This window comes from Arvicanthis niloticus, chromosome X, assembly GCF_011762505.2.
Source record: "Arvicanthis niloticus isolate mArvNil1 chromosome X, mArvNil1.pat.X, whole genome shotgun sequence".
In the NCBI taxonomy this organism is placed as follows: Eukaryota; Metazoa; Chordata; class Mammalia; order Rodentia; family Muridae; genus Arvicanthis; species Arvicanthis niloticus.
Genome location: NC_047679.1, coordinates 88,684,297 through 88,910,975, shown reverse-complemented (window position 1 = coordinate 88,910,975; position 226,679 = coordinate 88,684,297). Strand labels below are relative to the sequence as shown.

The 226,679-nt window shown below is 41.9% G+C and overlaps 1 protein-coding gene and 1 pseudogene across 4 annotated transcripts; both read right to left on the bottom strand.

Moving 5' to 3' along the window:
• Window positions 1–10,639: 10,639 nt before the first annotated feature.
• On the bottom strand, window positions 10,640–162,857 carry Tmem164 (transmembrane protein 164). 4 transcript variants are annotated; one of them, XM_034484983.2, is made up of 7 exons: window positions 162,697–162,835; window positions 161,285–161,943; window positions 98,607–98,656; window positions 78,753–78,819; window positions 41,507–41,585; window positions 16,548–16,648; window positions 10,640–14,985 (listed from the first exon to the last, which is right to left on the bottom strand). In XM_034484983.2, exons 2-7 carry the CDS (start codon window positions 161,669–161,671, stop codon window positions 14,779–14,781), a joined length of 891 nt encoding a protein of 296 aa, XP_034340874.1. In that variant the 5' UTR covers window positions 161,672–161,943; window positions 162,697–162,835; the 3' UTR covers window positions 10,640–14,778. The 4 variants fall into 4 exon arrangements, with proteins under 4 accessions (XP_034340874.1, XP_034340873.1, XP_034340876.1 ...); XM_034484982.2 differs by lacking the exon at window positions 162,697–162,835 and adding an exon at window positions 162,315–162,428; XM_034484985.2 differs by lacking the exon at window positions 161,285–161,943 and having other exon boundaries at window positions 162,697–162,857.
• A 19,824-nt stretch (window positions 162,858–182,681) lies between these two features.
• LOC117694378 (actin, cytoplasmic 1 pseudogene) lies at window positions 182,682–183,870 on the bottom strand (annotated as a pseudogene).
• Window positions 183,871–226,679: the final 42,809 nt, after the last annotated feature.

Sequence of the window (226,679 nt, the reverse complement as noted above, 5' to 3'; positions counted from 1 at the left end):
CATGTGTGTTTGGATTATGTTTATGGAAAACTGGAACAGCTGCAATAACCCAAGAATCTCACGGGACAATCCAAAGATGACTGCTGGAGTCCCAACTGCGAGTTATTCTGGGAATCACTGGGAAGCCTTCATTAGATGAAATGACTGCCGTTTTTGGCCTTTCCCTCCCAAATGTCAGGCTCAATGTGATCCATCAATATTTATTAAGTGCCTGTAGCCTTAGAGTCATGGTGCTTTGCTTGATCGCAGAATGAATATAGTGTAATTGCAGAAGACAAATAATCTGGGCTGTGAACTGGGGCTGGGGTTGGCATACAACAGTATGTTCTTGCTGCAGAAACTTCTTCAGACACCCAGGCAGCAGTGGCCTGTCATCATATGGCCTTTCTAAATGGCTTCCACCTCAGAGTGATATTAAAATGGCATTTTTTAATTTCTGGCTCTCCAACATGTCAGTGCCATAAACTACTCTGTATAAAGCACAATAATGATTTGCAAGTAGAACCAGATATTTTTCCTTATCCTCAACATGTGGCTGTCTTGATCCAGAGTAGAAATGCACAAGCTCCCGGGATCATTCGAGAAGGTTTATGGACATGCAGAATGGTATTCGGAAACATAATCATGTTCCTTCCTGTGAACCTGCCCTCTGAGAGGCTCATGGCACTTCCTGGCACCAAGAAAGAGGACAGAGATAGGAGGAGACAGAGTCTAGGCCATTTGCTCCAAGAGGTTGCCTTTGGGTCAGAGATGAAAGTGCACTCAGCAAGACTCCTAGTCAAATCCTGATCCCAAAGGAGACAAAAATCTCTTCACACGGTAGGAAGAGAGGAAAAATAACAAAGGCGAATAACAAGGAAAGGGAAATCAGGGTAACTTTATGAATCACCTGGTATGTCAGAAGGGCAAGGAGGCAAAATTGTGTTCGAGCTATTTTGAGACAGGAAACAGCCATTCTGTAAATGCCATTTGAACTGACAGAAAGCTGCTGAGTTGTGGCCACTGAGTATCAGGTGGATCAGAAACCGGAAATATTCGTATCACTTTTTGTAAAATCTGTATTTCCTCCTAAGTGACATTCTGGAATGCTCCACAGTGGTACATACACACTGTGTGTCTCAGAAGAAAACATAGTTGGGCCCTGGCCAGATAGCTGGAAGGAACATATTATTGCCCACTCAAGAAATCATGGCAGAATATAAGGAAAGTGGCATGAATTGGAAGGACTGGGAACTTTGTGTGTGAGTGTGTGTGTGTGTGTGTGTGTGTGTGTGAGAGAGAGAGAGAGAGAGAGAGAGAGAGACAGAGAGACAGAGAGAGACAGAGAGACAGAGAGAGAGACAGAGAGATCTAGAGAGGCTAGAGGCCTCCAGTCCCATTGAGCTGCCGATACTGTGAGGTTATGAGCCACTAGATATGGATTCTGGATTCTCTGGAAGAGCAGTACACACTCTTTACCACTGGGCCATCTTTTCAGCCCTAAAAGCCCCATGGTTTTGAGGAACAGGGCTGGTGCAAGTAATGTAAAGATGTCCCTACTCTCTGTGTACTTCAAATATCCAAGGAAATTCCAGGAACTCTTCATAGAGGTGTTGTAACATTGTGACACATAGCTCAGCAGTGGCCTCTTTACCAGAAACACAGTCAAGGGCAAAAGTGTGTGGTCTTCGGTACTAGTATAAGCCATGTACCTTGGTGATTTGGGTCTTCTTTGCCTTGCCTAGCCTGTATCTAGTAATAACACTCGCAATATGGGCCATTTTAGGACATGGGCCAGCCCATGAGTTCAGATAGAGTGGATTGTTCTTCTGCAGGAGATTTGCTTTTCTCTACGCCAGCAGAATCTGCAGCCTTGAAGAAGGTCAAATAGATATTATACTGACATAGTCTGGGAAAGTGTGGGCAACTCTTTTTGCTCTGTGGATGGTTATACCAGAAGGTTGTGTGAGAAGGGTGCACAGGGCACCTGTGAGTGAAAATGAAGCTGCTTAATTCTTTTTTTTTATTGGACATTTTCTTTTATTAAAGTTAAACCCGGATTGTATACAATTCACCAGTTGATCCTGTACATTCTCAGTACTATTTAGTGTCTTCGGTGTTTTACAGCCACCAGCCATCAGTCTAGATTTCAGATCAGTGTTGCATCACTCCATAAGCACATCGACAGTCCTATACAAGTTTCTGTGTACATGTGGTTTCATTTCTCTGAAATACACATATGTGTTTTCATTTCTCTGAAATAGACATTTAGGCCTTTGTTAAAGTTAAAGCCATCTTAGCAGAGGTTAAGTGGTATATCAATGTTATGGTTTGGGTAAGTGTTTTCCCAAATGTCTATGTGTCAAGACCCCAGCTTGTGACACTCACTAGTGGGAACTGGTAGAACTTTTAAGAGGTTAGGGCCTAGAGGAAGAGGTCTATTCATTCAGACATGTCCAGAAGGGGTTGGGGACTGGGACCCTAGCTCCTTGCCATCTGCCTTTGCATCTGGCTGCCATGAAATTTGCACCTTTTCCCACTACTGACTCTCACTGGCCATGATGTACAACAGGCCAAGCCACCAAAGAGCTCCTACAGCCATGAACCAAAGGACAATTTCTTGCTTGTAAATTCAGTCTCTCTGGTATCTGTTGGTATTTGTTTTTTGAGACAGGGTCTCACTTGAAGTGGAGGCCAACCTGGAACTCATGAACCTCTGGCTCCCCCGTCCCTTCCAGATGTGCACCACCATACCAGCTTCATTGCATTTGGACTTCTTTAATGACTAGGGATATGGAGTGATTTTTTACTTTGGGGAGCTTCTGTTCAAGTTCTTTGCTCTGTTCTTCATTGGACAATTTGATTGTTAACTTTTTGTGTGTTTGTTTGCTATCAAGTCATAAGAATTCTTCATATACTCAGGGTATTAAGCCTTTCTCCAAATTTATTAGCTTTTAAATTGCTGCTTTGAACTTTTTCTATCAAACCCAAGAACTCATTGCCAAAACAGAAATCATAAAGATTTGCCCTATTCATTTTTCTAATAGTCTGTGGGTTGATTTAGCCTTCACATTGAGAATTTGATGTGTTGCGCCAATTTTTGTATGACTATGAGGTAGTTGTTCAAATTTCATTGTTTTACATTTGGTTACATGGCTGTCCCCGTGCCATTTTCTCCCACTGAATGGTCTGGGCCTCCTTGCTAAAATTCAATTGATGAGATCAAGTTTTAAAATTATTCCTGGCTTATTTTGATTGTTTCCCATTGGTTTATCTTTATTCTAGTGCTGCATCACCTTGACTGCAGTACCTTTGGAATAAGTTTTGAAACAAGGTATTTTCTCTTTTTCAATGTTCGTTTAAATAGTCAAGACTCTGAGAATCTATACATAAGGCTGAGGATGGCCATGTCCATTTTGAAGAGAAACAGGCCGTGGACACTTTGAGAGGGACAGTAGCTAGCTTTGGAGATCATCGCCATCTTACTAGTTTTCCCATGTTTTAATGGGTAATTGTATTTATGTACACATTTGAGCAATATTCCGTTGTTTACTATTTATCAATCATTTACCTCCTTGATTATACTTACTCCTGGATTTTTCAAATTCCTTTACATGCAATCATAAGTAAGAGTTTCTTCATTTACAACTAGTTCATTACAGGCATACAGAAGTGCAACTAATTTTGATGAGTTGCTCTTTATATCCTGCAATCCTGCTGAAATTATTTATTGACTTTGGTAATTGAGTGTATCTGCCATATTGGATTTCATTTATATATTCATGATACTGTCAGCATATAGATAGCTTTGCTTTTCCTTGAATGTGTATATGCGCTCACTTTCATGGGAGTGCCTATCAGAGACCAACAGGTATCATCCTCTGAAATGCCATCGATCTTTGATACAGGGTCTCTCATTGGCCTGGAGATCACAAATTAAACTAGCTGACCAGTGAGCTCCAAGGATCTCCTGTCTCCACCTCCCCAGTGCTGAGATTAGAAGCATGTGTCCCCATGCCTGGCATTTTTACACAGATTTTGAGGTCTGAACTTAGGCTTCCTCTGCTTGAGTGATAAGTACTTTACTGACCAAACCATATTCCCAGGCCCCATCTTTTCCAAATTTCCAAATTTAGATGTCTTTCCTTCTTTCTTCCATTATAGATGCATGTTTAAATTATTCTTTGTATGCAATGTACCTCAATCATTTCCACCCCCACCCTCCCTCCAGCTACCCATTATACCCCCTCACACTTCGCCTTCCCAGCTCTATGTCGTTATTTTATTAATATTTTGTGTAGTATATATCACAATGAAATTCTTTCAGCCACAGTTAAAAATGAAATCATGTTTGCAGAGAAATGGGTGCAAGTGAAGAATTAAATCTGGTTAAAAAAGGAAAATGTTCTGTTTCTCTAATTTACTAATATGTTATATATGTGTGTTATTCTATTGATATTGATATCTAGATACACAGACAGACAAGATAGATAGATAGACAGACAGACAGACAGACAGATAGATAGATAGATAGATATGCATGCACACAATAGTAGAAACAAAACCGTCTTGGGGAACAAAGACTTTTTTGCTCAACTACTCTGGCTAGGATTCCCAGTACTATGTTGATGGCAGAGGTGTGTATGATACACTCAACTTGTTCCTGATCTTAGGAGGAAAACTTTCAGTTTTTCATTGAACAAGGGAAAAGCAGCATCCTCTCACCAGTAGCAGAAAAGGCATTTGACAAGTCAACACTTTCCTAATAAAAATACATGGCAAATTCAGGATGGAAGACAAATCCTTTGCCATGATAAAAAAACTACTTCTGATAAAGCACACCATCCAGAGATATGATGAAGGCTATGATGAATTGTTCTAGCTTCACTATTAATTATTCCTATCAAGAAAATGTACATTGTTTCTTATAATTTTTTACTTATAATCTGATTGCTTTATAGTAGTGTAACTATACTTCAGTTACATTGTGGTTATTATTTGCATGGAAGTGCTTTTTTAAATGTATGTGTGTGTGTGTGTGTGTGTATGTATGTATGTATGTATGTATGTATGTGTATGCCATATGTGGGCAGGCACCTTCAGAGGACAGAAGTGTCAGATCTCTTGGAGCTAGAATTATAGTTGGTTTTGAGCCTCCTAACATGGGTGCTGAGAAGCAAACTTAGATCTTTCTGGCAGAATATGACACACTCCTAACATCTGTGCCATCTCTCCAACCCAGAAGGTTTATAATCCATTCTGCCAATATCTTTATTTTAGTTGGTGAATTTCATTTCACTTATATTTAAAGTGAGCAATGATAATTAAATAGTTCTGCCACTGTGAAATTTTTTTTCTATCTATCTTTTGGGGTTTTTTTTTATTTGTTTCTCTATTTTCCTTTTATTACCTTATTTTGTGTTTTGTGTGGTTTTGTTGTTACAGTATATTCCTTTGATTCTGTCCTTGTTTCATTTTTGCCATATTTTTTAGTGATTATCATGAGAATATATTTAATATCTAGCTAATCACTCCTTCCCTATTTTTCCTTTAAAACATATTTTATTGTTTAGAATAATTTTGATTTCACTGTAAAATTGAACAGAAATCTCCCCTTACCCCATCACAGTCTTCCTTCCTATCGGCATCCCATGCCAGAATGATGGACATTTGCAACAACTACATTGTCACATACTTATTAGCCAAAGTCTCTAGTTTACAACATTGTCACATACTTATTAGCCAAAGTCTCTAGTTTACATTAGCATATACTGTTGGTTTTGTGTATCCTTTAGGTTTGATAAGTGTATTCAGAAGTGTATCCACCATTAAATCATCACATGAAAAAAAATCATCACTACACTAAGTATCCCTTGCTTGGCATAGTCATACCCACAACCATAAATATTGAGGCGCAGCTGTTCATGATCATACCTTTTTAACAATAATAAGCCAACACTGATCAAATGCTTCCTGTAAACTCAAAATCATATTGTCCATTTTCCAATAGCCCAATGAATTTTCCATTTTACAAAGAATGACATTCAAGCAAGCTGTTCCTTATACATGGCTACCTGACGTGGAAAAGCCAGGGTTCAAATCAAGCTTGTTGGGCTCCAGAGACTGAGATTTAGACCATTCACTCTTGATCTTGATGAAGATGATGGCGAGGATGATGGTGGTTATGGTGGTGGCGATGGCAGTGGCGACTCTTAGCGCTGATGGAAGCAGTTCTTAAAATATGCTTCAAGACAGTTCGCTGGGTGTTTTATGTACTAGAGGATACTCTGAAGTGGGTACTATTACTGTTTCCTTGTGGATGACCAAACTGAGGCACAGATAGGGTAAGACAACAACCTGCCTTACATGCAGAGAATCTACTGAGTGGAGACTAGTGACTGTCACTGAGGACCTTCTGTTGATGGCCCCACCACCTCTCTTGACAAATGGCAGTAGTAAAAGATGTAGGACTAAATTCCATTCCTGAAAACGAATTGGTTAGTCTGGTTTTGTAGGTCTATGAAAGAAAACTAATAGGTTGGTCTGGTTTAGTAAGATGAAAATGCACAGACCTGACGTGTGGCTACTCTTTCTTTTCCAAGGACTCAAGGTGTGTCAGAAACCAGTGCTTGCCCACAGGCAAGGCTGACTGTCTCAGCCATGGTTATTGTCTTTCTAGTCAGGGAAGGACTGTTCCCGGGCTTGTGGGTGCATGACTAGTGCTCAGAAATAGCCCCCTAATCGGCCTCATCAGCTTTGAAGGAGGCCACAGCAGGAGGGGCCTAAGTAGGCCAACACTTTAACCCAGTTATATGAGGGCAGCTCTAATCCAGGATGATCAGATCTTGCTAAACCCTCTAGGGGAAAAAAATGTCCAAAAGCTGTTTCTTGACTCCAAGTATCCCAGGTTGGCTACAGACACGCCTTTCTCCTTCTGGAAGAGCATGACCTGATGGTTATAATGGGCCAAGCTTAACTTGTGAGGCAGCCAGGAGAGAGAGAAGGCTGTTAGCAGTTGCCAAACTGCTCAGGCTATTGGAAATACCCAGGGTTCAAGCTGTCTCAGGTCAAACCATTGCTTTTTCTTGAAAGGGCCATCGGCTCCCCTTCCTCCACCTTGAAAAGCCAGGAAATCATTATCTTCCTCTGTGTGGGCAGGACAACCACTTGCATCAACCTAGCAGGTTCTGGAGAGACTAGGCTCCCCCTCCCTTGCGTTCCCACCGCTGCCAGCTCACCTCACGTCTGGCATTGACTAACCTTAAAATTCCTCAGGGAACCAGACTGAGCTGTCTTTTGAGGCTGTGGTTGGAAAACATAACATAACATAACATAACATAACATAACATAACATAACAAAACAAAACAGAAAAAGCTTTTGGAGCTGGCCTGGTCTGGTCTGGCCTCCTCCCTCCCTGTCATTTGGCACAGCCATCTTCCTGAGGCAGGTGTACTTGGCCTCTTCACTGTTGTGTCCTACAAACCACCTGTCGTGGAGACAGTTCAACAGAGTGAACCCCTCAGACAAGCAGAAAGCTTCTCTTGCCTCATGGGTGTTGGTAGAGAGAAGACAGTCTTGGGTTTGTGTGTTCTTTCACTGACATGGGGCCTTGCTAAGTAGCCTGTGCTGCCCTTCCAACTTACAATCCTCCTGCCTCAGCAACCCAAGTGTGAGGAGTCCAAGTACTGGGATTTCAGGCTCAGGCTATGACATCTAGCTAGAACAAAGTGTTACAATGATGTTATGTGCCACAAGTGTGTTTACAGTTTTTCACATCCGGGTTTTCTGTAGCAGGAAGGTACTTCTGTGAAGGAGGAGGGAAGAGGAAACAGTCACAGCAATTTAAAGTGACGCTAAAGCGCTTTAGGTTCTAAGATGTCTCTTATTTTAGACCACTGAAAGAGAAAGGGGTTGCATGTCATTGCTCATAAGGTACATTCAGCATTACAGGGATATTAAGACATGTCAAAATAGAGAAAAATCCATTAAAAAACGAAGATACCACCTCTTCCACACGCACCATACTCCCACAGACTTCCACAACACAGGGCACATAAAGGCACGGCGGGCAAGTACAGAAAGCCTCAGAAGCTGCTAATGGCTACTCTGAGGACAAGCTATGTGACGAACTGGAAAGGCCAACTACTCTGCCCCCTATCCCTCATCCCCAGAAAGAGCCCTCTAAGGTACTTCTTCAGGATCTATGAAGTATGGGAGAATGATTTCTAACTGTCTGGAGGAAGGGAGAGCTCCAATTGCCCTAGTAATGTTCACTCCCTTAAGTTGGATTTAGCTGTTATTCTCCGTGCCTTTTTAGATGTCTTAAAAGCACTGGTATAGACTGTCAGGTCAAAGAGATGACTCAGACCCTAGAAGCTTAAAGTAAGAACAACAACAGAAAAGTTTGCTTGGAATTATGGGTTTGAGTCAGACCTCAGCATTGATGTTCTTAATCCCCAACCCTCAGTCCCTGCCAATGCCTACTCAGGCTATAAATACATGGCATTTACGAACTGTCCACTCTGGCACACTCTGAACTTGAGGTATGGCCAAGAATGTATAGGAAGGCCTGCGCTCCCATGAGACATCATGCTGGATGGCACAGGATGTTTGTGACAAATGAAATAGGAAAGAGGTTGTGCTCTTGGCTGTCAGGGAAGAAGAAACTGGACACAGAGCAGAGGCAGGCTAGTACCACCTCTGAAAGCCTCTGGGAAAAATGAGGTGAAGGACCAAAGTTGGCAGGGAAAGCTGGTGGCTGGCACAGAGTTGGGACTGGGATTGGGCTGCACAGTAGAGCAGCCCAATGGTTCACGCTATTGCTCTTAGACCCTGGCAGGGATAGGCAGTGTCCACCTTTATTACTGAGGTGTGCCTTGTAAGATGCCAGGAATCCTAGCCATCTGATACACAAGGAGTCATGGGATCAAGGTTAGGGAGAGTGCAGTGGAAGGTGTCTACTGTCAACTTGAGTAATAGCTCCTACTACCTTTTTCTGGAAGGCTTAGAAGCCCCTCAGCCTAGTAACTTAGGGCTCTTGTCTAATTCCCACACTTGTTTCTGTAATAGGATCTCTCGTGAAACTCATTTTGGGGACTCAATCTTGGTTCTCTCTCAGGAGGACTGTCTCAACACTATGCACAACATTGACTGGGAGGGACCAGTCTGATTGACTATGAATGAGGCTTTGCCATGTCTGCTGAACCTGGAGCTCGCCCTTTTCTCAGCTAGGCTGGCAGGATGGCAAGCCCCAGCAGCCTTCTCGTCTCATTCTCACCAGTGCTGGGGTTACAGAACCATCTAGCAAAGCCTGGCTTTTTTTTTTTTTTTTACATGGAGGCTAGAGATGGGAACTCAGGTCCTTGTGTTTTTTACAGCAAGCTCTCTTCCATCGAGTCATCTCCCTGAGACCTCTCCTCCTTTTTCTCTGAGAGCTGGGTCCCTAAGCCTCGGTTTCCCCAGCAATCTAGCACACCAAAAGAGCAGTGGTGCCCAGGAGGAGCATGTAATAGTACTACGAATTTCTAGATCCTTGCTTCTTCCTGAGGCTCACCTGACTTGGGTTCTTCCTGTATGCAGGAACCACATTGCCAGTCCAGGAGGAAGTATTTCAGGAAGACATAGAAAGGCATTACACATGGGAGCCTATCACACAGTTGTAGCTATTGCTCTACACGGTGAGAACCTGAGCAGCAAATAGAGATAAATAACCGAGCTGGTTATTTCTAGGCTAGGACAGGAAGGTCCTGCATGCTTCACAGCCTGGCCAATGGGGATCTGTGGGGGGGGGGGGTAGGAAGGGGATGCGCCGGCATTGACTGTTACTTTGTCTCCCTTCTAGAAGTGGCAGCATCAGCATAACAGGCAGAGGACCTTTGATAAGCACAGCTGCCTGTTCCCAAAGGACACCATTATCTTGTTCATTCTTCTCCAAGGACAGTCTGACCCAGCATGGACACAGCTAACTTGAAGGACATCTGAGGGCTGTGGGCCAGGAGTCAACATGTTTCAAAGTTGCATTCTTTCTTGGATACGTGGGGCAGGGAGGGGTGTGTGTGTGTGTGTGTGTGTGTGTGTGTACATGGAAGATCACACACATTTGTGTTTAGAAATCAGAGATGAATGATCTATATCTTCCTAAATCTCCTCTTGTCAGTATATTTTTTTGAACAGGCTCCTTCACTAAGCCCATAGGTCACACTGACTGGCCAGCAAGGCCCTGGAAGCTGTCTCCACCCATAAAGGCTCCGGGTTTAAAGCTCATGCTATTGTACTTGACTTTGTACTGGTGATTCAAAACTCAGGGGCTCTTGGCTGTCCAACAAACACTACCCACAGAGCCATCCCCAAAGCCTCAAGGTCTTGTTGACATCAGCCATCTAGTCTAGCATAGAGTGCCTATGTCCCTGACAGATAGGCTCCCCTTTGAGCAAATGGCCTGGTGGGCCCCAGTAACCTTGGTAGAAGTAGGCAGTGTGGAGGAAGTCAAGGCCAAGTCACTGTTCTGTCCATGAGACCAAGGTGTGTGAGAGCCCAGCTGCCCTGGCTTGGGTGGGGGTTGCCTACTTTATGATACACAAAGCCAACAAATGACCTCTTTTGTTTACTTTGTAAAGCCTTCTTGAGAAAGTTCTGAGAAGCAAGGCCAGGACTCCTAAATTCTCATAAATCCTTTAATATCAGTAAATGAAGAAAACATTGTAACAATAAGTCCCATGGGGAGGGCTTCTTTTCATTCGGGAATCTTCAACAGCAGAAACACCTGAGGCTAAGATTCAAAATGCTAAGTACACAAATTAAGGACCATTTATTTCCAAAAGGTGGCTGCAGAAACCACTTCATTACAATCAACTGGATTTTACAAAACAGAGAAAGCACATTACAAAAAACACCCAAAGAGGGGAGGTAGACTGGAGGGGTGGGGAAGAGTGCCCCAGAAGCAGCCTTACAAAGAGGCTCGATTTTGCTGCCATCTAGGGAGTTCAGAGACTGGCTCTCAGAAGAGCCCTGCACATGAAGGTGACAGTACACGACAGTCTCAGCTTGAGAAGAAGGATGGGGGACAGGCTTTCACCAATGTCCCAGAAGAAATAATTGAACACCATTCAGTCCTGTTCTCTTCGCTACAATTACACCAAATAAATGAGGAATGCTTTCAAATCTAACATACTGTTGACGCCAAAATAAATCAAGAGTTTTCCAAAACATCATCTTCTGCTTCAAAGGATTTTGGTTTTTGATTTTTTTTTCATTGAATAGGGATGGGTGTCTGCTCAGTGCCATGAGTGGCAAATCAGTGTACAAAAGTGTCACAGACAAGGGCAACAGCAAGCAATTTGGTTTTCCTGCCCACAATGAGCTCGTTACACATACCAGAGGAAGACTGACTCCTCTAATGGACTTTTGCCTCAGAGACAGCAGGGCCAGGAGGAGACAGGATACCCCTTCCTAGTCTGGGAACTTCCCAAGTTGCTGGAGAGGCCTGGTCCCGTCTCACTAAAACCAGAAGCAGTGTCTTTTCTAATAGCATCAGAATTCCTCCTTTTCTCACCTCTGGCCTCCCTTGCAGTAGAAATCATTAAGAAGCCCTTGTCCCAAAGAGGACAGGTGACAGAATTCCCAGGGAAGTCTATTTGGCAGCAGGAGAATTAAAAGGGGCCCTTTGCCATCATCTCCTGAACACTCAGCCCAACCCAGCTCAGGACATTACCCAACCCCAGTTTCACTGTATAGAGGCCTGCTGACATCGAGCTAGTTATCCAGGAGAAACTTATAGTCACATCACAAAAACACGGAATCATCCATGATCGCACATAGCAAACCCCTGACAGAGGCTACAGCAAAAGGGATGGTCTGACAGGTAGGCTGAGGAACCAGAGAATAAAGTGCATAGCCAACCCTACTTAGCCCACACAAACTCCATAGACCACCCCTACAGGCACAAAGAAGTCCATAATGAGACAGAAGACAGATTCAGTGGAGGTGGCAAATCCACAACCCCACAGTGTGTCACAGGATGACAGAAAACATGCTGCTAGGGTTCCTGAGAAGATGTTGGGCCAAGTCTTATATACATAAAACCAAATTCTGGGGGCAGGAAGGACCTTTAAGCAGAGAAGCTGGCTTAGCCAACTGTACTTGTTGGCGCAGCCTCCTGACCAAGGACAACGAGGGCTTGAAGATATACTGTTCCCTCTTGCTAGCTAGCTACTCTCACACATGCTGGTAGAGCACATAGAAAACTTTGGCCAAGGTGGTTAGAAAAACGACAGGCCTGAGGAGGAGCTGCAAAGTCAGGACAACCTATCTTCTCTGTCCCTGTACCACAGACAGTAGAGGGTAGGCTGCAGGCCATACGTACCTAGGGACAACTCCCATGGCAAACTGCCAAGAGCCTAGGCAGGTTACCTCTTTCCATGTAGGTCTGCACCAAGCTAAGGGTGAGATATATAGACAGTGAAGAGGTTTCCTGTTCCCCAACATCTCAAACCCAGGCTTAGACTCCTTATGGAGTCTGTTAAAGGAGCTACAATCTGTTTCATTTAGCTTCCTTAAGTATGAGCCAACCTAGGCCCCTACATGTCCCCTTCACTTCCTCCTTCCTAACATGTATTCGTGATGCTGGCTTGGCCATGCCAGGCAACATGGTTTTGAAATTCCTCTCTTCCTCTAAGCAACAGAAAATGCCTACCAGAAAATGGTCTGCTGAGCTGGCACCAAAGCAGAGGTAAGCTACTGGAGGCATGCCAATGCAGGGAAACCCAAGCTGCCTGGCAACCTGGACCATGAAGCCTCAGATGGGAAAGAAGTGTGGCACTCCCACCTCTGTGGCATTCTGGAGTTGGTCCCCTCAACTGAGGCCTTCCATCACTGCAGGTAGCAGCTCCATGTTATGGCAACAGCTGCCTCAGGCCTCATAGATTCCCCTCCTATGATCTCTCCATACTCTTATAGAAAGGCCCAAGGCTAAGGAGGCTTTTCTGCATTCTATTCATCCACTGACTTCTATGAGTGGGCAGGGCAAGTCAGTACCTGAAGAGACAGCTAGGGGAGCTTGGCACAGCCCTCACAGATGGCAGAGAGTGAAGATGCCATAGCAGGAGCTCAAGAGCAGCAACCATAGATCACCTCATGGCCAGGTGGCCCCTCCCAGAACAGCTTGTCTTAGTTTCCATTTGCTCTCCTGCAGGTGCTTCCCCTGCAAGTCCATTGTGTAAAGCCATGGCCACCAAGCCACTGAAGTTCAGCTTAGGCCTAATACCCACAAACTCACATTGAATGCTGCATCTGGCACAAGGCAATGGAGTGGTCACGGTACAAACGTCTCTATTGCTAAGCAAAACTCTTCCTACTAGAAGTTGACACGGAGTCAGCAAATACACAGACACTGGTACCCTTTGTGTGGTCCACACACAACCAAGTATCTTTCAACCAAAGATCCTCCCTTCAGAGCACTTGAACCTCTACCTATGGGGCCCAGAGTTCCTTTTCAACCTACACATGGGTCTTGGACATTGTCAAGCCGCAAAACCAGTGATACCTCCCCACACAGAACACTTCAGCAGAGTCGAGCCACATGAAAGAAATCTAACCCTCATAAAACTGCCTTCAGGAACCATGAACACATCTTCTAAGGGCCAGGGATGGCTCTAGAGTACTTTAGAGAAATGTGAGGGTTCCCCCATTTCAAACATCCAAAAGACAAACAGCACCCAAGCCCCAACCAACTCCAGCTCGTTCTTTCATGAAGCTGCCTCAGACAGAAAAACAGACAAACACAATACACAGACAATGAGGATGGGTTGAAGGGGCAGCTGAGACTAGAACCCTGTCTATTATCCATATGATACAGAGTGTGATTCAGATCACGGCTTTCGCAAATTGCCACTTGACTTAGTTGATTTCTCAATTTCTATGCTTGTTTTAGATATGGATCTGATCTCAACTTTCATAGGGAAAGTTGTTTTTTTTTTCCTGGGGGGGGGGGGGGCGGTTAGTCTAGCTTGGTACTATGTAAACCTTTACCCTCTCTACTTCAGATTCACTGTGGCAACAGATCTCCAACACCCCTGTACAGAATCTTGCCCTTTGGCTGCACGTTGCTATCACCATCCACCCCAGGCAGCACCCTAGAAGGAGTGGCTGGGTAGCTCCCTGCTTTCAGTCATGGGACACCAGTCACTGGAAGGATCTATTTTGGCTGTGAACTGGGAAGTCCCTTGGCTCTGGGCTTGCGGCTGGTATAGAAGCAAGGCCTTGGTCCCCTTCTGGTGGGGGCTATGCTGGAGATTAAAGGGGATCCCAGCATGAGCCTGGAGGTCCCTGGCAGTGGAGAAATGAACCCAACACTATTTCATTGCTGGGATGTTGGAAGAACTACTGCTTGTGGTCCCCTCTTTCCTCAACTAGCTGTTGTTAAATGCACCAACAAGCCATTGGAAAGGGGCCCCTGACTACCATTTCCCTGGGTAAGGCCACGCAGTCGAGTGGGGCACAGTAGAGACCCAGAACCCAAGGGAGGAAATGAAGTAAGCTCCAGCCCCCAGTACCTTCCCTGGGCACCAAGAGTCATCCAAGGGGAGGAGCTGGGGAGGGAAGAGTAGTGGAAGAAAGGGACAGAGAGGAGGGAAAAAGGAAAGAAACCAAGCATCCTATTTGCCCTCTCAAATGATTTCGTCAAGAGCTGGGTATTCTCTGAGTCAAGTCAGGATTTGCTTCCTCAGGGAGAAACAAAACAAAACAAAAACAAACAAAAAAAAACCAAACAGAACTAAAACAAAACAAAAATCCAAGCACCTTCAGTCTATTTTCTTGGCTGGAAGCCGGAGCAAATCCAGCAGGTATTTACACAAGGGCCCAGCCATGTATGAGAACAGGATGACCAGCTTCCCGTGGGTCATGGTCATGAGAGTCTGGTGTCCCGAGGCCCAGATGCGATACCAGGGGCCGTAGAATGGGTCTGAGATGGCCGGACACAGCATGTTGTTCAAATTCACTTCGGTGACCTGCAGGGACAAGGGAGGTAGAGTGAGCGTTCGCCATCCCGAGGCTTCTTCTGGCTACTGCCAGTTCAGCCATCTCTCCCTAGGGGTGACTAGACAAGGAGGGATTGACCAATCCCCACCTGTTCATAAAGGGGATTCTTTGCCTTAGACTTTTTGAATGGGTGCTGGGTCACTGTCCTGGATGAAAGCTGTTTAGTTATTATGCTGAGTCTTGCTTTCCAGTTGGGCCCAGGGTCCACTGTCACTCCTAAGGGTTTATCATGTGCCTAGCTCCTGGAGAGATACTATGGAATTTTGAAAAATCCATTAACTGCATGGTTTCCTGTCTCCAAGTAGCAATCAGTTAACTGCATATGACCTCAAACTAGACAGTGCCCCCTAAGCTTGACATGCCACGAGGAGGTCTGAGGAGCATACAGAAGAATCTGCGAGGGAAGTGGCACTTGAATGGACTCATGAAAAGATGGACAAGGGTTAATGGGGAGGCGTGGGTGAGTAGAGCTGTCCTGGTGGGCAGTGTAGCAGAACATAGCATGTATGGTGACATGAGCACGCGGACACTCCTGGAATCCAGCATATCAGTGGGGAGCAGCGAAGAGGTAAGGAGCGGTGGGTGTGCAGGGCAGAATCATGCTGAGTCTTCCCACAAGCACAGGCAGCATTCACACTACTGGCAAAGAACCCAGGCTACCTTCGGCAAATCAGAGCAAGGAAGAAACAAAGTGAATGTTTCAACAGAGCCACTGGGGGCATCCAGTTCCACGCCCTTATCATGCAAGGCCGCACAAGGCTCCACACTACATGAATGCCAACCACACCAAACCGAATATGGCATCCCTGCCCCAAGGACAGCCGTAACACGTGCCTTCCAGAGCTCTTAAGAGCTTGCTCACATTAAAGACAAGCCTTCACCATCTCTTAAGGAAGCTGGGCTCTTGGATCATGTTACAGTGAAGTGGAAAACTCCCTGTCCCCCAACTCAGCAATGAGGCTTTCCATCCTCACGTAGACACCGATAGACACCCATGCATTAGCGACGCTATTGGATTCTGGGTAATTCAACATTGAGGCCAGCCATTTTTCATATTCCAGGCAGTTCTCATACTACAGAATGCTCTGGGGCTCCCAACACCTAACATCCACTGGCCACACAGCTGAATGATCTCCTCAAAAACACGGGAGCATACCCAGAGTGGACCCAACATCAGAGGCCATCACAAGGCCCAGGGCAATGAGGTAAGGGTCCTACATGCCCAGGAGGTCCACAGCAAAGCACTTGCCAGTTACAGGTCATTGTTTCAGACCCAAGTAGCCATGACTGCAGGATATCCTTGCCTTCCCAGAAGTGAAAGAATGGTCATTATTGAAGGATTCAGAAAACTCTTTGGAGAGGCCAAGGCTTTGGATCATAAATCAGCATCCCAGACACAACAATCTGATGTCCTGGCCTTTAACATCGTGTATTTTTCAAAACAAAATGATACAACAGCACCAACCAGGATTATCAAGATTTATGAAGAACTCCAGACAAAGGGGAGAGGAGGGGATCTCAGCAAACTTACCAGGCCGAGGATCTGCAGGATGCTGAAGTGGTAAAAGAACATGAGGCCAGTCGAGAGAAGAGCCCACTGGAAATTGCTGAGGGGCTCTGGGGTGTAAGCACCTGGAGGAAGAGGGGAGATGGTGAGCAGAGAGGAATAGTGACCCACTTCTCCTCTGCTCACAATGGGTGCAGGTGCTGAGGGCACAGTCACAGCTGTAGCAGGCTTGGTGTCTCTCACTTATCAATGACAGCATCTCCCAAGGGTCCTGGTGTTTAGCCAGGAACCATGATAAGACCTTTTTAACCCATTTCTGCCAGTTGATGTTACACCATTAGAGATGTTTCTATTTTATTCTAAAAGTAATTCAAGATTATTAAAGGTGATTTAGAATTTTAAAAAACTGGAAAGAAGATAGAGGCAAATGAGGAAACAATCCCTAACACTCAACTACCAGAATAGAATCCTCACTAATTCCTTGCTGTACCTCCTTGGCCATTTTTTTTTCCATGCTCCAGGATTGATTTCTAAAATTAATATTTGAATTAGTAATGTATATCTGTATCTCCAACTGTCTTTGTGTCTATATTTATTTACTCGTGATTCTAAATAGAATGACAGGGTAGTTGAAAATGTTTATGTTGAAGTCTGATGAATTTGCATTCAAATTTTGACTCTACCACTAATTAGTCTCCTTCCCAAGGTGTGGCATAACGTGGTGGCTCAATCTGCAGCAGTGTGCTCTTACTGCCTTTAACACATGTTTTTATTCACTGCTTGGACCATTTCTCAACTACTGCATGACTCCTCCCAAACAAAGCCATGTATTCCAGATGGATTTCAGTCCCTGGGAAGCAATCTCTGTGCTCTGCTCCAGAGCTACAGAAAGCTGCAGGGAGGTCTGAGGTGTGTGAGTGCTGAAAGAAACAGTTTGACGGCAGAGAGAGGAAAGACTGGGGTGCTGGGAAGGTGCCTGCTCCAGGAACCTAGAGAACAAGGTACATTTGGAGGTCAAAAGCAGCAAGGTAGAAAATGAAGAGAGGAGGGTGGAGCTGAGGGAGAGGAAGGTCGGTAGCAACTCTCAGAGGTGTACTAATTGCTTGCCCACCACTGGACTGGTGTTGCCATTTATTACTATGCAAAGAAGAGGCAACACTAGAGTGGAGCAAGGGAATGGTGAAGTCCATCATAATGGAAAAGATACCACCTCAGTCACAGTGTTGTTAGTCAGATGCAATAATAAAGTTATAGTCCAGTACCAGGGATTTAAGAGATGCTAGTTATTTTTATGACATGAGCCACAAACTGCATGAAGAGGATGAGTTCAATATACAAGGATGGGTGACATCAGCACACACAAGAAAATGAACTCATGGAAACGGATGTGCACAGTGAGCGAGTAAGGAGACCAAAAGCAAGATATCAAGGAACAAGTGCAAGAAAAGGGAAAAGGAAGAAGGAAATAAGAGACTGAAGCCAGGGGAGATCCTGGAACGTTCATTCTGGACATGCTGAAGTATCTGTGGTTTGTTTATTTATAGCTATCTTGGACCCAGGGGTTGGACACACCTTTGGGACCCAATGCTCCACAAAGTCAAGAAGCTTCTATGTCTTCTTAATAGCCAACACAACACTTGGTTGGTAACAACGCATTGAGCAGTATACTGCGAGTATGAACACTGGTCTGTCTGATAAGGGGGTGTGACCTGGACACCATGTTGTCGCTCAGCTTTCTGAGGACACACAGAGGATGAAGAGAGCTGCAAGGCTGACAGGCGCCTAGGCTTTCAGACATTCTACTGCAAAGCCTCTATCCATCACTTTCTCTACTGTCTTTTCATTCCCTTTGACTTCTGCCTACCAGCCCTCTCCCCCCACCCACAACCTCCATCCCAGTGCAGTGGAATGGCACCGGCGTGCCTCAGATACCAAATGACTGCAGGGATGAACTTGGATGTACGCGTGTCCTTGGCCAGTAGCCAGGTCAGCAGCCATAGTCCTTTGGGAAGGAGAGGATGAAGTTTCAAGCCCAGGACAGCTGTTCCTTCCCTGCGCTTCTCCCGTGTTGTGGCGGGAAAGGAACATTCAGATCCTATCTGGGGACATGTTTCTCAGTGTCTTCACTGACCCTTCACAGAGCCCCATGTTTGCCCTATGGCTTCTGTGTATCATCTGTCCCGACCAGACTGACTGTTGCCAGGCGGGGAGCTCTCTCTAAAGCTCCTCTTCACCTCAGCCCTGGATGCACCGTGGACACACAAACCATGCTTGCTATACAGCAAAGCACAGAGTTACTGAGGAATCATAAAATATAACTTTGGTTCAATGCTAGTAGTGCCCTGAAGGCTACTTTCGAATACCAATAAAACCCAACCCACAAACCACCCTTATCTGCACAAAAGATATTGACACTTTTTTTTTCTCTATAATGTTGAAAAACTGGAAACAAACCAACTAGGGAGATAGGTTAAATAAACCACAATACCTCGATGTTGTGTAAATGTCCCCTGCCATTCAAATGGCAATCAGATTGTCCATGCATGAAGAAACCAAACCAGTCCCAGGTGAATAACAACAAATATAAAAGGCAGAACATCAAACAGTACAGACATGAAAGAAAATACAATGTAGTATCTTAAAAACAAAGGCCTGGGGGGAGGCGGGGGTCAGACAGCCTTATGTTCTCCATGGGAATGACCCTGAGCATATCAGACTTCCTTCAAAGTTGTTTTCCTGTGTAGGAACTAGAGACAAGTATCCACTTCTCAGGGCTGAGACATGGAAGAAGACATTACAGAAAGCAGACCCAGCAGCTAGCCTAGCATGGAACTGTTGTCATCCCAGGGATCACAGGCATCCAAACTCACACGGGCAGGAAGACGAGGGCATTCTTGGGGAAATGGACACCTCCTCTGTGAAGGGAGACTGCCTGTGGCAAATATGATCTAATATTCCATTTCTTCAAAAAAAAAAAAAAACCAGTAAAAAGGTCCTCTATACACTGATAACCCAGCCCACAGAGCTATATGCAAACTGTATGCAAACCCACATAATTCTCTTTGCTAGATACCTGGATGTGACTCTTGGGATAATCCTAGTGAAAAACCAGTTTTCATCAAGGGGAAAGTAGAAACCAAATAGCTTTGGGGAAAATTCAACACATCATAAACCTCTTTTTTTTCCTACTTTAAGAAAGTATGTGACATTTTTCTGCTAGCATCTTCTATCCCAGGAGGCTAGAAGCACATCATGAGTAAAGGTAGGGGGAAACCAAAATAAGAGTTTCTGTAAAATTGATTTCTGCCAGAAGGAAGCTGTAGGAGTACCAGGAAACTAGGCAATAGCTCCAACAGTAGCGAAGACCCCCCCCAGAGGGCCCCCCAAAGGATCCTTCTTCCCTCCTACACTCTCACTCACAGAGAATAATACCAAGGACTCAATCTTGAGTCTTGCTGGGTAGGGTAGCCTGCTATTATCCCATCTTGTTGCTTCCTTCAACTCACTGACTTACTTGTGCTACCCACTCATTCAATATCTATGACGCACATTGGACTCCATAGCAAAAGTGGGGAAACAGTCTTGGCTAGTTCCTGTCCTTGACAATCTGTTGCAGTTGACAAATGGCAATTGACAAATGGAGGAGCTGACATGGTGAAGGAAGCATGGTCAGGACTGGCTACCCCAAGGAAGGGAAGAAAACCAGAGAGGGTCATAGTTCAGGAGATTTGAACAACAGGAAGCACCTGGATTTGGACATGACAGAAGGAACATTCTAGGTTGAAGGCATAGCCTGAAGAAAGGTATACAGATGTCTGTGGCAGGCTATCTGTGTGCAATTACGTGCAGTTCCTTGTTACAGGACAGCACAAGAATGCAAGAGGTCTCATGTGTCAGGAGGTAGCTGGAGAGACAAGAAAACAGGACCTTATAAAGAAGGAGCCTTGTCATCCAGGCCAGAGAACTTGGCCTTTATCCTCTATACAATGAGAGGCCACTGAAAGATTAGGAGATGAAAAGGTTGGGTCTACGTATCAGCCAGCTGGATGGCTTCGGCAACAGTGGAGACGGTGGATCAGAGGGAAACACAACTGAAGGCAGACTCAGATACTGCCATGAGGGACACAGATGGCTTGGCCCTTGGCCAGACTTTATAAAGGAAGACCATCTATAGGAATTTCCTGGTCTATGACTTGAGGAATTGACAGAAGGAGGTTAGGGGAGAAAGGATCTCAGATTAGGGTACAGTACTGAATGCTGTAAGCTATACCAGCAGCTGCCTCCATACAGTTATGGCTGCCCAGGGTCTAGAGTTTGGAAGAGGAAAATGGTTTGAGAACACAGATTGGTGTGTAGCTAAAATCACAAAGACGAGTCCACAAAACAAGGTTAACATAGGTCTGGAAAACAGCAATATTTAGGTGGCTAGGGGAAAAAAAAAAAAAAAAAAAAAAAAGAACCATAAGATGAGCTTGATGACAAAACTACAGAAGCAGCCATAGAACTGGAAGAGAGGTATCCTAGAAGTTGGGAGAACACAGTTAAGGACCAGCAATGTTAAACGCCCTCTCATAGGTACTGGTCACTAGACACATACAGCAGCATATAAATGCATTAAACCAAAGATCTGTCTCCTCATTCTCTCCTCATTAAGCCACACCTGCCTAGTGACTGCCATATTAGATGGGGCAGACACAAACCATTTTCATAACCACAGACAATTCCAGTGAGGATGTCCTTCTGCTGGGGATGGGGCGGGAGAGTTGAGACAAACATTCAATGCAGTTCAGAAATGTGTGGGCCACTGGTGGTGCTCTTTGTTAGGACAATTTCAGGAAAGGAGCTATGAAGGAGCAAAGTGGCAAAATAGGTTTTCCTGTTTAAGCAGAGCAAGGAAGTAAATTCTGGGAAAAGGTGTCAGAATATAAAGCCACATAGAAATGATTGGCCAAACCCTTTACATTCTCCATCTTGTCTCTGAATGCCCTGAGCAGCCTTCTGGGCTTTTATGTTTTGGTTTGGTTTGGTTTTGAGACAGGATCTTGTATCCAAGACTGATCTTTCTTGCAGAAATCTCCTGGTCTCAGCCTCCCAAGGGGCTGGGATTACAGGTGTGCACCACACCTGATTCAAACTTTTGTTCTTACCCAACAGACCTGTCCCTATAAGTCACCTGCTGCCTCAGCAGCCCTCTAAAGTCCCCTTTCTCTAACTCCATGGGACCATGCCCAATAGTGCAGTGCTTGTTTGCTTGTTTTTTCCTTGCTCTTTCCAGACTGCTACCCCCCCCAACTGCCAGTGATGCACAACATTTCTCCTTCTACCGTCAACTGCAGATGATGGATGGTGGTCCTTTTGCTCTGAAAATACTGACACCTGCCTTGGTATCACTCTCTCAAGTTTTTGCCTTCCTAATTCTTGTTCACTGCTACATGTCCCTGGAAGACTCTTCCAGGACCCACTCAAATTTCATGGCCTTGTCTCCATTACCACACTTCAGCCATTCACTTTCATGGTCAACCCTGAGACTGTGTGATTAGGAATGGCTGCATCCTCTCTCTGATCTCAAAGGCAAACATTCCCCCTTCAGCCATCACTATTTCCTTTCCCCGATCACTTCTTTAAGCCATGACTCCACCGGGTCTTTGACACTAAAAGCATCTGCAATCCAATCTCTTTTAAGTTTCTCTGTATAACAGCCTAGGCTGTCCAGGAACTCGATTTGTAGACCAGGCTGGCCTCAAACTTCCTGCCTTTGCCTCCCAAAATGCTAGGATTCTAGCTCTTCCTTCCTTTCTTAAATCCCATGGCCTGTTACTCTGATGATCCTTTAGTGACACCTTTGTCTCCTCTCACTATGGCTAGAAAAAAACAAATCCTCTGCCCTGGTTAAATTTCATCCATTTCTTCCCTTGACTGTCCCCACATAGCTTAGCATGGCTGGAGAAAAGCAGCGGCACCGACATCCTCATGTCCAATCTGTCATCACAGACCTGAAGTGCATCTTTCAGGTTGCCAGGCAATCACACTCTATTCCCCTGTCCATTCACTCTCTCGCTTTCTGAGGTCACAATTTAATATCCTCTCCTCTCTTCTCGAACCTTTAATACTTTCCTCCTGGCTTCATTGTCAAACGATGACCTGGGCACTTCCTGTTTCGCCTAGAAAAAAGAGAATTACACAAAACATCCTGAGCCCTCACAAGCACATTTAAACACCCACGCATTAACACTTGCTGGGTTTGCTCTGCCTTTATCTCTGCAACCCAGAAGAACCATGAAGAGAGGGTCTCAGTCAAGGGCAGACTTTCCTTTTGGGACCCTGATACTAGTCCCTAGTCTCCCTACCGATCCACAAATTCTTTTTCTTTCTCTTACAACACTTGTTTCCCCTTTCCTACTGGAGTAGTCTGGTGACCATGAAAACAAATTAAATGTACAGAGATTGCTCTCATTTAAAAACAAGCACTTGGCAGCTCCCGAGAGCTCCCAGTAACTGCTTGTCCCTCTGTTAAAACAAAGATAGAACACCTTTACAACAAATACACATTGGCTGTATCTAGACTGGCCAAATCGGTAGCTCTGTCACCCAGAGCTTTGAATGTAGCTAGTTTGAATTGAGCTGTGCTCTTGTACATGTACTAAATTAAATATAATTTTACATTGGTTATATTTGAATGGTAGTTTTTTTTATAAACTATGTATAATGAAGTATATTTCTAATATTAGTTCCACCTGTTTGTCTTACCTATTTTTAGTGTGAGTATAAACACCTGAAATTATATATTTAACTTACATATTTTTATTAAATACTGTGCTCTATTTTTGTACCCCAAATTCTTCTCTTCCTGCTCTCTCTTAAATTCACTTATATCAGGTTCCTCATCCCCCATTACAATTGTTCCCATCAAAGCCACAAGTGACCTTTTCATTTCTAGACACAACGACTAATTTGCAGGCCCCATCCTATGTAGCAGTTCTTGAAACATTGGCCACCTGTTTCTGAGCAACTACTCGCTCTCAGCTGTTTTCCGGCCTCTTTCCCTGCTTCTTAGCCTTCCTTTCCATTTCTTTCTCATGGTGCTGATGTCCAATGATATACAGGATCAGGCTGCAGAACTCAGAACTTAAAGTTCGCTCCTGACTTTTATTCTATAGCTGGTGCCAGCAAACCTCATGGCTTTAATATGGTTCACATGCTGATAACTCCATAATTTACTCTAGAATCAATAGCGAATGGGTGTCTCAACCTTAGGCCAAACTTGTGATCTTAGCTTATCACTGTAGTAAAGGCTGAAAGCTCATTACACTTTCTCAGAATCCAAACCTTTCCACAACAATTTATCTTTGTGACCAACAGGGCCCCATCACATGGATTGCTTTAGCCAGTGGGACCTCACCAAAGAAAATTCAAAAAGATATTTGATGTGCACTTGGGCATCTGGGAGTGGCCTCTTTGAAATACTACTCAGAGATCCACAAGCCATGAACAGCTGTGTGAATAGAGGCCCAACAATTTCAGGGTCCCAGCTGGGTCCAGGGAAGACCAGAAGAATGTCTTAGTCATTTCAAGCTGTTTTAACAAACACCATAGACCAGGCACCTTGAACAACAGAAATTATTTTTCCATTTCTGAAGGCCTAAAAGTCCACAAAAGTATCAGGTGGCTGGTTTCTGCTGAGGGGCTCTCTTCCTGGCTTATAGATACCACCTTCTTGCTATGTCTTCCTCACATGACAGAAAAGAGGGCGGGGGTGCCAGTTCAAGGTCTGCTCTCTAACAGGGGCATAGATTCCATCATGAAAGAATAACTTATTACTTCATCCAACCCGAACTATATCCCAAAGACCCAAATCTAAAATAACATCACATCGTGGGGCACAGCTTCGATAGATGAATGATCTTCAATGAACTCCATCCGTCCATATAGAACTGGCCAATGGGACCCCCACAATTGCAAGAACTAATTCTAAGTCACTAAGTTTTAGGGATGGTTATTACCTCACATTACTTAACTGAAACAATACCCCACACACATCAAACCGAACCAAACCAAAGCAAAAGCACTACATAACCCCAAAAGCGTTTCTTCTTAGTTTAGTAAATGGGCATTCATTCCATTTGACCGGGTCAAAAACCTTAAATTCACTCTTGACCCTTTCTTCTTTGTCTTTCTCATCCTATATTTGATTTCATCCACAAACTACTGGCTGGCCCTTTAACATGTACTCAGAGCCCAACACCTTTTCCCTATTTGTACTGTATCCCAATTTGAGCCACCAGCATTCACTCCCTAATTTATTACAGAAAGCACTGACATTTCCCCCGTGTCTTCCACTTCATCCTTGCACACGTGTATTCTAAGTCAGCATAGCAACCGAGCAATCCTTTAAAAATGGAAATTAAACTCACAGGTCCTCCCCTCCTACAATGAGCTCTCACACACATAACTTAGCTAGTTTTAGTGTGGTTATCATCTCTAACCTCATGTCCTACTATTTTACCTTCCTTCCTACGGCACCAGCCATATTGCTGGAATAATCTCAAAACATTTCTGTCTCGTGGCCATTACACTTGTTATCTCCCCAGCTGGCCATATCGTTCCCATAGAGATCAAAGGGCTTGATCTTTTGCCAGCTAGCCTTTGCCCAAATGTCACATTGTCAGTGAAGCCTTTCCTTTAAATGAGGCCATTGCATTCAAAAGCACAGCCCTCCGTGCAGTGTCACATATGTTCCTCTGTAAGATCGCCTCTTGCATCACACTTAACATTTAATTACCCTATGTACTGTTCCTGTTTCTTTACTGTCTGTCTCCTCCCACGTGGATATGATGTCCACGAAAGCAAGGATACTTACAGGGTTTGCTCTTTGTGTTTCAGTCTCGGTAGCTACTACACTGCCAGACACCAAGTGGAGATTCCAAAAATATTTGTTGAAAGAATGGCATTCGAAGGCCAGTGTTCGGAACTGAAGTACTTCATACAGTCTATACCTTCCTTAGACTTAATGGGATGGAGACAGAGTAAGGGGTGGAGGTCACTTCAAGAATACAGCATATTACTTTCCATATCTGGGGCAACACAGACCATGTTGGGACTGAGTTAAAATGGAGGTTGTGATTCAGGTGGTCTGGGCAGAGTCGGTCAGAGCCTCTGTATTTCTAACCGGCTCCCTCTGACTTCTGAGGCTCAGAGTACCCTTTGACCAATAAGGACTAGAGTTCTGTAAACTGAAAGAGAGATCATGGAGGAAGCTACAAGGGATGGAGAGCAGGGCTGATCTACTCTCAACTCAGAAAGTCTAGTATGGATGGATCATGAAAGGATAAGGAGGTGAAACTGGCAGGTTTTGATGACTGGCTAAATGGAAGATGGGGCTGTGAAGAGTTAAGAACCACTGATTAACTTAGATCTCTGGCCTGGCTAATAAGCTAACTAGCCAATAGAATTGGAAACATTGAAAAAAGGGTGAAGGTTTGAACAAAAGAAAGAGAATGATGGGCTGGTGAGATGGCTCAGCGGTTAAGAGCACGGACTGCTCTTCTGGAGGTCATGAGTTTAAATCCCAGCAACCATGTGATGGCTCACAACCATCTGTAATGAGATCTGATGCCCTCATATGACCGAGCTGGGCCCGAAGTGAGCAGGGATCGGAGGCCTGGAATGAGTGGGGCTGGAGCAAGAGGCAGAGGGGAAGGAGGAAAAATGAAATAGAATGACAAGTTTAGCTTCTGACAATGAGGCCATCTTATCTTCAATGTCCTATGAATGAGACAGCTGCATTCCTGCTTTTTGTAAGCCTTCCATGTATTTTGCATACATGGTGCTCCCTGCAAAGGTGTATGTGGGTGGATCCAGTGTTATGATTGAATCCTGATGCTGTTAACCTAAATGTATGAGTTAATCCATTGACAGATTCATGATCTAATGGACTCACTGCAGGGGAGTGGCTCCCCGTAGGTTTGGTCTTGGAAGGATCTATCTTTTCTCTGGCCCTTTTCTCTGTCTCTCTGCTTCCTGCCATCACAAGATAAGCATGTCTGACCCACTGTGTATGCTCCCTCTGCTGTGATGCTCTGCTTTGTCACAGACAGCTCAATAAACAGCAGAGCAGTTGACAATGGACCAAAATCTCAAAAAACTGAAGTCAAATTCCATGTTCCCACTTCTGAAGCTGTTTCTTCCTCTGGTATTTGTCATGTGACAACACCAACAACAAAAAATAAAACAAAACAAACACACAAACAAACAGACAAACAAAGGGAAAACTGGTCCAATGCAGTTTTAACTGCCCAGAAGCTATTTTCATGTAGAACAACCTCTGGATGACTCTGGATAGCTGATTCAATATTCTTAGCCACCGAATGCAGGTCCCTGCCTGGTTTCCTTTCACCAGGTCCCCTAGTGGCTAAAATGAGTCCTATATCTATAAATAATATGATTTATTACAAAGCTGGAGGAGAGTTGTACTCTGGGATATACAATGGAGATGAATATAGTCAACACCTACTCCAACAGGCTCATCCCACAGGGGCTAAGCCATGTGCCACTGTGCCTGTGACTCTGGCATCTTTAAAGCCCATCTTCATCTGAGTGTCACAGGCAGCACTTAGGGGAGAGTTCTGGGCAGGTACAAAATCCAGTGGGTAGACCTGACCTATCGAGAAATTTTAGGGTCTAAAGAATGAGCTCTCAACTTCTACTCTTTCCAAGTTGAAGGTCAAAACGTCTCAAAGCCTGAGGGATCCTTTAACAGGAAACTTTTGGACCACGTTCCCCCCCCCCCCACCATCCCCATCTTGCAGGAACTGAAAAGTTAACCCCACAGAAACACTGAACCGAAGTGCTATTTAAACACAACACACCACTATATGGCCCTGTTAGGCGCTGGGTACAAACTGAGTCCCTGGTGAGCTGTGAGCACGGGGAAGCCAATTCCTGGATCATCTGAGTCAATGAGGCTTGATGTTCATTCTGTATCAGCCATTCTGAGGGCAGAGACTCAATCTTCCATGGCACAGGATTCCTTGGATGGCTGATTAAAACAGTTTTCTGGAAGCCAGCCTACAGTTTGGGATTCAGTAGGTCGGAGGAGTGGCCTCCAACCTGGAATCGGAAAACTGGCACTGTTACCAGGTCCCCTGGTTCAAGTGATGCAGCTGATGTTGCCCTACACTGTCTGGAGGAAGTTGTACGAAATGCAGGCAGGTTCTTAGGACCTGCTTTTTGGGACTCGAACCCTAGAGGTAGGGGTGGAACCCACAATCCTACTTAAGTAACAAGCGCCTTAGGGTGATGTAAAACTTGGGGTTTGTGACAGCACAGGAGGTCCACTAGAGCCTAAACCCTGGAGCCTGAAAATACACTAGGGAAAGTCACTAGTAAAGGAACAAATAATTTAGCCAGGTGGGAACCTGCAAGGTGATAAAATTAAGGCAGAAAACCCTTAATGTAAGCTTTTGTTCCCACAAAACCCCAGTGACATCCTCCGCAGCAGGAAAACTTCAATGGCCTTCTGAGATTCCCCTACCTGCCCTATTGTGTAAGGCTCAGCCCTTGGCCACAGTTTACGTTCCTCCACTCAGCTCCCCTCCCCACTCAGAACTCACCCCCAACTCAGGAGCCTTTGGACATTCTGTGTGTTTTCTAAGCCTTTCCTCTGGCCTTGTCCAACCAGAAAAACAGAGTCAAAAAGCTTAAGTGATAAGAACTTTCCCAGGGCATTAACCTTTGCCAGCCAGGATGGTTGCAATGGGCTCACCTGGGCAGAGAAGCAGGAGACCCAACCTGGACCCTGAGGTAAATTACCTTTGGGTCAATGTTGATGCAAACAAAGAGCTTTGGTTCTACTGGGTCGGGAAACCAACTAGTGGGCCTGTGCCTCAATTCTCATGTTTCTGACAAAGCTGAAAGCCAACTGGGAAAGTAGCTTTCCCAGATCACAGGACAGCAGGGTTCTTAAACCGCAGTCTCCTGAAATGTACCCAAGGGCTGCTGAATTGTTAACACCTGAAAACAATCACTTCTTCACTAGAAAGACCCTGTTTGCCAATTCTGGAGCTAGCTCGCCCTCTAGTGTACACAGAGGGATTTCCTTGCAGCCTAGAGACCAGGCAAAGAGAAGACAGCAAACAGGGGGATATTTAGAAAAGCTGCCTCTTGTTTTCTACATTTATGTTTGAAAAAAAAAAATAAAGAGCGAAGAATCACAAGAGGTATCAAAGTTAAAAGAAATTATCAAAACATCGCCATTGTTTTGTAACCCAGGTATGTTTCTTTATAAACGCATGCTGTAAGATTTATCAGCAAATCTGATGAATCACCCTAATTTCAAAGCCCTGAGGAGCGCTGGCAGTATATGGAGGGCTCTGCAGCTATTGTGATGCAACAGGAAGCAGACTGTGTTGGCCAGGGACAACCAAGTCACAGACAGAGTTAACAGACCAGACACCTAGCCCTTGGCAGAGGAAATAGAGTCCCTGTGCTACTAAATGCTCACTCTGCTTTCAAGATCCCCACTTTTACAGGTCACATGTCACCAGTGCGCTCCTCCGGGTCACTATGAACTTCACCCTCAACTGGCAGCCCTCCTTTTCACACAGGCCTCTTTCCTAACAGCATTCAGGGGAATTTCAACATCCGCATGTGGGTGGGTGCCTCTTCCATTGCCCTTACTTTTGTGGCATCTTGACCCTCCGCAGGTCTGCTGGACCTTGTTATTCCCAGACTACGATCTGTCATCACCCTTATGGACTTCACCTCTGAGAGGATAATCTGACCATGACCTCTGAAGAGTTCGGCTACCAATCCCCTTTCTGTCCTCAACAAACATATATACACACACACACACACTTTACCTACTTGTAACTCTGCTCTCTCCTGGCCTCCCTTCTGTTCAGCCCAGCTTGGACCCTTTTGACCTTTAACCTCTGGCACCAGCCCTTAAATTTGATCTAGTGGGCAGAAGAAAATTTTCATCCCTCTCCCCACAGTAGGTAATTCCCAAGGCATCCCATGCTAAAGGTGGGAGCTGAAGAAACTGGATACTCAACTTTACTGGGTTAGTAGGCAGAGTCTTTGTACACTGGCAAACAGAAGCCATCCCTGTAATAGTGAACAGCTAGCCCACCACTGCCTATGCAACAGGCACTATTGAAAGCACTTTACACATATGATGCCATGTAACGTTCATTATGACTCCGTAATGGAGAACCACTATTCTTGTTTTGCAAAGAAACTTGGCTGGTCACACAGCTGCCATGGAATAGACACAGAACTTGAAAATAGGTCATCTACACAGTGCACAGCAGGTGCTTCTATCATGTGCATGTCAGTATAGCCAGTCTCTGGACAGACAGACCTGTATACCTTCTCTCTACTCTACTTCTCAGTGCCTTTGGCAGGGTGAGGAGTAAGACAGGACCTGCTTTAGCTAGAACCACCTTCTATTCTCTGGCTGTTCTTCCAGGTGACCCAAGTTTCCAGTACCCAACTGCCTGTAATTTCAGTTGCAGAGGATCCAATGCCCTCTTCTGGACTCCACAGGCACTTGGCATACAGGCAGGCAAAACACCCATGTACACAAAAAGAAAAGTATAGTATGTATACAAAATAATAAAATAAAAATAAGGTTAAAAAAAGTTCTGTGAGATAGCTCAGTTGGTATGATGACTGACTTAAGAATCCATATGTAAAAAAGCAGGTGTTTACTGTTCTGCCGAGATTCCTAGGGACATTCTGCTACACTCAGAGGTCAGTGCCTTGCTCAGCCATCACCGCACAAAGTGGACAGCACCTAAGGAACAACACTAGAGCTTGACCTCTGGCCTACACACACATCCACTGTATATATGCACCTGCTCACATAATTCACTCATGTACACATGAACATAGAAACAAAACCATTCTATGAACAGTGCTCAAACAATCTAGACTCCTCTTCCATTTCCTCGCCACCCAGTCCTCTTGTCATTGTCATTTCCAATGTATCATCTCAGCAAGTGTCATAACCTCGTAATTCACCAACTCCTGCTTCTCTTTAATGCCGTCAAAGGTCTCTCCCGCTACTGTCCTTGTCATGGGATTTGAACTGAGCCAGTCCTGGCGAGAAGAGACAACAGGAGGAAGGGAGGAAAGGGAGAGCAGAGGAGAGGAAACAGAAGAGCTGTGAAGGGAAACCTCCTCCACTGGTTCTTCCGATGCCCACAGACCCTCATCCCACATTCTTCATGTCCCATCTTCTCCCGAGACCTGATCTTGCAGCACTTCTCAGATCACATGTGGTTTGGTTACTGCTAGTCAAATGAAATTTCTACTGGTTTTGCTTCAGGACAACTCAGCTGTCCTCCTGTTATTCCAAACCTTCCTACAATCTCCCGACAGCATTTCTTTGTGTACCCTCTCAGCATTGCTTTATCCCAAGGGTCCTCCCCTCCAGGTTCCCTGGTCCCACCCCCAGCTACCTAGCTCCTCTGGCCCACCTTATTCATTACAAATCTTGTGCCACTACTTCTGTAGCAATGGCAATGAAGTCAACCCCTTCCCAGAATTCCCTGAACAGTTCTAGAACTTTCTATCCTGCTGTCTCCTAGACAACTCAGCCTGAATAGAAGGAAGCACTCAAGCTCAACCATGTCCTTTCTGCTACAAATTGAACAAGTATCCCCTAAATTCACGTTGGAGCCTCACTGCCAATGTGATGGTAAGGGTGGAGCATTACAGGGTAGAGCCCTTATAAATGGGATCAGTACCCTTATACAATGGGTCAAAAGGACCTGTTCATCTATGGCTCATTCGAGGATGCGTGGATGTAGACAGACAGTGGTACCCATGAAAAAAAGGGCCCTCACCAGATTGCTAATACCTGGATCTTGGGCTTCTCTGCCTCCAGAATGGTACTTTTGTTACAGTACTCAGAAAAAAAAGTCACTTCCTAAAATATGTGCCTACCTTCTGTGCCTTCTCTGTTACTGGTCCTGTCACCTATGTCCAAATCCTAGAAGACTTGTGGACTTCACTGTCATCCTCGCTCGCACAGTATTTCAAGTATAAAAAAATGATTAACTTAATCAATGTTTATTATTCATTTAGTGATTTAAAACAAATATCCAAACTTGTTATAGCTCCTGAGATTAAAAACGTGTGACTGCTGCCACCTGGTGGTGAAACACAAATAACAACCCCCTCGCTGAGCAATGGCTACTGTCAATGAAATACTAAAAGTGGAAGAAAGGGGGCACTTAAAAGAAAGTGTGCTTTCCAGTTGCCTCAGGGAGAGACAGTTTGGAACAAAGGGCAATACCCTTAAGCTAAATTATAAAGGGGGACCCAGAGTCCATGGGGGGGGGGGGGAAATTGGTGTGGTGTGGAGTGTGTGTGTGTGTGTGTGTGTGTGTGTGTACACGTACATACCAGGAAGGTAGGGAGGTCGGGGGGTGGGTGGGTGGAGAACAGCAGATTGCATGCTTCCAAAAGACTAAGTAATGGGTCAGAGTCCGAGTGATGGGAAACAAGATCAAGATATGCAAGGTCAGACTGGAAGTGACCTTTCATATCATGTGAAGGAATGGGCACGTACAGAATCCACAGTGGACAAAATCTGACCAGAGCTGCTTGTTCTGATGATATGGTGAACAGACATGACAACAGGAAAGGTATGGGATGTAAGTGAGAAAAGTAACCGCCATCTTAGAGGATGAGAAACTCCACTAGGCTAGGGGATGGGGGTGGGGAGGAAGGGCCAGAAGGGGCTGGCACTATAGAGGAGTTTAAAGTCAGAACTTCTGAACTGGTCAGTGGAGAACATGAAGCAATGGAGGGGAACTGAACTGGAGGGCAATGGAGGACAAGGAAGGAGAACACGTTAGGAAAAGGGCTCTAAAAATACAGAATTTGATGCTAGCAATATTCTTTTGAAGTGCTCCCAGACTGCACTGCCTGTCATCGGGGGAAACTAGCCTCTGAGATGGGCAAAGCAGAGGAGCCCAAGCAGCAAGTTCAACAGGAGCAAGGGAGCCAGGAGATAGGAGCATCTGGCCCTGGGGGAAAATCAGCATCTCAAAGAAGGAAGCAGAAGCTGCTAAATCCATTGCTAATCATGCAATCTGTCCCAGCAGGGGTTTGTGGCTTTAGAATTGATCAAGGGATAATCCTCACCCCATCCCCAGAGCCCACAATCTAGTAAAGAAACACATATATAAATTCATGAGAGGCAGGAGGATTAGTGGTGAATAATAATCTCTGAAGTAAGGGGAAACCACTCCATGCACCAGACACTGAGTTAAAGACTTGTCATACACATCAGCTCTGGGGATCCTCATGACAATCTAGAAGGTAGGTACAACCCTAACTTGCAAGTGACAAAGACAAAGAGACCTCAAAGCACTAGCTCCTATTTCATAGCCCACTAGCAAGTGACAATGTCAAGTTTTGAACCCAGGGCTCCAAATCCAGTGACTCTATGATGTGTAGAAGCCAGACTGCCTGCTCCTTTTCAAGTGCCAGAATAAATTCTACAAGGTACCCCTCAGTTTTTTGGTGCCATGGACCCTGACCCTTGGGGCAGTTGAAGAAGTATAACTATTCCTCCCTCTTAGAATGACTTTGTATGTGTGTGTGTGTGTGTGTGTGTGTGTGTGTGTGTGTTGTGTGTGTTGTGTGTGTTGTGTGTCGGTGTGTATCTGTGTGTTCCCCCACAGATAAATTAGGAAGTATTCCTACATGTTCATATATCACCATGGAGATGGAAAAGACTTCTTAACACAACCCCCCCAAAAAATTCTACATGATCAAAACCACAAAGTCAAAAGACAAAATATATATATATATATATATATATATATATATATATATACATATGTATATGATATATATATATATATGTATATACACACATATATATACACATATGTATATGATATATATATATATATATATCTCACAACTGGTTTTTATGGTGTTGGCGATGGAACCCCAGGGCTTCATATATTGGTAGGTCAAGCTCTCTATCAATTGAGCTATATCTACAGCCTTGAGTAAAATTTCTATGCGTAAGACATTGAGAGTTACAGAAGAAACCAATCATATTAAAATCTAATTATTGAAATATTTTTGACTAGCAAATACGCATGTTGAAGTTGAGGCACTAATAAATGCGAATATGCATTTTTGAGCTACCTACAGCAACAGTAATCTAAGAGGAGATCAGTGATTGACATTAAGGAAAAATATGCTTGACTACTTCAGAAACTGTAGTCTGTTGCTGATATTCAGTAACTGGCTGGAACACTTCATTTTCCTTACAGTTAATGCGGATGATTATACTTTTTTTTTCAAGGTTGTGGGCCCCAGGCGGGTTAGATTCCCATAAGTCTAGCGCGTACATGTGGTGATTAAATGAGATCAAGATTCTATAAGTAAAAGTAGAGAGAGAATGTGCAGCACACAGACTATAAAGGTCGGCTTAGACGATGCATCTTCTATTACGTGTATGTGCCTGTACATGAATAGTCTGAGCAGAGCTTTCCCCATTCACTCTGCCCTCAAACCACTAACAAAAGAAAAACTCCCCCGTCCTTCAGGGGCTGCTATGTAAAAAGACACCAAAAGACACCTGCTCAGCAGCCCACAAGGAGGAGGGCAGCAGGAGGGAAGGAGGTAGCCAAGGGAGTAGGGAGGGACGTTTCTGTGGGCACCTCTTCCATGGAGAAGTCCAAAGCTGAGTAGAGGTTAGACAATACTGTCCAAGCCGAGGGCTGACAGGGAGACAACTATTCTCAGCAGAAGCTTCAGTGCTGCAAACACACAGACGTGAACTGGAAGCTCGGGGACCACAAAGGGTTCTGTTATCAGCAAATGTTACCCTACAAGGAAGGGACTAAACAGATGGGGTCCGGTTACACAGGGGGTCCTTTTGTCCACTGGGTATAATGAGAACCAAATAGGAAAATGCTTCAGAAGTGGCTTTAGAATCTAGTAGAATGGGGTGTTAAGGTGAGTGGAAAACCACAGGGAGCCAACGGCCACTATTGAAGGTGATGACTACCAAAGCTGGATCCCCAGGAGTGGCTCTAGAGATAGCAGAAACTGTTACAATTATTTGAATAATAGCTATTATTAGTCCCATAATATACCTAATTCATGAATGAAGATATTATCAAAGAAAAAAAAAACAAGTGTATACAAGGTTTGATGCTACCTGAAGTTTCAGGCACCCACCTGGAGAGCCTTGGACTGTATCCCCTACACAGATAAATAAGGGAGGATTACTATGTGTTTATATACCATCATGTAGAAAGAAAGGGCTTCTTAACACAACTCAAAATCCAGGAGCCAAGGAATTAAAGACAGATAAATGTAAATGACAAAGAAATTCTGCATAAACAAGACCACAAAGTCCAAAGACATATCTGGAGGGCCATGTCAGCTAACCCCTAATAGCCACATGTAAAGAGCTACTGCGATTCAACTTATCTGAAGATGGACAGAATGGGAAAGCAGGCACAGAAAAGAAGCATGGAGTTCAAAGACTGAGGAAGCAGACACAACCCTATACAACAGTAAAAAGGTTCTGGGAGCATGGCTTAGTGGGAAAGTACATGAAAGGAAGATACAGAATACTAACAGTACACACAGGTGGCCTGGGTTCTATCTCCAGAACGGAAAGACAGGAAGGCTAGAAACATGTCTGGAAAGTGCTCAGTTTCACTCAAAGCAAAAGAAACTGAAAATAAAATTAAACTGCTATACTATTTTGTTTTGGTTTGGCTTCGTCGGTTTAGTTTTCACCCATCAGATAGACAAGAATAAAAAAGGGGAAAAAACATCATCTTGATAAATCTGTGTAGAAACAACCCAAATGTACATCAATAAATAATGCTTCAATCTCGTAACCCCATGTTACTGTGTAAAAGGAAAGAGGATCAATCCACAGTCGTGAATTCAAATGATGGATTGGTCATTAAACATCCATTTCCTCCTAAATGAACGGAACAGGGACACCTCCCGCCAAATTATGCTGGGATCAAATGAGCTAACACTTAAAGGAATAACCTGACATTACTTTTGGTAGAGAAAGTACAGCCATTTTTATTACACTATGTTCTATCATCAATATTATGGAATATTAAGCTGCCGTGAAAAAAGAAAGGGAAAGATATACTATGAGCCTAGTGAAGACAGTTCTCTAAGCTAAAACACAGCAACAGCTCTGATAGAAACAGCAGGTATGCTGTTTTTCAGTGTTTGGAGTAAGAAGTCAATTTTTTGATCATTTCCTTGTATAGTTATCCCTTGATATCCGAAGGGCTTGGTTCCAGGAACCCTCATAAATACCCAAATAAGCAGTGCTCAAGATGATTACACAAAACCGAACAGTGTTTGCACATAATATACACAAACCTTCCACATGATTTAAATCATCTTCATATAATTTACAATACCCAATACTATATAAACATTATACTAAACATTGTTATACTATATTGCTTAGGGAACAATAATGAGAAAAAAGTCTGTACATGTTCAGTGCAGACAAAGTTAAAAAAAAAAAACTTTCAAATAATGTTTGACTGAACCCAGGGATGGAGAAGGAAAGAGAACCCCAGGAGCCAGTGAGATGGGTCAGTGGGTAAAGGCCCACTAAAGACCTGAGTTTGGTCCTCAGCCCCACCCTCATATGGTAGAAGGAAAAAACCAAATCCAGCAAGTTGTCCTCTGACCTCCACATGCATACGCGTGCATGCACATAAAGAAACAATGTAACAGAACCTGTGGACCCGGAAGGACAACTATATTAAAGAAACAGTGAAAGGCTATCCAAAACCCAAATGGCTGCTACCTCTAATAGTGAGGGCAGGGGTGGAGCGTATGGAACAGGGTAAGAAAGGATACTTTTAATATCAGGGTTTTACTTTAGCTATTAAAGAAGGTTTGTAAGTCGTATAAAGAAACTGGAAGCAGGGAACAAAATTAATGTGTAAAATAAGCCAGCCTTATCTTTCACTGCCTCTTCCCGTGTTGAATAAACAAGACCAAGCAATAATGGTTCACAAGGCCTTTTTACTCCTGACCTCACCTGCTACTTGGCTTGGGTCCAGTGTCACATGGCTCCTTCCTCACTCTTAGCCTCCTCACAATGCTATTGTGTATGACATTCTGTCCAGCCACAAGAGTTCATGGCCCTTAAAGCTCTATGTGTCTGGTAAATTCTCACTTACCCTTCCAATCTCCTTAGGGGATCTCTCTCTCTCTCTCTCTCTCTCTCTCTCTCTCTCTCTCTCTCTCTCCCTCCCTCCCTCCCTCCCTCCCTCCCTCCGTTCCTCCCTCAAGCCCCTAGGTCAGCTTGTTTTGACCTCTGCTCCCTTCCTTCACAGCATAGCACTCACCGCCTTTTACCCTATTTCTGTAACTGATTCTTTTCTCTCAGGGGAAGAAGCACTGTCTGAAGTTCGCTTATTAGCGCACCCCAGTGGCCAGTGGGGAGAGTGTCTGAAAGAAAGCCCTAAATACAGAGTAGATGGATAAATGAATGGGTAGGTGGGATCCTGGAGAAAGGGATATTTCTAGATTCTACCTGGAGTGACTTTGGGAGGGAGGGAGGAAGGAAGTAAACACTGTTGCCAGACAGTGGCACATGCCTTTATCTAATTCCAGGAAGCAGGTGAATTTCTGAGTTAGAAGCCAGTTCGGTCTATAGAGAGTTCCAGGACAGCCATGGCTACATAGAGAAACCCTGTCTCAAAAAAAAAAAAAAAAAAACAAAAACAAAAACCGCAAACAAACAAACAACCCCCCCAAAAAACAGACAAAACCCCCTAAGACCTGATAAAATGAGGTAGTTCTCCAGAGGTATGGGGAATAAAAAAAAGGTGTGACTGGCTATTGTCAGGGCTACCTCTTCTGCTGAGACAGGAGAAGCATCTGAATCAGCGTGGGTAAAGAAGTGCAGAGCAGTGTTAAGAAAATTCCCATATATTCACTTCCGGGTTTGCAGGCATGGGACGGGCAGAATTCTGAGCACACAAAGAATAGGAAGTTTGAATATAGTGAGCAGGACGATTGAAGAAGGTGTGAAAAGGGCAGTGTGCGTGGGATATAAACAAAGACAGGCAAGACAGAGAATGGTGCTGACTGTTAAGCTGTTATAGAAACCAGGAAGCATCAGTGGCCTTCATCAGAATCCTTGATTTCCTCCACTGGGCTAAGGCTGGCCACACTACAAAGGAACTGGAACCTGCTCCCTGTTAGAGGGGACAGGAGGATATGAGATTCTCAGGAGCTGGTGAAAGGAAAATTCCAGTGACTGGTCATGGTGGTGCAAGCTAACTAGGAAGACAAGAAGTTGAAAAGAATGACATCACAGTCCAAAGAAATCGATGTAGCAGTTTATTATCTCAGAGCGGTCTTGGGGGAAAACAAGACCTGGTAGCTAAAAAGAAGGACATTTGGAAGCTAGGGCAGTAAGCCTGGAGAAGGGAGGGGTGCAACTAACACATTCTTCAATAAAAGTTCCTTGGAATGCTACCTGACCCTGCAAGAGAAATGCTAAGAATCAAAGGCCCCACACTTCTGAGAATGTGAGGGAACTAAACAACAATAACAACAACAAATTAGGTGACTGTAGGGGGTCAAAAGGAAAGTAGAGGTGGGCTGGGAAGACAGCTCAGTTGATAGACTGCTGCCTAGTAAATTCAAGATCCTGGGTTTGATCCTGATGCTACATAAAGCAGGCATGGTGATATGTATAGGTGCCTCTCATTCCACATTCAGAAGGGAAGAGAAAGAAGGAGGGGAGGGGGAAGTGGTAGAGAGACTGATAAAAGACAAAGCACATTTCCCCGAAGTGGAGATGAAACAATGAGAGAGAACAGTAGAGTTACCAGGCAACACAAGGGGCAGGGTCCACGGCCACAGCCTTGGGGAAAATATAGAGCTCTTAGTTCTGCTGAGAGCTGCTGGCCAGGTAGGACAGTTTGATTAGCACCATTCAATCGCTCTATCGTTTATGCTTCAATCATTCTGTAGTATATGCAGTATCATGGCATACCCTATGTATATATACAACTGCAGTGTGCAAGGTACAATGAAGAAAAACACACAAACATTAACAAGGACAAAGACAAGAACAACAATAACAACAACAACACAAAAAAACAAAAACAACAAAAAAAGGAAATGTAGTTCAGAGAACCAAAAGCAAAGGGTTAGGAAGAAAGGAAACTGGGAAAGGGCAGGCAGGGCTGGGGCAGGAAATGAACTTTGTGGACAAGAATGGCCATGTAGCCTGGGATGATGTCTAAGGATGGTGGAAATGAGGAAGGGATGGGGATTCCCACTTGATCCCAGACAGCCCAGCTGCCAGGACAGGAACTTTGTGCTCATGCCAAACAGCACTCCTGAACACTAGAGATGCCCATAGAAGAGCAAGCTTATCTTGAGTTAAAACTACCAAGCATTTCTTTCAGGAAATTTCTCGGAGTCTTGAGACTAGAAACCTGAAAGTGTTTTCTTGGTTTACAAGGGACTTATTAGCTCATCTCTCCAGATTCACGCCTCCTCCTGAAGGGGTAGAGCCCAAGGCTAAGGACCAAAAGCAACACTAGCCTTACTTTGGCAGAAATGCAGTTATTTTCTCTTTGTGTGCACAATTCCCACGTGAACAGCAGATGGCAGCAAAGAGTTAGAAAAAAACAGGCACAGGGAAATAGCTCTACACCATCTAGAGGGCCTTCGAGCTTCTATGGGTTGCTTAGGTGCTCTTACTGGGACCTGGAGTGAAAGGGGCATCATTCTTCCTGTCTTGTCAGCTAGATCCTCACCACGCTCAGGTGACAACAAGGGAATAGCATTAAAAGAATATACCACCCCTTTTTATGAGTTAGGGGCCTTGGATAATAGCAGCATTTCCTCTAGGGATATACAGTTATCTTCCTGGAAATGGTGCAGAAATGAAGAGGTGACCTTTGGAAACGGCATTGTTCCCGCACTCTGTCTGGTCTGTGGCACTTACTGTGCTGTGTGGCAATGCTCTGGCTTGGTCCCCAATCACAACTATGAACACCTGACACATGAGAGGCATTCAACGAATCCACAATGAATAAATTGTTGAAGTGAAGCAGGAAAAAAGGACACACAGGACACAATTGATTTCCGGGCTGCTGTGGTAAAGACAAAAACATCTGGCCTTCTGGACAATATTGTATATGGGAGGGAAACCTTGGGCAGAGCAGGCAGTTCAGCTCGCCATAGAATTCTAGCTTTGTTCCTTAGAGCAATGGACAGAGTATCTAATATTTTTGGCCTTAAGTTTCTTGTCCATAGCAGGATCCATGAACAGACTATTTAAAAGTGTACATAAACAAAATGTGCATAGTACAGATATTCTACACAGAACAAGCAGTCACAAGAAAGGTAGTTATTATTATTTACTGTGACTTTTATTACCATTGCTGGTACTACAGCTTCTGCTCAAGTGAAAGTGAAGGAATCTTTAAAACTCGGAACCGAGTAGCCATGAAGACCCAGAATCTCAATTCCTCAGCTCAGCTGCTTCCAAGCACACAGAAAGTGACCCGACAGAGGGCTACAGAGAATCACCCCTGTTTAGAGAGTTAGCATCCTGGGCTGGCTTCCCCTAACCACCTCCCACTCCCACCCAGAAGGAAGAAAGTACAAAATCGTTTCAATACCCAACACATAGATCTGGCCACACTTCCAAGCACCCATCTTAGAAGAAAGGGCCAATAAGATACCTATGGGCTGAGTGGCCTGGTTCCATTCAGACTACATGTAGTCCTTAGGTTTGACTATTATTAATTAGACCATTGCCTATGCCACCAGGGACAGAGCTGGGAGACAGCAGGAGTCTCCGGGATGTAGGAACGGCTGACTTCCCTGGAAGCTCAGAAGGAAAAACAACACTTTCAAATAAACTAAAGGGAAGAGTTTCTTTAACAGCATGAGACCCCTAGTGGCAGCACCAGGTTAAAGCAGCCTCAAAGAATAGTCAAAAGTTTGGAGAGCTGACCTGACAGGACCCACAAGGGCTGCAAGAGTACTACTACCAGCTAGTGAGCTGAAGGCCCCATGTGGCCTCAGGCCATGTTCAACGTGTTAAAAATGGAACTTTGCTGCCTGAAGTGCAATGGGAAAGGGTTTGTCTCCCAGAAAGTCCCATCCACCTAGACAGACAGGCTCTGGTGGCTGAGTAGAGAAGAAAATCCTCCAGTTCTGGAGGCTTATCAGGACACAACAGACGGCACAGGAACGACACTCTTCAGTCTACAACAGAGATCAGCAGAGCTTCAGCTTTCTCTGCAGCCTGTCTCTGCTAGGTCAGTGCTACCTCCATCTTAGCCACAGTGACATATGTAGTCATTTCCTATATGGAGGATGATGCTTCCATCTGCCTCTCTTCAATTCCATTCTCCTATTCTGTGCCCTTCTCATCCTTTCCGGAGCATCTCTGGTTCTGAGACCACAGACCCAAAAAGCAAGAATGCAAAGTCTCTCTCCTGAGAAGACAGAGTACGTCCTTCTTTCCTTCTCTGAAGTACACCCTGACCCAGGGGGAGGCGGAAGCATAAGAACAACACAGTGTGTGCTGGCTGCCATGCAAACCCCAGGACACCGACCAAGAACCCAAAACCCCAAACCTGGATCCTAAGACAGGCAGTCAGTGATACCATGCTCACTTACAAAGGGATGGTTCTTGGCCGGTCTCATTCATGCCCACTTTCCCAGTGCCTGGAGACTGACATTAAGCACGCTGTAGATACTCAGCCAAGCACCACCTCATGGTTCTGGTAAGCACCCAAGAGGGGGTGATTCCTCCAGAGACAGATAGACAGACAGACGGAGGGAGGGAGGGGAGAGGGAGGAGGGGTGGAGAGAGAGAGAGAGAGAGAGAGAGAGAGAGAGAGAGAGAGAGAGAGAGAAAGTAAGTAAGTATGGGGATGCCAGAGGCATCTGTTTACTGGCCTTACCTCCTTTCCAAAGCAGGTAGATGGGGACCACGTAGAGCATAACATGCTGGATGTAGTAAATCTCTAGTTCAAAGGGGAGCTGTGGGGATAAGATGGAGACAGGCATTTCAGAACAGTCGGCTCGTTAGACTCAGTTCAGAACCCACACACCCTTAACATGCCGGAGCCACAGGTGGTAAGTTCAACACTTCATCCATTCACTCCCCTTCACAGTTCAAGGAAAAAAATAACAAAGTGAACATACTTTCTCATCTCAACTGACACCTTTCAAGCTGTAGTTTACAGAGACGGTACATGGGAAACACTCTACTGGTAATAGTGCATTAAAATTGAATGGATGTTGCATATAGCTATATACTCAAGAGATTCACCAGGCATATCATCAGTGAATGGTGGACTTCAGTGATTTCTGCAGACAGGGAAGCTACTTTTAACACGGTTGCTATGGAGGTTTCTCAAGTGTGTCTTTAAGAAAAAAAATTTTTTAAGTCATTAATAAATAATGACACTCTGCAAAATACATTTGAAGAAGCAACCGTATAGTCTCACTCCTAGAAAGCAGATGGCAGAGAATTTAAAATGGACTCCTCGTTTGACAAGAACATTCAAAGGAAGATGTAGTGAACTCATATTCCCTGTGAGAAAGAAAAGGATCCTAGGTCTGGTCAAGTTCAGATCAATCCAAGAACAGAGTTTCCCCATGGAATACTTGCATGTCAGTTGAGAGTTTACCTTACTTTAGAGAAACTAACAGAAAGCCAGGCCAACTCTGATATGTTTTACCAAAAAGATCTTCCTTTCCCTCCCAACACCCGGCATCCTCCTCAAAACAGAGGTGCTTAGAGGATAGGAAAGAATATGATAAAGATATGCTGAATGAAACCCTCAAAGAATTACTTTTTTTAAAGACCAAAATAAAACAAAAAGACAAACCTCAGTGCCACACTAACTCTGGAGAAAAAAGAAATTTGCCATGGTTCCCCTAGCAGGGTGGGTTGGGGGGGCGGGGGCAGGCAGGTAGGTAGGTTGGTACACACAGACTCTAAGGCAAGCCTGGGAGACAAAAACTCCAGGAAAGTTGCCAGGTGCTTTCCCTGCTCCCTTCAGTTCAAGCACGGAATCAAGACTGTGCACTAATGAGAGCAAACAGTTATGGGTACCCAAAGCACAGTACCCAAGGCTATCTTGTGCCAAGAGCTGAAACCAAGAGCTGGCAGTACTCCCAGAATGGTAGCCGGGCCAAATGTGGACCCTGAACACAGACAATGGCTCTGGCTCTTGAGTACAGAATTCTACACTAATGGAAAATTTCCCAGGGGACAAGATGATACACAGCTACTACTTGATGTTCACACAGGAATGCCTAAGCCCAGAAAAGGAGATAAGGCTCCAAGTACTCGGTAGAATATGCTACCGCTGGTTATGCCTTCTGCCACACAGCAGCACTAGCAGAAGGCTGGTACAGTGGCCTGAGAGGCTCCAGCGTGAACCTAATTGATCCCTGATGTTTAGAGATGACAACAGTGGTTTTAATTTGGGTATTGCTTTATAATTTTCAAATCTTTTTATACCATGATCTATTAAATCTACCACCTGTGACAGATGAGGAACCCAAGGTACAAAGGCCAAAAAAAAATGTTAATTATTTCAATGAAGTCACCCAAAATCAGACAAGGAGAAGAGTATCCCAAGAAGGCTCGACTCTCTGTGAACAATCATAATCCTGCCTCACACCTTTAATCTCAGCACTCAGGAGGCAGAGACAGGTGGATCTCTGAGTTTAAGGAGAGACTGATGTACAAAGTAAGTTCCAGGACAGCCAGGCCTACATAGGAAAACCCTGTCTCATAAAACAAACAAACAAAAAAAAAAAGAAAGAAAGAAAGAAAGAAAGAAAGAAAGAAAGAAAGAAAGAAAGAAAGAAAAAGCTTTTGAGGCCAGGCTGCTGTTCCTGTTTTAGCACAGAGCATAGAGCTGGATGAAGGCCATGTGTTCAACACCATGTGAATGCCCATGTAGTTCCTCTGCCTACCTGTACCGTGCATGTACCCATGTGCTTAAACTTCCTATAGAGCACTCCTAGAAAGCAAAGCATCCACCTACATGTCCTGGGAGGCAGCTGAGCATGGTGGTTTTAAGGCTCTTACGTCTATGTTCTAGATTTGACTCTGCTACCTCAACCTCTCTTCAGGAGCAAGTTGCCTAACCTTTTCACCTAAGTTCCAACTTTCATAAGATGGAAATATATAGTCAGGCTTCTCTCAGTATCTCTCGTGGACTGGTTTCAAGACCCCACTACCATATACCAAATTCTGAGGATGCTCAAGAACTCAGTAAAAAGTAGTATAGCTTTTGTGTATAACCAATGACATTTTAGGTGTGGAGGGAGTTTCTGTCCCTTTTGTTTTTATTTTTTCTTTATTGTATGGGTGTTTTGCCTGCGTGTATGTCTGTGGACCATGTGCATACTACAAAAGTCAGAAAAGGTCATATCATTACTCCTGGAACTGCAATTACAGGTTGTTGTGACCTGTCATGTGGGTTCTGAGAATTAAACCTGGCTTCTCTGGAAGAGCAATCAGTGCCATTAACCACTTAACTATCTCTCCAGTCCCTTTTCGTTACCAATTTGCTTAGGTATTTTATGTGTATATGTGTGTGCTTTAGTGTGCAAGTGCAGTGCCACAGAGGCCAAGAGGGCACTGGATCCTCTGGAAACAGAGTTACAGGTGGCTGTGGGCTGCCTAACATAAATCCTGGGAACTGAACCTGGGACCTCTGCAAGAGCAGCACATGCTCTTAACCACTGAGCCATCTCTCCATTACCTGCCCACATATCTTAAACCAGGCTTGGTTTATACCTCTGAGGGCAACTCTGAATGCAGGCTACATGTTTAGATCACAATGTCATGACAACATCAAAAGGTGGGATGCTACTGTTAAACTGTACATAGATGACTTACAATCCCTAATATAAATGCAAATCTTTAAAAATAGTTCCTATACTGTATTGTACAAGGAATGATAACAACAAAATCTGTTGCAGGTTCAGGATAGACTAACACTTTAGATACATTCAATCCAGTTGGTGAATCTGTGGATGCAGAATCTTTGGTGGACTAACCTGTGGCTAAAGAACTCTCTCCCCTGCTCACTACTCCTCCAAAAGCCTGCACAGGGAAAGTGTTGATACAGAAGACCACTGTTTTCAACCAGAGTAGTAATAGTCACAGTAAATATGAGCGTGGAAATGGGACTAGAAAATATCGCTACTCGTTCCTCTACATGGTTACAAGGCCTGTGTTCAAATGATCATCACCTTCACAGCCTGCTATGCTCACTGTCACCCCAGCACACGTTAGGGTGGCTAATCTTGTCCTTTAACAAAGAACTCCCAAGCTTCTTATTGCCAGACCTCAGCTGGAGTATCCAAGACACTGGTCCCACCTATTTCCTTCCTGTGAGGGTTGCCTTGCTCCAAGAGTTACCTGCCTATAATGAAATGCCACAAAGAGAGCTGAATGCAGTACAGATGCCAAACTACAAGGGTTAGGCAGAGGAAAGACATAAAGGTGGAAGCGTGAGAGAATAAGGAGAGAAAGGGAGGAGAGAACTGGGAGCTATAATGTCATTATATTAGTAGCAGGAAGAAGGGAACAGAGAGAGGGGGGGGAGGGGGGAGGGGGGAGGGGGAGGGGGAGGGAGAGGGAGAGGGAGAGGGAGAGGGAGAGGGAGAGGGAGAGGGAGAGGGAGAGGGAGAGGGAGAGGGAGAGGGAGAGGGAGAGGGAGAGGGAGAGGGAGAGGGAGAGGGAGAGGGAGAGGGAGAGGGAGAGGGAGAGGGAGAGGGAGGAGAGGGAGGGACAGAAGGAGGAATGAAAAAAAGAGAGCCAAAAGGCAGCTGAAAATCCAGCACTTATCACTTAATAGTAAATTGTACTTACTAAGCCCTTCTATTAAGCACTAAGTGATGTATTAAATAAATTCTTCTGCATTATTATAACATTTAATTAGTGCAAATTTCCCATGAAGTAGTTAGGCATGAGGAAATGGTTAGAAACATTTGACAGATAATAAAAACTTAATGGCTCTTTTTCAGCCACAAGAATCCTGGGGCTGCAGCCACGACCTTCTTAGAAAGATGCAACTCAAAGTCAAGAGCAATAAAAAAGGTTTTGAGCAAAACAGATCATTAACTTTTTTTTCTCACTTCCAAGGCAAGATGTGTTTAACGTGAAAGGGAAAGTTATCTGGTCCTTTGGCGTTGGACTGGACAAAACATTAGAAACACAGACCCTGTCCATAGCCTGCTTCCACAATCTTCCTCCTCCCATCTCTGTAAACCTGATGGTCACATTGTCATGTTCTGCTGTGGAGGTCTAGCCTGCAACATCCTCCAGCCTTGTTTACTACAGTCGCCAAAAGACTGCCAAGACACCTAGGTCACCTAAAAACACCTGAATTACAACATCCCTATGTCTCTGTCCATCCTTCTCATTTCTCATCCCTTCCCAGTTTTTGAAATCATCCTCTATTCTCTGGTTCCCCTGGCCATTGCTAGTGAAATCTCGTATTCCCAAACTCTTCTCTGGATAATCCAATCTCTTCTTGTTTTAACAAATACATCAATAGCTCAAAGAAGATGCTGTTGTCCTCACAACCCTCTCAAATGATGGGGAAGCTTCCTGTCTTATGCTAGTCAGTGTACCTCATCTAGAAGAGCCACAGGAATGTGGATTTAGCCTGCAAGAGAGTTAGAGAAGGTGAGAAGAGATGGGAGTAAGGCAAGTGATCAACATGGATGGCTAGGTTATAAAATGGGCAAACTTGTTGGATGAAATTCTAAAATGCACAGAACTCAAAACACTTTCTTTAAGAACTCCAAAATAACACTAGATGCCCTACACCCTGCAGAAACTATTCTCTTTGAAGAAGTTCAAATGGATAGAGGGGTGAAAGCTAGAACTAAGAGGCAGTGGCACTACAGAGACATAATTGTTAACTCTGGGAAAGCCTAAATATATTTATAGACTGAAAGTGGACTGAGAAAAGAGGAAACAGCAAGAGGAGCAAAAGGCACTAGACAGAGGACAGGAAGCAGGCAGGAGGGCAAAGGGCCAAAAGCACAGCACAAAGAGCGAGCTTTAGGCTACCTGGGGATAAGGAAAGACAGACGGGGATAAGAATAACTGTTTGCAGGTGGGCTACATGTTCTGTGTTGGTGAAAGTCATTCCATACTTCAGGAGCTTGGCATTACTATGAGAGTTATGTGTAAAGCTGGCAAGATGGCTCTGCAGATAAAAATGCTTGCTGTCTAAGCCTGATGACATGACATCAATCCCCAGATCCCATGGTGGAAGAACAGACTCACTCCTGAAAACTGTCCTCTGACCTACCTACACACATACACACACACACACACACACACACACACACACACACACATACACACACACACCTCCGACCCCATACCCATATACCAAAAAAAACCAAACAAACAAATAATAATAAATAATTTAATGGCAAAAGAATCCATGTCTGACACCAGGATGTTACAAAAGTTAATCTGTAGCCCTTTAAAATGGAAAGGATATAGCCACAGGTATGACTGTCTTGGCATTGATCCTTCCAGTAATATTTGGCTTTGGAACACTTTGTCTTCAACTAGTCACAGGTTTTATGTGGCAAAGTGGGGCCACAAAATCCTTGGAACTAGATACTATCTGTTAAGAGGATCCACAACCTACATAACCATCAAAAGGAGCTAGTTAAATAAGCAGCAGTACTTTCATGAAACACTAAAAGTAAGGAAACCTTTACAATATCCAGAAAGTGACCATACAAAGCCATATCATGAATGAAGATGGGGATGTGTGTTCTTAGTGTGAAAATCAATCAATAAAAACTAAAGACACAATAATCAAAGCAATACTTAAATTCTGAATTCTGACTAGACTGGACAGAGGGAGGGAGGGAGGGAGGGAGGGAGAGAGAGAGAGAGAGAGAGAGAGAGAGAGAGAGAGAGAGAGAGAGAGAGAGAATATGCACATACCACACAAGTGGATATTTGCAAAGGCCAGGGAAAGAGTTTAAGTGTCTTCCTTTATGGCTATTCACCCTCTGCCCTTGAGAGAGTCGTCTCTGGCTGAATGTGGGACATAAAACCATACCCCACTTCACAGGGTGGGCCTCAGATTAAATACTTTCTCCATGGAGAAATATCTGGGAAGGAAAGCTTACTGGCTATGCCCTCTGGGTCTCTAGGTACCTCATTAGCATGGAGACCTCTGTCTTGAGCCTACATGACCTGTGGTCATGTCCCTTTTATGTGAGAAGCATGGCACCATAGATTTGTCTGTAACAGTCAGCAAGTTCAGAGACAGGGACAGTGGCAATATAGAGACATAGTCATTAGAAAGTGAATGTGGAGAGAGTAGTTGATACTGTTATTATTTCATCTTTCAATGTTTCAATAGTTGTGTACTAACATGTTGGGAATTCTTTTACACTTAAATGACATATATCATCATGAACCAATACTGCAAAACTGTGTGGTGGGGAGGGGGGGGGAACAGAAAGATAAAATTGATTTAGAAGAATAATTTGTCAACTATTATCAAGAAAATTTAAATGGTTATCTCCCCTCTAGAAATGTATGGTAAGTTAGATACTGGGATAGCTAATTAGCAAAAAATTTTTAAAGATTTATTTATTTTTTATTTTATGTGTATGAATATTCTGCCTGCATGAATACATGTACACAGTGTGAGTGCATGGTACCTGTGGAAACCAGAAGAGGGCATCAGAAGCTGCCTTGGATCTAGAGTTACTTATGGTTGTGAGCACTGCATGGGTGCTGAAAACTGAACCCTGGTTTTCTGTAAGAGCAGTAAGTGTTCTTAGCTGCTGAGCCATCTCTCTATCTCCCAGTGAACATTTTAGAAACAATCCAAAATATGGAAAGTAAACACACAAAAAGGGTGGGTCAGTTTAACTGTCCATCAATGGGAAATTATAGGAAATACACTGGAAGATGAACTACCTCACAACATGTTTTAAAGAAGGCATTAAGCATTTCTAGGTAAAAGAGAACAACCCTATATTGTATAAAATGTGATCCTTTCTAATAAAGGACAAAATGAAATGTTTGTATAAATGCCTTTAGGTAGATGGTTAATACATAGAGAAAAGACTGGAGTGCAACTTATTAACCTGAGCAGGGAGAAGGATTGACAATAGGTTTGTAAAGTGAAGATAAGACCTTGACTTTGAACTTCATATGATTTTATAGGTATATTGTATAGTAAATGAAAAGTAGCCAAGTCCTAGTAGCATAATTAAAATATTTTAAAGCCATAGGACGATCAGGGTACTTCCCACTGTTAACGGCAACGGCTGCTCTAGCGGGAGAGAAATGTTCTCAGCATAGAGTTTTCTGCACTTTATTTTATTGCAGCATCATTCATCATAGTCAAGGTATGGAATCCACCTAAGTGCCCATCAACAGATATAAAGATAAAAGAAAATATGGTATATTAGGGCTGGAGAGATTGCTGATTTTCTATTGGACCTGAGTTCAGTTCCCAGTGCCCATGACGGGCAGCTCACAACCACCTGTAACTCTAGGTCCAGGAGACCCAATGCCCTCTTTTGGCTTTCATGAGCACATACACAGCATGGCATATACTCACCAAGATATGCATATATACATAAAGTAAAATAAAATTTCTAAAAATAAAAAATACAGTATAGATGTGCAATGGATAGATTGCACATTTAGATTCTCCAGGTCACACTCCTTACTAAGAAACTAATGGCACTTATTTGCTGCTGGAGAAGGGAAAAGTATTCCTCTTTGAAGATGTGGCTGCTGATAGGATGGCCATGTTCTAGTGGATGACCCACACTCACGCACATATAGGCAGCACTAAATGCATTTAGTAGACTAGTACTTTAAAATGAAGAAGACATGAACATGGGAGGTAGACATAGGGGAGGCAATCTACAGGGAGTCGGAGGGAGAAATGAGAGGTTAGATGACCATCTTTCATATCTCATTGCATACCCATATGAAAGTCTCGACGAATAAAATAAAAAAATAATAACAAAGGCTTGTTATTTGAAACAATCTGTTGACCCTAGAGAACATTATGCTTAGTGAAATATGCCAGACATGAAAAAGCAAAGACTACATGAATGTAATCACTGGTAGCAGAAATAGGACAGATAGGGTAGGGTATAGACTATGCTTCTATTTTCTGGGTATTTTTCATTTCTATGCATCTTGATCATATTCTTCCCCCAACCTTCTCTCCTTCTTCACTCCCATTTGTTCCCTTTTACCTCCTAGATAATTTTTCTTCTACTTTTCTATGTCTTCTACTTTTCTGTTATTAGATAAAATGAAAGAACCACATACAAGAGAAAATATACAATATTTGCCATTCATGTTCAGACTAGTACTCATGGAACATGCTTTGTAGACCAGGCTCACCTTGAAGGTCCAAAGAGCCAAATGCCTCTATAGTCTGTTGGAATTAAAGCAGTGGTTCTCAACTTTTCGGCTACAAACCCTTTGGGGGTCACTTATCAGATATCTTGCATATCAGATACTTACATTACAATTCATAAAAGTAGCAAAATTACAGTTATGAAATAGCAAGGAAATAATTTTGTGGTTGGGGGTCACCACAACAGGAGGGACTGTATTAAAGGATCACAGCCTTTAGGAAGGTTGACAACCACTGAATTAAAGGAATGAGTCACCACAACCTGCTTAAATGTTTGTATCTGTGTGGGAGGGGGCAAGAAGATACATTAAGGTACTAGCGTTCCTGTTTTCTCTTTTATAGTTCTTTCCCTCAGTGTATGAACTTTCAGGCTTGGAGAACTTCAGTAACTAAACTCCTAAGTTCATGTCCTCTTCTTCATTTTTAAAGTACTAGTCTACTAAATGCATTTAGTGCTGCCTATATGTGCATGAGTGTGGGTCATCCACTAGAATATGGCCATCCTATCAGCAGCCACATCTTCAAAGAGGAATAATTTTCCCTTCCCCAGCAGCTAATAACTGCCATTAGTTTCTTCGTAAGAGATGTGACCTGGAGTGATTGCTTGCTAAGAGCACTCAAGCCCTTGGGAATAATTTCAGCACAGAAAAACAAATAGCAAAGGGCAGACCCCCCCCCCACCGCCCCCCAGCCCCCACCAAGATCCTGTGTTACCATAGCATCTGTCCTGATGATTCACAAGTGTCTTTTGAGGTCAAATGCCCACAACTCAAGCAGGCACACTGCAATCCACCTCATGCCCTTTCCTTCAGGACTATCCCTGACTTCTTTGTACTCTGAGTCTCAGTAACACGGGAACACAGTTATGCTTGCCATAATAGCTGGCCACAGTACGCTCCTTAGTGTCAAAGGAGATATTTAGAGCCCATGAAGATGCTACTTGCTCTGATGACACAGCCTACCTGGGCAAGTGTATTTCCTGGTGTAAAGACATACTGCCCAGACCTGTCTACCTTGTTTGCACAGGCCGTATGTATGGAGCTGTATGGAGTGGCAGGTCTAGCTCTTTTAGCTGTGGGGCATTCTGCAAGGCTTCGCTTAGCTCTTTATTTTAACCAACGTGAAAAAGAACTCTCTTAATTCTTATCCTTCCACCTGTAACTGACTGGAGCTGCTACCTGTACACATGGGAGATAAGCAAATACTACTCTTGAGCAACTGTTGCTGGTACCTGAAGTCATATCTGACAGGAAGAGTGAAACAAGAAGATGCTCCGGGGGTATATAATGATGCTTCATGAAAATGACAATAACAACTGGAGCAGTAGTTGTGCAGCTACAGTGGAATGTCCCTAGGAAATACACCATAACAAAATCTGCTGCACTTTCCTGAGTCTTAATGGTGAAGAGCAATGAACATAATGCTCTTAATCACTCATACTTCCAAGCTCTAATGGACTGAAGTAGCGTCCCAAATTCCAAGTATTAACGTCATAACTCCCAGTACCTGATTACATGACTGTATCGAGAAACAGAGCTTTTAAAGTGATAATACAAGTAGGCTGTAATTACCATTAGGTCCCAATTCAATAGACCACCAACATTCTCTAGAGAGACAATAGAACACAGAGAAAAAAAATGCAAGTCCATCAAAAAATCAAAAAGAAGACTCGAGATGAAAATGATTCAGCTGATCCCTTGCTCATACACATGTGAGGAATGTCCTTATAACAGAAGCCTTAGCAGATGAATACCCTGGCCAATTGTGGTACCTAATCTTCCTCTTAAACTTGACTAGACATAGAATGATCTAGAAAGGCTACCTCTATGACAGTGGTTCTCAACCTTCCTAGTGCTGTGACCCTTTAATACAGTTCCTCATGCTGTGGTGAACCCCCAACCATAATATGATTTCATTGCTACTTCATAACTGTAATTTTGCTACTGAGTAGTGTCTCAGTTCCTCAGACTATTGAATATGTGTGTTTTCCAATGGTCGAGACCCATGGGTTGAGTGAGAACCGCTGCTCTAAGCTGTCTGGGGATGTGTTTCCTATGAGGTTTGACTGGAAAGGAAAGAATCTCCCTGAAATGTTGATGCTATCACATGGGCTGTTGTTCTAGTCTAACTAAAAAGGCAGAAAGGAGAAAGAGAGCTGAGAGTAGCCTTTACTGCCCTCTGCTTCCTGACTGGACAAGGTGGCAGCTTCCCCATGTTCCTGCTGCTACAACTAGAAGACACTCAACATGGAGAATGCAAGGCAGAAAGACTGCTTCCTTTTTTGTAATGGCAAGCTACTAGAAACCAAATGGCTATCCCAGGTAGAACAGAAAAGGACATTGTGGTCTATTAATGCGATGGAATGTCACATTGAAAAATGTATCTATAGTTATAGGCACTCCATATATGGAATAAGTCATGCTAACAAACTGCTGTATAGATCAAGAAAGTCCCAGAAAATGACATACACATGATATCATCTCCATAAAAGCCAATAAACAACTAAACCTAAATAACATATTATTTAGGAATCTGTACCTACATATTCATGCTTATAGACATATCTGTACATCTGAGAGATGAAACTATCGTTTGAGAATTTTACAAGTGCATATAATGTGTATTGATTGAGTTCCCTACACTCCAATTCTTCCTGTATGCCCCCTACCTCTTTTTGCTCCCAATTTCTCTTTATTGGAAACCCACTGAGTATAGGTGGTGCTGTCTGTATGTGCATGGATGTAGGACCAATTACTGGAGCATGGCCAACCTTTCAGGAGCCACATCCATGAAGAAAATATACTTTCCCTCCCTCAAGAGCTATCAATTGCTAATAGTTTCTCACTGATTTGATGGGGCTTTGGGAGGCCTGCTTCCCACCCATGTTATTATTTTGGCTGCTTGATCTTCTGGAGGTATTGTGCATGCAGTCACATCTGCCATGAGTCCATGTGTTGTTCCACCACCCTGTCATGGCCAGCAAGTGCAGTTTCTGTTGCATATGCACAATGCATCTGCCTTCTAAAAATCTTTCCAATGAAACTATTTTTTTTAAACAAGCACAGGAATACCAACCCAACCTCAAGCTAGCAGTTTTCTCCTGGGGGCATCAAGGACAGAGCCAGCAAGATTGGAAGGATAGCATACAGGTTAGTTCTTAGGCTTACAGAAATTATATTATCTATAAACAAATGCATAGCGCAAATAAAATGAACAGAAAACATGCATAGGTGAATGGTGGAGAGGCTACAAACCCACACAATTGTAAATGTGATTACCATAGCAGCATGCACCCAATAGCTATTTAAAAGAAAAGAACAGTTAACTAGCTTGTGCAGAGTTTCTTTTTCTTTCTTCTTTCTTTCTTTTTTTCTTTTTTCTTTTTTTTTTTTTTTTTTTGAGACAGGGTTTCTCCGTGTAGCCCTGGCTGTCCTGGAACTCACTCTGTAGACCAGGCTGGCCTCGAACTCAGAAATCTGCCTGCCTCTGCCTCCCAAGTGCTGGGATTAAAGGCATGCTCCACCACTGCCTGGCTTTGAGCAGAGTTTCAAGGCTTGTTAAATGACTGAGTCAGGATTTGAACTCAAGGAATCTGACTTCTGAATCCATGATCTCTACTACAGTGGTCTCTTCCATTCTCCATGATGCTCTGCTGATAGAAAAGAGTTAGGGTCACTTGTGAGACCCAAATGTCTGTCCTACCTGAAGACTATGATATAGGTACTACCCATGGGAGTGGACACAAAGGTTTTAAAATCCCCCATCTTCGTGGTTAAGACCACTGACTGCTCTTCCAGAGGTCTTGAGTTCAATTCCCAGCAACCACATGGTGGCTCACCACCATCTAGAATAGGATCTGATGCCCTCTTCTGGTATGTTTGAAAACAGCTACAGTGTACACATCTACATATAATAACTACATCTTTTTAAAAAATGAAGGTAACTTTCTTTGGCTTACTGGGCTGGAGAGATGGCTCAGCGGTTAAGAGCACTGACTGCTCTTTCAGAGGTCCTGAGTTCAATTCCCAGCAACCACATGGTGGCTCACAACCATCTGTTATGGGGATCCGATGCCCTCTTCTGGTATGTTTGAAGACAGCTATAGTATACTCACATACATGAAATAAATAAATAAATAAATCTTTTTTAAAAAGAAGAAATTCCCCATCTTCACATTTACCATGTTTCAAACGTTTCCAAACTGTGCCACAGGTCAAATGTGATGCAATCTAGAAGGCAACCTTTTGAGTACATAAGAAGGTACTTCAGGTCTTGGAAGTCAAGCAACAAACTCATTTGATTTTTCAGACAAGGGGAGAAAGTCAGTATTTGTATCTCCCAGCAGTACTCAAAGGAAAGGCGAAAACTAGACAGTTTAAAAGGCCTCCAGAGGAATGGAGGGAAAGTGCAAGGCAAAGGCCAGTCAGACTGTATGTAGCGGCCAGAGTACACATACAGACTGACTTGTCCAAGGCTGGCCCTCATGCTTGGGTAGGGGCCAGAGTCTCAAAAGGGGGCTTTCCCTACCACTCACCAACCAAACATTCTGTCCTGCTTCAGGCTCCATTAAATACATGGAAAGTTAAACTGCCAGTTAGTTCTCATTAGCCCAGGCCATCCATGGTACTCTCCCTCTGTTTCCATATTTTAGTGACTTCAAAGGACTTCAGCAAGTGTGTTTGAGATAAGGTCACTGTACTGACACTAAATCAAAGGCAAGGACCAAAGCTTCTACTGTCTTGTCAAAACAGCTCAAGGACACCCAACCTGCCCTCTACACCATAGCTACCAAGCAGGGAATCTAATTCATCTTCTACTCTCTGAGAGACATATTTCTGGGGAAGGGGACTTTTTTCAGGCAGGCATTCATTGTGATGCAGGCCTCCCGGGACTTGCTATCTTCAATGTGTACCATAACTCACCCTATAACCCCTGCTATGACCTTCAGCCAATCCTACCACTCTCTACATCAATGACAGTCAAATGTCACATATTCTCTTGAGGCCACAAGAGGTGAATGGTGCTTGGCTATATCCTGGCATGACCACACTATGCTCGCTTCTTTCTGCATCTTTAACTCCTTGTTCCCATTCTCTATCTCCTCCTAGGCTTCAAGGTTCCCAGATTCTCTATCAACACTGACAGTTGTTAAATTTAGACTTCAAGTAGATCCTGGCTCACCCAACATAGAATGTGTACATTTTTTTATCTGTATCAAATTGGCACCAAAATAATCTTCTTTGGATAGAGCCCAGAAGTTTTTATTTTCATAAACCTCCCTAAGGATATTTGGGTGTAGAAGTCTTCAATGTGCACTTAGAGAAATAAAAGCTCCTAATCTCTGAATGGCAAATGTGGAAACTCTAGAGAATTAGCACAAAGAAATGGAAGGCAGCTGCCAGGAAAACAAATTCCTTGAAATAGTGATGTGAGTAGTCCTCAAACAACCAAGAAGTCAAAATTACAGTAATGACTAACTGCTGCTACATAGCATTACTCTGACAGGCATGGGCTGGAAAGCCTTCTATATATTAACTAATTCCTATGACAAGTCCTTCAGATAGGTTTGAAATCTTCTCTTTTATATACAGGAAAACTAAAAGGAGCAATTAATTGGGAAACTGGTCCAAGGTTACTCATACAAACTAGACAATTGAGCTATGGACGGGATGTTTTTAACCATACCACCTCCATGAAGCTTTCTTTTGGTACAGAAGAATACATCTAAACTTAATTTTAAAAGTACATAATGGTTTAGCATCTGCTATATATTCTTTCCCTCCCCCAACCATGGGAACTAAGATATCTCCTTCTATGGGAGTCGATCAGCACTGGAATCTATCTCCATACGTCCCAGATTCCAACGTAGTCACTGAGCAAATCTGTATTGAGCGTCTGTCTACTTTATGACAACCACTTATGCTTGCCTCACACCAAAAGCTAATTTCTAGGATGTAGAAATTTGGTTTAAGTCATTACTGTTTTAAGCACTCAAGACTACTGCTATTAGTATTCCATTTGCTGCAAAATAGGTTAACTGGAATTTCTGATATCTCACAGAATGTGAAAGGATACTGGACACAATATACCTATTTCAGATCAAGGACAACCTATAGACTGTCCTCCTAACTGCTGCTGAGGGAAAGGACATGACTATAAAAATTGGATTGAAAAGGGTTTTAAAAAAACAAGGGCAACACACTCATTTCTAATCAATCACATATTAGTTTTTAAAGATGTCTTCCACCGAAAAAGTCCTGCATAAAACATTGTTTGAATTGTTTCTTAAACACTTGGAACTATTGGTAGATGAAGGTATAGCCTAGTTGCAGAGCACTGGTCTAGCATGCATGAGGCCAATGAGATGGATCCGAAGAAAATTCTGAAACAAAAGGAATGTTATAGCTTAGGGTTTTTAATAGACTAACAAGACATGGAAATGGACAAATATTTTGCAGAGAATCTAAGAGAGGCAACCTTCATGAAGCTGAGAACCCCAAAGAGCTACACATCACTATAGAGGTACATAAAAACCCACAAATCATCTCTTCATTTACAGTGGGAAGGCAAGCTCAGTCTCATATTTTAATGCTGAGTTAGGTCTGTAGGAGCAAATAAGGCTTCTCCATTAACACCTTCAAACCACAAGGCGCCACACAATCTGAATATACACTACTTGGGTAATCCAAAAACCATAGAGTATTATATGGTATGTCTCCAAACTAGTAGCCCTCACATGACTAGCAAGAACAAAAACTTCTAGAGAAACTCAACACTCAAAAACGCTCCACAAATAAAGATCCTAAGGAAAAGAAGAAATATACAGTAAAAGAACAATGCTATTTAAAAACAAAACCTAAACACACAAGGAAATTAGGCAAGGGTCACTTCAGCACCTCACACGATAGACTATTATATACCATTTAATGTTTTAACAATTAAATATAGTAACTGAAATAAAAACTCAATAGGTGACCTGTTCATTGGGTACAACCAAAGAGTTAGCAACTGGACTACAAAACTAAAGAAATGATCTACAACAGAGTATAGCAAGACAAAGTGAAAAATACAAAAGACTAAGAGCCGGGAAAACAGGAATCAACAATGCTTCTCAAGTATTGTTTCAGAGGAGAAAGGCAGTGCTTGAAAGTATTACTGCCTAGACTGCTCAGAGGCCTTATAAAAGACATGTACACCGAGATGTATAGAGCTCTGAGGAGCTATGAATACAGTTTGGTGGTCTGGTGTGTACCACATCCTGACTTTCATGGGGCTGGATGAGGGAGGCAGAAAGAAGGAAGTGGTGAAGGAGAAACAGAAAGGAAAAAGCTCAACTTAGAATAAAAAAATTAATATCAAAATATGCCATAGTAAAAATGTAGAACATCCAACACAGAGAATTTCTTTAAAGTGACCAAAAAGAAAAGATGATTTTAGTAAAAGTCATCACTGATCATTTTCAAAGCAAAAGTATAAAAAATTTCAACATAGGAAAATTACAATTTCATTTTAATAGGAAAATGTGAACTTAGAAAAAAATGGAGCAGTGAAAAAGACTTCAAGACAGCATTTGGGAGAAAATTATATGAGAGAATTTAAAAAGGGGGAGACCAGGTGTGGTGGTGCAGGCCTTTAACCCCCAGCACTTGGGAGGCAAAGGCAAGTAGATCCCTGAGTTTGAGGCCAGCCTGGTCTTACAGAGTGTGTTCTAGGACAGCCAGGGCTATACAGAAAAACCCTGTCTCGAAAGCAAAGCAAAGCAAAGCAAAGCAAAGCAAAAAAAAAAAAAAAAAAAAAAAAAAAAGAAAGAAAGAAAGACTTCAAGAATAGATGAATATGTATATATACATAGACATACACACACAAAAAGCAGATATGAGTTTGCCATCAGTGGAATACCACCAAAGAAAATTCAAAAACGATACTTTAAGTAACTATAAAGTAATGCTAGAAAGAAAGTCTGAGATGCAGTAAGAAATGACAAATATATTAGTTTTTCATGACTAATAAAATTACTAGGAGTTGGCTACTTGATAAAGAAAAAAAGGATTCATTTTGCCAGTAGATCTGTGGTGGGAGGTTTAGGCACCTTATGTGGTGTTGGCCTTCTTGCTGGCAGAGTCACAAGGCAAAAGTTTATCTAGTAATAGACAGGGCGAGGACAAGGGGTGTTCTAGTTTTTGTTCTTCTTATGAAGCCATCAAAATTCAACCATTGTCACTATACCAAAAATAAATAATTTTCCAGGGGTTCTACACCTACAACATCATATCCAGATAATACTTCCACTATCCCAACATATCATATCATAACAAGGATTAACTTTCAGTACATAAACCCTTGGTTTAGGGAAGGAAGCTCTCCAAATCATATCTAAATCATAGTAATGTATAAAAAGGGGGATAAATATGTGGGTTATTTAAATGACCACTGATTATATAATGCCTTTTTAAAAGAAATGCTAAAAGGAAAAGTAAAGAAAAGCTCAAACAATACAGAATAAAACTATTTGTCAAAACAAAGATCTGAATTGAGGCTAAATATTATAGGGTCTACATGTAGATCAGCAAGATTAAATTCCTACCTAATATACACTGCTAGGGATATAGCCAAAAGATACAAAAACCAAAACCAAATACAAAGACAAAAAACAAAACAAAAATCTATTTTCAAAGGTTACCATAGTTACAACTGCACCCTTTATAACAGCCTAATGTAAAAGTAATGAAGATACCCACAAACTGGCAAATGAAAATGAATGGTATATCCATATGATTGAATGTTATTAATAAGTGCAAAGCATGGACCTTGAGAACTGCATGCTGACTGAAAGGAAGACAGAACAAAAGGGCAAATACTACATGACCCCATCTGCTCACAGTGCACAGAACAGGCAGCCCTACAGAGGCGGAGAATGGAATACTTGTTGCATAAGCTTGTGAGAGATTCTAGAGCCCTATGGAAACACTGGCTAAAGAAAATGGGTTTCTCTGAGGCTACTCCAAATGTTCTCAGTTATTTTGTGGTTTGGCTGTGAGTACATTAAAAAGCAGTGAACTTTTAAATTCAGTCAAAAGATTGCATTGTGTAAATTTTATCTCAATAAAGCAAGTACTAAGAAAGTGGTGTGACGGACTGGCAAGATGGTTCAGCAGGCAAAGGGGTAAAGCACTTGCCACCAAGCCTGATGATCTGAGGTTAATCCCTCAGACTCACATAGTGGGAGAAGAGCAGCAACTCACACAGGTTGTCCTCTGACCTCCACTTCCACATGTACATTGTACATGCACATACACCCCCCCCCCCCGAATAAGTCAATTGATTTAAAGAGCATATGACCCTGAAATCAGGAAGAAAGGATACAACTGCAACAAAAACAATCAGGAAAAAGGTCCCAACATATAGTTCATAACCTAAACTAAGATGCAGTAGTCCATGCAACATAGAGTGGTCACATGTGTGCTCACAAACAGCCTCTTTTAGTTGTTTCTTTTTCAAAGATTTATTATTAAGCTGAGAGATGGTCGTGCAGGCCTGTCATTCCAGCATTTGGGAGACAGAGGCAGGCAGATCTCTAAGTTTGAGGCTAGCCTGATCTGAAGAGAGTCTCAGGACAGCCAGGGTGACACAGAGAAACTGTCTCAAAAAGCCAAAAAATATTCTTTATTTGTATTTGTATGTTGATGGAAAGGTGTTTAAACACAAGGACAAGTGTCCATAGAGGCCAGAAGAAGGTATCAGAAGCCCAAGAGCTGGAGTTACATGAGTTACAGGTGGTTACAGGTGGTTATAAGCACCCTATTATAAACACTAGGCATTTTTAACAATTGATCCATCTTTCTAGCGCATATATATATATATATATATATATGTATATATATATATGTATATATATATACATTCATATACACATATACATGTGTGTATACATACAGGTACACGTGTGTATGTATATATACACATATATATGTACACACACAGCTGTTTATACCCCTAGACAAACGCTGCTGATGGTCAAAGAAACAGTGGGCAATGGTGACCACAGAAGCTCATAAATAATCAAAGTGATAAGTGATGTTCGAATGGTTAGCCCTGGGCTGAAGAGATGACTCAAAGCTCTGGGCTGAAGAGAGGTCTCAATGGTGAACCCTGGGCTGAAGAGATGAGTCAAAGCTCTGGGCTGAAGAAAGGACTCAATGGTTAGCCCTAGGCTGAAGAGATGACCCAGTGGGTCAGAGAACTTACTGTGTGAGCACAGGACACAAGTTCAGATCCCAGGTATCAACATCAAAAAACTGGACATGGCTGCACATGCCTGTAACCCACATATTGGGAGACAGAAACAGGTTGAGCTCAGAAACTCCATAGCCAACCTAACTGAAAAAGCAAAGTTCCAGTTCAGTGGGAGAATCTATTCCAAGGAATAAGGTAGAGATATAGCGAGAAAGATATTTGGCCTCTACATATATGCACTGAGGTACACACCTACACACATGCATACACCCCATACACAAACAACAACAACGCATACACAAATACACAGGAATACCACCAAATTTGTTTAAAGGCCAGCCTTATATGTCCTATCTGTCACCTCTCTCACCCTCCTCCAATTCCTAGATAATATCACAGAAGAAAGGGCAGGAAGAGTGTAAGAACTGGAGAAAGATGTGATGTGATACAGAACACTATCTTCTGGGCATGACATGGTCATTGTAATCTCATGAGCATGCTCTTTTGTGTGTGCTGGAATATGGAATTAGTATGGCTCTAGACCTGCCTACCTTGTTCATTAACAGAGCTCATATGTTATGGTTTCGATAAAAACTGTGCTTCAAAAGCTCATTGAGTTGAAAGCTTGGTCCCCATCAGATGGATTCCAATCAGGATGCTCTGATAAATTTGATGGGTTCAGCTACTATGTATTGATAAGGATAAGGCAACACTGGGATGTGAGGACTAGTTAGAAGAAATGGTTACTGGGAATACGCCCTGGTAAGATAAACTCTGCTGCTAGCTTCTTTTCCTTCTTTCCTCCCTCTGCTCTTTTGCTTCATAGTCATCATAAACAGCTCTGCTCTACCATGCCTCTCTGCCACAGTTCAGAAAGGAATGGATTCAACCAAACACACACTGAAACAATGAGCCAAACTAACTCTTTCCTCGTTTTAACTGTTTCTCTTACATATTCATTAGGCCAACAAAAAAGTAACATATCATAGTAAAGAATATATATATATATATATATATTCACCTAGGACCTCTTAGAATATACGTTTTAACAAGACATCATGCCTCTGGTTAGCAGATGACTTCTGAAATCAGTAGAGACTTAACAGCTCTTCCATTCTAAAAAGAAACACTGTACTTCTGTCGCCAATGAGTTTTCTGAATGGCAACAGCCACAGAGGTTTGAGTCAAGGGTAGGGTGGGGACACAGCTTTAGTAAATCTGTGTTTGACTTGTTCTTTAAGGTTCTATCTAGCCTTAAGCCTGGAAACAATACAGACTTATCCCTTCCACTTTTGTCCTAGTTACAGGTGACTTCTAGCCTAGTTCAGAAATGGCAGGTACATTCAGCGAATGTGAATGAGGCACAAATGGGAGTTACCCAATTGTTTCAATACCAAGTAGACACCCTAACACGTTGACCTTCTTTCAAGTTACTCATATCTTGACTACCCCTCCACGTGGCAGCTTGCATCCTTCACTCCAACCTGCATATGCCTACCTGACATATTGCACATCCCCAAATCCCTCTTCATGGAGTTCTATGTTCCTGAGGTTTGTTTTTACTGCAGGTCTTAGGAAAACGGATATGGAGATCAGCAGTTAATACACACTTGGAAAAGACTCTGGGAAAAGCAAAAGGCCATGGAGGAGTTTCCTTCCCAGCCAAGTCAAAGCAACAATTAAATAAGTGTTCAGATCATGTGAAGAGTCAATAATAACAGGCCTGGAGTAGAGCTAAGAGTACCCAGAGTTATGTCTTCATCCTATTTTGAGACATTTCCTTTGGTAGAAGCAATAGGCACACTGCTTGGTGAGCTCCCAGCCCCTCCTGTCAGCACTGTGTTCTCAAAGTGTGCTCCCAGAAGGTAGCCTATAGCCAGGTCAAAAGCGCAGAGTAACCAGGTGTTTAGCTGTTATATTCAATCTCTTGTTCTCTGTCCAGTAATCAAAGAGGCCAGATCTAAGTTGCTGCCATCTTAGAAAATTAATCTCCTGGTCCAGATGTACATATTGAGCTTCTCTGAGCATGCCGCATGCCATTTTAAGCCAGCATAATTTACAATTCCCAGAAATGCTTGAGAAGCAGTGTACACACTTCTGGTGCCAAGCCTGGCCGGGTTTACAGATTTTCATTTAGCAGGTGTCTGTTGCTAAATCAGTAGCAGCTGCTAATTGCTTTTTCTCCCTCAGACCCTCAGACAGAATGCAACATCTGCTGTTCTCTCACTTTGGGTTAAACTCAGATACCTTATCATTTCTCCTTTGGGCTTCATTTTTATTAAAAAGCTCTCAGCTGATGCCGAGAACAGGCCATCTCAGTGCAAGGGGGACTTCCAAGGACAATACAACAAAGCCAACCTGCTTCACATCCAGAGATTCCATGCCAGGGTGACTCAACAGGGAACATGGAGCTTCACTCTGCAATTTCCCACCCCTTCAAATGCAGTGATCTTTCCTACCCTAAATAGCTTCCAGTATTGTCAATCCCCACACCTATATGCTCTTCTAACCCCAGGAAAAGAAATTTTCAATATCTGCGTCATACTACCATGGTGAACAGAAACCCCAGGGAGACTGAGAACTACACACAGCAGATAGAAATGATAAGGACCTTATTATTTCTACATCTACTTCCCAATTTAAACCATTGCTCTCTGGTAGTTTTGGGAGTATCACTTGGCAAAAAAAAATATCATTTTCAGAAAGAATCCTTTTGCTCTGCTCTACGTATGACTGTTGATTATAAATCAAAATCACTCTCAAAAGCACCTTAATAGAAGCTCATTTGTTTTATCTTACTAATAAGTTTAGATAATCTTTATTAAACATTTACTACTGTGTGAGGCTTGTAATATATACCTTATATTCCTTGTTTTACCGAACAATTAAGAATCATAAGATTTTCATCATTTTACAAGATGAGGCTGACTAAAAGAAAGTTACTGCTGCTAAAGAAGAAAGCCCAGCTCAGCGGCCTGACTAGATTTAAAGCATATGTCCTGCTGAATAGATATTTGATGATATTAAGAGATTATTACTACTATCATAAGTATGATTATAATATGCTAATATGGATGCATCTTTATATTTTAGAGATATCAGATAAAATGCTTTCAGCTAAAATTACATAAATTAAAAAAAAATATTCAATGTTAGGTTTATGTGGGTTAAAGCTGGGTGTAAGTATACTATTGAAAGGACACATGAGCCAAGAGTTGACAACGGTTGAAATCTGGTGATAGATGCTCAAGAATACGTTGTCTCTCCTTTTACAAATACTTTAAATTTTCTGTAATATAAATACCCAAATATAAAGTGATGATAAGGAAATGTTAAACATATATTATATGTGTGTATTAAAATATGTGTGCCTCAGAAATATATAGATTATGTAACAATAGAAAAAAGTTTTTGTTTGTTTCTTTTGTTTTTGAGGTAGGGTCGGTCGCTCTATATAACCCTGGCAGCCCTAGAACTCACTCTATATACACCCAGACTGGCTTCAAACTCACAGATATCTGCCTGCCTCTGCCTCTGCCTCTCCAGTACTGAAATTAAAAGCATAGGACACTACACCTGACTGAAAATTTTTAAATATTTGAGATATAAATGTTCTTCACACCAACTTGATCATTACATACCATTAGTGCACATTTCCACTGTATCCCATACATTCATACAATTAAAATCCTAAGTAAAGAAAAACATACAGATAGACAACATCTATGTTTTTAATCTATATAGCTTTCTAGGGCTTCCTAGCTTCACGCATTTCTCTTCTTTCCTGGTTCAGTTCCTCGAACCTTAACTCATCCCACCACAAAGTTGTTTCCATTGGTCTCTAAGCAGTACTGGGACACAGAAGGGACTTCTCTCCTCTTCACCTTTCTAAAGCCTTGGTTTGTATTCAAGTCTCAAGTCACTTGGCTCTAGGTCATATATATAAGGGACAGAGCATCCTACCCAGTACTCACACAACAGGGGACACGGGAACAACACTTGTCTAGCAGGGCTGATGTAAGAGTAAGGATTTGCTGGCTATACATCACTTGTGATTTGGAGGTATGTCTCCCAACGTCTCATGAGTCCAAGGCTAGGTTACCAGATTATGACTGTATTGGGAGGTTCTGTAATCTTTAGGAGGTGAGCTGAAAGTAGTGGTTCTCAACATGTGGGTTGTGACCTCTTTCGGAGATCAAAAGACTCTTTCACAGGGGTTGCACATCAGACATTCTGCTTATCAGATATTTACATTATGATCCATAGCAGTAGCAAAATTACAGTTATGAAGCAACAATGAAAATAATTTTATGGCTGGGGGTCACCAGAACATGAAGATCTGTATTAATGGGTCGTAGCAATAGGAAGGTTGAGAACCTCCAGCCTAAAGGAAGGAAGTTAGGTCATTAGAGGCCAGTATATGAAGAAAATATTAGCTTCTCTTCCCTTCTTTTCCTCCTCCTCCTTCACACTCACCCTTCTTGCCTCCCGCTCTTCTTTCCCCTCTCCCCCCACCCTCGTAGCTGGCTAGCATTGAGCAAACTCTCCCACCTCCACACACTGTCATTATGATGCTCTGCCTCACCAGAGGCCTCAAAGCAAAAGAGCCAAACAACCTTGAGAACTCAAACTACTGAACTACTGAGCCAAATGAATGCCCGCTTTTTATAAGATGGTTATCTCGCGTACTTCATCTCTGCTACAGAAACCTAACACAGACATCTAACACAGGGTTATGGTCCTGGTACGAAGCCTCAAAGACTTGGTTTTGCTGACTTCTTTCCTCCACTGTTTAAAGTTAGCCCCCCTGCAAGCCAGAGAAAGCCTTTACTATGATGTCACTTGAAAAGCACATCTCTCCACTTTCAAAACTGTAAGAATTCTGCTTGACCATCCTGTCTATTGTACTTTTTTATGGCAGCCTAAGGTGACTCATGCATCTCCTTAAAACATGGTAGCTATATAGCAACCATTCATTGCAATCAACTACATGCTAGTCCTGAGGTAACATTTTATTTTACCCTAAATACCTCATGACAATATAGTATCACAATATTGCACAGAAGCTATTAGTTTGGACTAACCATTTACATATGCTTATATATCTCAGGTTTTTTCATTATTTCATGTGCATTGGTGTTTTGCTTGCCATGTATGTGAGAAGGTGTCATAACCCCTTAGAGCTGGAGTTACAAACAGTTGTGAGCTGCCATGTAGGTGCTGGGAGAATAGAAACCAGGTCCTCTGGAAGGAGGATCAGGGCTCCTAACCATTGAGCCATATTTCGAGCCCCCTACAATATCACTTTTAAAAACAAAATCTTGGTATGCCGCCCAGGGTAGTAGCCTCAAGCTCATGGTTCTTCTGCCTCTGTCTCTAAAGTGCCAATATTACAGGTGTGCAGCACCATTTCACACAGGATTCCACATGTTAATCTGAACAAAGCATGCTCGCAATCCTGGAAGCATCTTAATACCTCCCTTTCAAAGAACTGACGTCTTCTCACATATCCAAATTCTACATTGACTAGCTTTCTCCATATTAAACAACATCATAGTCAATTCACTGGCAATGTTTATTAAAAGAGGAATCTCTTAGTGTGATAGCGATATCTACAAATACTCCACACCTAAGTTACTTAATGGTCTGAAAGACAGAATGGGTTCCCTGTAAGATGAGAGATGATATGAGGGTGTCTGCTTTTGATACTTCTAGTTTAACACTGTTAGGAGATCTAGGCCTAAGTGAACAAAGAAAATCAGAAAATGTTTCCTTGTTGTAAAGAAAGAAGTAGAACTATTTCTATTTACAGGTGACATGATTTTGTCATAGAAAATCTTCAGAAGCGCACAGATAAAAAAAAAATATACTAAGGGCAATATGTGAGTTTTAAAAGATAAGAGGATACAAAAGCAATATGAAAATTGAGCTGCATTTCTACAGAGTAGTGGTGAGTAATCTAAATAAAAGAAAGACAAGGGGCTAGAGAGATGGCTCAGAGGTTAAGAGCAGTGACTGCTCTTCCAGAGGTCCTGAGTTCAATTCCCAGCAACCACATGGTGGCTCACAACCATCTGTTATGGGACCCGATGCCCTCCTCTGGTGTGTCTGAAGACAATGACAGTGTACTCACATACCTTAAATAAATAAAAAATTAAAATAAAGTGATGAATTCTGTTTACATGCCAGGTGGTGGTGGTGCTCATGTCTAATCCTAGCACTTGGGAGACAGAGGATCTCTGCATTCAGGGCCAGCCTGGTATATAGGGTGAGTTCCAGGACAGCCAGAGCTACACAGTGAAACCGTGTCTCAAAAATAAACACAAACAAAAATTCCATTTACAGAAAAGCTGGGCATGATAGTCCATGCCTTAATCCCAGCACTCAGGAGACAAGGGCTGGCAGATCTCTGTAGCTTCAAGGCCAGTCCTGTCTATATAGCAAGTTCCTGGACAGCCAGGACTACATAGAGAAACCCTGTCTTAAAAAACAAACAAACGAATAAAATAGATAGGAACAAAGTTAACAAAGGAAATGTATATCCTATACTAAGTAACCACAAAATATCACTGACAATTAAATAACTGTATGCTTAGACATCGTATGTTTATGGACTACAGGATTTAATATTGTTAAGATTCACAAAGTTCCTTGGAGTTACTCCAGTTGTGGTGAGACAGCCACTAGGCAAGAATTGCCACTTTCCTTCTACAGACAAATTACTGTCCAGAAAAGGACACACTTGCAGAATAGTCGACTGATTATATCTGCCTAGACAGAGTAATCAGCCCTTAATAATTCTGCAGCACTAAGGTCTGTCAGATGATCCTGGGCCAGAAGGCAATGTTTTGAAGTAGAGTGAGTGTCCAGGTGTTCAGAGGTCTCTATAAATTGGCTAAGTTTTAGAAGCTATGCTTTGTGCTTCCCACAATTATAGTTAACTCAGTCATTCTAGATTTCTGATGGGGTTGAAAACTTATAGCTATTTACCATAAGAGAAAAGATTTGAGTGGATGGTCGTCAGCTGACATTTATCCTAAAGCCAGGTTCAGAACTAAATGTTTTAGATAGGATAGGTGACAGAGGTGCTGGTTAGTCAACAAAAGGATGGACTGGGTATTAGGACTATCTTGTACCTCACTGGTACAAATTGGCATAATTATGCTCTAATTGTATTTTGAGAGAAAAGTTTCATTTTAACAGGAAGGGTGATGTGTAGGAGGAGCTAAGGTAGGAGGAGTACTGAGAGGAAGAAAAGGAGTAAGAAGAGGAGAAGAAGAAGGAGAGGAGAAGCTAGGTGATGAAAGAGAGAAAGAGGGGGGAGACAGGGAGGCAGATGTTCATGTATCTCCACCAGTCAAAGATAGTTGTTATATCTAGGTTGGTTAGTGGGTTACACCTCTGATTGAACAATTCCAAACATTCTTTTTTTAAAAAAGTATAAATGCAAAAAGGAAAAGGGGGCATGGGATAGGGGTTTTCTAAGGGGGGGGAATGGGGAAAGGGGATGGCATCTGAAGTGTAAATAAAATAATAAATAAAAACAAACAAACAAAAAAAGATTCACAAAGTTCTCTAACTCATCTACATTCAATGCAATCCCTATCCAAACCTCTATTGGCTGCTTTGCAAAAATGACATGATTTTAAAAGGGGGGGGGGGCAGGAATGGCAAAACTATCTTGGAAAATACATATGTCCTAGCTTTCGAACCTTCCATCACCAGACATGGGGGTGTGAATTTGTAACCCAAGCACATGGAGGAATCAAGAAAACCAAAATTTCTGGGTCAGCTTGGGCTACTCAGATAGACTCTGTCTCAAAAACAAAATAAAACAAAACAACATAATGCCTCCTACAATGCTACAGTGATTACCACAGTATAAGGCATGTATAACCAGGACAGAACTGAAGATTGTGAAATAAACCTGATATTTATTTTTGGCTGACTTTTGACATAGATGGCAACATGAAGGCAGTCATTTGAACAAATGACACAAAGACAACAGTAAGTCTGCATATTAAGAAATTACTTTAGACCAACAACTCACACCATATTTTAAAATTCACTCAAAAATGATCATATATGCAAATGTAAGCACTAACCTTATGAGGCTCTTAAATGTCCTCTCTTCATTACTTTAGCCAAAAATATTTTTTCACATGCTAGCCCAGAAAGTAAAACCAACCAAATCAAAAGTAGAGATATTAGAGTTTTTCAAAAAAGTTTTTAAGATGTGTACTTCAAAGGACAGCCAAACCAAAAACAAGTAGCCTCTTGAAATTAAAAAACAACATACAGCTCACAGGGCATAATGGGCATAATCAAGAAAATGCATAGACACCAGATGTCAATGGACACCTGAGTGAAATGGAGAGATGACTTCACTGTCAATCTACACTGGCATTGGCATTCAATGTTAGTCTAGATGGCAATTTCAAGGCTACCCTAAGATACATAAGACCTTGTCTCAAAAATTTAGAAACCAGTCAATCTAACAAAACAATACCAATAGAATGCAAGAAAAATATTTCTATTCATATGTCTACTATGGGTCCAAGATTTAGAGAGAATTCTTAAAGCCGATTAGTAAAAAGCAACTCAAAACTGGAAAGAAAATTGAAAATAATCCCCTCGAAGGCTTAAAAAGAGCTGAGGAGTACATGAAAAGGCATTCGATATCAGTTAGGTTATCAAGAAAACCAAAGATATTCCATTATCTCATCCTTAGGGCTTTAATGGAAAGGACAAGAACAATGCAAGGATGTGTACAACTTGGAAATGACTCATTGTTGCTGAGACTACGAAGTGGGACGGTCATGTTACAGTGCAGCTGGGCAGGTTCGTCCCAGGCCTATACAGACAGTTACATTATGATGCGGCAATCCAACTCCAAAGTATATACCTAAAGAGACACACATTCTTAAATCAATGAGCACAGCAACATCCGTCATACTAGCCAAAAAACAAACAAACAAACAAACAAACAAACAAAAAACCAATGCTTGAATAGCTAATTAAAACATCACATCTCCTGCAGAGGGATGTTACATGCTCACAAATAGGAAGTACTAACCCATGCCACAGCATGAATGAACCTTAAAATGTCCTCAATGAAAACATACAATTTAAAAAAACCCAAAACATTATACGATTTAATTTATATATATCCAGGATAGGCAAACCCATAGAGACTGAAAGTTGATTACTAAATGCCAGCGTCTAGAGATGGGGAAACAATGAATGGTACCAGGTACAGGGCTTGGTTTGGAAGATGGATGATGAAAAACAACTAAAATCAAACAGTAGTGATAGCTACATAACACTGAATATACTAAAAACCACTTAGCAGATAGTTTAAAATGATGCATTTATTATGTCTAAGTTGTATCTCAATTAATTCCCTGTTCCAAAAATATTGCTGAATGAGAAGAGGAGGCTACTTAGTGAAATGAAATGTTCCAAAGACCCAAGTTCCATCCAGAGACAATTAAGAACTAAAACAACACAGATGCCCTGGCTGCTCACTGGCCATTGGTCCTCTGTATTCATTGATATACTGCTTTCTTTTGTTTGTGAGACAGGATCTTATATATTCAAGCTGACTCTAAACACATAAATCAGCTCCAGATGGCCACAAACATATGATCATCCTCAGCATCAGGTTTCAGGGCACATTTTGCCGTTGTTTCTTTCTTTATTTTATTGTTAGTGGAGTGCTGGAGATCAAAAGCAGGGCTTCATGAGGCTAGGCAAGCACTCGTTCAACAGCCCACAGCCCAGCTTCTCCACTGGGACATTTTGAAAGCAGCTTTAGAAACCAAAACTGTGCAGTGAGGGTTGATACTCATTGATCTATAGACTTGAAAGAGGAAAATAACTTGGGAAATAATACTTTTATTCCACAAAAGAAACATCTCTTAGCTAGGTGTGGTAGTTAGTATATGGCTTTATCCCAGCATTTAAGAGGTATGACGAGAGAATGGATTCTAAGCTCATAGTGACTTTGAGATCAACCTAGGACATGTAAGAGGCTATACCAACCCCATCCCACTCCCCCCCAAAACCCCAACATTTATAATAGTAGCTCAAGATGAAGAACAAAGCTATTGAAGAGGACTGTGTTCTACAGAGCCAAAGCAAACCACCACGAAGCTCCGAAGGCAAGCAGGTTCACATGTGACTCCCACTGTGCCAGTCCCTGAATAGACTTCTCAGCCTCTGGCTTGGGTCTACTGACCTACCAAATAGGTCTATTTTGTTTTAGAGAGGGGAGAGGAAAGAGGGGGGTTGAAGTAGACAGAGAAAGAGACAGACAGACAGACAGACAGACAGACATGGGCCTTATTTTACCTTCAGGAGGGAAGACAGTAGGGAGGGCTGGCCAGTTTCCTATTCAAACATACTGCCCCTGAACCAAATACAAAAAAAAAAAAAAAAAAAAAAAAAAAAAAAAAGAACAAGAATCCCTGCCAGGGAATTTTAATCTCACTCAGCAGGCTAATTCAGAAACAAAGCCCCCTTCATGAGCAACTCCAGGAGCTGAGGCCAAAGCTCTGCAGAATAACATCAAAAACGGCACACTAACAGGAGCCCTCCTCATTTTGAGAAAATATTAGTAATAATAGGAGCCCCACCCCATGGGGTGCTTCTCCATTGCTTCCTGTGGTGTAGGCTCAGCTAAGTGTGTGCCTCAGAACAGCATAACTTGTAGATAAGCTAATGAGGACAGCTAGGACACTGCCTTATGCATGGTCATGTGGCTGTTCACACCGGAACTGACCAGAAATCCACAGACAGGCTGGCTCCAAAGAGGGCACTTGTGACCTGTTAACATCTACAGAGGGGAAAAGGCTCTTCTAGAACATGCAGCAAACAATATTAGCAGTCATTACTGCCCCATAATTTCAGTTTGATTTGGGTATGTGTCTGCATTTTCCTTTTTTTTTTTTCTGCACTGTACATATGTTACGCTTATAGAAAAAGATCATATATCTAAGCCAGGTTGTCCCAAGCCTATAATCCCACCTACTAAGAAGGCTGAAGCTAAAGGGTCCCAAATTCAAGCCTACCTGTCTGCTGAGTAAAATTCTATTACAAAATAAAAAGAGTAACAACAAACAGAGAAACCAAGTTCTGGGATGTAGCTCAAAGGTTCATTGCCTATTATAAATGTCTACCCTTGTCCAAAATAAATGAAGTTTAATCTCTAACACAGTCACATATAGTGTACACACACACACACACACACACAAACACAAGCAAGACAATGGCCTCCTGCTCCTTCTTGTTTGTAATCTATGGGGGAAAACAGCTATGCATTGGTGCTAACTTTAATGTTTCACTGCACTGCATGCATTTTCAGTAACAAAACTTGTCTTTCATTATATTGACAGAAATAAACAGGCTTTTTTAAGTGGCTGAAAAAAGAACTTTACCACCTTTCCTTCTTCAAATCCAAGATCTCAGGACACAAGAAAGAAACCTCTGGACTTTCAATATTATAGAAGATTTGATGATGGATTCTTTTTATCTTTTTCTTTTTAACATTTTTCTTGATTATGTAAAAATTTTAGACATGAATATGATCAATCTATCTCCAATCTCCCCTACCACTCTCTACTATGTTCAACCAATATGTTACCTTCCAATGTCATGGGGGTTATTTTTTTTTTGTATTGGAGTTTAAACGTAAGGCCTCCCACATGTGAACCAGGCATTCTGCCTCTGAATCAACTCTCTTCTAAATTTTTATCTAGAGACAGGGTCTCACTAAACTGCTCAGACTAGCCTTGGACTCAGAATATAAGCCAACAGACCTTAAACATGTAACCTTACTGCCTCAGCCTCACACAGGCCTGTATTCCCAGGTTCATAATATTCAATACTTCTTATTTGTGGTATCTATGGTGTTCTAAGCACAAGGTCCTGCAAGGATTCAGCAGAAAGCAAGAGACACTGTCCACCCTCACAGGGAATACTTACAATGTTTGACCCAACCCAGTCAACAAGCAGATAATGGAAAAGAATTACGTATGTGCCTAATGAGATTATTGACTGCCTGGTTTCAGGTTAAAGGAAAAGTACATTGGAAAATGGTTTATAATAAAATTTCAACTGGACAAGAAACTTAATTTCAAATAATCTAGGAAACAAAAAAAAAAAAAAAAAAAAAAAAAAAAAACCTATGAAAATCTTTATCTGCCGGGTATGAGCAAGAGAGACGTGTGAAAGCCCAGATACATCAGCCTTTAACAGAATTTACTTATGGGCTGATAGTACTGACAGTAAAGTAAAACAATTTCCCTTTATTATAGTCTTCTGACTGTTTTTAAAATAAGCATTATTATACCTGCAACCGGAATATGAGGACAGTTCCTAGAATTTGCTTAAACTTGGGAGTCCCAGTCCCTTTTCAACAGACCCCATGTCTCAGACACATTATATTTATCTAATTCAACACATCATCCCTTGTAGAAAGTGAAGTCACAATTTTGCCTCAGTCAATGCTTCAGTAATTTAAGACCTGTTTTGAAATCAAGCTTTTGATGTTTTAAGTACCCTCAAGAAACCAAAAGGATGTTCTGTCCTCAGCTCAAGTCTAAAATCCAAACTATAACTTTTAAAAACAGCTCAATTTTGTCAGCCACATAAATAACTCATCTAGGTCAGTTAGCACATTTCAATGTGCCAATTAGCAGAGTGGGATTCTCAAGCCTATTTGCACTGATGACAGCGAAGCTATCCCAGCAACCCACACGGGGACAAGGTATACCAGCAGAAAAGCTGCATCCCAAGAACACCGAGACAATGGTTCTGAAGGGTGGGGAGCAGTCCGAACTAGACAGAAGCACTACTCAGCAATTCTGTTGAGTCTGAGAATGGGGAGAACTTTTAAAAAAAACATCCAGAGAGAAGAGGAACTGGGAACGAGGGGAGGGGTGGAAAAGAAAATTAATCTAATAGATCAACCAAGATGCAAATAATGGGAAATTTTGAAAATGAGATAATCATACACTAGAAGCTTTGGGCCTTGTAGAAAAAAAAAGGTACTGGATGAAAGGGATCATTACCATAATTTGAGTAGAAGACAGAAGTCTATGAATACAGACACAAGCTAGGCTAGTGTCTTCTACTGGGCGAAGGGCTGATAGAGTGTCTTAAGCTTGTTTGCTAAGGCCCTGTCTGTGCAGCTCAGAACACCTTGCACTGAGAAGAAACTACCATGGGCCTTAAAGGACAAAAAAAGAGAACAGGCAGAGAGAGCTGAGGGTGTGACATCAGCCCAGTGCCTGGCTTTAGGACTGGCCTTCTCACTCCCTAGGGCATGGAGCCAGGGTAGGTGAACCTTCAGACCTCAAAGCTTCCAAAGACCTCTGGGTGGGCCCAGAATCAAGCCAGGGGTTTGGCCAGGCTTGGGAATGTAGGGATCTCCCCGATTTCTTCCACTGTAGGAATTCTGCAGCGGGATGGCATACTGTGGACCTCAGTTTGGAATGGGCCAACTGCCCCAAGTTAGCTTGGACACTTTGAAGCCTGGGGGCCAGGCAGGAGCTGGAGTGGAGAACAACTCTGATGGGGCTTCCCCTGAGTCCTGTACTGTCTGTCCACCCCAGTGGAAGAGAGGGAAAAGCCAAATCCTGAGGAATCCCAAGATATGAAGGCCCTACAGAAAGAACTAGAGCAGTTTGCCAAGATGCTAAAGTAGAAGAGAGTCACCTAGGGCTATACTCAAGCTGATGTAGGCTCACCCTAGGTGTTGTCCTTGGGAAGGTTCAACCAGATCTGCCACTTTGAGACCTTCCTGTAGCTCAGTTACAAGAACAAGCATCAGCTATGGCCCCTGCTGTAGCTGAGGGTGGAGAAAGTCAACAATGAGATCCTTCAGAAGAAGTAGAGACCCTAATGTAGGCCCACAAGAGAAATCAGAGGAGAGCCAAGAACCACATGAGAAATAGAACCCAGATAACATGTTGCTGTGGTGTCCAAAGCCTACCCTGCAGCAGATCACCTTCATCCACAAGCAGCTTGAACCAGAGACGGTTATAGCCTAATGTGGTTCTATAATTGCCAGAAGAGTAAACAAACAAACTACTCCCAATGAGAGCAGTATGAGGCTTCAGAGTATCCTTTCCCAGGGAGGCCGCTATCCTTTTCCCTGCCCTCAGGACCCAGTTTTGGTGCTCCAAGCTATGAGGACACCACTTCACCATGTTCTACTCTTTAAGTTCCTTTTCAGAAGGATGAAGCCTCTGTTCCTATCACTGCTCTGGTCTCTCCTATATATTCAAACTGAGGCAGCAGTCATGCTCAGGGATGAGGGGGGCAAAGGGAAGAGGAGAGAGAGAGGGGATAAAGAGAACCCGAAGGCTATACCACCAGAGTTTTGGAATTAAGTTCTCCATTTACTGATGAGGAATAGAAAGCACAAAAGGTGAGGAACAAGAAGTGTTGGGGGAGGTAGTTGGAGGAAAGATGTAGCTGATGTCACTAATCATGAGCCAACCACTCATCATTTTGTTCTTAAATAATGAAGCCTGGGATACCAAGAAAAAAAGGGAGGGAGGGAGGGAGGGAGGGAGAGAGGGAGGGAGGGAGGGAGGGAGGGAAGGAAGGAAGGAAGGAGAGAAGGAGAGGGAAGGGAAGAAACAAGGAAATCTCTCTACCAAAAGATAAAATCAAATTACACAAGCTTTGAGAACCTGACTAATCTAACCAGTGGTCTCATGAGGTGTTTCCTCTGTTTAAGTAGCAAAAGGACATGCTACTGCAAACTGCCTTGAAGATGCTTCATCGTAAGCTGGATCCTAGCTATAAAGAACACTTACTTATAACTTGGTCCATTGGAATAGAGGTCCTTCTTTTAGGCTGTCAGCTTTGAAGACAGAGAAACCCAATGAACTGAAGGTAGAACACTTTCTAGCTGGTCTGCAAATCCTAGTGGCAATCAACCAGAGGGCAGAAGAGTTCACATGGAAATTCACTGATGACCTCAAATCCTTGAACTGACTGTGGCAAGCGACTGCCTCCAGCTCCCTCTCACCCTGTCTTTATGTATGCAAGTGTATATATGCAGTGGGATGGATGCAGCACTAATTAGTTCTTTTTCTTGCTTCCTCATCATTGCTAATGAGGAAAAAAAGATTAAGAAGATAAAGGACCAAGAAGGAAAGGCAAAAGAGTAGTCAAAGCTGCTTTGCCTGCCTAATTGGATCATCAGGTTTAATCACGAAGTTCCAGCCTTCCTGTGTCTCATTTGAAGTCAATCTGAACTCAACCAACTGCCCTAAAGGCCAACATTGCTCAAGAGGTGCCCCAACTACATGAAAGAGCCAGACCGATACCAATTGCAAAGACAAGTGCAGAAGGAGATATGAGCTTTGTTAAGCTTTATTTTAGAAAACAGGGTATAAAAATTTACGAGGGTGGATGGAATCACTCCTTAAAAGAGCCCATGAAAAGTTTCAGCCACAGGTAAAGTGATACATATTCTTGATAAGCATTTGTTTGGGAAGCACTGTGTATGGTTGTAACAGACCCATGTCATGACAAGGGGGAGGAAAGAAAGAGATGAAGGGAGAGAAACAAAGAGAGAAAAGAAAAAAAGGAAGGGGTGGAGAAAGGGTGGAGGAAAAAAATCCGGGGAGATTTAAAAAAATCAAAGGGTGTCATGAAATAAACAATGTTATCTGTATAAGATAGTACAGGTATCGTGGACCCCACCAGGTCCTCTGCAACCCCCATTTATAAGTCAAAGATCTAATCCTTAGTATCTTAGAATGTGAGTATACTGGAGACAGGGATTTAAAGAAGAGATTAAGGTGAAAGTAGGCTACTTTAGCTCTGGGACCCAATGTGATAGATATTTATGTGTCTTCATAAATAGTTCACCACACTAAGAAATCAGGACAATAAATATATGATGACTGCCATCTTCAAGCCAAAGAAAGCAGCCAAAAGAAGCCAATCCTGCTGGCATCTTGACCTTGGAGGTGGTAATTGAACTTAGCCTCAAAAGCTGTAAAGATTAACTAAATCCACTCAGGCAAAACAGTTACAGCAGCTCCTGGCACAGAAACAGGCACTCACTCAGAGGCAACTGAGGTTGCTGTCCCTGTAGTTACAGATAACAGGCTTAGGGAAACATCAGGAGACCTGGTAAGGCCCACTGAATTGCTATTAACAAAGGTGTCTCAAGGAGAACCTGACCAGCAGCTTCCGAAATGCCCTCAGGTGTGTGACTAGGCCCCTTGCTGCTTTCATTCTCCTACTTGTGCAATGGTAGGGTAGTCTTAACTTGTGCCAAGAGCTCAAGATGCTATGAGGCAAACAGTTCCTGGGTTTTTCCTGGGGACAGAACTGCAAGTGGCAGGAGCTGGTTAGCCAGAGCTCTGGGCTGGCCACTTTCAAACTCAGAATCACTGGCACCATTAGTTCAGGGAATGCTTTTCTGAGGGACCCTCACCTGCTGTACAGGTCCTGGTAGCTAAGAGAGTTGAAGAAAATTAAGACAGTAGCTCTCTGATGCCTAGCCTCTTCTGGGAGCTGGAATCAGGTGAAGAGAGAGATGAAACAAGAAAGCAGGGGGCCCTTTCCCAAGCCTTAGCTGTTCCTACCACAGGCAGAGAACAACTTCAGCTCCACATTGCTGAGCCACAGCCAGTAAGGACCAAAGGGGACAAAATCAACTTTTCTTTTTTTTTAAAGTACAAATTTAGTCTGTTCATTCCAGTTATCCATGCCATTCTATGATACATGATGTCCTCTGTTCTGAGGACCAAGGCGGGAGTGTCTTGTTGTGGTTGTTTAGTGCTGGGGAATGAATCCAGGGTCTTGTATACCAGAGTGCCATGTTCTCCCATTGAGCTACACTTGGAAGTCCAGGCATGAGTTCTGATTCTAGAATTTAGCAGGGGAAGTCAGGCAAGTTCTATGATGGGGGGGGGGGGGTCATAGAAATGAGAACAATAGTGCCTATGATATAAATTGTGCACATTCATGCCATCTCACAGGGGAACACTGATCAGAATGAATGCTACCCATTAAGTCAGAAACAGCACTGCCTGCTGCCTCTCATTTCACACTAGCCCAAATGGTTCACAAAGAAGGTGCTTTGGGCTCCTTGGAGGAAGGGGGATTCAGATACAATAAATCTTGTGCTGAGGCCTGACCCCAACATTTCTAATAAGCAACACCCAGTTGATGCTTAATTTCAGGCCACACTTTTAAATTACATACTTAGAGTAACTAACTGAATTATGAGTGCCTAACATATGGGTTCTCTGGGAACAGTCTGAGGAGCATCGCTTTGTTGGTTTGCTACTGTCCTGCCAGTCAGTTGTTCTACCGGGTGGGACCTAGTATCTTATTTGCCTGTTTCTTTGTTTCACAATACCAGGGTGGGGGAACCAGGACCTTGAATATGCTAGGCATATTCTAGTACTGAGCTAAAACCACAGCCCAGCTGGCTAATAATCTGATAGCTCCAAAGCATAGTGAAAAGGTTCTAAAATCATTGCTTTAGGTGAACTTTTCACTTTTAATTTCAACCGCTATATTATGTAAATCTAAAGTAGCACAACTTACACGATTGAGGCATATCTGTGGAGAGAAGATGATTACATTCTTTGGAAGGGGCAGTGTGTGGCCTCATTTTAGGATTGAGAGGCTTAGACTCTGATCTGAAGTGCCACTTACAATTCAGGTGACATCCTAAATCAGTTTCTTCCTCTATGAACAAGAGGCTGTAATAACTGTACTAGCTACTTCTCTCTGTCTCTGTCTCTGTCTCTGTCTCTGTCTCTCTCTCTCTCTCTCACACACACACACACACGCAAAGATCCTGTAAACCACAAAATTATATGCAAAAGAGAAATTTTTACTTTAAGACTTCATCTATAATGTTCATCTAGATGACAAATTTAAGTCACAAAACCATACTTATCCATCTTTATAGGTGATTTTTTTCTATGGACTTTCAATAAATGACTCATTAATTTCTAAGAGTCTAGACAATTTACTATGCCTGCAGCCTCGTAGCTCCTGCTTCTCCTGAAGGTGGAGGGAGTGGCCTACTCTGCTCTGTGGGTTTGGGTGGATGTAGAAAAAATATGCTTGCTCAAGAGGTTCCTTGGTAAAATAGACAAGTTCTGAAGCCCCTTAGCATGTTATTCTACATCATTGTGCCCCCCTAAAACATCCAGGAGTCTCAGCCTAAGGGTGTGTGGTCCTAGATCCATTTCCTTCCATCAAATCTCTCCAATTTCTATATAACATTTTGGTTTTTCCAGTTCTGTTTATCTAAACCCTTGCTGTAGCTGAAGTGTAACAAACTATTCCCACAAGCCTCTATTAACTCCAGACATGACTGTGTCAAACCTCAGCATTAGCATACACATATTAAAATCACATGCCCTTAAGGGCAACAAATTAGAAGAAATGTTAGATAGGAAAGGAGGAATCATATCTTGATTTAGATGTTGCATTGCTAGAAGAGACTACTTACCAGCCGGGTATTTACCACAGGAAACACCAATGCCAGAAGAGCTCCATTCAACATGTGCATCTGTAACCTGGAAGAGAAAGAAGATCAACAGGTCACAACAGAGAAGAAAATGTTCAAGGCTCAGCTAGAAGTGGCCCTCTGTGGAAAACAGCCCAAGACCTCACCCACATGCAAAGTATATAGAAATAAGTATATATTTATGTTTATTACCTGGAACACATACCGCCTCTGAATCCCCACACTTCCTGAACACACTCTGATTACAACAGTTCATTGTATAGCAAGCCCTGTGTTTCCTAAACATTTTAAGTCAGCCCCAACCAATGCCTCCAACTGCTGCAGCATTTGAAACCAGGAAGTGCAACGCCCAAGAGCTCGTTATTACTATAGAAGCCTGTTTCTTAGAATAGCTGCTTGTTTACAGAGACACAGTCAGTCTTTCCGCCAAAGACCTGCACAGAAAAGGCTAGCACAAGCTTGGGAGCTGTGTGTAAGGGACAGGCTCTCAACTCAGCATCTAGGAGGCAAGCTTCCAGGAACACTTGTGAGGAACTATCCAGAGTAAGCTTAACTTGAGAATGCCTGTGATGGACTGGCAAAACTGGGTGAGCTGAGGTGGAAAGACCCACTGTGACTATATAAGCAGGACCAATCCTTAGGCCCAGGATCCTAGCCTGTGTAAAATAGAGATGCAAATGTATTAACTTGTACTGCTCCTTGCTTTTGGTGGTGGATGTAATCTGACCTATTCTCTTGGGGAGCCTCTGCCTTGACTTCCCTAGACTGAGGGACTATATCATGGAATGGAGAGCTAAATAAACCCTTTCTCCCTTAAGTTCCTTTTGTCAGTATATTTTAGCACAGCAAAGAAGATAACTGGATCTGCAGTGTGGTGCAGATTATTTCCCTGATGTCTCAGCAATGCCTTTGGTAGTTGCTGCTCAAGACAGGGCGGGCAAAGGAAAAAACCCTCAAGCTTTCTCTGATTTATTTTATATATGAATTCTGGTAGCTTAAAAGCTAAGCAATGCTAGGACCTTAGCTTGGTGGTAGAACACTTGATTAGCATACACAATGCCCTGGGTTCCACTGCTAACATTACAGAAAGGGGGACAGAAAAGGGGGGAAGACAAGAGGAGCATCAAGTAATGATAGTGTTTCCTGGTCCCAATACCAAGCTTATTAAAATGCATACTACACATCCTTCCTAAGTCAAGAACAATTAACCCAGGAACAAACCCTTCTTGTGAGGACTCTGAGGAGAAATTTAAGCAGCTTTCTTCACCATTCCGGGCACATGGTTCTTACTTGAGAGAGAGGCAAAGAATGAGTTTGTTCCTGCTGAAGAAAAGTTGATTTGCTGGGTCACGAACAACTGTACCTAAACTGTGTCTCTCAGACACCTAACAGTAAAGGCACTAGCTGTAGTAAGATACAGCTGAGTAAGATACCCTAGGACAACTGGATATCTTGAAGAAGAATAATCCTACCAGGTGTGTTCAACTTGGCCCGTGAACTAAATGTGGACTTGGCCCGTGGACTAAATATATCTAGGAATGTGGCTCAATAAAAGTCATAAGCTGAAAACGTAATGACCGTCTTTTTGCCGTTGTTTCTTTAACTCAGCTGTGTGGTATTCAAAGGAGAACCCTGTAGATGCCAATGTTGTGTTACAGCATCAAACCTTTAAATAGCCGCACCTAGACATTTGGCTCCTCTCTTACAGCTCACAAAAAGTGGCCCGACAACTAAGTTCAAAAGCATGCCACAGGATGGCACAGAAGCCCTGAGACTGCTTTTCATCCCTGTGAATCTATTTCTTCCTGCTATTCTTTGTCACCAAGGCCTCAATGATGGGTGACAATGTGCACCTAATATGTTTCAGGAAAGTATGAAAGTAACTGCTTGTTTCTGATAGCAAATTTCTAAATAGGCACTGTGACTTACTGTTCCATCATTTGATGTGGAAACCAGGTTCGTTTAGAAAAAAAGTAAGGTGACTTGGTCAGTGACAAGCTGTACCCAGATCTATCTGGCATCAGACTTCAAACTCCCATCATTCTTGCTGCCCTTTTTTCAGTGCCTCACTGTCTTTCAGAGAAGTCTAAGATGCACCTCTGCCCTTCCTTTGGTTTCAGGCAGCTCTCTACTTCCTCCTGTATCATCTGCCCTAGGGTCAATCTGATTTTGAGGGTAGTTTTTAGAAAGACTCTCTAGACACACAGATTAGTATGAGTAGGCAGCCTGAAGCAGTCCACGTCCTTTTACCTCAGGGGGAACAGCTGAGTTTTCAAAAAGGCTAGCCAGACACCCTGTGCTCTGGAAGACTGACTTTAGGTCTTTAGTGAAGTTGACTCTGGCCTAATATTGCCACTTCTATGACAGCCACAGCAGAGATTTATGCTGGAAGAGGAAAAGCCACATCGATGATCCATGTACCACTAAAATCTGGTGCCAGCTTTTTCCACTGACCTCAAGGGTAAGTTGACATTTGTATAAAACCAGTTAGACATTTAGGCATCAGAAGATATAGAGATGAGACAGTAGATTCCAATGACCCATGGAAAGACAATATAAAGAAGATAAAATTGATATCAAGATCCAAAACATTCCATATAAAGGCAAGCCTTGTTTGGAGTTCTCAAAACTCAGCTATACAAAGTGTGTGGGTGGAGGGTAAAGAAAAAAAATCCTTGTATTTAATACATAAAAAGGGCTTGTATAAATACGACAACAATATTGAACATGTGAAAATCACTGGACTAAGTATTCAAGTATATCTTGTAATTGAATCCTCTTAGGTTTTTTGTTTTGTTTTGTTTTGTTTTTATTCTAAAACAAAGCCTCACAATGTAGCTCTGGCTGTCCTGGAATTCACTATGTAGACTGGTCTGGCTTTGAACTCATAAAGATCCACCTGCCTCTTCTGCCCAAGTGTTGGAATTAAAGGTGTATCCTACCATGCCCTGTTTACCAAGTTTTTATTATAATGATCACTATCTTCATTTCATAACCAAGAAAACCAAAACTTCAAATAATTGATGACTTGCCCAAGATCACATGAGTCAGTCAAAATTCAAACCTTCATGTACAGCATGAGGGATACACACGTCCTGTATCATTAGTTGCTATTTGTATTATAATCAAGAAGAACTGTCTGAGATTTTTTTTTCCCCATGAGACGCGGGAGGAGACGCAGGGGAGCGAGCGGGATTCGAATCCGCGGGGTAGAGAGAGAGAGAGAGCACAGAGGGCCCCGCGCGCGCCCTCTGCAGGCAGGCGGACTCCTTACGGGCTGCGCCACCGCCGGTTCGCTACTGTCTGAGATTTTTCAAGATATTTTAATTATTTGTGTGTGTGTGCAGCCCTGATTTCTACACACACACACACACACACACACACACACACACACACACACACAAAACATGAACTTTCTGACTCGGGAATATATGCCCCTTCCAGAGGGTTGGTCTTAGAAACAGAAGGGCTCAGTTGTGGGCAGGACTTTGATATGTAACCTAAGCAGCCCAAGTTGTGTTTCCTCTATGTACACTCCTCCATCTTAGCCATCCCAGGATCAGGTGCCATGCAACTAAAATCTACCCCTAAAGATAGAGCTTGTAGAAAAGATTCAAACTGGTCAATCCTGAGCCCTTTACCCAGCCCTGCCTCATCTTGCTTTTCCAAAGACAACTCAATGGCAGTGGCCTAAATATTCCCTTTGCCTCTGACTTCTTCTTGACTGTTTTATCTTAACATCTTTTCCATGTGGCTCTACTTGGAGTACTATATCCCTTCAAATGAGATATACTTTGTCCTCTTCAGCATCTCTTCCAGCTGCACCTGAATGGCCACGAGGTAGAAACTACAAAACAGCAAGTGCTATCTGTATACCCTTTCTGAATAGTACTGTCTGCCACAGTCCTACCAACAAGAAATCCAATCTGAAAACCATTTTTTATTATATTTCATAGGTTTTTTTACATTTGTATGTACCCACAAACTATGTACAGTGTTGTTTTATGCTTCTGTTACATATGTGGAATCACAAATATTATATGATAATAGTTCTTGCAAGTTACACTTTTACTCAACACCGCTTATTCTAATCATTGATGTCAATACATACAGGTCTGCCTCATCTATTTTTATAACTGCTGTATGAAACCTTTTGAGAGAGACAAAACGTCTTTGAGATTTATCTGTGTTGTTGACTGTATCAGTAATCTACTCCTCTTTGTTGCTGAGTGGTTTCCTATGATTTGTGTATGCCATCTTTTTTTTTAATTTAAGGGCACTTAAATTGGTTCTATATTCTTTTACTTGACAGGATATTTCTCTATTATCATATTCAAAATACAAATTTATTCTCTTCCACTGAGCAGATATGTTGGGATTTACTTTCTACAATTTGTATTACAGATAAAAAATACACCTATTTCTATTGTAAGAGACTCCAGGGAATCTCTTACAATAGAAACAGAACACTGGCCTTCTGTTTACCTAAGCTCAGCATCTGAGAGCACACTATTTTGGTCAGATATGTGAGGTCCCATAATACATGCCTGTCATATAGTAAGGAATGCTACATTGATCTGTATTTTAGGACTCACATCAGAAAGCATAACAAATGTGAAATCTCAGTCAGGATTTGCATGTGTTCATTTTGTTCTGGTAACTTCTTTGAAAGTTTCTAATTATTTTAAAATAAAAATTGGAACATTAAAAATAAGCACATGAAGATTTTTTTTAAAAGGTGATAGGTACAAGAGAAAAGTTTGGGTGGCTTTGCCTGTGGGTACAAAGACCATTCCCCTGCTTGCAGCCAGTAGGGTCCCTACTACCTTATCCTGGACCAACTGGGGATATCTAAGTACAAAGGTTCCAGAACATTTCCCTCTCTTATGAAATTGACATAAGCTTCCATCTGGAAAATGCTCAACTGGTAAAAGAAGCTCCTTAGCTGAAAGTAATTTCCATTCTGAAATTCTACTTATCTAAATGAAAGCAATTTTCAATCTCAAAGTCTAAAAGTGAGGTGGTGGAGGCTAAAGACAAGGAAATTGCTATGCATTATTAGTAACACTTATTGAGTGCTTAGTCTATGGTAGCTCTGTGCTAAAAGGCTTCCAGGGGTCAGCTCCTCTAATTGTTTCCAGCACTCAAGGAGTGGGTCACATTAATACATTCTTTACAAAAATAAGGAACAGAAGCTGAGGCTTTCATCTTCATTCAGTATCAAAAAGCAAAGACCAGAAGCACATGTATAGCCCAGGTCATGAAATTTCAATGTATTACTCAAGACCTTCAATATCTATCTAGCCAAGAAGATAAATGCTGAATTAACAGGATGCTGGTTATACACTCATTATATTATGTTAATTATACTACATTATGATACATTATTTATCCAAATAATAGATATTTATATGGCCATTAGAAATAATTTCTAGAGAAGTTTTAATCAGATAGGGAAACAACTATAGTATATTAACTAAAATATAGAACTAATTGTGGTTACTAACATTTGTTTTGTTTTCTTTTTTTTTTTTTTTTTGTTTCTAGAGCTGGCTTTGAACTTGCTATATAACACGGTCCCCCTGATTTCACCTCCTTGGTTGCTATTATAGGCATGTACCACCAGGTCTAGCCTATTAGCTTTTAAAACATTACAAAACATAAAGAGAATAATCATGATTTTTGAGTGGATACATGACAAAAACTGGAAGAAAATAATATCCTACTAACAGGAATTATCAGTTACTTTTACAGTTTTATTTATTTATGGAATGTCTCATTTTTCTGTACACATGACTTATCTAAAAGTGGGACATCTCTGCTTTTTCATTCCTTCAACACATTTTACCCAAATCTTAGTAACCTGTATTGTTTTTTTCAAATACAAGACAGAAGAGAGTCCATACTTTGCTTTCTCAAGATGGGATAAAGTTGTCTGGAGTGACAGCCTTTTCTTTTCCTAAAGATGATGCATAGCCACCATCTTGGATGTTTTAAAGCACAACTACACAGAAGAAAGAAAAAGAAGAAGAAAGAACAATCCCTACTCACAAAGCACTTCCCTGGAGATTTGTAGAAGACAAAGCTGAATGTGCATATATGGAGAAGAAAATAGTTTATGTTGTGGACATGGGAGGGGAAGAGTCCTATAATCAACTGGAAAGGCCCCTCACTCCTCCAAACACTAAGGAAAGAATGTATTATGAATATAAGCAGGCTCTAGACAATTAATTAGGTCTTAGGAAGGCAGGGGCCTGAGTATCACACCAAAGAGGAAATGATTTGCCTGAAAATGTCTTAGGAGTCTTCCAGGTATCTAGTTTCCTTCCCCTTTAAATGCATGGTGTTCATCTGTACAGCCTTTTTCCCTTGCCAAGACCAAGTCTTAATAATGCTGTTGCACAGGGCAGAGGTCATCTTCTAAACACCTTTCTCAGTAATGAGACCAAAGCTAAGCTCCAAACAGACCACCTCCACGGCAAGGGTTTAAACGATGCTCCTTTTAAACACTCTATCTATGACTCCAAGCTGAGCTACAGTTCCAAATCTCTCAGGTTCCACAGAAGCTCCTCTAATGAGCACAGGGAAAAACAGTGCTAATACATTAAGGTACAACAGGTTATGGCTATGACTACAGCTCGGTGGCGAAATGCTTGTTTCCAAAGCATGAGATCCTAAGTTCAGTCTTTAATACTAGCCAGAGAGAGGGGAGACAGAGAAAGAGAGAGATAGAGAGAGACAGAGACAGAGACAGGCAAACACAGAGAGACAGAGACAGAGAGAGAGAGAGAAAGAGAGAGAGGCAGAGGGGAGGGGAAGGAAGGAAGGAAGGAAGGAAGGAAGGAAGGAAGGAAGGAAGGAAGGAAGGAAGGGGAAAAGGGAAAAGGGAAAAAGGGAAAAGGGGAAAGGAAAAGGGAAGGCAGGCAAATGCAAAAGCTAAATAAACCAACAGGTTGAACCCATATCCACCTCACAGCCTCAGAGCAGTTACAAATATGTGAGGCTTACTGGAGAAATTCAATACTTATATTAGAACTTCAAAAAAAATTTAATTCTGAGAGTACAATAAAATATAGGTGGGATCTAGAAAAGAGAGCGGCTACCAGGCTACAGAATTATCCCAATGCCATGTGGCCCAAAGGTCAATGGGGTATCAGTCTTGCAATGCCATGATCACATGTCAGGCTGTCCTAACTCTTACCCTCACCCACCCCCGCATTTGCCTCACCTACCTTGGCTCACACCTGGCCTATCATCCTCTCTCCATCCACCAGTGTACCTCCTCTCCCTGCAGCACAGCTGAAATTTCATCTCCTCTCATTCAAAAGCCTCCCCAGACTGAGTCAGCAGATACTCAGGACCAGATAATCATGCTTGCATCACAGCTCTTCTGCTTCCCATGTGCTCAGGAAAACGAGCAGCTTTCAGAGTTTTAGACCCGGGCAGGGGGGCATATCATACATGGGCTTCCAGAAGCAGAGGTTGTTGGTAGATCTCCTGCTACCCACTTCTACACAGGGTGGGTGGAGGAGTTTGTAGCAATTCAAACTCACATACTTAGGGCTTGAGCTTCCTGGCTCTTGGTGCACATTTGGATAACCCCTCACATTAAGGAGTGAGTGCTCACAATGCAAGGAAACTGTCAGATCATAAACCAAAGCTGGAAAATCTTAGCTGCCATTCCCTTTTCCATCCATTCCATCAAGATATCCCAAGAAAGAGAAAGAACAGGTTCTACATGGCCAGTTTCCCTAAGAAGCCCCAAGTCCATTGTGAAACCTTCTAAAAAGAGCAACTAGCTGACCAAGGTAGCACAGTCCCATATGTCCCAGCAACTAGGGAGGGTTTTTTTTTTTGGGGGGGGGAGGGCGGTGTCACTTGAGCCATGCATTGGAGGCCAAACTATACAAAAGGGCAAAACCAAGGGATGGATGGATGGATGGAAAGTGCAACCAGGGGAAAAAAATGGGCTGGAGAGATGGCTCAGTGGTTAAGAGCACTGACTGCTCTTCGGGAGGTCATGAGTTCAAATCCCAGCAACCACATGGTGGCTCACAACCATCTGTAATGAGATCTGATGCCCTCTTATGGGGTGTCTGAAGACAGCTACAGTGTACTTACATATACTAAATAAATAAATAAATAATAAATAAATAAATAGTTTTTAAAAAAACCAAGTTGAAAATGACATCCATCTGTGGCAGTAGGATTCAGAGACCAGGAAGGGATGTAAAAGCGTTCTAGTGTGTGATGACAACAGCACCTTTAGCCCGGCTAACACAGCCAAAAGAGACACGGAGCTCAGAAGCTGCTAGGTGAGGCCAGGCTGCTTGCATTCACAGGAGTTCCTTGTCCAGGACTGATGACTTCGTTGGCCCCTAGCCCTGAAATCTTAGCCTTCCTCCAACTTCACAAGGTTAGTGGAAAATAAACCTGGATCTGTTGCGGTCCAGGAACAACATTAAACACACCACAGCCCTGTTTCCCAACTTCTAATTCCTGGAAAGCTTGGAGATTGCAGCAAAAATGTAGGCTGTTCATAGTTGTTAGTCAGACAGAGGCAGCAAAGATTTCGAGCTGAAAGGTAGAGAATATCCTTTGTACACCTCTAAAAAAAAAAAAGCAGTCGGCTCTGAAGGGCATTGCTATTTCCAGATGTAAAGGCCCAGGTCTCCAGCTGACAAGTGAGAATCTTCACCTTGAGCTTACAAAAACAGGGCCCAGCCAGTGTCTGCTCTGTTATCTAGTGTTCCTATATCAATTATGCTCGAAAACTTAAGAACCAGGGTTTTCCAGCCTAGAGAAGGGATGAGATCATATATAGATAGTACTATTACCAACTGTATTATCATAATCAAGAAGGAGACTCTGGCTTTTTTTTTTTTTTAGAAATATTTGAACTATTAGGGAATTGGATGGGATGCATGCTTGCCATGGTGTACATTTGGAGGCCAGAGAACAGCCTTGTAGAATCGGTTCTTTCTTTCCACCTTGGTCTGCGTTCTGGATATTGAACCTCAGGTTGTGAAGTTTGTTCAGCAAGTGTCTTGTGTCTTTACTCACTGAGACATCTCGAGGGCATCTGTTCGTTTGTTTATTAAGATGCTCGAGATAGGAAGACTGTAGTAATACCAGAAGTTTCCCAAAGAAAAATCCCTGTCCTGAAGCTTATATCAGAAGATAGGAAGGCTAACTCCAGCTTTACTGACCATAGGCTGGTGTCACCAGGAGCACCTTCAGCTTTCAAGGACCCCTTATCCCTCATCGCTGTATTCATTTTAAGTAGACAAGAAATCCCCTACTATCGTCTAATTAACAGGGCTACTCTTCCTTTATACAGTCTGAACCTCATTCTGCCCCTCAAGTGTGGACTTTCTGTTTGCTAGACCTAGTGTTCTTAACATTAGGGTCAGCGAATTATGGTCCTACTCTTGCTTTGGGTGGCATAATAAGATATCTACCATGAATTCCCTAAATTAGCTGCTTTACTTCTACAAGTCAGCATTGAGTAATGACACTGCATCACTGTTAGCACCAGCAAGCCCTGCAATTCTTACATCTATTTATCTAGCTAAACTTTACTGGAACATAGTCATATTTATTTCTTTGCATATTTCTAGGCCCCTTTCTCACCATCAAAAGAAAGTTGTTCAAGGTCAGAAATTTTACTGTTCTATGTTATGAGGCTCTAAGGTCTCAAATGTTGATATTTAGCCCTTTGTTCTTTTTTTTAAAAAAAATAAGGCACCTCAAACCAAATATACCCTAGATTTCTACTTTAAAATAATATATGGCTAACAACCACTAACATAGCCTCTTGCAACTTCTCACTCAAATAATCTATGCAGTATCAAAAAAGATCCAATTCCCCAAAACAGTAAAAATTGATGGTCAAACAGACTGACACCCGGAATCTACAAGAAATCTTTGTCAGCTATATGGGTGGTGCTAAATGGGGGGCAGGGGGCAGAGCAGGAATCTGTGGCCAAGTCCTGTAGCAGCAGCCTGACTTGATAGGAAGACCTACTAAATCCTTCTGCTAGAAGCAGCCTCATGGCTGGCAAACTGAAAGTTCATTTAGTGATCAGCAAATTGGAGAGCTGCTTCTCCCCAGCATGTCGACTGCTTGCAGGTAATAATCAGTGATGCCTGGAAGCCACCGGCTCCATCTGTTTAGAGGCTCCAATCAATTCTCCAAGATCAAACCCATAGACTACGATGTGATTGGTGCTAGCAAACTGAATACTGAGAAGGCAAGGCATCACAAGGGAAACTCTGGGAGTTACACCTGTGGGAGAGGATGAATTTTTTTTTTACACATTTTATTTGTTCAGAGCATCTGAGAGATTGGGGTAGATACTCTGAATAGTTACTAGACTGTGAGAAACATGCCAAAAGCTGTGTGCACCAACCTGCCAGCAAAGAATGGAGCTGAGAAGTGGTCCTAACCAATCCCATAGAGAATATAAAAATATTTAAAGGCAGTATACACAATCTGTCTTTGACAAATAACAGATCCTCCTTTGAATATGCATAGACATACAAAAGAGCCAGCGCGGTTCCTATAAAAATGTCTGGCAGCACATGGGGAAACGCATATCATTCTGAAGACTTGGAGAAGCATAAACATCCGAATTTAGTGTACGAACCAGAAAGGATTTTTAAAAACTGAGTGCATCATGAATAGTATGCAAGAAAACCTGGACTCTAGGAAGCAGGTATTTTTAAAAGGCACCAGAATAAAGCACACTGAGAAGGAAAAACAACAAGCTACGGCAAAAAGGGAACTCTGCAAAACATAGGGAAGGATGACAAAGAGTTAAGTTTCATAACAGGGGTGACAGAGTGAAATCAATCACATTCATAGGAAGGAAGCCAGATGAGTCTCTTGCAAGCACACAGACAAAAAGAAGAGGTTACACCAGCAGTCCTGCAAAGGCTGCAATCAGAAATTCTATCACAATAATATACCAAATGAGGAGGCTACAGGGAAAAAGCACATCTTCTACCCAGAAAGCATTGGCTAAACTCAACAGCCACCTATGTGCTGAGGATGCAACACAATTCAGAAGGAACATACTTGCCTTGCCTGTCCAAAGCCCTGACACTATAATAGATGATGCATAGATGGATGGATGGATAGATAGATAGATAGATAGGATAAAGAGAGAGAGAGAGAGAGAGAGAGAGAGAGAGAGAGAGAGAGAGAGAGATATTATAACATCTAAGCTAAGTCAATAATACCAACGTTAAGAGTCAATTACTGTCAAATATAAAAATATTCCGAATAAATAGAACACCAGAAATATTTCCATTAAAATCAGAAACAAGATAAGGAGCCCTGCCAGTATTATTATTTAAAATGATCCCAGAAACTATAGCAAATACAACTGAGCTTGAGCCAAAAGAAAAAAAACAGTTCTCTCTTTAAAAAGAGATACATTTACCATTTAGAAATTGATATTTCTGCTGGGCAGTGGTGGCGCACGCCTTTAATCCCAGCACTTGGGAGGCAGAGGCAGGCGGATTTCTGAGTTCGAGGCCAGCCTGGTCTACAGAGTGAGTTCCAGGACAGCCAGGGCTACACAGAGAAACCCTGTCTCGAAAAAAAAAGAAAAAAAGAAAAAAAGAAATTGATATTTCCAAAATGATCCAGGGCTTAAGATCTTAAGAATTATTATATAAATACCAATTAAGTGTAATGGCCCAATAGAAAACTAGAAATCTTTTCCTACATATCATGAGTAGTAACAGAAGATATAATAAAAGATCATAAACCCATTTTAAAATGACCTTGTTGAGAAATATGTAGGAAACACACACACATGCACTCATGACACACATGGACACTGTAGAATATAAAAGAAAATTTCAAGAAATTAAGAAATGACTCATGTTTTATCCTGGCTGAAGAGATTCAACATTGAGATGATATCAGTGCTTATAGAGCTCAAGTAAATGCAGCAAAAATCCCTGCAGATTTGGAGGAGAACCTGAGAAGATCAACTGAGAGTGGCTAAGACAAACAATTGTAGGCGGCAGAGCAGACTGAGAAGGCAAAGAGAAATCGGGTCTACCTACCTGCTGTTACAAACTACATGCCATAAAACTGGGGCCTTAACCCAACCCTTTGCCCAGACAATGAAGGCCATGATACTCTGTGCTACTCTTTCCATCAAGAAACTTCTTGTGGAGGAGAGAAGATGAAGAAGAGGAGAAGCTAGGTGATGAGAGAGAGAAAGAGAGAGGGGGCATGGAGGCAGATGTTCACATGTCTCCACCAGTCAAAGATAGTTTTTATATCTAGGTTGGGTATTGGGTTACGATTCTGATTGAGCATTACCAAACTTATAAATCCTTTGATTAACATTTTTAAAAAATCGTATAAAAGCAAAAAGGAAAGGGGGGCATGGGACAGGGGTTTTCTAGGGAGGGGAAATGTGGAAAGGGGATGGCATCTTAAATGTAAATAAAATATAAAATAAAATAAAAAAAAAAGAAACTTCTTGTGGGCCTAGAGAGCTAGCTCCGCAGCGAAAAGTACTGGTTGCTCTTGCAGAGACGCTAGGTTTAATTCCCAGCACCCACATGGTGCCTCGAAATTGTCTATAACTATGGTGGCAGAGAATCTGACACCTTCTTCTGGCTTCCATGGACACCGACATTGTTGTGCACAGACATACACAAAGGCAAAATTCCTATGCTAAGAAAGTAAAATAATAAAAAGAAAAGGGTTTAAAAGATTATGAAGCTGGTTTAAAACCCAAGAGATGAACAGAATAGTAAAGCAATCCCCTGAGCTAATTCCTAACACATAGGAGAACATATTTATTAAAGAATTGTTTGTGGTAAAAGACCTTAAGAGAGATCTTTGCTGGGTGTAATGGCATATCCCTCTAATCCTAGCACTGGAACGGTATAGTCAGGAAGATCAAGAAAAGTTCAGCGTCTGCTCACATGAGATTCTCGGTCGTAATAAATGAACAATAAATAAAGAAATAGTGAATAAAATTACAGAGAGGAAAATGTAGGCTATAGCCCTACTTCACCCTATTCCTAGAATGAATTTTATATGGCCACATTTAATATTTTTTAAAAGTATAACACTGGATTATACAACTAATCTTACAATGAGTCTTTTCAGGCATAAAAATACAAGGAGAAAGCTGGTTGTCTCAAAGTATTTGGGAGGATGAAACAGGAGAATCAAGAATTCCAGGTTATACCAGGATACACAGTTTCAAGCCAGTTGGGGCTATGGGGTGAGACACTGTCTCAAATACTTACATACATACATACATACATACATACATACATACAAAATATTCGTGGTCTGAAGGAAGGAGTAATCAACATGACCAAAATAAAAGCAAAATTGTTGTACAGCAACCACTTCACTAAGAAGTTCAAAGGTGTGGGGTATGTGGTGCATGTTTTTAATCCCAGTAATTAGGAAGTTGAGGCAGGCAGATAGATTTCTGTGAGTCTGAGGCCATCAAGAATCAAGGGCTACATAGTGTGGCCTGGTCTCAAAAAAAAAAAAAAAACAACAAAAAACTATTAACATGTAAGCAAGGCATGATGGTAAATGTCTGTAATCCCAGCACTGTGGGGTTGAAGCAGAATGATCTCCAGTTGAAATCCAGCCTAGGCTACATAGTGATTTACAGACAAATCTGAGATACATATCAAGACCTGTCTTAAACTCCAAAAACTGTACTGGAACAATTGCTTAGTGATTAAGAGAGCTTGCAACTCTTGTAGTGGTCTGTGGGTCAGTCCCAGCACACATGTCAGGAGGCTCACAACTGCCTGTAACACCACCTCCAGGAGATATGACACCTTCTGGCCTCTATGATACATATATACATATATATATATATATATATATATATATATATATATATATAGAGAGAGAGAGAGAGAGAGAGAGAGAGAGAGAGAGAGAGAGAGAGAATATAAGTTGAAATGGAAACTTCTGTTTCTTTGGAAATTATGTTAAATGATGTTTTGCTGGGGCACACAGGTGAAAGGATGTCTTGCTAAAGCAAACACATGAGTGAATGTTTTCCTGATGCAGACACAGGTGAAAGGATGTTTGGATACCGCAGACATGTGAAAGGATGCTTAATGAAGGAGTATAAATATGACCCCACAGACAGCGGGAGATGAGCACTGAGCCTTGGTTTGGTTTGCTCTACCTCACTATTCTTTGCTCAAGACACGCATGTATTGGTTCATCTCACATAGCGTTTTTGAGCTCAACTTGTGGTAAGTCCGACATTGAGAGAAACATGCCCAAGAACCGCTTATGAGGTTCCTGCATCAGCTTGCTGCTTCTGATGCTTTGCCTCAGGCTGGGTGGTGAGCCTGGCACTTTTTTCAGGATCGATCTACAGATGTATGGTGTTTGCTTGCTGAAAGGACTGTACTGTACTGCTGGTCCATGCCTGGTATCTGCCTGTCTAGAGGACTGGTCTGCAGCTGCTGAATCCTATTTGGTGTTTGCTATGGGACTGAACTGCTGCCAAAGAGGATCCAGCTCTCCCCTGAAGAACTATTGCTGAACAGGTCCACTTCCCCCATGGCCTAATAACTTTTCTCTTCCACTACCTCTGCTGGGTGGTGGGCTAGAGGAGAGGTTGAACCCTTATTAAAAGTAGGTTGTAAAAAATTTATGCCTACAATAAGTCCTTTTTAAAATTAACAACAAAAATGCAAATAAAAGGCAAAAGAAGTATTTACTGCAAAAATAAAAAAAAAACTTCTAGACTTCATATACATATATTTTATTCAAGTAAAATGAGAAATACCCTAATCTAAAACTAGTAACATGAGTTGGTAGTCCACATCAGAAATTATAGAAGTGTATAAAAAACAAATGAGAATAAATGTAACATTCAAATATCTGAAATCTGTAATAAAGGAAAATGAAACAAACAAAAGCTTGAGAAAAAGCTGAAGTGAATGCTTAGTAAAGCCGAGGGACTTCCTGGCTACTCCAACATGGTGTTCTGTCCTCTCCTTTTCTTTGGCAAAGGGAAATCTTATTCATTAAGAAGGTGGGTTTGGCAAGGCAGTCCACACCTTTAATCCCTGTGCTTGGAGGCAGCAGCAGGCAGATCTCTGTAAGTTGAAGTCCAGTCAGAGATACATAGTGGGACCATATTTCAAAAGGAAAAAAAAAATACTTGGTTCACGTAATATGATAGGATGAGTTTCCTAATGGTGACTGAGACAGATACTTCCTTGAAAGTTGGTAGTAGACCAACCAGTAATTAAATAGTCTTTAGAATACACAGATACAATCTATCTTCCAAGAGCCCTTGCACATAACCTCAGTGCATTCAGTGTATTCCTTATATAAAATGTTGTAGTACTTGTGTTTAACCTACAAATAAACACAGTGCTTATCCAGGTTAGTTGTAACAACACTTCATACAATGTAAACACTGTAAACATGTGTATAGTACTATGTACATTTGTATAATTTCTTGTGTGGACTATCAATGTTGAAGGAATAATGACAAAGAAAAATCTCCTGATAGAACAGATACAATTTAAAAGAAAATAAACCTTTCAGTCTGTAGTTGGTTGAATCTGGGGGCATGGAACCTCCACACATAGGGCAGAATGTATTGATTTTAGTCAACCCTGTATGAGAAAAGGCATTCTATAGGGTGGCTATAGAAAGTTCTTTAAGGGAAAGGCCATTCTGAGTTGGCAAAGGAAAGTGTCTGAGATTCAAAGTGATGAAGAACAGCCTTGCCTGTATAAATACAATAAAACAAACAATGTTGGGGTTGCTAGATGAGCATCCACAGAGAACATCTAGAAACATGGAGTTAGGGGGCTTTTAGAAGCAGTAAGCTACCAGGCTGGAATTCTAGAAGTTGGTAAGATCAGAGTTCAAAAAAACCACCATGCCCAAGGTTGCTGTGTGGAGAGCCAAGTAGAAACCCTGTCAATTCTAGCTCTACATCTCAGACATGGGGTTTCTGCTGAGGCAGCCTTGCTAGCAGCAGGCTATAGCAGCAGCACTTAGCAAAGTCACATGGCAGCAGAGGTGCACATAAATGGAATGGTCACAGCCCAGCTGGAACACTGGCAAGTTTTCATTCTCCCCTGTGAAACAGACCATGAAACCCCTGTAGAGAATCCTGCCCCTTCTCCACCACCAAAAAAAAAAAAAAAAAACAAAAAAAACAACAAAAAAAACAACTGTCAGCCCCAGCCCAGCATGGAGCTATGCAGCTTGCTGTATACATCATAGCCCTTTCTAAGCAGTGACCCAGCATGTCTCTGCAAAGAACATGCCACGTTCTGTTTAGCTGGGAAGCTAGCAAACTTACAAATGACTGGTCTAGCAAAGCAACAGTGGAGAAATAAGAAATGGGTAGACAGTGCTTGCCTACAGCAGAGCCTATCTGTGTACACTGAGATGTTTGAACTATAGAATAACACAGTCATGGTCTTAACACTTAAAAGGAAGATAGGAAGGATTAATAAATCCAAGATTTTATTCTACATAGCAATAAAAAAAGATAATGTACTTGCTGAGCAAATTTAAATACAGCCAAGCCAACAGAAAAATACAAGATTAAGTTCAGCCAACAAAGAATGACTCCATGAAGAGACAATCTTCAAATGATCACAAGTACTGCATACTCACTGAAACTTAATGGCAACAAATATGAAGATAAAGAACAGGCAGATAGATAACCAACACAAATGACCACATTTAAAGCAAAAAGATTTGAATAGATCAGTTCCCAAAGATGTTGAAGATGTAATTATGGGTCTACCATAATGAAAAAAAAGTACCAAGTCCAGATGAGCTTTACAAGTGTTTCATCAAACCTTCAAAGGACACAATTTCTAATTGTAACTAAAATATTACAGACCAAAGGAAAAGAAGAAACATTTTCAATACTATATGTTACACATCTTATATTTAATCTTCAAATCTAATAAAAAAACACATTAGTCTTCAATCTCACTTATTAATACTTTAAGACATATTCTAAATAAAATGCAGATGAACAAACTTCAGCTTTGAATCAAGATAATAACATACTGTAATCAGTAGGCTTCCTTCAGTAATATAAAAGTATTTCAAAACCAGAAACTCTATCAAGAAAATTCATTGTATTAGAAAAAAATCAAGAGAGCTAGGGGTACAGCTCAATAGCACAGAACTTGAAATGTGCTCAGGAAAAGAAGAAAAACAGAGGAAAAAGAAAATTTCAAACACCAGATGCCAATAAAATACAGCAACCAAACTCAGAAGTCAATATGGAAATATAAAAAAAGAAAGAAAGAAAGAAAGAAAGAAAGAAAGAAAGAAAGAAAGAAAACAAAATTCAAAACCAAATAAACAAGTTCCAATAGCAAATACAAAAGGAACACTGAAAACATTTTGATTTAAAAAAATCTTTAGTCAGAGTAGGCCATCAAGGACTTTTCTTTAGCTGAGTTCCTACAAAATGCAACAAAAATGTAAGTATTGAAAAGATAGAAGAAAAATTAAATTTATGAGAAATAAGATATCTGTGTAATAGCTGAACATAAGCTAAATATTTGTTTAAAAAAATCAATAATCATTTTCCTTGACAGCAAATAGCACTTAGCCATGGAGATGAAGAAGGTATTCAAGTCCCAACAGGAAAAAGCTATTAATTCTTGAGAAATGTATATTAAGAAGCATAGAATAGATAAGAAAAAAAGAATAGATCTAATTAACACAAAATCAGATGTGAACATGCGAAGAAATACAATTTCTTAGCTAAAAAGAACTACATAATTAAAAAAGTTCAAGCCAATGTAATGTGAGTCTAATCAGAATCTTAGAACTGGAATGGAATACTGAGTAAAAGGAAGCTTTAAAATGTATAAGTAGGAAAAAGTGACAAGAATGTAATAAATGAATTTTAAACTAATGCAATCAAGTGAATATAATCGTGGCACACAAACCAACGAAAGAGAACAGAGAATCAATAACTGGAGACTAGTACATGAAACATTGAAAAGCTGACAATGATGGATGTTCAGTTTACAGGAAAAAGCAGGGAGTATGTAATACGCTGTTTTAGCACAACTGTTTATCCATCTTTGGTAATGCAGAAGTTATATAAGAATAATATTTGTATAAAAAGAAAAATATGCAAGACATTCACATATATACTCACATAAAAATTGAAAACAACAATACACAAGGTTAGTTCACAGTAATGGTTATCTCAAAAACTAAATTGTCATTAATATGGAAATGCCAAGGTAAGTTGTAGACGTATGACATAGTTTGCAGCCCTTCTTAAATAGGACATTCCAGTAGACTTTGATAGATTTCCATCAGACATTGTTGAATGAAAAGGCAGGTTGTATTAAAGAACTAAAGCAAACAATCAACAAAAAATGTCTACAAGCCACATGAGCTTGCCCATTCGCATGGAGAAAGATGCAGAAAGATCCACATTGGTTTCATATGTGGAGGACTGGTGTAAACTAGGAGCCAAGTTAAAAAAAGAAACTGCAAAGGACCACTATGAAAAAAACTCTAGTAATTATATTTACATATTTACATATAAGTATAAAATAAGTAAATTAAGTTGAAAAATAGTAAAAATGAGTAAACAATATGATTTCTGTTTATCAAAAAAAAAAAAGAAAGGAAGGAAGGCAATAACCAAAATTATCTCTTAAGGGTAGGATGGAAGTGGTGTTTATTTTCTGATGAGAATTGTTGCTTTTATCCTAATGAAATAAAAATCAATGCATGTTGCTTTAAAAACATCACACTGAATAATTGAGCTCATTTTGAAAAGGCAAGGGTGGGGAGTGAGGTTAAATTGCCCTTTTCTGTGGGAGCTGTCCACATAAAATATAAAAAGTCACCCAGAAGAAAGGTACTCACCTACGGCAAGAGGCTAAGTGGCTATTCTGCGGTGCTGTTTGCAGCAGCAAATGGGGTAGTTTTCCCCCTACCTCACACTCTAATGACTTAAGTAAATCAGAAAGCCATTTACTCTACTCTCAACTATCCAAGCATCTGCTAGGCATATTACTTCCTGTTCCCTCCCTCTGGCCATTTCACTATTCACAAATAGCTCCAACACGGGGGTGGGGGTGGGGGAGAGGAAATTAATTCAGCCCATTTACCTTCGAATTAGCAACTCTAATAAAAGGTCTGATGAGGGAGATGATCACAACTCATGGCTAAAATGAGGGTTCTGGGACTCTTACTAATTTAATTTAAGTAATCCTGCCTTCAGAGAAACATGATTTGCTTGAGTATACTTTAATGGATTTAATGCTCACTGATATTTTAAGGAAACTCAGGATTTACAGTGCTATGGATATGGTTCAGTAGTAGAACATAGTGCAGTAGGTATAAGGCCCTGAGTTCAATTCCCAGAATCCGTCACTTCATTTTGCACTTGAAGGAAAAATGGACATAAAGAACTAGGAACAAAGGCCTTCAATAGCACATCCTCAATGAAGAGATAGATAGAGGGCTGTGGAATAAAGCTATGTGGCCTCCAGCAGCTCTCAAAGTAATTTAAGCAGGACAACAAGCTGCCAAGCCACTCTGCTTTGCCTGTGTAATCACAAAGATTGGTACAGTAGGATTTCCCAGAGTTCAACAACAGCTATAACCCACATACAACATGTTCACGACAGTTCAGTGGATCCTAACAGAAGTTTATTCCTCATGAAAGGCCAGGGGACCAAGCAGTACAGGCCACAGGCTTGACACCACACCATCCTTTGTCATCAAATGGATAAAGGGCTGCCTGCAAAGGGAGGGCCATGGAGTAAAACACAATTTTCTCTTACTTGAAGATGACGGTAGCTCCCGGACATGGAGGACAGGCCAGGAGGAAGATCTGCAATTGAAGAATTAAAAACGGTTAGAAAGCAAAACACTCAGCACAATGACTTGGTGCTTCCTTTAATAATATTTAAAAAAAAAAAAACCTTTAAAACAAAAAAATGTAAAAAATTAGAAAGGTTAAAATTACGTTTTTTGTGTTGGTTAAAATTTGTATACTTACATACTTACAAAGCAAACAGATAGTTTACCAAAGTACATTTGTATTTGTGGTGTGTGTGTGTGTGTGTGTGTGTGTGTGTGTGTGAGAGAGAGAGAGAGAGAGAGAGAGAGAGAGAGAGAGAGAGAGAGAGAGAGAGAGAATTTTAGTATTTCAACTTCAATATGCCATAAGTAGCCAGTCTTTGAAGCTTTAACCCAGGGCAGGTAAAAATAGATTCTGCACATGGAACATGCACATGAATTCCATCTGGTTTGCCTCCCATGGGGGTAGGTGGGCTTATCAATACCCAGAGATGCCAAATTTAGCACATGAAAATAGAGGACACCAAGTTAAATTGGAATTGCAGAGAAACAATGAATAATATTTCTGTGTAAGTAGGCTGGAAGTGTTGCATGGAGCCTATTTCTATTAAAACATTGCTTGATTTTTATCTGAAAATTGGATGTAACTGGGCATTCTGAATTTTCCTACAACTAACAAACTGCCACCCCAGACTCTAAACCCCACTTGGATTTTATTTTTTTGTTTCTTTCTACACATGTCTACCCAGAGGTGATTTTTCTAAAGTCCTGTTATCATGACAGGCAAAAATGGAAGCCAGAAGAATCTTGTCATTCTAAGGGCTGAATGAGCTCCCTGATCTTGGCTGTGACTCCAGGCCCTGAAGACCTGCAGTTGTTTGGCCTACGCATTGGTCTTCAACTGCCATCAAAACCAAGACAGCCTTTACAAAATTTGCTCACCATGCAGTTCCTAGATTCTCAAATAAAGCATCCTCATCTACAATCCTGAGACCTCCCCTCACCACATCTGCATGCTGAACAACAGCTCCAGATGGAATGAGGTCAGCCATTCCTGGTCACCTCATATGCTATGTCTTTGCTCTTAGACTAAACTACTCTGAGGGCCAAAGACATTCCATGGGACTGGGGAGTAACTAGTGCCTAAACCTTATGTTTGCAGGGTTCCTTTACACACACAGATTTCATTCTGTGGTTTAAAAAGTAATCATCAATAGCTTTCCCTGCCACGTTGAGAGCTCTGATAATCTGTATTATGGGCTGGTCGGCTTTGCCAAATGTGTGTGTGCTTTGGCATTTTGTTCCTCCTTTCACTTGGAGTCTACACTGAGAAGAATAGTCTGTACTATAGGGGAGACATCTGCTTGACAGTGAGAATCCCTGCTGAGAGGAAAAGAAGGGAGCGCGGAAAAGACAGTGTCTTAACACCAATGAGCATCCATCATCCCCGTTACCCCATCAGAGAACCCCTCCACGGGAAGAGCCACCCACCAGTGCCCACCCCATGCCTTTTCTCCGTGAGTCAATTTGATTGAAGTGCAACTTCAATGATAATTTCAGGTCCACAATCCTCTATTGGTAAACTCCAAATTCAAAGGGCTCTAAAACAGAAACTGTGTGCTTGTCCAAAACATGACTTGAATGGAGGTAAATCGCACTTTACTTATGGGGAATTTCCATGTATTTCCCACAGAAATTAGATGTAATTCATTATGTGAGGTGCTGCCCCAGACCCCACTGTGAGTACATGGCAAATATCCATGGTGTTGCCTTTCTAAAACACCCAAAATAAGCTGATTTCTGAACTACATCTAACTCTACTCATTTTGAATAAGGATTGTGTACTTGAATTTTTGATTCTGCAAATACTAGTTCCTCTCCACACCCTTGTCTGGCCCTCAGGAGCAGTCCAAGAAAGAACTAAATGATGCTGGTGTTCTTTACCCCAGACACAGCAGGAAGGTTACTCACCTTAGGCCTTAGGCAAAGGACCAGTTTGAAGGCTGCACAAACCCAGTATCAGTCCCACCAAAGCCTATACCTTGAAGCCATGGCCCCAACCACCTTGGAAAGGTCTCCAGTTCATCTAAAATAGCCCCAGAGTCATTCCAGCAGCCTCCTGGGCTTCTGGAATAGCCAGATACTTGCAGCATGCCAAACAGAAAGTAAAAATGCAATAGAGAACCTCAAATGAAGTCTAACTTTCCTGTATTGGCAGCCTAGAGGAGACAAACACATTAAGTGTTTGACTAGTTCTGTCCTTCTGTACAGCAAATGTTCAGGAACCTACTATCAGGATTAAGCCTCCAGTTTCAGTCCACTCCAGTCTCCTATTATTCGCCACCACTCAGAGACACTAACTAGCTAATCTAGTCTTGATTCTACATGAGCTCGCCAACAGTTACTTTCACAGGGCCAAAACTTTCTAATTGACATTCCAGCCTTTCTCACCTTGCCTGTCTATACCTATCACCAGGAGAGGAGATTTTTTTTTTCTTTTGGCAAGCAATCTTTGAGTCAAATACAGTGAATGCATTAGCAGCAGCAACAACAACCAAACAAAACACAAAACAACCTCAGTATTCAATGCATTCCATTTCCAGGAAACCCACAGCCTCCTTCAGCCACTAGAAAGATTTCTGAAATTGAACCTCTGCTTAGTCAGCCTAAGGCCACATCTCTAATCGCCCTTCTTCAATCATGCACTAGAAAAATTACCTTTCAACCTACTAGCCCAAGGACCCCTAGCCTCGACTTTACTGTCCTTATCTCCTTCACTGGATGGCTCCAGACACCTCCAAATTTTTGAAAGCATATGTTTTACACTGCCAGATGGAAAACTAAAGCATTCCTTGAGCTGCAAATAGAAGACACCTAGAAGTACAAACACAAAAGACGAGAGATGAGAACAGATGCCAGCATATCTCAGCACCGACTCTCTCTCCATGTTTCAAACGGCTCAGGCACTGAAGCAAAGAGCAAAACTGGGGACCATGCAGAATGGTGCTATAGAGAACCAACACATCCCAACACAGGCAGGGCCATGTTATTTAACCCCATTTCACAGATGAAGAGACTGAGGAAGAAGCATTTCTGAGAAAACTCTACTTCAATGTACTTACCACCTAGGCTCTTCCTCCCCCTATAGCCCTGCCTGCCTGTTCACTGCATTCACAGCACACAGAGAACACCCCAATAGTTTTATGCCAGTACTACCAGACATTCGTGAGATCTATTTTGATCACCATGAGATATATCAAAACACACCCAACAGGGCAGCCCACCACACAGATCCAGCAATGCCCACACAAGCTCATTTTAGCTCAAAATCATCTCAGCCCCAGGTCTGGTGGGTGCACGTGATTCACAAACTTATAAAACTGAAGTCTTTGTGGCTAGTCAGTCCAGGAAAAAAAATGCCCAGATGCTATTAAAAAACCAGTCTTAATTCCCCCATGAACCCCCCCCCATACAAGTCCAGCCCAGAAAACAGGACATTTAACTTTTCCCAGTTACCTGGTTACTGTTTCAGTTCATCTTCTCTTAACCACTGTAGTTCTAGGTACCATCCCCACCCCCCTGCTCCCCATTTTCTCAACTATCATTTTTCCTACTCTCTATTCATGCCCCCAATTATCTTAGCCCCAAGTTTACCAGAGCATCCTAAAGGAGCTGCTAGACCAGTTGAGCACGGAAGAGACATAGTTGAACGACGTCAAATGGAAATGAAGAGTGAGAGCCACTGACATGTAGCTTAGCACACAAGCATTTAGGTCCTAGACCTCTGCCTCCGGTTTTCCTGGTTCTGCTTCCAATGAAGACACCCAGATATCTAAGGATTCCTAAGAGCACATGCATGTGAGTTACTTACCATAGGGAAGTGGGTAACACTCACATAGGGAAGACCAAATTCCTGGGTTGTGCAAAGTCTTTCCTGAAGCTCTACTCAGTTCTGTCCGGACCTTTGTGCCCTCAGCATTTCTCTCTGGACTACTGTGACAATCTCTTCCCTATGTACCCACCACCAGGTACAATGTTACAAGAAGGATTTATCTAAAATGCCACTCTGCTGTGCCTTTTGAAATCCTCCTAATGCTGGCCAATACCTAAATAAAAGCACAGCAGATAAGAGCATCTGTGTGCCAGTCTCCATCTTATCACTTAAATGTGCATTATGCCAACTGTATCCTGAACATGCTTCTATAGATTCATTTCTTTGTTCATTTTTAAAAAGTACTTTTAAAAATACATACATTCATATATATATATATATATATATATATATATGTATATATAGTATATATAGTATACTATGGCTATTTTTATCTGCATGTATGTCTGTGTACCACATAGATGCAGTGCTCAAAGAGGCCAGAAGATGGCATTAGATTCCCAGGAGCTGGAGTTACAAACAGATTGTTAGCCACCATATGGATGCTGGGAATTGAACCTGGGTCTTCTGCAAGAGCAGCAGCCAGCTGTTAATTGCAGAGCCATCTCTCCAGCTCCCTCTACAGCCTACTCTCTAACAGCTTCACCTTACTCAATTACATGCCCATTCAATAATCTACCCATTACCTTAGTCCACAGTTACAGGAGATTTCTAGGTCCACAGAAAACTATAATACAAGCCAGTTGTAGTAGCTCACAACTATAATCCCAGGATGGGAGAAAAGAAGATAGAAGGATGCGTTCCAGGCCAGTCTAGGTACATAGTAAACTTGAAGGCAGCGTGGATTATAGAGTGAAGCTGGTGGTTTGAATAAGATGTCTTCCACAGTCCTAAACATTTGAACCCTTGGTCTCAATTTGGTACCACCGTCTGGAGACGTTTGTGAGGCGTGGCCTTGCTGGAGGAAGTATGTCTTTGAGAGTTTAAAAAAAGCCTCACCTATCTCTGCTTCCTGATTATGATTCAAGATGTAAGCCCTCAGTTTCCCTTGCCTGCTACCACCTTTGACATTAAAGACTCTTAGTCCCTATGGAACCATAAGCCCAAATAAACTCTGTATTCCATGAATTGGTCCTGGTGTTTTATCACAGCAAGAGAAAAGGAAATAATACAGAAACATTGTCCCAAATCAATCAATTGATCAACCTGGAACACCAAGAAACTGCCCCTGGTAGTCCTATACACTATTCCAGAATGGTATCCCAGGAAACCTTTCCATCTTATGACTGTTTCTGATTTACTATGCAAATGCAGACTTAACACTAATCCTCCAGGTAAACTCCCATGTAACATACCCATGGTTAAAGGTCCAGTCCTAGCACCAGCTCTCTCAGTTTACCTCTTTCTAAGAATTCACCACTTTTCGTCAGTGTTAGAAGCTTACAAAGAAGTTTCCCTCAACAATTGGATACATAGAAATAAGCACATCTAGGAACAAGGAAGCTGTAAAGTCAGACTTAAAGAACAAGACTGGAACCTGCTTTGAGTGATCTCTGAAAAATTATCAGGGTTGGCTGGCCAACCACAGGGGTGTGGAATAAGAAGTGCAAAGGCATGTTAGTAATGTCCATACTCAAACAATAGCCACTCCCAGGCTCCTAAACAAATCCACCCAGATTAAACAGCTGGGTATTTTTTATTGTGTGACAGGATCACACAAATAGCTCAGGTTAGTCTCTAACTCATAATCCAAGCATACATTTCCTTGTACTGCTTGTGTGCAGGTTTTCTGGTGAAGGCAGACTTCATCAATATGCAGATTCTAATACTGACTAATCCTGTGACCTTAGAAAAGAGAGAAGAGGAAATTTTTTTTTAATCTGTAAAATGGGACTGAAAATAGGACCTATGTCTCATGGGGATTCAGAGGGGATCAAATATGATAAAACAAGCTAATGTATTTGGCACAATGTCTAGCACAGAGCCCACCCTAAATATTTAGTTACTATACATCTGATTTTTATCAAAAAATCTATTCCTAAGGTGAACTATACCTAAGCTTGCAATTCACTCTACTTCATTTGTTCTAAACTGCTCACATTAATAACATTCTGGTATAGGACTTGGCTTCCTTCGTCCATCTGCCTAAAGGGAGAAAATATTTAACCATTTAGGCTCAAGTCCCTCATCTGTGAAATGGAGATTATAATAGTACTATTTTATAGAGTTGGTGTCAGAATAGAATGCTAGATTACTAAGTTCAGTGGATGTTATAATCTAACTTCAGTGTGACCTATGGAGAGTATCATCCTCAATGGATATATATCCCTTTCCCTTTTCCTTGTACTATGAATTCCACCAAAGTGCATGGCAAGTTTTATGTCTTCCACAAAGCCTTCTCCAATGACTCCAGACACTGCCCTTATACCCCTCCACTTCAATAGCCTGTTATTAGATTCACTTAATTTGGGACATTAAATGGCTGTTTATTATCACACAGTTGCACATAGTGGCACAGTAAATTGAAAGCTAGGGTCTGGTTATTAATGCTTCCTTCCAGTAATGAGCCACTGAACAAAGCCACAGCAGTATAATCAAGGCCATCACCAATGTGGCTTCCTGGTGATGCTGTGCTGGTATTTTCTACTGAACCTCCATTTCTGCATCTCTAAAGTTGTCCTGTCACAGCTTCAACTTTTATTTTTATGTGGGTACCAAATTCTTCCTGGAGACTTCCATGTAGATGGTATACAGATATGTCCAATGTGGCATGCCTAAATCTGAACTTGTTGCTGTCCTTTCCTGTTTTTTCAACTCTTAAAAATAGGAGAGATGGTCTCATCCTTCCATATGGTAGGTTTTCCACTAAGAAAGGTAGAAGAAATGAGAGAAACATAAAATTGCCAATAGGCCAACACGGCAACCATAACTGCTGCAGCCAAGATGCACTGAAAGACATAGTAGTTAATAAGAAAGCTGATACCATTTCTAAAATAGTCATGCACCCTGGGAAAACCTGACAGAAACCATCCTAAGCAGGAATCACATCTAGCATCGCATTATCAATACATGTCATCATGTACCACTTGTGACAGATAAGAATATGTCATGTGGGTGAAAATCTGACTCAACTTACATAATCTCAGTCAAAACATAAAGAACTTCACCACAAAAACTGACCAGTACTCTTTAAAACTTCCAGGGTCACAAAAGAGATTGGGAGACTGTGGAGGCTTAGAAGAGACTGAAGTGACAAGACCACTCGGGATGATGTAAGCCTCTAGACTGGATCCTGGAGAAGCAAAAGGGGGTTCGTGGAAAGACTGGTGGGACCTGAATAGGGTGTACAGCTTCATTAAAATACTACGCCAACACTACCAGTGTTGACATTGTGTCATAACCACACAGGATGCTAACATTTGGAGGAGCAAGGTGGCAAGTGCAACCTTCCTATAAATCATAATCATTTTAAGAAACCGGGGGTGATGTTGTATACCTTTAATCCCAGCACTTGAGACACAGAAGCAGATGGATCTCTGGGAATTCTAGGTCAGCCTAGTCTACATGGTGAGTTCCAGTACAGTTAGAGTCGTATATAAAAGAGAGACCCTGTCTTTTAAAAGGGAAGAAGGAAAGGGGGAAGGATGAGGAGGTAGGGGAGAAGAAAAGAGGAGAGGAGAAAGGAAAGGGGAAAAGGATCTGTGAGCCAATCAGCTTCTCTTCAAACCTCAGAGCTGTTTATTCTGATGCCGATCCTCAAATGTAGCCACTACCCGAGGCTTGGCATCTTGCCACTTCACCCTTTTGAGTGGGTTGAGTCCATCTTCAATATCTTTTCCTACTTTCATCCCTAACACTTACTTAACTTGCTATGTAACTTTTCCTTACTAACCTCCAGGTGTCCTCCATCTGTCCCTCTTTACCCTAGTTCAAAGTACTGTCATATTAGAACTCTTGAAATGGTGCCTGGACATGTTACACTCCATAAGAATTTCTGATGACAGATTTGCTGCAGTCCTTACCACAATCCCCAGGGACTGAGGAGAGTAACAGGCTGATCCTCAAGTTCACATGACAATAATAGCCAAAGTAAGAGCAAGTAAAACTCAGTACCCAACTACAAAACTCCAACCGAAGCAACAGGAACCAAAGCAGTGTGGTCTCAACATCAAAGATGATGGGACAGAAGTGAGACTCTTAAAATAAACCCTCACAACGGATTTCAGCAGGAATAAAAAGACCATTTAAAGGTAGAAAGACTGTAGCCAATGGTCATGGACCACTTTATTCACGTGCAGAACAATGTCTCACCACTAGCAGTGGGTTACTCAAAATCAAAGAGGCAGTTGTGAGAGCCAAACTTATAAAGTGTGTGAAAAACATAGGGATATATATTAATGCTATGAATGATAATGATATGACACCTCTATGATATGACATGACATCAAAACACAGGTCCTCTGAGCCTTTAACCTTGGCTAGGGCACCATTGGCAACTTTTTTTACAGATATAGGTACTTTTTCTTTGTTTCTATTGGATAGCCCCATACTCAAGTGCATATGGACAGCTCTAGTTGGACTAAGTGGATCATTTTTTAAGCCTCGCTTGGTTGTGCTTACCTTTAATCCCATCCCTCAGAAGACAGAAGAAAGAGGATAGCTCTAAATTTGGGGCTAGTTTAGTCTACATAGTTCTATGACAGCCAGAGGAAAAAAATAGTGACACCTTGTCTCAAAACAACAAAAAAAAGACATTAAATAGGGAAAAAGACTTGAATAGGGATCTGGAAGGTTTGTAGGCATGAGTGGAAAAGTGAGTAGGACCAAATACACTGAAAACACATAGGAATTGTTCTTTAAGATTTTATTTTAAATTATGTGGTGGGGAGGGGTATGTGTATGTAAATACAGGCTCCCACAATGGCCAGAGCCATCAGATCCGCTACAGGTAGAGTTACAGGTAGTTGTACCCCACCTATGACCATAGATGCCAGAAGAGGACATTTGATTTCCTGGAACTAGAGTCAGGGATGATTGTGGGTGGCTATATGGATGTTAGGAAATGTACCCAGGTCTTCTAGAAGAGTAGCCAGTATTCTTCTGAGCCATCTATCCAGCCCAATATATATGAAAATTTTCAAAGAATAAATTTAAATTATACTAAAAACTTGGGAAACAACAGAAATTGTAAAAATGGACTTTTCAGAAACTAAAATATTTTGGGTCTCAAAGGATACTGAGAAACAAATAGTTATAATGCTGCAGGCCATGTATGAGACAATGATGTAGTATCCAGGTCTATAATGATCTACTAACAAAACTAAAATCTGAGTCCAATCCCTAGAACACAAATGCTTGAAGCAGAGAATTGACTCCAGCAAGTTGCCCTCTGACCTCCACACATGTGTGTACATGTATGCACATACAAACACACATAACTCAATCTAATAATTTTTAAAGACAACCAAAATTTTAAAACCCAATTTTAAAAGTAAGCTAAGAGTTCAGCATGGTGGTCCAGTGTCTATAATTCTAGCATCACAGAACTGCAAGTTTGAGGGCAACAGGGGATAATAGTGGGACTATGGTTTGTAAAATAAATTGCAGAAAAAAGAAAAATACAAAGAGGAGATATGCTAAATATTTGAATAGACATTGCTCCAAAGAAAATATATAAATGGTCCATACATACACAAAAAGATGTTCAACATCACTAGACATCAGGGAAATGCAAATCAAACCCACAATGAAATAGCACTACCAACAACAGCATAGGTACAAAAAAGGAGACTATCAGCATCAAGATGACCCAGTATACAAGTTCCTTGAAAGTGTGAGGAACTGTATTCAGATCCCTAGGGCCTACATTAACTCGGATGCAGGAGTATGCATCTGTAATCTCAGCACACTTACACCAAGATGGGGAAGAGACAGGAGAATCCATAAAAGCTGGTAGGCCAGCTAGCCCAGCGTATGCTGCAAAGAACGAGAGGTTTTGCCTCAAAAGAAGTGGAAGGCAAGGAATGACACTCATGGTTGTCCACTGACCTCCAAACAGGCACAATGGCACCTGCACACACCTGCATTCACATGCACATACATTCATTCACATAAATAAGCAGACACATACATGCACACAGGCACACATGCGTCATATAGGTTTTGAAAATAACAATTATTAGTATTCAAAAGAATAAGAAGAAATCGAGGTCATCCTACACTATTAGTAGGGATATAAAACATTGTGGCTATTTTAGAAAACATATTGACAATTCTCCAAGAGGTTAAATATGGTTATCATATTCATGACCCAACAATTCTACTTCTTAATTTTGTTCTATTATTTTATGTGTATGGGCATTTTGTCTACATGTATGTCTGTTCACCACATGCATGTGTGGTTACAGCACCAGAACTGTAGTTACAGATGATTGTGACCCTACAAGTAAGTGCTGGGAATTGAACCTGGGTCCCCTAGAAGAGTAGCCAGTGCTCTTAATTTCTGAACCACTTTGCCAGCCCCTAATCCTACTTCTATAGCCAAGAGAAATGAGATCATATGCCCACCCCAAATCTAATACACAGAGGTTAAAATATCATTATTCATAATAGCCAAAAAGTGGATTAATTAGCATGTTCATCACTGAATAAAAAGATACACAAAATACACATGTTCATACCAGACAATATTACATTGGCTTAAAACGAATGAAGTACCAACATATATGCTACAACATTAATGAGCCTTGACAATGTCATACCAAGGTCTAGAGGGGTGAGGCACAGTGAAAGGGCCCTTTGCCTAGCATGAGTGAGACAAAGTTTGATTCTCAGCACTGCAAAAAGAAAAACCATGTAATTACAGACACACACACACACACACACACACACACACACACAAACACCGGGAAAAAAAAAACCAAAAAGACATGTTATAACTTTATTTATATGAAATGTCAAAAACGGCAAATCTACAGATAAAAAGCACTCTGGGGATACTGCAGATGGTACAGGAAGGACAGATGGGGTTTGAGAGCTAATGGCACAGAATTTCTTTGGCAAGTTCATAAAACTGTTCTAAGCCATATTTCAGTGATGGTTACATATCCATATGAATGTACTGAAAACCATTTAACTGTGTCCTTTATTTAGCTATTCATTCACTTATTTCTATTTGAGACAGGGTCACACTCTTGTACCCCAGGCAGGTAGTGAGCTCTCAATTCTCCTGCCTTGGTCTTCCAAGTGTTGAGATTGTAGGCATACGCCATCACCACAATGAACTCGAAGGTCTGCTTCAAATGAGTGCTTCATAGAGTGTGTGACTCTATCTCAGTAAACCTGCTTTTGAAACCCACACACTTGGAAGAGTTGCTCTGTGGTTGGTAAATAGAGGCAAAGGCTTCCATTTACCAATCAAGTTACCGCCTTCACCACTTGATCCTCCACAACCCTGATTGCTCCCCACCCCTTTCCCATGCATTCCTATATAGCCAAGATAAACCATTCATTGTTACTCATTTACCCCCAACCTCCATAGTTCCCTCTACTAAGCCCCCACCCAGGGGAATTCTCTTCCTTACCTATCCTTCTACGTTTCCATCCAGCTTCCTTCACAAGGCCCAGCACCAAAGCTCTCTTATGCTAGGCCTCCCCGACATTTCAACCCTATATAGTAAGCCCTCAAAACATTATTTGCTGCACAAAGAAAGGTAAATATAAGCTCCCATCTGATTGACTGCCTCTGCCAGAGAATAATGACCCCACCATCATCACCACAACTATTATATCTTTTTTTTCGTCTCTCTCTCTTCCTGGTTACAGCAGCAGCTTCTCTTTCTGAATCATACCACCCTATATTTCTCCCCCAGTCCACACCCTCGATGAAGACAGCGCTAATACATTAATTCGTTATGCCGGAATCGACGAGTATAGTTGTGTGGGTTGTACACTGCACAACCCTAGTGGCGCCATTCAATTATAGTCTATGTGAATGGCACCCCCTCCTAGGGTTGTGCAGTGTATAGCCGTTCCTGGAGGCTCTTCGTGGAAGAACACCTAGAATTTGGGAATAAAGCCAAAAAAAAAAAAAAAAAAAGAACATTTGAGGAGAAAAATGATTACAACAACATCACTTTCAAATTCCATCATGAAGATCAGTTGGGCATAGTGGTACAAACCTGTGATCCCAGCACTCGGGAGGCTGAGACAAGAGATTCAGGATCACCAAACCAGCCTGGGCTATACTTGGAGATTCACCAGCTTGGACAACACAGTTAAATCCTGTTCAACAAACAAACAAAAACAAACAAAAAGACATGGCAAGGAAATTCTTGAAGAACAGATGGATAGTACAGTTAGTACATGAAATTAGAAAACAGAAACTCTCCCAAAATTATTACTGATGTCTCTGCAGCAATGGAGAAAGCAAAACACATTCAGGTCATCCAACAAAGGCATGATTGACAAACAAAAAGTGACAACTCTCTATAGCCTACCTGTTACTTACTGGGCTTTCCCATGGGGCTGTTTAAGTGATTTGAGATCAGAAAACAAGCTACTCTGAAATTAGGCTAGAGGAATCTTGCCATCAGAAATAGCTAAGCCAGTGTTACCATCTCTGTGCGGATCTGTCTCAACATCAACCCATCTATAGGCCATAGAGTTTCTTGCCAGACCCTGAGAAGGTGATTAAAAAGGGCATGCTGAACCCACAAACCAATTTTCAGAGTTAGGACTTAGGTCAAGTCTACCAAAGCACAGAGAACCTCAAGCTCTGCTGGAAGAACTAACTTAAGCTGTAACCTCATTCTTCTATACTGTGTACAATTCTTGAAATGGACAGCCTTAATGGGCTGGAGATACTTGTCATGGTGACAGACAGCCTGGTGGATATCAAATTGTGTTAGACATTGTCGTCACTCCAGATCACTTCAGACCCCCACTTCCATATCTAGTCCATCTTGCTTATTTCATTCTACTTCCTCTTGGAATGATGTTTGCACATCCACCCAAATTTCTCCTCCTTTCTCCCATACCCATTTATTCTTATTGGTACTGTCCACAAAAGCAGTCACCAGCTCATTGTAAGACACACACCCCACCCCCAGGTAAAGACCTGAAACTGCTAGGAACTGTCAAATCCTAGAGATGGCCCTTTTCTCCTGTTAGGATAGATTTTTAGTTCAAAAGTGAGACACAGTAACAAATCAAATGCAACAATGAAACACAATAATTATAATACAATAAAAACGTAGACAAATGTGATCTCTCACACATGGGATATTGTCACATTCAATCTGCTAACTGGGACGGCTACTAAACGACCAGCTGGCAGGTAGCATAAACAACCTACAGACACTGGACAAATAAGCAGTAAAAAGCAGAAAGCATCTCACACCTCAGAATGGGACACAATTTTTAAAATGTATGAATTATTTATTTCTGGAGTTTTCATTTAATACTTTTGGATCACAATGAATGGGAGGTGATTAAAACCGCAGAAGGAGAAAATGCATGCAAAGAAAAACTGTAATGTTTGCTATTGTAAGGCTGTCGTTATTAACAAAAGCAGCAGCAACTATTCATTACCAAATACTTTATATTTATACAAGAGCTAGAATGTTACATGTACTATTTTGTGTATTCCTCATAGCAACCCTGTTCTGTGATATTTAACTCCTCCCCTCAACCCTACCCCGGTAGACATATGGGAACAATTGAGTTATACCACAGAAACTTCCCTAAGACCATACCACTAGAGTTAAAAAGCCAGATCTTTTGCCCAGTTGGTAAGATAAAACAGATAAATTGGGTGTGGTATTGCATGCCTGTAATCTGTAACCCCAGAATTTGGGAGATGAAGGTATTAGTAGGCATAAAAGTAGAGGAAATCTACTTTAATTCTTCTTCAAGGGCACTCTTCCCATTGGTCATAAGAAGCTTGAAGACTGTTTCTGATTACAAGGAATGCTGTGGAGTAAGCAGACACTACCAGGGGCGGGGCTTAGGGGAAACTGTTAGTCAGCTAGGGCCTCTGTTTTAGCTCTTCCAGAAGTCTGGCTGGCTCAGGCTTTGTCTTTTCCCTCTTAGCCCATTGTAGTTGTTAACAACTGATGATGGAAGCCAGATGTGACCAGAAAGTTCCACCACCTTTACAACATCTCTTCAGTGTCTTTGTAGGAGCTTTTTCTTGCCCTGATTTTTTTTTCCTTGAATGATGACCTTACTTAGCATGCTCAGAAGTATGTGTATTAATCTGTGCATACACGGGAAGGCACTCTCCCCAAGGTGCCTCCCCAGTATCAATCCCTCAAACTTTCTTTGATGGAGAAGAGCACGGCATCTTTGGAAGCTGTGAAATAAAAATCAGCAAGATATAAAAATGCTTCTCATAGATGTGCAGGCTATGATTTTTGGTTTTACACTTTAAGTTGTGAAGTTACTGTTTTCACTTTTGGAGGGACTAAGAGTAGAAAGAAGTTCAAGGTCGTCCTTGGCTCCACAGGAAGTTTGCAGTCTGCTCTGGTTACATGACACCCTGTCTCAAAAGAGCCAGACCTTGTCCCTGAAGCTACCTAATTGCAAAGGTCTTGTTTATAGCCATTACTACTTCCTGTCTCCACCACAAAGTAATCTGTTACTTTCTCCATATCCCTGAGAGCAGAGGCAGGCAAGAAGAGTACACCACTGCCAGAGCACAGCCAGGGGTGCAGTCTGAAAGAGGATGGAGAACTGGATCTTCCAGGGAGTGTAGGGAGTCCTCCTCATCTGACCCAATTGAGAAATATCACGCTGACACCTGGACCTCAATCCCAGAAAAATATTTAGAACAAAATGACCTGAATGCCTTGGAACTTCAAGAGAGTTCTGAAGTAACCAAGACGACACCAACCTGTAGGAGAGATGGACAGTGTCCAGTCCCCCTGCAGGAAGGTGACCATCTGGGTCAGGGTCACAGGCATACAAACCAGTACATTTTCAGAGTTTTACCAACAAGGATCTAGCTCACTATGTGCAACACTGGTGAAGGGTCTATTTTTGTTTTGTTATGTTCTGTTTTTTTGTGGGGTGTTTTGTTTGTTCTTAGTATGAGGTTTTGGATGAGAAAAACATATAGACAAAGGAAAAAGGTTTCCCCACATCTTCAGGCTTTTTCTCTTCTTTTTCCATTACTTAGGGTTTTTTTTTTTCTCTTCAGTTTCTTTCTGAGACAAGATCTTATGTATTCCAGATTAGCCTCAAACTACATATATAGCCAAGGATGACCTTCAATCTTTAAATTTTTAATCCCTCTACCCCCATGTTCCATCTGCAGGGGTTACAGATGTGTGCCACCACCCCTGGAAGGTGCTGGAGTTAGAAACCAGGTTTTGTGCATTCTAGGCAAGCAGTCTACCAACTAAGCCCCATTCCCAAACCCAAGGCCAAGTTGTTTCTGTCTTTGAAAATAAATAGGAATCAGAGTTTTGGGATTTTGATCAGTAGCAGATCTCTTGCCTAGAAAATGTTAAGACTGGGTTTGGTCCCCAGCACTGGAGGAAAAAAAAGCATTAAAATAAAATAAGAATAAAATCACCTACCATGGGGCTGGAGAGATGGCTCACTGGTTATTTAAAAGCACTTTACTGCTCTTACAGAGGACCCAGGTTCACCTGCTTGTAATGGCAGCTTCAAGGGATCTAACACCTCTCTTTTGGGCTCCACAATCACCTACACTCATATGCACACAATACACACACACACACACACACACACACATACAATTAAAAATAAGACACAATCTTTTTACAAGAATCTCTATTGCATGTGGTACTCCTAAGGAACAGAGCAATACGGAACAGGATAGCCCATTACCGGTAGCAGGTTGTGTTCTAGGCACACAGAGATCCAGGGCATAGTTCCTATCTACAGAAAGCCTAGAGAATGCCCAGCAAAGGGCTTCTACCCTGGAGTAAGTAACACAATCAACAATGACAAATCAACAATGACAACTCATTCTGATAGGTATCTGTTAGAAAAGAAGGTGGAAGTTTCTAGCCAGAATAAGTTAGCTGTGGTAGGAATTTACCTTTGCTTCAGTGGCTTTGGTGCCAACCTCCCATCCAGACCTCTGATTCAAAGAACTAGGGAAAGAATTCAGGAAATAGCTCAGTAGGTAAAAGGCTTGCCAGAAAAATCGGAATAAGAGGTAGTTGATTTAGAACAGTAGAAGAGGCCTTGCCTACCAACGACAAGGACGACTTGGACCCAAGTACCGAAAAAAACAATCAAACAAACATATTTCAACCACTATCCAATATTGAGGCAGTTTGTGTTATGGACACATATAGAGACACAGGACACAGCTCCTGTGGGCAGGAAACTCACTACAGATAGCTTCCATGCACTGCTGTCAAGCAGCCTTCATCGACAACTTACCTAAATACTAAGGGGCACAGAAGAGCAGGAATATTCCTGTAGCTTGCTACACAGCCAGTCTAACCAGTCAATGGGCTTGAGTATTAGTGAGTTCTTGTCTCCACACAAATACACACAGATTGCTGCATGCACACGAACATGTATACAAACATGTGAATGTGCTTGCATACACACAGAGAGGAGGGTGGCGGGAGCTGGGGGGACACAATCCAGGGATGAAAAAGAATTCCATCAATTACTACTGCAGAAATGAAATGTGGAAATTATTCTTCCACATCCATCACCATTTCTAACTTCTGGGCAGCTACATTTTTGTTAAAAATCCCTAGTCTCTTTCTTAGAGGGCAGGTTGTGTGTGGTTCTCACATCATACATCCACAGTATTTGCATCATACAAAATGTTCATCAGTTGCTGAATGATCAATGTGTCTGCAGACTATATTTTATATATACTAAATTGATAAACTTGAACCGGGAACCTGAGGCAGGAAGACCACAAGTTTCAAGTCAGCTTAGACTACATGGGAAGCCTACCTAAAAATAAAATAAAATAAAATAAAATAAAATAAATACAAACTATGGCATTGAGGGAATGAGAAGAGAGTTGACTGGAAGATGGGACAGGTTCAAATACCTAGGAAGTTCTAGGCAAACCATTCCAAGTAATACACTCTGTTGCAGGATATTTGATCACACTGCAAACGCTGAGATTATGTTATTTACTGAAAAAAAAATGTTTCTAGTTGTGGTATGGCTCCGCCCATACCACACACCTTTAATTCCTCTGGCTGGAATACAGACACACCCTTAGTACACACTTTGAATCTCAAACCATAAAGGTAAAGTTAGTTCATAGAAGGAAGCAAGGAAGCACCCATGTTTGAAAGTGATATCTAATTGAGTGGCAGACAAAGTGATGAATCAGAGAAAGATCTGACAGAATAGGATCTGCCCAACTCTCGAGAAAGGAAAGAGAGGCAACACAAGAGAGAGCAGTGTAGATGGAGAGAGGAAGGAGACAGTTTTACCAGTAAAGTTTTACAGGGACCGGTTGAAGAGAGAACAAGCTAGACACAGGTAAAACTAGAACAAGCCAGAAAATGAAAGAAACCAAAAGATTAGAACATATTGCCAAAATTAATATGAGGCCAAGCAGAACAAGTCAGGAGAGGCCAAGAGAGAGAAGCCATATTGAATCAGTCAGCTTGGAGAGGAGTTTGAGCCAGAACAGCTGACCTGAAACAGGCAGCCAAAGCTCAGAAAGAACAATAAAGGGTGAGTTTATTCAGCAGTAAATCTCAGAGGCTGAAAACATTCTAGGCCCAGATATGATTGTATGGAGGCTAGAAGCTTCCAGGACTAGGACTAGGCCTAGGTTAGTAGACTGACCTTCGGAGACAACAATTACTAGAGGAGAATAAAAGTTAGACTTACAAGTCTTTCAAGCAACTGGAATGATTTCTTTTAATCCCTGACACTGGCATAAACTGCTATTAGAGTCCAGATGCCATGGTTGCTGGGTACCTAGATATTATAGAAGGGATGTTGCCTCTCTGTGGGCACAATAGTACAGGCGTCAGCTCATAACACACCTCTTTAACTTGTCAAGCTTTAGGTGTCTTGTCTGCGTGTCTGCGTGTCTGATAACATTACAGTACAGAAAACTCATAGCTTGTAGACCAAGCTGAGTTACAGTGAGCTCCTGCCTCAAAAAATAAAGTTACTTGTAATTCTCATATGTGACTCAAACTGCCTGGAACTCAGCTGTTAAGCTTTGGCCGTGTAAACTCAGTGGGGTTTCTAAATCTTCAGTGAACATGAAAATTACCTCAGGAGTTTAATTTAAAAACAGCAATTCCCTGGGATTCACACCTCAACATCCTTCCGTATCAACAGGGCCTGGATGTCAGTATTTTAAAAGTACCCTCAGTAACTTCCATTTTTCGATCACTGTCAACCACTCCTTAGTAAGGAAGCAACCCAGTGCCTTCAGAGAAAGAAATAGCCCTCACACAGTCTTGGAGAGAGGAGGTAGACATGAAGTACCACCTAAGTTGGCTGAGGAGCTATTGATAACTGTTGGAAGATGGAGAGTCAGTTTGTAGATCAACCACAGTCCAGTGAAAGGCCAAACATGGAAGAGTATATATACTGGCACCACAGAGTGTATTTACTAGATTGAAAAAAACAAAACAAAAGAGAACAACAAAATTGGATAAGGAAAAAAGTAGGGGTAGATACAGGAGGACTTGAATATGATAAAAATACAATGTACAAAAAAAAAGGACTACTAAAATTAAAATTAACATTAAAAAAGAAATCTTCTTTAAGCAAGATTTTTTTTTTCCCTCAAAGGCAGGTCTGTAATCAAGACAATAAGCTAGGAGCACAAAGATAGATCATCTGTGATTTGCAGCCAAGGGTAGCAGAAAACAAAAGAGATATAAAAAACCTTTGCAGAAAAATGGGAAGGAAACCAGAGAACAAAGGGGTCCTGTGAGAGAAAGCGCTCCAGTGTTAGTGCTCCACCAAGCAAACTGTCATCTCCACACAGATGCCCAATAGGCTTAAAGCAATCGGAAGTAGCTCCTTAAAACCTTAAAGCTGTCTTCCTGATCAAACTGATTTTTTAAAAAAATAGCAATGCTAGCTTCTATAGAGGTTGCTAACCATCCGTTTACCTCAACCGTATGCACTCTTCCCCCTTCAAGTGCCTGACACAATTGTGATGTAAGATGACAATGAAACATGAAACCCACATGGGCTTGGGTTTTGAAAAGGGTTCTTCCTCTGCTTGTCCTCTGACCCCAAGCTTGGGATCAAAGAGCTGGGTACGCTGCAAATTAAAAGTTGGGAAGATGGCCTTGGCTGCTGCTGCTGCTGCTGCTGCTGCGTCTTCTTCTTCATCATCTTTCTTTCTTTCTTTCTTTCTTTCTTTCTTCCTTTCCCTTCTTTTTTTCCTCTCAGGCAGGGACTATTCTAGAAAGCAGACATCAAAAGGAAAATCCCAGCAGGGAGGGGCTGAAATTGGATAAAATATGATGAGCATAAATGAAAAAGAAAAGGCAAAAAAAAAAAAAAAGAAAGGAAAAGAGGAGCCTTTTGTATCAGAAGGGGGCCTTCTGAAAACCACCTCAAATTACAGCACTTTCCACATTTGCTTCACAATGGGTAACTTCCCATTGTGCCCAACACTGGATCACACTTTACAATGTTATGAGGAGAAAGTGAGACAGATGCAAATGGACCAGAATTTGATTGTTTGGCAACTGCACGAAAGACGTGAATGGGTAAGTCTAAGAGAAGCTCCTCTAGATTCTCTGTTCACCTAAAAGTTTCTTCCTCATGCCATTAAGGAAGGAGCACAGAAGCAAGTCTGTGGTAGAGCAAACTGCTGCTGGTTTGAAGGCGCACACAGATATGTACTACCAACGATACAGATGGAGGAGTGACTGGTTCTCTCCTGTATTATGCTACTGGACAACCAGCCATGAAGAAATTTGTGAGACCAGAGAGAAGAAGGCTGTTAGCTCTTACAAGCCCTTAACATTGGCTTTGGGACTTAAGATCATTTTCTTTGCATCTCTGGCAACTAGTTTCTTCACTACAAGGAGAAAAGGCAGTTTGATGTGAAATTCCTGGTGTGGATCTTACTGCAAACCAGGCGGAGATGTGAACTATCTCCCCAGGCAGCTGCAAATCAGCCACAGGAGAGCAACTGTCAATCCCCAGCCTACAGCCACAACATGGCCCTCTCCTTTTCCTCCAAGGGCTGCTTATATTTTTCTCTCTTCAGATGGGTCTTCCTCATTTGAAGAGAGAAAAATTCCTCCTTTGCACTTTCCAAAGGTCATCCATTAGGCTTCATGCTGTCTACTGACAAATTCTATTCTGCACATGGCAAACTCTGAAAATCCATAGTGAGAAAACAAACAGCATTTGGCAGCAAGCATTCAAGGAACAGGCTGAGTACGCCTTAGCTAAAATGTAAGGGGCCATGAATAGTTCACATATTCGATTTCTTCAGATTCTGCCATAATTGCAGAGACTTGAGTGGATAAGCATCTGTAATTCTAAGATTGGAAATTTGACATTACAATCACTGTCCATCACTCCACTCCTTAGTAGAGAAGTAACCCAGTGCCCTCAGAGAAAGAAAGAGACCTCAGACAGATTTGGGAGAGAAGACATTCAAAATGCTCCAAATTTTGTAGCATGTTTTTTTTTTTTTTTTCTTTGTTTCAGACAGTGCCTTCCTACGTAGCTCTTGGCTAGCCTGGAACCGTTATGTAGATCAGACTAAACTAAAACTGAGATCTGCCTGCCTCTGCCTCTCTCTCTGCCTCTCTCTCCCTCTCTCTCTCTGCCTCTCTCTCCCTCTCTCTCTCTCTCTGCCTCTCTCTCTGCCTCTCTCTCTGCCTCTCTCTCTGCCTCTCTGCCTCTCTGCCTCTCTGCCTCTCTGCCTCTCTCTCTGCCTCTGCCTCTTCTTCAGAAGGACTGTTGGGATTAAAGATATGCACCACCACACCCAGCTGAAAACATTTTTCTTCATGCATATTTGTCTTCCTCACTCAAAATTATTTAAAATGTCCATATTCAGGAGGTGGGGTGATGACAGCAGGACAATTAGCATGTTCATCTCTTTAAACATTATTATCTATTTATGAAATCTATCTATCTATCTTTGAAATCTTCCCTTCCAATTCTTTATAATGGGAATTTCGAACAGAACATATCACTGATTTGCCCAGCATGCCATTATAAATTTATTTATTCATTTGTGTGTGTGTGTGTGTGTGTGTGTGTGTGCTGGCTTCCAGAGATTGAACTCAGGTCACTAGGCTTGGACATTGCACAGAAAGTCCCTTCACCCCCTGAGCCATCTCACCAGCCCACCTGTCAGCCTTGTCTGACAGCCAAGCTAATTTTCTATCATTCCAATTTTAGAGTATGTGCTGCCAGATGAACACTAAACCTAAACGTTTTGAGTATCTCTATGAGTACTCAGAAAGTTTCACAGCTCAGCTTTCCATATTATGAATGGTCAAGGTATAGTATGTATTTTTTAATAGTTGAGGCACGTGACCTAATGTATTTTCTGACCTCTATAGGAACTACAGGAAAGCATTGCTATTATTCATGGGTAAAAGACGTTTATCAAACCATGTGCTTATTAAATGCAAAACAGGTAAAATAAATTCCAAATGGTGCTATCAAAATACTGAATCATGTCAGCAAAGCGTACAATTAGGATATGTACACTAAGCATGCAGACATGTTCTACACTCCTTAGAGATGTGACATCATAGAATAATGGAAAAAGCACCTGCTGTGTATAAGCAATGCCTCAGTTGAGTTTCTTTTAGCTCTCCTCAAAGCTCAAGATTAACTGAACCAAAGCAGAATGTCAGGAGACACTTTCTACACTGTTGCATTTTCCTGTTTGCACTTCCCCATGACCAGTAACACCCTGGGAGCCAAGCGTTTGAGACTATCTGAAAACATCCCCATGTGGATTAATTGGCTCCAGCACCTTCAGGCTTTACTTATAAAGAAATACAACTCTGGAAGAAAATGCGATCCCTGGGAATCAAGTTCAAATGCCAGAATAAGTTCTCACAAAACGTACAGACATATACAACCATTTGACATGACAGTATGATATTCTCAACTACAAAATTCACACTTTCAAAACTGCCTTGATTTATGACTTTCTTTGTCCATGAAACTGCTTCCACGAAGCAGTGTAGAATCTGGAGTGGCCTAGCCACACCCTCCTGAGCCTTGGTCGCTTGTATTTGGCTCTAGAATAAACTATCTCTTATTCCTGTTGAGGTAAGAGCTACACTTTTGGGGGCAGACAGTATGAGATGAAAACCTTTTTAACATGTATTCCAAATATGTTTTTTGAGTCAGAGAAAAGGTTCAAATTACAGATAAAGCAGTCAGAGAGTCTATATAACCAAAATATCCTATTAATATAAGCTACAAACTTGAGTTATATTGAGCACGTGTGTGTGTGTGTGTGTGTGTGTGTGTGTGTGTGTGTGTGTTTTACAGATAGGTTGAAAACCCAGAAACTATGTATTATTTGTTTGCCTACCACATAGAGTTAACTACCAGACATCATGCTAAGTAGTCGGGATAGTAAAGCAAGTAACAGAAAGGTGTCTGCCTTTTCCTGCAACAGAAAACAAACAAACAAACAAATAAACAAAAAACCCAAAAGGGGACAAAAACCTGTGGTGAGTTTTGAAAGCCTGAAGCACTGGCAGTGTGTAGAGGGCAGGAAAGGAGACGTTCTGGGAAGGGACCATAAGAGTAGATAAAAGCTTAATTTTATGGTCCAGAAGTTATAAAACCACACTCAGGGAATACAAAGTAGTCTTTTTGCCTAGACACCAAACAATGCCAAGGAAATATGGTAAGACATGATACTGAAGCTGCCAGGTCACACAAAACCTAAGAGGCCACTGTGTGAACAAGCTGGAATTGTTCCTTCCACCAACAAAGTCCTATGATTCTGCTGAGAATGAAGGTAGGGCATGTGCCTAAGGTCACAGGGCTGAATACTGGCTCCTTTCTCCATTTAAAACACATTTAAGACTGCTAGTTAGGTGCGGGAGGTCTGTCCTTGGACTTTGTACCACATTAAATAGGCTTTTGCAGGCTTCTCTGGGAACCTGACCCACCAGAAAACTACTGTGTCCATGGGAAAGTGCAATCTGAATTCTAAACAGATTTCCAAAGAAGCCTTTGGGAACAAATCCATTCAGTGGTTGTTGGAGAATGCCTGGAAGGCAATGAAACACAGGACCTCACTTTGCTCCACAGACACAGTATTGAACAAAAAGAGAGACTGAAGCTGGACACAGAGCATTCCTTTAATCTCAGCACTGAGGAAGCAGAAACATGCAGATCTCTGAGTTCGAGGCCAGCCTGGTACACAGAACAAGTTTCAGGACAGCCAGGGCTTCACAGAGAAACCCTGTCCTGAAAACCCAAAAGAGAAACAAGAAAGAAAAGGGGAAAAAGGGAGAGAGAGAGAGAGAGAGAGAGAGAGAGAGAGAGAGAGAGAGAGAGAGAAAGAAGAAGAAGAAGAAGAAGAAGAAGAAGAAGAAGAAGAAGAAGAAGAAGAAGAAGAAGAAGAGGAAGAAGAAGAAGAAACAGAACACTATAAACACTATATCCTCGTGTTGATTTGTAGGCTTATTAAATTACCATAAACCCGCCCCCCCGCCCAAATATGTTAAGGATGACTGGCCATTTTCATTCTAAATAAAGTCAACATCAAAACAGAGAAGAGGATGCTATAACTTTGAAGGCATCATGGATGATCGCCAAGCCCATTAACTGACACAGTTTCCCTGTGCCTTTGCCCAATCAACTCTCAATTACCCAAGCATTAATTAAGCAGAGAGGAGAGAGGCTTCTCTATTGTTTGACACTTTTCTTTCACTAAAGATCCCTTAGCTATCCCCTCTGGCACCTGGAATGCATTTTTTTAAATTTCTGCTCCCTACTCCCAACACAAGTAGTAAATGCTACAGAAGTATTATGCTTCCTTCCCCAGAACCACCCTCCTCCCAGTCCTCAAGTGATTGAACAATAATTCTTCTCCAAAGTGAGTGTGCATAATTATCACCTGGAGAAGGGTAGATTAAAATCCATATTCACAGCCAAGTGCAGTGACATGTGCCTGCCATCCCAGGACTCAGGAGGCTGAGGCAAGTGGATTGTAACAAGACGGAGGCTGCATTCCAGGCCAAGGTGGACTCAAGAGCCAAATTATTTTTTTCAATAAATTAATAAATACTGTATTCCCAGACCAGCCTCCCTTCCTTCTCGCTGGGTAATCAGCATCTTTAACAAACACCCAGAGAGACCCTGAAACCAAGAATCAAGGGCTATACACTGACAAGCACCACTGCACCTATGTTAGCCATTTGAGCCAGGAATCCTGAACTGAGAGCAGTTGCTAAGAGCCAAGTGTTCATGCTATCTCCTGTTAGATACCAGAAAAATAAGGTAAAACGGCCAACACCTCAAAAGAAGGGATAGAAAAGAAAACTTGTCAAAAATGTTAATTTGCATGGCCCACCCCAATTGGTCTCAGCCTCTTCTTACCTCTCCCTAGATGTTTCCACTTCTGTTTCCATTTCCAGGGCTCAGAGCCATTCTGACAGGGAAGAGAGGCCAAGGTGGGCTGCTTTTCTATAATTCGCATTAATGTTTTCTCTAATACATGAATAATCAAGACTTGGCTGGGAAGAGGAATTTGTGAACGGCAAATCCTCCTCAGCTGAGAGGTTAAATGAGATAAAGAAGGCCCCCTGTTGGTGGGAGCTCTGAGGTAATAAATGAACAGTCAGGATCCCTGCCTCGTTTCATTCGCACTGTTTTGCCAGGAACGAGGCCTCACAGCTTCAAGCATCAGTACTAAGCTGGAGAGAACTAATCAAATGCCTGTGTTTTTCCACCCATCCCCGCAATACTTTCAATGCGTCAGCACTTCATGTGAGCCCCAACTGGTACTTGATGGCTGTTGGCTCAATCCAACAGTAGAAAAGGAAGGGGCTTGGATCTCATCTGACTACTTACTTTTATTGTAAAAGAATGGAGTCCAGAGCAAACTGGCTTCGGAGAGGACAGATCTGTTGTATTCCACTGCCTCAGAACTGGGCAGCTATGGGGAAAGGCTTCCATCTCTTGGGGTTCCTTTCAATCCTCTCTCTCCCTCTCTTCACTCATGGCTTGTCTCCTTACAACACCAGCATGGGCGTGGGTCGTCATGATTGCTTGTCTTCCAGTTTATCTTTTGTCCCTGTCAAAAACTGCCACCATCAGCCTCTTAAGAGTCCCATTTCTAATTTCCTGGGAGAGGAATACAAATTGCATGGGTTCATCTTGTCAAGCCTGTGTTCCTCTCCACATGATGGATGGGCCATCAAAGAAACAGGTGGCCCACTCTTAGTTCAATTGAACTGTGCCAGGAAGGCAGGCTCTCTGGCACAAATGCCTGTTGATCCTCTACCCCAACACAGCTGGCACACAGTTTACCTTGAAGGGAATGTGACCAGAAAGAACAGTGAAACATCTATCTACATACTGAATGCCAAGTCATTTGGAAGAAAATGGTGTGTCTACCCTTGAACTTCAAACACCTACAATCTTAGTATGTCCCTCCAACCTACCACCATGTATGTGAGATGTGCTGTCTCCATCTCTGTGTGTGATATCTCTGTCTCTCTGTTTCTGTTTCTCTATCTCTGTCTCTTTCAAGTCTCATTAAACTACTACAATAATCTATACAAATTGAATCCAGGGGGGGCACATCAGCTCTCAGCTCCCCCAAGGGAAGAAAGAAATAAGAGAATAAGACAGACAAAGGCTGATAAACTGACACCACTGGCCTTTATCCCATCTCTCCACAAGCACTCAGTCCGTTTGCTTTACACCCTATGATCATGTTATCTTCCTCTAAGTTCCGCCAGATGCCATGTGAGGTCAATGTTCAATGTTAACTAGAATGAGGCAAGCAGCATCACAACCTGACAGATGGCAATTGAGAGCTTATCATTCTTGGATTATTTCATTCCCAGGAGGGCGGCAAGCCAAAGAGTAAAGCACGCTATGTTGACAACTACCTAATAATAGCTACCATACTTCTACTACCTCTTGGTTAACCCTTCCCCCAGATAACCTTCTTCTCTTCTATCAATTCCCTGGTGTCAGAATAACAAATGCCACTCCCAAGAGACTCAATAGAACAACTGCCCATGACAAAGAAACACTGACAACCATAGAGAACAGACAGCTAAGAAATGAGCAAGAAAATCTATTTGTAGACATTTTAGTTTGGAAACCTGGGTTTAATTCCCAGCATGTAAAAAACAAAACAAGACAAAAAAAAATGGACATAGTGGTGCATACCTGTAATCCTAGCATTCTGAGGAGGTAAAGGCAGGAGGATCAGAAGTGCAAGGCCATCCTTGGATGCACAGGATGAATTTAAAACCAATATGGCCGGCATAAGAACCTGTTTCAAGGAGGGAGGGGGGGCAGGGTGCTGAAAGAATTTAATGTGCATTTGATGTGCAGTCTTTCCTCTTAATTATCCCCGAGTAGTTTTAAGAGCTTTCCTATAGCTCTTAACTGTATTAACTAAATGTTTAACATTTTTATTAGCACATATTAATTATATACATACGGGCTTCACTATGACATTTTCAGACATGCTTATAATGTATTTTGACCATATGCAAGCCCTATTACCCACCTTGACCCTCTGACTTTCTTTTTTTCTCTTTCTTTCTTTCTTTCTTTCTTTCTTTCTTTCTTTCTCTATCTCTTTCTTTCTTTCTTTTTTTCTTTGTTTCTTTGTTTCTTTCTTTGTGACTCTGAGTTGAATTAGGGTGGCTTACAGAAACATAGCAACTTACTGGTAGCTACAGCATTAGATAAAATGTCTCCCTTCCCCCATCAATTGTCTCTGCATCCTTAGGGAGAGGTGGGGCCTCCTGAGCCCATCTCAACCATTTGGTAAGTTACAGAAGCCAGTGGCAGAAAACGGATGGTATAGTGGCTCTGTTCACACTCAACAGCAGTTAGCAGCCTTTCTATCCAGTCAATATGTCACCTACCATCCCTTCTTCAAAGTAGCTCTTCTAAATCTCTTATCTTTATTTTCCTACAATGGAAATTATGCCATTGTTAAAAGATATGAAATATTTATTTTCCCCCTCCGGCATAGAAAACACTCCAACTCTATTATCAAAAGGAAAAGTTTCAGATAACAAAGAGGCCCTGGCACCTTTTATTTTAATGTGTAAAGATAAAGCCCTAACAGAATAAGCACTAGCTGTTACTAACGATCATCCGTGGCAGGTGGGACAATGGAGGATTTTCGCCTTTTATTTTTGCCGTTTCTGACTTGCTGAAATTCTCTTTACAAATGCATATGCTTCTATAATCAGGAAAAGGCTATTCTTAACCCATTCTAGTTCTTTACTTGATACATTAGAAACCAACAAAGAAAGGTCCAGGTTAGAGGAAAGTAACTCACGCTGTCTATGGCTGATATTCTCAACACAGTAACCATTCTTATTTTCATTGAGGGGAGACAGTGTTGTAATCAAAAATCATTTTTCCTCTTAATCATAATGATATACTTGCAGTATAAGACTGCAAAATGGTGTTAGGTTGTGTCTGATGCTTTGGCAAGCCAAGCACTCTACCACTGAGTGGTACCGACTTATTTATTTACTTATTGAGAAAAAGTCTCAGCAAGTTGCCCAGGCTGGCCTCCTGTTTCTGCTTCCCCAGTATCCACCATCACTACCCAGTATTGGTCTTATTCTATAATGTATGGGGGTTAGTTAATATTCTGGGAGTCTAGGAGCACTGGCAAGGAAAGGAAAGGTCCCAAATCATCAGTTTTGAAGTGTGTCCCTGAGCCTGTGAAGCAATAGACTTAATTGCTGCTCAGCTTCAAGAGTTGAGACCAAGACTCTAAAGAGGAGGCTGGGCAAAAGGGAAAGGTGAAAGCCAAGAGGACCTACACCAAGAATTCATTCAGCTCTTGCTGTTTCAGAACCAGCCATCATGCATGCTATTACTATAAATGCCCTTAAGATGAACAGAGAGGGGATGGATGGATGGCTCAGTGGTTACACTTGCTGCTCTTCTCATAGGTTACAATCACTTGGTATTTAGGAATACATCTCTGGACAGGGGTCATGGCGATCCTGTCTTTCTTTTCTAAAATCCTCACTAGGGCAATTCTCTCAGCCTCACACATCTCCGTGTCAATGCTACACAGTCCTCCTCTGAGATATTCCTCTCTTCCCACATCCACATACCACACTCTTACAAGCTCTAGCTAATGAGGACAGAAAATAATGTCCAGAGTCACTGAGTATCTACAGCCCGAACCTGTTAAAGCAGTGGTTCTCAACCTTCCTAATGCTGAGACCCTTTAACACAGTTGCTCATGTTTGATTACCCCTAACCAGACAACTTCGCTACTATTTCCTAACTACTTGTGTGCCAGGTACAAGGCTAGCTCCTCTGGCCTGCCCTTGAAAAAATGCTCTTATAACAACCATACAAGACAGCCATCATTATCCCCACTTTGTATGAGGTAAACTGAGGTTCAAAGAAGTACAGAAAATTGTCCAACTTCAGAACAAGTAACAGACAGAGCTAAAATTTTAATTCATTAGTATCTGATTCTAGTACCTAGCAGAATTAAGCAACAACCAGGCATAGTAATAGCACATGATGATCTCTGGTTAAAAGCTGACCTGGATTACCTAGTAAGACTCAATCATTTAAAAAAAAAATTCTACATTTCTAACTGTTAAACATTTCCATGATTATCAGAGAAGCTATATGAATATACTCAGTTTTGCTAAACATCATAGGTTGCACTTTCACATTTATTTTGTTTCCCTGTTTTGTCTTATACTGGTGCTCATGTAACCCAGACTGGCCAGAACTCACCATGCAAAGATGCCCTTGGATTTCTGATCTGCTGTCTCGACCTCCTAAGTGCTGAGATTACAGGCATGAGCCACTATGCAAGTTGCATGGGGAGGGGGGAGCAAACCCAGAGCTCCGTGCATACTAGGAAAGCACAACCTCTGCCCACTGCAAATTTGTGTTTTGTCTCATTTTTCTTTTTCCCTTCCTTCTTTCCTATCGCAACCCCCATAGCAATTTAGTCCAGAACTTGGCTGTTTCTTCCAAAGAGTCCTCACTAAGGAAGCTGCTTTATTCTACAAAAGAATCAAGTGCTTCTCCCAGATGTTACAGCTCTCTCTCCAGAGTAGGAAGGAAGATGGGGCCCAGAAAAGGCTGACCTTTCCCTCATCCACTGAACAAACCACCATGGGGGAGCACTTAACCACTGGGAGGTATGCTAAAACATGGCAATTAAACTGCTAGTTCTGTGTCCCAAGGCCCCTTCTGGGTCAAGTGTTTCTCAAGATTTCGAGGTCTGATTAAGTTCTCAAGAAACAGCTTGTTCCTAGACTAGGCAATCTCCCTGAGCCAAGCTGGCCTGAAACTGCTGAGTACAAGGACAGTAGAAATGGCATTAGCTAGGTCAAGTTGACAGGTACATTGGGGTACAGTGAGGAAAGGGAGAGTACCCTCAAAAGCCTTTTTCTTTAAAAGAAGGATCCTAGAGATCTGTAGGCTAATAGCAGTTAATTATTAAACTCATGTGTTAAAGTCATGACACAATTATGGAAATATAAGCAGTGTAATAAAGAAAGAGTAAGGGCAAGAAAAAGTATGCAGAAGGAAGTAGTATATAAATGCCTGAACCAATTCAGGGGTAAAGAATGAAAATGACCTCGTGTGGTAGGGCGTGCATGTAATCCTAGCACTCTGGCTGAAGCAAGATGGCCACTGGAGGTTTTAGGCCAGTCAGGGCTATACAGTGAGACCCTGCCTCCAAATAGAAATGAGATTTTTAAATATTTTCCAAAGAATAGCTGCTAAAGAAGCAGGTAAATGGGAAAAGCACCCAGCTTTCAAAACACTAAGGTTAATAAGGGCAACTCTTGCTACAAGCAGAGGAGTAGATGCTACTTCCTTTTACAGAGGCAATCACTCTCTGCCACTCAATGAACTGCCAGACCTCAGTAGTCCATGAGCCACAGGAAAACACACAAGAACTGGAAGTGAATGGGAAAGTAAATAGTTTGTGTTTTCTAATGGGGCTGGGTTCGACGGTGACTGTGAATTACTCCTGACCAACCTTATCCAATAAAGGACTCAATAACTCACATTCTATCTCAGTAGCCTGCAAGTGCCTGGCCAAAGCAACACTTGCAACACCTTTCTCAAATGTTACTCACTTTTGTATGAATCTTATTTAATGGTCCCCCATTACCGACTATGTCGAGCTCAAATCCCCCCTCCTCATGGTATTCTCTGCCTCCATGCTACCCACTGGGCACCATCTCCTTTTTCTCCCAACATACATCAACTGCAATCATTTTCTATTGTGAATCAAATCCACCATTTTCTTTTCTCTTTCCACAGTTCTACGTAGATCTGAGCTAAAACTTCTAGGTGGTCACATTTCCATATTTCTATTAGTTTCTGGGTTATGGATGTAGCTTAGCTCAGTGTTTACCTTTGCATACACAAGGATTTTGATTCGCTACCAACTATGTCATAAGACAGGTGCATTAACTCTGGCCTATATTCCTAGCACGTGAGAGGTGCAGGAAGACTGATCAGAAGTTCAACATCATCCTTGACTATATTGTATGTTCAAGGTCAGCATAGGATATGTGCAATTCAGCTTCCATTGGACATAAAAATGTAACCACAATAAATGTTCTGCATTACTCTGCTTGGCCCAATATAAGAGCTATAAGCCTATAGTTAGTCTCAAAGTAGTGTCCACTAAATAAAATTTTAAAAGCGAAAACTTCAGCTGCAGTAAATATATGAAATAGCCACCTGTGACTAGTAGCTATTATAGGCATAAAACAGACATTAAAAACCTGCCACCTCAGGGTGTGGTGGTGCACGCCTTTAATCCCAGCAGAGGCAGGCAGAGACCCTGTCCAAAAGATAAAAATTAAAAAGGAACCAGAAACTTCTGATGCAATTCTACATATGTGACTAAACAGTAGTCTCAGGGTATACTAAAAAAACATTTTTTCTTGACTTGTTAAACTTGATAATCCAAATTTTATAGAAAAGAGTAGCCAGAATCTAGAAGACAAACCACATGAAGTCATCAGCCTAGTTCCCGTCTCCTATCACTGATCCCAGTGAGTTCTGTACATGTTGCAAGTAGTTGCAATACGGCATATAAAAAAGCAACAAGCAACAAGACCTTAGAATACTTTTAACAAAGCACTAAGAGACTAGTCTGTCCATTGCATGCTATGCCTCTTCTAAGCTCTGGAGAGAGGGGTGGCATCCATACAAAATGAACCACAGCCCAGTCCCTCCCCTAGGAATGTCAGTACACAGATAAACACAAAAGAGGGCAGAAAGAGAGAAGTGCCAAGAGAGGACACACTGTGCTGCAGAGTTCAAAAGCAGAAAGATCATATCAAGTGGGAGGAACTAAGGAGGCACCGACCTAACTGTAGCTCAGTTCAAAACTGGAATGGGAACTGAAGAACAAATAAAACTGAGGTAGAAGGAGCCAGGAGGATGAAAGTGTAAAAAACACACAAGGAAAAGAAGTAAGTTAGATCCAGTGTGCCTTTTTGGAAAAGTAAACCAACGAAACTACAAAAAAAAAAAAAATTGTTATTTGAAATCCTTTCAATAATCAAAGAATTACATACTAATCTAGATACAATTTTTAAGATTTTGCTTTGCTGGACAGTGGTGGCCCATGCCTGTAATCCCAGCACTCAGGAGTCGAAGGGAGGTGAGTCTCTGAGTTTAAGGCCATCCTGGTCTCCAGAGTGAGTTTCAGGATACCCAAGGGTATACAGTGAAACTCTGTCCTGGAAAAAAACAAAAGGGTGTTTTTTTATTGAGAATAGCTAGTGTTGCCAGATGGAAGGTAGCACAGGCTCTGTCTGTTCTCATTACTGTGGGAGTGTTAATGGCCATTACCATGGTCAACACAACATTGAGCAGCTTCTTAGCATTCACATCCTCTGACTCAGTAATTCTGTTTCATGGAAAAAGATGTAAGAAGTCATCCGGAACACAAACCTTTATACAGAAAGAACTTTTTCATAATGTTCTGTATAACTACAAAGAGTAGGAGGAAATGATCAGGTACATAACGATCTAGTTATACGGTAAGATGGATACTATACAACCAGTATGAATTAATAGTCATAGGTTTTCAACATACACAATGTTTATAATAATTGCAAAAGTGGGGCCAAAGCTGATAAGATACAGTACAGTTATAACCGTGTAAAATAATATGGACATAGGAGGGATAGAGACTTCAAATCTCAGTGATGAGCTCATGATTGCTTTTGATTTTGTATGCCAGGGACTGGGAAAGTGTGTTCTGCAAATCAAATCTGACTCGCTGAGTGATTATATATAATGTGTAGTTGGAGCAAAGCCACAGATACAATCATTTACATATTGTCATTACCTGTGACTGCTTCTCTGCTTCCGTAACACTGTTGAATAGTCGTGACCTGGCCCACAAATCTTTGTAATGTTTATTACTGAAGCCCATTACAGGAAAAGGTCACAAGTCTCTCTGTTTCCCAGATTCTCTATAATAACTGTGTTCGTAGTTTTCTAAAAGGTGTATTTTCAATTTGTGATGGCCTTTGGGAAATAGGGTCACAATGTCCGATAAGCACTTGGGAATAAAAGAAGTTTCTGAAGAACTTGGAACATGAGAGGACATGATCTCAGCCAATAAACCTTAAACCTGCCATTTAGGAAGGCAGTTTAAATGGTCTACCTGGCAAAGGCATGACTCATCAACAGCTGTAATCCAGGGCCACTCATTTACTGGAGGTTAGCCTAGGGCCTAGCCTGTCACCGGTCTCGTGCTTCCTCCTTTGACTGAACTCTGTGACATAGCCTCCTCCCTGTAGCAATGGAATTTCCCCCCAAAGAAGGGGAAAGGATGCATGAATTTGTGAGCTCTGGCTGGAGAGGCAGTTTAAAGCTCAGGGTGATGAGACGTTCCAGGCTTCCAGAAGTAAAGTCTATTTCCAAGGTTTCTTACCTTCTACTATACTAGTAGTGAATAGGAAGACGAGGAAATGACTCAAAGTAAGAGAAGAGGCAAAATGGAAGAACAAAAATGAATTCGAACTGTCTCAAGAGCTGCCAAGGAGCTCTAAGATCCACCCACACGCGGAACCCAGTCTCAATGGCTCTGAGACCTGCCCTCCAGGAAAGGAGCCCAGCCTCATCTGATTAGTTTCACTTTTAGGGAATGGCAAATGCTGACAAAGCCTCCATATTCGCCTTCCCCTAGATCTGCCATGCCTATCCCACCTGCCCAAGGCCACTTCCCTCACCACATTGCACAGAAGCATCTGACTCAAATCGGTCATGAACATAATAAAGGGATGGAAATGATCTGAAAAGCAGTTTCCCTTTCAAAAAAACACACCACTACACACACCACTACACACACACACACACACACAAATGGTTGGAAAAATGAGAAACACCATTTTTCTGTATTTCAACAAAGTAACGCTTTGTGGATTTCACTTGGGGCATCTTAAAAAGTGGAACAATTTGCATGTAACTCAGCTCACTTTTCTCATTTAATTTTATTTATATTGTACTTTATTGAAAGGAGAAAAGATTCAGAATACACCAAGATGAGCTCAATTATTTAACAGATCATACTTAACATTTTATATTTTAACACAGCCCCGTACCAACAATTGTTCTCATGAGCTTTCTGAACCATTTAGCTGCGCAGCTCTCCTTCTAAATCAAATATAAGTAATCTGTTGTCATAGCAATGCTTCTTCCTACTCCAAAATAGTTCAATACAAGCTTTGTTTCAGCAGGCAACTATCTGTCTACCAAAAATTGGTCATTATCTTCCATCTTCTTGACAAATGTCTTATTAAATTTAGCTGCCTGGCTTTTCCTCTCATCGGGAGACAGTATTTCTACGGCACTTCCTGGCACCTGCACAGAAAAGGGGCTTAGCGGACCTCTCAGGAACTGCCTGCAAGCATATCACAGCAAAGTCACTGGGTGACAGCCAATCTTGGAAGGCATGATGACAGCCATCCTTGGCCTTATTACCCAGCTTTTACAGTGTATGGAGCGTTGTCGCTTACTTTACTGTGCTCAAGTCAGGGCAAGGTGATGCGCATGATACTTCTGCTATACCATGCACCATGTAAGCTCCTTATCTACAGGAAGCGGCACTTGTTCTGTCCCTTCTTTCCTGAGGCTGAGTTTTGATTTTCTGTCCTTTTCATGTGTTATATAATAAGGTAATGGGGGCAATTAAATAAATAAGCTGCTGGAATTACAACAACAGAGTCATGGGCTATTTTGTCAGTGCCTTGTGCAAGGGTCCCATGATGCTATCAGACTAATGAGAGATCACATACCAGTCAGTGCCAGTGTGAACAATAATCGTGTATGTGTGCGCTGTGTCATAGTTTACCATATAGACTCACAAAAGTGATCTAACTTGAACTCTACCTCTTGGCCAGTCACCCGCCCCCCCCCAGCACATTACAAAGACAGCTGGATCTGAGTGGGTGCACCTACAACTTCATTCTCTGCCTTGATCCACTGTTTAAAACAATATGCATGACTAACCATTGTTTTCAATTGCTGTTCCTTTAAGGCCTGAACTTTATTTCATGCAGCCATGGTCTACAGTATATGCAATAACTTCCCTCTATCAAATTAGATGGTTTTCATCTCATACTACATTTTTATGAGAAATGCAAAGTGACATTTGCCAAGGCAGAGACAACAGGGAAAATAAACAAGATTTCCAGGAGGCTCTCCTTTCTTGTATCTTCTTCTACTTTTACTTATGATCATTTTGTTTCTATAATCAAAACTAAAGAAAGGTTCACTTTACAAAAATCAAGAGACCAGAAAGGGAGGATAATTGTGCTGACACACAGACACACAAAAGACACAGGTTCACCTGCTCCTGCTTCTCGAAAGTTCTCTGCGTGCAAAGGAAGATGATGAGCAAGAGCTTATTTAGGAAATGTAATCAGAACTAGGAGCTGCCCTAACAGAGCCTGAAAATAAGATTTCACAGCACCATGTAGGTTCAAGAGCTGGAACTGAAAACCTTCATTCCTGGCCGGATGTGCCCAAATGCAATTTGCCTCTCAGTAGGACTTCCTACTTCAAATAGTCTGATTCCCTTCAAAAATCTAATGAAAAGAGACAGTGATTTGCAATCATTTCTGTTGCTTGGCCCTTGTGAACACTTGTCTTCTACAGATTGCAGAGAGTTTTTCTTTCTCAGTAGAGTGAGCAGAAGAGATCAATTATTTAGAATACCAATATGTGTCTTGTCTCAATTTTTCCACAGCTCACACCTGTCAAATAATTATAGCCCTAAACCTAAAAGGAAGAGAGAGAAGTCACAAGATTTGGGTCAATCACACCTCCCACCCCCAAACAGACAAGCAATGAGAAGAAACCTAGAAGCCTGTCTCACCCTCCAAAATCATTAAAGCTCATGGACAACAAAGCTCTGACCCCTCCCCCTGCCCCCCAGCTCTATGCTCAACCCCAGAACTACGAAGCTTTCAATGATATCTGAAGGCTGCCGAGAGGCAGTCACTTGGACGATATGAATGGGTTAATTTTGTTTGGCGGTGTCAAATTTACAAATTCACTATAATTCTTTAACTGAAAATGTACAATTTTGACTTTAAACGTGTTTCTTCCCTGGAGCTCAAAATCCAATTTACTCAGGCCACCTAGAAGGATGGCGCTTTGTTATCACCATGTCACCCATATTGATCTTCTACAGACCAAGGTCCTATGAGATTCCTATATGGAATAGTTGATAATTAGATATGGCAAAAGAAATGTGAATAATAACTTATTACATCTAATAATATAGTTCTAATATATATATATATATATATATATATATATATATATATAGTTAAAGGTGACTAAAAGAAGAAACGGCTAAACCCACCCTCGTGGCAGTAAATGTTAACAGCTTTTCCAGTGGTTGCTAAACTGAGCAATTTAATAATTCTAAAGAAAAAAAAAATCAAGAGAGAAATTTCTTATCTTACGCAAAAACTATTGCCAAATTTAGAAAAGGAAGAAGCACTTACCACACCTATTATATGAAGCTAATAGCAGAAACTTAATACCGAAACCTGACAGAGCAAGATGAGAAAGGAAAGCTGAGGACCTGGTGACGCACACCTTTAATCCCAGCACTCAGGAGGCCTAGGCAAGCAGATCTCTGTGAGTTCTGAGGCCTGCCTGTGCTACAGAGCAATTTCCAGGACAGCCAAGGCTACACAGAGAACGGCTGTCTCAAAAAATGAAAAAAAAAAAAAAATCACTCAGGAACACAGCTATCAAACCAGAAAAAAACATTAGCAAGCCATATCCAGGAACAATAAAGAAGATAATATATCATAATCAAGGTGACTTGATTCCAGGAATACAAAGTCAGTTTAATATTAGACAATCAATCAATGTAATTCAACACATTTAAAAACCAAAAAAGCATAAGCAATAAGATCTCAATAAGATCTCAATAAAAAATAAAGTCTGTTAAAATGCAATATCCATTCATGATTCTTTTTTTAATCTTAGCAAAGTCAGAACAAAAGGACCCACTTTAATCTAGTGAGTATCATTAACAAATCAACGGCAACACCACACAGAATGGGACAACACTCAGAGCATAGCATTTAAGGCAAAGAACAAGGGTGTAAGCTCCCGCTACTTCTACTAAGCACTGTATCAGAACAGTAAGACAACATGGGGAGATATTAAGGGGTCTGGAGCGATGACTTGGTGGTTAGGAGCACTTTCTGCTCTTACAGAGGATAAAGGTTCAATTCCCAGCACTCACATGGTGGCTCACAAGCACCTGTAACCCCAGTTCCAGGGAATCCAACAGGTATGCACAAGGTACACATACATATATGCACACAAGACATTCATATACATAAATAAATCTAAACAAAAACCAGGAAATATGAAAATGCAGACAAGCTGCAAATGAAGCCACAGGTGTCTCATTTGTCAGTTATGTATGATTACCCACACAGATAACTCGAAAAAATCCCCAAGTAAATTAATTATCATTAACTTAAAAGTACTTAGCAAGGTTTATAGCTAGAATCATGAACAAAAAATCAATCATATTTCCAGGCACCAACAACTGACAAAATTAGACTCCAATTAAAAGCAAACAGAAATGAGTGGTTTGGGCCCCCTAGGCTCTGGGTACAGAACACAGGTTTCCTAACCCATTACTTACATGACTCTGGATGAGCTAATTCTCTGTAAGAACTAGTGTGGGTATTAAATGAGTTAAGACAAATAAAGTACTTAGACCACTGCCTACTACATACAGTAAGCAATAGCTAAATAGAGCTGCTAGGACGACTCTGAAGAAACAGCTAATAGGCTTAGACCCAGAGCTCCATGGCTCTATTGGACTCCAAAGCATCTCCAGAGAAGAGTGTCAGGGCCACCTGTCACAGGAACCAGTAAAACTTGCCCATGTTTTCCCAAAGGGTGGGCAGTGAGCTCCCACACCCAGCATAACAGTTCATTATGCACACAGTCTGCTGTCTACAGAGTAATTAGGAGAACACACCCTCTCTCGGGAGACTTCAGCCCTAATCGTACAAGCTCTTTAACTGGAAGCAAAAGTCAACAACCTCAAGCTTCCTATGAAAATGAAATCCAGACTTCCTGGTAGATACCCTTGGTTATCCAAAGAAAAGACATAGCTCACTCATTCAGACAAAAGCTTGGTGAGCTGCATGGGTTAATGGAAGAAAGGTGATGTTACTGACTCTATAAGCAGGGGCTTTGATGTATTCTTAATACTCCCTACATATCACATAGCATCCTCAGGGCTTCAGAAAAACATTAACTCTTGGCTAGGAAATATAAAGTCAAGCTATGAAGACTGTGCTGCTCTTCCAGAAGACCCAAATTTGATTCCTTACACCCATGTCAGGAGGCTCACAACCACTTGTTCCTCTAGTCCCAGGGGATCCAATGCCCTCTTCTGGACTCTACAGGCACCTGCGCTCCAGTGCATATACCCACTCACAGACAAATACACACATGATCAAAAAAAAAAATCTTTAAAAAAGTAAAAGAAATATTGAGTCAGTTCTCCAGTAATCTGATGGAGTAGACATACTTGCACTATGTGCCAGAAAGCACTTTATTGGAACCCACCTGTATGGGCTTCCACGTATGGTCCCCCAGGTAGGTCATGTTATTCCTTCACCTAACAACATCTAAACCTACTGGCTTAATAAAAAAAAAAAAAATAGCCTGAAGATGTACATGAGACAGCAAGAGAGGAGGAAAGAGCCTATCCTCCATGCTATGATGAACTGACACATCTGAAACCGGTCCTTTATTATAAAAGTTTCAATTTCCTAAATACAATTGGTCTATTTAAAAATGGGGACTTACAGACATAAATAATAATAACAACATTCTTTTCTTTAAATCAAAGCCATGGGACTAGGGACAGATGTGGAGTTCTTGCCTAGCATGTAGGCAGCACTGAATTCTACCCCTACTGCCACAGAAACCTGGAACATGCCTGCAATCCCAGCACTTGGGAGGTAGAGCCAAGGAGGAGCATAAGTTCACTGCCATCCTTGGCTATATAACAAGTTCTAGGGCATCCTGTGCTGTGTGAGACCCTGTCTCAAAGGTAGGGGGAAAAAAGCTCAAAACTAAATGGAGTGTCAGGTTTTATAGATTATTAGCCTTAGTGATGTTAAAGAGAAAACAGAAAAATGAAAAGAAAATTACACTAGAACTAGTTATGTAGCTACTCAATTCTTAAAAGCTTGCAAGGAGATAAACATGTACATGGCCCGTTATTTAGACTTGTTTCTCTTCTTGAAGCAAAGCTCCTTTGCCAAATAGAACACGCATTCTTATAATTCTAACACAGAGCAATACAATAGGAGTATCTCATACACATTTAAGTCCCCTGTTAACTTACAGCCTTAATTTGATGTTTATAAATATCTTTAGAGACCACAGCCCTGAAATTAAATAACAACAGCCACTTTATGAAAACACTTTCTGACATGAGGCTAAAGGCAAAGAAACTCCATTTCATTAGAAAAAAAAATCCCACAGAAAAATCAAAGCAATGGCTGAAGCCATGTAATGCTGACTGACCCATCTAGAATGCATCATTAAATTCTTCCCCAATTTTATGTTTCTGACATAGTTGGTTCCCCCCACATCCTGTTCAGTTTTTCCATTCTACTAAACAAGAAGAAATAAACTAATGTCATTACATGTCAACTGAAAAGCTGTGTCTACACTGCCTGCTTCAACTCTCCCACAGATGCAGAGACTAGGTCCTTACTCAACATTGCAGGTGATGAAAGGTCTCCTGAAACAGCTGGTATACCCCAGTACAGAACAGATCTCTTTTGACTAGTTCTCTAAAAAACTTGACAGAAAATTGTCAACAGGCTTGTTGTCCTAGATACTAAACAATAGAATTGTGAGTGTCCTTTAGTTAGGTAGGTTCTATTACTTTAGCACCATACCAACTCCAATCCAAAAAGTTAAAAATGCCAAATGCTGTATGTATTCCTCAGGATATTTGGCACAAAAGGAATAGAGCAATTGGGGATTGGGGTGGGTGTTAGAAGAAACACACCAGGCCCAGGAAAGGGACTTAGAAGTAATAGAAAAGGATTCTAGGAAACCAGAGTCCAAGGTACTCTAGTTAGGGGAGAGCAGTCATGCTTGGTCTTTGATATGGCAGGGCTAGACTCTTCTGAACAAGGTCTTAAGAGAGGAGATGGTAGCCTAGTGAGGGGTTATAAGTTTCTTCATTGATGTAACCAGCAAGACTCGCCCATTCTCTAGTAAATAACCCCTCACCCACACTTATGCAAGGAGCTCTCATTAAACTCAGAAAGGCACAAAAGTAGGTGAGGGACTTGTTGGGAAAATGGGTTTTAGCAGGAGAGGGAGGAGAATGATCAAGGAGAATGATGGGTGAAAAGAACATTCATTATATGCATATATAAAACACACACACATACTCACACACATGAGGCGGGAGGGGGGAATTTCAGTCCCCCCTCTCCCTCTCCCAAGCCACAAGGAAGCCTGGAGGCATAAAGCACAAAATGGAGTTCTCATTAAACTTTTAATATGGGACATTAGGTTCACTCATGCTTCAAATGAGACAGAGTGTCATACAGCCTCAAAGGGTGATGGCATGACAGACCACTCATGACTCTGCTACTCCCAAGTGGTGTAGCCTTGGGTCAGTAGCTTCCTCTCTGAGCTTCTTTCCCATCTGTAAAACAAAGGTCATGAACTACAGGAACTCAGCTCCCTCCCACCTCTTCCATTTGCTGGACAAGAATTTAGTATGAAGCAGCCACCTAAAAATGCAGTGATCGGACTACAAATGAGCCTTGACAATAAATTCCCTGGAGGCAGAAGCCTGCACCCTGGTTCCTCCACCTCCCATGCTAGGCCCAGAGTAATTACTTAATAACTGTTAAATGATGTAGATTCACCACACAGTACTTAGCAGATAAGAAGCTTTTTGCATGCCAAACAGGTCTCCTCAAACCTCTCTCCCACCAGACTTTTTAAATATGGCAGATTTTACCACCCCTGGGCTTTTAATACAAAGAAGCATTGCACAAGAAAACAAAGTTCCTTGTCATATTATGTGACAGTGATTGAATAGCTAGGTAGCACGAATTCTGCTCTTTTACACAGCACAAAGCAGATCTGGGCTGGAGAGCTGACACCCCACCCATCCGACAAGTTGTATGATTCACGGTGAATCAGTTAAGGTACGAGGCTCCACACAAGCAGTGACTATTATGGAAAAGCTCCTGAATCTGACATCATAGGCCTGATCTCACTCTAGACAGACGCAGAGCTCACTCGCATGCAATGAGACAGTTTATACTAACAGTGGAGCCCAAAGGCCTTGCAAATGCAGAGGAGGAAACACCTGTGTTGAGAGATTATTCAACACACAGACACACATGTCTCAGTTTAGGCTTTGCGTGTTTAGCCCAGTTCTACACTACAGAAGGATTCCTAATCATGTCTGCTGGCTGGAGTCATGTGAGGAGCTGTGAGGAGCTGTAAAAGATGCTTTTACCCAGGCCTCAGCCCAAACATATTTAAGAACTGGGTAGAAAGCTAGACATGGTGGCACATACTTTTAATCCCAGCACTTGGGGGGCACAGAGAGGCAGATCTGAGTTTGAAGCCAGACTAGTCTACAGAGTAGATTTTAGGATAGCCAGGGCTACATAGAGACCTTGACTCAGGAAAGAAAGGAAGGAAGGGAGGGAGAAAAGGAGACAGGTAGGGAGAGAGGAATGGAGGGAGGGAGGAAGGGAGGGGGGAGGAAGGGAGGGAGGGAAAGGGAAGGAAAGGGAAGGAAAGGAAAGGGAGAGATTAAGCAAGAGAAAGAGCCAGAGGGAAGAAAGGAAGAAAAGAAAATTAAAGGAAAGGAAAAGACAAGAGGGGAGGGGAGGGGAGGGGAGGGGAGGGGAGGGGAGGGGAGGGGAGGGGAGGGGAGGGGAGGGGAGGGGAGGGGAGGGGAGGGGGAGGGGAGGGGAAAGTGGAGTAAAAGAGCAGATACCAACTTGTTTTCTTATTCATTTCGGTCTCACTTGACTGAGAGGTGCAACCAGAGTTGACAATCCTGTCTTCCACTTTCTCCAAAATTGGTGTCAGGTCCAGCAGGTGGTTTTAAGGACTGGAAAAAGGCACCAGCATTCCAGGTCAGTCCCTTGGCACATAGTAGGACTGCAGGGCTATTGTCTGAAAACCTCAACAAGAGGGTTTTTACATTTCTTTTCCTGACAGTGTTTGAGACAGAATTTGTCCTTGGCAGGCAAGTATTCTATCACTGAGCTACACTCCCAGTCCTGGAACAGACTAACTTAGGTTAGAAAACTAACTTAGGTTAGTCCTGGAACAGACTAACTTAGGTTAGTCAGAAAAGACTATTATGGCTCCTACAGCCTATAGCACACAGTTACCTACATCACACCTAAGTGTCCTGGAAATTTGTTTTCTGAAAGCTTCTATACTCCTGATAGTTCATGTATCCCTTCTCAATTTCTCTACCTAATTTCAAAGGATATGTCTGTCGGTCTCTATGTGTTTCTCTGTGTGTGTCTTGTCTCTGTTTCTCTGTCTCTCTGTTTATGTGTGCCTTCTCTCTCTCTCTCTCTCTCTCTCTCTCTCTCACACACACACACACACACACACACACACACACACATATTTACTTTTTACACTGTCTTAGCGCCTGCTTGCTTCTAGGACATTTCGATGCTCTTCTCCTAGCTGAACTTCCCAACAATGAGTTTCTCCTCCACACCACCCTTTGCACCACACAGGCAGCAAGGTGCCGGGGGCACAGCCTCTCACACTCGTTTTCTGTTGTTGGCCTAAGGAGTTGGCCTCTTTCATCCATTGAATCTTTCATGATAACCACTCCCTACCAATCACCTCCTTTGTTTATTCCTCATTATTTATCTACTTAGACCTTAGTAATAGAGCCTACAATAGTTTCATGCATGCTGAACATGTGTTCACTACTGAGCTCCACCCCAAACTCCTCTGATCCTTTAAATATTTCGCAGGTACCAGTATTGTTCTAGTTATTTTGTTTTGCTAAAGATGGAGCCCAGGACCTAACACTTGCTAGGCAAGTGTTCTACCACTGAGCTACACCCATAAGCCTTTGTTCCTAATTACTGATAAAAATCTGTGCTTACAGCAAATTCACACAATATAGGATGCTAGTAAATAAGAGGTTGGACTGTCTCCTTTCCTCCAACCACTCAGGAATAAGAATTCTTTGTTTTATGTTCTTCCAGACATTTTACAGTGTGCTCATTTAAAACAAGAAAAAGAAAGAAAGAGAGAGAGAGAGAAAGAAAATGCACTTATTATTATAAAGGGCTTTTTAATCATACATATTGTTTTGCAATTGTTTCTTTTAGTTTTAGTGACATACACAGAAAACAGCTTTCAAACTGGTTTCAAAAGACTTTTTAAGCCACACAATATTCACTAACCTAATTTATTATTACGCTATTGACAGACTCTTTCCCCATGTTCCCTGTTTACCAACTGCCATAAAGACAGACAGACACACACACACACACACACACACACACACACACACACACACACACGAGAGAAGCTCATTAAAATTTATGGAGTAACTATTTAGAGGTGGGTGAGGTGGTTGGCAACAGAGGCCAAAGTTTTTCCTGAGTCCTTCTGGGCCTCCTATCTCAGGATTGCTTGGCAGAGGACCAGGCCCTTTCCTGAAACTCCTGACAATCACTCCAGTTCCTTGGGTGGCTTTCTACTTCCAATATGGCTGCTGCTTTGCTAAACCCTATTTCTGTCCCTAAAAGAAAACATTCCTTACAATATTCTTCTACTTTCACTTGAGCCTGAAGGATGCCCCTTGTTTTTTCTTCCTTTATATTCCCAAGGCAGATACCTCCCTAACTGACACTTATAGTCCTAACCACGCCTCAATTGCCTTGGGAATATTCCAGCCTCAAAGGTCTATGTCTCAAGTATCTGAAATTTAAACAATCCCCAAAATGCACTCGTGACCTTTTTCTCTAAGCCAGTCTCCTCACCTGAAAAGCAAAGGGACTGGACTAAACTTGACTAACTGAAAAGTAAATTTAAAAAGAAACAGGAAGAAGCCAGGGATGGAGCACAGCTGACAGTGCTTGGGAGAATTGAAGGAACACAAACTCTCAGGAGGGGCAAGGCATAACCAAGTCCATAACGGAAGGCAAAAGAACATGCTAAAATAGACATGAGTGGCTTTGGAAGCCTGAAGACAGCTTCATGGGGAGTGCCTGGGCCAGGCCTTGAATGATGACTAGCATTTCAACAGGAAGAAGAAAAGAGCATGTCTGGTTGAGGGTGCAGCATGAACAAACAGAGAAGCATGGAGGGACACAGTGCACATGACACAGCCTGAAAGCGCAAGGAAGCATGGAACAGAAAACAAAACTGAAAAGCCTGGGAACAAAATCACAGCAGATCCTCAGTCTTTAATGCATGGAGCCCAGGCATCAATTCCCTAGAGGACTTGTGTATTCACCAACCCTGTCTGTGTGCCGTCTCTGACTGATTTGATAAGTGGCTGACTAGAAAATTATTCTAAGAACATTTTAAACCTGCACAGATACTCCCTGGGAAACGTGCCTATGGCTGGTCAACATCCTCAGCCAAGACTGCCATAAAGTATATGCACCTCTTTGTCTGCCATCCCTGCAAAAGGCAACTGGGAGCAGCTGATGGGTTTTCAAGAATGTATCATTCTGGCAGGAGCGGGAGCAGTAGATAGAGCAGGCAAAGATACTCAAAGCAGAAAAGATCCATCAGGAGGCTGCTATAATACGACATCTGAGACACATGATACAGATGATGATCATGAAGAAGATAAAGGTGATGATGACGAATTAGATGAACTAGGACAGAGGAATTAGAAGAAAAGGAAGAAATGGATTGAAGCCAAAATGCAAAGGACCCGAGAAAAAAGAAGAGTCAGAGGCTCAATGTTGGGGCTGTTAGGCAAATGCCGAGCCTGTTTCTGCCTTCCCAGTGTCCTCAGGGGCCTTTAAAGTCACACATCTCAAATCAAGTGGCTGGAAGAACTAGAAAGAAAAACATAGACTGTTATGATAGTCTCAGAATGTTCCTTTCTTAGTCCTTGCCATCACAGCCTATCTAGTGACCCAGGTTAAATATTTGCTACATTTGCCACCCCCTTCCTCATGATTATTCAATGTATTAACTAAAAGTCTAGTTACATTTGTTTAAAGGATGATTCTTCTTGCTTGGCATTTTTCAGAAGGCCCTGCATATATCTTCTTTTGAACAAAGAACTGAGGTCATCCATCCTTTCCAGAAAACGGGGGGCTCACACCTCTGAACATTTGCTATGCATGACCATTCTAAACACTTCACAAACAGTCATGTACTTCTTTTTTTTTTTTTTTTTTTTTTTTTTTGTTTTTCAAGACAGGGTTTCTCTGTATAGCCCTGGCTGTCCTGGAACTCACTTTGTAGACCAGGCTGGCCTCGAACTCAGAACTTAATTCTTAAAAGAACCACATGAGATGGCTCAGGGATTGAAAGCACTGACTGTTCTTCCTGAGGACTGGGGTTCAATCCCAGCACCCATAGAGCAAACAGTTCATAAATGTCTACAACTCTAGTCCAGTTCCAAGGGACCTGATGCCCTCTGGTCTCCTTGGGCTTATGTAAGGTGCACAGACACACATGCTGGGAAAACATTTATACACATAAAAATAAATTTAAAACATTCTGCTCTGCAGTGGTGGTACACACCTTTAGTGCCAGCACTTGGGAGGGGATCTCTGAGTTTAAGGCCTTTCTGGTCAACAGTTCCAGGCCAGCTAGGAACATTAGAGAAACCTTATCTCAAAAAAAAAAAAAAAAAAAAAAAAAAAAAAAAAAAAAAAAAAAAAAAAACCACCCCCTGCAAAAGGACCTCATAAAAGAGATACTGGTATTATTACCATTACATGGTTAAGAAAACAGACTCAAGTACTACAGGTATATTTGTCCAGCAACAAACAAAAGAAAAAGGACAAGATTTGGAAACCTCAAGGTAAAAGAAAAAAGGAAACAAAAATAAACCAAGCCCAGAAATGTCAACAAACTTAGCCAAGCTAGAAAGCAGCAATGCTGGGATTTGAAGCCAGCCTGTCTGGCTCTGGGGCCTGTATATAAAACTAGCCTCCATATGTCTTATTCTATAAGAAGACTGAAGCACAGACAGGCTACTTGTCAAGCCCAAATACTCAGCGTTGTCAACCAGTTAGTAACAAAGCTAAAACCAGGAGCCAGGTCTACGTAGCCCCCAACCCAGTACTCTTTGTCTTTCTTACTGGACATTGTTCAAATACACTGGGCTAACATCATCTTGGCCTTTTTCCTTCTTTTACCATTGTTGCTTATGCTCGACAGAGCTTCCAAGTTCTGATCTGGGTCTCAGGTGCCAGTCTCTTTCAAAGAGGAAAGAAGGAATGGCCTGTTTGTAGTCACAGCTGCATGTGTAACGACTGTAAGCAAGCAGCATCTGGGGTCAGGCTATACTGGCTCTACACACAGGCTCGGTGCTCACACAGCTTCTGGCACCAACTGTCTATGATGGCAGCAAACAACGATGGCATCAAGAACTGGCTCTCTAATGGAGAAGTGAAGGCAAAAAAAAGGTGCGTTACGGTGGGGGGGGGGGGCAGAACAGCAAAGGAGTTACTATACCAGATGCAAAGGACCCTCATTTTGAAAACTGCAATGGATGGCTATGTTCAAAACTCACAAGTTTTCCAGGGCTGCAAATGTAGCTTAGGGGTAAAGGGCTAGCATGTAAAATGCCCACCGTTTAATCCTGCATGCCACAGACAAGATTTCTGTGGACAAAAGCAAAAGTCTATTTCTGTTTTATACAACAAAAGTTGAAGGTGTAAGGAGGCCTTACATGGCATTACAGTAAGATGCTAAGTTGGAAATCCATTTAGCCGTGTAACTTTGCCACTGGTAGACATGGGCGTCCACTGGGCATCTGCTGAGAGTCCTAGGTTCCTGTGTCCCAGAAGAAATTCGACAGAGATAGGTGGATGTCAAAAAGACTAAATCAAGAGAAAATGCACTTCCAAGATAGGAAGGAGAAGGAGCTGGGAGAAAGCTCAAAGGCATCCCTGCTGTACTGACTGGGGCAGTCATAGGTAGCAAGCTTGTGTATCTCAGGTCTTTGCGTATGCTGTTAATATGCTGATCTTAGTGAAGAGGTTTCTAATCCTTCCCACGGCCTACTGGAGTTCTTCGTATGCTAATTTTGACCTGACCTAGCTGATCTACTCTGCTGCCCCAACTCTGGGCAGTCATTTCTTCTCTCAGAGACACTTGCTCATCTAGAAAATGAGGAAGGATCAACACCTCTGAGGTAGACTGTGAGGTTTCTCTTAGCTCTTTTCCCAATCACTCAGCTGTTTCAACAAGGGAAGAGAGTGTTGCCGGAATAGCCTATGTCTACAGGTCAACAAAGGGGAAAATGAACGAGAAGCAAATGAAACAATTAGATAAATCTAAAGTGACCTTGTGGGAGGCTGGAAATGAAGTAATACATGAGCGGTAGACTTAGCACCAAGCCAGCAGCATATTTAATGAGTGCTCCAAATTGTTACAGATTGTTGTGGGGCATGGTCATGCATACCTGTAATCCTGGAACTCAGAAACAGAGGCAGAAGGCTCCTGGGTGCACGGACAACCTGGACTACAAAAAAAGACAACCACCTTGCCTAAAAGACAGTCATGTGTGTTATTATAGTCAACGTTTCCAGGAGTGAGGAAGATAAACATTACAGTGGGCTCCTCCTCTGAAATCTTTGCCCATCATCAGACTTGTTCCTGGTTGGTTTACAGTAGCTCAAAGGTCTGCAAGAGACTCCAAAGACAAGAGAAGTTTCTGTACAATAAGCATGCCAATTATACTGCCGCACGTACCTGTAAAGCCAGAACTGGGAGCCAGCTATGCTTAAGGTACACAACAAGGAAAGAAGAAACCCGTTGACAAGGGAAGACAACAAGAATGTGGAAGCCCTAGATAGCCATTTAGACAATCATCAGACTCCTGCTCAGCTTTGAACTCCACCCTCGCTTCTCTAGTAACACACCAATTGAAAGAAAGGGAAACATCACAACTAAAATTTACAAAGCTGTACAAATGGAAGGCAGAGACAGCAGAGCTTTGTGCCCACTAAAGGAAAGCTAGCTCCTCCTGATAAATCTTAAAGGATGAGCTTTGAGAATGGGATCTGAGCTCTATCTCTCGCTCGGGATAGAAATAATGTTCTAAACTTGAGGTAGAGTTATAACAAAGGTTATAATCTCATAAAACATGCTATTGCCTCCTCCCTACCCTTAATCATTAACCTACTTGTTAATGGCCAGTGAGCCACGTGACCACTTTCAGGAAAACTGAAAACATGCTAAGGAGATGGGAGGACTAATTATCCTCTTAATGAGACAAGGTACTTACACCTCCCAGAAGCCTCTTCTTCAATGCACTTGCTGGGAGGTCTGCCTGCCTTTTCTGGTTTCTAACTCACAAAGTATTAACTCCCCCATGCACACTTTTATTACTTCTTTGAACAACAGTTAAAATCCTAAGCATATACAATAAAAACTTAAAAATAAGTCCTACATATGCTTGCCCTGATACAAAGTTTTTTCATGTTCTGACATTCCTCTTCCTCCCTGTCCCTGGGGCTACTTGCAAACTTACATCTAGCTCAGAAAACTCTAAGAAAACGTTCTGTTTCCCTCTGACTCTATTTTTAAGTTCTATTATCAGTGAAAATAAAGAACCTGCAAAAGAGGGTCAGTTGCCATCACAGCAGGATTCAAGAATTAATCTCAGGTTATTGTGAAGTGACTGTGGAAAAGGAAGATTTTTAAAATAATGATAACAATAACAACAATAGGTGTTGGTCACAATGTACTTTGCAAATTGTTTTTTAGGACAGACCCAAAGCAGGGAGTAAGAAATTTGGGAAGTTGATCCAAGCCTGGCTTCCACATGCGTCCATCTGAGCAAACACAGTGCTGGCTGTGAATCATAACCAAACAGGAATGGGCACGAATGGACTTGTCAGGAAACCCAGGGACACAGCAGCCTTCATGGTCCTTGAAGATCCAACTCAGCCTTGGAAAAAAAAGCCCTTCCAGAAAGAATGGCTACAGGGCTAGGTCTATCTATCTCTCTCTCTCTCTCTTTTTTTTTTTTTTTACTTACTGACAGAAGGAAAAAAAAATCCCACAAGCAAGTAAGGTCATAGGACCTTGGCTCATGCTAGCTCACACAGCTGTTCCTTGGAGAGCTGGATGGAGAAGTTACACAGAATGGAGACCCACAGGTAAAATGAGTCACTTTCCTCTAGGTGCCCACACTGCTTCCTGCTGGGAATGAGAAATGTCTGAGGGAGGAGAGGGCAGTGGGAGAGCAGCAGCTCACAGCCCTAGGAGCCTAGTGTAAAGATGTTCAAGATAATAAGGCACTTGTGCACAGGACCCTCAGCAACATTCCTATAGGGTGCTGAGAATACAGTGCAGTGAATAAAGAATCAAAGTGATGTCACAGGCTCACACACACCCAAGTGCCTGAAGCTTCCATGAAGGAAACCCTTAACAAATGCAACCGGATAAGGAACAAGTCATAATTTGAAGGGGACCCTTTATTCCAATCCTTCCTAAGTCTTTAGAACAATGACTTTGGAAAAGCTCTTTCTTTCTTTTTCTTTTCTCTCTCTCTCTCTCTCTCTCTCTCTCTCTCTCTCTCTCTCTCTCTCTCTCTCTCTCTTTTTTTTTAGTTTTGTTTTTGGGTCCCCCCCCCTTGCTGCTGGAGATGGGTTTCTCTGTAGAGCACTGGCTGTTCCACTCACTCTGTAGACCAGACTGACCTTGGACTCAAGAGATCTGCCCACCTCTACCTTCTGAGTGATAGGATTAAAGGTGTACACTGCCTCTACTTGGCTGGAAAAAAACTAATGTCTGTCCTTTCCTCGGGTTGCTGTTTATTGTAGACATGTGCTCCAAACAGTTGTCCCAGGGAGCCTATCCTCCTCAGTCCTCACCTAAAGAATTGCTTATTAATCATCAATGCCTGTGAATAAACCCAAGGTTCTTCCAAGTTGAGGGTGAGGCATCTCCCTATCCTTGGCTGAAAAGTCACAGGACAAAGGGGTATAAGGCCTAGAAACTACATTTAAATTGGGTCTTCCTCTAGGGACTGGTGGCTTAGATGCCAGAGCACAGTCTATTTTAAAACAGCAGTTCTTGAAAAGAGAGGTTTGCCAAATACTAGCATTGTAGAAGGCACGGATTTGTTGCTGCTGCTGTTTGTTTTGTTCTATCCGGCTGGTATGTAAGCAAAGGCATCAGGAGTCTTGTAGTGGGAGCGGCTCTGCTTAGCTCAGCCGCCATGTTCCACGGCCGGAGGCCACGTGCCTGCAGCCGGTAGATTGGCTCTGCCAATCTCCCTCGCTATATCCACAAAGCTTGGCTGAGCCCAGACCATCCCACCATCCAAGTGGGCCCAGTAGGAATGAGACTCTAATGCTTAGATTTTCCAAAGGCTTTATATATTTGGTAATGCTCAATAACAAGATGCCCACATAATCAGAGGTGTAACCCAATACCCAACCTAGATATACCAACTACATTTGACTGCTAGAGAGAGGCGCACATCTGTCTCTCTGTCTCTGTCTCTGTCTCTGTCTCTGTCTCTCTCTCTCTCTCTCTCTCTCTCTCTCTCTCTCTCTCCAGCTCCTCCTCTTCCTTCTCTTCTTCCTCTCCTTACTCCTCCCACCTTAGCTCCTCCTAACTTTCCGGGAAAAAATATCCCACTACAGAGTCTGATCTGAGCAACAAGCTTCCACTACATTGTGCTTCCCCATTAGCTAAGATACTGGTCTGCTTTAAACCTGTTTTTCTGGGTCTGGGTATATATGTAGCTCAGTGGTAGAAACTTATCCAGTATGCACAAGGCCTTGGGCTCTATCCCCAAGTTCTGCAACAAAATAAAAAGTCAGAAATAAATTTGCCTTTCTCTTAAGCCCTGTGAGTGGTTCATTCTCTGTGAGCAAGTACCTAACCCTCAATCAAAAGACATTAAGAAAAAAAGTAAAAGTGAAATCCATTCACCTGTCTTTATCCACCCCACCCACCGAAAACCACTCTCTTCAGCTCATCTCCTTCCTGGTTTCCTAGACTACCAATCTCAAGATAGCTTATACCATGGAGTCAGCCCACTGACACAAAGAAAGAATAAGTCAGCCAGGAGGTCCCTAAAAAAACACCAGAGCCACTTCCTGACCCCCATTCTTCCAAAGAACTAGTTAACCCTCAGTAACCTTCAGAATACCCACAATCATTATCAGCAAGGTGCTAGCTTCATGAAAACCAGTATTTCTGCCCACTGCATGCCCGACACAAAGATTCTAGGGAAGCTTTTTGATAGTTAAGATTCTAAATCCAGCATCAAATCCCTACCATGAGGCACCTAAGCTTGAGACAGCAACAGTCACAATGATAATCATGAAAGCATCTCTCATTTCAGTTGCCATCACAGTAGTTGGGGTGACTGGTGGCAGTGACCATTGTCACCCTCATCATCACTATCACAGCTAAACCATAATGAATGCACACTAGGAACACACCACTTACAATACAGTAAGTGACTTAACGATAGTTTCTCAATCTTTCCACAACCCTGATATATTTATACATGATCATTTCATCTCAGAAATATGGGAACACAAACTAAGTTGTCCAGGATTACATAGCTGAAAGGATTTGAATTCAAGACTATAACACCTCAGCCCATATCTGTCTTGAAATACATAGTACTACAATTACTGCCAGTAAAAAGTACCTTCTGGTGGCATGCTCACAGTGAGCCGGGACTTCTGCTCAATGCTTGACTGAAATGACTTAATTTAATTTTCACAACAAGCCTGTTTGGTAAGTGCTATTAGTACTCTTATTTTTGCCAATGAGCGAAACTGATAGCATAGTTCAAAAGCATGCCTAAGGTCACATGATAATGGAACTCAAAGCCAAAACCAGGAAAAAGAATTCAAAAGCTCTATCTACTAGGCCCAACTTACATTAGGACAAGAAGATATTTCCATTGCCCTACTTAGTCCGGAATCCTGCTGTGTCCAAATGCTGCTGTGTTCAGTCTCAGCAAGTGAATGCCAGTGAGGAAACCTCTCTAGTCCTTCCATGTACATTCGGGACTGGTTAACTCGAGGAAAAGAGGATTCATCTCCTTCTAGAGGTGTCTCCTAGCTCCCATTTCCTTAGCCAATTTCTGAAGATAACACCTCACCATGGTCCTCTGCTAATGCTATGCCCAGACCATCTAATAAATGTTTACTCAGAGCTCCCAGGGCCGCAGTTAAGGGCCTTAATGTGCAATCTGGCTCCATGCCTTATTTAATCAGCACCTGAATGAAATGTCTCTTTGCTAGCAACAGCCAGACCCTAGTCAGCGAGAGTCTTTTTTTTTTTTTTTTTTTTTTTTTTTTTGCAAACACAGCTGGTGAACTGGCAGAGGCCATTCCATTCACAGGCAAAATATACCCCAAGGTGACAGCGCTGCTGGCTCGTGCTGGAATTGGGGGCTAAAAAGTACTGGGATGGAATGATGATAGATAGGCTCAGGCTTCCTTTCCCTTCCAGATGATCCTATGCTCTTTCTCCTACACACCTGAGCACCTGCCATGCGCCAGAGTCTGCACACTTCCAAACATTCTCATTTCTAGAACCTCCAGCCCCTGCTGTCCATACCCGCAACCAGTACAGAACTCTATACTTACTCCACCAGCGGGAAAAGATATTGATAGCTGCAATTCTAGCTGGAAAGGGGGACAGAAAAAAAAAAGCACAAATCCTGGGCAAGGAACATGGAAAAAGCCAGCTGATCAAAAACACTAGGCTAGGGGGAAGAAGGTAGGAGGTACTTTTGTCATTGTTTTTTTCTTTTAAAAGAAAAAAAAAAACAAGGTCTATTGATTTGGGGGTTTTTCTTGGTGAGGGATGTTTGGTTTATTTGTTTTTTTTTTTTTTTTTTTTTTTTTTTGAGACAGGATCTCTTACATAGCTCTGACTATACTGAAACTCATTATGTAGACAAGGCTAGCCTCAAATTGTGCTCCCAGGCCTAGACAGTCAGTCAGTCTTTCTTTCTTCCTTCCTTCCTTCCTTCCTTCCTTTTCTTTTTTGGTTTGGTCGTTTTTCAAAATAGAGTTTCTGTGTAGCCCTGGCTGTCCTGAAGCTCAATTTGTTGACCAGGTTGACCTCCTGGCCTTGACTCAAGAGAACTACCTCCTTTTGCTCCCTGAGTGTGGGTATTAAAGGCATGTGCCACCACGCCATAGTGAGCTTTATTGCTTTTGTAAACCGAAATAGTCATTTAAAAAGGTGTTTTTTTCTTTTAAACAAATTCACATAAAGAAATAATCAAAAAATGACAGCAGTAACTAGCAAGAGGAATAATAATTATATTCATCTTTGTGTGTAGTTACCAGCTTTGTTTTCACTAACAGTGGAAAACAAGAAAAACACAGAACCCAGAGCCTCAGATCTTAAAGCAGAATGTCTTAAATAAACACAAGGAGTCAAAGGGTTTTCTGGTCCCACCCCTTTTAAGCAGCTATGCATAAAAGGCTGTCTTCCTTCTTTATACTCAAGAATATTTTAATATGGTCTCAGTCCTTTGTCTAAAGATAAAGAGACTCAACTTGTAGTCCAACACAAAAGGAGAATCTCAAAGATAAATAATGCAACAACTTTCTTCAGTTTTAAAAACTAATTTTTCTTTTCTGTTATTTTTTTTCTACACAGCCCTGATTAGTCTGCAACGCACTATGTCGACCAGGCCAGCTCCCAACCACACTAATCTGCCTGCCTCTGTTTCCCCAGGGCTGGGACTAAAGATGCATGCCACCATTCCTAGACTAGCTCTTTGGAGTTTTAAAACGAAGTAACTGTGGACTAGTAAGACAGTCCAACAGGTAAAGGCATTTGAGACAAACCCAATGATCTGAATTCCACCTCCAGAACCCACTTGGCAGAAAGAGAGAACCAACTCCAACTCCCAAAGCTGCCCTCTGATCCCCACACATGCTCATTTCATACATGCACCTACTCACACATGAGCCCACACACACACATAACAAAAATAAAATACACAAAAATTCAAAGTTATAGAAACTGTTGAAAGATAATATATTAAAACCAGAAAAACTTGAGGAAAATACAATTAAAAAAAAAATTCTTTCCCAGATAGCCAGTGGAGTCTGTCCACATGCCATCCCCACTTCAGTGTGAACCTTTTAATTGGAGGGTTGTTCTCCCCAGTTCCCCCTGACATGTCACATTGTATAACGAAATGGAGATTTGTTTCTATTATATTTATTTACTCAGTGTAGTCAGAAGACCATTTGCAGGGTTGGTTCTCTTCTTCCATTATTGGAATCCCAGGGATCAAATCCAAGTCAACAACAGGCTTACATGCTGGGCCACTTTGCCAGTCCTGAAATGGGCATTTGACATTGTAGAAGGCACTGTGTTAGAGCTGGCAATACTCTGGAAGGAACTTGAATGGAGTTGTCAGGTAAAAAGACAGAGAAATGGAAAGAAGGACTATGAAAAAGGTAGGAAAGCAAGAAGTCTTGAAAAAGGGAAAGGGAGGAGGGAGGGAAGGAGGGAGGGAGGACAAAGGCTTACATGGTGAATTCTACTGTGAAGCTAGCTCATTCAAGAGGGCAGCCATCTCATGAATAGCTAAATAATTATATCCAGGTTGCACATGGGGTGCATGTTATCTCCACTAATCTCTGCTAACTTACCTCAGTGTTCTTCTGGTTATCTGTCCTGGACAGCATGAGTTTTCCTTGGGATAGAACAGAGAACACAACCTTCTGTATTGCACGAACATCTGTGACTATGATCAATGGCCAAGAAATGATAAAGCACTCTCAAAGCTTCTCTTGGCCTTAGCAAGGCAGAAACAGGAAATGTGACCTTGATAACAGCACATACAGAGAGTTAGGATATAACAACCAGGTGTCAAAATGGCTTCCTGGCAGTTGGGAGAATGTACTTGTTTAAAGGAGAAGAATGAAAAGAAACTAGAAGATGACCAAGTCTTACTTGAAACACTCTAATGACCTAACAACTCCATTAAAACTCACCTTACAAAAATTTGGTGACCTTATCCTGTCACTTAAGCCATCCGACCTACATAAAGCAGATAAGTACAAGAACCACCTACATAGTCTACACTAGCAACCCATATACACCACTGCCAGAAGCCTAAATGCCTTGCCCACAGGCTGCCCAGTTTCACAACAATCAGAAGTACTTGAGCCATCTTCCCACGTACTATTTTAGCCACCAAATAGCTCCTAAAACTGGGATCCAGGACGGGGAGTTTTGTTTAGTTTGGGGGTAGTTTTGTTTTCATGAGAGACACTCTACCTCTGGAATGCTGGGATTACAGGTATGACCACTACAGCTGATGACACAGTACTGTGCATGCTGAGCAAAAATTCTACCAAGTGGACCTATAGCCCCAGCCCACCAAGGAGTTTTCTTTTAAAATTTAGAATGCCAAGCTGGGTGTAGTAGCACACACCTTTAATCCTAGCATTTGGGAGGCAGAGGCAGGCAGACCTCTATGAATTTGAGGCCAACCTGGTCTATATAGTGAATTTCCAGACAGTTAGAGCTACATAGTAAGACTGTATCCCAAGCCTCTCACACCTCTAATAATAATTCAGAATGCCAGCTCCACCCCTTATGGTAAGATGTTTAATCCTAGCACTAAGGAAGCAGAAGCGAGCAGAACTCGGTGAGTTCTAGGATAGCCAGGGCTACACAGGGAGATCCTGGCAAATAAATAAATAAATAAATAAATAAAATGGAATAAGAAGAAAATCAAAACATCATTCTGCAATCCTTACCTTGGACCTGCTTAGGTGCCTACAGAGTCAGACCTCTACATTATAACAAGATAATCACCACTTTCCATTTCCATATCTCTCTTCATGTCTGTTCGTTCAGCCTGGCCAGATAGGGACCCTTGAGACTAATGTACCCTCAATGTAACAAAACATATGCATAATAAAAAGAAAAGAAAGAGTAAAAGAAAAAATAGGGCTTCGGTATAACTCATTGGTATGACACTTGTCTAGTACACACACAAAGTATGGAATCTACGCCCCGGCACTTCAAAATAAATAATAATAAAGATATGAAAAACAAGGACAAGATGAAAAACTTGGCTCTCGCTGAGAATGTTTCAAGTAAACACAAAGACAATGAGCTGCCACTGAATAGTACAGGAGAGGGAAAAAAAGTGAGTCACTGGCCTAAAAACATTCTCTTTATTTTCATATTAAAATAAGACATTAATGTTGCCATGCCCAGACGTCTACCAAGGGACAAAGACAAAGGTCCATCAGCATGATTTCCTCACCAGGAGGAAAGTCACACATCGGATCCAGAGTGGGCCAAGGTTTTAATAACCAGCATTTTGTGGTGGAAATTCTACAAGACATGTGTGCTCTAGAACCGAGCCTGCCTCTACCCTCTGAAAAACCTTTCAGAAGACTCACTTCTTGGGCACAACAGATACATGAACCAAGCCCTTGAGATCTCAAGGAAACACGGGCCACCAGGGGAGAAGAAAAAGAAAACAAAAACATTACTTCTGCAATGGTGGAAACTGAGGAAGCATGCCAAAACAAGAACCCTCACCAAACAAACACACAAAATGCATACTAAGCGCACACTCTGCCTCAGAGCTATACCCCTACCCCTTTCCCGATATTCTGGGAAGTGCTGAGAGGGTTGGGAAAGGAGGACAAAGGATTTTAATAGAATGACAAGAATAACTGGAGTCAGGTCAGGATCATCTAGAAAGGTTTCAAAGAGGAGAATCCTCAGAGGAGAACTTACAGAGAGAAAGAATCCAAAACAAACCCTGTGAAGACTGAGAAGGTGGTGTGTGTGTGTGTGTGTGTGTGTGTGTGTGTGTGTTTTAACAAAATCCAGTGAGCCTGCAATCAGGAACTGAGCAGGAGCCAGAAACATACTGCTATTTGAAAGCAAGCAGGATGGCATTGGATTGTATTCACAGGTGCGTGTCATGAAAAGGCTGAGAGGAAAACGCACTCCTCTCTGCTTGGTATGGGATGGACCTCTGCAAAGAGTTACAGTGCCCAGTTTTGCAAGCTGTGCATTATAAGGGCATGGAAACCTGGGCAAGGATCCAGAGAAAAGCAACAGGAATTATTAGAAAAACGGCTCTCTCGCTAGCCATCGGGAAAAGTGAAAAGGAGTTGAGACTAAAGTAAAACCATATTGGTAACTTGCCATTTGGATCATCAGCTTTGCTCAGCTTCTCTGGTTAAGTGACTGCATAGGTATTTAGCAGATTAAAAAGCTTTGCTTTCCCTGTATTCATTTTCATGGTAAAGAGCTAGAAAGAAAGGGGTTAAATAATTTGTTCAGGTTCCCACAGAAAGCCATACTGATCAATAATATTCAACTTCAGTGTTAGATGGAGATTCTTAATTCACCAATCCACAGCACCTCTATTTATAATAAATGTACTCACCTAAAGACTACCGACAATGAAAGATGGGGAAATTCTCTGCAATCTTCTCTTGAGAGAAGAATAAAATAAACTAAAATAATGTCATGCCTCAATGCCGAGACCCATATAAACATTAATTCCCTGGTGCCCTGCTGGTCTGATGACAAAGGACACGGTGCATCTGATAAGCTATCAGCAGATTGCTGGATCCCTCACTGTACCCATTACCCATGAACATCGATCCCATATAGGAACACTAATCAGTGCTCTAAACAACAGATGGGGAATGAGGAGCTGTGTCTCATGTGAAGTCAAGGGGGAAATAGAAATCCTCATTCTCGACTCTTTGTCAGTGTTTGTCCTCTCATAAACAAATCTATCAATCAGTATATAGAATGTACCAGTGAGTATTCAAGTCACAGAGGATACCACCAAAAGCATAGTTATGTTTTGTTTTAAGTTTTGAGAATGGCTCTCATATATCCCAGAATGGCCTCAGTCTTGCTATGCAGCTGAGGATAACCTTGAACCTCTGTCTCTTCCTGTCTGCACCTCCCCAGTACTGTGATTACAGGTATGTGCCACCATGCCTGGTTTATGAAGCTGTGGATCAGATCAAGCCTAGGCTTCCTTGCATGCAAAATAAGTACTCTTCCAACTGGGCTCCAGCCCAGCCCAAAGCTCAGAATCTGTGACTAAAAAAACACTGCATACTTTTAAAAGGGGAAAGGCTGGGGGGTACACACTTATATTCTCATCACTCGGGCAGAGGCTGGCCTGTGAATTTTAAGCCAGCTTCATTTCAAGGTGAGCTCCAGGCCAGCAAGAGAGGAATGGTGAGCTCTTGTCTTGGGTCAGAATAAGAAAAAGGAGGAGGAGGAGGGGGGAGGGGAAGGAAATAATGAAGGGAAGGAGAGGAGACTGAGGGAGGGAGAGAGGGAGGGAGGAGGGAAGGAAGAAGGGAGGAAGGAAGGGAGGGAGGGAGAAAAGAAGGGAAAGACAGAAAGAAAAATGAAAGTTAAAAGAGAGAAAGAAAAAGCAGGGCAGGGATAGCATTTAGCAAACCCAAGACAGGAAAGTCCTATCTGGTGAAAATCAAACCTCTACTATATTATGTTTTTAAAAGACAGAGTATGTAATAACAGACACAATTCTAAAATGAGAGGTCTAGGCTGCAGAAGGGCTCAGACAACCTGAGCTCTATTCCCAGGACCTAGAGTAGATGTTTAGGATAACTAACATCTAGAAGTTGTGCTCTGACCTCCATACATGCACTGTGGCATGTGTGTATAGCCACACACACACACACACACACACAAATTTACAAAACAAGAAAAAGCTCAGCATTACTGACCAAAATTAAAAAAAAAAAAATGTACTGGCTAGAAGCTACAGGTCAATTATCACAAATTATAATTTGTTAAATGCCTGGCCTGCTTCATGTGTACAGGCATTGAAGATTAAACTGTGTATGTTGTACCTGGCTAAGTTCAGTGCCTAATCAGATGTTAACACAGACACACGCAGAGCCCACAGGAATTTAGCAATTAAAGCATGGAAAAGGAGATCTTTTCATTAAGTTCTTAAAATAAACAGAACATAATTGGATTTAAGGAAAATAAAGTTAAGATGTGTTCAGAACAAAAGAAAGAGAAGAAAGAAAGAAAGAAAGAAAGAAAGAAAGAAAGAAAGAAAGAAAGAAAGAAAGGAAACAAAGAATCAATAAGTTAAACTTAGTGTAGATCCTTATTCCTTACAATGAGCCGGAGTGCTTTGTTTCAATTTGACACAGTCCCATTATATAGCCTAGACTGGCCTTGAACTTGCTGTCCTCCTACCTAAACCTCCTGGTGCTGAGATTGCAGACATTTGCCATCACGTCTAGATTGTCTGGCATTTATTTTAATTCTTCTGCTGAGAAACTGTAGTTGAGTGTGTTTTTTTTTTTTCCAGATTTAAACAGCTACAAGAATCTCTTCTAACTAATCCCAGATTCCCACTGTGGTAGCCGAGAGTTTAAGCCACCTGTGCCACTAAGTTGCTGGAAGGTTTTTGGTAAACAGCCCAATGGCTCAGTAAGTCCATCCTCTCCCAGCCCCTCCCCATAATTCATACCTGCCAAAAATCATAGGCAAAAGGAATTGAGTGGTCATGCTTGAAAAAACCCTTATTGGTGTAGTTGGCAGGCAGACCAGATATTTAGCACAGGGTTTAATAATGCTGTGCTAACCTGGGCATTTGCATCTCTGACTGGAGCCAAGCTGTGGGCTGGTACTATTGCAATCCTATAAGCCACTAACAGTCTCCCACCCTCAGACCTCAGAGAAATCACATGAGACCAAAAAGAAACGCAACAGCAGGAATGTTAATCAGGGAGAGAATCCAGACACAAGTTATGGCCTTCCTTATGTTACTACAGTTGGCAGCCACCCAATGTAGCATGGCTGTGCCGAGGGTCTGTGTAACAAGGCGTTGCAAATGAATATTTTGCAGACTGAAAAATGAGAGCTGGAGAAAGGAATCAATTTCCCTCCAACTCCTCTACTTCCTGGCCTAAAGTAACATGGCCTCTGTTATACACTTAAACTGACTCTCTCCTAGAAACAATCTTTCTACAAAGCCAAACCGGAGTCAACAGATAGTATGGAACATTGAGCATGTTCACCTTGAAACTCCTTTTCATTTCAACTCACATCTCTACAGTCTGTTACTATGTTATAGCCTAATTTCAGCTAATTCATTTGCAAAAGCCAGTTCCTGATTCATAATATCTCCCCTTTGCAATAGACACAATCACAGGAAACATTTTAACATCTTTTTCCAGGCCTAAGCTGATCTATCCCAACCTTGAATAAGATAATGCATATGAAAGTGCTTTAGGAGCAGTAAGATGACAGATAAATGTAAGGTGTTTGTAGTCTTCCCAACTATCATTGGTCATTTCTGCATCCAAGATAGAACACTGGCTGCAACCATTGGCTGTTAATGTGTGTGTGTTTTTTAACTGACTTTCATCAACTTGAAAAAAAAAAAAAAAACATAGTCCTGCTTCTAAGAGTCACACAGAACGCACTGAAAGTTGGATGTATCAAAGCTAGGACCTTAGTAGGTTACAAAGCAATGATTGGGAATAGAGGACAAAGGAGTACAATCCGCAGGACATTGCAAGAATGTATCAGCATGATTTCTTCTCTGCCTTCACCCTATAGCTTTAGGGCATAATCTAAGAAGAGGGAAAAACACTCACAAGGGGACAAAAAAATCAGCTGCTAGTCCCCCAAACATCTGTCCCTCAAGTGCCACCATCCTCTGCATGTGACCCAAGGGTCACCCAGACAATTTTACTTTACTGAGAGCCACATATGGAGCAAAAGCTAAGGGTGGACTGAGTAGCTACCTGAGCTCCCCAGGGACCAGTTTCCCTTCTTTGCATAAGGAGGTCAAAAGCCTTTCAAAGTGTCTGTGTTATATACCCAACGGTTATGGAGCAAAGGATCACAGAACAGACTGGCAAGGGCTAGGGGTGCAACTCTTTTCTCATTTTATGGGTAGAGAAACTGAGGCTCAGAAAGGGTACTCTCTCTCCAAAGCTATACAACTAATTAATTCCAGGTCTCCCGGGTCTTCTAAGAGCCTCTAAAATCTTCCCTTTAAAAGCCATAGCGCTTCCAGGTTTGAGGTCATCACATCAGTAGCAGCCCCAGTGAGGCTGAATTTGGTCCTTTGTTGACCTTCTAGATCTATGGTTGCCAGAGGCCTCAAGACCTCTTTGCAGAGGTAACCCTCTGACCCCTACACTCCTGTCTGAAGAGGCACACACAACAGAAGCTCAGATGTGTTGTTTCCCCTCATTAACAAAAAGGCCATTCATTTAAAAGAAAGAAAAGAAGACGGGTCAAATTTGCACAGAAGGTCTAGCTAAAACAACCCTGGACTTTGCTGTGAATGGCATCCCTTCCCAAGAAGCTAGCGCTCTCGCGCTCTCTCTCTCTCTCTCTCTCTCTCTCTCTCTCAAATAAATAAATAAATAAATAAATACCCCGCTGCCCACCCCATCTCTTTTTCATGCTTTTAGTGACCCGATCAATAACATCTCTTTTATTCCAGAGTTATCTACACCTCTGCAAGATGCCAAGGGGCCAAGGTCATTCTCCACTGAGGCCAAGAATGGACAAACAAATGGATTTTTAGGAAGGGGAAGCTAACAAATATCTGGACCACAAATACACAGTCAAATCCTACAGGAAGGTCCCATCACCCTCAGCCACTCCTGGTTTAGGACTGAAGTCTTGCAACTCCAAGGAGAGTGGGTTTGAGGTCAGTCTCCGATGCTAGTCCTTTTTTTTTTTTTTTTTTTTTTTTTTTTTTTTTTTTTTTTTGCCTTGAGGCTAGTGACCTCTATCCTTGAACCTGTAACGTGAGGATCATAATCTCAACCTTTCTGGCCCTATGCAGGCTTGTCACAATTCTGAGAATAACCTTCAACAAATATAAAAGCAATAAAGATACTAATGACGGCTTCAAAAGTACTCCCGGTAAAACACACAAAGTTTTCCACAGCCTGGAATCTAAAAAGATCTGACTGCTTCCCTTTCTTCCTTTCTCCTCATGCTCCATGAATTTACAGCTTTAGAGTAGCCCTGAGGAAGCTGAGTAAAGAAAGTCACCCTCTTTGGTTCTCACAGAGGATTACTGGTACCTAGCTGGCGATTTCCCCCTATCAATCCCATTTGTTTGCCTTAGCATAGCCAATGGATAGAGATCAGGAAAGCAAAAGAAATTTGAGCACCCTTGGAGCATGATCATAGGACGGAGACTCTGAGAGAGGTAAGATGGAGGAGAGGTTTGAAAAAAGTAAATCCCCCTCCCATAGGATGGAGCTCTCCAACCTGTGAACTTGGGAGCTTTGAGTTGCTCAAGTGTCTCACAACCCAAAAGCTGACCTCACCCTGAGAGCATACACTCTCAAATGAAAGAGTCATTAAGAGAAACTGCTAGAACTATTTCCCTAATGTACCACAGTGGAGACAAAGAAGCTAGTGTGACCACCTCCAGGAAAGCCTGTCACCAGGCCCGTTGGGAAACTACTACAAATGGCAAGAGTGCTGGGCCATGCGCCACAGATGTGATTCTGAATGGTTACCTAGCTGGGGTTGGACTTCCTGCTGGTGACAAGGCCAGGCCCCAGTAGAGCTGAGAGGGGAGGGGCATGGGGCTCTGAGTGCAAGTCATTTCTAGGGTTCACCTCCACTGTAGGGCTGACCCGTTGTGCAACACTGAAGTTACTAGCACAAAGGCAGATGCTGGTTGGAAAATCATTTTTAAGGGTCCCACTTCCCAGGGGAACGAAGTGCTCTACACTCCCGTATCCTGAGCACGCAAATGACTCTTATTTCTTAGGCTGCCCAGGAAAAAGTCAACAGACTCACATGCATCATGGTGACCAGGTGACAAGGGTTGAGCAGGTAGATGACGGTCTTGGTGGCGAACTTAAAGCCCACCTCCACCCCGAAGATCAGGCACAGGGCTACTAAGAGCAGATTCTTGCTCAGGCTCTCCTTGCCTTCCTCTGGCCGCTGGGTCACCTGCTGTGGCTGGCTGCTACGGCCACCCCTACCGTGCTCCTTCTGCCTCAGGATGTGCCGCAGGGCCACCAGGATCTCCAACAGGGCCAGGGTCAGGACCACCACACTTTCCAGCAGCCGCTGCTGCCAAGACAGGAAGGCAGCACAGTCGGGGCCCCCATTGCCTGCAAAACTGGGGTCGACGCCCCCATAGAGCCAGTCCAGGAGACTTTGGTAGCTATACCGGGACATGATGCAAAGTGGCTCCACTTGACTACGATACAGGAAGCAAGAGCGAGATGGAACACGAGACCGAAGGGTTGCCCAGGCAGTGGAACATGTAAGGAGGGCACACCCGCACCCCCCTCTGGACACTGGGGCACCTAGAACAGGGGAGGGAAAGCTACACGCGAGGCCCGGGGTAAAGTGTTGGCTCTAACTTGTCCCCACGGCTGTCTGGGGAGCCCCCCGCGCTTCTCCAGTGGCCACCAACGAGGCAGGGTTGAAAGGAGCCGTTGGCCAATCTAAAAGGAAGGAGAGGAAAAAAAGGTCTCAAAGAGGCAATTGCACGGGAATTAACGAAGCAGGGAGGGGTAACTAGCGAGGGAAGAAAAGGGGAACGGGAGTGGTAGCCAAGCAAGCACGGGTCGAGGGAAGTTGGAGGCCAAGAGGGTCAGGACTGGGACCTAGGGGTCCCGGCACTGCCGAGGGAGCCAAGCGGGAGGCAGAAGGGGGTGAGAGAGAAGGGGCGCGCGGAGGCTTGGAGAGGAGCTAGCAGGGCTAGGAGAAGAGCTAGCAGGGCCGGGCAAGCGGGGAGGGCGACGGGGAGGGCAGCAGGGACGCCGGACTCCTCGTCTCAGCCACTCCACGAGAGAGGGAGGGGGGAATGTCTTACTCCTGCAACCGCGTGGCCGTCTCTGCCCCCAGCTAGCAACTTCGCCGCCGACGGGGCCCCCTCTCCAGCCAATTTAGAGCAGTCCCGGTCCAGCCTCCCGCCCCTGGGTACACCCCCGAACCCCCAGCTCCACCCCCCCCCGTCCCTCACTCCCGCCCTCCGGGCCAGCACCACCCTCAGCCCTTGGCCCGCCCGGGACCAGCCCCCCAGGCGCAGGCGGACGGCGGGAGGAAGCCGAGAGGGAGGGCGGGGACGCGGGGCCAACCAGGGGCCGGGCCATGGGGCCGCCACCCTCCGCCCCGCCGCCACCGCAGCATCTTCCCGCTCCTCCTTGCCCGGCCACTGAGGACCAGCCGCAGCGTCCCCTTGGGGCTCCACTTACCCGCTGCTCGGCTTCGCCGCCAGGGTTCCACCGAACTCTCCGTCTCCCCGCACTCCCCGCAGCCCCAGGCGGCACTCGGCTGGGCTCCCCAGGCGGCCGCAGCAGCAGCCGCCGCCACCGCCGCCGCTCACGGCTCCTCCTCCTTGCCTTCCTCCCCTGGCTGCCGCCGCTCGCTTCCTCCGGTTTCCCCTCCCTCTCTCCACCCACTCGTCGCCAACTCCCTCCACCTTCGGCCCTCCTCCCGTCCACTTCACCCTCCTCCTCCCTACAGGGACACGCACACGCGCGCGCGCACACACACACACACACACACACACACACACACACACGCACACATACACACACACCCCTCCCGTCCACTTCACCCCCTCTCTACACACACAAACACACACACACACAGGTCCCCAAGCCACCGCTGCCCCGCCTCGCAGCCTTCCCTCCACAGCCTACCCCCACTTCGTCCTCGCCTCCCACCTCCTGCCCTGCTTCCTCTCCCAACCACCTCCACCCTGCTATCCCTCCCCAGGCCCCATCCCCGCCTCTTTCCTCCTCCTTCTCCCGCCTAGTCCTCTGCACTCTGAGCGTGCACTCCTGCACAGTTTTGCTCCTTCGTCACGTCACTGTGGCTGAATTCGCCTCCCCTCCTAAGCCTGGTGGACTAACTCCTAGGGCGACCCTCTTCTCCGACCACTGCTTTGCATACCTGACCACATACTGGGCACTCAGCTGGCCCTCACTAACTTCTAGGAGTAAGACTGTGAAACTACTGGACGGGCTTTAGCTTGGAGGTGTGCTGAGTATGGACTTCCTGCTTCCTTCCTTCGGCCTTGAAATGGGAGATTCAAAAAAAAAAAAAAAAAAAAAAAAAAAAGACCATAAAAGTATTTCTCACCTTCTTCTCACTTTCTTCTTCAGTGCCTAAATTCAAGACTTCTCAGACTCCTTCTAACCCCGCTCTGATGCTTTTCTCTCTCCCCCTGCTACACAAACCTCGCTGGTTCTCTCCCTCCTTCCCTCCTTCCCTTCTTCTCTCCCCCCCCCCCCCCCCCCCCCGCCTTCCGACAACAGCACGCCTTCAGTGATAGACTAGTTGGAGAAGAAGCTTCTCCTGACCTCTTTCCCTCCCCACCCCACCCCCTCCAAAGAGAGAGAGCAGCTGCTTCCTAACCCCGCCTTGGAAAGAACAGCCAGGAAAAGTGAGCGCTAGCTGGGTCCAGGGGGCCCCTCTTCTCTGCCGCTTTCTACCTCGTGGCTGGGCTGGCTCTTCTAAGGACCAGTAATTAAAGAAAGAACTATTCAGAATGTACCTCATATTGGTTTAATATTTATTAGAGACTCACATAAGTTAGAAGAATATCCAGAAAAACCACAGTTAGGCACCTTGCCTAGGAAACACTTTCAGATGTTGGCTGTATGTCAGTCTTAAAATGTAAAATACAGTCTACTGTATTGTCAGGCCAATACCATCCCATCCTTTGCAACCTAACAAATAACAGCCAGGCAAGCTTGTCTGACTTCAAGCTTTTCGAAGCATCCACCATAGGCAAGATGTTTTTCAAGAGGCTAATTAATAAAGATTGGCAACAAACAAGAATCAGTTCAAAGGCACTTGGCCCTCTCCAGGTGTTTTGCTAAATTTCAGCAATATGACAAAGAATGAAGCCAGGGAGCTCCTAGCCTAGGAATGTAACATCTGGAGGCCTCAAGTTCCTTATCTTCAAAGAAGAATGACAATATAGCTCTCAGTGATGGCTTCCTTAATCTCTCTCATTTCCATTCTGACCCTCAGTAAGCAACTTGGCCTAGCCACTCCCATGTGTGCAAAATGACTGTCTTTAGTGACTGGAACCAGGCCAACTTCCTGACCTAAACCACAAATTCCTTCTTTTTTCTTTTCTTTCTTTTCTTCTTTTTCTTTCTTTTTTTTTTTTTTTTGTAGGTAGACAAAGTGAGTTTTCCTTCTTTTTAATTTTTTGTATTATGTATGCATGAGTGTTTTGACTGCATGTATGTCTGTGTACCACTTGCGTCCCTGGTGCCCACAGGGGACATTGGGGAGCCACCATGTTGTTGTTGAGGAATCATACCTAGGTCCTCTGCAAGAGTAGCCAGTGTTTACAACCTCCCCAGATGTTTTTTGAATGTACATTCTGGGCTGTACAGAGGGCTCAGTGGTTAGCAGTATGCTAGTCTTACAGATGATCTGAATACCTAGCATTCATATGGCAGCTTATGACTTTCTGTACCTCCAGTTCCATGGTGCACAAACATACAGGCAAGCAAAGCATCCATACACATAAAATAAAAATAAATGAATCTTTAAAAAAAATTAAAAGATGTACATTCTAACTAACCCTATTTACTTTTGTAGTCTAAAATAATTTGCTCAACCTTTCATGGTTTCTATTTCTTATCTATTAATTGAAAGATAATGTTATCTAATTCAAAGGGTTATGCACATTCAAATGAGTTGAATTCTGTAAAACATTATTTAGTATCTGATACAAGGAACGTATCCACTAAATACTACCTGTTGTTAACAATCCAGGCATTTGCATGTGCCTTTAAGTGTGTGGGCACATACACACCAATTCTATGCCTTCCCCCACATCTTCAGAAACAAGCCACACTCCAAAACCCACAGAAAATCACACTCTTCTCAGTCCCCCACCCAGTCTCCAGCTCTCTCCCTCCTCCAACTTCTATAGCATTTGTTGCCTGCACTACTTATTTTATTCTGAATCACATACTGCTTCCCATTGTTCTCTCTGTGAGTCCTGCCTCCCACTCTCAGCTCCTTGACAGCATGGGTGGGTCTTAATGTTTTCTACACAAACATACCCCTCAGCACCTAACAGAGTGACATATAGTAAATACCAAATAAGTACAAAGAAAGTGTTGTCCCCATAGGTAAAGAGACAAGGAAGAAACGAACAAAATGATGGGTCAAATTTTACAAACAACAACAAAAAAAATCTTCTAGACATTACTTTGTTGGGAGAACCTGTTTATCTCCAAACATTGACAAGAAGAAGCAAATTTTGCTTTTTAAAGGGAGCATTTTTTAAAATTATTTTACTTATTTATTTATTATGTGTGAGCACAGGACACTCAAGTACCATGCCATGTGTTTCGAAGCCTGAGGACCCAGAGTCATTTGTCTCCTGTCACCGTGTAGGTCCCAGGAGTCCAAGTCAGATCTTCAGGCCTGGCGGCAAAGTGCCTTTCTTTACCTGCTAATCCATCTCACTGGCTTTTAAGGAAGTCCTAGTGGCCCACAGTGAAGAGAGAACCTGGTATGCACTAGCAGTTTGAGCAGTTCAGAGCAGTTGCAAGAGAGGTTGCTATGGGGCCTCTGGGGGGCAGCAGGGTAGAGGGTGACATGAGAGGAAGCTGGGCAGGAGGTGGGAGGCAGGAGTAGGCTGTGGAGGGACTGCTGTGAGGTGAGGCAGTGGTAGTTTGGAGATCACTTCCTTATGGTGGTGAAGTGGATGGGAGGAGAGAGTAGGATGGAGAGAGTTGGTATTGGGGGGGGGGGTGGCAGTTCCTGTGTCTTGTTTTTTTGTTGTTTGGTTTTTGTGAGACAGGGTCTACCTCTATAGCCCAGGCTGTCCTGGAACTCAGGTTCATAGATGAAGTTGGCCTGAAATGCACAGATCTACCTACCTCTGCCACCTGAATGTTGTTGGCCTTAAAGACTTGCAAGTCTACCTGGCTTCTTGGGGAGATTTTTGCAGTCTCTGAGAAACCTGAAACCTGCTGGCCATAAAAGGGTATAATTCTATGAACTCTGCCTCCCTGTCCTCTCAGACCTGTTTGAATCCTAAGATAGACAGTTAATCTCCTGATTTGGTGGCATGAGTCACCTCTCTGCTTGTAGAAACAATCATGTAAATTCTTTGGGCCAAAGTGACTTTCCAGTTAGGAGCTCAGATGACCTACTGAAGCATGTCGGTAGCAGCCAGTGCCTTCGCTTTTATTAGACTCTCAAGTTAAACTTGAACATGTAACTTTCTCCTTCTGTAATTCATTCTTTGAGTAATCTACTTCTGCCCTTCTGTCTACAATGAAACTTTCTTTTGCGTAGCTATTTCTTCCCAATTGCAACATTTCCTCCCAGAGGGGGAAGGAAGGCTCTTACAAGGCTGGGAAAGACTCAGAAAGTTGACAAGATTCTCAAGACTACCTCCCAAGGTTAGGTACACAGTAAACACTATTGTTCGTAAGGGTAAACTCCAGTCCGATTCCCTACAAGTTGTGCAGTGGAAGTCCAGGGATGTAGCTTGAACTGTGTCATCACCCACGCTGGGGTGGGCTTTTCACTGATGCAGCTGCTTTTGAGTCATCCATGTGCCTGTGAGTAGGCCCAGAGAAACTCCTGAGTTCACTAAGCTAGATTTCAGTGGAATGATGTTTTTTTAGTCTATCATGAATGCCTTATCTGAGATGAAGAGATATTTGCCCACATCTCCCCCAGGAAAAGGCACACAACAAACCTGCATGTCAAATGCTAGCAAAAAAACAATGTACAATCCTGATGTTCTGTGAAGTACTAACAGGAATAATAAACTGCATGTGTATAGAGAAGACTGAAGAAGCCTTTGTCTGGGTCTGTCTGCTTTCTGTTTCTCCCCCTCCCATTCATTCAACACCAGCATTCATTCCCTATAGTCAGGGAGCCTCTGTAATGTGCAGAAGAATGTTCTGGACCTGTGAGCAATTCTTGCCCTGAAGGAGCTTAAGATCCACCCTACAGAGCACTTATAAACAAGGTTAATATAACAATACTTGGTGTGAGGAGTGCTATAAAGCCAAGCAGATAAAAGCAAATCCTGCCTGTATGAGGGAGCTACACAGGTTAAGATGTGGGAAGCAACAAAAATTCAAGGGTAGAGCTGCATGTTGTGATACTTATCCCTAATCCCCAAAAGCAGGAGACTGAGGCAGGATCATCAGGGATTTGAGGCCAAATTGTATAGCACAGCCTGTCTGAGGGCAGCTGGGGCTCTGTAGCAAGATCCTGTCTCATTGCAAAACAAAATTGAAAATCCAGGATGTAGGGAACCAAGGGAACCATGACTGAATGTGTAAAGAACAAATAAAGTCCTAAGTGAGAATGTATTGGTGACCTGGGCTTGTCAAGGACCCAATGTTTCAGATCCATGCAAATGGCAAAGCCTTTCTCTGGTCCAAATACAAGTGTTGACTAATGATTGGCCAATATGTGAAGAAAAAAAAACCTGCAGCTTCTTCCTGCTTGTTGTTTACAGCATGAGACTGTTCACTTAGAGACATCTCCTGCTGAGGTTAGCTAACTCTTCCTCCCTGTTCTGTACATAATAAACAAGCTGAGGTTCTGGGTTGTTGCTGTAGTTGGCACCACCCCATCAGATTCCATTTGACCCCAGCTTTTCTGTGTCTGTGTCTGCCCTTTCTTCATTCCCTTGTCACCCACAGTCAGGTCAAATCCCAGTCAAGCTGGATGTGGCACAGGAGTAGTTCAAACAAAGCTAAAGTCATCTGTAGCTCTTTGGAGGTGCAGATAAATCTAATCCCATGGTGATCAGCTGTGACTCTTGGAGAGAAGTCTTGGGCTGGAGAGAAGGCTCAGCAGGTAAAAGTGCTTGCTACGAAGCCTGACTACCTAAGTTTGATCCTAGGGATTCCCACGGTGTTAGGAGCCGCGGTGAGCATGACAACATTCACCATTACAAGATGTCGCGGGCATCCGATGCTCCCACAAGTAAACAACTAAACTGCGCAGGCGCAAGAGGCAAAAGTGCGCCAAGCCACTGCCCATCCTGGGGCATAATATGGGGTGATGAGTGAACAGCCAATCAGAAGTGAACACGTCACTCTAGGGTACATATAGCAGTGCCTTTCCCGGGCTTGGGGTCTTCCGCTTCAGCTGATACAAGAATAAAGCCTCGTTGTAGTAACTACCCGAACACTGCCTCCCGTGTCTCTCTTGCGGGCGAGGGGACTCGGAAGGGGCGCGGAACACCACGGTAGGAAAAGAACCAATTCCTGCCATTTGCCCTCTGACTTCCACAAGTGTACTGTGGTATACACATGTTCTCAAATGCATGTGTGCACATACACTCAAATAAATATGTAAATGTAATAAAAACTAAATGCAAGAATTGGTTCATACCTCAGGCCAATCAGACCAATAGAATCAGAAAGCAAGCAAACAAACAAACAAGACAGAAAATCACTAGCTTAGTCACTAAAGTTAGAAAGTCTATAGGCTGTGGATTTGGCTAGTGGTACAGTGGTGCTTGCCTAATATACAGGGCCCTGTATTCCATACTCAGCCCCCACCTCCCCCTACACACACACATAAAAAAGGGACTAGCAAGATAGCTCAGTGGGTATAAAGGTGTTTGCCACTAACATTTACTACCTAAACTAGCTGAGTTCAATCCCTAGGACTTACATGTTAGAAGGAGAAGTTTGACTTCTGCTGACTTCTAACCAACACATACATATGATGTGACATGTGGATACGTGCACATGCACAAAAAATAATAAATACATAAATGCAATAAAATAGTCTTAAATTTTAATTATGGATGACCAAACACAATTAAGTGGTCTGGTGCCTCACTCAAATTATCTTACTTAAACTTTGTGACCAAACAGCCTGAGATAGTCACTATACACACACACACACACACACACACACTTCCTAATTTTATAATTCCTATTTTACAGACAGAAAGTTAGAAACTCAGATCATACTGGCTCCAAATGCTACAGTTCAAATTTTGTTCCAAATCTGCAAGCTCTAAAGCTAGTGACCTGAACATATATACAATATCGCCTCTCAGGGGACCTTGGCACAGAGACAGTACTTCAGAGGCTCTTAGGAAAAGAGATGGCTAGCTATCTGTAAAAAGATCACTGCATTTATTTTTTTTTCTTTCTATCGAGGGCGACCTGACATCCATTAAGATGCATTATTAGTCTTAAGTGTACAGCTTGGTGAGTTTGACAAATGTATACACCCCCTGGAATCACGATTCAGATCTTCCTGCACACCTTCCAATCAATCCTCACCCCTAGAGGTAACTATTGCTCTGATTTCCATCACTATTCATGTGGCCTATCTTTGAATGCCATACAAATGAAATCATTTTGCTATTGTTACTGACTCCTTCTGCTCAACATTCTATCTCCTAAGTTCATCAAAACATTCTTCTCTCTCTCTCTCTCTCTCTCTCTCTCTCTCTCTCTCTCTCTCTCTCTCTCTCCCTAGCTCATCCTGTCCCTGTCCCTCCTTCTCTTTTGGGAAAAGGTCTCACATTGTAACATAGGCCAGATTGGAACTATGTAGCCCCAACTTGTGGCAGTTCTCCTGCCTCAGGCTCTGTATTCTGTAGTACTGTAATGACAGATGTGAGCCACAGTGACTAAAATCATGTGTGTGGTTTTTTTTTTAAATTTTGTTTAAAACAGTGGCTTTTGTATTGTTTGTTGTTTACTCCCCTTTGTGATAAGATCGAATTATGTAACCCAGGCTAGCCTGGAGCTCCAACTCTTCTTGCTGCCAGCTCCTGAATGGATTTCAGGTGTATACCATCATGCCCCGCCAGATCAGGTCTTATGCTCAGAAATGAATGCTGAATGTGGGAGATGCTAAACTTACCATACTCAGGATCCAACTAGCACAGGGCTTTACTAAAACTGCTGGGAAATATTGGTTCTGGGAAGTCCTTCTCCACTCCCACGCCCCTGGATCTTTGGTTCCAGTGGTGTTCTCATAGATGATACTATGAACATAGTCTCCATAGCATAGTCTCATAGAACCACCCTGCTAATACATCAACCTTACACATCATGGCAAACAACAGAATACTGTTCTCCCAAGTAAATGCAAGACGTATGCTACACGGAGTTCAGCATTATGGACTTTGGGATCACGCGAAGATCTTTTTTATTTCATTTATTTTTACTTTTATTGTTTCTTATAAGAAAGAATACTGATCCTCACAGCTTCTGATCCAAGATCACAATATTTGGCTTAGAGGTGTCTGTGAGGGCTATGTAAAAAAGTGCATTCCCAGTACAATGTTTTGGTTGGAGTTTGTCTCCCAAGGTTTCATATGTTGGAGGTTGAGTCCTCAGTGGAGTAATATAGGAGAAGGAATGGGACCTTTAAGAGGTGAGACCTAGAGGAAGGTCCATAAGTCATTGGAGGACTTGCCCTGAGTAAAGATTTAACTAGTTCTTGAGCAACTCTACCTTAACTCTTGAGAGAGGGGTTCTTTAAAAAGGAGCAAGCCTAGCTATAGACACTCTCTCTAGTTCCCTGTCTAACCACATGATCACTTCCTCAGACATGAACTTGAACTGTGTGTCCTGAGGCCTTTGCCTGGGCCATCTCCATGTTGTTTAAACTTTCAACTTCAAAACTGTAAGGCAAACAAACCTCTTTTCTTTATAAAGTGTGCTTCCCTCAGGTACTTCTTTATAATTACAATAAAGGTATCTTTCTTCCAAATAAACAACTCCCACCCATCAAAGATGAACTTAAAATATCCTGGCTGTCTCCAAAACACCACCAATAGAGACTGCTACTCTCCCTGTCCTTCCTTCATCCTCCCATCTTGAACAAATCCTGGGCTTGCCTTCACTCCTTCACTAAAACAGGGTCTTGTTCAAGTCTAACCTTGAACACATGATCATGCTGCCTCTGACTCCAGAGTGCTAGGGTTACAGGTATGCACCACAACATTCCGAGCAAATATGCAGACTTTCTAAATCCACACTCAAAACCATGGAACCATGTTAAATGGGTTTAGTCATGGGCATGGTGATGGATGGTTCAGGCCTCTATCTCCAGCACTCAGGAGACAGAGGCAAGCAGATCTCTGTGAGTTTAAGGTCAGCCTGGTGGAAAATAGTGAGTTCCGGGCCAGCCAGATCTATATAGTCTCAAAAAACTAAAATAAATAAATAAATAAATAAATAAATAAATAAATGGCTTCAGTCATGTTGATGCAGCTTTATTCTTTCTGTTTCCCTCCATTCAACATCTTCAATGGAGGTAAAGGTTACTTGGGCTCTTATTACCAGCAGAATTCTTTAATGTACAGCTATGATGTAGGGCAGCCATAGAGTATATGCTTGGATACATATGCCGCTGGTTTGAATTCCCAGTACCTAAAAGGAAATATTAAGGAAAAAATCAGTTGAGAGAGAGAGAGAGAGAGAGACAGAGAGAGAGACAGAGACAGAGACAGAGACAGAGACAGAGACACACTTCACATTTTGTTTCCCGGCTTGTTTTATCTATTTGATCTTACTATATTATCTGAGTTTGCCTCAAAAGCCCAGACTTGACCAACTGATCCTCCTGCCTCAGCCTCCCAAGTACCTGGGACGACAGATGTGTGCTACCATGCCCTTCTCTGGCTTTGTCTCATTTTGTGGTGTCAGGGATCAATCCCAGGACCATGTGCACGCTGTGCAAGTGCTTTACCACTGAGCTCTACTGGTTTGCTGCCTGGTTTGCAAGCTTTTCAAACTGTCTACAACCATCTCCTTCCACATCTAAACTTCATTCCTGGGTCCAGCTATCAAGCAAACTTCTCTAGATGGTTACCTAACATCCTGTGGGTGTTTTGTTTGTCTCTTTTACTCTTTAGATCTCTGACTTCTAACCTAATTGAGCCTTTCATCAGTGATTTTTTACTCACTCCTCACTATACCCTTGATAAAACAGCTATGAAGATTAACCTTCGTTGTTGAATTGAGTGAATTTTTTTTTTTTTGATACGGGGTCTCTCTACATAGCTGTGACTTCCCTGAACTCACTATGTAGACAAGGTTATCCTTGAACTTACAGAGATTTGCCTGCTCCTAACTCCCAAATACACCTGGCAGAATTGAATGTGTTTAGAAAACACTTAGGTACTTTGGAGCATGTCTGTAAAGGCATTTCCAAAGAGTACTGAGCAGGGAAATCTAGCCCTATCTATAATGGACACTATATCACGCTGACTAGGGGCCCAGACTGAATAAAAATGTAAAAATGAGAATGCTTAATGAATGCTGCATTCCTTCTCTGCCTCTGACAATCTACATGGTGAAAACAGCGGCCTCACACTCCCACTGTTGCATCTGCAAGCCTTTGCCACCGCCTTGCCTTCCAAGTCAAGATGGACTACATCTCCATCAACCACGTGCCAAATGACATGCTTTCTTAAGTTGCTTCCTGGCAGGTGTATGTCCAGAGTGACAAGAAAAGTTACTAATTCAAGCGTAGAGACACTAGTTAAGACAAAGTTTGTCTTAAGAGATACAAACTACCCAGGCTCAAACCTTGGGTCCTTGACTTGCCTAACCCATTTCCTGCTCTGCTTTCCTCATAGTTAGAAGTAAGATACAACTCTTAACATCTCCGTGTTTTTACAAGAATATTCCCAGAATAAATAATATTCTATACATACACAAAGGTTTTTTTTTTGTTTTTTTTTTTCATTGTTGGGTTTTTGTTTGTTTATTTTGGGTTTTGTTGTTTGTTTGTGGTTTTGAGAGAGGGTTTCTCTGTATAACCCTGGCTATCCTGGAACTCACTGTGTAGACTAGACTGGCCTTGAACTCAGAGATCTGCCTGACTCTGCCTCCTGAGTGCTGGGATTAAAGGCCTGTGCTACCACCAACGCTCGGTGTTGGTGTTTGTTTGTTTGTTTGTTTGTTTAACAGTCTCACTGTGTATTTCTTGGATGTCCTGGAACTTGTTATGTACACAAGCTACCCAGTAACTCACAGAGATCCACCTGACTCTGCCTCCCAAGTGCCAGGACTAAAGGCATGTACTATCATTCCAGCATACATAGAAGGCTTTTTAGCAATATTGCTGACCTATCAGCTCCAAAGATGACTGCTATCAGCGAATCTTACAGTATTAGGACAAGGTTATGCTTTCAAAGGGAAACTATTTTAGCTATATATGTTATATACATATTATAATAATGTTGATGTAACCACTAAAAAGGTACTTTAGTATGATGGAAAGCAACTTTAAAAACACATGGACACTCTTAAACCTTTTATTTATAATCTAGAATGAGCAGACTACGTTGAAGCAAAGATAAAGACTAACAAATTATTCTTCAAGCTTCCAAATGTAAACTTTCCTTGATTCCATTTATCAACTGTCACTGATGAAACATTTTCTTGGCTGACAGTCCTGAACTACTACTGACCTTGTCGTCGGGAATTCAAGTTGGCATTATTTGGCTACTTACATCAGCAAGCTGTGAGGTGGCTGTCTTTCTTCCAGGCATTTTAAGAAAAGTCTATGGTTAAATGTCATGAGGTCAAGCAGAGCCCAAAAATGTTGCTGAGGAAAAGCAGAGAACCTTTTAGGATTTACTGTGCTCTTGCCATGGTCCAGGAAAGCCTGGTTGGACAGCATCACTATGTCATTGAAACATCAGTGGTCCTTCCTTATACGCAGGGAATTCATTCCAAGACCCACAAGGACCCATATAATTCATGATGTTCATGTTTCTTTCCTGTTCATACACAAATGTGATGTCTTTTCCATCAGAACTAAGTACTTACTATTCACTATGGCCATAGATTTTTGCAGTTTGAGGCATGAGAACAAAACTAACATGAATTTCTCATTCTTTCTTCACAGTTTCACAGGTAGACTTATTTTTACCATAGATCTTAGCAATCTCAGCATGTTTTTTTTTCTCCTTTCCATTGGCATGCAATTTATTTCTTATCATGTCAAGGAATTTTGTCTTTTTTTTTTTTTTTTTTTTTAGCTGATCATGAAGGTGAACACCTGTAATTCATGTACTTGGGAAGCCGAAGCAGAAGGACCAGGAGTTAGAGGGTCTCCTGAATTGCATATTGAGAATTTCTTTAAATAAAACAACAACACAGCCTTTCCCTGTTCAATTTAAAGGAAGCTTTTTGAAGCTTTTCTTTTCATATCTAAATAGCAGCTGATGGGCCAGGAAGATGGTGCATTGGGTAAAAGCATTTACCTTATAAGCCTTGTGATTTCAGTCTGATTCCTGAACCTGAACCCATTGAACCCACTGGAAAGAGAGAGCTGACTCCCAAAAGCTGTTCTCTGATGTTCACATGCATGCTGTGGCATGTGAACATTCTCATTAACACACACACACTAATAATAATAATGATAATAATAATAGTAAATTTTAAATTGTAGCGTTAATATGCTTGCACATTGGAACCATTAAGTAAAAATAGGACTCACTTGAACACAAGCACTGTGATACCAGAATAGTAAATGGGGAACCTGCAGTCAATGTGTTAAGGGATTGTTTTCATGTCCTGGGTAGGGTAGAAAGGAATACTGTGAAATCTAAAAATTCTACTCAGAAAAGTGTGCAATGTAAAACTTAAAAACTGTTTCCTTCTGGAATTTTCCTTTAATATTACTGGATTGAGACTGATCATAGGTGACAAACTTCAAAAAGCTGCATCAGAGAGAAAGAAGCGGGACAGACCATTGAACCAGACACCAGAGTTGGTTCAACAAACAGCCATCTTTGGGCCTCTCTTTTCTCTTTTAGAATCTAATAGACTTTCATTCACTCACCTCTGAATTCCCTTCTAGCTTTAATAATACTCTTTTAAAACAACTAGGAAAATTAGTGTGAAAAATCTGTCCTTACAAATTTACGCTGCAAGTTGACAACTTGGATTTCTAGCTCATTTTTCTCTCTTCTGTCTAGACCATGATACATTAATGAAGTAATGGCTTCATTGGATACAGATGTAAACTGATTAGTTCCAGACCAAGTTAGCCACAGATACATAGAAGATGGAAGGGCCTGTACCTTTGTTGTTGTTTTGTTTTTTGTTTGTTTGTTGTTTGTTTGTTTGTTTTTAGAGACAGGGTTTCTCTGTGTAGCCCTGGCTGCCCCGGAACTCACTCTGTAGACCAGGCTTGCCTGGAACTCAGAAATCTGCCTGCCTCTGCCTCCCAAGTGCTAGGACTAAAGGTGTGCACCACCACTGCCCAGCCAAGCCTGTACCTTCTTAAAGAAGATTCATTTCTACATGGGCTATTTTCTCACATCCTTTGTTGTTACCATTATTGAGATAAACATGAATTGAGTGTCGCTATATTCCAAGAAACATGTTCAAATAAGTATAACTAAAATTTCAAGCATTAGGACAAACAGACACACGCACGTGCATGCACGTACACACACCACACCACACTCTTCGTTTTCGCTGAGATTGAATGCTGCAAGAAATATTTTACATCCCGGATGCTGAAAGTATGCATGGCAGAGTGCTTGCCTAGTATGTCCAGAGCCTTGAGCTTGATTCCCAGCCCCCACATAAAACCAGAGATTGTGATCCACATTTGTAGTGCCACCACTAGGGAGGAAGAGACAGTGAGACCCAAATTTCATGAACCAGTTACACAGTTCAGTTTGAAGATACCCAGGAAGGGAGATCCTGTCCCCACTGCACCCCCTCCCCCCAAATAGGTGTTTTGGTTCATGGATCAATATTTGAATAACAAAGTAAATGAACAATTTGAATCTAAATCAGAGAAGTGAGTTCTAGTGTTTACTGATGACGAGCTCTTGCAAGCCTAGGCATGTGGCTTAACCACTCAGAGCCCCCTTTCCTTATACAAGATGTATTATTCACAGTGTTTGCCTTGCAGCGTGATTGTGAGGTTCAATGTGGTAGGATGTGTGTGAGGTATCTGGCAAGTAAGTCACTCAATAACTGTTTACTCTCCGTCCTCTTCCCTTTAAATTCCAAATACTCATGTCTTCATCAGGAGGCAAAAATAAAATCTACCCTAAGTGGATCATGATTTCTGTTCAACACCCTTTCACCTCTATAGCCTTAGGTAGAACTAAAATCGTATCCTGCCTCAACATGGCGGAATGTTATTAGAAACCACATACTTTCCTGCAGGGGAGGAAGAAGAAAAGCAAAGAGAAATCCAAGCATCTGTTACATGTGCAATTGATTTGGAGTTGTGGGCAAGCTGGCAGTTTGTAGTTGCTCTTTTTCTGGATCGGAGTGCTGTTAGAAATCAATATGCTGAAAGCGCTTTTAGAAAACTCACATGGGAACCCCTGGAGGATTCTGAGAGCAGTTGGCTGCATCCTTGACAGCTTTAGGCAAGTCCCCTCTCCTAACCTGCTACACTGTTTGCAAGCTTTGAGTGTGGGGCTCAGTCTCTTCCCTCTTCCAAGGAAGGATAAAGCTAACAGCCCCTCCTCAAGGACTCAAGAACTTCATGGCTGCCTGCAGCAGTAGAGTCAGACAAGGAAAGCAGACAGACTCATTCACTTGAGAGTACTAAGGGGGATTAATAACAGTATCCCCTCCTGCAGTGAACTAAACAATCTCTCCTGCTAGGAGCTGAAGTCAGAACTTTGCGAGGTATGTATGCTACCCCTGAGTCACATGCCTAGCTCCTCTTCTGAGAATTAAGGAGGAAAAACACTGAAGTAGCAACCAGTTTCCAAAGTTACACTTGGATCCTTCTCTAATCCTGTTCCTAAAGGACAAACCTCATAGTAGCAATCATGTATTAAGTATCTACATGCTAAATCATCTCAGACCTGGATGAGACTGAAGGAGAGGGAGGAGAAAGGGAGAGGAAAGAGGAGAGAGGAAGGAAGGGAGGGAAAGAGAGAGATGGGGAGAGCTGCTTTAAGTGAGTACAAGGGCATGTTTCTAGAGCAGATATGTCTAAAATCACAGCACGACTAGCTAACCTCACATCATCCTCCCTCTTGCTCAGAGACTCATATGGCCTGTGGCTCTTTGCATCATGACTGATGAGGTGTTAAAGATCAGGCTGTAGAGAGGTGTTCAAACTCTGCTGTTAGGGGCTGGGTAGAGACAAGCAAACAGGCCACAGGTGTTTGGATCCAATATCTAGCCTCATTATTTGAACCATCTGAGCACTTTTCTACTGCCTCCTATGATGAAAATTAAAATATTTTCTTTTTTACTTATTGCTTTAAATCAGGAAACAACTTGGCGCTTTCGTGGCCTCATCTGCATCTGCTTTCAAAACAACACTTGGGAATTAACTATCTTTGGAGCAATTCCCTCTTGAACAGGGTTCTCCAGAATTTGATAGATTTGTTTCTAAGGAAACAGGCAGGAAAACCAGATGAATTGAGAGATAGGTGGGTCCTCATTTTGTGCTTGGTTTGATTGCCCTTTAGCATGTACATCACACACACACACACACACACACACCACACACACCATGCACATACACTTCCACCCACACACATCAGAGATACATGAAATGAACATTTATACTCATTCTTAGTTAATCTCTACGAATCCCAGCTACATCCTCCATCTCGTGCAGAGCCTTAATTTCAGGGTTACTTCCTGCCACCTTCCTCCATCCTGTTTCTTCAGGAACCTTCCATCTGTTCCTTCCTCCAGATTGCATCTTCAGATGGCCACCTTCCCTTGTGAGGGATACACAGCACAGTGTGTGTGTGTGACCCACACAGCTTATGTAATGCTATCGATCCAAGGAACAAATATAGAGTCCATGATTTTTTCCATATTTGATAGTTCCTCTAATCTGGTTAGAACACTTTGTAGGAACTCTGTAGGAAAAAGTGCAGTTTGTCATCAAGGCAGGTAAATAACAGGCTGTGGAGATTGTGTGAGACTCAGATGCAACTTTTCTGTTTCTTCCTTTGAAACAGACCATTTGTGTGTGTGGGGGTATGTGGAGACCAACAGCCAATGTCTAGTGTCTTCATCAATTGTTCTGAACTTTATTTTTTGAGACAAAGTCTCTCTCTGAACCAAGAGCTTGCATATACAGACTGGTTGTGGAGCAAACCCTAGGAATCCTCCTTATCTCTGCTTCACCAGGAGGATTACAGGCCACTGAACCAAGGTTTTTTTTTTTTTTTTTTTTTATTCACTTTGCATCCCGCTCTCTGCCCCACTCCGGGTCACCCCCTCCCACAATCCTTCCTCCATTCCTCTTCTCCTCCTCTGAGTGGTTGGGGGCCCTTGGGTATCCTCCTACCTTGGCACATCAAGTCTCTGTGGGGCTATGCACATCCTCTCCCATCGAGACCAGACAAGGCAGCCCAGCTAGAAGAATATGTCCCATGAACAGGCAGCAGCTTTTGGGATAGCCCTTGCTCCAGGTGTTCAGGACCCACATGAAGACCATTTGCTACATATTTGCCACACCAAGTTTTTTTTAAAGTGAAAGCTGGGCATCCTTTTATTTAGCTGAGCCATCTCCCCAGACTTGCCATGTGCCATCTTTGACAGTCTATTTATAATATTATATAGATATAATCATGAGCAGGAGAGTAAGGAATCCTTAATTGGTCATTTTTTAAAGACAGGTCTTGATTTATAACCTAAATTGGCCTCTATCTTTTGATCCTCCTGCTTCAGTCTCCTGAATGCTGGGATTATGGGTAGGAGCCACGTCACCACCTTCTTGTTAATTATGCTTTAAAAATCAAATACAGGTGAGGCTGCAGCTCAGCAGTAGAGAGCTCACCTAACACATGTAAGGTCCTGGACTCTTCCCTGCAGCACACACACACACACACACACACACACACACAGGGGAGAGTAGTTCTGTGATCATGCACTCAGCAAACATATACAAGGCTCCAGGTAAAATCTAGAATAAAAAAAAAAAGGATAAAAAATAAAAACAACTAAATAATATACTACTACTAATAATATCATTAGTATTTTTTACATTTACAATTATATGTGGATCTAAATTAGTTCAAATCAAAAGGTTTAAAGCAGTAGACAATGCCCTAGGTGTGTGTGTGTGTGTGTGTGTGTGTGTGTGTGTGTATGTGTGTGTGTTTGAATTTTTTGTTTTTGTTTGGTTTTTAAGACAGAGTTTCTCTGTATAACAGCTCTGGCTGTCCTGGAAAGATCTTTGTAGACCAGGCTGGCCTCGAACTCCTAAAGATCTGCCTGCTTCGGCTTCCCAGGTGCTGGCATTAAAGGCATGAACTACCACATCCAGCTAGTTTGCTTTCTATAGCTGTAGCATACCTGTGAGAAGTCAGAGGGAGACTTGTAGGAGTCACTTCTGGTTCTTTCCTTCTACCATGTGGGAGCTGAGAGTTGAACTCAGGTTTCCAAGTGCCTTTACCTGCTCAGCCATTTTGCTGACCCTAGAACTGCCACCCCACCCCACTCCAGGGCTTCCTTATGTCATACTGATTAGCTTGGATCTCTCTATGTAAACCAGGCTAGCCTTGAACTCATAGGGATCTGTTTAGTTCTCCCTGTCCAGTGCTGAGACCAAAGAAAGATACTTATCAGTGTCTTTCCTAGATCCTTGGGGTGTTCTTTTAGTCTTCTCAATTCTTTTCTTTCTTCCCTTTCTTTCTTTCCTTCTTTGTTTCTTTCTTCCTTCCTTTCAACTCATTTTTTCCTTATAGAGGCAGGTTTTCCTTATGCTAGGCAAGTTCCCTACTACTCACCTGCACCCACAGCCCTGGCATTGCTGATTTAACTGCAGTCAATTTTGTTCCCTTCATTTGGCTCCACAGCAGTCACTAAAGCTTATTAAAAGACAGCCACATCAGCAATTGAGACTGATTATATCAACTGCACTCTACACACAGAGGTGTGTGCCCCCAAAATATTGATTTTAGAAAAATGGGATTTATCAGGATTCTAGGGCTATTTGCCTCTGCTGGGATTGCTCCCAGTGTGGTCAGCCTGTCGCTTTTCTCATCCTTTCCTGACACATCATCTCAAGATTGAATTTCATCTTGTTTTCTATAGGAGACAGAACAGGCTTGCCTGGAAAGAAAACATCCCTGGAGAGATTAGACTCTGACTAATTCTCATTTCCAGTATCTAAAGGCAGAGGATTAGATTTAAAAATGAATAACATAATGTCGTGCTCCCATTGTATACTGTATGAGCTCTCTTAATATATGGCATGTTTAATGGAGGCCAGCCAAGGTGCTGATAGCCAAGGAGAAGATAGATGCTGTGAGTGCTATACTGTCACATGCCCTGCAAACATAGGAGGAGGACAAGAGGCATAACAGCTTCATAACAAAAAAAAATATTTCCAGGTTCTCTTGGTGCTTAGAAATAAGCATTTAAAGTCACAAGTTCAAATGTGTCTCTATCTGTTTCTGACTCGTGTACATATGTATCTATATGTATACATATATGTGTGTGATTGCATGTGTGTGCGTGTGTGTGTGTTCACATGTAAGTGTGCATCACGGCATGCACATGGAGGACAGAGAAGGATCCCGGGTGACAATTCTCGATTTCCACTTGGTTCGAGGCAGGGTCTCTTGTGTTGTTTGCTGTTGCATGTGCCAGGCTAGCTTATCTACGAGCTTCTGGAGAGTGCCCTCTTTTTAATTCCTACCTCATTGTAAGAGCACCAGGAAAATAGTGTGCCATGGTGCCGAGCTTTATGTCGGCACTCATGCTTATGCAGAAATCAGTTTTCCTACTGAGCCCACTTCCCAGCTCCTAAAGTATGTTTTTATGGTTTCAATGTGAAATGTTTCCCACAGACTCATATATTTCAGCAATTGGTCCCAGATGATTAAAACTGTTTTGGCAGGTTATGGAATATTTTAGACATGAGACATAGCTTTTAGCATTAAGGCCATATGGAAGGGGCCAGTTAGTTGTAACCCTGTCTCACGTCTGGCCCAAGGGCTTTACTTCTTCATCCACCCAGATTTGAGCAAGCTGCCTTATGGTTTTTGCTACCTTGGACAGGAGCCAGTCTCCCATGATGCCTTTCCCAACATGAAATTATGAGTGAAAATAAATCCTTCATCTCCTAAGTTTTTTTCTGCCAGGTATTTTGTCCCAGTGACTAAAGAAGTGATTCATATACGTGTGGTCACATAAATATGGATAGGAAAGACAGATTCACCTCTGGGTAAGCAGCCAAACAGTAATATTTAACATTTAAGCAGAATAAGCCTGGGTGCTGTGATTAGGACGTGAAATGCCCTTCACCAGCACATATGTTTGAACACTTGATGCTCAACTGTTAGCATTAGTTTGGAAAGATATGGAAACCAGAAAAGGCAGAAACTAGCTGGAGGAAGTGAGTTATGGGGAGAGGTAGACTAGAAGTTTTCTAGCCAAGTCCACTTTCCTGTCCAATCTCTCTGCTTCCTGTTCGGCTGAGATAGAAGGAATTCAGGAGTTCCAAGCTACAAACTCCTGCCACCAGGAATCCAGATGTTGCCCCAACTTCCTTGCCCTGAGACAATTTCACTCCCTTAAAACTGTGATCCAAAATAAGCCCTTCCTTCCTTTGTTTCTTATCCTTATCTTTTTATCACAGTAACAAGAAAAATAACTAATGAGCTGAGTTTTCACTTTCTGTTTTTTTTTTTTTTTTTTTTGGTAAGGTGTGCACTTTTATTAAAATGGTCTCAAGTCAGTGTACAGGCCAGCCCTGGCTGCCTCAATATGTCAGCCCACTCCCAGGGAGACCAAAGCCTTCATACATCAAGTTGGGGGGACAAAAAAGGGGAGGGGATCATGATGGCTGACCATTCAGAAATTAAAAACAAAAATGAAGTATTAAGGCCCAAGATTTAAAAAAAATATTTTTTGCAGTACATAATTTACACAGAAGCAATGCTGTCACCTTCCCCAGTATGGACTCAGGGCATGGACTCCGCCATCCTCCTCTTAGGAGTTGGGGTGGCTTTTGGGAGGGTGAGGGACTTCCTGTAACCACTTATCTCATAGGTACTTGGAATGACAATTTAAAAAAACAAAATGTACAATCAAAGTCCTCAGCCACATTGTAGAACTTGGGGGATGTTTGCTCCAACTGACTGCTGTCGCCTTCACCGTTCCAGTTTTTAAATCCTGAGTCAAACGCCCCAAAACAAAACAAAAAACTTTAAAAAAAAATTTAAAAAAGAACAACAACAACAACAAAAAAAAACAAAGCCATGCCAATGTCTCGATTTTTTTTTTCTGCACAAGTTAGGTTTTGTCAAAGAAAGGGTGTAAAAACGCAGCTCAGTAACAGTCCGCCTAGAAGCATTTGCGGTGCATGATGGAGGGGCCGGACTCATCGTACTCCTGCTTGCTGATCCACATCTGCTGGAAGGTGGACAGTGAGGCCAGGATGGAGCTACAGATCCACACAGAGTACTTGTGCTCAGGAGGAGCAATGATTTTGATCTTCATGGTGCTAGGAGCCAGAGCAGTGATCTCCTTCTACATCAAGTCAGCAATGCCTGGGTACATGGCGGTGCTACCAGACAGCACTGTGTTGTCATAGAGGTCTTTACGGTTGTCAACGTCACACTTCATGATAGAATTGAATGTAGTTTCGTGGATGCCACAGGATTCCATACCCAAGAAGGAAGGCTGGAAAAGAGCCTCTGGGCATCGGAACCGCTTATTGCCAATAGTGATGACCCGGCCATCAGGAAGCTCATAGCTCTTCTCCAGGGAGGAAGAGGATGCGGCACTGGCCATCTCCTGCTCGAAGTCTAGGGCAACATAGCACAGCTTCTCTTTCATGTCACACACGATTTCCCTCTCAGCTGTGGTGGTAAAGCTGTAGCCACACTCAGTCAGGATCTTCATGAGGTAGTCTGTCAGGTCCCGACCAGCCAGGTCCAGACGTAGCCCTCATAGATGGACGCAGTGTGGGTGACCCTGTCTCAGGAGTCCATCACAATGCCAGTGGTACGACCAGAGGCATACAGGGACAGCACAGCCTGGATGGCTACGTACATAGCTGGGGTGTTGAAGGTCTCAAACATGATCTGGGTCATCTTTTCACAGTTGACCTTCAGGGGGGCCTCGGTGAGCAGCACAGGGTGCTCCTCAGGGGCTACACGCAGCTCATTGTAGAAGGTGTGGTGCCAGATCTTCTCCATATTGTCCCAGTTGGTGACAATGCCGTGTTCAATGGGGTACTTCAGGGTCAGGATGCCTCTTTTGCTCTGGGCCTCGTCTCCCACGTAGGAGTCCTGACCCATACCCACCATCACACCCTGGTGCCTAGGGCGGCTCACAATGGAGGGGATGACAGCCCGGGGAGCATCATCGCCCGCAAAGCCGGCGGAGCTGTTGTTGACTCCGATCGCAGCGATATCATCATCCATGGCGAACTGGTGGCAGGTGTGGACCGGCGACGGAGGAGCTCTTCCTGTTTGTTTCAGACACAATTGTAGCATCTTTTACTGATCGACTCTTATATCAGTTTTCTTCTGCCGGGCAGTGGTGGCTCATGCCTTTAATCCCAGCACTTGAGAGGCAGAGGCAGGTGGATTTCTGAGTTCGAGGCCAGCCTGGTCTACAGAGTGAGATCCAGGACAGCCAGGGCTACACAGAGAAACCCTGTCTCTAAGTAAGTAAGTAAGTAAGTAAGTAAATAAATAAATAAATAAATAAAACAGCTTTCTTCCTTTTACTCTGTGCCCCTTTATTTCTCCTTTCTCTTCACTCAGAATGTTGTGTTTAGTTGCAAATACAGCCTGAAAAATATCCAAGTAGTGAAAGATGACTCGGACTGTCATCTTTCTCTGGGTCTGTTCATCTTTCTGGGGATAGACAATTCACCCACCCCAACAGGACCATATACTTCTCCAAGTGTTCCAGATTCTCATAGTTGAATCTTCCTGACTTGTGGCTAGCTAAGGAAAGGGGAGAACGACACTTTCCTACTCTGAAAGAATTTCTTTGATTGTTTTGCCAGCCCTACAATGGAGCCCAATTGCAATAAGGTGACACTGATATTTTGGTACTTGTATGGTGGTTTCCTACTAAATGAAACCATTCCCTCCAGGATGGAGAGGGAGGCACATGAAACTCCAATGGCAAACAGAAACCTCAGATGCCCGGGAAAGAAGAAACTTGGAAGATTCTCGAATACTGTCTCTTTATAAAGGGAATGAACAAGCACTGATGGAGGAGACTGATTCCCTGCACTGCTGAGTTGGGGACTGCTGAGCTGCCTGCAAGCTATGCAGAGAGCTCCAGGGTTTCAGCTTTCCTGAGTCATCCCCTGTGTTGATGTGGACTCCTCAGCAATGCAGCTGTTTTACAGTCATCCCTGCTCCTTCTAAGTAACCCCTCGATGTCACTCTTGTTAGCAATCCCAATACAGGTTCATTGGTTCACCAAGTTGCATGTTCTTTCTTTTTTTTCTTTTTCCTCTCTTTTCATTTATTCTTCTCTCATACAATACATCCTGACTGCATCCTCTCCTCCCTCCATCCCTCCCAACTCCCCCATTTCTTCCCTCCTCTAGATCTACTCATCCTCCGTTTCTCTTCAGAAAAGAGCAGGCCTCCCAGGGATATCAGCTGAACACAGCATAACACATTTCAGTACAACTAGGCACAAACCCTCACATCAAGGCTGGATGAGGCAAGCCAGTAGGAGGAAAGGAGTCGCCAAAACAGGCAAAGGAGTCAGAGACATCCCCTCTCCCACTGTGAGGAGTCCCACAAGCTAAGTATCCATAACATACATGCAGAAGGCTTACCTCAGGCCTCTATAGGCTCCGTGATTGTTGCTTCAGTCTCTGTGAGCCCCAATGAGTCCTGCTTAGTTGATGCTGTAGACCATGTTCTTGTGGTGCCCTTATGCCCGCTGGCTCTTATAGTCCTTCCTTTCCCTCTTCTGCCAAGTTCCTCTGGCTCTGCCTAGAGTCTGGCTTTGGGTCTCTGCATTTGCTCTCATCAGCTGCTGGATGAAGCCTCTCTGATGGCAACACTAGGCTCTGGTCTGAGTATAACCGAATAGCATTAAAAATCATTTCATTAATTTTTTTTGTTTTTGGTTTTTGAGTTTGTTTGTTTGTTTGTTTGTTTGTGTTTGGCCAGTTGTGTTTGGTTCTATCCTAGGTGTCCAAGCTATCCAGCCTTTGGTTCTTGGCCATCCAGACAATGTCAGGCATGGGTTTCTTTTCATGGTATTATCCTCAAGTCAGACTAGTAGTCATTGGTTAGTCACTCCCACAAGTACTGTGCCACCATCACCCCAGCACATCTTGCAGGTAGGACAGATTATAGGTTAAAGGTTTTGTGTATTGGTTGATGTCCCCGTCCCATCACTGGAAGCCTTTCTTAGTTACAGAAGATGACCAGCTTAGGCTTGGTATGCCACATTGTTGGAGTCCTCATTAGGGTCATACTTATAGATTCCAGAGAGTTTCTACAACACTAGGTTTCCAAAACAACCTCCAAATACACCCAATTCTAGTAGTCTCTCCATGTACTATCTTTCTCCATCCTTCTCCCCACCTCACTTAATCTCTCTTGTTCCCATCCCTGCCCCCATCCCCAGTCCCACCACCCTACCCCACCATTTCAATATCTATTCTAGTTCCCCTTCTCAGGGAGATCCATGCATCCTCTTTGAGTCCTCCTTGTTATTAGCTTCTCTGTGGATTGTAGCATGGTTATACTTTACTTTACAGCTAATATTCACTTATAAGTGAGTACATACCATGTCTGTCTGGATCTGGGTTACCTCACTTGGGATGATTTTTTTTTCTAGTTTCTTTCTAGTTTCATCCATTTGGCTGACAATTTCATGATTTTTTTTAACAGCTTAGTAATATTCCATTGTGTAAATGTACCACATTTTCTTTAGCCATTCTTTGGTTGAGGAACATTTAAGTTGTTTCCAGTATCTGTCTATTATTAATAAAGCTGCTATGAACATAGTTGAGCAAGTGTTCTTGTGGTAGGATAGAGTGTCCTTTAGGTATATGCACAAGAGTGGTATAGCTGTATCCTGAAGTAGGTCAATTCTTAACTTTCTGGGGGAACTGCCATATTGATTTCCATAGTGGCTATACAAGTTTGCATTCCCATCAGCAATGGAGGAGTGTTTCCCTTGCTCCACATTCTTACCAGCATGAGCTGTCACATGTGTTATTGATTGTAGGCATTCTGACAGGTGTAAGATGAAATCTCAAAGTAGCACGTAGAAGAATGCAAATAGATTCATATTTATCACCCTGCACAAGACTCATGTTCAAGTGGATGAATTAAAGACCTCAACATAAAACAAGGCACACTGAACCTGATAGAAAAGAAAGTAGGGAATAGCCTTGAATACATGGGCACAGGAGACAACGTCCTTAACTGAATACCAATAGCAGAGGCACTAAGACTAACAATTAATAAATGAGTCCTCGTGAAACTAAAAAAAAATCTGTAAGGCAAAAGACATTGTTAATCAGACGATGAGTCAGCCTACAGAATAGGCAAAATATTTTCACTAATTCCACATCTGACACAGAGCTAATTTCCAAAATATATAAGAACTCAGGAAACTAGACACCAACAAACTAAATAACACAATTAAAAAGAGGTACAGATCTAAACAGAGAATTCTCAACAGAGAAATCTCAAATGGCCAAGAAGCACTTAAATAATGTTCAATATCCTTAGCCATCAGGGAAATGCAAATCAAATCTTCTTTGAGATTCCCATGTACCAACTTGTGTTTTCAGACATATATCACTTTGGTCTGTCATGAGTTTCCTTTGTGGATGCATAGACATGTATTGTGTATCCCTGGGAAAATCTCTCACACACAACAGAGCTTTCCACCACTCTCACTCTCACTCCCATTGGTCAACAGTCTTGACTATTCCTTTTGGCAGATGAAAAAGAACCTACAGAAATGACTACTGCTTCTAAGATAGCTTGAACTACTATCAAGAGCAATATTAGAGGTTTGTACAAGAAAACAGGAGAGAAATAGTGTTTTCTATCAATTAAACCAATATTACAGGACAGCAACAACAACAATAAAAGCAACCACTAGCTTCTCTAATGTATTCTTCTATGACAAGTAAAAGCCAGGGGTATGAAGAGAATGCTTAGGGACCATACAATTAGCTTGGAGATATGTTTTATAGATGTAATTCTTGCCCAATCAAAAGGCACATGAAAATACTGACCTGAATTCCAAGGAAGCAAATGTTTGAATATGTCCTAGACAGTGTGGCACCAAGTGTCTGAGGGGGAGAGCTTAATGGGCAATGGTTTGTAAGTAAGAAGAGAGCTTTGATTTTCAAGAGATTGTCTTGCTATGTTTTCAAAGCCAGCTTCAAATATCTGGGTTCAAACTACCCTCCTGTCTCAGGCTCCAGAGTAGCTGAGACTACAGCCTCCTTCCACTGTGTCCAGTAGAATAAGAAAGATTTGGCTCAAATTCTAGTCCCTTCAGTTACTAGCTCCACTTAAGCTTTTAATCCCAACTCTTCTTAATGTCCAAAGAATATGATTCTCAGCTGGAAATGTAGCTCAACAGTAGAGCATTTGTTTTGGCTTTTATCTCAGCACTACAAAAATAAATAATATAGAAGAACACTTTATTTTTTCTTAAATTATTAATTTCATCTTCTACATGTCGTAATCATCAGGATTTTTAAAAGAAAGCTTTCCATTCTCTTTATCTCCCTTCAGCTTCTGCCCATTTTGCATCTCCAGTTTGTAGCAAAATTTCTTGAAAGAGCTTTCTCTATTCATTGTCCCCAGATCTACTCTTTTTTTCTCTTAAATCATCTCCACACAAGCTTTTGTCTCTATTATTCAACCAAAGCCAGGCTTCTCAAGTCCTCTAACAACTCTCCATGTTTCAAAGCAAATGGCTGATTACATCATTTCACTTGCGTTCTGAATAGATGAATGTTCCTTCCTTTTTAAAGCATTTTTCTTTTCTGGGATTCTATTACACGCACATGTACACACACACGCACACACACATGCACACGCACACGCACATGCACATGCACACATAGGTATACAACATGGTATATCAGGTGTGTGGAAGCCAGGGGAGAAATGAACAGAGTCAGTTTTCTCCCAGCAATTGGGCTCTGGGTATCAAAATCAAGTCCTCAGCCTCAGCCATCTCTCTGCCTAGTCTCAGATATTTGTTACAGCAGGACAAAGATGGTGTTCAAACAGAATTTCTAAGTGCCCACTTCTCCAAAACTGCTCATTTGTGCTAAATCTAAAGCCTTGTGATCATCTTTACTTCATACCCCATAACCAAGGCATCTGCAAAGTATTCCTGACTTTTGTTCACAACATCATTAGAAGCTACCAGGCGTCCTGCCTCTCAGTCACTATCTTAACTAGATTCAGGCCACACTCCTTCTTTCCTTTTTGCTCAGTCTCCTTTTCTATTCTTTAAACATCCTAGTGATTTCCCATTTTGGGAGCCTTACATTAACTGCACATCTGTAGGGACAGTGTAAATAAATAAATAAATAAATAAATAAATAAATGACTATCCACATCTGCTGTTCAAATGTCCTTCAGAGTTCTCTGATCCTCTTTACTGAAAATGTCCCCTCAACATTCTCTTATCCCCATAACTGCCTTATTGTTTCACTTGATCAATATCCCCACTGGATTTATTATGGTTTTTTTCTCACTCATATCTGTTTTTTTTCTACCAGGATGCAAATTTCTAACAGGATTTTGCTTTATTCATTGATCTGTTCACCACTACTTAGAATACCTGGCTCTTCATATTTAGTCAATCTTAGCTAAATGGAAAAGTGACTAGCCAACATGCCCCTCTCTCTGAAGACCCCACCACACAGAGAGTGCTATGTAAGACCAAACCTAAATAACACTTGAACAAAGGAGCTGAAAAGGCCTGCTCATCCTAAATCAAAACTGTACACATCTCATGAAAAGGCATGTCCAAATAAATACCAACTACCAACTTATCTCCTGTTTGTTATGTCTAGTCCTCATAAGTGGAAGTAGAAATGTGAACCTATTTCACAAATGAGGGAAATAATGGTGCTTACAGTTTATTAGTATTTCCCAAAGGAACCCAATCAGTATGCATCTTTTCATTTGCTTATTCCATCAGCAAATAATTGCAAAGTACTTCCCTCTGTCAATTACACTTCTAGAGAGTAGAAGACTGGTGTGAAAGATGCATGAATTTCCTGACCTTCATGATATTTAAACCCAGAGTAAAAGCAGTCGTTTTGCATGTCATTGAGACAGTGGCTCACGTGTTCAAAGCAGGCCTTGAACTCAATGCGCAGCAGAGGGATGAATTTGAACTTCTGATTCCTGCCTCCACTTGCAAAGTTCTGGCATTATAAGCATGCACCCCCTCTGGTTAAATTATCTTATATTCAAGAGATACTTGAAGAAGCCCCACTTACTTAGTAGCGAATCCACTGTTAGTTCAAGAACAGATATTTCTGGATGAAGATTCAACGTGGGAGTGGGACCAGTTTTTCAGCATTTCTACAAAGTTCTCAGGTACTGTTGCTCTAGTGAACACACTCCAGGTAACTCCTAGTATAAAATGTACTGTCAAGGAAAATAGGGATGTCTATTCATTCCCTTATTTCTGTACCACAGTAGAGCAAGAAATGTAATTACAGAAGGTGAAGCAAGTTTCAAGGGATCATGACTGGGGAGATTCTTGCTGGTATGTTAAAAAGCAAATGGGGTTGCGGAACTCCCAAAGCTGTTGATACTCAGAGATTCAGCTGGGAGTCAACCAGAAAGTTATAAGGCTACTAAGAAATTTTAGTTCTTAGGGAGGGGAAGCCTCCCAGTTATTGGGGCTTATTATTCTGAAACTATTTATTTATTTATTCATTCATTCATTCATTCATTTTTACATGCATGGGTGTTTGGACTGCATGAATGTTTGTGCATCACATGCATGCAGTTTTTGTGGGGGCCAGATGAAGAAATCAGAACTGGAGTTTACAGATGGTTGGGAGACATCATGTGGGTACTAGGGACTGAACCCAGGTCTTTTGGAAGAACATCTCTTATGCACTGAGCCATTCCTCCAGCCACCTTCACTCCATCACTCCAGTCCCCCTATAGAGGATTGTTAAGGTGTAAACAGAGACTTGGGGCAGGGGAGACCAAAATTAGAAGACTGACCTTCATAAGAACACTGACCTTGAACCTGACTAAAGGTACTTAAATTCTTCTTGGTGGAGTAGAGTTGATGCAGAGCCCACTGTGGCTGTAGTTTGGGGTTGAGTCATTTGAGGAGCATCATGGCAAGAGGAGGGTTTTCAGGATAGGGAACTAAGCAGTTTCCTCAATGCCTCTCTGAGAAAATCTTAGAGCTCACCAAAAGGCAGGAGATTTGCTTTGAATGGCATGGTACCAAATGAGAAATTTAATATTGATTATTGCCTCAAGATACTGCAAAAAACCCACTCCATTGGTTTCTTTGTAATCTGCCAGGCTAAAAAGCATGTAGATACAAATTAATATTAAGAAGAAAGAGATGGGAGACAGATCTGTAGAGAGAGGACTGATAAAGAGACCAACAAAAGAGGACAGAGTATCTGTTATTTACTGATAATGTCCTCTGTGAGATAAGGAGACACAAGACAAACAGAATGGAACCAGAGTGGCACATTGTGGGCAAACCACTGTGTTCTCAGTGAAGTTCACAAAGAAGGGAGTCTTGGGCTTTGGTTCTACAGACTCCCTGAGCAGAGTGGCCAAGAGAGCCTGACATATCTTCTTCAAAATGAGCCAGAGAAATGAGGGCAGCTCTGTTGATTTGGAGGCTATACATGGGAGAACTATTGTACAGAGGGCATGGCTTTGTAGAGCCTGGTGAAGTAGGGGTCCAAAATCCTGCTCTGCCACTTAATTTCTGTGGCTCTCGGTGTCATCCTCTATAAATGAAAAACCATCCACCTCATGGAACTGTGGTGAGAAATACATTACTTCATGCATCCACAATGCCTGGAACACAGCTAGGCTCATTGTTAGTGGTAGATGGATGTTAAAGCTCCTGCTGCTGTTATATATCAGGAGAGACACAAGGAACATGAGAGCTCAAAGCCTTCATTTACTAAGACAAAAGCCTGAGCTATAGAGACAAGCTTCAAGGGGGAGTGCTCCAGTGAGGGGAGTGTCCCAGTGAGGGGGAGTGTTCCAGTGAGGGGGAGTGCCCCAGTGAGGGGGAGTGTTCCAGTGAGGGGGAGTGCCCCAGTGAGGGGGAGTGTTCCAGTGAGGGGGAGTGCCCCAGTGAGGGGGAGTGTTCCAGTGAGGGGGAGTGCCCCAGTGAGGAGTGAGGGGGAGTGCCCCAGTGAGGGGGAGTGCCCCAGTGAGGAGGAGTGTCCCAGTGAGGGGGAGTGTCCCAGTGAGGGGGAGTGCCCCAGTGAGGGGGAGTGCTCCAGGTCACTGACAAGCACATAGCAGAGCAAAAAACAGAAAACAAGTCTCCTGAGCAATGTGTTCTTTCTACAACACACCAGGAACTGTTCTTTGTTTAACTATTTAGTGTGTGTGTGTGTGTGTCCCTGTGTGTGTGTGTGTGTGTAAAGGCAGCTTGCAGGAGTTTGTTCTCCCTTCTACTTTGAGAGTCCTATGAGTTGAATTTAGGCTGTCAGGATTTGTAACAGGCACTTTTATGCACTAGGAAATTTTGCCAGTCCAACACACCATTAACATAAAAAGTTTTTTGAGACAAGGTCTCTCTACATAGCCTTGGCTGTCCTAGAACTCACTCTGTAGACTAGGATGGCTTTGTACACAGAGAGATCCACCTGCCTTTCCCTCCTGAGTGCTGGGATTATAGGCACGTGCATTACCACCACTTGGCTTCCCAGCTTCTTCTTGTCACCTTCCACAGAGAAGAATACTTCACACCCTCACGCAAGTGTATAGTCAGTCGGTATGACATTTGTAGGGAGCAATACTTTGACTAATCTACTATCTTGTACTCTACTCTTTAAAAATAAATAAACGAAGGAATGAATAGCCGTGAGGACAGAAGGCCAGGATAAGAACTGAGCAAAACTATCTGAAGAATGTGACAATTAGCTCAAGAGTCCCTGATAATTAAACTATTGCCAACTTGACAGGATAAGCACATGAGAGAAAAACCTCTGGACATGCCTGTGAGGGAGTTTCTAGACTGAATTCATTGATGTGAGGAGAGCCACCCGGGGGAGATGGGTAGTACCAACCCATGGTCTGGGGTCCTGGGTTGAGTAGAAAGGAGAGAGTGAGCTACGCACCAGCATTTGTCTCTGTGTGCTTCCTGACCACACAGTGTGACCTATATACTCCTGCTGGCCCATATCACTTCAAACCATGAGCCCAACTAACCCTTTTTTCCTTAAGTTGCTTTGGCCAGTATTTTGTCACAATCATAAGAAGAATAATGAATAGAGAACTTTTGAGAGGCATGGCAGTTTGTACTACACAGAAAACAGAAGAGGCAGAATCTCCCCAGTTATGCTAAAGAACCACATCCCTTTCATCTAATCTTATAATTCTCTGCTCCTATTCTAAAGGAAGCCCAAGCTTTAAGAAAGAAACACCAAAGAACAGACAGAACCTAGATCTCTTTGCTTACGAGATGTGCTTGAATTGAAAAAACCCCGAGTGGCATGTGAGGTTGAATGTCTTAAGCAGGACAAGACAGGATTAAACCTGGCTTGATATAAAAGAGGCCAGAAAAAATGGTAACTCCCCCCCCCACACACACAAAACAGCATTTTAGGAAAGGGAAGGAGATATGTGGCAATTAAAAACAATACAGAAGAAAAAACTATTATGTTTGTCATCCTAAGTTCAGAAAATTCAATAAATTCTTTACATTTGTAGTAGTATATACAAAACGAATGTTGATACAAGAAGGAAAACCTAGTATGAATAAAGAAGTGACTATAAAATTATTACATGGTATTACATAATAATATATATGTCCATACAAACATAATAGACTTCTGTACTGCTGTTAAAAATCAAGGAACATATCTATATACATTGACAAAAAAATTCAAATGTGTATCTTTTCTTATAACATCCACAAAGAATTACTTATACATTTTTCTACTTAGTTATTTTAAGTGAATGGGATCGAACATGTGGTCCTTTTAATGTCTGAGTTCTTTCAATTAACATATTTTCAAAGGTTTAGCTGTATTGTAAAATACATCAATGCTAAACTTTTTGACAAAATAATATACCAGCACAGGATATTTCACATTCTACTTGTCCGTTCTTAAACTGATGCGATTTTAAAATTGTTTCCCCTTTTGTTGTTTGGGATAATGATACCGAGGATTACTTGTGTACAACTTCCACACAAACATGTATTTTCAATCATCTTTTTCAATTTTTAATTGAAAATTTTTATTTTATTTTACATGTATGGGTGTTTTGCCTACACATGTATCTGTGCACCGCATGTGTGTGTGGAGTAACAGACAGTCGTGAGCTTCCATGTGGGTGCTGATAATTAATCCCAGGTTGTCTGGAAGAACAGCCAGTGCTCCTAACCACTGAGCCTACTGTCTTAAGTCTATTTTTAGTCAATCTTGGGTTATACACTTAAGAGTGGAATTACTGGTTTTCTGATAATTTTATGTGTAACTTCTTTGGAAACTAGCAAACTTTCAGTATATCCTCATTAACAGTTCTTATTGTCTTTTTAACCTCTCTTGTGAGAGAGGTTTATTGTGGGGGAAGGGAGCAAAAGGGGGCAACGGAGACAAAGGGAGAAAAGAAAGAGAAAGCTATTGTCTTTTTTATTATATATCTTAGTAGGTGTGAAGTTATTATTGTGATGTTGGTTAGCATTCCCCTAGTGATCAGGATATTGTGCGTCTGGTCATGTATGCATTGGCCATGTGTATATTTTCTCTGGAGAAATGTTTAATCACAGACTTTGCCCTTTTGAAAAAAAAAAAACAAGAAAGTATTAATAACCTCTGACTGACCTTGTGGAAGAACAGATGTAATGAAATCCCTGAATTAAAAACTGTCAAGGATAACAATTGAAAAGATGATGGGTGAATGGTAATTTAAATTGCATTTAACCATTAGTGTATGATTATGACTCTAACTGGTAGACGAATCATTAAGAAAATCTCTCAGAATGATTACTGTTGATTTTTTGGTGCTAAGTTCAGACTCTAGAGTTAGGGTTAGAACATGCAAGGCACCTTTGCCATATGCATTCTACTACTGAATTCCATGTCCAGCTCAAATAAAGCTGTTTTTCCATCACTGCTTGCTTCTTTGTGTGATTGTGAGAATGAAACTGGAGGTTATTCTAGGCCAGTACACTAAAACTATGGTATAGCTTCAACCTAATACATCTGCTTTTATTAAATCATTTTTCCTGAGTCTGTGGGTATAATCTTGGAACATATGAGGCAAGTATTCTACTGAGCTACATCCCCAGGCACCCTCAGAATTGTTGTAGAATTTTTAAAGCTTTGAATGTGTGAAACCCTCAGCAAAGACATGAGGTCATTTTGATCAGCTGTTATAATCATGAACTGTTTCTGAAAATACAGCAATTGCCACTAAAAATATTTTCATGGAGGGGCTGCAGGGATGGCTCAGCAGTTAAACATGATGCGTCCTGCTTTTCCATAGGAAATGTGTTCAGCTCCCAGCAACCACATCGGGTGGCTCACAGCTGCCCTGAGCTCCTGTACGAACGTGGCACATTCTCCCATAGACACTTACACGAATACAAACTATTTTTAAAGATTAAAAGGAGGTTTTGTTCGTTGGTTTGTTTTTGCAGGGAGGAGATAGCTCACTTAATAACCTGCTTGCTTTAAAAACATGAGTTCCTAAAGTTCCATCTTCATAATCCACATAAGACAAGTCAGATATGGTAGCATCAACTTGTGATTTCAGTGCTAGGAGCAGGAGATAGGCAGTTTTCTAAATCCCTGGTGTTCACTAGCCAGGGAGTCAAGCCTACTTGGCAAGTTTCAGTAAGAAAGGGAGGGGGGGGGAGGAGGAGGGAGGGAAGGGAGGAGCAAGAGAAGAAATAACAACCAAAAAAGTGGATAGGCCCTGAGGAACAATACTTGAGGTTGTTTTCTGGCCTTAACATATGTACACACATTTGTGCATATACACTCAAACATGCATACACACATAATACTATGATTGCTGCGGGTTCAGTAAATGTGTATGTATGAAGCTATGTGTGGTGTAATCACTAGTCAGATTAAGACATGGAATATTTCCATTATTCTTATGTATCCTCTCAGTCTGAATCCCTTGCATTAGGAAAGCAATGGTCTCCATTATACTCAGTTATTACTTCTATTCCAGATCTATCTCCCTGTAAATGGAAGCACGCGGTTTACATTCATCTGCATCAGTTCTTCTAAAAAGATTTGGTAAGATTCATTTATATTGCCGTGTGAGGGATGAGGAGAAAGTCACATGCAGGATGTCAAGTTTGTCACTGTGAAGAGACTCACCAATAAGTTACAAATAAAACAAGAATGAACTTTGTGGTAGCAGATTGAACTTGGAGCCCTTGGTACAAATTCAAGCTGCATTCTTTTCCTGCTCTGAGAAATCGCCACATAGCTACTGCCTTAAAAGGAACAAATAGAGCCTGTTTCAGTTGGTAGAATGCTTGCCTCATGCAAACAAACAAACAAATAAACAAACACCCCCCCCCCCAAAAAAAAAAAAACCCAGTGATCCTCACTTCATAATAACAGGACTGGAGTTTTGGAGGAGGGAAAGTGAAGCAGTTCATTTTACAGCCTTGCAAAGTTGGGTGTCAAAGTAAAGTAAAGGCAAAAAATACCTGTGTGTCAATGTGACACAAAACAGTGCTTTTTATATTCCCAATTCTATTTATCTTCTCCTCCCACACTTAGTTCTCAGTAGTGGAATTCTTCAGAGAAATACAGTCTTCTAGTTGTCTAACATTGTCCCCTCCCCAAATTCCTCATCTTATTGGTTCAGGATGCACTATTTCACCTAATATATATGCTAGGGCTCAAGATTCCTTCCCTGTCTGATATGTGGGCTGTCTCATATAGCAGACTTCTATAACTTTTCAATCTTAGGATGAACTGAGAGAACGTAACTTACTGGATCTCAACCTTCCTAATGCTGTGACCCTTTAATACAGTTCCTCATGTTGTGGTGACACCTCCCCCCCACACACACATCATAAAATTGTGTTTGCTACTTCATAACTTCAATTTTGCTACTGTTATGAATCATAATGTAAAGATCTGATGTGTAGGATATCTGATATGTGACCCTTGGGGGGGGGGCGTATCTCAACCCACAGTTTGAAAACCACAGGCCTAGCTAGACAGGCAGGCACCAGCTGCCAACTAGAACAGACAGGGGCCTAAGTGCCTTCTGCTTATCAGGCCTTCCCTGGTAATGCCAGATAATTTGTCCACTGTAATGAGGTCCTTAACTTGGAAGATTGTGGAATACAAGTGTCCTTCACACAGCTGTGGCAACGAGAAAAGTCAGATCGACAAAGCAGAAAATATGCGGCAGGATGGAAAGGAAAGGAGCTTGGAGAATAAGAGGCTAAACAGCTAAAAGCCTAGAGACTGCTCCGAGAAAGCACAAGTGTGCAGAGTGAAGCCAGCCAAACCCTAATAAAAGATTGGCAGCCTCCCGCTGTAGGAGAAACACATAGTTCTTGGAAATTTGCAATCTGCTACCAGGAGTTGGTCTGAAAGCATTGGGGAGGAAAAATCTTAGAACTGTTTGCTGTCTTTCAGAGTGCTATTGCCAGGAGCCTTCTTAGGGATTGAATTAACACTGGGGCTCAAAAAACAAAAAGTCATTCAGGATCCCAAGATGCAACCTGCTACAGTAATTGGGTGGGTGACACGAGAGATGGTCTTAGAAAGGTTGGCTGTCTGCCACCTTTAGAGCAAGTCACAACGTGCCTGGCCCATACACTGTGGAACATTCTTGGAGTTAGTACCAGCACTGAGTGTACATTTAAAAAATCATCTAGAGTAAATGTAGGCCTTTTGCAGATAACACACATTTCACAGGCCCTGCCCAATAAGTATGGGAAGCAGGGCTTAGCCATCATGTAGGACCAAGGTTTGTTGTAGAATCATAGAGTAATTACAGTAGATATCAGTTGATTCAAATATTATAAGACCAGAAAGTTAAGTTTCGCCTATCTAAGTAAGTCAGTAAAGAAGAAGCCTTTGACTCATTTTTCTTAACTCTTATCTAATTTATTATTATTATTATTATTATTATTATTATTATTATTATTATTATTATCATTCAAGACAAGGCTTCTCTGTCTAGTCCTGGATATCCTGGAACTCACTCTGTAGTCCAGGCTGGCCTCCCTCAAACTCACAGATACCTGCCTGCCCCCATTTCCTGAGTTCTGGAATTAGAGGCATGCACCACTATTGCCCAGCTTACTTAGTTTTATTCTGTACTTGGATTTTGTTCTTTCCTCTTTCTCAGTTGGAGAGAGAGAGAGAGAGAGAGAGAGAGAGAGAGAGAGAGAGAGAGAGAGAGAGAGAGAGAGAGAGAGAGAGAGAAGACACTCCAGGCTGCCTCAAATTCATTATATAGATAACAGTGAGCATAAAATTCTACTTTAAACGTTTTTTCTTATTATTTATGTGTGTGAATCTGTGTATATATACATGTGTGGAGGCTACAAAAGGAGTTCAAATATCCTCCTCTATGATTCTTTTCTGTATTCTTTTGAGATAAGGTCTCTCCCTGAATCTGAGGAATACATATGTATTGGCTAGGCTGGTAGCCAGCAAGGCCCAGTAATCTTTTTGTTCCTCCTTCACAATGATGCTGAGGCTCTAGGAACACGCAAGATCCTCATGGTTGCATAGCAAACACTCTTAACCACTGTGCTGAATTTCTAGCCCATTCCTAAATCTTTAGAAAGATGTGTGCATTGAGATAAAAGAGACATTTAGAACAGCAAGTAGAAATGATCAGAAAATAATCACTTCATGTCATATTATAGTTAAATTATCAAAACACCAGAACACAGAGAGAATATTTAAAGTTTTGAAAAAAAAGTCTAAGTCATTTGTACAGGTAAGCTCATCAGGATAACAGCATATTTCTCAGCAGAAAATTGTAAGGCCAGAAGGGTATGGAATGTGGTGTTTCAGGCCCTGAGAGAAAATACATGCCAACCTTGGTAACATTATCCCAAAAAATTATATCGCAGAACAAAATAAATAATAAAGGTTTTCCAAGGTGAGCAAAAACTAAATTAGGAATTCATGACCACTAAGCCAGCACTATTGAAGATACTTGAATGAATTTTTCATACAAAGATGTAAAAAGCAAACACGATGAAAAGGACACAGTAAAGTGATCGTAATAAAAATAGACAGCAAGTGAGAGACTGGAAAGAATCAAGCAGGATTCACTGAGTAAATGACCAAAAACTTTCAGAAGACTATAGAGGAAAAAAAGATGAACAGAACTTCAAAACAAGGATAAGAAAAGCAGCAAGAAGATAGGAACAACTGGGAGACACTTTTAATAATAATTTTGAATGTAAATACTCTTAATTTTCAGTTAAAAGACACAGACCAGATGATTGGTTTAATAATCAAGACCCAACAATAGGCTGGCTGGAAGAAATTCATCTCTGCAGGAACGGCGTGCAGATTGAAAGCAAAAGCTTAGAAAACGATAGTCCAAGCAAATGGGGTCCAAAAGGAAGTGGAAGTAGCTGCACTCAGATCTGAAAAAGCCAAAATCTGACGAGAAAAAGAGTCCCTACATATTAACAAAGAAAGCAATTCAAGAAGATGCAATGATTTGAATGTGTGTGCATGCATGTGCACACATGCACTAAATAAACATCTTTGAACTAAATTCTGTGAGTCAAAATCTATAGAACATTAAATGGAGAGGTAGGCCATAGTACAATCATAGTGAGTGACTTCAGTTTCCAACTCTCACCAACAAATAAGACACCCAAAACATTAACAAAAAATGTCAGAATTACATTAATTACTCTGGAGCTGTGTGTGGCTAAAGAATTGGCTCAGCAGTTAAGAGGACATTTCACTTGACATGGTTAGGGTTTCTATCTCTGTGATAAAACATGGTGGCCTAAAAACAAGCAGCAGAGGAAAAGGTTTAGTCAGCTTGCATTTCCATATCACTGTTCATCATTAAGATAAATAAGGACAGGAACTCAAGCAGGGCAGGAACCTGGAGGCAGGAGCTGATGCAGAGGCCATGGAGAAGTGCTGCCTACTGGCTTGCTTCCCCTCAAGGCTTGCTCAGTCTGCTTTCTTATAGAACCCAGGACCACCAGCCCAGAGGTGGCACCACCCACAATGGGATGGGCCTGGGCCCTTCCCCATCAATTACTAATTAAGAAAATGTCCTGCAAGCTTGCCTGAAGTCTGACCTTATGGAGACATGTTTTTAATTTAGGTTCCCTCCTCTCAGATGTCTTTAACTTGTGTCAACTTGACATAAAACTATCCAGCACACCCCTTGTTAGAGGTCCAGAGTTCTGTTCCCAGCACCCATATCAGGTAGCTCACAACTGCCTGTAACTCCAGCTCCAGAGAGTCAGATGCCCTCTTCTGGTCTGCTTGAGCATTGTAGTCACAAACTTAAACCCACATATACATACACATAAGTTAAATGTAAAAATAAACATTATATGTCAAATTGATTTAATAGGCATCTACAGACAACTCAAACCAACTGCTGTTTCTTGCCACAACCTATCCACAAAAGTAAATTAAAGTCCAAGTAAATAAAATCAGAGGCAAAGATATCACTGAAACGTAGAGGATCATGACAGGCTATTTTGAAAAATTGTATGCCACAAGTTGAAACATCCAGGAGAAAGGGCAAATCTTTAGAAAACATATGATCTCACAAATTTGAACCAAATGGATTGGATACAGTAAAAATTCAGTGTCAATAATGAATAATGAAATTATAGCTATAGTAAAAAAAAAAAAAGAAAAGAAAGAAAGAAAGAAAAAGAAATGTATCAGCAGAGAAAAGCCCAGCAAATTGAAAAAAAAAAAAACACTAGTATCAACACTCCTCAAACTATTTCACAGCATAGAAGAGAAAGACAGGCTTCCAAAGCCTTTACTAAGCCAGTATTACACTCATAACCAAACCCGATAAAGACAAAAGAAAATGATAGCTTGATACCTGTGTAAAATAATAGGTGTAAAAATCAGGAGTTGTATTAGTTGTCTATTAATAAAATACAGCAAATTATTAGTTATTTATTGCTGTTCAACAAATTATCCCCCAAACTTAAACTTAGCCTTATAATGGCACAGACTATTCTCCTTTTACTCCCACTTTCATAGAAAGTGTCTCCCTATATTGCTCAGCCTGATCTCATGCTCTCTATGTAACCTAGGCCTTGAACTTGTGACCCTCCTTTCTTGGTCTTTATAGAGCTAGATTTACAGGCTAGGCACCACCACACCATACCCCCTTTCAAATCTAAAAGTTCTGGTATCCAGAAATATGATTATACTTAGTCTGAATCACCCCATTTGGAGTTTCTTACAAGGTTGCAAACAAAATGTTGGCTAAGGTGATGATCATGTGAAGGTTTAAAAGGAGCAGAATCTATGTCCCAGGTTCACATTCTTGTTGGAGTTCAGTTTCTCAGAGGCTAGTAGACAGAGGGCCTCAGTTAAGTAACTGATGTTGATAACATAATACTTTATTATGTTGCACGAAGGGCAATCTTTTCACTTTTTTGTCTTTTTTAAAAAAAAAGACAGGGTCTCACTATGCAGCTTTGACTGGCCTGGAACTCACTCTGTAGGCCAAGCCAGCATCTAACTCACAGAGATACCCCTGGCTCTGCCTCCTGAATGCTGGGATCAAAGGTGTGTGCCATTATGCCTGTTTCCTTTCACTTTTTCTCAATTCTCTTAGCTATGGACAAGCCACTAGGTTCAACACCTACTCAGAGGGAGGGCATTCATAAGAGAGATCAGGATCACCAGGAGTCATGTCTTCACAGTCTACTCTCAGCTCCTCCAATCATTTATGTCCGCCAGATGCAAAGTTCATTTGTCCACTCCCCAAAATCTACTCTCATTATCAGGTCAGCTCAGAACCCAGGAGTGTCATTATCTTGATGTGATTTAGGGGTGTTTGAAATTCTTATTTGGAGATCCATAAAACTAAGCAGACAGGCTATCACCTCATGCAAAACAAAGAAAAACCTCTCACAGATAATGGTAAACCAGACAGAATAAGAAAATTGTTAAAGTATATAGGCATCCCTGTTCCAAATGGAAAGAAATCAGATCCACATAAGAGTTTCTGCTCCACAGCAAGTCTGAAATCCAGTCATTCAAGCTGGAAATTTCTTAATTAGGTTTCATGGCTTGGGAATAATTTTCCACAGTAGTAAGCAGCATTCTCTAAGCTTCTGTTTCCATTCTCTGAACATTCCTTCGTTTTAAAATGAAAAAAAAAAAAGCACATGTTTGGAAATGTGTGGTTTCCTTAGTCTACTTATTGTGGGTAAGATTGCGATCTGTTCCCTTATTTTTACAGTCTTTCTGGAACTTTTATGAGTCTCACTACATTTTACTAAAATAGACAAATTGAATCTATAAAGATATATTTATGTATTTTTATGTGTCTGAAAGTTTTGCCTGCGTGTATATGTTTTATGTGTACCACATCCCTGCCTGGATGACCTTGGAGGTCAGAAGAGGGCATCAGATCCTCTGGAACTGGAGTTTCAAATGGTTGTGAGCCATGTGTAGGTGCTGAGAACTGAAGCTGGTTTCTCTTCAAGAGCAGTAAGTGCTCTTAACCACTGAGCCATTACTCCAGCCCTAAACTATAGTTATCATTAAAATAAATTATTTTCTACACTGTAACCCTGTTAATCCAGGTCAGAGAAGATGTCATTTGGCTTGGTAAGAGCCACTATTGTTCAATGAGAAGATCTGGGAATTGAGCACATATTTAATTGTTCTTAACATAGGTCACAAAACCATATACTCATGTATTGGTGTGCACAAAAAACAATTTCTTTTCTTCTCTTCTCTTCTCTTCTCTTCTCTTCTCTTCTCTTCTCTTCTCTCTCTCTCTCTCTCTCTCTCTCTCTCTCTCTCTCTCTCTCTGTTTACTTTATTTATTTCTCAGAATATACTCTGTATACCCTGGTTGGCCTGAGACTGGATATGAAGACCAGGCTGGTACAAACTCTCAATGATCCTCTTAACTCTGTCTCTTGAATCCTTAGATCACAACTGTGTATCACTATATTAGGGTTCTAGAGAAGACCAGAACTGATAAAATGAATATATAGTAATAGGGGATTTATTTGATTGGTTTACCTGATATGGTGTGTATATTAGTTACTTTTCTATGGCTCTAATAAAACATCACAATTAAGGCAACTTATAGAAGGACAGGTTAATTTGGGATAATGGCTCCAGAGGAATAGGAGTCTATCACCATCACAACAAGGAAGCATGGTAGCAAGTTGGTGTGGCTATTGGAAGGGCAAGCTGAGAGCTCACATCTTAAACTACCAGCAGCAGGAGGCAGAGAAGATGCTCATGGCTTTGAAACCTCAAAGCCTGCTCCGGTGACATACTTCCTCCAGCAATGCCAATCTTCCTAAGCCACCCCAAATACAGCCAACTGGAGGCCAAATGTTCAAATGCCAAAGACTATGGGAGACAACTATTGTTCAAACAACCCCAGTGGGTAGTTTAACAAATGGTTACCTTCATATCAGAGAGATTTAAGACATGGTAGTTGTCCAAACCATAAAGCTCTGTTGCGCTTACTGGAGCCTGATGTTGGACGCCAAACTGTTACAGCCCGTACTGCCCGTTCCGGTCCGAGGGTCAGGGTCTAGCGAGAGAGAGAGTGGGGATAAAGGGGAAGAGATGCGAAGAATGGAGACAAGACAGAGATTCTGATCAAGTCTCTTTTATTGAAGGGAATTCTGAGCTATTTATAGGCTTTTGCCACGTGCCTTGTAGGCGCGTGGATACCACGTGCCTTGCAGGTGTTGATATGACGTAAGCCTTACAGGCGTCTATAGCGTGGACAGCACGTGCACTGCAATGCTTTGCAGGCGTGGATAGCACGTGTGCCTTACAGGCATGTATGGCGTAGATAGCACGTGGACAGCACGTGAACTGCATGCCTTGCAGGCGTGGCCACCATGTGCACCTTGCAGCTGGGGGCAGTAAGCAGCAACACAAAATATGTGGGATATCAGAGTGTGCTTCAGCTGTTGTAGGCTATTGAAAACCAAATCTTTCGTCAGGGTATATGGTTCCAGATGGCTGCAAAGTTGATCTAGCCGCTTTCTGCTAAAGTCGGCTCCCAACAAAGCTCAATGCCTCAGTGGCCCTAGACTGGCTCTCAAGGCCTAAATGAATGATTCCTGGCTAGGTCTTCAGCTCATAATTGAATCCTGAAGAAACTGGGTTCTGATAGCAGCAAAAGAATGTAGCAGTAGCATTGGCAGCCATGGCAGGATACTTGAACTCAACAATAAACTGGTAAAGCAATAAAGAAAAACTAACGCTTTTCTCTTAGATTTCTTTTTATCCAGGCCCCTGAAAGGTACCACACACATTAAGTTGAGTCCTCCCTCTTCAAATAATCTGATCAAGTAACTCTGTCACAATTGTGCCTGGCAGTTTATCTCTTAGTACATTCAAGATCCAGTGAAGCTGACGAACAGATTGACCATCACAGTTACCATGGCTACAGAAAGCCATTTCTTCAGTATCTTTTACTCCTTCGATCAATTTCTGGTTCCATCCTATTTAAAAATAGTCCTCTTGTGGCTGAAGAAGTAGCTCAGTTGGCAGAGAGAGTCCTTCCCTTTTGTACTCAAGGTCTTGGGTTCACTCTCCTGTACAACATTAAGTGGGTATGGTGATGCAGAGCTAAGAAGGTGAATGAAAGCAATTGAGAAGTTCAAGATCATCCTTGAACTTGAAACTGAAAGGCTGAAAGAAATATTGAAAGATTCCAATGAGCAACCCAGCAGTATGACTAAATTAACTACAAAATCAAACCCAAAATTTGAAGAAGCAAAGGAATAAAACCATGGGAAAGAGATGAAATGGAAGCTAAAACATCAATCAATAAAATCAAGACTTTAAGTGATTCTCCACTCAGTCTGGAAGTGGTGGTATGTGTATTTAATCCCAGTACTCAGGAGGCAGAGGCAGGTGGATCTCTGAGTTGGAGGCCAGTCTGGTCTACAGATGGAGGACAACCATGGCTACACAGAAAATCCCTGCCTCAAAAACTAAAACAAAACAAAAACCAACCAACCAATTAACCAACCAAACAAAACTACATACCACTCTATTTCCCACTCTTCTCATCCTTTACTTTAAATGAGAAGAGGATACAAAGTAGAATTTTCAAAGGATTGCTTGAAATTAAAGGTTATTAAGCATGTGCTTTGCTAATCATGACCATGTCGCTAAACTTTTTTGTTTCCACATAAAAAGCACACTCTGTAGGAGCTGGAGAGATAGCTCAGCAGTTAAGGGCACTGGCTGTTCCTCCAGAAGTCCTGAGTTCAATTCCCAGCAACCCCATGGTAGCTAACAACGATATCTAATAATGGAATCTGGTGCCCTCTGCATTCTACAGATATGCCAACAGAACACTCATATGCATAAATAAGTCTTTTAAAAGAAGCATACCTTTCCTCTAGTTTCTAATCACATATTCTCCATTGGTTTGCTCAATACAATTTAGACTATCATTAGCAAGATCTTTTAATAATCTTCCAATTTTCATCTACGTCGTGACTCCAAAGCAGCTCTTACTTTCTCATGTATTTATAAATGGGGCTATACTCCCTAGTACCCCACTCTTTAGCATTTATCTATTTACGTATAACAAATTAGCCCCAAATTTAGAAATAAAATACTGCTTAAAATGTTTCCATTTCTGTGCTTTAAGATTCCATTGACAGCACAGACCAATTCCAGGATCTCCTAGAGGCTACACTTGTCTCATAGCTCAACTAGAGCCTTCAAACTTATGCCTGTAATTCGTAGGGCAGTTTCTTAGTCTCAAGTCATTAATAGTGGTTAGTCAGAAGCAATCTTCATTTCCTTGTTTCCTGAATCTTGTCATTGGGAATGTCATAGACATTTACAACTTAATCTTAGAAAAAGCTGTCTTTATTCATTAGAAGAAAGTCACTAGATCCAACACAACCCAAAAGGGAGGGGCACTAAACAAGGATATAAAGCCAGGAGGTGAGAATCACTGAGAGCCATTTTTGAAATAGTTTTCCACGGTAATAAAAACTATTCAAAAGGAAACACAGTGACAGAAGAAAATTTATATTAAAAAAAAAAAAAAAACAAACTGCAGCAGGGTATCAGTGAGCTGTGAGACAGGCAATATCTGTAATGGGATGTCCAAAGGAGAAGCAAGGCGGAGAGACACAAAACTATTTGAAGAAATAGCAGCCTCAAATATGGTCACAGCTATAAAACTTCAGGTACAAAAAGCACACATAACCTCAAGCACAACAAATAGAAAGGTAACCACCAAGCACCTCATCACCAAATTGCTCAACACCAGTGATAAAGAGAAAATCTCCAACACAGAAAAAGACATTCTATATAGAAAAACAAAAATAAGGATAATAACAGGTTTTTCACCGGAAGTAATAGAAACAAAAAGACATTGAAGCAACATCTTTAGAGTGTTGAAAAAATGACAGTGTACAACTCGATTTCAAGTTAAAAAAATCTGTCAAAAACCAAAGAGGATTATCAGTCTTGTGTTTCAGGGAAGGTAGAAAAGATTCCCCACCCCCCACCCCACCCCGCCTCATTCTTCACACTACATGCAACTTAAAGCTCTGGAAAGTATATATAAAACAAACAAACTTAAGAAAGTTCAGAAAAGTAGGGACAACAGACTGGCTGTGGAACCCAGAGACCTTAGGAACCCAAAGAACAATGGGATATGGAGTTACCTTGCTTTTCTTTGGACTCAGTTATCTTGTAATTAAAACTGAGGAAGCCAGAAACTCAGAGAAGCTAACAGGGAAAATTGCTGATCTCTCTAGCAGAAGGGTCAGAAAAATCAGTAGCCTAGCCAGACAGAACACTTTTATATGATAGCCCTCCAAACCAGTCAAGTACTATTGGAAAATCTATGATACCACATCGGTCATTGGCAGACCTTTGTTTCTAGGCTGAGTTGTCTCAGTTTACACAGCCAAGGTTTCTGAGCAGCAACCTGGGACTTCAGTCAGGGCTAGTTTATAACAACACCATCCCCATTATCCATGGAAACCATCTGAAAAGTCTGTGTTTCTACCCTATCAACAGGTCAGAATTAGTATACCCTCTTGCCTTTCTTAAGTATGAATAATATCAAAGGAGTCAAGATGGTAATGAATGGTAATAGAATTACCCACACTAAGCATGTCAGTGGAGTTCTCGTGAGTAACAGTAACCAGTCATTCTTACTTTCTCAGCTAGAAAGTATAAATGATGATTCAGTAGAGATCTAGATATCCAGTTTCCACTTATAACTAATGAGCAGCCCCATTCTTGAGTTTCAACAGAGGTTGAATGGGAAAAATACCATTCCCCATATGACAATAATATGGAAGTAGACAAGTCATTGATTCTTGAGAGAAGCTAGTGAAAACAGGGGCTTAAATAATACCTCGGAGAACATAGTGTCAGAAATATTCAGATTTCAAACAAACATTATGTATTATGCTAAGAGTTAGGAAGATCTCACATTAAATGTAAAAATCAATCTATAATATCAACATCAAGATGATAGATATATCACCCACAAAACACTCCTGGACCTGAGGTTCAGGAAGTAGAAGAGGGAGTTGAAAGATTTTAAGAGCCAGAGGATCAGAGAGTTTGCTGTGAGATCATATATCCTAGTAACATCAGAAGTCTCACTAACATGACCATCCAAACATGGGCCATATAAAGATGATAACAATAGACATGCCAAAGTGGATGGGGAAAAACCCATGAGGGTCACAACCTCACAAAAAGAACTATAGGAAACCTAGGAAAGCTTAAAGTAGGAGAGGTGGTCTTCACCAAAAATAATTACACCAATTGGTTGTTCAGAGTCACATGGTCAGTCCTGAAATCACATACAAATATTATATGAACTCAACAGGTTATATTTATAAATATATATGTATGCATGTATACATATCCTCATGCAATAATAATTACTGAAAAAAATGAGGTCATGAATTTGAAGGAACGTAGGGAGAAAAATGTGGGAGGGCTTGAAGGGTGGAAAGGGATTGGGGAAACGTAATTAAATTAGTCTCCAACATAAACAAAAAAATTCTGACCCTGAAGAATTAAAAAGAAACAGGTGCTATCTGTTAGAATTGTCTGATATAGGGTTTGAAACATTTGTAATACAATGTTTCAATAAACAATAATGAACATGAGTGCATCACATATAGAAATCAGAAATTCTCAAAAAAGAAACCAAGTTACAAAGAAGAGGCAAGTGCCATTTCAGAATTCAAAAATCTTAAAAGCAAGATAAACATATCAAAAAATGGGTTCAGTAGCAGAATAGAGAAGATGAAGAAATAATCAGTTAACTTAAAGCAAACACACACACACACACACACACACACACACACCAGAAATTAAACAATCTGAACAACAGAGAGAAAATATACTGGAAAAAAAGGACAGTGCCCAATTACCTCATAACAGAGATTCCACACACATGAAACAGACACTGATGAAATTTCTAGGAGAAATAGGTAGTTTTATGTCTAATTGGATAGTCCAATAACATTTCTCAATAATTCATGAGATAAGGAGACAGGAAATCAGTAAGGACATAGTTTAACTCAATAGCACCATCAATCAACTGAGCATAATTAACATTTATAGAATGCTCCATCTAACAAGAGCATAGCCAACATCTCTTTCAAAGTATATGGATTATTTACTGAAATAGACCATATTTGGGCCCACACATTAAGTTTCGGTAACTTATGAAGGTTCAAATCATAAACTGTGTATTCTCTAACCACATTGGGATTATTTAGCACATTGGTAACAGATGGGCACCTAGAAATTTCCTACATCCTTAAAAACTAAAACAAACAAACAAACAAAAAAAAACCAACGGGTCAAAGAGGAAGAAAAGAAAATATTTTGAACGGAACGAAAATGAAAACACAACATATAAAATAGATGGCTGTTAGTAGGTAGTATTTGGGACATACCATTTGTATACAAAAGAGGATAGATACGTTTCAAATCCGTAACATTAACTGCCTCCTTAATACAACTGGAGAACTGAGTTTGTCGGTCTATAATCCATAACATCAGCACTCAGGAGGCTGAGGTACAAGAATTGAGAGTTTTAATCCACTCTGGCTATGGATCGAGACCTTGTCTCAAAAACAAACAAATACCCCAATAAAAAGAAACAAAATCTGCTTCTCAAAAGAGAAGGGAAAGATGGAATAGTGGAATTGTGAAAGGGTGCTAGAAGGAGAGAAAGGGCTGATAGTGGGTTCTAAAGTGAATTAATAAACAGATTTAATTTAAAAAATGAACAAGTGTTGAGATGCGATGTACTTAAAATCTATAGTGTGTGATACAGTGTTAACCTAAGTAGATTTGGAGCCTTCCATCTACAAACTCGAAGCTTTCTCTTATAATTCAAAGTACTGTGTGTTTTCCTTTTTAAATAAATAAATACTTAAATTAAAAGAGATACTTACAAAAAAAGAGAGATACTTACCTTTTAAAAAAAAAAGAAAAAGAAAAGAGAAAATAGAGAAACAAAATTTCCTTTAAGAAAATACATATGATAAATGAATTTTGGGTACTGTCTAGTAGTTTCCAGAAAACTTAATCATATACCTATTCTATTGATTCCACCATTATACTCTGAAGTATGTATTCACAAGAAGAGAAATATAAATTCATATAAGAACTTGTACTCAAGCAGGGGGGACAGGGAGGGGATGGGGGTTTAAATGGGAAGGAAGATGGCATTTGAAATGTAAATAAATAAAATAACCAATAAAATAAAATAAACCTTGTACTCAAAGGCTCATCTGAGCTTTATTCACAATAGCTTAAAAGCTAGAAGTAACATGTATCACTAAGAATTTGATTATACACAGTTAATGGGAAATATTGATTAAGGGGTTCTTAGCAAGGAATATTTGGAGTATTCAGTAGACTGAATAGACAATTCCAAAATCTATGTAGTGGGCCATCAAGAAGGACAGGCTGAAACCTCCACATGGTAGCACATGTCTGTAATACCAGTAATTGGACAAAGGAGGCAGAATCAGGAGCTCAGGTCGTTTTTGACTATGTAACATGTTTAAAGGCAGTCTCTGACACATGAGATGATCTGAAGTTACCTGTTTAAAGACATTAATCCTATCTGCAAAATACTTTCATTATAACACCTGATTCATGTTTGATTACAAGAACAGACAGACCATTGCACAATCCAAATATGCATCTACAGGTGAATGCATCCAGAAATTGTGCCTATATATTCATAAAACAGAATGCAGTCCACCAACAAAAAGAAGGAACTATTAGTGCAAGCAACAATGATGAATCTCAAAATAATTATGCTAACTAAGATAATCCCCATGAAAGAGTATACGCTATGTGATTTCATTTACACAAAATGTGGACAAATGCTAAATAATCGTTAGTGTCAGAAAGCAAATCAATGGTTGTCCAAGGATAAGGGTAAGAAAGAAAGCACAAGGATCGCCAAGAAGGATGAAGTGGGTCATGTGAGTGCGTATGCTTGCATGTGCGTGCTTGTGTGGTGCGTGCGTGTATGTGTGTGTGTGTGTGTGTGTGTGTGTGTGTGTGTGTGAGAGAGAGAGAGAGAGAGAGAGAGAGAGAGAGAGAGAGAGAGAGAGAGCCTGGTACAGGTTTTTAACACTTCAAAGCCCCCCTCCCCCAGTGACACACCTCTTTCAAGTCCAAACATTCTAATTCTTCCTAAACTGTGTATCAGCTAAGAACAATACATTCAAATATATGAGTCTATGGGGGCCATTCTCACTCAAACCATGACAGGCATTTTATAGCAATTATTTAACAGTAAAGATTATTTGCGGTTGTCATGTGCACACGTGTGTGTGTGTGTGTGTGTGTGTGTGTGTGTACTTTTCTTATCATTTTAGTTAAGGACTAAATTATGTTGGTTTCTTGGATTCGAGAGTACTATTTAAGGAAAGCAGTTTCCAATTATAATTAAATTCTGATTTTCTTTTTTGGCATAGTGTGTCATGTACCCCATCAGGGCCTCAACTTCACTATGTCACTCAATTTGACCTTGAACTCTTGATCTTCCACTCCATTTCCGGAGTTCAGGTATTATAGGCATGTCCTACTATACCTGGCTATAATAAGTTTGAGGGTCCAGTTGAGAGTTAGAAGTTATAAAATAAAGATATATTATAAAGTCTTAGCATGTAATAATATGCTACCACTTGTAGTCATCAAAAACTAGAAATAAAACTACCATATGGTCTAGCTATATAAGTCCTTGGTATGTAACTGATGGAAATTCAGTCCCTATACTACACAAATACTGCACAGTCATATTGACTGAGGCAATACTCACAGTAGTCAAGATATGAAACCTAACTAGGTGTCCATTAACAGGAAAATGGATAGAAACAATATACTATATTGCAGGAGACATGGCTCAGCAGTTAAGAGAACTAGTTGTTCTCACAGAGAACCTGAGGTTTTTATTCCCAGCACATATATGGCAGCTAACAACCATCTATAACTCCAGTTCCACGGGATCTGATGCACACTTCTGGCCTCGGTGGACATCAGGCATACCATGGTACATAGACATACATTCAGGCATAACATCCACACACATAAAATAAAACTAAATTAAAAACATGAAAGACATATAGTATATCCATACAATGGTAATTCATTCAGCTATAGGAAAAATGAAATTATGCCACAGAGAGGGAAATGGATGAAACTGGAAATCATTACATTAAGTAAAATGAGCCAGACTAAAAAGGACAAATGGTGCATGCTTTCTCTCACATGTGACATATAGATTAAACTAATATATACATACACATGCACCTGTGGAAGTAGAGCAGGCTATTTGCAGGGAAGAAGAGGACCAGTAGGAGAAAGTAGCTTAAAACAAGAGATGATCATAGGGGTGGTTATTACGAGCAACGAATGTAGTCTACATGTGTGAAGATGTCATAATAAAACTCTTTGTTTTATATGTTGATTTAAAAAGTAAAACCATTTAAAATATTTAAAACAAGAAAATGCTGCTTTCTTAAAATGAAACTTTGTGAGACAAAAACTCAGCCTTAACTAGAGAGGTGGAAGAAGTCCTTTCTTTTTCCTTCTTTTTTCTGACTATGAATCTAGACCTGACAGAGAGACACAGATGATATATATCCAGTAACACTTTTGAGGATGCTGGGAATTTCCTGTAATGTCCTGGACAAACAGTTCCTACTAGAAGCTTCTGATGGCCTCTGGAACTTTTAGTTCACGTCATCTTCCAATCCTAGTCTTTCAGCATCTTCTTGATTCTGGAAGCCCATCACTCACGACATCCTTTCACCTAACTGTCCTCTGACTTGCTTTGTTTGATTACGTTAACAATTTTCTTTTCTTTTGTTTCTAATCAAGAACACTGATGAATACAAAGACAGAAAGTGTCCTGCAAAATCCACCAAACATTCATCAAGAAGGAACCAAATACCTATTTCATTTAATAAGATACAAACAAATAAACAAAACAAAACAAAAAACCCAACCAATCAAACAACAACGACAACAGCCCCCAAACAAAGCCCACTGAAATAGAACTCTGTTGTCTCATTCACAGCAGTCAGAGAGAAAGAAAAGATGTTCACCAACATATTATAACGATGTGGCCTTTTAGTTGGTTCCAGATGTACAGACTGTGATCTTACTTTCAAAGGCTGTGATGAGTAGTGTGAATGAGAACTCATGAAAAGAAGCTGTGTCTGCAGAGACTGGTTGACTGATTAGAATTCCAGTACTGAGGAGAAATGAGAATGTAGGTCTAGAGACCAATTACTTTATCTTGGACTAGTTCTAGCCCTTTATAACAGCCATTCCTTGCCCACCTCTGTTGGAACTATTACCTTGTGTCTAATAAATCAAAAGCTTTTGGAGTCTATTAACTTAACAGACCACTAGCTTCCACCATCTCAAAAGCAAAGAATGTCACTGGATAGCATCTTGGGCCTGTAGAACAGCTTTTCCTGCCTCATGGACTAGCCTCTCTGATGTATGGACCAATATGTTTAAAACTTGCCTTGATTTATGAGTCTCTTTGTTCTGTGAAACTATAAAAGTTCACGAAACTGCTTTCACACTGGAACATAGAATTTGGCATAACCTAAATCTGAGTTCCTGAGCCATAGTCACTCCAAATGGCTACATGATAAGCTAGGAACTGAGGACTATCTCCCATCAGATTCCTCTCTTAGCGTTTTTACATTTTCTTTTTTTCTTTTTTTTTAATTTTTTATTTTCTATTGAGGCCAGGCTTCTCTTTGGAATGCTGGCTGTCTTGGTACTTGCTCTGTAGACTAGGCTCAAACTCAGTGACCTGCCTGGTTCTGTATCCCCAGTGCTAGGACTAAAGGTCCCTACATTGCTACAATGTATAATGTTATATATCACATTGTTAGCATTTTCTTGATTATTAATATGTGAGAGACCAGCCTTCTATAATCTACACATTCTCTAGATAGGTAGACCTGTGATATATAATAAGAGGTATATAATAGAGCTGGAGGGGCAAGCCAGTAAGCAGCATTCCATCCACTGGTTTCTGCTTCAAGCCCTTGACTTGAGTTCTTCCCACGGTTTTCCTCCATGGTGGACTACAACCCGTAAGCTAAAATAAACCTTTCCTTTCCCAACTTGCTCTTGATCTTTCTGTTTATTAGAGCAACAGCAAGCAAACTAGAACAATTTTTTTCCCCCATAAGTCTGGTTTCGGTGGTTGGGCACTAAATTTTGATTTTCCTTTCTTCTGTCAGTTAAGATTGGGCTGGGTTTACAGAGCAGGCTGAACAGCAACTGCTCTTACCATATATGGCTAGGGCGGAAATGGTACAGTGGCCCGGGGTCTGACCTTTGCTAGTATGATTCAGTCCCTAGGCAACTTTCCATAACCAACTCCAAATTTCTTTACCCTTCCTTTTAGTTGTGGGATATGCTTCAGAATTCTTCCTCAACATAAAGGCTTCTTAGAATGTAAAGTTGTTCTTCCCCTTGCAGGAACTGGCAGGCACAGCAAATGCTAGCATTCCTGTAGCATTCTGTTTTAAAAAAAGATGAAAATGAGCTGTTTGCATCCCAGGATGACTGACTGTTCTGGGGCCTTCCTTGTAATCCTGGCACACTGGTTAGGAAACTCTGAGTGACAGCAATTCAACAACAAGTTCTCTGTGTAGCTATTTTGAACCTTTAATACCTGTGCCAGCCTGCTGTTACTCTCCCAGCTACCACCCAACTTGTCCTTTCCCCTCTGTATAACCAATTCCTATTCATTCATGTCCACTGGCTTTCAAACTCTTGATCCAAAAAGATCTCGAAGGTTTGGCGGAAGTGAGAATCAAAGGAAGACAGTTTTAGAAGTATGATTCTGCTTCTTAATGACCTCTTCATTCCCTTGCCTTATCGTGATTTCTTTGTCAGGGATCCCACTGAATTTTATATGTAACATTTCAGGATGGAGAAGTGGCTCAGCATTTAAAGGCTAGGCTTGAAACCCAAAATAGTTGCAATGTTTCATAGGTTGTGTTTTGTCTTGTATTCCCAGTAAAATTGTAACGTTTTGGAAGTCTAGAGCCCAGCTCATTGCAAGCACTTAACGAACACTTGCGGAGTGAATGGATTAATGCATGAATGAACATAGCTAATGCTTACTGATTGCTGTGTGGCAGGCACCATGCTAAGCAGTTTGCATGCATTATTTCATTAAATTTTCATAACAAACCTACAGAAGTGAATATCGTTAATAAGCTCATTTCACAAGTGAGGAAGTTGAGGCTCAGAAGAGGGCAATGATTTACAAAATGTCAGTCAGTGAATGGCTGGCTGGCACTGAAACTAGTAATAGGTTTAAAGTTAGAGCAAGGAGAGAAAGAAGGATGTAGCTAAAGACATTTAAGACTTACATGCTTGAGGGGGGCTGAAGGGATGGCTCAGTGGTTAAGAGTACTTGTTATTCTTGCAGAATACTAGGGTTCAAAACCTAGCACCTCACATAGTTGCTCACACTGTCAGGAACTCTAGTTCCAAGGGTTTCTATGTCACTTCTGACTTCTGCAGGCACCATGTAGGCACAGGGTACACATACATACATACACTCAGACAAAACAAATACATGAAATAAATCTAAAATAAATAAGTAAATAGAAACAGGCTTACACGCTTGAGTTGCCAGATGTTCTCTAACAGAGTTGACAGGTGGCATGTTGGAAAACTCAGTGAATGCCTTTTATTGACAGAAAAGGAAATTATCATCAGACTACAATAAATGGACTTACTTTTCCCTGCTGCTCTCTCCTGCCCAAAGCCTTTGCAGACCTAAAGCAAGCTTCTGCTTGAAACTAGTAATCCGAATTCTTTCAAAAAGCCTCAATCAACAGCTGTCTGAACCTTCCATGTCTCCTAGATTCATGCACACACACATGCACGCACGCACGCACGCACGCATGCACACATGCAAAGAAAATCAGCAATTTACATAGAAGTTATCACACTGCCTAGCTCATATACAGTGCTCACTTCATAATGTACTGATGTTATTATTAGTATTAGTAAGAATAATATTGATTGATTGCCCAATATGTACAATATTCTAGATGTTTTCAAAAACACTGACTCACATGCTCCTTACAACTACTTCTTGAACTCAATGAATTGACTATATTTTAACAAAGAAACTAAACCTCAGTGTGGCTGAGATTTGGTCAAATTCATACTCATCTGATACCAAAACCTTTATTCTTATGTTATCCTATATGGCTAAACAGAAACTACGCTGATAAAAATAGATAAACAGTGGCTGGGTTTGTAGCTAAATTGGTAGACTGTCTAAAATGCATGAAGCCCTGACTTCGATCCCCAGAGCAGCATGAAATTGGGCATCGTGGCACACATCTGTAATCCTAGGAGATGGAGACGGGAGGATGCAGAGCTCAACATCATCCTAAGCTATGACTTGAAGGCCAACCTGAGATAAAAGAGACGTTCCCAAGGAAGACAACTCACAACAAAATAAAGAAAAACAAAACAGATGCTCAAAAGGGAGGAAGATATCTAAATAGAAAGGAGAGCTAAAACAAAACAAACAAACAAAAAAAACCCTATGAACAAGAAAAAAAAAAAAAAAAAAAAAAAAAACCCAGCAACCAACTGTATCAAAACCTTGGAAACAGTCCAGCAGCTTGATCAGAGTCCATAGATAATATCTGCTTTGATAACACATACCCAACCACCAGGGCAATCGTCCTAGTAGTTACCTATTAGTTATACTCGTAACTGTTTTGATAAGAAAGATTCTACACTATCCTGGTTTAAAAAGGAGGTGGTGTTGGTGGCGGAGGAGGAGGAGGAGGAGGAGGAGGAGGAGGAGGAGGAGGAGGAGGAGGAGGAGGGCGGCAGAATAATGCCTCAGTAGTTAAGAGCACAAACTGCTTTTCCAGAGGACCTGGGTTCAATTCCCAGCACCCACATGGCTGCTCAGAACTGTCTGGAACCCCAGTTCCAGGGGATCTGACACAGGCAAACAGTAATGCACATAAAATAAAAATAAACAAATCATTAAAGAAGAAGAAGCCAGATCTCATGGCATAGGCCTATAATCCCTATTCAAGAGGTTGAGGCATGAAGATGAGAAATTGAAGACCTCCTTTGGTTACAAAGAGTCCAGGGGCAACAGGAGCAACTCAGTACGGTTATGTACCAAAACATCAAAAAGAGAGATGGGGTTAGATCTCAGTGGTAGAGTGCTTCTACTGCTGACCGGACCTAATCACATGGCCACATCTAGATAAATGGGATGCTGAGAAATATAGTCTTAACCTATGTTGTCACATGTAGCTAAAACTCTTATTACTATAGGAGAAAGTAAGAGTTGTTATTCTAGGGAGTCAAATCACTTTGTCTCCCCTCCCCATCAAGACTCTTCAGTTCATTAGCTCACTCCTCATCGGCTATTACCAAGCCAGCAGTTTCTTTCTTATTTTCTTTCATTTTAATTTAATTTTATGTTTATGGAAGTTTTGCCTGCATCTGTATCTGTGTACCACTCATATGCCCTGTGCCCACAGAGGCCAGAAGAGGTATTTAGACCCTTGGAGCTGGACTTACAAATACATAGTCACTGCCAAGTACTGCTTTGTCTGAAATCCCAGCCCTCTAGAAGAACAGCCAGTGCTTCTGATTGCTAAGCCACCTCTCCAGCCCTGGCTTTGGGTAATTGCTTTCAACATTTAGAGGACAAAAGGCCTGTAAAGGTTTATCTACTAATCCAAGGCCATTCTTTCAGATAAAATCCAGGAAGGAAGGTTGCTTCTGGGAATGTACACTTAGTCATAGGTTTAGATTCCTACCCTGATGGTGCCCAACAGAGCTGTACTCTTCATGTTCTTTTAACATTATTAAAAGCCAGAAATGAGCATCCTTCTCAAAAAATACAAGACCTAATTTGTGTTTGTTTCTAGGTAGTACAGCACACTGATGGATTGCAGTGTCTGACTCTTTTAAAATATAATTTTGCTTACAGGCTGGTGGTGGCTCCCACCTCTAATCCCAGAACTCAGGACTCAGGGGCAGGTGGATCTGTGACTCTGAGGCCAGCCTGGCCTACAGAGTGAGTTCCAGGACAGCCAAGACTGCCCAGAGAAATCCTGTCTCTAAATAATAAACAAACAAATTTTGTTTTCCCTTTAGACATATTTTTAAATTTATGAACAACACATACATGCCTAACACCCTCAGAGGGCAGAGGAGGCTATCAGATGACCTGGAACTGCAGTTACTGATGATTGTGAGCTGCCATGTGGGTGCTGGGAACTAAATCCAGGGTGTTTTGTTTTGCTTGTAATAGCAAACAGTGCTCTTAACCACTACGCCATCTCTTCAGCCCCAGTGTTTGATATTGATACAACCAGTGATCAGCCAACTGAAAATGGTGGAACCAAATTTATTCAATAATAAGAGCATTATTTTTGCTCGATGATATTTATCTTATGATTTTTCTTAGCTAGCTATCTCATCTCAAGATGAATCCAATGCTAAGCCATTTGAGTAAAACTAGGAGGTTATTATTTTTAATGCATCTTTTTCTGGGACTCATGTTAAGTAGATGAACAAATATCTAATAGTTACTTTGTAAATAGTGAGGATGGTTAGATTGTAACTGAAGTAGACAGTGAGCTGGAAAGGTTGGCACTTGTGAGACAAGCACTCAGTACTACATCAAAAAGAATCTGTTACTTGGAAAGCATGCTTGAAAAGCAGTTTTGTAACAGAGTGTCAACCCAAACAAATATCATTGTCCAGAATGCTGCAAGCTCAGGTAAACAGAGAAACCAATTACTTTCAGCAAACAGGGCTGAATGCCAAAGACTGTGTATTCAGCCTGAGAAGAATGTAAGAAGAGAAAAGATCTGTTCACAAAAGGATGCTATAGATACACTGCATTCTCCCATGGTAGTGATCTCTCTCGACATCACAGTGGTGTATTCAGGATGACTATGCCCCAGTAGGTTTCAGGGAGGGGATTGTTCAAGGGGATTCTAAGATGGATCATCGGGGAGTAAGGAGTTTATTAGAAAAGTTATTAATACTATGGACAGGCGGAGAGGCAAAAGCATGAGAGGAGAATTCAGGCTCCAGCGCCAGGGAGGAATCAGAGTTTACCAGGCAAAAATGGCATTGCTTTTTTCTACCTTTCAGAGGATGAGGAAGGTTTCACAGCACAAACCTACAGTCAGGCTCTCTGATTCCCAGACAGAAGGCAAGAAAGAGGGAAAGGGAGCAGGATACATCTCCTTTGATGTTAATGCACTCCCTAGATGAGAAATCCTGGCCCCTAGTCACAATGTCTCAGTAGGGTGCCAGACAGAACCCAAGAGAGGAATCTGCTGCGAATGCAGTGACCTGAGCAGAGGCAAACTGGATTCTAACAGTTCATTTTCAGAAGCCTGGTTAGAAACAGCTTCAGAAGGGACTCCTGGAGACAGGGTACAGTACCACTTAACTCAGATCATATTCTTTGCAGATAGATATTTGCAAAGATTCAATAATCTTTGCAATCTAAGAACAATGTCCAAAGCACTTAGTATAGTTCTTAGCATATAAGTGTTTAGTAAATACAGACTTTCAGGCATTGCCACCATGTTTTGATTAGAGAAGAGTTAGGTACCATCAGACCAAATCTCTCCAAAGGCATACAACTGTATGCTTGCCTGTGTGCAGGAAGCACTAGATCAGTCCCCAGCACGGCTGGTAATGGAGGCCCATGCTTATAATACCAGCAGCCTTGAGGTAGTGACAGATGGATGCGAAGTTGAAGGTCATTCTCAAGTGCTGTCAGCTTGAGGCCAGCCTATGTTATATGGAGCTTGTCTCAAAACCAAATAAACAACAAGAGAAAGAGCAGATCTGCTCTTAGTATTAGGAGGAGCTTTTTTTCTTTGGGGGTATAACACTTTCCAAGTATACTTGAAGAAAAATGCAGATTCCTGACAACCCCATTGCCCAAGATTCTAATTCAGTAGTCTGAGATGAATCATTTCTGGTCAAACTTCCCAGGTAATACTGGCAGACTTGTTCTGAGGACTATACTTTGAGAAAAACTACCCTAGAATACATCATTGATCTCTGGAGAAAAGCTATTAGATGATTCTAACAGTCCAGCATTCTTGGCTAAACTCCGAAATATTGGCAAAAGCCCAGTTCATCCTGTTGTCTGGAAATGGAGTTGAGAGGTTGGGGAGGGGGAGGAGGGCTCCAGCTGTGGATGCTCAGTTCCCTTGGGCTGTATATGTTTCAGAGTTAAGGAAAAACGAAGAGCCAAAAGAATGTAAATTTCTTCAGTACCTGCCTTCTGAGAGGCCTAGTTCTCCCCATCCCATGATCTCAGGAGACAAATGATTGATGGCCAGGCAATGAGGAGGCTGTTACAGCTATAGCTGATGAAGTGCTTGAATAAGGAGCACTCCATTTAACCATTGTCTTGTTCTTCTCGAAATTAGAACCGGAGAGTGGCTGATTAAGAAAATGGCATCTCTTTTGTCTGGTGGGTTTAGTCTCTACAGTTAAAATATCCAGGCTGCCTTGATCTCTTCCTAGTAGTCTTCAACTAGGAGATTTGCTCCTTTTACGATGAGCTCAGAAATGAGGGCATTAGGCAAACAGTCCGTCCTCATTTCATCAGATCTCACTGAAAGATGAAGCAGAAACCAGCCCTGTAGTCCATGCCTACAATCCCAGCACTCAAGAGATGGAGCCAGGAAGATCAAAAGTTCAAGGCTACCCTCCCTCAAGATTATTCTCAGCTACATAGTAAATCTTCCTTTCCCTTTATTTAACTAAGAAAGTGAAAACAGATGTTGGAATGTTGGAGTTGCTACAGAAAAAACGTGTGTCCTTGTTAGGTTTGGTGGTTTGCTTTTTTTTTTTTGGTCTAACTGACACAGGTTGGAATCATCTGGGAAGAGGGAACCTCAGTTGCGAAAACATTTAATTTTCTCAGAATTTATAAAAAGTTAGAGGCAAAAACATCTGTTGGCCTTTCTTCATTCTGTGGAAGGAAGAAAGAAAATGGCTCACAATGGTTAGTAGAGACATTGGTCTGTCCAATTTTTTTTTTTTTTAAGATAAGGTAGTCTCATGTGTCTTAGCCTGGCCTCAAACTCATTATATAGTGGATTTCTGACCCTCCTATTTGAAACACTTATGTGCTAGAATTAGAGGTATATACCACCACACCCAGTTTAAATACCACACACCAGTCTGGACTTTGTACATGCTAGGCCAACTGAGCTATATTCCCAGTTCCTGTCTAATTTGATGTCTTAGCAAAGTCCACCATTCCATGCCTGAAGAGATCTGGCGTTTATCCCGGGTTACTATGCCTCCTCTTTGCAGTCCTCTTTGCCTTGTCTCCCTGGCTACAGACTGTTACTCTTCACAGGACACTCCACATTTGCTTGGACATGACAAATCACAGGCAGCAAAGCACTGGCCTGAGCTCCAGCAACTTTGAGGAAAATCTCTTCCTCTGCCCAAGAAACAATTTTCTCATTTGTGACAAGGAGGAATATTTTTAATGCCTCCTTTAATTCTTAATTCCCAGGAGTCTTCATAAAGACGTGTAATCAAATGTGGATTGACCCCATCACATCAGCAATGTTCAAAGCCTATGTTCCCTATAAAAGCAATTCCCTTTGGAAATGTATCCCACATTTGTAAAATAATGTATATATGAGATAACTTATAAGTGGACTGTATTACTCAAATATTGGAACCACCCACTTCTCCTTCAACAGGAAACATTTGCATAATGGACTGAATATCTGTAAGAAGTGGTGAAAAATCTCCTGGACAAATAGAGAAAGACTTTTAAGTTATATTCTTTTCAGACAGGGTCTCACTATGCAGCCCAGTATGGCCCTGAACTCACAGAGATGTTTCATCTGTCCCAGCCTCTTGAACACTGAGATTAAAAGTGTGTGCTACCATACTTGGCCAATATATATATATATATATTAAGATTTGTGCCCTCTGAATATGTTATCTGCTTAAAAATTAAATTCCAAAAATCTATACAGATTGTTATTAGTAAACAAGGCAGAAGGTTGAAATTAGTTAACCCAAAACTCCAGAGTCAGGAATTTGCAATTTCTCCAGTAGGTTTGCATCAAGTATGCAGTAAAATCCACAGTCAAAACCACTGTCCCAAAGTCTTTACAGAATGATAAAGATGCCACCCACCAGTGTATCATGATTTGCACAGGCCTTCTCTTTCTTAGGTTCTCTCCCATCACTCTGGAATACAAGGCTTGCATATTCATATCTTCCATCTTCTTATACCTCTCAGGGATGTTCCTTCTTGGGGAAATCCAGACTTTTTTTTTAAGGATAGGATTTCATGTAGCCCACTGTCTTAGATAATTCTTTATTCCAGTGAAGAGACATCACAATGAAGGTAACATATAAAAGAAAGCATTTAATTTGGTGGTTTGCTTACAGTTTCCGTGGATGAGTTCGTGCTCGTGGCGGGGATCATGGCATCAGGCAGGATGGCATGCATTGGAGTAGTAACTGAGAGTTTATATCATATCTGCAAGTTAGAGGCAGAGAGAGAACTAACTGGGAATGACATGGGCTTTTGAAAACTCAAAGCCCACCCCTAGTGATACACTTCCTTTAACAAGGCCATACCTCATAATCCTTCCTAAACAGTTGCACCAACTGGGGACTGAGTATTCAAATATATGAACCTATGAGGGTCATTCTCATTCAAATCACCATACCCAGGCTGGAATGACCTTAAATTTCTGATTCTCTTACCACTATCTCTCAAATGCTGGGATTATAAGCATGTTCCATCATTCTGGATGGGACCCGGGGCTTTCTGCATGCTAGACAATCACTCTACCAACTGAGCTCCAACCCCCGGCATTTCTGATAGTTCTTGAGGTGGGAGTTAATGCTCCAACAACTATATTTGTATGTCAGCATCAGCAGCTTTTCTCACCGCAAGATCAGATTAGCAGGGTCTACATACTCAGAGGAATAAGCGTTGTTGGGAAACAGAAAACCCCCTTAGAAAGACAGGATAAAAGAAAGATTTCCCTTGCTTGCATTCCTGTTGCCAGTTGGCCTGAGTAGTGGTGGCCTTTTCAAATTTAGCCACAGGAACAGTGGCAGTATTAGCACCCTTGTCCTCTGCTCAAGACACATGCTTATGGATTTCAAGTATAGATATGAGTCTTATGCTTGGAATTGGTTTACATTTACCTTTTGATAGCCTTTTAAAATTAATGTTAGAAGCTGGAGAGATGGCTCAGCATTTAATAGCACTTACTGCCCTTATAGAGGACCTGGATTCAATTTCCAGCATCCACTGGCATGGTGGCTTACAAATACTTCCCATAATGTCAGTTCCAGGGAATCCAACACTCTCTTCTAGCCTCCTTGGGTTTCTGTGTGAATGTGGTACACATAAACCCACACGGATACATATGAAAAAAAGATAATATTAAAAAGTATATCACATATGTACGTTAAATCCTCACTACATTCTGAATTGCTTCTTGCTAACTAGCTTAACAGAATAGGAGTTAACTGTATGTTACTTACCTTTTTGCATATATACAAAGAATTACGAAGGTAAACTGGGTATCCATGGGTCACATAGTTGATATACAAGGCTCACTGATGACCTAAGATGACAGTCTGATGCTAGAGTCTGTGTTCCCATTTATTCTACTAAGATACTGCCTTTTGATGCTACTGGTCATGGTGAAGTCATTCTTGCTCAAAGCCAAGGTCAAGTGACCCAAGGAAAGGTTTCTGTAACACTGTCAGAGCACTAAGGGAATCTGTGTTGGCTCTTATTCTGTCTCCCTATTGCTCTAGTCTACTGTGCCTGAGGAGGATTTTGTTTGCTTGTTTGTTTTTATTTTGTTTTGTTTTAAGAAGGGTCTCAGCCGGGCAGTGGTGGCGCACGCCTTTAATCCCAGCGCTTGGGAGGCAGAGGCAGGCCTGGTCTACAGAGTGAGTTCCAGGACAGCCAGGGCTATACAGAGAAACCCTGTCTTGAAAAACCAAAAAACAAAAACAACAACAAAAAAACCAAAAAAAAAGAGAAGGGTCTCACTATGTAGTGAGTTTTTGGTTTGTTTTATTTTCCCACTGGCTTTGCAGACTCCTAGTTCTGTCCCTTTGGTCTACTCATTGAAATTGATGTTCATATCAGCTTCAGGTGCTTCCCTGATTGGTGACTTTTGAATCACCTCAGTCTTTAAGATTTTTAAGTCCCCAGAGTCTTCTAACCAGATTCTTAGCATCAGGATCCCAGAATCCCAATATTAATATAGAATCCTGGGATGTTGTTGCTCTGCTAAGAAGAGGGATACAGCCTCTTTGTCTCTCCCACAGCTATCTGCATCTGCTGGCTGTTTTCACATAGTCACTCGAGGGTCTCTTAATTCCTAACTAACAAAAATCTATTCAAGCATATAAAAAAGTCAAGCCAAGAAACATGGACATACTGGTAGCCCAGGGTAGGAGCTTGGCACCATAACTGCACTAAATAGGGTTTGTTGTTTTTCCTCCTCACAGCTGTGATATAACCCAGCCAGTTCAGGAACAGGAAGAGGAAGTGCTTTACAGGATCTCCGTATTTCCTGGTCCTTTTATTTTTCCAATGGGGAAACAAATTTGTCCCAAACCAGTCATTTGTTACTGTTTGTTGCTGTCTCCTTTTATGGTTAGATGCATTGAAGACAGTTGGATATAGCAGAAGAGAGGAGAATTAAAAGAAGCTGGTGTCACAGAAGTTTTTGTTTTCTTTTTATCAAGTGTGCTATTGAATTACAGCAGACAATAACAGCCTCAACTTGGTCTGGCAAAAGATAAGCTTAGTCCCATTAGCATTGTGGAAAGCCTGATTATGGTCTAACTTTGATCATTTTTAAACATCTTCTTGACGTTAGTGAAATCCTAGGGAAGAGGTCCTCAAACTATGGTTGGGACCTTCACGGGGGGGGGGGGGGGCGCAGAAGACTATTGGAAAACACAGATATTGCATTACAATTCATAACAGTAGCAAAATTGCAGTTATGAGGTAGCAATGAACGTAATGTTATGGCTGGGGGTCACCACAACATGAGGAGCTGAATTAAAGGTTCGAAGCATTAGGGCGGTTGAGAAGCACTGCTACTTGGGGCTGCGTGCAGTTAATCACCTCTCTTTTGCTGCTTTAAGCACATTATCCCTCTCTTACTACTACTACTTACTATTACTACTACTGAGCAAGTCTCTCATGAGAACATCAGAACAACTCCGGCAGATCCATGGTTACAAAGAACTGACTGCATGGGTTCTAGAGCTTCACTCAGCCCCTAGTATTTTTGTATTATTTTGTTCTTAGACAGGGCCTCATATATCCCAGAATGTCCTTGAACTCACTTAGTAGCCAAGTATGACCTTGAAGTCGTAATCCCCTTGCCTTGAACGATCAAGTAAGATACTGTTCGTAACCTTTTCTTTTCTTTGAGATGGGCTCTCACATAGCCTGGACTACTTTCAACCTTGCAGTCTTTCTGCCTCCACTTCCTAAGTGTTATGATGACAAGCACAGAGTAATGGAGTATTGCATTTGATGGATGCCTGATTTTTATAACCTTTACAACATCTATGATATCGGATAACGTATAACATACTAAATGTCTCAATTTCTCATTATCTCTCCTAACATGCAAATAATAATATCACTTGTGTTAATAAGTTGTTATAAGAAATGAATTAGTATTATAAGACACTTAGAACAGTGTTTGACAGTAATGAGTGCTACTATAAATGTTAAACCCATCAATAATATATGTTCATAAAATAATTATCTGTTGAATATCTTTGAGCTAGCCAGGGCTTGACAAACATTTTTCATAGAAGGGCACATGGTTATTATTTTTAGTTTTTAGGGCATATGATCTTTTTTGTTTTTTTTTTTTAAACTAACTATTTAAATATGCTACTACAGCATGAAAAAAAGGCATGAATGATAAATAAACTGCTATGGCTGTCTGTATGTGAATGCAGTTTTTTTTTTTTTTTTTAATGAAACCAAACTGGGATGGGTTGTAGCCACAGGTCACTGACACCTATGCTAGGGAATATGACAATATGAAAGGGTAAAGAGCATGTAAATAAGAAATAAAATCAGGACCCAGGGGGATGTTCCAGCAATGAGCAGTCAGTTTATGTCGGCTGTGTGTAGTAGATAATAATGAAGCAATAACCCATGATGGAATAACTCACGATGTAATGCTAGAGTGTGATTGGCTAGAGTGTGACTGTGCCCTTGTAGCAAACAAAAGCAGAGGTTAGCAGCAGGAAGAGAGAACACTTTGATGCTACAACGGTAAAGACTGTTGTGCCATCTTGATCACTGACCAGAGGACAACTGAGTATGCTGAGATCCAGGATCCACCACCCGAGACACGCCAAGCAACAGACAGGTCTCAAGCCTTGTCTTCATCTCTCTGCTGCTTACTACTGAGTCAGGTATGGCATGTGTGTGTACTATGGATTAATGCTTGTCACTGTGGTGAATAAATCTTGAGATTAAATGGTATCTGGACTCCTTCTATCCTTCCCGGCCTTAGGCTGGACAAGACTAGCTACAAAGACTCATGGAATCATTCTAACTGGAGTAGAAGACAAATATTCGTCAAAAATGATGGGGTCTTACCAGAGTATCAGCAAAATATTTTCTGAGAAAGTCGTATCAAGCCGGGCAGTGGTGGCACACACTTTTAATTCAGCACTCCAGGGTCAGAGGCAGATGCATCTCTGAGTTCTGTTCAAAGCTAACCTGGTCTATAGAGCAAGTTCCAGGACAGCCCAGGCTACACAGAGACACCCTGTTTCGAAAAACCAAAAAAAAAAAAAAAGAAAGAAAAAAAGAAAAAGACAAAGAAAGAAAGAAGAGAGAGAGAGAGAGAGAGAGAGAGAGAGAGAGAAAGGAAAGAGGAAAGTAGTATCAAGCTGACATTAAAGATGGGCTCGCCGGGCAGTGGTGGCACACGCCTTTAATCCCAGCACTTTGGAGGCAGAGGCAGGCGGATTTCTGAGTTTGAGGCCAGCCTGGTCTACAGAGTGAGTTCCAGGACAGCCAGGACTACACAGAGAAACCCTGTCTCGAAAAAACAAACAAACAAACAAAACAACAACAACAACAAAAAAAAAACCAAAAAAAACCCCAAAAACAAACAAACAAACAAAAAGATGGGCTCAACCAGGTAAAGGAAGCCAGGGAACAGCATAAGTGAGCTATACTCTACCTCATAGACATCACCCTGGAAAATCACAG

What these genes read in the sequence shown, in the direction of transcription:
- Tmem164 (XM_034484983.2), bottom strand. Translation starts at nt 161,671, where the DNA reads ATGTCCCGGTATAGCTACCAAAGTCTCCTGGACTGGCTCTATGGGGGC. An exon ending in CTGTGGTAAATACCCGGCTG is followed by an intron (nt 41,586 to 78,752) that starts GTAAGTAGTCTC and finishes TTATCCCCACAG; the next exon opens with CTCCCCTTTGAACTAGAGAT. An exon ending in TCCTGCAGATCCTCGGCCTG is followed by an intron (nt 14,986 to 16,547) that starts GTAAGTTTGCTG and finishes TTGTCCCTGCAG; the next exon opens with GTCACCGAAGTGAATTTGAA.